The sequence below is a fragment of the Vicugna pacos genome, chromosome 15, assembly GCF_048564905.1.
Source record: "Vicugna pacos chromosome 15, VicPac4, whole genome shotgun sequence".
NCBI classification, from domain to species: Eukaryota; Metazoa; Chordata; class Mammalia; order Artiodactyla; family Camelidae; genus Vicugna; species Vicugna pacos.
The window spans coordinates 39931307-40219664 of record NC_133001.1 but is presented as its reverse complement, the minus strand read 5'-3'; the positions used below and the strand labels follow the sequence as shown (position 1 = coordinate 40219664).

The following is a 288358-nucleotide window of genomic DNA, read 5'->3' as shown; positions in this document are numbered from 1 at the left end:
AGTGCCTCCTCACATGTTTGTTGTGTCAGTTCCTTGCAAATTTCTAAGTGATTATTGTTATAGTCAGTATGCTTCTAGCAGCCAAGTAGAAAATGGTAGCAACCACTCTGCTTTGCATATGGTGGATGCCTGTTCTTCTCACCACTGGGTCCCTTAGCAGAGCTCTATGCACACATTAGGCATAGGAAATTATTTGTGAAATGAGTGAACAATGAGCTCACATCAACCTATTATTTCCCTAACCAGAAGCCTTCAACATAGCCTCCTTTCATTTTAAAGCTGATGCTTTATCTTAGTGTTAGTTGGGCTTCTGTTACCCAGAGTGTAAGAAGGTTTTAGCTTTGGTTTAGGGCTATTTAGATCAAAATATCAGACTAGGCTGCTTGGTAGAGAGTGAATTCAGGCTATCTGTGGTGCGAACACTGCTGTGTGTCAGTGTGGGCACCTCTCACACCTCATCACAACAGACATTGTAACAGAAGCACCTTGCCAGCAAAGCTAGGAGTCCTGGGTGGTGGGCAGGGCCCCAGTAACAATGCACATTTAGTAGGTACCAGGAGCGCTGCATCCCTTATCTTGGTCAACACACACAAGTACCCTGTGGGGTGGGTGCTTTTTCAGTCCTTATATTACAGGCAAGGACACTGAGCTTCAGAGAGGTTAAGTCACTTGCTGAAGGTCACCCAGCTCTTAAGTGAAGGAGCCAAGATTTGGATTCTTGACTCTGACTTTAAAACACTTGCTCTTTAACTGATAGGACTGTTCTGAGACACACTGCAGAACCAAAGACCCAGTCACAGTCACAGACTGCCAGCACTGGATGGACCCAGCCCAGACACCCCTTCTTGTTCATTAGGCCTAAGCCATTCACAGATGAGTGGCCACACAGGGCTTACAATCCACATTTCTATCTCCAAAATCTGCTTTCTGCCGACCTCCCCATTCCTTCTCCACTGTGGCTGCTGTAGCTAGACTCCCACCACCCGCCTTTGCCCCAAGGTCCTTACCAAGGCAAGATAAGTCATTTAGAGGGGACTGAGATTCCGCACCATCCTGAGCACACCATCATTTCTGCTGAAGACTAAACAGATGATTCACTCACATCACAGGCACTTGCAACATTAATAATTGGGTTGCCTCGGGGGACGGTAAAAACTCTTAATCTTGAAAGCCTTAAAATTTCAAAAGCCAGAGTTCTTAACCTCTTCAGACCCTATGCCCTCCTTTTGTAACAAATATTTTACAACACCCCCTATATTATCCTGAAAGGAAATTCATGAAAATATAAACTACCTACATAAATAATTTCAAAAATTCAATGTAATGCCTTAATAGTAACACAAAAGGAGAAATAAAACATATATATTATATCTAACATGCACATATACATATATGCTATGTATATAATATATATATTCAATGACGTATTCAACATTCACCATTACAGTAAGAGATATAATGAGAGACATTTGGATCTCTACATAGAAACCACTGTGAAACAAGAGCTACACATGCAGACTGATATCCGTGTGTTGGCTTCTTGGTGACTCTAATCCAGGAGCAGAGTTGGCATCAGTGGTGCGATTTTCCAAAGCAGTGAACACCTCTTAATAATGTGCTGATTGAAATCAAGTGCAATTTTCCCTCAATGTTCATAGTAGTTGCATGTCTGGAATATTCAATATACATTAAAACCACACAAAAATACTTTGTGTTTATATGTAATATGGAGTTAGAGGTTCCAGGCTCAGAAAACCAGGGTTTTCAGCCCATGAATGCCTGGACAAAGCTGGAAAGACAGGAGAACTACAGAACTACAGAACAGCTCTTTGCGAAGGACTGTCCCGTGCATCACAGGGCATCTAGCATCCATGGCCCCCACCAGTAAACAAAAGGGGCCCACAAGTTTTCAAAACACTCCCTGAGGTTGGCAGTGCCCCTTTCAGAACCACTGGGTTAGGTAACCTTTCAGGTTCCCCCTTCCAGCCCCTGCAACAGCAAACACCTCTGGGGAGTCCATGACATGTAAGGCTTTGGGCTGGGCAACGGGGCCATTGTGAGGTTGGAGGGAGATCCAGAGAGGGATAAAACACAGTCCCTGCCCTCCAGCGTGGTCAGGGAGAGGGGGAGAATAGAGGAGGAAAATGAAGCATGTAGGAACCATCCTGGGGATGGGAGCTGTGAGTGTTAGCATCGCCCTGGACCAAGAGGGCTTGATAAGTTCTTGTTGCATGTTGGATGCAGAGATGGCAGTAGGCTGGAGGCGGCAGAGATCACAGCTCTCTTTGTGTTATGGTGCTGAGATGACAGAAATGAAAAGTGTTGTGGGGGGAAACATTGTCTCAGTGATGGCTATCAATCAAGAACACACTACAGCCTAAGTCCTGAGAGTGAAAGAGAGGCCAGAAGTCACCTCAGTGACTGGAAGAGGCAGTGGGTCAAAGAAATCAGGAAGGGGCTCTAAGGTAGCCCTCTCCCCCAACACACACACACACGCACACACACACGCACACGCACGCACACAGGGCAGTCTCCTTCATCTCCTGAGGGTCACACTCCTCAGCTCACACCGGGTTGTCCTCCCAGACTGCTGTCCTTCCATTTACAGATCGAGGCCAAAGCCGATTCCATTCGAGCCAGGAAGCACCTGCCATGCCTCATAAGGTGCAGCAACCAATTCCAGGCTTGACCAACTTTGACCTTTGCAGGTAGAGGCTGTTCTGGCCAGAGGGAGGAGAGAGCAGGGCTCAGATTATCTGTGAGGAGGAGCAGCCCAGGCTTAGGGCGCCAGCCACACAGGAGAGAAAAGCTATGTTTGGGGAAAAAAAAATGTTTTTAAAGCATTAAAGTAGTCATCAGGGGAAACAATCAGAACTCCACTGTACCTAGTCACATTCTTTTATGATTTAGTCCTAGTTTTATTTTTGAACTACATAGGTGGGGGTGGGTGCTATAAACCTTCCCAGGCTGAGAGCGAGGTATCTGGCAGTGGTTTGTGGTTCAGCCTTTGGAGCCAGACGGGCTGTCTCTACTATGTGGCCTCGGGCAAGTTACCACTTCTTTGTGATTCAGTTTCTCCCTCTGTAAAATGGGATAATGAGCATAGCACTTACCTCATAAGATTCTGAGAGGATTAGAGAGTTAATACACAAAATGCACGTACAACCCCACTATGCGCGTTGTAAGTGGAATGTAAGTACTGCTACTAGTACGGGTCCTTGTCTTATTATTGTCATGAAAGGTCTTATTCTGGTTGAGAAGGGAAAACAAGAGCCTTGAGGTGTGGGGGGAGTTTAAGAACGCTGGTTTATACCAAGTGCCCACTCTCCCTCTTCTAGACAGGGCCTTGATCTTGGACACTGTGGGTATAGAAATGGTTTGTAGGCTAAGAAAAGTATGGGGGAGTCTCATTCCTAGAAAGGTAGGTGGAACGTGGCTAGGAATCGTTGGAGAGATAAGAAAGGTGCTTTGTGCCAGTGGCTGGGCTGCCTAAGGTTGTCCTCCTGTGCATCTGAGTGTGCATGTGTGTGCATCTGTGTGTGCATGTGCACCCATGGGCCTGTCAAAGGTTCCTGGGGTGGTGGACTTCAGGGTCCTTTGAGCAATCTATCACTTTGGTTAAAGAATAAATATGATCCTTGGGCCCACCAGACTGTAATGACTTTGCTCTTCCTAATTTTTTGGTCGCATTCAGGAATTCTCTGGAGAAGTGCATCATTTGCTCAACAGGTCGGGAGACCCAGCCTTGTGCCAGAGGAACTAAGATGTTGACACATATTGAAATGGTAGTCTGTGCTTGGCCCCATTCTGAGCACATTATATTTATAACTCATTTAATCGTATGAGGCAGCTATCACTATTTTAATCATTCTTGGGGAGGAAACTGAGGCACAGTTGCCTAATAACTTGCCCAAACATACACAATTTGTGACTGAGCTGGGATTTGGATGCAGGATTTGGCTCCAGAGTTCATGGTCTCAACCCCCAGTCTCTGCCCAGGGCTTCGACCCTCCAGGCACTTGTGAGGGGGTGGAGGTGAGAGGTGAACGATTAGGCAGACAACTCAGAGAAGAGCCCCAGCTGAGGTCCAGCAGTGAGACAGAGGACCTCAGAGGGAAACCGCCGCTTTCACATCCAGGTCTCTTCTCTTTGCAGCGCCAACAGAGGATGATCTTAGTGTTCTTACTATGGCTTCTTCTGACTCCTGGCCCACCCAGGGTTTTACCTTTTGTCATTTCCTGCTGGAGGAAAAGAGAGAGGGTATAGTAATCGCCTCTGCTGCAAAGAGGACTCTCTCCACCCACAGATTCCATGGCAACAACCCGAGACCTTCTTTGGCTGTGTCTTTTGCACAAGTGCCTAGTGTTGCTTTTTCAAGTTCAGGCACTTGTTTTCTAGAACTGGCAATGACAATGTGGAGGCACCTGTCCATTTAGCCCAATGTGGCAGAGAAAAGGGCATCACAGGTGGTGAGTATAGACTCATCCCGTCTGCCGCTGTGTTTGCTCTCAGGACCTGAGCTTAGCAAGGAGGTAGATCATGAGATATGGGAGCCAGGAACTAGCCTCCAAAAGCCAAGCCTTAAATACATGAGAGTCTGTCCCTGTTGGAATGAATCCTCAGTCTTCAACAAGATCATTGGCACAATCACCATCAAGGAAAATTGGTGGCTTTGGGTTCTGTTGGCTTTTGACTCCAAACAGCCTCTCCCAAGCCCCCTGAGACGTTAGAATATCCTGCTTGGCTTCTGGTTCTCCATCCTGCCCAGATACCCCACTCCAATGGTATTAGTGAAGGTTTTGGTTGCAAGCAACAGAAACCAACTCTGGTTAACTTAATAGGGAAAATCACTTCTTGGAAGGGTACTGGGTCACTCACAGAATCAACAGGAAGGCTGAAGAAAAGGGCAAAGGCAGGACTCCAGGACGGCAAAGGCTCATCCAAGTCCAGCACAGGAGCGGTCAGCCTGGGTGCCGCTGGAGCCCATCACTCCTGGGCACTTAGCAGCCCCAACGCTCAACTTTAACACTACCGCCAGGATTATCTCCTGAGAGACCCACCCTTGAGCCTGTACGTGGCCTCTCTCTAGATTCCAGGTCCTGTGCAGGTGCCCACAATTGGCTGCACTTAAGTCCCTGCTAATATTCTAGATGTCAAGGATGAGGAGGGGGACTCTCTCCCTAACTCAGCTTCTGCAGTTGGAAAGGCCTTGGTGCTCATTGGTTTTGTCACTTCCCCCCAAACAGAAAGAGGGTAATGAGAGGCAAGCATATGGAAAACCTGCTCTCCTGTCGATGCCCCTGAGGGGGAGATGTTATCTTTGCTGTATAGAGAAAGGTATCCCGGGCCTCTCCCGTGGCTTCTCTATCACATAGACAATCATTTCCATTTTAGCTAAGCTAATTTAAATATAGTCTTGATCATCTGCAGTGAAAAGAATCCTGACTCTTACTTCCGTCTCTTTACCTGTGGTTGTCAACCAAGGACAGCTTGCCCCCTCAGGGGACCTTTAGAAATGTGTGGTGTTTGTTTGCCATTTAGTGAATGTTGAGTAAGGATGCTGAGCATCCTGAAAGGATGTAAGAATTGTCCTTACCCAAATGCCACAGCCCCTGTACCAGCCCCTGTACCAGCCATGACTGGTCTACCTCTTCAACTCAGTCTTCCTGTGGAGGCTGGCTGCGGCTCCGTTGTTCTCCATGCAGAGCAGAGCTGTGAGCATTTGTCACAGATGGCACTGGGGATTTGCCATCCCTGATTGTAGACTCACTCCTTTTTTTTTTTTTTAATATAGCTAAGGAAACTGAGACAAGGAAAGAAAGGGTCATTTACCCAAGGTCACACAGCTGAGTTGAGAATCAGTTATCTGGCCCCAGGTGAGGGCTCTTTCCACAACACCCTGCCACCCTTTTCATCAAGGCAGGCTTAGAAAGTCCGGACTTGCTTTGAGTTGTTTCCAGGAACCAACCTGAGAGCTTCCTCATGCTGGCTCACAGGCTCAAAACAAGGCCCTGGGCATCAGGGTGCCACCTGCAGACGCTGACAGTGATGGGGGAGGGGAGAGATTGTCTGCGGAAGAGGCTGAGCTTTGTGGGCAGAGCTGGCACCCAGCAAAAGGGATAAACAGAGAGCTGGCATCTCGCTTAGGGAAGAGCAAGCATCGAGGATGCTCTGCAGAGACTTGAAGCAGTTGCTTCAACCAGATAATCACACAGGAACTAATCAGCACCTTCCTTCCAAGCACAGCCCTCTCGGGGCAGAAGGATGCTCAGTGGAGAAGAGAAGCCCATTAATTACTTCATCAGGAAGCACTGATAAGCACCTGAAAAAGGTATTGCTCTAAGGCTCCCAGCTAATTAAAGAGGTCTGTGGGGTGAAAGGCATTTCTCACCCCAGAGAGCTGAGTGCTGACTTTAATCCTGAGCCTGTCCCGTGGCCCCAGACTGAGCAACTAGGGGCCTCTGGCCCCCCCGGGAGACTCTGTCCTTGCGGTTCAGCAACCCCCAGCCTGGGTCACTGGGAGTCAGGGAGCCTGCTGGCTGCGGTGCCCATTTAGCCCCACTGGGGGGTCAGGGGTCCTGAGGGAGGCGGTCTGATCTATTTGCCAAGACTCCATACAAATAGCACCACTAGGATCTGATGTGGTGTGTGCCTCGGCTCACTGGGATTATCATGCCCATTTTGTGGGAGAGGAAAACGAGACTCAGAAAACATAAAGCGCCTAGTCAGGGACCTCTCAGGTAGGGATAGCCCACAGCCCAACTTGAACCCAGAGCTCCAGTTCAAAGTCCTGTGTTATTTGCAATGTGCTCTGATATTACTCTGCAGGGTCTGAAGGAAATGCTTTCAGCCAGATAGACCTAGGTTCCAGTCCCAGGCTCTTTCCTTATTTAGTGCTCAGGGCCATTTCCTTCATTTCTTTGAGCCTTGGTTTCCTTGTCAGTGAAATGGGTCCAACAACACCTGCTGAAATAGTTATGAGGAGGAACGTGTGTCACAAGATGACACGTAGATCACCCAGAATGAAGCCTGGTGGCCGTTATTTTAAGTCTTTAATGCACCAGTTTTCAAACTGGTTTTCAGCTGCAGATATTTCAGTTCCAATGTAATTTTTTTAGTTTTTTAAAATTTTATTTTATTAAAAAAATTTTTTAATTGAAGTATAGTCAGTTCACAATGTTGTGTCAATTTCTGGTGTACAGTATAATGCTTCAGTCATACACGTACATACATATATTTGTTTTCATATTCAAATGTAATCTTATAGAGACGCCTGATGTGCAAACAGCTAAAAGTAGAATCTCTCTGGATGGACGTGGTGGGCGGCTCGGCCCTGCTCCCCCACTGCAGGCTCTGCTAACACCCGGAATTCCTCAGAGAACTGTGGGGCAGCCCAGATCTGAGGAAGCAGGACACCCTGAGATCTCAAGGGCCTCTGCATAAATGCCCACATTAAAACAAACAGTGTCATTTTATCTCACAGAGGACATTAATAACTGGCTATCAGTGGCCTGTACATTGGAGCTTTTCTCCCAGAAAGGGTTAATGGATTTACACAAGCCCCTCTTGTTTTCATCCCAGATGGTTACCTGGCTAGGGAAGAGGCAGGGAATAAAATCTGCAGAGATGAGACCAAATGCATGATCTTGGCCTCCATCGCTTTACTCTGACCCCCGGACAGGGCAACCGGTCAGCCATTATGGCAATAGTAACATTTTGTGTACACACATTTCTTTCAGGCCTTCCAGGAAAGTAAAACATCACAATAATAATAGCATGTTCCACTGGGTAGTAATAAAATGGCCTAGAGAGGGTGGAATGCCTTCCCTGAGGAACTATCCAGAGACAAGGGCAGGGTTGGGAGATACTGAGGCCTGAATCCCAGAAGGTAAAATGTTAGGAGAACACACCTTGATTATTCAGAAGACACGTGGAGGAGAGACTATCATCCTCGCAACACCGGAACACGGAGTTTTGCCTTAGTCAGAGTTAAATGTTTGTTCATTTCTGTTATTTACTAAAGGTGGCCCAGATCAATGGCTGTATTGGCCTTCCAGGGAGTTGGGATGGAGAGAGTGGGATGGGACAGGGACATTTGTCATGGATTCTTCCTTCTGTGAATGTACTTGTAGTTATTATAGAGGCTGTTAAAAAGCCATGGGTATTTGAACTCCTGCCTCTGCCCTCTCCTCTGCCAACTGGGTTGCTCAAAATTCAACTAGTCTTGATTGAATGCCCACATGACTACTAGGTGTCTGGTACTTGCTGGGCGCACCTTAGGTGTTACTTCATTTTATCCTCAAAACTTCCCAGCAATTCAGGGACTCGTTTCAATTTATGGATGTGAAACTGAGGCTCAAAGAGGTGTGGGGCTTCACAGCTATTGGGTGCCCAGGATTCAAGCCCAGGTCTGAGGTTAAGTCCATCTGACATTAAGTTCAGGGCTCTTTCAAGCCTTCTACATGAAAGCATTCCAGAGATATCCTGCGTCCTACCATTCTAGATACTGCCCAGAAAAACAGCCTAGAAGATTCAGCCTCGAGGGGCATAACCGGAGAACGGGGAGACTTGCATTCTAGTCGATTCTAATTTTAATCAGCCAGCTCCTTTCTCTCGATCTCTGTGTTCTCATCTGTGAAGCAGAGGGAGTGGTTCTCTAAGTCACTTCCTGCTCTGCCCCCTCCACCCCATGACTGCCTGTGCGTATCTGAAGCCAGTGTGCTTGGTCTGCGTCTCAGCCTGAAGTGCTGATGTGTCCATGGGCTCCTGCTACCTGTGCTCGGGCTGTGCCCCCCGCAGAGACAGGATACCAGGCCTGCTTCCTCCATCCCCTTGAGCTGTTGCTTTGCGCCTGGACCCCCTGCTCAGCAGACCCCGGTCCTTCGGTACCCCGGGGAAGTTAGGAAGGAGTCAGGCCCTGGAAGGTGGTGCAGCCCCCTGGTGGCTGTGGAGGGGACAACTGCGGGTGCAGCAGCTGAGGACCTGCTCCCCACTGCCTCGTGGAGTGGGCGCTGCCCAACAAGCTGACTCGGACTGTTTCTATGGATAACACTCCCTTATTCCCTGGGAGCGTCATCACCCCCACGCTGTTCTCAGCCATCACAGAACCTTGGGACAGGTGCACAGGCAACTGTGGTGGTGAGGGGGATGGGAACCATTTTGAAAGGTCAAGTCTATGCCAGTAGTTTATCAGTAAAAGAAGACACCTGGAGGTGCCAGGGGCACCATACGAACAAAACAGCCTTGGTCCCTGCCCTTGTGGAGCTTCCTGTGATAAGGGGAGGAAACGGACAAAAAATAGGTAAATAAATAGATAAATATGTGATACCAAATTGAGAAGGTGCTAGAAAGGTAGGAAGCAGAGTGGATGGAGAATAAAAGGGTGGGGTGAAGATGAGGATTGAGGTACAAGCTTCTGTTACAAGATTGTCAAGGAAGCTCAATTTGAGTTCAGTCAAGAAAGCAGCTGGGCTAAAAGTTAGGGAAAAGCCTGAGGCAAGGTCAAAGGTCCTATCACAAGGTCAGCAGACTTTTTCTGTTAAGGATCAGACAGCAAACAGGCGAGGCCTCATAGTCCATAAATGTCTGTATTGCTGATGTTCCAATAAAACTTTATGACAAAACAGAAGCAGACAGGATGCCATCAGTTGGTGCCCTAAAACAGGAAAACAGCAGGTGTGTGTCAGGAAAGAATGAGGCTGCCTTACAGGGAACCAGGAAGGGAGGAGATGAGGTGAGGAGGAGACAGACAAGAGGAAAGTTGGGGAGAACCTGGTCCATCAAGGTAAGGAGTTTGGATTTGCTTCTAAAGGCTGGAAAGCCACGGTAAGGTTTTAAAGTAGCAAAGAGGCAGGATTTGGTTTTTATACCTTTTAAAGATTACTTGGGCTTCTATGTGGGAAAAGAATGGGAGAGAGGAAAGAGGAGAAGCAGGGAGACCTTTAAGCTACTGCAGCAGTTGAGAGATAGAGACCGGTGGGCCTGGCCATCAGGTGGAGATGAAGAAATAGGATTTGCAGGGAGAATCGAGGGGCTTGTGAATGGAGGCCCGTGGGGCTTGGGGTCGGGGGAGTGGGAGGAGTGTGGCGTGCCCAGGTTTCTGGCTGGAGCAAGTGGGTGAATTTACTGAGCTGTAGAAGACAGGAAATGGAGGGTCTGGGGTTAGGGAGGAGACTTGGAGATGGAAATCAAGATTTTAGTCTCAGACATGGAAAACTCGAGATGTTTCTGAGATGTCCGAGGGGAGAAGACCAGTAGTGAGAAGGATATCAGAAGAGGGGTGTCCAGGGGCCTCAACAAGACACTTCCCTCCCCATTTCCACTTGGCCCCTCTGCCCCTGGGCTGCTTGCCCTGACTCCTAGCTGGTGCAGCCCCCACCACAGGTGACCTCCCCCCAGTTATAAAGCTTCGCTGCCACTGCCGTTGCCTCATCTGGGCCGGCTGGCTGATCCTCCAGGGGTAAGGGTCAGGCTTTTTCAAGGCATCCATGACACCTGCCCTGGCAGGCCCTCAGCGGCTCCAGGGCCCAGGTCCAGCTTTTCTAGATGCCTGGCATCTCTGACTACCCTGCTGCTGCCCAGAGGAGCTCAGAGATGTGACCAGAAAGTGCAAAGAACTTAACACCACAAGTGAAAAACTTTAACCAGCATGAAACAGGAGGTGAGAAGGAACTGGCAGATAAAATGTTCACCTTTCCCCCTCCAACCACTCTTCTAAGATGCAGTGGTTCTATTCAGCCTTTCTGGATGGCTCACATGATCAAGCAACCAGCTGCACATTTCCTTGTGAAGCTGTGGCAACCTCCACAGTCCACCACCCTGTGTTTGCTTCTTCCTCCCCCGCCTCGTTTCCCACCATCCCTCGGTCCTGTTCCCCTGGGAGTATAGCCTTCAATAAAACATAAGCCCCTGAGCTTTGCCTCAAGTTCTGTTTATAGGGGACCTGGGCTAATGCAAGGGGTTTAGATGCCAACTATGGTAAGCATTGTGTGTTTATTTCACAGACATTTAAAAAGCACTCGTTATATGCCAGGTACTGTCCTAAGTGTCTTACAGATATTAACTCATTTTATCCTCAGAGCAATCCTATGAGGAAGGTATTGTTTCCCCCATTTAACAGAAGGAAAGTGGCAGAGAGTTTAAATAGCCGTATAGATTAGCGCCGTCCAATAGAAACAATGCAAGTCACATACATCGTTCTAAATTTTCTAATAACCACATTTAAAAAGTAAGAAGAAAGAGGTGAAATTCATTTCAATAATGTATTTCATTTAGCCTCACATATCCAAAATACTACCATTTCAACATGTAATCAATATTATGTGTTTTAATGGGCTATTTTACATTCTTTCTTGCCATCCAGTCTGTGTTTTAGAACTACAGCACATCTCAGTTTGCACTAGCCACATTTCAAGTGCTTTATAGGCACTTGTGGCCAGTGGCTAGCCTATTGGATCATGCAGGAATAGATGGTATGTTGTTGTGGGAGCGAATGAAAATGGAGAGACAGCAGAAGAGCACCCTCAAAACTTGCTGGCGTCCCTCTAGCTTCACTAAAATGTGAATAAAGACCATCTTTTCTCAATAAGGGGCTAGAACTAAGTAAGTGGAGACACATTTCTTCATTCTTCTCAATTATTTTATAATGACTGCTACATATCTATCCACAAGTGCTGACCAAAAAATAAGGGAAAAACCAGTGAACACAGAACCAATAAATGTTACGGAAAAGAGGTGTTTGTAAGTTTGACTGTATTTGCACATAATATGCTAGTGTTTGAGATTTTTAGACTGCACAGAAATAAAATGTGTGTATTTTCTACTATTAAAATTGTCTCTATTTTGTGTGGTTGAAATAAACTCAATTGAATTCCGTTTTAGTGATTATTTGCTGAATCCTTGCTTTGTGCCAGGTAGGTGCCAAGGGCCAGGACTAAAGCAGTTGACAGGGTGGATGCAGTCTCCACTCTCAGGGAGCCTACAGTCTGTTAGGAGAGCAAGGCCAGTAGTTATGATGCAACCACAAAGCAGTATAATGGTTGTTATGAAAGGGAAGGAGGGGCACTGGGAGAGCAGGTGGGAGGGACGCCTGACCTGGAATTGAAGGTTAGGGAAGAAGTGATGCCAAACTTGGACCCCAAGATGAGTAGGAGTTAATTAAGCAAAGAGGGGTGGGGATGTACAGTGGAGCCTGGAAGTGTTGCAGGCAGAAGCAAAGCCTGTGCAAAGTCTTTGAAGAGAGCAGGGCACATTCAAAGACTCGAAATAAATTCAAGGAAACTGGGGCAGAATACAAGGTGGGGTGCAGCAAGAGGTGAGGCCAAGGAGTGAAACCAGAGATGGCTGGGGAGGTGGGGGCTTGGAAGCTTTACCTGATATAGATCAGCCTTTCTCAGGGTGTGGGTCCATTGAGTGCGTCAAATCCACTGGAGGTGCTTCTGCAAAATGGGAACTTCTGGGCTCTTTCTAGGGCTGGGAGAGGTTCAGGAATTACTGTATTATTTATTTCTGTATTTGTTTGAAATCTTCCATAATAAAATGTTAAAAGTGAATTTTCATGGTATTCATTTGGCAACATCTGCTGGAGAAAGTTTCACACTGGATAGAGACCTCCTTAAGAGAAGAGGAACAAAGCCTTCTCTGGAAGTAACTTCAAGTCATGTCTCACGGGGGTCAATTTTAAGACCTCTCTTTAGTGGACTTTATTTCTTTTAAATGATAGGAAGTACACAGTGAAGTCTTCCAAACTAGGGAGGCCAATAGCTCCTCTGGACAATGAACTGTCAAATCGATCAAAGAAAATTGCAGGAAATTTTCATTTTCAAAGATGTGGAGGGAAAAACAAACATCAGATGAAATTTGGAGGCACTCACAGTTGAGGCTGACGGACCCAGAGGAAAGAGCTCAACAAGATTTACAGGCTGATGAGCTCTGAGCCACAGCCACAACCCAGGAAAAGGATCCAGGAGGCATCACATGCTCTTGCTGTAGAATTGGCCCCTGAAGCCACCGAGGCCAGTTCAGAATGTTATTAGGTAAAGCCCTGGCAACCCCAAAAAGCCAGGCTGAGAATAAGCCAGAAGGATGAAGCCTGCCCCATATCTCTAATTCCAAGTGGTCATCAACTGCAAGGCATACCATTTATTTAATAACAGATTTTGGGGGAAACCCTACCCCATCAAACATACACCCTGATAATAATAACACACATCCTAATTTCATCTACACTAAATAGTGAAAACTGTGTCCCCTAAGAATCCATGTTATTTATTGAGAGCCTACTTTGTAGCATAATATCTTCTAGCCTCATTTTATTCCAATCACAATCCTCTGTGGAAAGCCACAGGTCTGATAACTTGCCTGGGGTTACCTAACGCCCTAGTAAGTAGTGAGGCTGGAGTTCAAATTCGGAATCAGCTGTCTTCCAACTGGGATACACAGGACGTTCCAGAGAGTAATCAGGCCAAAATAGTAATCAGGAAACCACTTTCCCGATCTCCAACTTCCATGGGCCGTCTTTCCTAAAATGGAATTACATGAAAACAAGACTAAATTTGCACACTCAGGCTCTCCCCGTTTTGCAAAAGAAGGGGCACCCAACCTAAGGAACAATTCCCTGGAAGGTTCCATACCCGCAGAGCCTGCGGGGTCCTGCACTGGTGATGAGGAGCAATAACAATTTTCATTTACTTTTCTTTGCTGAAGGATAGTTGGTTTACAGTGTGGTGTCGGTTTCCGGTGTACAGCATAGCGATTCAGTTACACATACATAGAAATATTCTTTCTCATTTTCTTTTTCATTATATGTTATTAAAAGATATTGAATGTATTTCCCTGTGCTATGCAGTAGAAACTTGTTGTTTATCTGTTTTATATATAGTAGTTTATAACAATTATCATTTAACAACCTTGTTCTTTCCTCCTACTTCATCAAAGGATACCTACTCAAGGGAGAATCTTATGAGAGCACAGAGGAAATGGGCTAAATTAAATGCTAAAAATGGCTTTCTCCATTTATTTAAATGTGATCAATAAAGTACTTTGATTCATCAAAAATAGTACAATGAGACAGAAATCTGTGGAGGAAGTAGGAATAGTAATGTATGGAGAGAAAAGGATTAAAGTTTCTGAACGCTAAATGAGCTTTTTTCATATATTTTTAGGTGGATCACAGTGGGTATCAAATCATAGACGGTATATTTCATGGTATAAGTTTTAAAGTGTGATGTAACCACTAGTTTTAAATGTCAATATTTACAATATGCCAGAAAACACACTCTTTATAGCTGTTTAAGCTTAGATAAACAATTTCTAGACTTCATTTTTAAAACGTGCTGGAGGTAGGAGTGGATAGTGTAAGAAATTTATGTTCGGGGTATGTACATAAGCAGACAAAGTTAGAGACTGCGGCCCCTGCCTGTCTGATGAAATTGTGCTTTTATTCACTTTTCTTAATTGTCCCCCAGGACCTTCTCAACACTTGGGTAATAAAGGCAGTGAAGCTTGGGGATGGGGAAATAGGGAGATGTTGGTAAAACTGTTAGTTATGAGTAAGTTCTGGGGATCTAATGAACAGCATGGTGTCTATAATTAATAATACTGTATTAAGTACTTGGAATTTGCTAAGAGAGTAGATCTTATATGTTCTCACTACAATAAAAAGTGGTTTTAAAATGCCATGAAAAAATAAGCAACTGTTTCTTAACTGCAGGAAGTAGGTAGGAAACTCATGTATATATTTGGGTGCCTACCATGGGCCTGGCCCAGTCAGGGGCTTTGCATCCATCAGTTTTTTGCTCATGGTGGGCACTATTATCCCCATTTTACTGATGAGGAAGCAGAGGCTCAGCATGGTAAATGAAGGGCTAGTATGATCAGCTGCCTCATGGCTTATAGCTGGTAAGCACGAGAGCCAGGTTTCAGCCCAGCTCTGTTTCACTCCAAGGCCAGTGTTCCTCTACTGTACCATGCTGCCTCCAAAAGTCAGAGCAGAATTTGGGTCCACACTGTTTCTTTGGTTTTTTTTCTTTCTCTCATCAAAACAGCATAGGCCACAGGACCCTGCCCAGTTCTTTCCTCCAGTTTTCATGACACTCCCCAAGACCAGGGGCATGGCTGCCCTCTAGCCTTGGGGCAGACGGTTGGAGGCCAGTTGGCTGGCTTTCAGGAGAGCCTGACTGAGCGCCTCCTCTCCCCTCCCTCCTCCCACTTCCCTCTCTGTGCAGGCTCCACAGCCCCGACTCCTACCCCTCCCCAGCCACAGTCATCAAAGGCAGGGAGGAAAACAGTGGCGAGCCGGAACCCCTCTGGCTGAATGGGGATTTTGGTCGGATGTTGAGTTTACCTGGAATGCCCCGGTGCTATTTTGGGAAGGCAGACATCCTAGGGAAACAATGAAGTGGAAAAGAAAACAGCTAAAGCATAATCTAGGGCTCAGTTTTGACCAAACCAGCCCCATGCCACCTGGACAGGCCCTTCGAAGCCCGTCAGGCCTGCGAGGGGCTGAGACTGCAGGTGTCTGGTTCACCAGCAGGGAATGGGGCATGTAGGGAAAGGGTCCTGCTGAGGCCCCCAAGTCAGTGACAGGATGGAAAGATCTTGGAAACAGCCTGCGGGTGACAGGGGAGCACAGCCTGGCCTGTGTTGGAGTTCCTGCTCCATCCTCTCTTAGCTGGGTGACATAAGGCAAGTAGCCTCATCCAGAAAATGGAGAGATTCCTAGCAGCTGCCCTGGGGTTCCTGGGAGAAGGCAAACGAATTGCCAGAGCCACAGCATGCTTTGTTGCTATCGGATGCTGACAAACACTGGCTATTCCCGCCGGAGCTCTGAGGGCACGATGTAAACTGTGATTGTCCTCCTTCCATCTCATGTGCCTCCAAGGAACAAGGAACACATACAGACCCACATGTAGCTTCTCTAGGAACCGAGAGAGGAAGCAGTTTCCATATTATTCTCTCTTCCACCAGGGCTGGAGGAAACTCCTTTCTGAAGTGGGTCTAAATTTATATACTGGAGCAATAGCTGTAATGTAAACAAAGGATTTAGACATGTTGATATCCGTTCAGGTGAAAAATTTTCAACTCCTGGCTTGTGGGATAATCTTCTCATCAACAGTCCAGAGAGAAGCAGTAAAAAAAGAAAAATCACCTTTTTAAAAATAAGATTGGCAGATAAAATAGAAAAGGCAGAACAAGTGTCGGTGAGGATGCCGAGAAATCAAATCTGTCATACATGGCTGGTGGGAAAGTAAAATGCTGCAGCCACTTTGGAAAACAATTTCGCAGTTTCTCAAAATGTTAAACAGAGTTATCATGTGACCCAGCATGTCCACTCCAAGGCATCTACCCAAAAGAAATAATTATGGGTGATCACGCAGAAACTTTTCCATGAATGTCCATAGCAGCGTGATCCCTAGTAGTTAAAAAATGAACCAACCCAAATATCTATCCACAAATGAATGAATAAACAAATGTGGTACATCCATGCAACGGAATATTATTCAACCACAACCAAAGGAATGAAGTACAGATGCATACTAAACCACTGATGAGCTGTGAAAGCATTAGGTGAAGTGGAAAAAAAAAAAAAGCCAGACACAAAGGCCAGCCACGTATTGCATAATTCCCTTTATATCAAGAAATCAAATCTATAGAGACAGAAAGTAGATTAGTGGTTTCCAAGGGCTCTTGGGAAGAGGAACTTGGGAGTGACTTCCTTTTGGGGTGATGACAATGTCTTGGATTTATAAACTGGTGGTGGTTATACAATTCTGAATAGTCTAAAAACCACTGAACTGTACACTTTAAAAGGCTGACTATTATAGTAGGTAAAGTATGTCTCAATAAAGCAGAAATGAGAGAGAGAGATTGGGAGATCTCAACTCTAGTATATAAAAAGTAATAAAATTTGATTTAAAGGAATAGGGGAAATAAAAGATAGCTTGCACTGATGAGAATTCTAGATTACAGGGAACAATTATCTGATTTAAAAAAAAAAAGGTTACAAGTTGGGGTCAGTCACCAGGGAGAACCTGTTTAGGAGAAAACTTAGGAAAGAGAAAAAGAAAGAAATTCCACAGGGCCAGGAGGGGCTGAAAAGGGAAGACTACACCCTTTATAAGTTCCCCACGCATAGTTTGATTTTGGTTTGTAGCCTGGGATCTTCCCATGCATATTATATAGTATTTTGGTTCCAAATGGACCCTGCAACGCATAATTTATTTACCAGGGATTTATTGGGAATCTGTTGTATGCTACACATTGGGCTAGCACTATGGAGAATGAGGGGCTGAGTCAAACATGAGTCCCCCTAAGACTAACTCTCCCCAAGTCCTCCAGCCTTTGAGCTCAACTTTCCCTTCAATGTCCAGGTCACCTGCCTAGCTCTCCCATCTCACAAGCAGGCATCCTTCCTGCCCAATCCCTGGGACTTCTGCAGTTACATTTCCCTCAATGCAATTTCTTGTTTCCAGTGAACTCTTGATCACCACCCTCACAGGTCCATCCCCTGGAACCCCCACCTGCTCTCCACGTGGCTTTGCCCCACATGTATCACGTCCCTCTCCCTGCATTCCCCAAAGAAGCACTGACACAAGACTATTGGTATAACCAAGTTTTACTGTTTGGTAGAAATAGAGGGGATGAGGTAGAGTAGACGAGGAGAAGCCAACAGGGCACTGTTTCCTCTGCCAGTCCTGCTTCTCTAGTCCTCTCCCATCCCACCAGGGAACAGTCTGTGCCCTAGTTGAAGGAGTGAGGGAAAGGGGGAGAGACACAGTTGCTTTCCAATGGATCACTGTTTTGCCAAGCATTTCTGACCATCATCAGCTGTACAAGCACCACTTCCCAGCCATTCCTCACAGCCCCTGTCCTCAGAGGTTCCCAAGCCAGGCACAGAAACACACCCAGGGGCTGACTGGGCACCTTGGCCAGCCTCAAATTCCCAGTGGCACAGGAGTGTCATGAGCTCTACAGATCCTTCCCAGGGACCTAGGTGATGAGAATAAGCCTTGCCTCGGTGTGTTAGGGTCCCAGGGCTGCCATAACAAATTTCCACAAACTGGCTGCCTTAAGACAACAGAATGTATTCTGTCACAGTTCTAGGGACTAGAAGTCCACCATCAGGGTATCTCGCAGGGCTGTGTACCCTCCAAAGGCTCAGGAAGGAAATCCTCCTTTGTTCTCACAGCTCCTGATGGCTCCTGGCATCCCTTGGCCTGGGTGATAACCCTGATTTCTCTTCTCTGTCTTCACATGGCGTTCCTCTCCATGTGTCCTTGTGTCTCAAGTCTTCCCCTCCTTTCTTTTATAAGGACACTATCATTGGACATAGGGCCCACCCTTGAGATCTTTAATTAAATCTGCAAAGACCCTATTTCCAAGTGAGGCCACATTCATAGGTACCAGGAGTTAGGACTTAGACCTCTCTTTTGAGGGGACTCAATTCAACCCACTATGCTTGCTCTGGGGCTACTTTAATATTCTGGCTTGTTAGTCTTGTGGCTTTCAAAATGCTAAAGAGGAAGGTTTAGAGGCAAGTAAAAAAGGATTGCAGGGGACAAGGCAGTGGGAAAATAATACACTGCATAAGGCAGGAAAGGCTTCCGTTTGGAGTATCTTGCTCCCCTCCTGCTCATTTCTCGCCCCTTCCCACTCCAGACTCTTCTCTTCTGGATGAGAAAGAACAAGATGTCTCCTTCCTCACACATCCAGCGGGGCTGGCTAGGGAACGTTTAACAAGCTGTCAGCCTCGGAGCTTAGCCGTCCCACCCTGGAAACAGACATCTGTCTGCCTGTGTTTGCCGAGCCCTGGGCCACGCCCCTCACCGTGCCCCTCCCTGTGGCGGGATAATGTGGCACCTTGACCCAACATAGTCCTGTGGTTTAGAAGCAGGTGAGCACATGCTGGAACGCTTCTTAATGTCTTGGGATGGAGTGGGTAAAAGTTACAAACCAGAAATGGGATATTTTGGGTTGTTTTCCCAATCCCGGCTCCCAGTTCTCAGCAGGGAGGGAGAGGTGATGGCTAGAGATGAGACTCCGGGGTTGGGGTCCAAATGCCTGGGCTCGAATCCCAGCAGCAAATTCTTGCCACTGAACAACCTCAGGCAGAGGAGGGAGCCTCACCTCTCTGAGTCTCTCATCTGTAGAAAGGTACTTGCCTCACACAAATGCAAGGCTTGAATCAGGTGATGCATGTAAAACACAGGGCCTGGCACAGAGTAGGTGCTCAGTTAAACAGCGGCTGCCAGTTAAAAGAAAAATCATCCTAATGGTATTGATTAAAAAATGCATAAAAGCTCCCAGTGGCCTTGTTCAATGAGGCACTCCCAGAAACAAAGTTTTCAAAGTTTAAAAAGAGGTTGGCATTAGGAAGCACATCAGTTCCGCAGCCGCTGAAGTGCTGACGAGGCAGCAAGCTCCCTCTCCTTCCAGGTTTGCAGGAGCACTGAGGGTCCACGTCCCAGCCAAGAGATAAACACAGCGGACTGGAGGTGGACATTGCTCTCTGAAATGCCTGGCCCCAGCCCAGCTGGGACGAGCATTCCGCTTCCAGCATTCCAAGAGGCGACAGTCCCAAAAGATAATGAAAATTCAGTTTGCAGTGACACCAAGAGACAGGCGCTGAGTATGGAGCAGACGGGCCAGCTCAGGCTGTAATTAAGCCCAGTCCCCTTTGCATGGTGTAAAGGACAGTTGTCAGTTTGGTAGCTGTCAACTTTGAACGGAGTGTGTGCCTCTTGATGACTTGTTGGCCAAGGGGGTCAGAGGCTCTCCAAGATCAATTTTTAGAAGTCTGGTGGAATGTTTGACAAACACCTTGCCCTTCACCTCGTTTTACCCTGCAACTCCATGAAGATTCCAGAAAGTCTTGGTTTTAATGATTTCTCACATGAGCCCCGTGACACAGGTCATATATTCACTCTCCCTTCCATCACTGGAAAAATCGAGGGGCAGAGAAACTTGCAGGTGACACACTGTGTCAGAGGCCCAGTGGTCCAGAACCTCCCAGATTTGTGCATCTGGTTATATCAGCCCACCACACCTCACCACATACCAGTCTCCGAGACCAGATGGAGAGATGACTTAGGTCTAGGCCAGAGACCAGGAATGAGGATGTGATTTGCTTCCACCTCTGGGACCATCCAGGGAGGAGGCTGCCGGAGATGACCACGGCTGCTGCGGGCAGAGCACTGGCTGTGCTGACCTGCATGGGGGTCAGAAGGTGGCCAGCATAGGGCCTGGATCTGGTCAAGGTGAAGTTTTCCTTCTCATCTGCCTTTTCAATGTCATTGTTTCCAGTTATTGTCCCTAATACTGGGTCTTCCATAGACTCCTAGGCAGAATGAGCCCCACTCAGAGCCCTGTTTTCGGCACCGACTAATCCTCTCTCCTCCCTGCCACTCCCATCACTGGCAGTCAGAACACAAGCTGCCATGATTGCACAATGGGGCGTTGTCTTTGTGTTCATATTTGATTGGTCCAGATGTAGAACATGACCCAAGACAGAAATCGAGTTAAGAGAGGACTTATTTTCTCTCCAGGTGTTCCTATCACAAGTAAAACTTGGAAGCTGTAGACAGTCATCTTCTGCCATGTATTTTGGGAACAGAGAAAAATATAGTGAGAATAAAGTCAAATCATCCTAAACTCTAACCCCAGCTCAGCTACTTACTAGCTAGTAGCTGTGTGTCTTTAGGCAAATTAATTAGCCTCTCAGAGCCTGATAAATAAGAAAACTGATACCTATCACTGAGGGTTGCTGAGACGCTTAAATAATGATAACATGTATCAGGAGCCAAAGACTGAGAGGTGATCAGTAAGTAGTGATCTTCCTTACCACTTCCTTCCTTAGCTTCCAAGATGAGGCGAGATCAGGGCAGCCCTGGTGATGTCCTAATCCACTGTCTACACACAGGCAGGGAGCCTGATAGAGGCCAACACAGGCTTTGCCAAGTCAGAAATTTTTTTAACCATGTGAACATACTTATATGAAGGTTTTCACGCAATTCAGCTGCAGAAATATTTATTAAGGAACACAAAGGTGAATTAAATGAGTTATATTCTCACAGAAGCTGCATGAGGCACACACAAATTCTACAGCAGTTGGCAGGGCCCGTGCTCCAGATATGCAACGGGATGAGCCTGGGGCTTCACTGGCCCATGGGGACCCTTCTGGACTGGATCAGGAGGGACTTGCGTCACACGTCCTCTGCTGGAGTGCGTTGTGCTGTTACTAGCAGGCAAAGCTACATGACTCGTCTGCAATCACTGGAGGAGAGCTGTTGCCGCTCAGCCCCTCTGATGCCCTGAAAGCAGGGGAGGAACAGTAGACTGTGCTAGAGACAAGAGGTCAGGTAAAGTCTCGTAAGCAGAGATGGCAGCGCCATCGTGCTGGGAGGAGAGAGCTCTGTGGGCAGCAGTCAGCGGGGCGGGCGCAGCAAGGGTGTCAGCCTACACGTGGAGGCAGGCCAGAATCGTATTCTATTATTTTTAATGATGACTGATACATACAATTTGTTCCTATCATGGGTGAGGCCTTGCACTACATGTTTTCTCTCCACAGTCTTATTTAATTCTCAGACAACCCTATGGAGCAGGTACTATTTCTATCTAAACTTTATAGATGAGAACATGAATGTTCAGGGAGGTAGACACTTGTTCAAGGTCATATTGCTGCTAAGTGGTGAGGCCAGGGTCCTAACCCGGACCACTTTAAGTCCAGAGTCCCCAAGCCACCATTTCTGCTTCCAATATTGAAGCTGGAAAAAGCCCTCTGGGACTCAGTGTGTGGTCATTGGCCAGTAGTATTGGCATCACCTGGGAGCCTGGGAGAAGAATAGAATCTCAGACCCTACCCCAGACCTGCTGAATTCGAATCTACATTTTAACAAGAGTCCACACATTTCTCATTTGAGAAGCCCGGCTCCAGATCGCACGTGGTTTTCTTCAATCACTGGTGCTCCAGGATGTGAATAGGAATGAGTAGGTTTCACAGTTGCATGAATTTAGAAAAAAGTGAGTTAAACAGAGCCAGATCAGCCCCTTTGTTCCTGGATCTCTGTGTCTTTAACAGGCTGATGTAGATACTACGATGTGCTGATTAGGGGTGGAGTTTACATTATTCCTCAAACTTATTTGACCCTTGAGACTTTTTTTTGAGAAGCAGCTTGCCAAACTAGTGTACTAAGTAATTCACTTTGGGGAATGACTGGTTCAGACCAACTGCCTTCGAGCGTAGCTGTGTAAATGAGGTCCAGAGAGGCTGTGAGTTTGCCCGAGGTGCAGCCCGCTGGTGCCTGAGGCTTGCAAGCTTGGGGACCACGCTCTTCCCAAGGTTCTGGGTTGGGAGACCCAGAGATTTCACTCTGATCCTGACCGGTTCGCCTCCTCAGCTCTTTTTTTCAGTTTTGAGGGAAGAATGACGCTCTGTGATCAATCCGGGCAGGAAGATGAAGTCAAACAGTTTAACCTGTGTCTGAGCACCTCTCAAGAGGCAATACCCTGGCCCGAGACCCCAGAGCTAACAAGTGGAAGGCACAGGAGGGAACGCAGGTGTATCTGATCCCAGGGCTAAAAGGTCCTGCACCCACCCGCCTGGAGGCGGAGATCTTTCTCGCCTGGGTCCACACCAGGCAGAGCTGGGCCTGCAGACTTTGCGAAGAGTGAGTTCTGAAGGAGCCAGGTCTCCCCCGAGCAAGCCTTGGAAAGCTCAACCACAGGGACCCCCAAACGGTGAGTCACAACCCGAAACTTGGGAGAAAAAAAGGGGGGAGGGCAGGCAAGCTTTTCTGGGCATCTAGAAAGGGGCATGGACTGAGGAGGTGCCTCCCACCTGCCTGACCTGCTCTGGGCCTCAAAGAGGCAGCTCCCCCAGCTTCTGCTGAAAGTCAAGCGGCTGGATAGGGCAGGCCCTGCGCCTGGGCATCTCAGGGAGAAGGCCAGTGAGGGTGCTAAGGTCACAGAGACAACCCCCTAATCAGCCCAAAACAAAGATAAGGTTTATATAGTTTGTCTCCCCTGGGTGCTTCTGCCTGCCTTCCGTCTGGACCTTCTCCGGGTTTCCCTTGATTGGGACACCCAGGACTCTTCTGTGTGATCCTTTGAACCCAGACCTCACAGTTACAGAGTGAGTGGAAGTCATTCCTCTTGGCCACAGTCGCTGGAGGAAGAAGGAAGGGAGTCAAAGCGCCGGACCCCTGCCAGGCCCCGTGCTCGACGCTCAGCCCCGTTCTCTCCTTCTCCCGGCAGACCTGTGAGAAGCACTGTTTTCCTGCTCGTTTTAGAGATCAGAAACTGAGGCACAAGAAGCTTAAGCAGTCAGCCTGAGGTCACCAAGTGAGAGGGTGGAGGTGTGAGCCCACAGCTTTTGGACTCTAATACCCTCTTAGGCAGGAGGATTTTTAGTGCGGGAACCAGACCCAGGGAGAGGAAATAAAGTGGGGGCCAGTGGTGTCCACACTTCCACAAGGGGCAGCCCAGGTCTGGCCTTGACACTCAGGCCCCTCAGCCCACCAGCCAAACCATGGAAGGAGAGACACTCAGACCACAGCCCACACTGATTCAGTCTCAACCCCAGGAGGAGCCCGGGCAGCCACCAATTAAAGCCTTGCAGGTGATTTCAACATACAGTCTGGGTTGAGAACCAAACTCCTGGCTTTATAGATGGGAACACTGAGCCCAGGGAAGGGACGCAGCCTTCCCAAGGCCATGCAACCCCCAACCCCAGTAAGAACCCCAACCAAGTTCTCATTCTTCATCAGCCAGCCTGGCATTCAGGACCACCTCTCCCACTGACTAGCTGCACAACCTTGAGTCATTTAACCTCACGATGAAAGATGTAAATGTGTTTAAAACTCTTTCAATAGCATAAGAGTTCCAGAAACACTGGTGTTTTCCCTACCCAACCCCCACCCCACGTTCAGCCCACTGACTGTATGACGATGGACAGCAAAGATTCTGAACAAGAGTGGGATTGTGAAACTGACCATCCTTGAGCCTTAAGGACAGGGCATGACTTGGGGTGGCCCGTGGGGTGTTGCCTGCCCAGAGGAGTCCTGGGGAAGAACCAGGATGTCATTCCAGTCACCTGTGAGGGGTGCCTGGCAGGTGGGGAGGGAGAGGTGGGGGTACGGGGATGAGGTCTCTGCTACTGAACTGGAAAGGCAGCTGTCCTGCCAGGAAATGCAGGTAGTGCCACCAGGTGGACAGTGAGGCTTGGTCTAAGAGTCCTGGCAAGGTGCTCTACAGATAGGGACAGCGGAAAGGCAGGTTCATCACGTGCTTCCCCTCCTGTGCGGGCCTTTCCTCTGTAAATAAACCATTGATTAAAACCCTAGTATAAATATCCTAAACTGTTGAACAGTGTTTTTCCCCAGCACAGTGGAGTTAACGGGGAAACTTTCACTTTCCTGGTCATCTGTGTCCTTGACACTTAGCTTTTTCGTAACAACCACTGTACTACTTTTGTCATAAAAAATAATGAATTTTAAAACGCTGGTATAAATATTTGCAGAATACCAGTTACCTATGCTTTCAAATGGACTTTCAGGGAACCTCAGTCTTTTGGAGAAAGATTTTCAAATTATTGCAACCACAACACAATTCGGTGCCGTCTCCCTTACCTTGGCTGTTTTAAATGACAGCCTCCTTTGTCCTGGGGCTACCCTTCACTCTCCCAATGGGAGCCTTTCCCACCCAATCAGCTTTTCCCTGCCTTCCTCCCCACGCTACACAGTCACGGCATCCTTCCTCTACAGCAGGAGGATGTCCTCCTCCCCAAGGGATGTTAATTGCCCCTTGACAAAAAGATAACTCTCAGTGCAGGAGAGGGTAGAAGGAAGAGGCTCTAAAAGTCTCATTGTGCTGGAGAAACCTCATTGTTTTGTACCAGAAAGTGACCCGAAGCCTGACTGCTCCCAGATGTGGTATAGTGAGGAAACAGCCACAGGGCGCACTTCCAAATGAGAAACTTTCTGAAAAGCAGAGCAAAGGTGGCGCAGGTGCACAGGGTTCCAGCCCCTGGGGCACCCCTCCGGCTCCTTGGTGGTGTTTGCCCCGATCCTGCTGCTTCGCCAACTGGACACACTCAGACCTGGGAGTGCTCGGCAGAATCACACGGTGTGACCCTTAGCTTAGGGGGAGTCGTGGGGGCACAGGTCAGCGCTGTCCATTTAGTAAGCACGTGCCCTGGGTGCCAGAAGATATGTGTCTGCCTGAATTGTGCTTGAGCACGAGTTCAATGCTGAAAGTACCCACGTTGCACAAAATACAGGTACCAGGTGTGGCAGAGTGTGAGCCTGTGGGGATAGGCTGGGCCACACAGGTAGGGGAACAGGGCAGGACAGATGGGGACCCCAGACAATGAAAAGGAAATCTGCATCCTCAGTGTCTTCTGTTTGTATCTAATAAAGGCTTTCAGGAAAGGCGAGAGCTCCCTATGAAAAGAGGAAGCGGTCTAGACTGGGGGTGATGGTGGAGTGGGGGAGGCCAGGATAATCATGGACCGCCATCCTTCTGGGTGGCCATGGGGTCTGCCTACATATTTTGATGTCTAATGTATCAGGGAAAGACTCCTATTAACTAAAATAAACTGTTTCTCTGTGAAATGATGGCATTGGAAGGACTGATCTTCAAACTCTTTTTAAGTACAGTCTGGTGTCTCTGGATACCCTGAGCCCGAGAACCACTGTATCTGTACACGCACGTGTGCACACACACACGCTCACAGGGATGCACAGTCACTCACACAGGCACACGCATGTCTTTCCCAGGCTCAAGTCAGAAGCTGATGTTTGTGGAAAACCACGGGCTTGTGCTTCAGGCTCGGGCACATCTTTGCTGTGGCTGTTGGGGTGAGGAGAGGACTAAGACAGGGCTGCTCTCTGCTCTGGTCGCTCTGCATCATCCCAGCTTCAAGGTGGATGATCAGACTAAGGAGAATGCAACAAAAAGGGGGCTGGGGATCCGCCTTGCGCCAAGCCAGGAGACAGCAGTGCAGGGCCTCGGCTTTCCTCATACCCAGGTGAAGCCTACAGAGGACAAAATGCTGGGCTCAGCCCAGGAAGGCCCTAAAAGACCGGCCGGTGCCTGAGTCACACCTTCGTGCTTGGGGTAAAGCCGGGGGCCTCTGGGATGATACTTCGTCATCTTCCCACCGCTCTCCTGACCCAGGACCAAGCAGGGTAGCTCCTGAGGGCAGCAACACTGAATCACTAAGTGATTCATCCATTCATCTCACAGCTATTCCTGAAGCAGACATATATCCTGCTTTGAGGGGCTCAGAACTTCCTCCCCCACCATGCTTCCTATACTGCTGACTTCCCAGCAGGGTGAAGGGGGCCTTTTCCTGGGATCTGAGCAGGCTGTGGGGAGGCCTCAGTCTCGCAAAGTCCAGTGGAGGGCAAGGTTTGCAGCCTATGGGGTTTGAGGGTCTCCCAAGCCTTGGAGGAGGGAACACGCTCCTTTCCTCTGTGCCCCCCACAGCTTGTTTCCCCCTGGTGCCGTCCCAGCCGAGGTCAGGCTGGACCTGGATGTCCCAGCCTCGTGCACCCCAGCACCCAGACGGCAAGTCAGATGCGCACAGATGCTTCAGCACAGGTGTTAGCTGCTAGTTAGACCCCCACACAGAGGAAATGATTATAATCCTGGTTCGGGGAATCGAGGGAGACTTTGTGAAGGAGGGAAGAGGGAAACTGGGCCCCAGAGATGGCTGGAAAATTGACAGGAGGCTGTGGGAACATTGTCAGCAAAAGCTCAGAGGCAAGAAGAAAGGAGGCCGAATGCATTTTGATAGAGGCCTCAGAGGTGCCCTGACGCCGAGCCAATAACCCCCCTGTGTATGTGGCTGAAGGCACCTGAGTTTTCAAATCCAAAATATCTGGCCACATACTAAACATGTGACTTTAGGTAACTCAGTTAACCCCTCTAGTCTTCAGTTTTCTCATCTGCAAAACTGAGATATAACTGCTTACCATTCGCATCTCACAGGGTTGTCTGAGCTTCGAAAACATTATCATGTAAACAACTCGCTAGTGCCTGCTTAGCACATGGCAGACAGAGAGAACTGTCTCCTCCTGTTCCTTTTCCTTTCTCCTTTTGGCCTCCATTTTTCCTTCCCTAAAATGATGAGAAGCTGCTCTGTCCCCACCCCAGTGCCATTCTCTCAGGGCACTGGTGGGTTACTGAGAGATCCCCACTCCTCAGAAGCAAGCGACACGGGGTTATGGGGGAAATGGGCGCAGGCTAGGTTGGCATTAAATGTACATGCGATTTTCCCAATTAAAGGTACCTGTAATTTCCTTAATTAATGTTTGGTAGTTCTCCATGTATAAGTCTTTCACCTCTTTGGTCAGATTTATTCCTAAGTATTTTATTGTTTTGGATGCAATTTTAAAAGAGATTGTTTCTTTACCTTTTTTTCCTACTAATTCATTATTAGTGTAAAGAAATGCAACTGATTTCTGTGTGCTAATCTTGTATCCCACTACCTTGCTGAATTCTTTTATCAGCTCTAGTAGTTTTTGTGTGGATCTTTTAGGGTTTTCTATATATAGTATCATGTCATCCACATATAGTGACAATTTTACCTCTTCTCCTCGAATTTGGATCCCTTTTATTTATTTTTTCTTGCCTGATGGCTGTGGTTAAGGACTTCCAAGACTATGTTTAATAGAAGTGGTGAGAGTGGGCATCCTTGTCTTGTTTCAGACTTTAGTGGGAAGGCTTTCCGTTTTTCACCATTGAGTATTATGCTGGCTGTAGGTTTGTCATAAATAGCTTTTACTATGTTGAGATATGTTCCCTCTATACCCACTTTAGTAAGAGTTTTTGTCATAAACGGGTGTTGAATTTTATCAAATGCTTTTTCAGCATCTATTGAGATGATCATGTGGTTTTTGTCCTTTCTTTTGTGGATGTGGTGTATCACATTGATTGATTTGCATATGTTGAACCATCCTTGTGTCCCTGGGATAAATCCAACTTGATCATGGTGTATGATCTTTTTTCTGCACTGCTGGATTCTGTTTACTAATATTTTGTTAAGGATCACAGCAGCACCATATACAACAGCCAAGACATGGAAGCAACCTAAATGCCCAACAACAGATGACTGTATAAAAAAGTTGTGGTATATTTATACAATGGAATACTACTCAGCCATAAAAAAGAATAAAATAATGCCATTTGCAGCAACATGGATGGACCTAGAAATTGTCATTCTAAGTGTAGTAAGCCAGAAAGAGAAAGAAAAATACCATATGATTATCACTTGTATGCAGAATCTAAAAAACAAGAAAAAAAGGACACTATGGACTCATCTACAAAACAGAAACAGACTTGCAGACAGTAAACAATCTCATGGTTACCAGGGAAAGGGGGTGGGAAGGGATAAATTTGGGAGTTTGAGATTTGCAAATGTTAGCCACTATATATAAAAATAGATTAAAGAAAACAAATTTCTTCTGTATAGCACAGAGAACTATATTCAACATCTTATAATAATCTTTAATGAAAAAATATGAAAACAAATACATGTATGTATATGTATGACTGGGACGTTGTGCTGTACACCAGAAATTGACACATTATAACTGACTGTACTTCAATTAAAAAAAAAAAAGGTGCCTGTAGAGCATATCAGGAGGTGAAGCTTTAGTGGAGAGCTAGGGATGGAGCTAGGAGCAGCAGGGACAGGGAGGGAAGGGAGAAAAGAGAGCCAAGTTGTTTTTCACTTGCAGAACTTCCAGCTCCAGCCAAATAACATCTTTAAATACTATTGACATGACAAAGCTAAGCTTTTTGGCTCGGGCTTGAATTTTTTCTGTTCTTTTTTTAAATCCCAAATTGAAGAATGTGTCTCCTTTAGAACTGGGTCTGTCAGCCCAGTTCTCTGCCCAGGAGGGTCCAGCTCAGAACTAATCCAATTTGCCAGGGTCAAGGAGTGATGACCTCGGCTCCGGTGACGCACACTTGTGGGGAGGACACTGAAAGCTGCAGAAGGCCGGGGTGGCGGTTCTCGCAGTGGAAAGCGAGACACCCTCTCCTGCCACTCCTACTTCTGTTCTTCACTCCTGTGTGTGTGCAGGCTGGGGTGCCGTGTGTCTGCTGGGGGGTCGTGCTCCTAACGGGGAAGCATTTCCACATCTGCCTGCAGCTAGAATGGCAGGAAATCAAGAGCAATGGAGAAATCAGGCAGTCACTCCAGTTCTTCAGGTTTGAAACTACTTCCATCTAAAAACACCAGATAATTGAGGTGGGAGTGGGTGGTCCATTCTGCTCGAATTACCCATATAACTGCCTGAATTTTCCCCGTTCCACTTTCTGTGTATAAGACACAGCATTAATATCCAGATCAAGAAACACAGATCTTAAATAAGGTACATTAATAAAGTTGCCGAGCCCAGTCTCTCCATGGGTGGCATGTTTAGTCATTTAGTCAACAAACATTTCTCATGCAACAAGTATTTACTGTGCCAGACACTGGACTACGTGTTGTGGATACAATCAGGACTAAATAAACATGGTCTTTTTTTTTTAAGATTTTTTTTATTTGAGGTATAGTCAGTTTACAGTGTTGTGTCAATTTCTAGTGCACAGCATAACATTTCAGTCACACATATACATGCGTATATTCCTTTTCATATTCTTTTTCATTGTAGGTTGCTACAAGATATTGAATATAGCTCCCTGTGCTACACAGAAGAAACTTATTGTTTATCTATTTTATATATGGCACTTAGCATCTGCAAATCTTGAACCCTCAGTTTATCCTCTTCCACCCCCTTTCCCCCTGGTAACCATAAGTTTGTTCTCTATGTCTGGCAAAGATGGTCTTTGCCCAGAGAGAGCATGTATTTTGGTAAGGGAAAACACTACAAGTAAGTGAGCAAACACGATGATTGGAGACTAGAGCAAAGGTCAGAATGAGCCAAAACTTTTTCCTTGCTTGTTGTAAGCCATGTTTGGCAAACATCCACAAAAATAACTCACACCTGTGTGAAGTCAGATCTGCCTGGTGACTCAACTCATTAAGCTAACAGGTTTGCAGGGAACCGAGCGACTCTGGCATGAGAGGCTCTGAGCCTCCAGCCTCTAAGACTGAATGACCTTGAACACGTCACTTTCATCTCCTTTTCCTCATCTACAAAATGGGCATCTTACCTCCCCCGCCAAACCACAGGTTTCTTGTGGCCCAAGGTAAACATGCTCGGCAAACTGTAAAGCTCTAGATGGAGGAGGTGGTGTGGAGAAAATTCTTTCACAAAGAAGTTGAGTAAGTCTGAGAGACGAAGGGAGGGGAGGGGAGGAATGGTGAGGATTGCCCTGCCACGTCCTGTTTAACCCCACAACCTGTGGGACATGATCGTTCTCATCTGCACTTGAGGAAACAGGCACAGCAAGGTCAGGGAAGCCACACTGCTAACCCGTGGGAAGCTGGGGTTTGATCTGCCCGTCTCCAAACACGGCTTTTTACCACAAAGCCATAGCTAGACCAGGGAGGGAAGACACCAACCCCTTTTTGATTTGAACTTGACATTTTGAGTCCCAAAGGGGGCCTTCCCGGGAAATGCCACAGGTGATTATTTTTAAAGAAAGACTGTGACCAAATCACACAGCTTCAGGGAATCAAGGAGATATTGACCCTCTTTTTATGGATAAAAAAAAACACAAAGGCTTTATAAAGTTTAGGTGACTTGGATAAAGCCATGTGCCTGATTAGTGATAGCATCAGAGAAAAGAAAAAGGAAGGGGAGATTGATGAATGTTTTTCAACCTGTGGGTGCTACTCAGTAGTGAGCAGGCCATAACCAGGAGTTTAAACAAATGAACTAGCAAAGGATAGAAAGTAGAGTGCTTGTACCTGATAAAGGGAAGAACCATTCGTGATACTTTCAGTTCTGTGTGTTTACGTGTGTATGTGCAGGGCCTGAGTGTAGAATGACTGCGGGTCCTAGTTAGAACCCTGTGAACTCCATGGGACTGGAGGGTGTGAGGAGGAACAGACTCCTGGGGCCAACAGCAAGTCTGAGCAAAATCCAAGATTTGCCTCTGTGATTCAAGCAAAACAGCTCTAAAATAACCGCAGGGCCTATTTTTAGCACGTGCCAAAATTACCTTTCCTTTGCTCTCTGGCCTGGACCAGGAGGGCCCTTCCACAGTGTGCTCTGCTCCTGGGGAGTGGAAGGGGCCCAGGGAAGCTGTCCCACAGGCTGGGGGCCAGGGGCCAGGCTCTTACACAAACCCCAGGGTTGTTTCCTTTTCCTTACTTCCTCTGCCTGCCTGGGGATTAGAGCAGGTCCTCGGAAACAGGGAACAGCATCCTTCACAGCAGGATGTCACAGGGGGACCACGCACTGCTACTCTCTGAGTCAGGCCACCAGTGAGCCAAGCTCTGGACCCACTTAGTCACTGTAAGACACCTTCACCCTTCAGGGAACAGGAGCAGACACAGCTGAGGACCTGGAGGGAGGATGCAGGGGACCTTTCCAACCTGTGACCCTACCGCCAGGACTGCCAGAGCCTCGGGGCCCACGTTCTGCCCCTGGAGCCACATAGCACCCAAAGCTTGGGGTGGAGAATAAACAGCATTTTAAAGATTCTTCCCATGTCAGAAGGCATGCTCAGGCGTGTGTGTATGCATGTGGGTGAGAGAGCGAGTGTGTGTGGAGGGCGGATGGTGTGGGCAGAAGAAGCTAGAATCATTGATAAGCTTAACAGGAAGACCCAGGAACGTCATCCCTGGATCACGGGAAAGGCTGTAGAGGGCCCTGTTATTACAGAGCGGAAGTGCCAACCTCTGCCTGTGGTTTAATGTGGGTATCATGTGTATGGGAGTGTAAGGATGGAGTAGAAGGAGGATAAAACTATTTGTAACACCATGGAAAACTATCAACCCTGAGTACAGATTGTAACTAAAGAGCCAATTAAGTGAGGAGAGAAAAAGTAAAAAGTTGGCTGAGTTGTATGAAAGGAACATACAGTCAATTTCAGAAATTGCTCACCATTTAGGCCTAATTTTTGTATAGCTGAATATTGACTATGCTTGTCATTCAATCCTCTTAAAACTGACCTCATTGTAGGGGTATTCACTGCATTAAGCTCTGCTCATTGGTGATCAACCTTCATTGACTGTTGCTCCTGATACAGAGCTGCTGTGCTCACAACTTCAAACATCCCTAACATGAGAGGTCCAGAGAACCAGTTCCCATCACTGCCTAGAGAACAGCCTCCTTGGGAGAGAAGCTCATGGTCAGGGAACACAGCCCATGAGAGGTGAAGCCCAGTGCCTGAGTGTCCTGACTCCCAGCGTGAACTGTTAGGCTGGGCTGTTCATATAGCACCTAGGCTTCGGGAGGGGAATACTACACTCCCTTCCTACACCCCAGACTCTGGTAGGAAGGACTCCTAAGAGATTCCTGGGAGACAGACTCAGGGAGCCTCTGAAGTGTGGCCAAGGCTGGCTTGCAGCTAAAGACACACAAGGATCTGCCTTGAAAGGCCACAGTATCCAATGAGTGAGGCACACCTTATTTCTAATCCCAGATCCTCTCCCTGAAAACTTGGCCAAGTCACTGAACCTTTTCAAACTTCGTTTTTCTCATCTCTGAAAAGGTGATAATGGGGGAAGGGTATAGCTCAGTGATAGAGTGCATGCTTAACATGCATGAGGTCCTAGGTTCAATCCCCAGTATCTCCATTAATAAAAATAATAAAAATAAATAAAAAGCAGGTAATAATAACTGCCCACTAGACTGTGAGGATGAAATGAGGACAGTGAGCAAGAGCCCCGGGCCCCAGGCTGGCAGAGTGAACCCAGCATCGGCATTTTCCCTCTTTGCAAGGTTGGCGTTGATTTAGAGCTGACCCTCACAGCAGGCAGGCCCAACTGCCGGGTCCCCTGAGTTCTCAAGGTTCAGGGTGGTCTCCTGGCAGCCAGGGCGCCCAACTCAGTGAGGTCTCAGACTTTCCCTCCTTCCAGCACAGCCTGGGGGGAGCTCACAGGCCCCGGCAGGCAGAAACCAGCTGCCATGGCTCAGGAGCAGTTGTGGCTTGGAAAGAATCTCCGGCATGTGTCACGTCGGCCCCCACAAGCCATGATCCATGGTGTGTTGGAAAAGTGCTTTGTTCCGGGGCCAAGAGGTCATTTTGCAGGAGGGTCACGCATAAGACTGTGCTGGGCAGCTCCCCTCGTGCCCCATTCCCCACCCCCGCCCCAGCTGCTCCGGGTCACCCATGCAGCTGGGGAGCCTGGGCAGCTCGTGCCCCAGCGCAGAGAGGGCTGTACGTGGGCCATGGCGGTGGGGCAAGACTGAGGTGGGGTGAGGAGGGGCCGTGGAGTGGTCTGCCCACCTGGGAGACCCACAGGGACAGGAGCTGGTGTAGAAAACATGGCGGGAAAATCTTAAGAACCAAGTTTTCTCAGCTCATCACTTGGCTGCACTGGGACCCCATGTGAGTCAGGTCTTCTCCTCGGGCCCCAGTTTCCTTATTGGCAAAATGGAAGGGGTTGGACAAAACGATCACTAAGGTTCCTGTTTGGGACTATAAATTCCCGTTTTCTTGCAAGGCTCACAGTTCTCCCATTAACAGGAGCCATAGGTCAACATGTTGAAGTGGATGGGGCGAGGGGAGGGGCAGATGGAGAGAGGTGTAGGCAAGAGGTAAAGGTAAGAGTTGGTTTTTCCAGGCAGAAGACTGGTGTGTACAATGCAATTTTCTTCATTTTTCTGTAAGTGGATTTATTTTCTATCTCAAGCCCCCTTTCTGGCTGATGCAGAAATCGTAGTGTCATTACTTCCAGGAAACTCAGTCCCTTGAGTCATTCTCTCAATCATTTCAGCATTCAGCTCTATTAAATTCAGGATTTCCATCCTCATTCCCTCCCTGGAGTTGATGCCAGGAACAGGATCCACCATATCTGTGGAGAGAGGGAGGCTACACCTCTGCTCAATCTGCCCCAAGTCCTCCTTTGAGATAGAATGTGCCCCTGTCTGGTCCTCAAACATGCCCCCCACACCAAGCTGGTATACATGCCTCTCCTGCCCCAGTCGGGTGCTCTGTCCTACTACATCCTCCCTCGCTCCTGCCAAAGGCCCCCCTTGCAGACCTGCAGCTTCCTTGTGGTTACTCTCCAGGCTCGTTTCCACTCCCCGTGCAGGAGACTCAAGGAACCTGTGTGTGCAGGGGATGGGGAGCAGGGTGTGGGATGAGAGGGGGATGGGGGTGTTCTCTGCCTGGACACACCACACTGGGCTTCTCTGTACCTCACCAGGGTGGCTGAGAGGACTCCCTGAGGCTCACCAGCCTTCCTGGTCTCCTGGAGAAGTGAGGCACAGGTGCTTGCTATGCCTGGACTCCATCCTTTAGACTGGTCTGTCGTCTCTCCCACCCCAGGACTCGGAAAAGGACTGGCCCCTGGAGGTGTATCTAACTCTCCAAACTCTCTTCCTCTTCTCCAGGTTAGAGGGTATTGGTCTGGGGGTAGGAGGTAGGGAGGAGTATTTAAAAAGAAAAGATTTTACATATCTCATATCCCCTCTTCTTTTTGTGTTTCCTCTTTCATACCTGGATTGAGGCCTTGAGCCTCTAAAGTCAAGCACTGGGTATCTTGACTGTCTGGTTCCTTGAAGACTACTAGCCATTTAGTGTCTGAGTGGGAAAGAATGAACACTCCACATATCAAAGCCCCCAGAAAGGCTGGGCAAAGGGTCAGAACTGGTCCTAGGCTCTGAAATGCCTTTGACAGTCATATGAAATTGTTGGTATCCTAAAAGAAATCAAATAATCAAAACCCTCTAAAGTAAGTACAAAGTACAAACCCTTCACCCGGGCTTTCAAGTCTTCCTTTGGACGGCCCGCCCCAGCTTTCTTCTTCCATCACTCTCCTACATGTAACTTCACGGGCCTGTGGGCAAATTTCCATCATCTCTCTGAGCCTCAGTTTCTTCATCTCTAAAATAGAGTTAATCATTCATTTCTTATTGTGCTGTGGTGCGAATTCTAAGAAGTACTATGAGCATATCAATTTTGATTTTTTAAAAAAAGTAACTACAAGTGAATTCTTGCACAAGATCTAGCGCATAGCAGGTTTAACAGGTCTAAGTCCCCTCCCAGCCTCACCTCCAGCCAACGGAGCACAGCCTTGTCTTCATGGCTCAACTCTGCTGACTTGCCTCCCCCTCCAACCTCAGCTGGGCAAACTTTATCTAACCTCCAACCCTGAGGCTCCTTGAAAATGCTACCACCTTCTGAAAAGCTCCCCCAAACCAAGATGGTGCTCCTCAGATCTTATATGACTGCTTATGCCCGCAACTCTTCTTCCACCCATGGTGGTTCAAGCTTGTTGAGAACATGAACTTTGTCCTGTTTGATACACCTTGCCGGTAGCCAATGGAACCAGCCTGATCCACCCAGGAGCACACCCCTACTGGCTTGCCAAGTGCTACTTGGTGTTCCAGGCAGCCATCCAGGCCACAGGGGCCTTACCTCTGGCCTTCAAGCAGTGTTTATTCTCTCCAGCCTGGCTCAAACCTTTGGCTGCTAGCTGTCCCCACTCCTAGTGTTTATCCCAAAGACCCCAATCCCTGCCCTGGTGTCACATGGCCCTACTGTCCAGGCCTTTGTAACCAATACCATCGTGAACATTCGTAAATGTGTGTGTGTATGTGTGTGTGAATATAGATTCCAAAGATAGTGAGGTGTCCCCAAGTAACTATGGCAGAGATATGAAACTCCACTAAAACCAACGTCTCCCGGCTTATAGTCACCATTTCCTGCCAAACAAATGTGATTGCCCACTGGCTGGGAGAAAAGAAGACAAGAGTTGTACACTTGGTCCAAACAGGTCAAAAATGAGATACTGGGTGAGGCAAGGTGAGGGGCTTGCCAATATTTTGGGAAGACAGATACCAGTTGGAGTCCCTGAACTCAACAGGCTGTGACCAGTCCCCAGATCTAAAGATTCATGATTAATTCTGAAAACTCATAGAGGGTTGGTTACAGGGTGAGCCAATAGCTGGGCTGTGAGATGCCCAAAGCCTTGACATATCCAGGCTCAGGGAAGACTAGTCTGGTACTCCGGAAGCCACAGGGTATGGAGAAGTGTGCTGTCACCATCTTGAATTCAAAGTGCGTAAGATAATAGTGGAGGCTTTCTCCAAAGCAGGGTGGGTCATGAAGTGAGCTGCTACAGAGCCTGCCTCCATCTGCCCTGGGGGAAGGTTTTTTCCCTCCTTCAGGACATCTTTATTGGGTCCCTTTTATGCCAGCCAGGCACTGCACTGGGTACTGGAAGCACAGTGATGACTGAGACAGATGCAGGCCCCGCCCTCACAGTGCTTGCCAGAGTTACAATGAAACACAAGCAACAACGATGGAGTGTGATGGATGCTGTGACCTGGGGAGCATATGGGTGTCTAGGAACGCAGGGCAGGGTGGGCAGGTAGGGAGAGAGGCAGTTAGGGTTAGTCAAGGAAGACTGTCTGGAAAAGGTGACACTTTAGAAGAGACTGGTGATATAAGCCAGGAAACAGCAGGTATGAATGATCAGTGACCAGAGAGAGGACATCACCTGCTGGGAAATGAGAGCAGTTGATGGTTGGAACACAGGGGGCAATGGGGTGGAGGAAGTTGAGGCTTGAGAGGTAGGAGGGTGCCAGCAGCCAGTGAGTGAATGCGCCTGGTTTGCTGGAGTCAACTGCTTAGTGTTCGTTTGCTTATTCCTTTCCAATCTCAACTCGTAAGAGAAGGCTTCTGCCTTTTTCACGCCTTCTACCGTATCTATACATAGATATGGCTTTTCATACAGTAAGTGCTCAATGAATACTTGTGAAGTAACTGACCAAGGATAGGGGTAAAGGAAAGGTTTGGGAACTTAGTTCTACACAGAGACCCTGAGAAAATTAGAGCAGGCACTGCCAATCACGTGATCGGTTAGTTTATGGTCCCCACAGTTGCAATTTTATAGCTAAGACAAAATACTTGTTAAAAACTAATAGGAATGTGTAAAATCAGCACTGGCAAATCTCACTTGGCAAGCAGGAAGACCTGGCTCCTTGAAGCCTGCCTGGTTCCATGGTCCAAACATGCCTTGGGGAGTGATCCAGAGGTGAAAAGTCATTCACTTCTGGGAGCAAGGAACTTACTCAAATCCCAAGTAACAGGGTTCAGCTCTCCAGGGCAAAGTGACATCGCATGCCTCAAATCATTAAAGATTGCCAGCTGAAGTTATTTTGCAAGCATGCTCACTGCAATGGGGACTCGTGAGAGTCTGGCAGGCCCAGCCAGAGTCTTTAGGGGAAAGGTGTAAGCCCTGTGCTGTGATTGGACCTCAGCCAGGTCAGAGGAGACCAAGGCTTCCCAGAGCCTGTCTGTCCTCCAGAAATCCACTGGCCTCCCAGCCCTTCCCCCAGCCTCCCTCGTCTGCCTGGGCCCCAGCACTTAGCTGGCATGCTTCCTCACTACACATTTGCTCTCACGTCGACACACACACATGGGCTATCTCCAAGCCACACGCTTGCTCCTGTACCAAACACCTTTGTCAATTGATTTCTCAGCAATTTAGAAATGCTGAAGGCAGAAAATCTTGTTTTCTGGTTAAACGACATCCTCAAATATTTTCTCCTCTCACCCCAGATCTCCTCTCCAGCCCGTTCTCCCAGCCCTCAAATCCTCCATCCCTCCATTGTTTGATTTAGGAGTTGAATGAGTTTTCTAGAAATGCACCATGGAAATAAATTCCTCAGAGACAAGGCAATAAATTATCTGAGATAGGCATGAGTGATGGGGCCAGTGAAGAATGCTGATCATGGAAAAACAAAAATCAGGAGGCCAAATTTTACAGGGAGCAATTCGTATTAAATGAGAACATGTCAGAGACACTGGGGGCATTGGAAACTGGCTGCCTCTGCCTCCTTTTGTAAATTGGGTTTACTAAATGGAACATAATAATATGTAACCAAAATACTGGAAGACCATTTCTTTGCTAGGGAGACCCAGCCAGCAAACATAGTGAAAAAATAGGAGACATACCTTTCACTCTGAGAGCTTTTTGGTTTTGAGGGAGAGAGAGTAGTTTGTTTTATTTTTTAAATTTCCCTGAGTGTTAGAACAGACTGTAGAGCCTCGGAAAATCCTCACCAGTTGAAGGATTCAGTGGGAAGAGTTCTTTGACTCTCCTGCACTGGGTACAGATAAAAATGTCACTTTTAAAGAAAGAAAACTAGTCATTGTTTGGTTAAACATTTGCATTTGCAAACCTTCTGGCCCATGTTAAGAAGGGGATTTTTTTTTTTTTAATAAAAATATGTGTTGTCATCTCAATGATTGGCTGGTCTGTGCCCTCCTGGGGAGCCTAAAGAGAAAAACTATTTGGGGTTACTAAATGGGAAAAATTAGTCACCAGTGATTCACAGAGACTATAAATATGTGACTATATTGTTCTCTTGTTTATGATCCAGCTGGGATGAGCTGTTTGGGAGGAAGCAGGAAGAGACACAAACAGTGCCAATGGGGAGCGGCCGCTCAGCTCCAGGTTTCGTGGAGTGAGCGCGTCCCCTGAACCTCCCCAGCAGAGCCTCATTCCTCTGTCTCAGTACCGGCTGAGAAGCACCAGCCCCTGGAGGGCTGTCCTGGAACTTCTCCAGGGAAAGGAGAGAAAACAGACAAGCACAACCCTTGTGTCTTTCCTGAGACTCTGAGCTGCCACAGGGCGACTCCAGGGTAAAGCTCATGTCCTGTGGGGGATTACTGGCTTTAAATAAAAGGAAGGATGAGGGGGATTGTCTGCTGGCAGAATTTCTCAGAATTATGGAAACTCACACCCGGAGTCCTCCTTACACACAGACACACACACACACACACACACACACACATGCATGCATGTATGCATACATGCAGTTCATTCGTCTAAAAGTACACTGAGCCCCCATATGTGGAGTGCTGGGGAAATGATGGTGAGACGGACACTCCCTGGCCCTGCCTTTGAGCTGCTTTCAGCCTAGTGGAGAAGAAGGATATTTGCCCAGGGATTACAATGGAGACTGATGTGGGTGAGGTCAGGGAAGTTCCGCTGACGTGGAAGCACACAGTAGGTGCATCCAATCCTGTTACCGGTCAGGAATGGTTCTGCAGAGCAAGGAATGTTTAAGCTGACCCGTGTGAGGGAAAGCTCAGACCCGGGCAGGGCAAACCTAGAGGTGCAGAAGAAAGCAGGTCTACAGAGCAGGTAAAGCAGATGCAGAAAGTGTTGCCTCATCAGTGTTGAAGCGCCAGAGTACAAATCAGTCCAAAAGTGCTCAGAAAGGGAGGGATGATGGCCCCAAGGTGAGGAAGACGAGGCAGCAGTGGTAACTTTCCCAGGGTCCCACCTTGGTCTCTCCTAACAACTGGGGAACAAGTGTCTAGTATCTATGGGCCTCTAGATCTGTATTTTTTCCTAAACCTTTTCACTCTGAGATGCTCTTGCAGGCCACTGGGAGTCTCGCATTCAGCACTCATGTGACACCTAAATGGGCCCACTCAGGAAGGCTTGCGCACAGGAGTCAGGTTAGATCCTGATGGTGGCTGGCAGGTGGGGATGGGCCCAGGAAGTAGGCCTGAGACTGGGAGGTCAACTCAAGTGAATTTTTCCAGTTGTCATTACCATCTGCTCATCCTGAAACTGCTCCTAGGAACCCAAGCCCATGCCTTGAGGGGGCTAAGGCCAACCTGATTCTGACAGGTAGAGGGTCCAGGTCAGAGGGACACAAGGACAAAGCAGTCCCAAAGCTGAGTCTGAGAATTACTGGATTCAAGTCTTATCTCTATTGACAAATGTGGCATAGAGCTTTACCTTCAGCTAAGGATTGGCTTGGCTTGTCCTCAGGGCTGAGAGGACTGTGGAACAAGGGATGAGGAAACCGTGACCCTCTCAGCTGACACCTCACTCACAGTCTCCCTCTTTGCCCCAATTCCCGCCCCAATCCTGGCTGATTTCTGCACACCTGCGGTTGACTTTCATAATTCCCTGGTCTCCCAGTTGATTGACACCTTCCTCTCCACTTCAGGCATCCAAGTCTACCCCTACACTTTAGCATCGTGGTTCACAGTGTGCATTCAGGAGCCAGTCTGCCTGAATTTGAATCCTGGTTCTGCCATTTGCAAGTTGTATAACCTTGAGCAAGTCAAATCACCACTCTGCGCCTCCATATACAATAATATTAGAACCTGCGTCGTGTGCTATGGGATTAAAGAGCTAATACAACACATGGCACATAGACAGGACTCCATACGTAGTATTATTAATAGAACGGAATATTAGCTCCAAGAAGGCAGTGCTGTGTCCCCAACTAAGTACAGTGTCTGGCAAAGCATATAGACTTAATCTTTGTAGAATGAATGAATTTTGTTATTTTGAGCTGCTCCACTCCCAGAATTAAAATAAATACACTCACCTCTTCAACCACACCTTTTATTCTTCCCACCAGGCTATCTTTTAATCTCCCCCTACCTCCACCGGTATTCAGTCCTGATCCAGCCCAGACCCCAGGAACGAGCCTCTCAGCAGCCATCCTCACACGCCGCTTCCTCCACACGCCCTACAGAGTCCCTCCCTGGATAGACCCTGACATCAGCCTTCCTCGCCCCTACTCTGCCCTGCCTACCACAGCCGCCTTCTCTCCACCCTGCCGTCTCCTTCCCCACTTTAGTTCTCAGGAGATGGTCGCTCCTCCTCTTTTACTGAGGAAAGAAATGTCGCCAAACACAAAATCCCTCCACTTCCAGTCTTTTCCTCGCCTGTAAACTGGCCCACATCTGCCCTGGGTCTGCCTTTTATAGGAGACTTTCTCCATCAAGAACCCTTTTCTCTCAACTGCAGCTTCCATTTTCCATTTCTTTTGGGTTCTGCTACTCAGTGTACAAATTTAAGATTCCTGGGTAGAAGACAATCGCTCAGTGGTAGAATGCATGCTTAGCATGCACAAGGTCCCAGGTTCAATCCCTAGTACCTCCCTTAAAAAATTTTTTTTAATGAAGTCATTAAATTTTAAAAAAATTGGTTTAAAAACGAGGCATTTAGGTCAACAGGGGAGAGAGAGTTCTCTTAGAAGTCCTTTTTGTATAATTCTGACTCTTAGAACCAAGGCCATGCTCCACATGCCTTCCAGTAATACAGAAATAATATCAACTAGGATGTAGATAGAATCACAAATGGAATACAGACAGCAATGAATGAATCTAACTATTAAAAATGAATATATAACCGTGTTGAAGGGGGTGGGGAAGAAAATAACCAACCTAAGTAGATGGAAAACCAACATTTGACTATATACTCTAGGGCTAAAGGCAAGAAGAACTGTATACAGGTGTCCTCTAGTGTATACATTTCCCATGGGAGCATGGGTAGCAATTCTGAAACTCCTTTACACGTACGCTGGAAGTGAGCGGCATAAATACAGTGCAGATCCTGAGAGCTAGGCTCCTTGCTCCTGGAGAGAAGAGTTACAGAAAAGGGCAAAGACCAGAATGAACCCTGTGGTGTTAGAGTGGAACTGAGAGGTATTAGCATGAACTTATGGTTTTGACTATACATATGGGTAGATACAGAAATCCAAAACTATTTCAGGATACATTTTTTTTTTAAAAGACTTCCCATTCTTTAAAAAATAAAAGCCTCCATTCACCCCACATCTCTACCTATTTCTCCATCTGTTTCCTTCCCTTCCAGGTCAAATTTCTTGAAAGACTGGTCCACGGGCATTGTATCCACTTCTTTTCCCAACTGACTGCTCTTCTGGGTACAACTGGGCTTCACCCCTGTCCCTCGTGCAATCTGCAAAGTTCTCCAAGGACTTCCGAACTGTTGGTACAAAGAGTACCCTTCAGTGATGATTTCTCTCTCTGGGTCACCTCTCTCTCTCATCATTTTTTGTTTCCCCTTCATCTCTGATTTTTGGTACTCTCCTCTTCCCATTCTACGCTCTCTTCTGGGAAATTTTCAGCTATTGCCAGGATTTTTACCCCACCTCAACACTTATGACCCATCATCTGTATTTCTGATTCAAGCCCCTCTCATGTTCCAGAGCCGGGGTTCTTCCAGGCCCTCAGACACAGCACAGTCAATTTTAAACTCACCATCTTTTCCTCCAGATCTGACCCCTCGCTTAATTGATGGACCACCATTCCCCGAGGCTCAAAGCCAGAAACCTGCATTCCCTCTCTTTACACATCTGACCACCCCCAGGCTTGCTGATTCTAGCTCTGGAATACTTCCCCACTCCTCTCGTCCTCTGCCATCACCCAAGCTGAAGCCGTCCTCACCTCTGACGGGAATAGAGGGACAGCCTCCTACAGTGATGTTCCTGCATCTGGTGTCACCCACCAGCATGTCCCATCCACTGGGGCAAAGCTAACCACACGCTGCCTTTCTCAAAAGCCTTCATTGGCTCTCTGGAGAAAGTCAAAACATCTTTATGTGACAATGTTTTCCATAATGTGAACACTGGCCCCTACCCAATTTCTAGCCCCATCTCCCACCATTCTTCTCTTGATTTTGATTCTCTTAGCATACCCTTACACAACACATTGACTACGCAAAAATAAACTCCCCTAGCCACTCTGTCTTATTCCTCTGTTGTTGTTTTTTTCTCTATTGCATTTATCATAATCTGTAATGATTGGGTCTCTTATTTGTTTATGGTCTGTCTCCTCTAATGGAATACAAGGTCTATGAAAACAGAAATCCTTTTTAAAAACTTGTGATAAAATACACATAACATAAAATATACCATGTTAATCATTTTTAAGGGTACAATTCAGTGGCATTAAATGCATTCACATTGTTGTGCAACTATCACCACTATACATTTCCAGAACTTTCTCATCATCTTGAACAGAAACTCTGTACCTGTTAGACACTAACTTCCCATATCTCCTCCTCTCAGCGCCTGGACATCCCTGTTACACTTTCTGTCTTTAGGAAATTGACTGTTCTAAGTACTTCATATAAGTGGAATAGTGTGCAATGTTTGTCCTGGGGCCTGAGGAGTCTTGTTATGATTAACATCCTTTGCACCGTTTTCCATGAGCCCCATTCTCAGTCATCCCCATACCCCACAAACCTCAGCCTTTCACCTGCCTACACGGTTCTTCCTTCCCAGGCCCGTTTCAACTTCCCCAGCTGTCAGGGCGGGGCTGAGTCACTAGTAGACTGGAGCAGACCTGGATCTGAGTGGCTGAGGCCTCCTGTTGGTCATGCCTGCACCCTGGACCCCAGTGCCTTTCCAGGTTTTCTAATCAGATGCTGCTGTGTCAAAATCCAGTATCAGCTCAGTAGCATTCTGATGACTCACTCCAGGATCTGACTACAAGTGTCCACCTCTTTATCCATCCCACCAGGACCAGAGGCTGTGGGAATGGTCAGAGGAGAGGAAACCGCTGTTTCTGGGGTGCCCACTTAACATGTCGCGGGCTCCCTGTGAGTCTGGCCTGACAACAGTCGTAAGAAGTAAATAAAGATTTTTATCTGCGGTAAAAGAAAGGAATGATCATTATAGAAATTTCAAAAAATATGAAAAAAAGAAAAACATCACTGGTAATTCTACCATCCAGAAACTGTCTTCATATCGAAGTGGTGGTCTTTTGGCCTGGCCCTTTTTCCATGTGTATCCAATTGAAATCACACTCAGTAAAATCCTTTCCACTCAATATTAAAATAGAAACTTATCTGCCATGTTACTTCATGCTTCGCGAATGTTAGGGCAGAAATGCTGGCCTCTGGCTCGTGCATTTTATGTGGTGGAGTTGGAGGATCTATGTGCTTCCTGAGGGAAAGGCACTTTGGGAGGGAGTAATTCCAGCAAAGTGAAGTTGAGAAAAGATGCAGTGTGGGACCTAGTCTCTTTCTGGCCTCTTTTTCTGAGTTTAAAAAAATCAAGAAGTAACAATAAAATCTTACTATTTAGATGTAGTAAAGAAAATGCCAAATAGTCAACTAAAGGAGTCAAAAACAGTTGCCTCTGGGAAGTGAGAATGAATGGGGAGACTTATTTTTCCTAGCCTTTTGCCATTTTTGTTGAACCGTTTGTTTGAACTGTTAGCCTCTTTAATCTTTGTGTAACTTTTTGCCTCTTTAATCTTTGTGTAACTTTGATGAAAAATGCAACAACCGCCTCAAAGAGGGAGATAAGGCATGATTTATTGACCTTAACAGTAAATGGTTTTTGTCATAAACTTCATGAACGTCATTTTAATGGCTGTATGTTGTTCCATAACTTGGCTATACTACAACTTATTTATCTATTTCCCTGTTGTTGAATGCATCATTGGTTTTCAAATTAAGTTTAGGTAATAATATTGTGATGAGTGACCCCGTGCCTAAAGTGTTTTCTGTGTTTGAGATTTTCTTTGTAGGAGAATAAGAGAGCTCTTTGTATGAGAGTGCTCATCTTCCCATGCCCTAACCAGCTTTGATTAAATGCCTCTCAAGAAGTCTCAAGTTATGAATGAGAAAATTATTTTCCCCTTTACCACTGTTGATAAAATGGAAGCTTCGAGATCTCCAACCTGCCTCAACATGTGCAAGGTTGGAAAGTGATGGAGCCGGCTTTTCAGCCTGATCTGTCTGACTGCCAAGCCCTTGTCCACACCACATCTGGTAGAAAGAACTCATCGTCAGGAGAGTTGGATCCTAGGCCAGCCTTCTCCATTGACTAGCTGGTGCTCTTTTAGTTTCAAATGCCTTGTCTGTAAAACATGGCTGCCCTGCCTACCCAGCCACCTTCACAGAGCTATCAGGACCACATGAGATCATGACTAGGAAGACTGGAGATTCTAGAAATTTCCACTTGATTATAAACTTCAAAAAGGCATGGGCCCTGCATTCTTTTTCCTCCCAAACATTTATCTAGATCTTGCCATTCACATAGGGTGGTTACTGTAGATTAAGTGCTTTATATGGATTATCTCATTTAATCCTCCTAACATCTCGACAAGTTAGATATGATTGTTTCTGTTGTAGAGATGAAAAATCGAGGCTGTGTTTTGTAGCCGCTAAATGATGGAGATGAGTTTGAATCTAGGAGACCTGAATTCAAAGTTTGAGCTCTTGTTTTTAAAATGTAGGTTTTACTATTCAGATATGATGGGGTCAACCAGACCAGGAGACTATTGTTATTGAAATCATAGTTTGCGACAGCTCTTGGGAGGAGGGGCACTCCACGCCATGCAGGGCCACATGGGGAGGCCCCAGGGCTGCTCAGAAGGCAGAAGGAGTGAGGGGAAAGCATGGGCAAGAGGCTTTATTGCAGTTTTCCTGGGAAGGAATGGATGAGACAGGTAAGCAGGTCTCACAAGTGTAGGATTGGCTAGTTTGAATAATTTCAGGGGGCCCCTGGGAAATACAGCTGCCCTAGGTGCCTAGGACTTGACCCTGGGGGATTATGGCAGGAGATAGTGGCTCAACCTGTGAGAACCCCATAAAGGAGGCAGTGGGCTGCTCTGGGCTCTGGATTGGTAGGTTTGCATATGAAAGACATACACACACAGGGGAATTAACTAGTCCTCCTGAAAGGCAGTCTCTCTTGGATCAGCATAGCCCCATATGCCAGAGCATCAGGAATAGAGAAAATAAGAAAATACAGTTAATACATGTGTGCACAAAACTGGGCTGCCTTGTGCAGCGCTCTCGCCATAGCTGGGATGATTATTTATCATCGTCTTGAGGAACCATCATCACACCAGCAATGATGTCCCATTCTTTTCCTAACAAAGGGACCATGTAGGACAGGGACCACATGGCATGCAGCACACAGCAGCTCTCGGGAGGGATTTGTTGAATGAGTGACTGAATGGTCCCCTGCCTGCCAAGCCCGGAGCTTCATGTACTGCAGGGGATGCATAGGTGTAGGTGCTCAGTAAATATCGTATTTTCTTCATCAGGTAAGAAAGGCAGTAGAACGCCAGGGGAAGGAGACTCTTAGCAGCCTTATTAGCCAAGATCTAGAACTATGTGCTTGTGGTGAATTCTTCCTAGAGGAATCTAGGGAGTTTCCAGGTTTTGTCCAGTGAAGATCTCATGAATGCCATAGGAACTCCTGACTAGGTCTTCAGAAGACATATGCTGACTCCTCACCTGACTAGTAATCTGATTTTAATCCTCTCTCCAGGGGCCAAATGTCTGCCTTACTCAGGCAGGCACCTGGAGAACACACCCAGGAGGTTTTCATCCTCACATTCCTGCCCTCATCACCAACGTTATTCTGAGCATCTTTAGTCATTTACATTGATTCAGACGCTTAAGGATGTTTATTGTGTACAATGATTTGGAGTGGTCTCATTTATCATTTACAATTATCTTCAAGGAGGGCCTTACAACGGAGTCCTGCTTAACACATTTCAACCATCTGTCAGAACTGAGGATTCTGAGAGGTGACTGGTGGAGAGCTAAATACAGCTCTGGGGTAGCCGTCTGAGTCCTAAGAGAGTTTTGTGCTGCTGTATCATGCAAGCAACTCTGACAGATTGAAGGAGTGTTTTAGTGTATGAGGGGAATTAGAAAGGGGACTCCCTGCCCACAAAATGTTTACAAAGGATCAAAAGCAATAGAAACAAAGACAGACTCAGAGCATGTAATACAGGTAACATGAAGTAACAAGCACTTTTTAAGGGGATCATTGACAAAGGAAATATGCAAACAGCAAAACAGTATTGCATACATTAGATTCTGAGCCCAAGCAGCTTGGCCTGCCATCTCACCTCTTCATGCCAGTGGGATGCCTGACCCTACTCCCCATCTCCTCTCCCTGTCCAGCCCATGAGATAGGCACTAACTATGGATGCTATTTCTTCAGAGGGGATAAGAACCGATGACTGTGCAAAATTAGAAGGGCTGGGAAGTAAGAAAGAAAGATGAAGCTGCAGCTCAGGGGAGGAACAGAAAAGCTCACTTCTTATCCAGAGGCTGTCACATCCACTTCCTTTCCCAGCCCCATTCCAAAAACATCGCTACACATTTATTCAGGGATTCCTGTTGCCATGGCTACCGGATGACAGATGCTTTTTGAGTCTGGTATGTGAAGAGCTCTTCCAATTTGGAATCCGACCTGGAACAGGTGGCTATTTTTAGCCACATGCTGCTAATACATGCTTTAGAAAAGTCAGCTCTTTGCCTTGTACTTAAACATCACCTTTTCTCCACATTGCCTTATTTCTCTGCCCAAGTGGCTTGAGGCACTTGCAGGAGTTTTTGTTTACCATTACTACAAGGTGAAAGACACAAAAGAGACCCCAAGATTCAGGTCATAAATGCTATAGTTCAGACTCGGGACACTCATCAGCAAGCCAACACAAGCCCTGGGCAGCGTGTGTCAGTTTTCTCTTTGAGATGGAGAGCTGCCCTCTCCAAGGCAACCCTTGGAGTGTTGATTCCCTGTATGATGCTCAGAATGGCTAACACCATCTTGCTCAGGGATGTTTGTGCTTATCTCATCCTCTGTGATGGGGAAGTTCTCCATTTCACATGCCTGAATCTGTACTATTATTTATAAAATGGTACTTCGGATTCTGTGTTTATCCCATGCATGTGTGTGGCAGCCTGGTCTAATGATAAGAGTTACAGTCTTCCCCTCTCCCATCTCCAAGCTGGTTGGACATTGAAGTTCTTACATGATGTGGCCTCAGTTAGCTCCCTAAAGTTACTTACTTCTCAAATCTCTCAACCTCCCAGCTTGAAATCCCCAGGGCATTCTTCAAACATGCAATGTCCTCCCACTGGAAATGCTTACTTGATGTCCAATGCCTAAATAGAACTCAACCTCCTCAAGAATTCCTCCCTGTCCATCTCTCCTTACCTCCTAGTTCAAAGCGTGCAAGCATTCCCTCTTTCTTGTAGGTTCTCCTATTTCATGAGTAAATGTATGAGAGCTTGAAGCACTGCACACACCACCCAGTGCTGTGTTATTTGGGCATTTCTTAACTTCTTCATGACCACTGGAATGTTCGTGAAACCAGAGTGTGTGGTTTTTCTCCATGTTTCTATCTCTGGTGGCTGATTCAATGCTTTGTTCATAGTAGGGACTCAGGAAGTATTTGTGGGATTGAATTGTTAACTAAAAGTCTTCAGACCATGTTTCTAGTATTGCTTCTGCCACTGCCCTTGAACGTAAAGTTTTCCAGATCTGTTCCATGTGAAAAACAGAATGATGATACATTTTTCACTTCTCTAATAACTTCATCATTAGCACCAAACTAGCTTTGTCTTATAAATGGCACCTTCCCAGATGAAAACACATGTCCCCTAGAAATGATAAGAAAGAGAAGAGTGAGGAAATACTGTAGCAATACTGGAACTACTTAAACTGGACAAGAGAGCTATAGGGAACACCAGAGCAATTCAAGTAGGCTTCTCTGGAAGAGGAATAATAAAAAGTGGGGGTGAGGCGGAGGGCGATGAGGAGGAACAGGAGAGGATAGGAAAGCGTAAAACTGTGTGGACAGGCCACACAGTCCAGAGAGGGCAGAGGGTGGCCAAGCAGAAATGGCTACTGATAGGAGTGACAGTGTGGGGTCCTGAGAGGCAGAGCTCAGATCCAGTTTCTTGCATGCTGGCCAGGACTTTATTGGAGATGGGGGTTTCCTAGTCTATAAGAAAGGAAGCCAGAAGGAGATGGGCCCCAGGCCAAGGCAGAAAAATCAGCCAGGAATGGAGCCCATAAATCTAAATGTTAGTGATGACCACAGAGAATTTTGACTCACATAGACCCTAGCAATTCTTTGATAAACACTGAGCCAAATAAGACAAATTAAAACTAAGAAGCATGTTGGTTAACTATTGCTGGAACCAAAAACCCAGAAGTTGGAAATGGCAATAGAAGTAAAGCATTGCATAAATCCTGAAAGGCAAGGAAGAGATAAACAAGGCAAAATTAAGAGAAAAACAAGAGTTGAAGGAGAAAAGACATTAACACAAGTATCAGTAAAGCAAGACTGAAAGCAGATACCCATGGAACTAATGGCATAAATATGAGGCAGGCTAAAGAGAAAAATTGCATGCAGGTTGATTTTCATTTTTCAAGGATGAAGATGAATAGAAAAATTCATTATTTCTCAGGGACCTAGGTTTAATCCTGGATTCAAGGACAGCAATCATACAGGGAAAAGTTTTCCTGGAGCATATATGGAACTCTGGACCCGTAGACACTGCTGACTGTGAAACTTGCAGAAATAATAACCAAGGAGAGAAATAGAGACAATGTGAGACAGAATAGACAATGAGATTCAAAGAGTAAGTGGTGTAATAGTGGACAAGTAATGAACAAGTTAGTGGGCAAGAGCCTGAGAGGTCAGCATGGGCTCAGAACAGAGATCTCAGGACCATGGATAGCTCTGGGCCTGCCCTGTGTCTGGGACAAGGGTGGCCTTTTAACCCAATGTTACCTTGATTGACCTCACTGCCTGGGTCCCATTTTGGATGTTAAAAAGATCTTTTGGTGAGGGGTTGGGGGAGATGGGTGGTGTGGAGGCTATAGCTCAGTGGTAGTGGTAGCCCAGTACCTCCATTAAAAAAAAAAGTAAATAAATAAACCTTAAAAAAAAAGATCTGCTCAGTCAATTAAGGTATAAGTCTTTCAATCTAGGGAATAGTTGTTATCTAGCTGGTGGCCTTTAATAACTATACCAAGATGTTATAGGATGTAAAAAGAAAGAGTGACTTAGAATCAAGTTTGGAATCAAGAGCTTGGAATCAGGAGCCCTGGGTTTTGCTCCCAGCATTGCCACTTGCTAGATGTGTGGTTTTAGTGAAGTCAAATTTGATGAAATTCAGTTTTCTTTTCTGCAAAATGGGGTTTATAAGGTTTTCCCTACTTCCTATAAAGATCTACTGGGAAAATAAAATGTGATTTATTTGCATATGAAATTGTACACGTGAGAGCAATTTTAAGCTGTAAAATCCTAGTTAAATATATGCAGTTGTTCTAATTAGCTTCTAACATAATGAATAAAAGTGTTCTATAGAAACTCTGCAGGGTCAGGAGACAGGGGTGATAGACCAAAGGTGTGTCAGAGTCCAACATCTCCAAAATTAGAGGTAAGGCCTCAGGAGAAATGTGGATTTTCAAAAGCTATGGAAGCTGATTAGAAAGATGAATGAATATGAAAGAAAAAATAAAAGAGTGAAAGGGAAAGTAAAAGGACAGACTTGCACATATTCATGACTTTCCCCCAAAAAAGCAAATGGAAAAGATGAGTTATTTTATGTCAGTTTGTGGGTAATACCTGAAACAAGCTAAAATATCAAATAGGTGAACAAAAATTCTTGGAAATTCAAACGCATTTCTGTAATATTAAATCGAAAAGCAAAACTGGAACTCTTTATTATTATTATTTTTAAAAACTTTTTTCTAATATATGATCATTATAGAAAAAAATCAGAAGAAATAAATAAGCCAAAAAGATAGTACTGAAAATACTCTCAATCCCACAAACCCAAAGACAATCTTCCAAACATCCTTCTAACTCTTTTGTGCATTTAGAAAAAACTAAGTTCACTCACCTTTTTAAAAAAATAAATATGGATTCATCTTCATGCTGTTTTGCAATATGTCTTATTAAAGAACCAATATGTCAGGACTATCTTGTAGATAACAATAAATAAATTTGAGCAACACAAATTTAATCTTTACATATAACTATTTATTGTAATAAGTATATCATATTTATGCAACCATTCATTTTTTGTTGCATAGTTAGGCTATTTTCAACATTTCTTTATTGCATACCGTGTTATAAGGAGTTCATGTAAAGGTTAAACCTATGGGTCTGGTGATAAACTTTCTAAGTTCAGCTCCCAGATTTCTTGCATGTTGACTGTCCATCTTTAGGAGAGTTAACCTCTTTAAGGTTCAGTTTCTTACACAATGTCTGGCACATAGTAGACACTTACTAATGATGATAATTTTGTTAAAGTCCTTATAGCTGAACTCTGTCATCCTTAATTATTTCTAACAGATAAATTTACAGAATTATGTTTTTATCAAAAGAAGGACATATCCAGCAAGACTCCCATTCAGATTTGAAGGAGAAATCAAAAACAGATAAACAAAAGCTAAAAGAATTCAGCACCACCAACAAATGCTTTACAACAAATGTTAAAGGAACTTCTCTAGTCATCAAACTGTAAGAAAAGAGAACAATAAGAAGACAAAAAAAAAAAAGATCTACAAAAAATTGCTTTGGTAATTCGGGGTCTTTTGTGGTTTCATATAAATTTTGGAATTGTTTGTTCTAGTTCTGCGAAAAATGGTATGAGTATTTTGACAGGGGTTGCATTGGATCTGTAGGTTGCTTTGTGTAGTACAGACATTTTGATAATGTGGATTCTTCCAATCTGGGAGCACAAGATATCTTTCCATTTCTTTGTATCATCTTCAGTTTCCTTCATCAGTGTTTCATGGCTTTCAGAGTATAGGTAACCTCCTTCATTAAGTTTATTTCTAGGTATTTTGTTGTTTTTGATGCAATGGAAATGTTTATGCCAGTTATAAAATTCTAGTTTTTGAAGTGAAAAGAAGTGAATGAAGGACTGCAAATGGCAAAATAGTCTTCTTTTTAATGGGTGAGTTGTGTTCCATTGTATATATGTACTACATCTTCTTTATCCATTCATCTGTTGATGTGCACTTGGGATGCTTCCATGTCTTGGCAATTCTAAGTGGCGTTGCTGTGAATAGTAGGGTGTATGTATCTTTTTGAATTAATGTTTTCATTTTTCTCGGATGTGTGCCCAGGAGTGGGATTGTTGCGGGAAAATGGTGGCTCTATTTTGGGGCTTTTGAGAAACCTCCATATTGTTTTCCATGGTGGCTCGGCCAATTTGCATTCCCACCAACAGTGTATATGGGTTCCCTTTTCTCCACATCCTTGCCAACACTTGTTATTTGTATTCTTTTTGATGATGGCCATTCTGACAGGTGTGAGATGATGTCTCATTTTGATTTTGATTTGCATTTCCCTGATATTAGTGATTTTGAGCAACTTTTCATGTTCCTGCATTTTCTTTTTTGGAGAAGTGTCTGTTCAATTCTTCTGCCAATATTTTAAATGGGTGGGTTGGTTGGTTGTTGCTTTTTAGTTGAGGTACAGTTGATTTAAAATGTTGTATTAGTTTCTGGTGTACATCATGGATGGACTTGGAGGGCATTATGCTAAGTGAAATAAGTCAGACAGTGAAAGGCAAATAATGGAAGATATCACTTATATGTGGAATCTAAAAAAATATAACAAACAAGTAAATATAACAGAAAATAAAAAGACTCACAGACGTAGAGAAGGAAGTAGTGGTTACTAGAGGGGAGAGGGGAAGGGGAGGGGCAAGATGGTGGTGGAGGATTAAGAGGTACAAACTATCAGGTATAAAATAAACTACAAGGATGTATTGTGCAGCATGGGGAATGTAGCCAATATTTTGTGTGCCTATAAATGGCGTATAACATTTGGAAGTTGTGAATTACTGTGTTGTATACCTGTAACATGTACTGTTGTACACCAACTATACTTCAGTTTAAAAATATGATATTGTAAAATAAATACATGAATAAATTTTGAAAATGAAAAAATAAACATAAAAAGTAAAAAAAAAAAAAAACCAAAAAAACGTTTTATATGCATTGGGAAACCAAAAAAAAAAACAAAAAGGAAAGACATATCTATCAGGACAATACCATATTTTAAATAGAGAAGAATTCAGTTGTCATAAGGAAGAGGGATAGCCAGATGTTAAAAAGTTATATATAGATGCAAGGATTTTGGAATCATTGCTATTAAACTTAGAGTGAGGATATCCTAGAAGCAGTAATCCTACATCTTGGAAAATATCCTACAGAAATAATTGCATGGATATTTATGTACAAGTACATTCATTGGAGTGTTATTTATGATAGCAAAAAAAAAAAACCCTGAAAACAATCTAATTATCTCATTTTTAGGAAATTTATTAGATATATATTATGGTACATCCATACAGTTGAATATTATGCAGACATTAAAAAGAATAAGGTAAAGATACACATGTTAACTTTGCAATGAGTTCCTGATATAATGTTATGGGGGAAAGTGGAGTGACAGAGATAGTGTGGCATGATAATAACTGATGTGATAATTTTTAAGAGTACAGAATGTAAGGCTCATTAATTACATGTATTAGCAATGGGACAAAGCTAGATAATGCATGTGAAAAGTATTTGAACACTGTAAATGCTACACAAACTTCATTATCCCAATAATCTGACATAAATTTACTAAATGAAAAGCAAGAGATAATTGCTAATAAAAAGGACAGGATAATCACAAGATAAAGGTTATTACAAAACAAATGCTATCTCTTTTCTGATCATAGAAGTCTGGGTGTTAAAGCAGTAAAGGTGCTTGAGTAGTTACCTCACCCATCACTTTGCCTTTTGATAAAGTATATTTATCCTTTTATGTAAATGAAAAGCAGAGGTGCACAGAGCCAAGTGATTGACCCAAAGTCACAGAGCGCAATGAAGTAGAGTAATGACCAAGATTCTCTCTCCTGATCAAAAATGGAATTCTCAAAATCATGAAAACTTGGCAAGATCAAATAGAGAATATGCAAATTCCTACTGGAACAGGAAGAAACTATAGAACTATAAAAGGGATCATTAAGGGGAGAGGAGACCTGCTCCCTTTTCAAGATGCCATGAAGAAGTAGGACATGTTAAAAAATATATTAAAAGGTATTCAAAGGGAGGCAGCAAGCCAAGGGCTTTAAATAACAGAATAGCTCTCCCCTTGCTCAGGAGCGATCAATGCAGAGCATTTTTTTTTCCCTATAAAGATGAAGAAAGAGGAACAGAAATAGCAAAAATCGAAGAACAAATGGTGAAAGTTTCCATAAACAGAGTCATGAAGATGAGTGAAGACAGAGATGCTTAATCAAGAAAGGACAATACCTTTGGATACCTGAGAGGACAAAGAGAAAGAGAGAGCATGGCACATGGGAGGGAGAGGTCCAGAATGTAGTCTGCCTTCTAAGAGCCACTCAAGGATCAGCCGTGTAAGTGATCACAACAGACATCACCGCTGAAGAAAGCAGCAACCATCAGGCTGATGAGAGGGGCCATGTGCCAGAGTCCCGTAACCTCACTGCTGAAGACCACACAATTTCCCACAAATGTAGTGAATTATGGAAAAATGGTAAAATGACCAACGGGTGCAGCCAAGTGGTGTTAATTTAATTTAATGTACAGCTGTTGGGAAGGAAATCAACGGTCAAGATCGCTTGTGAGAACTTGAGGTGAACTCAGAATTTCTGCAGCCTTCCTTCCTAACCTCACAGTTTCCACATCTCTGTTCCAGCTCCACTGGCTCCTCCCTACTTCTTTGCCTGGGAGATTCATTAGCAGCACCATGCCTCTCTTCAGAGCATGGATTTTTCTCTTTGTGCAAAGAGAAACAACAGGCACTTTTCAAGTGAAGCCTATAAAGAAGACTAAGAATATATGGGAAAAGAAAACTCAATCCTCATTCCTCCAGTACTCACAAATGCAGGAATTATCAACACAGGTAACTAAAGTTTAGTTTAATGAGCATGCAATATCCTGTATCTACAGCTCAACTTAACTCCATCTTGTCAAATCTTTCTGAAGTACCAGTAGGAGTTGGCCAGTCCCAGTCTTATTCTGCTAATCCATTGTTCTACACTGGTGTCTTAAGCACAGTCTCTAAAGGGTCATGTTGGCCATCTTTCAAGGAGCCTCTTGTCCTCAATCAACTCTTGCATGAGAGACAAACTTCTAATCGTCTTCTAAAGCTCATAGCCCCTTGGGAAACATAATGATCTCTGTTTTGGGTCCAGAACTACTGTTCAAATAGCCAACTCTTCCCATATCCCCAAGTGCCTCAAGGGACCCCATTCTCGGGGAATAGTTATTAAATTAAACATTTTTTAATACCCCTGCTCTTATATAACCACAATCAATAGCAAAAAACATTAAGAAAGCCAACCATGGCTTCAACAAACAGGAGATTCCCATTTCAGGTAGTGGAGATGTGGGAAGGGCAGGGGAAGTTGCTCATTCATTCCACTGGGGACTTGGGCATGTTCTTTCCTCTCCTCCATCTTTGGCCTCCTGGCTCTCCATGAGGGTGTAGCCTTGCATCCATGCTTAAGGCAGGGAGAAGGGAAAAGGATCAAGGGCTTTCTCCCTACAAGTCTTGTACCTTTACTCAGGAAGCTAAGACTTCTCCAGCGGACTTTCACCTACATTTCATTGACCAGGCTGTGATACATGTCACCCCTAGCAGCAAGGAAGCTGGGAAATGAAGAGCTGTGTCTTCACCTCTACACTGGGAAAGGCAGAGAACAAGGGAATTTAAAATGAAAACTGATAAGCTATTGAATGGTATCTGTCACAATTTCCCCTTTGGCTCTTTGGTACCCATGGGCTCCTTCTCACTCTCCATCACCAAGAAAGAAAACCCAAAATCTTGTCCAAAGTCCAGGATCTCTGGTTACTGTACAGAGCTACCTACCAGCTCTGTGTGTGCCTCTCAGGACCACAATCTGTAAGTTGAAAAGACAGCTCGTCTGCCCCCATATACCTGCTAGCCAAAGGTAAGGGAGAAATCAATAACTGCAGTAAAGACTCGAACTCAACTCTAAGAAAGGGAAAGGAGGAAATGCACATTGGACCACAGAGCATGTCAAATCCTACAGATCATAAAAAGAGAAAACTTCCTGCCCTGGAAGTAAAGGAAAGTTCCTAGCCAACCAATCTGGCAAGCCCTAGATCTGCTTTCTGGGAGGAAATTCCTTATCTAATATTCTCAATTGCTATATCCTCACAAAAACTCTCTGTGGTAAAGATGATTGATATTATTATACCCATTATAAGGATAAGAAAATTGAGGCACAGAGAGTAACTTTGACCACAGTCATACAGAGCCAGGATCCAAACTCAGAAAATCAGACTACAGAGTCCCTGGCTCTTTTCCATCAAAGTTCCTCCAGAAGGATAGGAGTTCTACTCTAAGGGCCCAGGGAGAGTTCCTGGAGCTCACTTTGAAGAGGAGGCAAAAAGAAGTCAAAAACTAAAAATCAGAGACATCAAAAAAAGGATCATCTAAAATTGATCTTAGAAAATAAGGCATCTGAACCAACATTTTCTGGCTGAGGTTTCCTCTTACAGGAGTTCGTCAGGGTCCCACCAGTGGAGCAAGAACTTTAAAGAGGAGGAGAGTTCAGAATGAAAGAGAAGCTGTTACTCGAGGATGCTCCAGCTCCTGGACCAAAGAAGGGATAGGCCTAGGGCTTGGGCCAGCCAGGATTCATTTAAACCATCCCAGGGTTAAAATGACTTATTTTTACAATAAGAAAGCAGAATAGATAACACTGGTAGCCAAATTCAAGTTCTGTTGTTGCAAAGGTGTCAGGAAGGGAGAGTTTCCCTGAAAACAGTCTCCAGATGGCACAGGAGGGGATCCCACGATGAGGACACCACTGTGGGCCCACCTCTAGGCAAAATAGCTCCTTTTTATTTTTTTTTACTTGAAGTATAGTCAATTACAATGTATCAATTTCTGGTGTACAGCATAGCGTCCCAGTCATGCATATACAGTTCGTGACTTTAAAACGTTGTCTGCTGGCTGCCCCAGCAGCAGCTCAAGGACCCCCGCCTCAGCCTGGAGAGCTGAAGAAGGAAACCTCAACAAGAAAACAGACCTTTCCACAGCAGGCGCTGGTGTTCTACGGATAAGGACATTTAAAATGTTCCCTAAATCAGCTTCTTAGGATAAAAGAGTTCTGGAGCTTGGATGCACAACAATGTGAATATACTTAACACTACTCAATGTACACTTAAAAATGATTGAGCAGTAAATTTTAAATTTGTATTTTCTTGCTATTAAAAAAAAACCAAACTCCTTAGGAAGCTACAGGAAATCTCTCAAAGTAGGACAAAATAGTACTATCTTAAGAGTGTCTTATCAGTGATAACTTGTCAGTTATCACGTTTTAGTTTGGAAGGCACTTTCATACTCTTTCCATTTGATCCTTACGACCGGGTTGACTGATGAGTACAGAAGGTTCTCATTATCCCCATTTTATGCACGTGCAAAATGAGACGGGAATGAACGTCTGTCCCAGGAGGCAAAAGCTGGAATTAAACGTAGGTCTTGTGATTCCACTGGTGAGCATTCTGCTCATGATACTGCACTCCAAGTGAGTGAGAAAAGAGGGGAAAGGGCAATGGAGAGCTTAGGAACTGACGTGTCTGGGCACCCACGCCACGCCAGGCACGGGGCTCTGTAGTATCATTACCTCTTTAAGGCTCAACCGTAAGCCTATGAGGTCAGTTCTCCTAGGATCCTGACCTACAGTTGAGGGAACTGAAGTTCAGAGAGGTTAAATAACTTTCTCAAGGTCACCTGGCCAGTGAAGGAAGCAGCGGATTCAAGACAATATAATACCTTGGAACAGAAGGCGGCTGCAGGGAGAGGATGTAAGAAGGAGGTGAATCAGCAGCACCTAATTCTGTGCCTCTAATTGTCCTCTGGTCATGAGAGAATTCGAAGACAGTTGGCTAAACAAACAGAGGAGGGGGAGGGAAGGGGGCCAGCCACAGGTGCAAAGAACAAACCTTCTTCTGAAGGTAAGTAGAAAAGGGAACAAAGGATTACAATCTTGGAGATGTTGACAGGAAGGCAAGATTGCAAAACCGTGTAATTAGTGTCAAGAGAACTGGCCAGAGGAGGAAAGACTGCTTTAGGAAAGGTGGAGAAAAAGGTGAAGGGATTTTTTTTTTTTTGCATGTGCTGCATTTATTAGAAAGTGATAGACAATGTTTATGGAAAATCTGTGTGTTGGGTGAGGAGAATTATAAATACATTCAACGTTAGCTAATTTTTAAACAGTTTTAAATGCTGAGGGCTTCAATGAGATAATGCGTGGGAAATGCTTAAATTATAAAGTGTTCTACAAAAGTAGAGTGGTACTTATTTTTATGTGAGTGTATTTATAATAAAACTGGAAAGACGAAGGAAAGCCAGGCCGGGGGCCTGCGCTGATGCTCCACTGGGCTCCGCTGGCCTCTTGTGGTGCGTGTCTTGCCCGGGGCTGGGGGGCTCCTCTTTCTCTCACTGAATTACAACTCTGCTCCTCCTCCAGCACAAGTGTGGACGCGGTCCAGCTGTTCAACAGCTGTCCAACACATTTACCCCAGGTGGTGGTATCTGAGGAATCAGTTGAGCAGTGGCTCCACTGTGTGTTGTTTGGGGTTTGCAAAACCCCTCACAATCCTGAAAGACGGAAATCATCTCACAGGACTCCCCAGAGTGGGTGGAAGAAACTACCTATTGGCGTCGCGTGTTAAAGTGGATTCTGGGAGTGAAGGAGGGAGGGGAGAGAAGACCCGGGAAGGAGGAGGAAACTTAGGTTTGTAGGAAAGGCACTGTGTCCTTTCCTGAGGGTTTTTTAAGGATACCATTGGCTTTGTGGCCGTGTCTCTCTCCCAGATCTGATTGTTTTTCAGGGAGCACTGATCATATGCCATCCAGACTCCTCTCCTGCTCCCTTGAGAGTCAGGCTATGTGAGCAGAGACCAGGGGAGCAGGAGAGCTTTTTGCAGGAGCCATTCAGTGATCACTTCCTTAAAATAAAACCCATCAGTCTTCCTTCAGGAGAGCCTTCCGGGAGCCCCAAGCTGGGAAGGACAGACCTGCAGCGAGGGTGTTATGTTTTCTGGTCAGTCTCATCTAATGTGCTCAGAACTGCTTGCTCCTGGCTCTGGAATGGGCTGCTTTTGAAGAGGCTAGTTGTCCCAGAGACTACAGGTTTAAAGGAATGATTCTCAATATTTTTGCTTCCAAGAGCCTTTCCTTAAAATTTGCTTTTGAAAGATTTGGTCTCCAAGCAATTAAATGACTTTTTTTTAATGACCCATTAAGGTGACTTTGTTTCTCCGTGTTCTAATTAATCATGGATGAGTGTGTTTGCTAGTCAGGCTTCTGAGAAGCACGGTGCTCAGTGTCCTCACACGAGCAGGTGCAACGCAGCCCCGCGCCACTCTAGTTGACATTTCAGTTGACCTTTGAGGTCTGATGACTGATAAATGTATTTCTCCCCCTTGGCTTCCCGAAACGTTTGAACACCCTTGGAGACACCAAGACACCCAATCTGCCTTCCTGGAGAGCTTTGCTTTGAGCTGCAAAAGATGATGATTAAGGTGATGAACAAGGGGGACACTTAGGACCAAGAAACCTGGCATTTGAAGGGGCACTTTGGGAAAAATACAGTTATACTGGGGAGGTTAGGAGTGAAACAGTCCCAGGTTTCCACCTCAACTTGGTTACTTATTAACTGTATGGCACTGGGGCAAGATTTGTATATTTTCTGCAAAGCCTTGTATGAGAATAGGAACAATAATAATATTCATATGGTTGTTTTGAGAATTAAATAAGACAATGACTGGAAGGGCATGTGCGGACATGTAGTAAGCACAAACAACCTGGCGCGTACGTCTCTGCACAACTGTGCGAGCATTTCTGTGATACTAAGTTCACGAATTGCAACTGTTGAGACTGTGGATTTGCCTATTTAAGTTTTTCATAGGCATTGCCAGTTGCCTTCCAAGCGCGGGGTGGGGTGCACCACTTCAAATTCCCACCAGTGGTAAATAAGATGTTTTCCCACCTACGTATCAACACTAGGTACTATCAATATTTTACACTCTTTCCATGAGGGCTTTATTGGAACAGAAAGGAACAAGAGCAAGCCCAAAGAGGGAGGTAGGGAGGCATAAGAAAGTACATCAAAGGGTTTAAGAAGTCCAAGGAAGGAGGAGGAAGGTGATGGCAGAGAGCCAACTGGCCCATGTGCAAAGACACCTGTCTCTGCTCTGGTCCCTGCAGAAGGAAGGTGCTCCAAGGTCAAACCCCAGGAGTCTGCCCCTCTGCCCTGGGTACTGTGTTGCCAGGATGATGGGCAGTACCGGCGTAATTCCAAAAGCATTCATTGCCCAGGGTCTTATGATCTGAGTGACACTAGGCCACACTGCCTTCCTTTTGAGGGAGTCCCACAGCGTTTGAGTCTTCCCCAAACCTCTGAAGTTTCAGCCTTGGGCCCTAGCTGACGAACCAGTGATTTCCAAGCCACATTTTGAGAATACCAGCCTGTGGCACAGTTTTCTTCTGAGGGGTTTCCTGAATAGTAGACAAGTTCAACATCAGAGTTCAGAAATTTTTCTAGAACAGCTCCCATGCCGTTGTTTGCCCTCAGATGGCAGGAGAAGTTGCTATGGACAGAATGCCTGTGGATTCATATAGACGTGCATTAAAATCTCCAGTTCTGCCACCTACCAGCTAGATGACTCCATTTTATCTTACTTGTCTATTTTTTTAGCTGGGTGACTTTAAATTCAGTTGCTTCATCTGAAAAATGGGGATAACACCCGCCTCTAGAAGGAGATCATCTTTTGAAGATTACACAACAAAATCTGTATTGTCAAGGGCTGGGCTTATTAAGGAATGTGTATTCCCTTTCCCCCTAATCCAGGGTTTATGTTTGTGCCTGCAAACACAGCTGGACTGGATTTTATGTGGGACAGCATAGTGTGTTTGAGTTAGACATTTTGTAGAATTAAAAATATATATATTGTTGCCCCAGTATCTACTCTCCTAAAGCATTGCTTGTATTGCAGGATTACTTGTGACAATTCTGTGAATATGATAAAAACAAACATTCAGCAGTTTCACTTTAAATGAGTGATTTGTAGGTGAAAAACATCAGAACAAAATTGTTACAGAAAAGGAAAGATGATCTGTGGAGGTTAGTTTTCTGCTACCAGATTGGCTGCAAAGAACCAGTGAGAATGAAATGTAATTACACATCGAAATCTTTTTGTGCTTTTCTCTGCTGCACTTTCTCAGTCTTAATTCTCAAGAGATCCATATCATTTAGGGGATAATTAGGATTGCTCAAACAAGAATGCAAAGGGGAAAATGCCAATTTTTGAAAAAAATTTCAAATTGAAAATTGTTTAAAAACCAAACTTTTAAGTTTATCCAAGGTGGGTTTTGTTGAAAGAAAAGGGGGCAGCCTTGAAGGAAACAATATTGACTGGGAAGAACATAGGGGAAGACCAGACCACCCCACTTCAGCCCCCGCCCCCAGGAAAATCAGTAAAGGTCCCCTGGGTTGGCAGCTGGCTGGGAGGGGGATGGAGCAGGAGAAGCCTGGTGAACTGGGGTGGTGTGAGGAGGGGTGGAGAAGTGGTCCTGGGGGATTCATGCAGAAAGGTGGAGTCAGCAGTGACCCAGGGGGTGTCCTCCATTGATGGGAGCTACGTGCTCCCAAAGCCCATGCCTGTAGGCCACCATCCCTACCGGGGTGTGCACGGCCCATTGAATGTACTGAAGAACAGTATGTGTACATGTCACTGCTCCGTCAGGGCCTCTTCTCCAGAGCTGCCTGCTTGTCACCTGTGGATGTGATAAGCGACACTTGTCCAGACCTCAAGATTTTGCTGAGCCCCATCCCAACTGCCCTAATTACCTGATGGCATCACTCCCATTTCAAAGGCCCTAGGCCCAGAGAGGTGATTCTGTAGGCACTGACTGAGCACATCCTGCAGGCAGAGCCCTGCCCTGTCTGTCTTCCAGCAGCAACTAAAGATCCACTGTCATGTGTGGTCCTCCACTGAGCACTTTTCTTAAGTACTTTGTGTGGGAGTCCTGAGCTATGGTTGGGTTCTTTTTATCTTTTTTTTTTTCAGCTCAACTCCTACCCTGTCCAATTCTTGCATCAGCCACTGCTCTGCTCCCTGGCACAAAATGTGAAGCATGAAGAACCCATTCAGCTCACTTTCTGAATCATTTGACGCTTTCCAGACTCTCTAGCCTAGGGGTAGCCAAGAGTAGGAGGAGACACAGGAGTGAGATCCACATATGATTTGTCACCTCTGAATTTACTTTGTCAGGAAAGTTTCCAGCTCAAAGAGTGAAAGAGTTGAAAGGGAGGACAGAGAAGGACAAGATTCTTGTTTTCCAAAAAGAGGAAGGCAGTATGCCCGGGGGCAGGGGAAATGAAGTCACTGAGTCTCTCCGAGAAGCCCCGCACCCAAAAGGTACCCCTCTCCCAAAAAGCCTTCACAAGAGTGTGTTGAGATTAAGATCAGGGAAGATAAACAACTCAGCAGGGATTCAAGCTGAGCTGAGTTCGGTGCTGGCATTGACGTCCAAATCAGACCCTGGCTTACCAAGCTGAGCCAAGCCTTGAATTTTAAAATTATGGTGAGGCTAAGTTGTGATTATTTCCAGAGAAAGAGAAAGATGAACAGAGGCAAGATTGCTTAAAATGTTCTTTCTTCACCCCAGAAAATGCCCCCTGATGTTGGAAACAGACTGAGCTAAAAGCAGCATCCTGAATCTACCACACCCCAGCTGAGACAGTGGAGGGATGGAATACTTTGATGACAGTTCATGTGCAGAGGACTGGGGTGAGGCATTGCCTGAGTGTCCAGGAGAAGTGTTGAAGCTTCAGAAGGGCATGTGTGGTTCAGACCTGGGTTTCTGTTAAAGGATGGGACCTGGAATGCGGAGATGGCCCCTTTGTGCCCCCTCACTAGTTGTGTCACATCTGAAGCGCTGGGTCAGGTTTTGATGAGAGGAGGTCTTCCAACTGGCAGATTCCCTCAACTCATTGCCACAGCCAGCTCTTCTCAATGCCCCACCTTGGGCCTGGTGAGATCCAGAACCAGTTTGGAGTGAGGCAGAGTGGTGGAGGTCCACCAGCTGCGCTTCCCCAGATCTACTCTCCTTTTCTTCCGGGAAGCCACTGCTCCATCATTCTCTGCCTTGCATGGTTAGACATCCACTTCTTTCCAGAAATGTGCACATGACCTAGCTCTGGGAACTTTTATTAGAATTCTTAAAAAATATAAGTTCATTTTCAGATGAATTTGAAACTGGGAGTTTGTGAATGAAAGTGGCTAGAAGCTACCCCTTGGAAACATCTGCCTGAGAGGAACATCAACTTGGAACTGAGAAGCAGAGTCACTTGAGGCCAACAGTTCCTGAAGCAGGAGCTACCCTCAGTACCAGTCCTTTGCAGTTATATGAACCTTTGTGCTTAAGACAGGATGAGTTGTGTGTCTGCCCTTGTGAGCAAAGGAATCCTGATAATACAGACAAGGGAGATGTCAACAGCTTTAGCCCTACCTTCCGTTGAAGCTTAGAATTAAAAAAACTATTACTGACTTTACTGCTCCCCCAGCTTCTTCTCTGAGCTTCCCTCATGTCAGTCAAATCCAGGACCCAGTATCTCCTAGGCATGTGGCTTAGGAACTTAGGTAAACTCAAGTTGCAGGTGACACCTTCCTCCTTTCACTTTATCCCAGTTGGTATCTCTGGACCTTTTCCTTGATTCTAACTCTGTGGCCTAGACTCCCAGGTTGTTCTGGACTCCCTGGTCTGGGGCACTGTCCGCCTGTTGGGACTTCCCAGAGTTGGCCTTGATGCTGCCAGGGTCTAAACTTACTGTGAACCTTGAGACTGAAGTGCCTCTCTAAAGCCAGCTCCATTCTTTATCATGGGAAGAAGGGTCCTGAGCCACAAAGACTTAGATCTACCCCTAAGGATGCTTCTTGATTCCAGTGTGAGTCAGACACACATCCAAATGGGAACCCCGAAGGAGACCCACAAGGAAGGCAATGAGTATGGAAACAAGGTCTTTAAAGTCATATGTGGTGAAGTCATGGCATTTGGCCTGAAAAGAGAATGTTAAAGGAAAGGATGTCTTTCTGCAAATGTTTAGAGGACTGTTGTGTAGGACTAGGGTCAATGGACGAATGTCCCAGGGAGATGACTCTGGGAGGATTCATTGGAAGAAATTGCTTTGGATTATTTTTATGCACTTGAGAATTGCCCTTGACTTTAGCAGCAACATCCTTGTCATCTCCCAAATGACAGTCCCTGTGTAGGTGAGTGAACACTCATGGATGAATTCCGGGGAACAGCATCTGGGAAGAGCCTGGAGAAGGTAGAGAGAACTTGGTGAGCTTTATGAAGAACACCCACTTCCCAGAGCTGAAGCAAACTCCTGGACTTCAGGAGTCTGGGAGTGAGAACCTCTGCCCATGAGTCAAGCTAAGTTCCAGGGAGCTGAAGTATTTCCTCACTGAGGGACAAAGAGGGAGAACCCCCCGTGTTAAGTCAGGAGGCAGCTATCTTCATAAGGCTGGTGGGAAATGCAGGACCAACGTTAATAACGGCAAATCTATCAAAACCAAACATAGCTCACATCCTGTGGGCAATAAACATCCACAGGTGAAATTTTATGAGGTTTTAAAGGGAACTTTATGAGTTTTGAGGGAGCCTTAGTATAAACTGAAACCAGCCATGGAAAAACAATATAATGTGAACTGTGGAAAGCAATATCTGAAAATTCTGTCAAACCAAAGAAACTGTTTGGGGGAAGGAGAAAGACATGCTAGACTTCATGTCTCTCCCGTGATTTCTGGTGAGGTAGACTGTCTTACCAGCATGATTTGTAACTCTTTGAAAGAAAGGCTATTAAAGATCTCTCATTTCCCATACAGTGCCTCATACAACACAGGTGTGCGTATGTTCACATACAAACACAAGAAATGTTTTTGAGATGTCGGCAATAACCTTTGAGAATACTTCCACTGGAAGTCCCCACTGTTCTGGGGACTTTTTGAATCACAGGTAGGAAATTTGAACTCTGAGTGTTAAGAAGCTTTCCCAAGGTCACACAGTGAGTAAGTGGCTGAACCCTGATTTCAGTTCATGTCTCTCTGTCCCCAGAGCCCACAGCCTTTCAACCCACAGCCATGGTTGCCAGGCTTTGGGATTTCATCAACCACTGCAGTTTCAAAAACACTCAAGAGAACCCTGATTGGGTTGCCAACATTTTATTGAGAGGATATTGTTAAGAACTGAGAAAGTTATATTAACAATGGGCAAAAAGACAGGACATGATCTCAGGATAAAGAGGATAAATTGAGTATTATGAAATACTCCATGTCTTAATGTGCGTGTGTGCATTTTGTGTGTGAGGGTATGTGTGTGTATCTGTAAAAACATTGTCATTGAGAGGCACCAGACTGGGTCTTGGAACCACTACCTTCTTTATTCCTAAAGCACCTGGCACAATGTTCTATACAAAATAGGTACTGAAGACTTGCTATTGAATGACTAATATTATTTGCTCTTTTCTGTTTGATCCTCTGGAAAAAACCTCAATGATACAGGTTCTTAGCAGGATCCCAGACCTAGACAACTTGCTTCATCTTGTTTAACTTTGTATTTATGGCTTAGTAAAAGCTAGACTTTGCCACCACCTCCTCGTCCTCTGCCCTCTACCACAGCAAGATTCCTCCTTTCAGCAGACTCTCAATACAGCTTCATTTGTTTTCACTAGAGAGTCCATCACTACCCCTCTAGCCTAGACTCCCGTCCTCAGGTCTTCTTTTAGGAATGGGGTCAAGGAGGTCTGTGCAACCCTAAGAGGTGAGGGAGCACCTCGGCCTGGGGGATTCTGTGGTTCAAGAGCCCCATCCTCTTGTCCGAGTTCTTCCACTAGGTGACCTTAGGAAATTGTCTTCTTTTCCTTGGACCTCAGTTTTTCCATGTACAAAAGGAGGAGGATTGGGCCAAAACATCTCAAAGGGTGCTTCCAGTCTTGGCAATCTGCCTCTCTCCTCCATCTGGCTGATTACAGCTCCTTCCACATCAGGGCTCCTTTTGTTTGAGAAAATCTGGAATTTGGAGATGGATTCAATGACAAGTTGGCTCTTGAAGAAGTTTCTGTAATATGATCATGCAGCTGTTTAGTGATTCTACATGAGTGTACGATCTCTTTGGGGTGGAATGTCAAAGTTTACCAGACAATATCTTGGACCAATTCTCCTTTTTCCATGAGACCAAATCATTATTCTCAAAAGCATTACTAATTGTGCACATCCACCAGATGCTGGAAGGCCCTAGCTGGGATGCAGAGGACCCATGCTGGGGGTCAGCCACCTCACTCGGGTTTCTCCTTGGCCAGGCTCACTCTGGAGGGCCTGGCAGGAAGCCAGGCTGTGCCCTGGAATAAATGACTTGTCAAGTCACCAGCCCCAGCCCCAGGAGGTGCTCTCACACCTACTTGGCCTTTCATTTATCTTTACAGCCATAAAACCAGCTATCCTAGAAGCCTGCCTCACTGAGGGAAAGGTTAAGTTACAGGGCCCAAGTTTAAAAAAAAAATTTTTTTTAAAGAAGACTTCTTTGCCCTTTAATTTTAGAATAGTTACTCTCTGACACCCATCAGAACAGGGCTATTTGGATGTCATCTAGAAACAGAAGAAAAGGAGAGAGTAGCAGACTCAGCTGCCTGCCGGATTGACTTTGGTTGCTTTTTCACATGCAGATCAAAAGTCTCCTGAGTAGTTAACCCTCAGCAAGGGAGCGACTCCTACAGATGGAGAGGATTTAGCGAAAGCACTGAATGCAAAGGCATTGCATTGATCAGCACTGGAGATTCCTGGTCGCCTCTATAAATATCCTGAAGATGAGCTTTGACTCCACTCTGGAAACATCTCTGCAATCTATTAGCCATCTTAACCTGCAAGAGGTAAGGTTTCCCAGACTCTTGGGATTATGCTGTAACCCTTTCCATTTCTGATAACTGTGCGGGAAGAGGGTTCAGGTCTGCGTGATTTCTTTCTCTCTGATGATACCTCAGTGATGCTCTATATTTTCATCTCTGGTGATCAGTGTAAAATGTAGAGTAAAAATAGAAAATGAAGGTCCTGGGAGAAGGGGCAAGATCAAAAAGGCAGAGATACAATGAGTCATATGTCCAAACAGGAATATCGGGAAGGGCAGTTTGAGAATGAGTTGATTCAGGAGAGGACTTCAGGGAGTGGCCACAGAAGAAGTTTGGAGAGCAAGCAAGGACAAAGAGGGCCTCAGAGAAGCTGGCTTGGGGAAGAGATGCCCCAAGCTAGGAACACATCTCTCAGAAGTGCCTGTGAAGGGGAGGTCGAGGAAGAGCTCAAGGGTCATGAGGACCTTCTGAAGTCAGGTCTGACCTGACCTCTATTGAAGGCCCAGAGAATCCAGAGAGAAGGCTCCCCACTTACTCAGCAGCCATGGCGGTCAGCAGGAAGCTAGTCTGGGCAGAGAAGAGGGAGGGAGGGAGACCTGTAAGGTGTTGGTTAGAATTTAAAGGGGCTCTTACCACCAAGATGGAGGCCAGGTCCCCCAAGAATGAGTGCTTTTGACTCATCACAAAAAGTTATGGAGGAAGAACCAAGGAACTGAAAAGACAGAGGAAAGCCTTCTACTTGGAACCTCCCACCACCAACCAGGTGAGCCACAGAGCCGTCTTTCACTGCCAGCTCAGGAGCCTCTCCTGGCCCCTTCAGCGGTGTGTGCCTTTGCTCTCAGGCCCGTATGGTCCCCACCTCCTTCCAGGACAGGCATGTATATGATTCCTGGAGAGGGATCAGTGTGTGGAAGTGCAGGGAGAAGGGGAGCATGCAGGCGGCCACTAAGATCTGTCCCCAGGGTCCCTGCACATTTGCAGACCCCCAGATGGGAGAGATGATCACATGTGGGTCTATGGGTAACCCATGTCTGGGTGCTGGCTACATTCTGCCCTCGTCCAGCAATGAACAATGAAAATCTCTTGTTACTGAGAAATGTGAATTTCCTAGGTGCCTGATTGTGAGTTTACTGCTTAAGCCCAAAGTTTCTGTCATATTGTTTGAGAATCGGTGAAAGGTTAAGAGGATCTGTTCAATAGGGGGTCAAAAAGGTCATTTAAAACAGGTTCCATTAACGAAGGCTCCGTACAGATCCACGCAGAAATTTTGCAGTGAGACTTGGGGACCAGAGGAGAGGCTTCGCGGGAGGAGCTGGTTTCTGTCTGAAGGGGGTGAGCTGTCAAATCTTTGCTCTGGAGAATCACAGGCTCCCAGGCGGCACTGAGCTAGGATGGACTTGAGGCTGGAAGTTAGGCTCTGGGAAGAGAGCTCTCGAGGCCTCTTGTGTGGGCTTGGCCAGAATCTCCAGATACCAGAGGCCCTGACTCTGTTCCATCGAAGGTAAATGACTCTAGTTCTCCCCCTGAGAGCCTCTAGGCATTGCTTATTTCTTCCAAACCAAAAAGAACTCATCGAACACCTGTTGTGAGCCAGACACTGTGGTTGGGTTTCTGGGGATACAAAGATAAGCAGGATCTATGGCCTCACGGGGCTCAGAACAAGGTCAAGAGAAGTCTGACTGCCTTTAATTTTGGAAGTTTTAAAATGTGTTTCCGAAACTGCTTTCCCTGCCTTGCTGAGAAGCCTGCTCCCCCCTGGGTCTGGGTGTAGGTGGCTCTCTGATGAAGGCAGGTAGCTATGAAGTCATCTGGGTCCCTTTCACTTTCCTTTCTACGGTCCCTACTGAGTGGCGACCTGAGCCAGGGACTGGGCTGAGGCTGCTCCTGACCTCGGGGTGGGGGTGGGGGGCATTGCCAGCCTGGCATCTTTTGGTGGAGTCAGGGTAAGGACCCGTCCGTGCCCCAGCACGTCCCTAGCATCCCCTGGGGAGGTGCAGGATGCTTCTCTCCATTTCTATCCATGACTTTCCTTAATGTCAGTGAGAGGGGTGTTGAATGGACCCCCAGGGAGGCTTTAAAGATTGAAAGCCAGTCCCAGCCAGGGCCCCCACCGGATGGTGAGAGAGCACAGGAGGAAGCAAAAGTGCTTGTGTTAACAGAATGTCATTTCCCAACATGATTCAGACCCTGACGCTGAGGCAGGAAAAGGAGAGCAAATGCCTTCCCATTCATCACTTCGGACACGGTTATTTTTAGAGCGCACACCAGCTCGCTGCTGGGCTCCAAGGGCCCTGCCGTGGAAGGAAATGAGGCTGGGCTGATAGAGTCAGTCAGGAGTAGAGATCTTGCAGGCGTGCGTGCGTGTGCGTGTGCGTGTGTAAGAAAAAGGAGGGGTGGGCAGGCAGCCTTCTTCCCAAACTGCATCCCTGAGCCGGGCCCCTTATGTGAGCATGAAGAAGGAAAACTGAGCATGGTGGTAATCGTGGGGGGGGTTGTTGAACAATGAGAAAGACCCTGGGCTCAGAAAGCACCCCTGCCCAGCCCCGGGGGATCTGACCTGCCCTTCCAGAGGCACACAGGAGACTCCTGGGTGAAGAGCAAAGCAGCCCACGTCCTAGACTCGGCAGGATGTTGGGAGCCTGTAGGTGCCCTTGGCTTTGCTATTATAGCCTTGAGAACATCTGGCCAATGTGAAGTCCTCCTTGCCCAGATGAAGAAGGACGGGCCACCTGGACCCTCTGCGCTGGCATCTAGGAAATGGACTCTGCCCCAGCCAGCACTTACACACCCATTTTTCAATATCACAAAATTTCACCTGGGCACGGAGAGAGACTCCTTTCGGCAAGGGGCAGAATAGAGGTTTCCCTTCCTTTTCACCCATTTCTGGCCCTCTCCCTCTAGCTGAAGGGAAGGAGAGCCTAACTTGAACTCAGCCCTGAGGCAAGATCTTAAATACCCTGCCCTCCTGATTTGTCTGCAGAGCTCTCAGCCCTGAAAGCGGTGCACAAGCTGGCCATCCTGATCCTAACGTGAACAGTCCAGGATGAGGCTAATGCCTCCCTTCCTTTTTTCCACAAGGCTCTCCAGATGTGCTGCGTGGTCCACGGAAATGTCGTTTATACTACGTGGGCCTCACAGGGCCTCAGAGTTGATTAACTTTCCATTAATAGCTCAGCTGTCCCAGTGGTTCTGGCCAGTTTTGAACCTTCTTAGCGGCAGGGAGGGTGTAGACGACTTCCCCCATGGCCATTGGGTGGCTTCCCACAAGCCAAGGCTACTGGACAAAGCATCCCACTGTGGCAGGTCCCTGTCGCTGTGTCCTCCCAGGAAAGGAGGAAAGGGCATGTTAAGGCTTGAGGGAGTCACCAGCACATTGTACCCAGGAGTCTCTCTGTAGCACCCAAGAGATGGGGGAGGGTTATCTGCTTAGCGTCACGACCTGGGGAAGTAAGAGGACAAGGGAGGAATAAGGGGGGAGACAGCTGGCTCATTTATTTTTACCTGTATCTTTTCCTCTGAAGAGTTATCACAAAGATGTACTGTCCACTTGGTAATTTAGCAGGAAAAATGCACTTGACTGTGTTCAAGGACAATTAGCATCACCTGTACAAACAGGCAGGCAGGTGAGGAGGTAGCAGAGCTGCCTGGGAGCCAGGTGCCCCAGTCCCAGCTCTGTCACTAGTTTACATCCATTGCAACCCATACTTCATTCTTCCTGTCAATAAAATTATTTATTATAGAAGAGCTGCAATGCTAACCACCTCTAGCTGTACTGGGAAAAGCAAGGAAGAATGTTGCTAAAGCACCTGGCCCCATATGCCACCAAGTCAGTCTTTTACAAGTGATGCTCAGATGATCTCATCTGAAAGCTTCTGTGTGCACTGGGTGCTTGCAGAGTAGGATGAGTCAGAAGCCAGCCCACTTGTTTTCCAAGGATGTGAAACCAACCAACTTCTGCTTTTCTTTCCTTTGAAGCTCTATGTTTGGTCGTGCTTGAAAGTCCTCGGGAGGGTTAGGCCATTTGTCCAGCTCCGTCACGAGCTTTGTGATGTGGGAGGCACAGGCACCTCTGTATGTTCTCATCTCTCTGTTAAACCTTTCCCCTTTTCCCTTTGACTTTCCCTGTTGCTTTCAAAATCCGTTGCCTACCTCCCCATTATGTTTGTCTCCATCTTTCTTTTTTCATCTTTCCAGTCCCTCTCCCCAATCACTCTTTGACTTCCCTCTGATCTCTTCATCTTCTCATTCTTTCTTCTCCTTGATAATCGGGTGACTAGCAAAACTGGGGGGACTCACAGCGTTATACACACGGCAGCTTGGAATCACCTTCCCACAACTGCAGCGATCTTCATGATACTGTGGTGCCAGGTGTGGGGGTCCTAGGGGGCTGACAAAGGAGACATTCCACTTGATGCTCAGCAGGGTCTGGAGCTGAAAGAACTACATCATTAAGAAATTGACGCACAAATTGCAGTTGCTAGGCAGAGCTTTCAACAGAAGAGACCTCAGCCTGCAGTGGTGACTGTGAGAGTTCTTATTCCTGCTCTTTCTCTTTCCTCCTCACATATCTGAGTTAGCCTTGGGGTTCTTTGGTCATAAGGACAGCAGAGGAGTCCCAGAGACACGAGACATTGGCAGCATTCCAGAATAATCTGGCACTCTCCTCTTGCTTCCATTCACAATAAGGTTTACTTTGGAGGAAACTTTCAAAGAGGCCCCAGCCTCCAAGACTGGTACCACTTTCCTCTGGGAGAAAGAAACTCTCCAGGATGAGAAACCAATGAAATTGGCATGCTTTACTGCATGCTCAGCTCAGATAATTTCTTCTTGGTACAGGGGTGAATGCAATCATAAAGGATTGTTGGAAAAGGTAGAGGCAATATCTAGATACATTGATCTGTGGGTTAAAAGGCTCTCATCTTATTTCCAGTTCCACCTCTGACTCTCCACGTGATCCTAAACTCTTTTTTTTTTTTTTTCGTTCCTCTGTCTTGGTTTCCATATTTATAAGATAGGCTTGCAACAAGGAGAAACCAATACATAAATGGGAAAAAAAAAAGAAAATGCTCTGTAAATAATATTAGAGATTCCCCTGCTGTTTGCATGACAGCGGTTCACTTAGAAGGTTCAAGATCCTTTTGATCTGAGATGAGAGGGACCAGCTGCTGAGAGACGGAGTCTGATTTAATCCAGAGTTGACTTTCCAGAGGATCTTTGTAGATAATTTGTGATGCTTCTTTGTAGTCTAAATGCAGGACAAAGGTGGAGAATATGATTTGTGGCATGGCTAATAACCATAAACTATAATTTTTGATCAAACCATGTTCTTCTTTCTGTCTCAGTTATGTTTCTCACGTCGGTCGTTCTGTAAAGACTCAGGTGATCATTCCCTCTGAACAGGTACTTCTGACTTTACAGAGACCATGCATCCTACATCTTTAAGTAAAAGTAAGATGTGGTAGCTCAATAGATCAGAAGCTAGACAAAATTCAGCATGGAAAGTATTTCCAGCATTTTTGACTCCCTACTTCAAGGGATGTTAAGATAATGTGGCTCAAGAACCAAGATGGAGCAGGGCTAGTTGAGGGGGTGGGGTGGGGGTCACCCAACCTACTTACTGGACCACATACAACTGTCTCCTGGCAGTCCTCCCTCACTTCTCCACAGCCAGATTGGAGCAGCCTGTGGAAAAAATTCCTGTCTATTTTCAGAAACAGATAAAAGCATTCAGATTATGCAGTGCAAATCTCAGCCTGAAAGCGGCTGGAAAAATCTGTTCCTTGCCACTGTCACTAACCCCCTGACCTCTCCAAATAATGACATTCAGGCCCGCTTCCCCCCCCCGCCCTTCCCTCGCCCAGACCAGTACAGACTGACCCTTCCACTGCACATCTGTTCCTTGTCTCCACTGTCAGAGTGTGCATGCCTCAGAGAACTGGAGACAATGGAATTGAAGTTGGTAAAAAAAAAAAAAATTATCAGCTGGTTCAAGAAGAAGTCAGTCTTAAATCTACATTTCTTTTTATCAGGATTTTGGGGGAGCATACTTACAAGGCTGCCTGGTCCCCAACTCCCTGCCCAGGGTCTCAGGCAGGCACACTGACTGAATTTGCTAACAAGATCCCCCCTGGGGAGAACAATATTCTATCCTGAGCAAAGCTGCCCGAGACCAGATGTCTCCGTGTCCTGATCTCCCCCAAGCATATGAGGCTTGGGAACACAGCAGACTGGTTCTCTGGTGCAGGGGATTATTCCTGGCTTTAGGGAAAAGCCTGTTCAGAGATGCCTCCACTGTCCAGTGCACTCTTGTTGGCTATGAATAGTTATGCTCTGCAGATACAAAATTGTAAACACAATAAACCAGGCTTATGCTTAGTGTATCAGGGAGCAAATATCAGTTATATACACTCAGGAGGACCATTGTGTTAGCTGCTCATGTGGGAAGTATTGGGGGTCTCGGGGCTCCATACTGAAAATGTCTTTCCTTCCAGAATGCTTTGTGCTTAGCACTTCTTGCTGAATAATTCATTAAGCACCAAACTCCCCCTACAAGAGCACTTGTTCTCAGTGCTTGTTTTCCCATTTTCACCAAAGCAATGGGTTCACAATCCAAATAAAAGCCAAATAAAGCAGCTGCCGAAGGAGCCAGATGGGATGACTCTTCCCGAGGGAATGTGATGGGCCTCTCGTTTCCTCCTCCCTGTTTTCTCCTCTGGATGCAGCAGAGGGAGGGCAGGGCTGGAGTGAAGAAGCCACCATTCAAGCAAGAACACTTTCAAGAGGGAACAAGGGCTCATCCATCTAGCAGATGGTTGGAGCCAGACGTTACAGCCATGATGGGTTCTTGAGTTGGAGAAACAGAGGGCAGCAGAATGCCAAATAGGGTCCAGGGGCTCAGACAACCACATGGAGGATGTGGACAGAGCAAGGGAACTTGGGGAACCCTGCAAAACCCCACCAAGGCTCAAGATCCACATTTATGTTTCTCTGTTTTAAAATCCAAGTTTCATGTTCTGTGAGGCAGGAACCAAGTATTAAAGTGGACATGGTTGTGATGTTTAATAAAAAGCAGTGGCAGAATACTAGAAGAAGAGAAAAACCATAGCTCAAATTGTGCCATCTGGTGTGTCTTTGAATGCTTCATTCAACTCCAGGCCTTTGTTCAAGTTGGTCTCTCTGCCTAGAATGTACCACCTTCTCTGCTTGTCAAACTCCTATTCATCCTTTAAAACCCAGTTTGAATATTTCGTCTTCTGCAAGGCTTTCTTTGGGCTGAATGAATCACTTCTTCCCTTGTGTTCCAGCAGAACCGTCTCTCTCCACTGTGATGCTTATTATCTTCTGATTTGTGTTCTAGTTAGTGAAGTATGTGTCTGTATTCTCCAACAGGGTATGAGCACCATAAGGACAGAGCCTGTGTTTGATTCATAATATTTCCCACCCACTCCTGGAAGCTCGCATAAAAAGTGCTTGTCAAATCAAATGATGTCACTTATGGTCTCCGTGGAGTCCCAAATGCTAGCTTAAAACCAGAGCAGTGACGTAGAAAGGACCCTCCTGATTTTTTTCTTTTTTTTTTCTTTTGAAATGGAGGTACTGGGGATTGAACCCAGGACCTCATGCATGCTAAGCATGCTCTCTACCACTGAACTATTCCTCTGCCTCATTCTTATTTTTTTTTTTTGAGATAAAATTTATGTAGCATAAAAGTCACCATTTTAATCACTTTATAGAGTGTGGTGGTTTTTAATATAGTCACAATGTTGCCAAACAAAACCACAAATACCAAATTCTTTGTCATCCTCGAAAGAGATCCTATGGCAATTAAATAATCACTTCCTATTGTCCCCTCCCCCAGCCCCCAGGAACCACAATAATCTTTCATCTCTATGGATTTGCCTGTTCTGGACATTTCATATAAATGGAGTCATACAGTATGTGGCCTTTTGTATCTGGCTTCTCTCGTAACATGATGTTTTCAAGGTTCATCCATAGTGTGGCATGTTGTCAGTACATCTTGTTTATCTAGTCATCAGTTGATGAACATTTGGTTTGTTTCTACTTTTGAGCTATTATGAATAACACTGCTGTGAATCTTTGTTTACATGTTTTTGGGTAGACATATGTTTCCTATGAGAGGAATTGGTGGGTCATATGGTAATTCTATATTTAACATTTTGAGGAACTGCCAAACATTTCCAAAGCAATTGCACCATCTTGCATTCCCACCAACAATACATGAGGGCTCCAGTTTCTTCACATCCTTGCCAATACTTACTATTTTCTTTCCTTCTGTTGTTGTTGTTTTGTTTCCAGTTTTTATTATAGCTATCTTCACGGGTGTGAAATGGTATCTTACTGTGGTTTTGAGTTGAATTTTCTCTAATGACTAATGAGGTTGTGCACCTTGTCAGGGGCTTACTGAGCATTTGTGTATCTCCCTTGATGAAATGTCTGCATCCATTACTCATTCTAAAATTGAATTGTTTGTCTTTTTTTAGTGAGTTGTAAGAATTCTTTACATGTTCTGGATACTAGACTCTTACCAGATATGTGACCTACAAGTATGTTCTCCCACTCTGTGGGTTGTCTTTCCAGTTTCTTGATAGTACCCTTTGAGGATCAAAAGTTTCTAATTTTGATGAAGTCCAATGCATCTTCTTTTTCTTTTGTTGTTTGTGCTTTCAATGTCATATCTAAGAAACCATTGCCTAATCCAGGGTCCTGAAGATTTATACCCATATTTCCTTTTAAGAGTTTTATGGCTTTGACTTTTATATTTAAGTCTTCGGTTTGCTTTCAGTTAGGTATTGTGTATGGTGTGAGGTAGGAGTCCAAACTCATTCCGTTGCATGTGGATAGCTATTTGTTTCAACACCACTTGTTCAAAAAACTATTCTTTCCCTACTGAATAGCCTCACACTCTTGTTGGAAATCCGTTCCTCATTCATATTTTACAGAGTTAATTTCTTGAACTCATCAGCTGAAATAGGTTATTTGTTCACTCCTGGGATATACAAAACTTGATAATACAAAGATTTTTTTCTTAAATATAGCAATTACATCAGTCTGATTTTTCCCTACACACCTCAGAATCCATTCCAGGAGAACTTAACAGCATCCAAAGTTAGCACACTTTTACAAGTGGAAACCACATGGACTTTTTTTTAAATACACTTTATTCTTTTAGAGCAGTTTCAGGTTCGCAGCAGAATTGAGCAGAAAATACAGAGAATTCACACATAGCCCTCCCCACCCACACTTATATACTCCTCTATGCTCAACATCCCTTATCAGTGTGGCATATCTGGTACAATCGATGAACCAACATGGGTGCATTATTATCAGCCAAAGTCCATAGTTTACATTAGGGTTCACTCTTGATGTTATACATTCTATGGGTTTTGAGAGATGCATGATGACATGTAGCCACCACTGTAGTAACATACAGAATAATTTCATTGCCCTAAAAATCCCTTGAAAACCACATGGACTTTTAAACTAATAGTGTAAAACAAAGATAGTTAGAAAGTAAATCTCACAGGTTGTTTTTGGTAAGCAGAGCACATGGACAAATAGGAAGAGGTGAGCTGACTTTAGAGCTCTCCATCCATGGATGCATCTTATTAGAATCTGTCATAAATTAAGCAAAAAGGAGAACCATTTCTTGCCTGTAAATGATTACTCAGCATTGACAATGGAAGCAGCTTCATAGAGAATTCTTCCCCCTCCCTAGCCCTGCCTCAATCCAGGGACAGACAGGGGACTGAAGGCTGGTGGGAAGGTAAATGTGGGGAAGAGATGAAGAGGTAGCAAAGGCAGGGACTCTTAGGGAGAGCAGAGAAGTAAAGAGCAGTGACGAAGCAGTAAGGAGGAGAACAGAAGTGAAAGGGTGGACCAAGGATCAGGGGTCCCCAAGAGTGATGTTGGAGAGAAGAGCTTCTCTAGCAGACCTGGACGATGAAAAGGAGTGGATCCTGTCTCTGACACTGAAATAACTTGCTTTTTTAAAAGCAGCGGAGAGCTGAAAATTACTTCTCCTTAAGCCCACCATGCTCGCATTGTTCAGGCTGGTCTTAGCTAATGCTGTTGCCTCTGTCTCCAGCATCCTCCACATCCTCCCACCCCACCCTACCTGATCCCACCTTGCCCTTCTTTGTCTAGCAAACCCTGACTCACAACATCTCTGAATTTCCAGATTGGGCCTGCATCCTCTTTATGTTTCTCAGATGTCAGACTTGGGACTCAGCATATTTAAATAGGGAAAATTTGGGCTTAATATCTGTCTTCCCACTGGATGTCAAGTTCCTTGAAACCAGGGGCCATGACTTATCTTTGTAAGCCATGGGCTTGGAACCGTGTGTGGCACTAAAAGATGCTGACTTGAGTTGCAAGTGAAAATAGGGTCAGCCTACAGAAAAGAACAGAGACTTGGGGGTGGTCCTAAGAAGGGGACTAGAAAATGGAAGGGGAGAGGAATGAAGGAAAGCACTTCATTCCCTCTGGTAGTCTCTTTCAGCCATTCCAATTAGTTACAGACGTGGAGACTGTGTACTTGCTGTCAGCTAGTCTTTGCCTTCCTCTCACTCTAGTGAAAGAGCTGAGTGCAGTCCAGGAGGTGAAGGTGTGTGTTCTCAGTGGGCACGGTGGGGCCAAGAGAGATGCTGTTCTAGAACACAAAGAGGAAATCTGGGAGCCACTGTGACTGGAAGAAAACATTTCTTTCATTTCTACCCTGCTTTCTGCCAAGGTAGTGTTGACACAAAAATCTACATCAGAAAGCCACTTGGCAGCCAGGAATTTGGACTTTGCCCCTAGTAGAATTGGGGATGGGCGAGGGGGGATCTGTCTACAAGGAGCAGGTCAAAATAGATGTAGCAAGAGTTGGGCTAGGAATATACCCAGAATTTAAGTTCAATCAAAATGAGGAGGTTTTTTCTTCTTTTTCGTATTTTTTTTCCAAAATAAAAATCAATACAGCAAAATTAGGGAAACTTTTTTAATTGAAAAAGTTACAATCTTAATACCCTAATACAAATATTTTCATACTTTTCCATATCTTCTTGTTTTGTTAAAACAGACGATTCATTCTACATCAATTATAATAACTATATTGATACAATATTAAATTTCATATTCCCATTTTTGTCATTTTATCATACACATTTTCTATACATCAGCTTTTTATTATCATTATTTTAATAACTGCATAGTATTCTTTTTTATGCAAGATGTATTTTTAATTGAAGTATAGTTGGTATACAATGTTGTATAGGTTATAGGTGTACAGTATAGTGATTCGCAATTTTTAAAGGATATGCTCTATTTATAGTCCTGCATAGTATTCTTAAGGCTTTATAATCACCATGTTTTTCTGTACTGTGCCTTTTTGGTGAGCATTTAATTTACTATCAATTTTGATTTTTACACAAAACTGAAACAACATCGATCATACAGCTTTTCCTTGTTGATTTCTGTCTTTGGGATAAACTGCTAGGGGGGCACTGTTTAGCTCAAAGGGTGCGAATATGTTTGTGGGTTTTGAGATACATTGTCATATTACTATCAGAATGGATTATAACAATTCAGATCGCCACCAGTAACGTAGGGCTCTCCAGTGTCACTTGCAACCTGACCAGCATTAGAGATCACATTCTATCTTAATTTCTCCCGATTTAACAATGTAAATTGATGTTTCAATGTTGCTTAATCTACATTTATTTAAGTATAAATATGAACTTTTTCCTTTCAGTTTATAGGCAATCTAATAGTTTCTCTTGTGAATTAGTTTCCATCTTTTCTCACTCACCTATGGAGATCTTAATGTTTTGTTTTCTGTTTTTAATGAGTAACTTATAAAGTATCAGCATATACTCTTTGCCATGCTTGATAAAATTTTTCTCCAGCCTTCTCTTGGCATTTTATATTAGAGTTAACATTGTCCATTATTTTAAAGCTCTTAAAATATTTATTTGTGCCTGTCAGTCTTGATGACTTCCTTTAGTGCTTCAAAATTGGCAAAGCCTTTATGCTGAATTTTTGGTAGTTCTGCCCTATAATTTGCCTATTTATATATAATTCTTACCACAACTGGAGTTTCCTCTATGATATGATATAAAGTATTGACCTAAATAAATCATTTTCCAAATTTATGGCCAGGGATAGTGTAGTTGCTAAAGAAATCGTTTCTTACTCTCTTATTTGTCACTTACAGAGTGAGACTGAGTTCTGGATTCTCTTTGCTTCTGCATGGATCTGTTTTCCCTATTTTTGTAACAAAAGACCACCCTGCTTTAATTGTTTTTCTTGGTATCTCTGGTGTCAACTATGTTGACTGCCATGTGGTATGTGTTAAATGAATCTTTATTGACTTGTATTAAATTTATAGTATATACTAATACCATCCTAAGTTTCAATTCAGAGTACTTTTTAATTAAAAAAAAAAATCCGTTTTCACCTGTCTTGGCTGGATGACTGCGTCACACCTAGAAGTCTTCTATCTGCAGAGTAGCTTAATTCCTTCCCACCTTCACTTCTCATCATGTTCTTTTGAGAAGTGTGAGCTGAAATCACAGAATTAGGGAAGTTTGCAGACCACTTGCACACATGCATGGTCTCCTTTCAGTTCTCACCACATCCCTGGGAGGCAGGCATTCTCTGAGTGGAGGAAGGGGAAGTTCTGAGACTTTCACTACTTGCCCAGGGTCACACAGCTTGAAATTTTGGTTCAGACCTGGATCGTCTGGTTCTAAGTCCAGTATTCTTTTTGTTTTTTTCTTCTTTTTTTATATATAGATTTTATAGATTCTAAGGTTTTGTGCCTTAGTTATCTCAGCTGTACAGCTTGTGAGCCAGTCATTATTTTCAGGCCAAAGGCTCACATGATGAGATGTTTAGAAGGAATATTCTGGCAGGTCACCCACAATAAGATGGAAGAGACACAGCACAACTCCCCACCCAGAACTAATTCTGACCACAGCACAGGCTGCGGATACAGCTGCAGGACAGCGCTGAGGGAAACCAGACACCCAGTCTGACACATGGCATGCTGGGGCGTGGGGAGGGCACCTGGGGAACCCTCGTCGCTGTATTTCAGATGGCAGGCCGCTGAAGGAAAGCTGCAGTGGTGGGCTTGAACTTGAGCATAGAACAGCTCTTTTTAAACAGGACTTGAGCTGACCACAGGGGTCACAGGCAGAATGGCAAACAGAAACAGGACTATAAATAGCAGCTGCAGCTAGAAAGCAAAAGACAGGCCTGACCTGTGCGTAGGATGGAAAGGACCTCAGGCAAAGCATCAGCCTTTCAGGGTTGCTCCCTCCCCCTGCATAGGGCACCCCTCCCCCAGCAGGCATCCTCCCCTCCCGCGGAGGAAGACTGCGCGGCAGGGGAACTGTGAGCCCAGAGAGGCTTCTCCATTCCAGTCTTCAGAGTTAAAACTTAAAATGGCAAGTCGGCCTGGGATCTGGGGACAAAGCTCCTCTGAGTCCGTCCCGCAGGGCCATGAGCCGATCCTTTATTTATGCTGGGTTGTCTGTCTTTGTTCAGTTCTGTCTGCTTCACCAGATTGGAAATGGTTTGCTGGAAAAAATTATGGTGCTGTCTAACATGATGTAACAAGATGTCATCTTCTAACTCCAACGCATAAAATGGATTTACAGGAAGGAGGAGGGAAAAAAAACAAAGCCCCAGGGAGCACTTGACTCAGATAAAAACCACTGGGTTTTGTTTGTGAATGACAAAAGGCTGCATGTTATTTTACTTAGAGGAACATGAGGACAGACTGGCGTTTCAGGGGAAAGCAAGATATGTGCTCTCCAGCCCAGAGGAAAAGTTTGCTGAGAAAACTTAAACTAGTATTCATTTCACATGGCACACATAGACAAACACACCACAAACCCTACATACAAATCACACAGACACACAAAACATGTGCCACGAATACCACACACACACACACAAACAAATGTCACCCACGCCATCTAAACCTCACCCAGACACAACACGCACTCACCACCCACACACTTCAGCACACATCCTCCAGAATTACCCCAATGATGTTGCCGCAAAGGCAAATACACACTGTGTTTAATTGAGAACTCTGTAATTCCTACACCCCTGGGCCCCGGGAGTGAGCACACATTCTGGGTCTAAGCTTTTCTAATGAACATCTGCAAGGCTTACAGAGCTCTCTTTTACGAGGAAGCATAATGGAAAAGACAAAGTAGAAAAAGGGTCAAAGGTTTTGTGGTTCTTTTAAAATATACAATGCTTCTAGAAAGGCACATTCCAACCCAATCTTTATATAGTGCAGGGAAGTAACATGAGGAGGAAAGGCTATGATAGCTTTCCTTGTTTCTGCATTCAGAGCAAGTTCTGGGGGGTGGCCTCTGGGGACTGTCAGCCCTACACACACACACATACACACACACACGCACACACACACACACACACATTGACACAGAAGGAAAGGGACTCATAGGGCAACCGGTAGTTCTTTTTCCTTTTAGTCCTTCCTCACCCATCAGTAAGCTGAAGACAGAGTGTTGGTAAAATGTCATGTATTGAAAAATGAAATTAAAACAGTTGAATGAGTTTTATGCATCATTTCCACTGTTCTGGAAAAAACCTAAGTAGATATACAGTATGAGCGATGAAATATGCATTATGTAATTCACAATTACACCTGAGAGTTAAATGCCCTTGCATTTAAAAATGACACTGCACAATATAAAGATGAATGGTAAAATTCATGCAGATAATTTTTACATGATCATTTTCTTGGAATGACATGATATTGTAAATAAAAAGGGCCATGACAAGACAAAAAGGAGACTGCAGGAAAAAAAGCATGGAAAAACTTGATAATTTTGTACCTCTCACAGCACTTTTTCCTGCTGCTTGAACAAGCAGCCCCACAAGCTACATAGCTAGACGTGATTGTAAGTCTCCTTCACTAGAATATAGAACTCTGGTACATCACAGGTGAGATCATCTGAGCTCCCCTGAGAAGCATGTGTGGGCCCCGCTCCCCAAACTCATAGGCTAGAAAGGCCTCCAGGTCTGATGCCCACATCTTTAGGGAAGAATAAGTTAGCCCTGAGTCAGCCCAGACAGATGTGGGGTCTTCTTCTTCTAAAAGCCCCAGCCAGACAGGATGGGACCTGCGCTGGCAGGTACAGCGACCTATTAGCACTACCTAGGAAATGTGTAAAAAGTGAATCCTGGCTCTGAGGTTCCTGCCTTCAAGCCACGGTGCTAAGATGGAGTCATCTGATGCAGATGAAAAAGCTATTAATTAGTGAACCCAAAGCTCTGTTTCCTCTCTGGCTAGCCTGGGCAGATGTTCATTCTGGATTCAGCTTTTTCCACAACAATCACTAAGGGTGCCAGGACACCGAGTCAAGCTGGCCTCTTGCATCCAAGCCTCAGCATTCCCTCTGCAGCTTCAGGTAAAATACTGAGTTGCCAGTAGAGAAAATTTACCTCATGCTTCTCCCCACAGTGGGTCACACTCAGTCAGGGCTTGAGGCTTGAGAAGTGTTGCTTTATACAGCACAAGACTAGCTGGGTAATTGTAGGACACAAGCTGAAGAGGAAGTGATCAAGATTAAAAGCCTCTGTAGAGACAAGGGAACCCTCCTACACTGTTGATGGGAATGCAGTTTGGTGCAGCCGTTATGGAAAACAGTATGGAGATTCCTTGAAAAACTGAAAATAGACTTACCCTATGATCCAGCAATCCCATTCCTGGGCATATATCCAGAGGAAACTCTAATTGGAAAAGATACATGCACCCCAATGTTCATAGCCACACCTTCTGCAATAGCCAAGACATGGACCTAAATGTCCATCAACAGATGATTGGATAAAGAAGATGTTGTGTATATATATATAATGGAATACTACTCAGCCCTAAAAAATAATGTCATTTGCAACAACATGGATGGACCTGGAGAATGTCATTCTAAGTGAAGTAAGCCAGAAAGAGGAAAAAAAAAAACCACAGGATATCATTTACATGTGGAATCTTAAAAAAAAGGACACAAATGAATTTATCTACAAAACAGAGACAGACTCACAGACATAGAAAACTTATGGTTACTAGAGGGGAAAAGGAATGGGGAGGGATAAACTGGGAGTTTGGGATTTGCAGACACTATTATATATAAAGTAGATAAACAACAAGGTCCTACTGTGTAGCAAAGGGAACTATATTCAATACCTTGTAATAGCCTATAATGAAAAAGAATATAAAAAGGAATACACATATATATGTATATCTGAATCTCTATGCTGTATACCAGAAATTAACACAAATCAACTACACTTCAATTTAAAAAATAGATGTATATATTAAAACCCTCAAAGGCAGAATCTGTGGGGCTGGTGGATTTATAATGCAACTGTGAGCACCAGTGAGCTCAGGTCTTCCTTGTTTCAATTAAATTGAACATTTATTGAGCATCTACTGTATACCCATCTTAAGCCTGTAGAGAAATTCCTAACTTTTTTTTTTCTAAGAAAAATAAGATGTGGAGAAGTAGAAGATTATGAGCAGTAGTGAGCCTAATGGATAAATGCAGGCTCAGGATCTGATTGTCAGATCTGCCCTCCCCAGATGCTTTGTCTTGGACAAACTAAACCTCAGTTTCCTCATCTGTACAATGGGGATGTGCTTCTTCATAGTATTGAGTGCTTTCTTCATAGTACTGAGATAAAGATCACATAATGTGTTAAAGCTCTTAGCCCAGTCAAGCCACAAGTGCTCGATATATCTTTGGATGGTGATGCTGGTGATGATGGTGACAAAAGGAGGAAGAGGTCTTTGATTTCCTGTGAAACATGGAAGAAGTATCTGTTTGCAAATATATTTTTCCCCAGCCTTAAGTAATTTTTCTCCTATCTCAGAGTGCAAAGAGAAAGGTCTTATACCTGGTGGTGATCCGGTAAACATTCACTGCTGTTGGAGATGCTGAATTGAAGATCCTGGAATAGGACAGCAATGCGCTACTGAGAGCAGAATCTGGAAGGCAGGTTTAGAAGCATGGGGTCTACTGCTTGTGTAGGAAAACCGTGTCCAGCATCTAGCCAGGGGTCTGGCAAAAACCTAAATGAAAAAGGCATGAGGGTCAAAATCTAGAAAACACCAAGTCAGATGCATGCAGAGTTCAAGACAGTGTGAAATCTCACTAGTTTAATTTCCAGGAATAAAAAAGGCCAATTTAAAAATTCCACACTACTAGAGTTGATTCCTCCATGTCCTTGCATGGGAACTACAAAGCTTTGGGATCTCAGAAGCTGAATTCTTCTGTGGCATTTGGCAGGACTATCACTGAGTCCTCTGAGTCATCCCTGGCTTATGAGCCCCCATGTGTGTTCACAGACAGAGCAATAAAGAACAATAGCATTCTTTTCTGGAAAAGAACCAAGACCCCTGAATGCTTCCAATTTTCCAATGTCTTACAAAATTTTCTTATTCCTTGTTCAAACTACCCATTCTAAGCCCTTGTCTTCCTCTGTCCTGCTTTGTGTAATAGGATTTCCTATTTGGTTCACACATTTCCCCATTTATTCCATCACATTGGTCTCCGTTTCTTTGCTGGGCAGCACACCTGCCTCGGCCAATAGTAGTAACTAAATAAAATAAGTATTTTTTATTTAATTGTTTTGTCCTTTATTATTGCTTTGCCTTTGTTGTTACTCTACAACCCAGAAACTTGGACATGATACATTGGCTGTCAGCATCCGAAAGTAATAAAATGTTGCTCTTCCAAATCTCCTTCCGGCAGTTCATCACCAACAATCTCTTCCTACCTTGAAACATTTGGTTTTATTGCTCCCCTTCATTTCCTGCCCTTAGGCCAATCCATGGTCAGCTGGTGCCAGTTTTCCTCTTGCCCCTCAGACCTAACCTTCAAAGCCATTGTCATCTCAGGCCCTGATATGTGAGTAACAGGCTCTGTATTTTCTGAGCTCCAAATCTTTCTGGCAGAGACCCTCAATAAGCTTCAGTATTTTGCTTGTAATTTCCCTGTGTCCCCACCAGCCTTTATCTCGATGGCCAAGCCCGGGCAGTAACCACGCTGTCTTCTTTATCTAGAGCCAGAGCTGTCTGTCTTGCAAAGAGAACACTCCTGCACATGTTATCTGAGTCCTCCATCTCTTCATCGCTTGTAGAATTGCTTCTGTTAATGTTCAGCGTCCTGTCTCATGTTCAGATTCTCTCTGATAGGATTATTTTGGGTTTTGTTTTTGTATGCTTCGGAGTCTGATGAATCAGGAGACAACTGTTTGGCTATTTACATATCAGTGCAAATGACAGATAATTTCATAGCTTGTTTTTATTCTGTCTTCTCTCTGATTTTGAGAAGCAATGCCTGATGCTTTTGTTTTTTACACCTGAAATCTTCAAGAGTTCCACCCTGTCTTTTTCTATTTACTCCTGTCAATCTGACACCATCTCTTGGATCCCAAGAGCTTAGTACCAGATAGTATCTGTGAAGTAATTGTATCACTTCAGAACTCAGCGTTCCAATTCTGTCTCCTTGTCCCTATGAAGGTGTTCTGACAGACTGAAACTTTCCACTTCTCTAAAACAAATTGAAGTAATGGTAAATGTTGGCAGCCCCCAAACATGCTTCTCTCCTTCCTGAGTCTCTGTGTGCTGTGTGTGGGGTACCCTTCCTGTGTACAACAACTTTAAGGAGCAATAGTGTGCTTGAATGTTCAAACCTACTCCATAGAGAACTTGTTCTCAATATGAGAAGTCTCTGTTTCCAGGACTCCCTGGAGGTCACTTTACTCAGTCTCAGTCTCCTGTCTTGTTTGGAGGAGTGACTTTGGATTGCAGGAAGTGATCTCCAGGGTTAGGTGTTTTGAAAACCTCAAGGATAGTGGCAACCTCAGAGGTTCCACATAGACTTCATTAACAAGGAAATTGGCTCTCTCTTTTTTCCTTTAAATCAAATATAGCATTGTTAAGTCTGGCATCTCCAAAGAACCAAAAAGAAGGAGATGGAGGGAGGGGGGGAGCGGAAGGGAAAGGAGGAGGAGGAGAGGGAGAAAGGAAAGGAAAAAAAGAAGGAAGGAAGGAAGAAAAAAATGGCTAAAGAAACAAAAGAAGAAACTACCTCTGTACATTGGAGCGCTTCCCCCCCACCCCACCCCAGGTCAAACTACCCATCTCCCTTGCAGTAAAGTTAATGAAATATTTCATACACTTGAAAAATTTAAGAAGACAATAAAATATAAGGGAAAAAATGAACTTCAGCCAGATCTGATAGTATGAATCTGATAACAAGATTCTGATATTAATATCTGATAATAACAATTTTAGTAAATAAGTTGGCCAGATTTAGCAACTAACAATACAGGATGCCCAGTTAATTTTGAATTTCAGATAAACAACAAATAATTATTTACAATAAATCTGTTTTTACAAAACATATTGACAAAAACATAGTTACACTAAAAATATTACACAGAACATATTTATACTAAAAAATTATTTGTTGATTATCTGGAATTCAAATTTAACTAGACATTCTGTATTATATCTGGCAATACTACCAGTAAAAAGAGAACAAATAAATTAAAAGGAAGGAAATTATTAACCAAATAATGCAATAAAATTCCTTGGAACTAAATAATATAAATGCCCAGAATAAAATATCCCATTGAGCTTGGGAGAAAAAGTGAATTTTAAAAGACCCACAGAATGTCATTGGATTTATCAACACCAACTGGGAAACTAGAATATGAAAAATTTTTCAAGATTTGGTGATAAAATTATTTTTATTCTAGAATTCTATAACTAGGCAAGTGTGAAGGCAGAGTAAAGATATATTGAGGAATTGCAAACATTCAGAAAGCTTACCTCCCACATACCTTTTGTTAGGAAGTTACTATTAAGGTGTACTCCACCCAATTCAAAAGTAAACCAAAAAGAAGCAACATAGGACACAGGAAATAGTAGGTCCACCCCAGAACTGTAGCCAAAAGAAAACACAGGGGGAAGGCTATGTGGTAGACTTATTCTGATCCAGGAAAATGGAGGATTCTTAGAGGAGATTATCAAAACAGAAGCAGATCTGATAGAATGGTTAACAAGTTAGATTATTTGATGAACTATAAAAAAAGAATTAGAAATTTGTTTATGGAAAAGTATAGAAATAAAAAATGAGGCAATTGTAAACTTAAGAAAAACCATAGAGCTGTTCAGAACATTTTTTTTAGTATACTACTTGGTTCTGTGTAATTATGTAAAATACTGATTGATTATTGATATTACTGAAAATAGAATTAGGAGGTTCAGAAGGGAGTAAAGAGGCAAAAATGTAAAATCCTCAAGGGTCAGAAGACTTAACATTTCAAGGTGTTGATTCTTCCAGATTGATGTACAGGTTCAATGTAATTCCAATCAAAATCACAGCAGAATTGTCTGTAGAAATTGACAAATTGATTTTAATGGAAATTCAAAGGACATGGAACAGTCCAAACAACTTTGAAAAAGGGACAGAGTTAAATGACTAATATTACTTGATTTTAGGACTAACTATAAAGCTATAGTAATCAAATCAGTTTGACATTAGTGTAAAGATAGTTGGATGGATCAATGGAACAGAATACAGAGTCCAGAAATAGACCCCAACAGCTTTTGAACAAAGTTACTGACAGAATTCAGTGTAGAAAAGGTAGTCTATTCAACAAATAAGGCTGGAACAACTGGATATCAATGTGCCAAAAAATAATAACTCAAATGGATCACAGACCTAAATGTAAAAGGTAAAATTATGACACTTCTATAGTAGAATGCATAGTAGAAAAACTGTAGACTAGGGTTAGGCAAACGTTTCTTAGACAGAACATTAAAAGCACAAGTTGATAAATTGAACTTCATCAAATTTTAAAACTTCTGCTTTCTAAAAATACTGTTAAAAGAATGAAAAGATAAACCACATAGAAGATCTTTGCAAACCATTTATTGCATAAAGGGTTTGTACCTAGAATACATGAAAAACACTGCAAATTCAATAGTATGGGGGGGGACCAATTTAAAAAATGAGCAAGAGATACTGTTTCGGGAAATATCCCCAATGTTCTCCTTACTTGCTGCAAGTAATAATAAATCCTTCCTTCTCCTGCAAAAAAAAAAAAAAAAGAAAGAAAGAAAGAAAAAGAAAATATTTGAACAGATGCTTCACCAAGAAAGATAAAAAATGGCAAATAAGCACATGAAAAGATATTTGACATCATTTGCCACTAGAGAAATGCAAATTAAAACCTCAATGGGGTACTACTACGTCAGGATGGCTAAAATTAAATAGACCTATCAAATGCTGGCCAAGATGTGGGGGAACTAGAACTGTCACACTGTTGGTGGGAATACAATATGATAAAACCGCTTTGGAAAACAGTTTGGCAGTTTCTTAAAAAGTTAAATGTGTACCTACCATAAATTTCAGGTATTCCACTCCTAGGTATGTACTCACTAGAAATGAAAGCAGATGTTTGTACAGAGACTTATACAGGAATCTTCATAGCAACTTTATTTTGTAACAGCCCCAAACTGGAAACAATCCAAATGTCCTTGACAGATAAATGGATAAACAAACTGTGGTATACCCATACAATGGGATACTACTCAGTAACAGAAAGGAGTAAACTATTGACACAATCAACAACATGGGTGAATCTCAAAATCACTATGCTGAATGGAATACGCCAACCAAAAAAAAAATAAAGATTATATACCATGTGATTCTATTATATAAAACTCTAGGAAACACAAACCACTCAATAGGGACAAAGAGCAGATCAGTGGTTTCCTGGAGATGGTGGGTTTGGAGGTGGAAGTTTGGAGTGGTAGAAGGTGTCGGAGGAAGGGATGGACAGGGGGCATGAGGAAACTTTAGGAGTGATGGACATGTTTATGATTTTGATTGTGGTAATGGTTTTGTTAATGCAAATAATCAATATGCAATCTATAATAGAAACAGAGAAGAGTTTTATTTGAGCCAAACTGAGGGCTATAGCTGGGGAGCAGATTCAAGAAGCACTTGTTCTGATGGACTACGAAATAGGGGAGGCTTATATAGGCAGAACCTACAAAGTTACGTAAGTAGTATGTCAAGAATTAGGATTGGAGCTGGTAAGAAATAAGGGGGTTTGTTAAGCAAGGATTAGTTAGGATCCAAAATGACTGCATAGTTACAAAGGGAAACCTTAATACCATAAGGTTGCAGCTGGTAGCTGCCAGCAGATTTTGTCTTCAAAACCCTTGGTGGTGCCCTTCAGCTTGATACAATTTGGAAAATTCAAGTTCTCAGTGATCAGGAACATGTCTGAAACCGCTTCTGCAATGGCCACCAGGTTCCATTTTGAATGCCTGAACCACAATTACTCTATTTTGATTTTCAGATGCATTCTTTTCTTTAATGGTTAAAGCAGATGTACAATCTATATTTGACAGGCCATAAGACAGGCTGTTCTAGTCAGCATAAAATTCAAGCCAAATCATGTATAAGCCAGAATGACTTCCCCATACCTCAGCACGTGAAAATTTCTTCCACCAGTCTCATGGATGGACCTATGTTGAAATTTATCAAATCGTACACTTTGAATATGTGCAATTAATTCTTTGTCCATGATACCTCAGAAAAATGTTTGCGAAATTAAAAAATAATCCTCATCTATGTAAAAAGGAGACAGTTATAAAGTTTAAAATTGGTGAGTCAGGAAATAACAATAAAAGAATAATATTTAGAAATATGGAACTAAATGTCAGAATAATTCCCCCCCAAAAACCCCAAGCGTTAGAAGTAGTTGCCTCTGGTGGCAGAGCTAGGGCAGGGGTGGTGGGGAGGAGGAACAAGTGACTGATGTTTTCCATCATGGATCTTTTGGTTCTGTTCAGTTTTTAAACAATGTGCAGGTAGTATTTGCTTTTTGCAAATATCAGAAGAGAACATTTTAAACAAGAATGGATATAGTTAGACAGATTATGAACATTACCCTAGGTGGCATTTTCGTGAATGGATCATAAAAATGGCATCAGGAAGCAAGGCAGCCCAATTCAGAGGCTTCTGCAGTACTCTTGGTGAGGGGGATGACCCTAGAAAGTACCTGAATGCAACCTCTGCTTGTTTGCTGCGTAATGGGAGCGATACCGCTTCTCTTCTCTCTCAGTCTGACTCCTATCACTCGCCCCGCAAGCCTTCACGCTCTCCCCTCCGCCAGCCATCATGCTTCTCATTCTGAGGTGTAGCTTTTATAGGAGGTGCCCTGAGGTGTGCACATGTGGGCACTTGGCAGAGGAGTAAATCGGGGGACCAGGCCTCAAGGTGGGGGGTGGGGGTAGGGTAGGGGGGCTTCCCAGGAAGCTGTTAGCCAGTTGCATCGCTGCCAGAACCTGAAAGCTAGCCCAGATTTATCCTAGGCACAATTACGTGATACATGCCTGCTGCCTTACTTGCTCCAGGGAGGGTCAGTGCCCATAATCTAATTTCTGGTTGCTGATGCTGGAAGCCAGCACCTTCTGGTCATTTTCAGAGAAATTTTGCCAGTTACCCATAGCCTCTCTTAATCAAATTCTTCCCTTCCTTTGAATTCCTACATTCCTTTCTTGCCTGTGCTGTTGACATTGGCCGTGGCGATGGAATTTTCCAGTTTCATAGAAACTGTAGCAATTTTAAGGTTATGGCTGCTCAGTAAACTCTTTGTTTCTATTATAGCCTGAGCCCTGGAGCTCTTGATGAAACAAACATTTTATGGGATGTAGGGTTTCTCTCCAAGCAGACACCACTGGTCAAAGCACAGATTATCAGTTAACTAGAAAAGACCTCCATGTTGCCAACTGATTTGGGTTATTTTGAGTTATGTTGTTCATTTTGTAAACAACTGTAAGCAACTAATGACAACAGAAGTGGATTTTTGGAGGGTGGGGATAAATAATAGTTCAAGATGACCATGTAAGTCAGCAAGACATTGTTATGTGAACAAAGCTGGTTACAAATCACTAAGTCCAGGATGACCCCGTTTTTCTAAATACGTGTGAGTGTATGTCCATGCACATGTGTGTGCACTGCATACCCAACACTAGGAACACTAAATAGCAATTCTTTAGACTGAGGGATTTATGAAAGATTTGTACTTTCTTAATTTTTGCTTGCCTGGTTTTTCCAAATTTTTTTCAAATGAACATGTGCTATTTTGTAATAATAAGAAAAACAAGTTATTTAAAAACATAAATAAAAACAGCAAGATCCTAGGCAAACACCATATGTTTTGTCTGAATTCCAAATACCCCTTCATGGAGGGCCAAGGCCTGGCCTGGCTGGTGTGGGGCCCACAGAGCTGTGGGTGGTGAGGCAGATGCTTCTCCCATGTGGTAGGTGGGGACATCCAAACTGAGAAGCTAGCAGATTCATGCGTCTTTCAGGAAACCAAGTCCACAGCCATCAAATGGGTGGCCAAAGAGCTGACAAAGCAAAAGACAGGCACACATTAAAACTTCACTTAGAGGCAGAAGTCCAGGCATAATCATTCGTTCATCCTCTGAGCATCTACTTTGGGCCAACACTGTGCTGAGAACCAGGGAGCTGGGAGCAAGGGCAACCAAGGACCACCCAGGCAGGGTGGCCTGCTCGAGCTGCAGGGACATGGGGCAGCCAGCATGGCTTCAAGATCCCCAGGAAGAATAGCCATGCTGGGTTCCAACTAAGGGGAGCAGAATTAACTCCGCTGCAGTAGGGGGATCTGCTTCCCACTTGGACCCCCCAGCCAGCCTCCACAGTTTCTGCATTAATCCACCTGTTTCCAGTTTTGTTAGAAAACGCAGTTGGCTAGGATGACTGCTATGTTTGATTTCTAAAAATTTCTTAAAACTACACAATGCACAAATATGGAAAGCACCCTTGCATACATTATCTTCACAATGATGTTGTGAATACAGTAAAGCAAGTAGCATCACAAGAGAGTAAATTGAGGCTTAAGGAAAATAATTGCCCATTTTTACATAGTGATTGGATCAGGGTGGGTCTGATGTGGTTATCAAGCCATCAAGCAATTAATTCTGACACTCTCCACTTGAAGATAGCATCTGATCCCACAGGTTAGGGGCTCAGCCTCACAAGACAGCCCCGCCGCCCCCATTTCAGATGCCAGTTGCTAATCACTAGTCCAGGTTGCTACTTGTGTTTCTGAGCAACTGGCTCTAGATCGGAGTTCCCATGACCCCCTCCTCAGGTTCGATTAATTTGCTGGAATGGTTCACAGAACTCAGAGAAAAACTTTACTTACTAGATTACCAGTTTATTATAAAAGAATATAACTCAAGAACAGCCAGATGGAGGAGAAGCAAAAGACAAAGGATGTGGAGCTTCCATGCTGTCTGAGGGTGCCACTCTGCCCACACCTCCACGTGTTCATGAACCCGAAGTTCTCTGAATCCCATCCTTTTGGATTTTTGGGAGGCTTCATTATACAGGCATGATGTATTAAATCATTGGCCATTGGTGATTGGACTCAGTCTCCAGCAAATCTCCCCTCCCCAGAGGTCGAGGGGTGGGACTGAAAGTTCCAACCCTCTATTCACCAGGTTGGTTCCCCTGGCAACCATCCCCCATCCTTAGGTGACCTAGGTGCTTTCCAAAAATCACCTCGTTAATGTAACAAAAGACATCTTTATAGCTTTCTTCACTTAGGAAATTCAAAGTGTTTTAGAAGTGGTGCCAGAAATGGGGATGAAGACCAAGTACATATTTATTATTATAAATCATAATACTACAACTGAGAACATAGTTTTCTGGCCTTTGGTCCAATACTCTTTCCACCCTAGTATCTCATATTTATTTGCTCATTCATACATTTATCTGTCCAACAAACATTCATTGCCTACCTACTACAGGAGAGGCCCCATGCTAAATACTGGGGATTCAGGTATAGTCACTCTTTCAACTGGGCTCCATCAGGCCTATGGCTGTGCTGTTGCAGGTGTGTTCAGAAACCCAGGTATGGGCCCCAACAACTGCACTCCAGCCTCTGTCCTAGATCGATGATTCTCAATCTTGAATGCACTTAGAATTGCCGGGAGAGCTTTTAAAAAATATCAGTGCCCAGGCCCCACCCCAAACCAATACAATTATAACCTCTGCTGTTTTAAAAGCTCCCTGGGTGATTCTAATGTGTAGCCAAAGTTCAGAACCGCAGTTCTTGGGAGCAAGCACAAAGCGTGAGCACTTCAGCTACTTTATGGGAAGCAGCAGCTGCAAATATCTGATGATAGACTGATGGTAACAGCGCTCTTCTGAACTCTGGTCTTGAACAGCCTGAGCCCAGAGATTCCTCTTTTGTCATCAGACGCTCTCTGAGGGGTGGGAATTGAGTGTGGTAGATGACTTTGTACTACATTGGTCTAGGATAGTGAGTGTTCCAGGCACAGCCCCGATCTGTGCCTCAACCTCATGCTGGAGAGAACTTGCTCTAAATATAAGGGCTTTGCTTAGCTCTCCATCACCATGACTATTTTCTGTGTATTTATTATACAAGTAGAGGTATATGGGTAGAAGGAATTGAGAAGAACTAGAGGATCTTATCCAAGCTCAGGCTTGAACTAGCTAAGAAACTGAATCCCAGAGAGGGGAAATGACTTGAAACAATTAAGGAACAATGCAAAACAGGACATGATTCAGTGCCAAAACGTGGCTGCAGGCCAACACTGCCTACTCCCAGTGCTTTTGAGGACTAATGGTTCGCCATGGATCGTGGCGTACTAGCACTTTCTTTCTAGGTTGATTGACGTTCACATTTTCATCTCCCCTGAGGCGTTTAGCTGGAGCAATTTCATAAGCCAAATTAGATAAAGGTGGGCAGGAGAGGAAGAAGGGAAAAGAAAGCAACGTCTATATGCCAAGCATCTCTTGCGTGTGTCCACGCCTCGCAACAGCTCCACAAGGCACAAACTCTTTATTACTCTCATTAGGAAACTGAGGCTCAGAAAAGTTAAACTAATTTGCCTCAGATCCTGGATTTTGGGGCAGTGGAACTTGACTGTGTCTGGCTCTTTCTGCTATGTTTACCATTTATGAAACCATGACTATAAATCTTAAATTCACTTTATGTTGGTAGCTTGTCTGTAGTTCTATGAACTGGATAGGGCTTTATGGTGACACACTGAGGACTGCAGCATCTGTGACCTGCCTCTTTTCTTTCTCATTATACTTTTGATTTATTTATTTCTATTTCTCTAATTTAATTGAGGTGACTGACATAAGCAGAATATAATCATCTAACATGCCTGGCCTTGGGTGGGAGAGATAGAAGGATCAAGAAAGAGGAAATGAATCCCAGGTGAATACTACAACCTGAGTCAGAAACGTAGGACAGCCCCATCAAGGACACGGTATCCCATGGAGAATTCTGGTGGAAATTGTAAATGTGGACCTTTTTTTCAAGACATTTTCTCTAGGAATGGAAGACGCTGTCTTCTAAACACACAATTACATAAATGCTGGAAACATGGGTACATTTTCTTTTAAGGAAATGCTGGAAACAGGTTTGGGTTTCCTGGCCAGCTGGAAGAACTGTCCTGTTTTATCTCACCACTGCGGACCAAGTGTGGTAGATCAGTCAAAAGGGCTTTGTGACGTTGGGTGCAACAATCATTATTTATATCATTGTTAACAAGGTTGGGGCAGCTTCCACACACTTGCCTGCTCTTACGTATTCATGGGCATTTTCTCGCAACACCAGGCGACAAAAGGAACCAGCCTAGATTTCTGAGAGATCCGAATAACACACTTAGGGCTGATCCTGTGTGTTGATTTGCATTTTAGAGTCTGAAAAATTCCTGGCTGAGAATACCTGATGGATCTTTTGACTACCCTGTTGGATTCATTTGGTATCTTTCTCTCTGTCTTATGAAGAAAATGGTGATTTTCAGGTTCTGTGAAACAAAAACTCTGGCTAATCAGTAAGCCTAAAAGGAGAAAGGGAAGGAAATGACCATTTATTGAGCTCTACCATGGACTCATAGCTCTAAGGGGCAAGTCTTAGCTGGGGGAGAGTATAGCTCAGTGGTAGAATGCATACCTAGCATGTGCAAGGTCCTGGGTTCAATCCCTAGTACTGCCATTAAAATATATAAATAAATCTAATTACCCCCCTCCCCCCATTTTTAAAAAAAATCCAAATATAGGGAAGAGAGGATGAAGGAAAGGAAACTTGATCACAGGCACCCGTTTCGGCATCAGACGAACTGACCTGGGTGTGCATATTGGTTACATCACTGCCTAGTTATGTAAACTTGGCCAAAGTCCCTGAGCCTCAAGGTGATTTTCTCATTTAATTTTTTAACAACTTTATTGAGGTACAATTGACATACAGCTTACTGCATGTATTTATTTGAGGTATACAATTTTATGATAAGTTTTGATATATGTATGGTATACCCAGAAAGCCATCACTCGATCAAGATAGTCACATCACCCCCCAAAATTTTCTCATGCTCTTTTGCAGGACCCTCTTTTCTATTCCTCTCCACCCTGGTCCCCAGCGACCACTGAGCTGCTTTCTGCCTCAGTCAGGTAGGCAAAAATAACAGCCCCCCTCCCAAAGACGTCCATGTCCTAATCCCCTGAATGCGTGAGTCTGTTACCTTAAAGGCAATGGGACTTTGCTGATAAGATTCTCCTGGGCCCAATGTAATCCCAAGGGAAAGAGGGAAAGAGGGAGGGAGGTAGGAGGGTCAGAGTCAAAGGAGATGTGATAATAGTCAGTGAGAGACCTAAAGATGATACTCTGCTGGCTGTGAAGATGGAAGAAGAAGCCACAAGCCAAGGAATTTAGGTGGCCTTTAAAAGCTGGTAAAGGCAAGGAAATGGATCCTCCCTTAGATTCCAGAAGGATGCAGTGTGCAGGAATATTGACACCATGATTTTAGCTCAGTGAAACCCAGTGTGATAGGCTGGATAATGGGCATCAAAAATACCCAGCCCTAATTCCTTTTTTTTTTTTTTAATGGAGGTACTGGGGATTGAACTCAGGACTTCGTGCATGCTAAACATGTGTACCACCACTGAGCTATAATCACCCTCGCACCACCCCCCAGCCCTAATTCTTGTAACCATATGGCAAAAGGGACTTTGAAATTATAATTAAATTAAGAATTTTGAATTGAGAAGATTATCTTGGATTGTTTGGGCAGGCCTTAAATATAATCACAAGTGTCTTGAAAGAGGAAGGCAGAGAGAGATGTTTTTACTACAGAGGGAGAAAGTGATGAGATACTGGAAGCAGAGATTAGAGTCATGTGTTTGAAGGTAGAGGAAAGGGCCAAAAACCAAGACAGTCACTAGAAGCTGAAAAAAGCAAGGAAACAGATTCTCCCCTCAGATCCTCCAGGAGGGACCAGCACTGCCAGTAAAAATGATTTTGGACTTCTGATCTCTAGATTGTCAGAGAATGATTTTGTGTTGTTTCAAACCACTAAGTTTGTAGAAATCTGTTAGAGCAGCAATAGGAATGAAAGCACTGAGCCTAAGTTTCACTGTAAAATGAGGACAGTATATCATTTCTGGGGTTATAATAAAATTAGTTTAGGGGAGATGGAGTTCTTTTCCTATAATGCCCCTTATTCCTTTCCCCTCACCCTCAAGCATGTGGTCTTTGACATAAGTTGTACAAACAGAGGTGGCCAGTACCAGCGGGGAAGGGTTGGTTTGTCCTGTAGGAGCTCTAGTGGGGAGACCATGGGACATACGAGCCTATAGTAGGAAGCACAGTAAGACCTGACCAATTGTAGTCCAGGACCAATATGCTCACAGAACTTGTCCCTGGGTAAAGAGGGCAAATAGAAACTCACTGAAGGAAGTAGATCATGGGGAAGGGTTTTGTTATAAAATGTAGGTTTTGTTATTATTCGGGTAAGGTGAGGTCAAGATAAGAAGACTGCCATTGAAAAGATAATTTCTTCCTCACAGTTCCCAAGAGGAGAGGGCACTGTGTACCACAGAGCAGACACATGGGGAAGCACTGGGTTCAGTCAGGAGGCAGAAGGAGTGGGAAGAAAACACGGGCAAAAGCTTTTATCGTGGTTTCCATGGGAAGGAAGAGAGGTCGAGGAGCGGTTTAGGACTGGTTGGTTTGAATACTTTCAGCAGGCTCTGGGGTACAGGGGCTGTTCCAACTTGTCTGGAACCTGGCCTTGGGGATTAGGGCAGAGAAAATTGCCTAGAGTGTCAGAGCCAGATGGAAGAGGTGTGTGTGTTGAAGGAGGTGGTGGGTGAGCTCTGGATGATTAGTTGCATAGAAAAAAACACACTCCCAGGCAAGTTGTTTGCTTTCTCTAGGAATGATGATCCAAATGCTGGAGCATGAAGAATACAGAAAATAAGAAAATATAGTTAATACAGTTTTCTGGATGGCCATCCCAAACCATTTATGTGAACATCAGGGGAGATGCACTGGGGTCATAAATAGGTGTTGAAAGAATTTGGGTTGGGCCTCAAAGTTTATTACTACTTAGAAAAATAATAGGGAAGAGGTAACAGACAGTTCTCAGTGGAAGACAGCATGAGTAATTTCTCAGAGTGACAACTGGGCAGAAGGTTCACCTATAGCATAGAATGGGACAGACCCTTGGTTGGCTACTCAATTTCTATTCCCAATCCTCCTTTCTTCTGACAACTCCCCCTACGAAGTCTAGAAACTCAGATGTTTCCTTTCCCACACTTCTTATAGATGTGGCCATGTGACTTGAGTTCTGGCCACTGGGACAATAGTGGACACTTATTGGGGAGTTTCTGGGAAGGTTTTTTCTTCCTGGGTAAAAAGATTTTCTCACAAGGAGAACGCCTTTTCCTCTGTTTACTGTTCCCTGTCTTCGGATATGATTGTGACACCTGGAGTTGTGGCAACCATATTGTGGCTATGAGGTAATGAGCATGACAATTTAAAGTCAACATACTAAGGAAAGCAGGGCAGAAAGATGAAAAAAAGTTGGGTCCTTGCTGTCATCCTTGAGTGATAGAACCAATTCTGAGACTGCCTACCTCTACACTCTAAGTAATAATAAATATCCTTGCAGTTTAAGCCATTATAACTTGAGTTTCTGATGATACAAAACAGCTGAAAGCACTCCTTACTGATAAAGAGGGTTTACGTTAAATAGTAGTAGGAGAAAGGTTTATGACTATGTTGGATGAGTGGCTAGATTTGCTTTCTGGCGTTTTAAATCTTTTCAGCCTAAGTGAAATTTTGGTCCATCAATGTATCAGTCAGGATTTTGGCGTATAATACATTCAGAAGAGATGATTAGAAAGAGTTAAAGGGATTATTACAAAGCTGGAATCAGGATTAAGGGAAATTAACAGAGCATGATGAAGTACCCTGGAGCTAGAAATAATAAATTAAAAATACATTATGCTGCCACACAGTGTGTCCTGCCCAAGGGGCAGGAAGGGAGAGGGTCCCAGAACTCAGTGAAAGCTGAGATGTCCAAGAGGAGCTATGGCCTTAGATGGAGTCTAAAGCCACGGCCATCCTGAAATCCCACAGGGAGGGAGTCAGGGGAACATCACCTTGATCTTTTTCTCAGTCCATCCTGCAGAATTCTTCCAGTGCCTCCTGCTGGCTAACTGCCAGGGACAAAGGGCCAAGGAGCGAGGAGATACAAGCTGGACCAGTCAGCATAAAATGTGTGTGTGCATGGAGTGGAGGGCAGTTAGAGGGGCAAAAAGAGAACAATCAGAATTTGACTGCATCACTGATTTGCGTTAATGTCACTTTTAAGCTACACATTCTAGCGCCAACATTCCTGAACTAGTGAACACTCAGTTGCCTTCTCAGGAAATCAAAACCTTTGATTTCAAATATCTTTTGAATTCTGGAATGTCACTGGGTAACAAAGAGTATGCTAAGTCTCAGCCACAGGGAACCTGTGGGCTCTAAGAAATGGGTTGCTCCAGGTCTCCAGTGAAGTATCTGTGGCCTCTGCCAGCACTGGGCTGCCTGTTCCCTCTACTCATTACCACGGAGGAGAATTGTTCCAGTGTTATTGGCAGCAGCTTACTTGGCTCTCTTCTGAGGTCTGTTATTGAGGACAGATTTTACCTTATTACTATCACATTTTGAAGAGGTGGAAGCCATTACATAGGCATGGAGAGTACCCCAATAATAATAAAAGCGCAGTGAGAACGAGGGCTTGGGATTTCCTGCTTGTCACAGTGCCTCCCTGAGCACTGCAGAGTGTGCCCTATTAAATGTGACTGTGAAGGTGATGGTGCATGAGGTTGAGCAATTCATCAGCTGTGGAACTCTGCTGCTGGAGTCAGGGAGGATTCAGGGACTTGCGGGAAAATTACCCTTGTGGGCAGCTTAACACCATCTCTTAAGCTCATGGGCACATCAGCGGGGCTTGTAATATTTTTCCTCCCCCAAATTAAAACGGTAATATGTACATCTGGCTCAGATTCAGTCAGTATGAAAAGGAATGCGTCGATCTGTCAGTTGACTGGTGTCTCATTTCTCCTCCCAGAGGCAACTCCAGCGGTGGTTTCTTGCACAGCCTTCCCAGATATTCTAGGCATGTATGCTCATATATGTATTCTTTTAAAAAGCTGACCTTTACTTAGTACTTATGTTGTGTCTGTAGTGGATGCTGTCAGTGCCCCACTTAGAGGGGGCACTGATCTCCCTGTTGCTGTGAGCACTGGCAGCTGAGGGGTCACGGCTTCCCTCGTTCTCCAAGGACTCTCCTCAGCCAAATAGGAGCTGCCTTACCAGCTGGTTATGCAACCCCACTCTCAGGCAGCCTGCAGTCAATAACTGACTATGTAGGAAAACAAGAGGCTGGCCCCCTTGTGTCAAGGTTGAATACTCCTGTGGTATAATTCATGCTCCAGAGCTTCTGTGAGATCAGGCTGAAGCTAATCTCCAGCTGAGACGATGTTCTTACTTAATTTTTCCCTCCTGCCCTGTACCCTGCTTTTATTACTTCCCTTCTCCTGAGAGCACTTCTTCAAAGAATCATCTACACAAGGGTCCTTGTTTCAGGTGCTGCTTCTAGGAAGCCTTCTTAAGGGAGTTGGTTCTAGAAAACAGACTCCAAACATGGGACTCTGAAGAGAAACCATTTGATGGTAGGATGGTGATGAGGATGCATCCGTCACTAGTTACAGGGGGAATACTGACTGCTCCTGATGTGCTGTGGTGTGGCAGATTGCTTCCAGTGAACCAGGAAAGGATGCAGATGAAAGAGGATGTACTTGCTGGGGCATCATCTCTGGTGTTTGGGAGATATGGGGCAAATTAGTATCTACAAGGATTGTGGAACTGGGTGACTGTTGCTAAGCAAGCTCCCTGTGAGAATTGGAAGGCTTGTTTAGAAACATTTAAAGAGATTCTTACCTGCGGCCAGGGGATAGCCAGAGCCGAAGATCAGACTTAGGGCTTAGATGTAAGAGTGGCAGAACTTCAGAGAAGGCTGATTCTCAGCTTAGGCAAATCTCCAATGTCAAGGTCGGAGTCTTCATACGGAAGAAGTAGAACCCCGGGAAGACAAGGGATAACATATGCTGGCCAGGCTGTGAACTGTTGTACTGTTGGTGGGGATGTAAACTGGTATAGCCAGTGTGGGAAACAGTATAGGGATGACTCAAAAGATTAAAAATAGGACTACCATATGAGTCAGCAATTCCACTCCTGAATATATATCCAAAGGAAATGAAATAACTATCTCAAAGAGATACCTGAACCCCCATGTTCATTGCAGCATTATTTCCAATAGCCAAGACATGGAAACAACTTGAGCGTCCATCAACAGATGAATGAATAAAGAAAATGTTGTATTAATATTATCCAGCCATAAAAAGAAGGAAATCCTGCCATTTGCAAGAACATAGATGAACCTGAGGGCATTATGCTAAGTGAAATAAGTCAGACAGAGAAGGACAAATACCGTATGATCTCACTCATATGTGGAATCTAAAAATAACAAACTCATAAAAACAGAGAGAACGGTGGTTGCCAGAGGTTGGGGGAGGTGTGGACTGGGGAAAATAAATGAAGGTGGTGAAAGGGTACAAACTGCCAGTTACAAGATAAATAAGTTCTGGGGACCTAATATACAACCTGGTGACTATAGTTAATAGTACTGTGCTGTGTACTTGAAAGTTGCCAAGAGAGTAGATTTTAAAAGTTCTTACCACACAGACACACACACACAGACACACACACACACACTCGAGATGATAGATGTGTCAACTAACCTTCTTGTGGTCGTCATTTTGTGATATATATGTATCACATATGTACACACGTTGTATAAAACTTACATAATGTTATAAGTCAATTATATCTCAATAAAGCTGGAAAAAAACCCTTGAGACTTGGGGTTGGGCCACCTGAGTAGATGCACTTGAGAATCTTGAAGCCTCAGATTCCCTGAACTATCTGGGCCTGCAAAACCTCTCTGCCTTGTTGGAAGATAGAGGCAACCCTTCCTTAAAATGGGCCAAATCTCCCCTTGACGTGCCCAGGAAAGTTCTGGGGCTATAAAAAAGAGAAAGGATTATGTACAGCCCCTACAGGGACTGTAGGACCTGACTCACAGCAGGGAAATTCTGCCTATGTGTGGATCCTGAGGTATTGGATTAAGGAATTAAGGGGACAGAGAATATAAAGCTGGTTTAGGGAAATTTGCCAACAAGAGGCACATTCCTATGGAATAGTATTTACTAACATGGCAGGAGCTCTGGAACCCAGTTCTAATATATTTCTGGGATGGTTCTTGGAAGTTGGGAGAAGAAATGACCACATTAAATAAAGCAGAGATACCAGAACTGTCATGGCAGAATGTGGACCTAGGAATCAAAGATCTCCAAGAAGTAAGCATGCTAAAATGCATCAACCAAATAAGACCAGAAATCTTTCAGCAGGCTATGTTCTTCAGATGACTTCAGAGACCTGGATGACTATTAGAGTGATAGAGAATGCTCTGGAAAGAGCACCAGCATCATTGGGAAGCTTGGTGGTATTTGTCCTCTGCAGACGATGGTTCACAATGGAAGAAACTGTTACAGAACAGGATCTTCTAGCAGCAATGGAGATGACAGGATCCTAGAATTAGCAGAGACAACTGTGAGAAGCAATGGAGACCTGGTTACCATAATGGACAGTAAGGATGAAGTGGCAGGCAGGAAGACTGACCTGACCTATGGCAGTGTCTAGTGGTACACAGTATTTCTAGGGACAAGACCGATGGACAGCCAGAAAGGGTCCTGCTAAGCATATAATGGGAAGAGACTAAGAAAGGATGAGCAGAAGGCTGGGGTCAACATCACTCCATGGGAAAGTCATAATAACTTGCCTGATTTAAAGACCTGAGCCTATTCTCAAACCTAGAATTTACGGACAAAAGGAGAGACTAGGTGTCTAGAAAGAAGAACCTGGAACATCAGGGCAAGTATATACAGATTTCTTCAGTCCTTCTCCGAAGTGATTTATGATTATTTTCCTGGATAACTATAGACTGGGGAGAGAGGTAAACCCTGATATTGTGAGGGATGTTAGATACAGGGTCTAAGTTGATGGGGATTCCCAGGAGTCCAAAGCACCATCGTGGCCCCCCTGTTAGAGGAGGGGGCATATTGGAGTCAGATAATAAATGGAGTGGGGCATATTGGAGTCAGATAATAAATGGAGTCTTCACCCAGGTCTGTCTCACAATGGATCCACTGGCTCCTCTTACCAACTTAGTGATTGTTTCCTTGATTTCCAAATGTATGATTAGAACGGACATAGTTAGCAGTTGACAAAATCCTCACATTGGCCCTGAGTCTGTGGAGTAAGAACTATTGTAGTAGGAAAACCAAGTGGAGCACCTGGAAACACTTCACTCCCACCCCAACCGAGACAGTAAACCAAAACAATATCATATCCAGAGGAAAATACCATTCACATGTGACAAAACATTATACGTTTACAGTCCTGCTCTAGGGCTATGTTTATTTTCCTGTTTTCTGTCATCATATATTCCAAAGGGACCTGGACCATCTGGCCATTCCACAGATGGTCTATCATATTGAAATATCATGTTACTTGGACCTGACAAGTAAGAAATGCAAGTAATCTGGATGTCTCAATGAGACACATAATTTCCAAAGGATGGATAAATGCCATAGAAATTCAGAAGACCCCTGCATTGATGAAAATCTTAAATGACAATTACTACTTTTAAGATGTTGATACAGTTTTAGATTGACGAGAGCGATGCAAAAAGAAAACTGAGATTTTCCATACACTTCACCCAGTTGCCCCTAATGTTAACATTTTATATAAGCGTAGAACAAATATCAAAGCTAAGAAAATAGCCTTGGTACAATACTATTACCTAAAGCACAGACCTTATGTAGACGGTGAAGTGGTCCAATGGTCTGGGGCATGCCAGGACATTTCCTCCAAAATTTCTGGTGTACAGCACAATACTTCTGTCATATAGGAACATACATATATTCGTTTTCATGTTCTCTTTCACCATAAGTTACTACAAGATATTGAATATAGTTCCCTGTGCTATACAGTATGAACTTGCTGGTTATCTATTATATATGTATGTTAGTATCTGCTAGCCATCTTATTTTAAAGATAAAAAACAAGGCCTAAGGTTACAGGGGTAATTGGCAGAGTTGGCTTTTGTATTGGGTTTCCCTTATCTTCATTTTCTAACACAATTTCAGCATATCTTAAATATTTCAATATTTCTGAACAAAATTGGAGAGGTTGTGAAGCTGACTTAGATCAAGAGCACAGGAACTTTTGATTCACAGAGAATTCTGAGGTATAATTTAGCTATATGGAAGCTATGCATCCAAAACCTAGATGTCTATTATTATTACACTACAAATTTTGTGAGGGCAGGAATCTTGTACTTCCAAAAAAAAAAAAATATTCACACCCCTCCCCCGCCATGCTTTGTTGAATAAACGAATAAAATACATAAATACACGTGAATAACTGATGAGTGGCTATGTGTGAGTGTGGCTATATGCATTTTGTTTAGGATTTTATTTCAGTGAGTCTTTGTTGAAGGTTAACAGGAGGAAGGCACTGTATACGGAAATCAAAGGAGATTTAACCACAGTCCCCACCATTACGGAGCTTTAGGAGGTTAGGAGACAGACATACCACAGTAGAAAGTGGTGAATGCATTTTCTGAGGGTCATGATGCAAGTGTTGAGGATGCTCAGAGGAGGGAAAGTCTCCCTAGGTTTGGGGAAACATTTCGTGCTAGGGGAGAGCTCGGGGTCGCGCATCAGGAACCTGAGCGCTAGAACTGGTTCTACTACTGCTTTTCCTCGTGGATTAGGTTTGTAAATTAAACTCCCCAGATTTCTATTTTCACCCTGATATCCTAGGTGTTGGTCGGATCAATAGGTTCCCTGGGACAATGCCTTCTGAGATTTCCTACTCCTATTGTTTCTCGCCTTCCACCCGCTGGCTCTCTCGGCCCCTTCTCTCCCGGAGGCCAGACGGGGAAATGAGCGTGGCCCCTTTAAGGGAGCCCTGGACGACGGGCGCCAGGGGAGCCCCCAGCAGGGGAGCAAGGGCGGGGCTCCGGGGACCCGGGCTTCCCACGCAGCCGGGGACGCCACTGCGTCACGGTGCTCGCAGCCAATCAGGATGAAGCCTGCCAGGACGCATTACTAGGGCGACGGGCCCGACGCCTCCTGCTTAGAGATGAATTAGCGGCGGGTTCTGCTTGGAGGTTGTGCCCCCACGGATTCTCCAGCTCGTCCACGCGCTCCTCACGGCGTCGCGCGTCATCCTCTGCTGGTCACAGGTAGGAGGCTGGAACCATCAGGTGGGGGTTATGGCGTGGGGAAAATGGCGGCGGCGGCGGCCAGGGAATCCCGGTGTTGGCGAAGGGGGAGCAGCCCCATGGGCTCTTCCCCCTGAGCGGTCGGCCTCCCACGGCTGCGGCCCTGATAACGGTCTCTTGACGCGGAACTGGGGTCCCGATGCGGGTGGTGGTGCCGCTGGCTCAGGTAAGAGGAGGCGCGGGGAGGCGACTCTCGGCAGGCTGGCGGGTGTTAGGGGCCGCGGGGCCGCTTGGGCCGAGCCCAGGTGGCTGCTGGAGGAGAAGGACCAGGTGTCCGGTCGGTGTTTACAGATGAGCAGTAAGCACTTCCTGCTCCAGACCTGCGCGGGTTCGGGAGAGGCACCGCCAAGAACAGAGTCTGAGCTCTGACACTGTAAAATCAGATGTGCAAAAGGTCCCAGGTGCCCACCACGTGCGAGGCTTGGACGTGAGTTGTAGAGGGCAGGCACTGGAGCTGCCTTATCTGTGTGCCCTCTGGGCGCCGAATTCCTGCCTCTCGGTGTCAGAGAGGCAGTGCCACGAAAGGAACGGTAGGCCCTAGCCAGGGTCTGATGAATTAATTCTTAATCATTAAGTCTTAACATTAACGTGTATCCGAGCTCCAACTTGTCCATTTGAAGAGAAGAAATAAAAAGATAGGGCACTTAGGTGTTGAGTAGCCGTTCTGCTACCTTGTACTTTCTTAGTTCTGATGGATTCCCCGGGAGCATTGCCTCTGCCTTCGAAGTTCATTAACTGTATTCCATGTGCACGTGGCTGCTTGTAAGACTCAGGATTGATATTCAGTTTAAGCCCCGGGATGTAATGAAGATAAGTATTGGTGAAGGTCTTACAGAGATGAAATATTGTCCAGTTGATTATCTGGGGAGAGACTTGTCATGAAATATAACTAGTGGGTTGGTTTTCAACAAACTGTCTTGATTAAAGTCCTTTTTTGCAAAACTGTTATATTTTTGAGAGTAAGAAAGTCATTCGTTTTCATTTTTTGTCCTTTTTTTTTTAAAGTTTCTATTGCTACGTTGTACTTTGATGTGATAGATAAGTACATTAAATGACTTTTGTTGGTAGCAGTCTTGATTTTGTGGACTGCCTGGTTCTGTTATGGAGAAATCACAGTGGCAGTTTGTGTTCCAGGCACCAGTAGTTGTCTTTGGAGTGCGTGCTGTGTGTCAGGCACTGTGAAAGTGGAGCTTCTGCTACCTTTTAATTCGAGCAAATGGTAGTTCGTGTGTTCCCACCAGGTGCTTAGTCTGGCAGTCGCTGACACCAAGGGTAAATAATGGGGAAAGCCCAAAAGACTTTTTATTCCAAGCTGCATCCATGGAGAGTTCGTCAGTTGGGGCTGGGAAAGGTAGGACTAGGTATGGTTTCTCGTTCCTACTCTGCCATTTAAAATAGTTTAAATAAATCATATAACCTCTCTTATCAGTACCTTATTTCTGAAATGGACATTTCTTCCCCAAGCAATCTCTCTGTGCTGTTGTCAGAAAAATTTAAAAGGCAGTGTCTAAAAGGGCTTTAAAAAGTTAAAAACTCTGTGGTAACAGTTGACATGTATTACTATGCATTTGCTTGTTAGGCACTGTTCCAGGAGCCTTACACGGGCTCATTCATCCAGTGACATTGTAAAGTGAGTACTACGCTCACTTTACAGATGAGGAAACTTGAGGCACCCTAAAGTTTTAAGTTACTTGCCCCAAATTGCACAACTACCGCTATGATTCCAGTCTGTGTTCCTAAGTACTATGCATAGGATCTTCTTGTGTCATGCAGATGTGTTTTGTGTTAAGGGGATATATGTGAAGGGATTTTTCAACGAAGTAATTTTATCTGTGGTCTTTTAGTTGTATGGATAATAACTTTCATTCCCTTGGCATCCAATTTTTATGATTTATATGGTGATGACTACAGTTACTTTGGTTAAGTGGTATATTCATCCTGTCTTTGATGCCCATTATTTTAAAAAGTATTTTGAAACAAAGAGTTGTGGCTAATTTCTGACAGGAAGCACAAGTCAATTATTGAGAAAGATTTTAGCTCTTATTAAGACCTTAAAAGAATAATTTGCTGGGTGACTTTTAAAAGAAACCTTGTGTTAGGTTCACTGCTTTGACATATTTGTACTAATTTTTCTAGTCTCTATAGTAAAAGGTGACATGAATAAAAGTGGCTGGGACACTCATTCTTTCTTTGAGCCTTCATAGGATTGCCTTGCCAAGTTCTTGGGATGTAAAGATTAGTTCCTGAGCTTATCCTTGAGGAGGCCCGGGAGAAGCCTCAGGTCCAGAATGTTGTAGACTAGTGAATGAGAAAAATAAGTGAGTCACTAATACAGGTGATAAGAATTTGTACAGTTCTGGTGTGTACAGAGAGCTGTGGGAACACACACAAGGAACAGTTGCTTCTGTTGGGGTGATCCTGCTGACTGCAGGAGAAAAGGAGAAAGGGGCTTCTAGCCAGAAGAGGAAGCAGTTCCAAGGCAGGATAAGAGAGAGAGCATGCATGCCCAAGGGTCAGAGCAGAGTTTTGCACAAATTACTGAGAGAAGTCAGGACAGGTTAGGGCCAGCTTGTGAATTCTCAGGTTAGAGAGTGACTGTCCTGTGGGCGGCGAGACCTGTAGAAGGATCTTAAACAGATGAGTAATGTGATTAACTTGATGTTCTGGTGAAGTGACTTTGGTGGTGACAGGGTCAAAGACAGAATGTAAGGAAGAGACCGGTTAAGGCAGTTTCCACACTCCAGACAAGAGATGATGCAGGAGTGAGCCAGGGCAGTAACTGTGAGCAAAGTTCAGAGTCTGCCCTGCACATTTTAAAGGAATGGAAGATTGGGTGGGAAGAATAATGGGGTAGGGGAGGGGAGCACCTGCTAAGAGAGTAAAAAGAAAACTAAGGTGTTTTGTTTTGGTTTTTTGGTAACTCTATGGTTGGAGATCAGAGACAGTGTTAAGTAATTTAGGAAAAAGGCTTGAGCAGGGAGTCCTTTGTAACTGATTTCAGGAGAATTGTAAAACCTTGGAGGTTGTTGGGTCAAATAAGATGTTACAGAACCAGGTTTAACAGATTTGTGGCTTCAGATTGCTGAGACTACAGAGCACTTAATTACATCATTAGAGTCAGCAGGTCTGATGTAAAGATGACTCACTGGAGGAAAGCCACTCAAAGGGAGTGGGAGGAATCATCTAAGGTATTATTTAGGTTAAACTGTTAGAATTAGAATAACAGGTATTAAAGTTTTTTTCCCCTTTTTTAAACATTATGTTTTTAATATATTTGTACAGAAGTCATTATGATATAGAAGCAATCACAAATGAATTCTCTAGTTGTAAAACTGATCTCCGCTCAAACATTCATAACTCTGGAGTTGTCCTAGCACCAACACAACATAAATGCATTCCACATTGACTGCACGGTGAAACTGCAAACCTGGCTAAGACACTGCCGAGTTGATGGACTCAGAGAAAGGCCAAGAACTGCTCAAACTATAAGCACAAATCAAAGAACTAGTGAGTAGAATAGGCAGAGATTTCTAGGAAAATATTCTGAAAGCAGTGACAGTAACAATGATTGATAAATTTGACTTCAGACTTCATTAAAATTGAGAACCTCTATCTAAAGACACATGAAGAGAATGAAGGGCAAAATACAGACTGGAAGAAGCAATTTGCAATTACTGTCTGACCAAGGACTCATATCCAGAATGTATGTTAATGTGTGTAAAATTAATAAGAAAAAGACAATTTAATTTAAAAATGGACAAAAGTTTTAAATAGGCATTTTCTAATAAAGGGTCTCTGTATGGTTGGTATGTATATAGAAAGGTGTTCAACATTATCAGTCAATGGAGAAATGCAAATTAATTAATACAGTAATGAAAAACAGTAATGAGATACTACTACACACTTTCTGGAATGTCTAAAATTAACATGACTGTCAGTGCTGCTATTGGCAAGGATGTAGAGCAACTAGATCTCTTGTATATTTTGGTAGGAATGTAAAATGGTACAGCCATTTTGGAAAACTGGCTATGTCTAAGCCTCTACATGATTCATCAATTCCATTCTTAAGTGTATACCAAGAGAAATAGATGTATTTGTCTACCAGAAAATAAAGTAAAAGAATGTTCATGACACCTTTATTCATAATAACCAAAAATTAGATAAAACCCAAATGTACATCAGAAGTAGAATGGAAGAATAAATTGTGGTATATTTATAAAATGAAACATTACAAAAGCAGTAAAAGAGAATGAACGTCAACATGGGTGGATCTCATGGACTTAATGAGCCACATAAAAGATTGCATACTATGTGACTCCCTTTAAATGAAGTTCAAAAACAGGTACAGCTATTTCCTGGTGATAGACCTCAGGATAGTGGTTCCTCCAGGCTGTGGTGGTGGTGATGACTGGAAGGGGCATGAGGGAACCTTCTGGAATGATGGAAATGTTCTGTATCTTAAGATGGTTGGTGGTCACATGGGTGTACATATTCAAGTTGCTCATCTAAGATTTCTATACTTTCTGTTATACTTTAATTTAAAAAGAGGCACTAGTGAGAATTTGGCAATGGCAGACTAGTTAACGTTTCATGAGGAAAGCCAGCAGGAATGATGATGAGAGAGGTGCTTTAAAAGAATTTTAAAAGAGTAGGAAAGACTCAGGGATTAAGTAATGAAATCTAGATTTTTTTTTTTTACAAAAATGTCTTTTATATAATTGTCTTGCAAAAGGCAAATGTGAAATTAAGGCTGTCATATTATACTGTCTTACAGTTTGGTCACAAAATTATGTTCCAAACTCTACCAGTTGATTAGTTCCTTATCCTAAGAATTAGTGCATAGTTTCAAGTGTAGCCTACATTTTGGTAAATATAAGATACATTATAAAAATAAATTGATTTGTATTTTGTTTAATTTTGTGGGTAAAATTCTAATCAAATCTCTTTTTCATATTTGTATTTTGTTTAATTTTGGGGGTAAAATTCTAATCAAATCTCTTTTTCATTAATATGAAATGTGTTTAAGAGAAATCACCATGTGACTTTTTCCCATCTACACTGATTGCTCTTGGATAATGAGCACTAGGTGTGATTCCTTTGGCTATGAGGTTTTGAATGTAATGATGGGCTAAGAAGAGCCTTTCGTAAGTTCCTTTAGCAGTGAGGTAAAGCTCAAAAAAGGCCTTTGTGAGCTTCAGTCAGATTTGACAGAAAGTGTTCCTTATACCTCTGCCTAGTCCTCTCTAACTGGCAATAGGGTCAGGGGATCCTGCTGTGGAGACCTGGGAGGCAGATGGAATGGAAATCGGCAGGGCAGCCACCAGGGAAAGCTGGAGATGATTAACCACTTTTTATCACTGAAAACTTAAGTTGGTTCACTTCTTCACAGGAAGGAGATAACTCTTCTAGCAATGATAGAGGGGAGACTTAGGCTTAGTTTTTCATCTCAAATAAGAGATCACCTCCATTTTGTGTTTGTAAGCGAACGTTAATCCTTTGGAGCAGGGATAGCACTGTCTAACCGTGTGGGGAAGCACATTGTGGGTACGAGCTAGGAATAAAGATGGCGATGCGGGGAGAGAAATGAGAGGTGGCAGCCTTTCTTAGGCTCTGTGTGCCTGGGAGTGTGGAGTGAAAGGGTTGTTTGTAACTCTTGACAGTGACTCTTTCCACAAAGGAATGTTTAGGTATCTTGGGGAAGGCAGTTTTGTCTGCGGTTCTTACTATTTCTGCCTTCCTATTGTGATACAAATACTTCCTTAGAATTATTTTTGCTTCAAATTGTGTACCTTTAAATAAAAATTTGCCTTTTTGGGGTTAGGGAGGAAAATGATGGTAGGAGTGGCTTGAACACAAAAATGTTTATTTGCTTAACTTGAACGTTTTTGGACACTTACCATGAACTGGGTGATGGACTTGGTTGAATAGGACATGGGGGTCTTGTCCTTGAGCTTACTGTCTAGAGAGGGAGATAAACAAGTCAGTGCCTTCAGTGCAGAGATTATTGAGATTTTGTCACCTCTTGTCACCTTTAGGTTTTCTAAGATGAAAGGTAAGCATGGCAGCTGTGAAACTACTGTGAGGCCCATAGACAGTCATGGGGATCTGCTCTTTTAACAGCTAATAATAATAACAACAACAACAGCTAACACTAAGTGCTAAATTCAGCTCTAAGTGCCTTAAGGTTTTAATTCCTTTAGCCCTCACCACTTTCCCTATGAGGTAAATGCTAATATAATCTCTTTATTTTATCTCCGAGGAAACTGAGGCCCAGAGAGATTAAGTAACAAGGATTTGAACCTAGGCAGTCTAGGTACAAATTCTGCCATAACGCTTGTTTTAATCCAGTCTAAGTTTAAAGTATACTATACTTAATGTGGCTTTAAGTGTAAGAGATTGATTATTTGGATAAGAGTATGCTTTATAAGTACAGGTTTCTAAGTTCCTGAATATCCATGGGGAATGTAATTTACTATAGCTGCTTAGGGTGATTCTATAATGTGGGAGTCTCAGGTGAGATCCTTTTGGCCCTTTTCCCCTTTCCTGTGTTACGATTGTTTTGGCACTCTTAATACTCTTGCATGTGCCATTATATCATTCTGAAATTCAGTAACAATATATTACTGGGTTTTTGTTGTTTGCATTATAAACGTATACATAATGATATTTTGTGATGTATTCAAACTGGAGAGTTTGTGAATTACTAGAATAACATACTTGTTAATGTGAATAACTACAGATTTAAACTTAAGTTGTATTTTCAGCATGGCTGTTCATCAGGACCAACTGATTAAAGTGAAGGAAGTTTGCTGTGTTCTCTGTAGGAATGGAGAGAAGTGTAGAAGCAGGATTCAAATAATCTAGAGAAGTCCAGGGAGTGCTAAGTGGCCTCATTTTGCTGAGTTTTTTTATGGTAGTAAGTGAACCGGCACAATTTAGCTTCTCTTTCCTTCAGAGAAGAAAGACCTTAGAAGTCAGAGTTAATCAAGATTGAATCTTTGCTGAAGCTCTTATTATAAACAGTTCTTCTGTACTGAGTGGGCTCATCGTCCGTGAACTGAATCTAGATTGGGCATAATTATTCCTACAGTGATATTTACTTCTCTTTTTATTAGAATTTCTTTAACTCAAAATTAGGGGTGTTATATTCTTATTTTGAATTAAGAACTCTAAAATTGTATTGAGTCTTCTCTTGTGATTGGACTTCAGACTTTTCAAGGGCCTTTTTTTTCTGATACATATTTTTTAGCTCTTTACAACATTTCTAGATGGGTGAGTATTTGTATTAGTTTCTTGTGGCTGCTGTAATAAATTACCACAGAGTTGGTGGCTTAATGCAATAGGAATTAATTTTTTCACAGTTCTGGAAGGCAGAAGTCTGAAATCAGTATCAGTGGGCTGAGGTCAGAGCATCAGAGGGCTGTACCACCTCCAGAAGCTCTAGGGAAGAATCTGCTCCTGGCCTCTTCTAACTTCCGTGACCACCTGTGTTCCTTGGTTTGGGGACGCATCCCTCCATGCCCTGCCTCTGTGGTCACCTTGTCTTCTCTTCTATCGTGGTTAAATCTCCCTCTGTCTCCCTTTTAAAAGAATGTATGTGATTGTGTTTATGGCCCACTATGATAGTTCAGGATAATCTCCTCATCACAAAACACTTAATTTAATTGTATCTATGAAGTCTGGGTTTTTGGCCACTAAGGGAACATTTACAGGTTCCAGGGATTAATACATGGGCATCTTTTGAGGGGGTCACTGTACAGCCATGGTATTTTTTAATCTATGTATTGCAGGTGAAGAGATTAATTACTTAAAATCACAAAGTTGGACTCAATCTCTTTCTCTCTCCATATGTTTGTTTCCCTACTACATACCTTCTTTTGGAAAAAGTAATATTCTGTGTTTATGTAGATTTGTTATTCAGCCAAGTTGCAAGTTTAAGGATTACTGTTTTTTCCCCAAAGACTTTATTTTGAGATAATTGTAGAGTTACATGCAGTTGTAAGAAATAATTTAAAAAGATCCCATGTACCCTCTAACACAGGTTTTCCCAATGGTAACATCTTGCAAAACTGTAGTACAATATTACAACCAGAATATTGACATTGATATAACTAAGATACAGAACAGCTTCACCGTAAGTGTTCCTTATGTGGTCCTTTGATAGCCACACACCTCTTTCTCTGACCTCTGGCAATCACTAATATGTTCTCCATTTCTATAATTCTGTCACTGCAAGAGTGTTATTTAAATGGAATTATACAGTGTGTAACCTTTGGAGATTATCTTTTTTTTTTTTTTTTTGCTTCGCATAATTCCTTTGAGACTCTTCCAAGTTGTTGCATATATGGATAGTTCTTTTTTCTTGCTTGGTATTCCTTACAATCCTTAGTATTTTTTGATATTGAAGGACATCTTGAGTTTTCTAGTTTTGGCTGTTTTGAATAATGCTGCAGTGTACAGGTTTTGTGTGAATGTGAATTTTTATTTCACTGGGTTAACTGGCCAGGAATGCAGTTGCTGGGCCATATGGTAGTTGTATGGACATGTGGATTTATTTCTTAACTCTGAGTACTCTTTCTATATGTCTGTCCTGATGCCAGTACCAAGCTGTCTTCATGACAGTCGCTTTGTGGTAAGTTTTGAAAATGGGAATTATGAGTCCTCCTACTTCGTTATTTTTCAAAATTGTGTTGTCTATTCTGGGTCTGTTGCAAGTCTGTATCAATTTTAGAATCAGCTTGTCAGTTTCTACAAAGAAGTCGGCTGTGGATCTGGCAGTCAGTGATTTTTAGTACCATATTCATTGAGTTGTATAACCATTACTACAATTAATTTTAGAGTATTTTAATCACTTCAAAAAGAAACCCTGTGTCCATTAACAGTGATACCTCCTCTCCCCTCATCTTCCCCTCCTTTGACCCAGGCAGGTACTAATCTACTCTCTATCTGTAGAATTGCCTATTCTGAGCATTTCATATAAGAAGAATCATACAATATGATCTTTTGTGATTGGCTTCTTTCACTTAGCATGCTTTCAAGGTTCATCCCTGTTGTAGCATTTGATAATACTTAATTATTTTTTATGGTTGAATAATATTCTGTTGTATGGATATGCCACCTTTTATTTATCCATTCATCAGTTGATGGACATTTGTGTTGTTTCCACTTCTTGGCTATTATGAATAATGCTGCTGTGAACATTCATGTGCAAGTTTTTGTGCAGATGTATATTTTAGTATTTTTGGTATATACCTAGGAATTGAACTTTTGGGTCATATGGTAATTTATATGTTTAATCTTTTGAGGAACTGTGAGGCTGTTTTCCAAGCTGTCCCATTTTACAACCCCATCACAGTATGTGAGGGTTCCCATATTTTTACGTTCTCACCCAACACTTGTTGTTTTCTGCCTTTTTGATTATAGCCGTTCTAGAGGTGTTATGGTAAAATATCCTTGTGGTTGTGAGGTGGTATCTCGTGGTTTTGATTTGCATTTCCCTTATGGTGAATGATGTCAAACATCTTTTCATGTGGTTAAGGCATTTGTGTATTTTCTTTGGAGAAATGTCTATTCAGACCTCTCACCCATTTTAAAATTGGGTGATTTGCCTTTTTATTACTGAGTATAGGTACAAGCTTCTTATCACATATATGACTTGTAAAAATATTCTTCTATACTGTAGGATGTCTTTTCACTTCAAGCGCAATTTGTGGTTGCTTTTATTTTTTTTTTTAATTTTAATTTTTTGGTATATTTATCTTGTATCTACACCCTTACTGAACTCACTTATTAGTTCTAGCATGTTTCTGGGTATGCTTCTTGGATTGTCTGTGTAAACCATAATGTCATCTGCAAATAGGGACAGATTTATTTCTTCTTTGTGTATGGCTTTTATTTCCTTTTCTTACCTTCTTGCATTGACTATGTTGGACATCCTTGCCTTGTTTTCAACATTAGGGGCAATGCATTATTCATTTTTTAATTTTATGATTAGGTATAAAATGTTTTTTTATAGAAGCTTGTTATCTAATTGAAGAAGTTTCCCTTTATTCCTTTTTTTCTGAGAGTTTTTCTCATGAACATTGAATTTTATCAGATAATTTTTCTGTTATAGATTGCTATGATCTTGTGAACATATTTTTTCAGTTTGTTAATGTTGTGAAGTACATTGATTCTTGAATATTGAACTAAGGTTTTTTTTTTTTTTTTTTGGTCTGTATTCTTGTATTAGTCTATAGCTTGCTTGCTTGCTTGCTTGCTTGCTTGCTTTTTGGTACCATGTTTTCCTGTTTTTTTTGCATCAAGGTAATAGTCACTTCATAAAGTGAATTAGTAGGTGCTCCCTATTGTGTTTCCTGGGAGAGATTGTGTTAATTCTTCTCTAAACATTTGGTAGTATTCCTATTGAAACAATCTGGGCCAGGAGATTTCTTTTTCAGGAGGTTTTTAATTACAAGTTTAATTTCCTTAATAGTTACAGGGCTATTTAAATTATCTGTTTCATTTTTGGTGAGTTGTGTGCTTTCGAGGAATTGGTCCATTGACACTCACTGCTGGGCAGAGGTGGGAGTTTCAGCTCCTCTCTAGGTCTTCACTGATACTACTCTGCCTTCTTGCCATTCCCCAATGGGAGAGGTGATGGCCTTCTTACCCCTGGAGGGTGGAGAACATCCTGACCCTCTACTAGGCCTTGTCTCCTAACACCCTCATGGACATGAGAAGGGCTGCCTCTTTACTGTCATAGGAGTAGAAGTCCAGGCTTTCCAGGTGGTCTTCATGTGTGTGGCAGGAAAAGTGGTATTACAACTACCCGGCAAGGAAAGAAAGTTCTGTCATTGATATCTTACCTACAGGGGTGAGGGTGTGGGGTGGTAAGAGGAGAGGGTAAGGGCGTGACCTCTTGTAATGTTGAGGCACAACAGTACAGCCTGGTGAGCGTGAAAGTTTAGGCTCCATACTTGGCCTGTCTTTGTAGGTAGGGGTGAGCCACAGTTTCTTCTATGGTTTTTAGCTGGAGAGCGGTGATTTTTGTCTGCAGGTTTTCTGTTTTGTTATGCCGCTCTTGGTTCTCTGAAGGAGCAGGAACTTTTTTTTTTTTAATATTTTTTATTTTTAAATTTTACTTATTTTAATTTTTAATTTTTACTGAAGTATAGTTGCTGAACAATATAAGTTACAGGTGTACAATACAGTGATTCACAAGTTTTAAAGGTTATACTCCATTTATAGTTATTTTACAATGTTGGCTATATTTCCCATGTTGTACAATATATCCTTGTAGCTTATTTTGTACCTAATAGTTTGTGCCTCTTAATTCCCTACCTCTATATTGCCCTTCCCGTTCCCCTCTCCCCACTGGTAACCACTAGTTTGTTCTCTGTATCTGAGTCAAGAGCAGGAACTTTTTTTGTCTGTCTCCATGGGCATTTCTGGGTTACTGGCTGCTTCAGCCAGTACATGAGGCAAAAGGAAAACCTAGGGAACTCATCACCATGTTATTCCATGGGTCCCAAGGTCCCTAGCTAGTGCGCCTTCTCTCTACCTTCAGAGTCTTTTGTTTGATTTATATATAATGTCAAGGGATTTTAGTTGCATTTAGCTGGAGCAGTAGGAGCAGTCCATTTGGTTGATTTTACTGGAGGCTAAAGTCAGACTGGGATTGATTTTTTTTTTTTTTAATGAAAGAAAACGTAGGGTGGAACTATATTCAATACCTTGTAATACCTATAATGAAAAATAATATGAAAAGGAATATATATGTATAAATGAATCACTATGCTTGCTGCACAACAGAAATTAACACAACATTGTAAATTGACTACACTTCAATTAAAAAAAAAAAAGAAAACACAGAGTGGAAATTAAGATGCATACATTGGCCAGTTAGACACCTAAGTTAATTTTGGGTCAGTTACTTGGAAATGACATTTAATCATTTTTTTTTTAAACTCCAGAGAGTAATTCTGTTTGCCATTGTTCAGTAAAACCAAACCCTCATTAGTTTCAGATATCTTAAGCAGCTTGACAATTCAATTAATTAGTTAATTTCTGCATTTATATAAATTCATTGTAATTCTAAATTTCTGGCTTAGTATGTGATAAAAAAATTTACTAGAGTGAAAGATTAGTTTTAATGGAGCAGTTTTTTTTTTAGTAGTTGTCAGATCTTGAAGCTGTGGACTCTTTTCTAAAAGAAGAAAAAGCCAATGTGGTGTATATATACACAATGGAATATTACTCAGCCATAAAAATAATGAAATAATGCCATTTGCAGCAACATGGGTGAACCTAGAGATTATCATACTAAGCGAAGTAAGTCAGAGAGAAAGACAAGTATGATACCACTTACACGTGGAGTCTAAAAAAATGATGCAAATGAACTTATTTACAAAACAGAAATAGGCTCACAGACATAGAAAACAAATTTCTGGTTACCAAAGGGGAAAGGAGAGGGAAAGGAGGATAAATTAGTAATTTGGGATTAACAGATACACTCTATTATGTAAAAAACAGATAAACAACAAGGACCTACTGTATAGCACAGGGAACTATATACAATATCTTGTAATAACCTATAATAGAAAAGAATCTGAAAAAGAAAAAAAATAGGTATAACTGAATCACTTTGCTGTACACCTGCAATGTTATAAATCAACTATTCTTCAATTAAAAAAAAGAAAGAAAGTCTAGGATTTTGAAATAGCAAAATGTTCCTAGATGTGGGAAACATAAGGTCACTAAGATCTCATCATATACCTTAAATTTATAAAAGAATCCAATGATTCAATATGGTAATTCAAATAGAACAAGTTTTATACTATGAAAAATACACTTTTTCTTTGTTTTATTAAGGAAGATCTCTAAGAAAGACTAACAATAATGAAATATTAATCCTTACAAACAGCACTGTTGAAAAAAGAAACTTATATGTGAAAATTGGATCTAGGGGACTTTGTATATTGATTAGCCCACTCTTATCAAGCTTTCTACCTCTCACAAATACAATGAGATCATCTTTTTAAGGTCATTAGTAACTTAAGTCTTGACAAAACATGTAGTCAATTTTGAGTTCTCACTGTAATGAATCTTTTCAAGGTCTTGCATATCTGATTTCACCTTCCCTCTTGAAACCCTATTCTGAGTGACTTCACCAACATCGCACTCACCTACTAGTTCTTCTTACCTCACTTGCTGCTGCTGCTTAATCTTCTCTTACTCAGTCTGAACATTGGAGGACCAGAGTCTGTCCTCAGGGTTCCTTTCATCTACTATCTTTTTGTAGATTATCTCATCCAATTCCATCTGTAGGTTAGTGAGTCTTTATTTAGATATGCCATATTTCATATGGTTCACAAAGAACTATTGCATGCTCCTCCTCCAAATTGTCATTCTTAATCACCATGTCTTCCCCATCTCAGCAAAGAGCACTGTCATTCCTCTGTTGCTTGGTACAAACACTTATGAATCATCCTTGATTATTCAACAGAAAGCTCAAGCACCACAATCTTCAAAATGTATTTCAGGTATAACTTTTACCATCTTCTGTATAATAACCCTAATCTAAGCCACTATTGTCAGTCACCTGGACCATCATATCAGTCTTTTAAATACTCTCCAATCTTGCTTTTCCTGCAACTTTGTTTCCAACCAGCAGTCAGAGAGAGTTTTCTAAAGACATTCTTACGTTACTCTACTAAAAACCATGTAAGGGCTTCCTATTCCAACCAGAATAAACAAACCTTTAGATGATCTAGCTCTTATTGGCTCATTTTCTTTCTTTTCACTCTTCCCATTGTTCTGTTCTCCAGGCACATTGGCCTTCTTTCTGTTTCTCAGACACTCAAGAGAAATTTTTAACTGTTTTCCTCCCACACTGAAAAAAGAATACCACAAGTGGCCATCTCTGTTTGGGCCCTGAGTTGTGATCTCCCATTTTGCCAAAATGATGAAAGCTCCATATTGTACGACTGCAGGCAGAGTTTCCTTGAATCTGACCAGTATATAGTACTGTTCCTCCTCCTTTGAGAGAAAATGGAGTTTGGAAGGGGTATGGCCAATTTTGGGTTATGTGCTAATTATCTGTGTGGTAAATTAAAATGTATATCATGGTGCATATATGCACCAGAAGTCAATAGAAGGCAGGTTCATTATTGGTGATGAAGACCAGAGGCCTGCTTTTTCAAGAAGCCTTACCAGGAGGGAAAAATAAAACTTACTATATATTTAAAAAAAAAAAAGAGTAACAAGAAGAAGAAAAAAAGCATTGTGTTTGATAGTTAATTAAGAATTATGTAAGAAACATTTGTGAAAATCTTTGAAATGTACAAAAAGGATTTATAGGGTGTCTTCAGTTAAAACTAGGTAGTCTAGAGCATTTTTCCTGCTTTGGGGTCTCAGCTTTTATTATTTTTTGGTTTATTTTATAACTTTGTAAATTGTGAATAACTGACAGCAATGCAGATTACTCTTGTCCTTAGACATGCAAATGAATTTTGTTAGTTGGAGGTACTATTGATTTTTTTTGTCCTCTTGTGGGAGAAGCTAGTTTTGGATTTACTAAGCAAATACATTTTACCATTCCCAATTGCCTATATGTTTGTGTTCTTTGGATTCACTTTTGAACCAGATGAAACATCTTATGTTTTCCATAATTAACGAATTAAGTAAAATCATAGACAAGTGTTCATTTTACATTTGCATCAGAGACACAATGTTATCTTTTTGTTTGAATTATCCTTTTAAGGCTTGAACTCTGATGTGCTTGAATCCCACTGTAGCATTTTATGTCATTGTGATTTGGAGCAGGGAATTTTATTTTTTAACCTAAGTCTGTTTACCCACTATAAAAAGGGGTGACGGTGCTATTTTTCTGCTGTGGTTTTTGTGAGGATTAAAGGAGATGTTGCAAGTAACACCCTTCTCAAAGTACCTCATATAGCTTAAGAACTCTACTTTTTATTATTAGAAGGCTTTGGCAACTAATTTTACCTTGCCCAAGACTTAATTTCTTAATCTGTAAAGAAAAAAAGAGGAGACTTTTTACATGGTTGTTAGGTTATAGGTTTCACTGGCAAAATTGGAAAGAATGGAAGAAGTAACAGTAGTTCCTTTTGGAAGGGAGGACATTTTAAACATGCAGTTAGCTTTGCTGCTCTGAGAAGAAGAAATGTAGAGTTTGATCTGGTGAGCCATTCATTAGAACAGCAGTCTGGTAATTCAGTTCAGTAAACATTGACTAAGGGGACCCAGATCTGCTTGCTTTTGTACTAGGAAGAAGCACTCAGGCTGGAAGTGTGGCTTACTAGGGTAACAGAAGTATTCTTTGCCCCTTAAAGCAATTTGGAGGGTGGTTCCTGATAGATGAAAGGCTTTGGAGCTCAGCATCTTGTTACATGTGGACATGCTCACCAGGGAGTCAAACTGGAAAGGGCTGCATTTTGCTTAACTAGGAATAACCATTTGTAATTTTAAGAGCAATGTTTGGGTGAGTAGGACGTGGGATGATTGAAGAAGAGGGAGGAACTGGAAAGATGGCTCAAGGATATATGTTATTTAAATTGACCATTCCCTCTGACCCTCAGTATTTACAAATGTTTTACCTAAGGTTTTCTTGGGGGTTCGGGTGATGAGGGTAGGATGGAACTGATGAATTGGTTGAATTTAAAAAGGGGATCCTAAGGCTGAGGGAATTTAAGGCCCCCAGAAATTAGTGGTGGTCTGGGAAAGACCTTGGCTTTCTGTGAGTTATGTAGTTGGAGAAAGCTGGGGGATGGTTCAAGCAAAGGGCATCCTCAGCTACTATTAGCTTAGGATAATGAAAACGACCCTCAGTGCACTACCATGTGCATGTCAGGGAGGAAGAAGACGTTCCTCTACTCCTGTCAGGTCTTCTAACTGGTCTAAGAATTAAATTGTCATGAGAAACCAAACCTAATTTTGTACGGGAATCCCACATACATGAGGTCAGAGAGTTCACATATAGGAGAAGTTCAAAGATGGAAAGGTAATATGAGGTATGTATGCCATTCCTGAGCTAAGGATTGGGACAGGGGCCTGGGGCTTCCAGAGACAGGAGGGTCATCACAGAACATAAGAAGAAGAGCAGATGTTTGGTAATTAGATGTTTTGCCCTGCCATACACGTGGGGCCACTTAGATAAAGTTAATCTCTGGTAATGACTCTTTTTCTGGGGAAGAACCCCCAATTTAAATTCTTCTAGGTGGTTAAGGGAGAGGCAGTACTCTCTCTTCAGCCCAATCCAGGGTCTGGATTGCCTTTAGCTCAAAACAGTCTTCACGCAAAGGTGACACATTTTGGGGAGGCGTGTTCTGAACCCCTACATGAACAGCAAGGAGTTTATACATCAGTAGATAACTACAGTTATAACTGGTTTATACATTGATTTTGATGTAACAGAATTAAGTACTACTATAAACAAAAGCAAGAGTCTGCCTGATACAAGCATTTTAAAGTTTTATACAAAATAAAATAGTCCTTGTGATTTGACTTCAGCCTCAGGGTCTAGGAAGTGGGAAGGATGTGTCATGCCTGCTTACTTTCTTAAGGGTTAAGGTTAGGGTTCCTCTAGCCATCTTTGGAACCTGAATATCCCAAATATTGTGGAGTGTGGGGAGGGGAGCGGCCCCCTACCCCATTCCTTCTGGAGGTTGAGATCTGGGCTCAGACTTTGCCTTAGCTGTCCATGTTCTGGCTAAAGGTGTTTTAACTTTGCTTGCTCCTCCTTTCTGGAGCCTGAGGGCATGGGGCACGTATTGGAGTCTCACCACACTCTTCTGACATTCCTACCCTCAGCACTGCAGGTATAGTCCTCCAGGCTTGCTGAGTTAATAAACCTGTTCATTAATCCAGTCAGCACCTGAATGTCTCAGTTCCCTGGGCCCCTTATGTAGTCCTTTTATACTGTGAACCATATGACTAGCCCAGGACACTGTCCCCAAACTCTGCTTTCCCTTTCTTCTCCCATTTGTCACTTCACTGGCTAAAAGACAGAGATGAGACTCTATTCTGAGAAGATAGCAACAAAAGGATGAGATGATATATGCATTTTACGGAAAAATAAACTATGATGCTTATGAACAATGGGTAGTGAGCAAGGCAGTTTCTAGTCATTGCATGTAGTTTCTAAAAGCTGGATGGTAAAGCTGTGAGTAAGTCTGTGTAGTGGTTTCCCTGCTTCATGTATCTGAAGAGGAAGCTTTTCTGAATTGATCATAGTTGTTCTGTTTATGTTGTATTTTTGAAGTATTCTGTGGTTGTTCCATAAACTTCTTTGAAAAATAAACATTTCTGTCAGAGAGATGTATTTAAAGTTTCCTGTTGATAGAAAATAAAATGGTCCTTTTCTGTCAAAGAACAAAACTCAGCATTTCTGTTTAGCATTTAGTCATGTGATTCTTTTTGAATCTTTATGTTAAAAATGAAGTACCATTTTGTTTATAGAGTTCAAAATATTAAATTGAATATGTTCTAGAGTTTAGCCCTTACATTTTCTGCTGTGTGTGGTAACTTGCTTTTATTTGAGTTAGGTAGATGGTTATGTGACACCATTAGCTAGTATCTTTTTTTGGGTAGTGATGGCTCTTTTGAGGGTAGGTGAGTGGGAGATTCTATCTCTGTGGATAACTCTTGACAACTGATTCTGACGACGTGCTCCCCCATCACTAGGCTCATGTTCTCCATCTGTCTAGTGTCCATTTGAAATCTCTGGTTATTGGCCTCAGCCTCAGCTTGGCTAACACTAAATTCATTCTCAACACCATCCTCTCTTCCCTACCTGGGTATGTCCTTGGAATTTCCTGAGTGATAGGAGTATCTTTGGTTAAGCCCCTTTTTGGCCAGTGAGCATTTTTATATATATTTTTTTCTCACTTTTATGAGTACTTTTGTAGTATAGAAGATTAGAAGTAGAATTATTGGATGTAAATTTATTTGCCTTTTAACTCTTGCCAGCTATGCTAAATTGCCTTTTAAAAGGTTCTATCAGTTTATCCTCTCAGTAATAGTATGTTTAGGAGGCCTTGTGTCCCCATACCCTCACTTTTGCTAGATTTTATCATTGTCAACTATGATAAAGTAGCAGTTGGAAACATGGCATCACATTGCTATAATTTGATTTTCTTTTCATATGTGACTGTTTCGAATCTTTGCTCATTTTTTCTATTGTTAGATTTTATTCTAATTCTTAATGCTGTCATATTTTATAGATAACTTTAATTCATCTGGAGTTTATTTTGATTTTATGGAATGAAAACTGCTTGATTCTGAAGGAGATTCAGGGGCTAGTGGGCCTTGAAATTGTGTATTGGAAAAATTTAGACAATAAAAATAAATTTTGCTGTCTTTGGAAAGTAGTTCATTTCAAATTCATTTAAAAATTTAATTTATTATTACCCCATTCTATAAAGTGTGTTGGGAAAACAAGAAAACCCTGCCAACAAAAAGACCTCTCCTTACCAGTGTAGAAGGGAGAAAAAACTCGATGTATTTGGTATGCATGTCAGATACATGAATGTAGATAGTTCAAGAGAGTCTGTAAAATTTCATTCATATTTACAGTAAAATAGACATTTAATATTTCTGTTATATTTTTGAGAGACAAATAAATGCTCCCTGTGATAGCCTACTGTACACATGGTGACAGATTCCTGAGTTAATTCCAGAGGTATGTGTTTATAGGTCTGAAAGTCAGAAGGCCTGTGACCTTGCATGGTTAAAATCTGGAGACTAAGATTATCTAGTTCCTGACCAAAAGATTTGGCCCATGTTTTTAAGGAAACACACTTTGGTAGGCTGAAAATGACTTTCCAAAAGAGATCCACGTCCTGATCCCTAGTAACCTCTTATGGCCAAAAAAGGTCTTTACGTTTGTGATTAAATTGAGGTGGGGTGGTTATCCTGGAGTATCTGGTTGCATCCTAAATGCAATCACGTGTATTATGAGGGAGGCAGAAGGAGATTACACACATAATCACACACATACTCACACACACACAGAAGGAGGCAAGGTGATCCACCATGGAGGCCGAGATTGGAGTGATATAGCCACAAGTCAAGGAATTCTGGCTGCCATCTGAAGCTGGAGGGGGCAAAGAATGGATTCTCCTTCACTCCCTGAAGGGATTGTGTCCTTGACACCTTGATTTCAGTATTGGCTTACTAATACTGATTTCAGACTTCCAGACTCTGGAACTGTGAAAGAATACATTTCTGGTGTTCTGAGGCACCAGGTAATCTGTTACAGCAGCCATAAGGAGGAAAAATATATTCCCTAAGGAAAGGAAAGGGTTAGCTCTCCCCTCTTTATTAAACTAAGAAAATTTCATTTAATTTACCCTTATATTAATTATTGGTATAACACTTGGCTGTTGACTTCTGTTTGCTAATGAGCATCATTTATTGGTTCTTACTGTTGAATAATAGAGATTAAAGTTAAATAGGCTACCAAAGTGACTTTAAAATAAAAATGAAGGTTTAACCTCTGGTATTTGTAAGGTTGATGGTGACATATTTTGATTATTTTTAAAAAATCTGAAAAGTATTTTTCCAGAGTTTTCCCCCAAATTTATTATTTTTCTTGTTTTATTTTTTTAAAGAAAATGATTAATTTCTTTTCCCAATTCTACTTTTGTCTATATGAGAATTTTTTATTTTATTAGAATTTTCAGGATTTTAACCAAACTCATTTTAAAATTCTTCTTTTGTATGTTCCCTAATCATATAGTTTTACTTTCATTCATATTTCTGTTCTCCTGTTTTCTTTAATATCTTTATTTTAAAATCTTAATTTGACTGCTTAGTTTATGTTCTCTTTATTATTATTTTATACAATGTATGAGTATAGCTCTGTATGAATTCTGTAACTTTTGATTTGTAATATCTTTAGATTTTTTCCCTTAATATTATTGCTTCTAAACTTTGGTAGAGGGCTTATTAAAAATATGTATTCTCTAACTCCACTCTAAACCTATTGAAATGAGAATCTCTGGGTGTAGGGCTGAAGCTTCTGTGTTTTAAACAAGCTGCCCAGGTAATCTGGATGCACACCAGAGTTTGAGAACTATAAGTCTTGTTTATCTTTAATTTAAAAAAATTTAGTTCAATGTTATTTAGGAGTTTAAAATTTTCAGATTGTTAAGAGTCTTTGTTTTGAATTTATTATTAATTCTTTGTTTTACTGTGTTATAATCAGAAAATATGCCCTGTAAATTAATTGAGATTGCCCTTATGTCTTAACAGATAATTGATTTTTGTAAGTAACCTCTACTGTGGATACTTGAAAAAAAGACAGGTTATGACATTTGGTTTCTATCTATTGATTTTTTTAGAAAAATTGAGGTGAAAGTCACAAACCATAAGATTAGCTATTTTAAAGTAAACAAATCAGTGGCATTTAGTACATTTACATCATCATGTCACCACCACCTCTGTCTAGTTCCAGAGTACTTCATCACCCCAAAGGAAACCGTGAACTTAGAAGCAGTTACTTCCTTTATTCCTCCAGTCCCTGGCAACCACCAACTTTCTATGTATGGGTTTACCTATTCTGGATATTTTATATAAACAGAAACATTTATCACCTTCTGTGTCTTGCTTCTTTTACTTAGAATACTGTATTCAAGGTTCATCCATGTTGTAGCATGTATCAGTACTTCATCCCTTTTTAACGCCAACTAATATTTCATTGTACATGTATACCACAGTTTGTTTAGTCATTCAACAGATGACTATACATTCTCAGCAATGTATGAGGGTTCCAGATTTTCTGTCTTCACCAATACTTGTTATTTTTCCATTTTTAAGATTGTGGCCATCCTTGTTGGGTATGTAGTAGTATCTCGTGGTTTTGATTTGTGTTTCTCTAAAGACAGTGATATTGAGCATTTTTTTATGTGCTTATTGACCATTTGTGTATCTTCCTTGGAGAAATGTCTATTCAAGTACTTTGTCCATTTAAAAAGTTGTTTGTCTTCTTTTTTTTGTTAAATTATTGGCATTCTTTAATATTTTGGATACTAGCACCTTGATTTGCAAAAGTTATCTCTCATTATGTGGGTTGTCTTTTCACTTTCTTGATAGTCCTTTGATGTATAGAAGTTTTAAATTTTGATCAAGTCTAGTTTATCTAGTTTTTCTTTTGTTGCTCATGGTTTTGGTGTCATCTAGGAATTCATAGCCAAATCTGAGGTCGTGAAGATTTACCCATATGTTTTCTTCTGGGAGTTTTATAGTTTTAACTCTTACATCTGGGTCATTGATCCATTTTGAGTTAATTTTTGTCTGTGGTATAATACAGAGGTCAACTTCCTTCTTTTGCGTATGGATGTCCAGCTGTTCTAGTACCATTTGTTGCAGACTATTCTTTCCCTATTGAATGGTCTTGGCTCCCTTGTCAAAAATCAGTTGGCCATAAATGTATGGATATATGTCTGTGTGTGGGTATATTTCTGAGCTCTCACTTTTATTCCTTTGAGCTACATGTCTTTTCTTATGCCAGTAACACACTGTTTTGATTATTGTAAGCTTTGTAGTAAGTTTTGAAGTTGAGAAGTGTGAATCCTCCAACTTTGTTCTTTTTTGTTACTGCTGGCTACTTGGGACCCCTTGGAATTCCATATGAATTTGAGGGTCACTGAGCTTTTCCATTTCTTCAAAAAAGGCTATTGGAATTTCAATAGAGATTGCATTAAATCTGTAAATTTACCTGGTGGGGGAAACTTTTGGTCTTTGGCTATGGGGTGTGATGTTAACTGTGGGTTTTTATTCAGTCTTTGACTGTTGAGTGTGATGTTAGCTGTGGATTTTTCTTAAATGCCCTTATTTTTCTTTTAAATTTTAAAAATTTCTCTAATTGGGGTTCATTGCAAAATCCTAAATAAGCTAACTTAAAAATTTTGCCAGTTTATGGGAAGTAGTCTCAAAATTGAGAACAGAAGAAATTTTTAGATAGTAATAATTTTTGTGCTTGGTGATTACTATATGGTCAAGAATATGCAGAAAGCATTTATGGAATAGGGGTAAAAAAGTGAAAGGACCTTCAGACCTCACTGAATACAGGATTTTATTCTCTGAACTGTTGCAGTTGACAATTACATCTACTTCTAAGGCTACACTGTTTAATATTGGCTTGTGGAAAAACAAAGTTTGCCCAGATTGAGCCTTTTAAAATTAAATATTTTTTTCATGTGTTAATTTCTTTCTTGATTTGTAAAAAGTGTTTATGAATATCAGTCAGCTTCTTTTTCTGAGGCCTACACAGGAGGAAAGAACCATGGACCAACAACTTCATCAGAAGTTGCTCAGGAAAATGGAAACCATTTTCTTATAAAAATGGAAGTGCCCCCAGAGTCAGAATGCAGATTGTTCTTGCATTTGGTAAACTGTCTTATTGCCTGCCTTCCTTATAGGTATTTTAACGGCATTCAGATAGGTTTGATACAAAATATTTTTGGTAGACCAGGTCTTAGAAATATTTTTTGCAGAGAGACAGGAGGTGATTACCTTTCATACTCATTTCAGTTATTTTCAGTTATCCTAAATAGTTTTGGGAAAAACCCCCAAAACCCTACTAGAATAATTTTGCTTCTTTGAGTCTTGCCAGCATTCTTTCCTTGACCCCACCAACCCTGTCCCCTCAACTTGTAATGGAATCTTTTGTGCCATGTTTAGCTAATGCATTAAGTGAGACTTTTAAGTCACAGAGATGAGGAAGAGAAAAGATTAGCTGTGGATCAGGTGTTGCCTAAAACTTTTTGCATTAAACAAATCACAGTTGTGCCTTTCTTTCCATCCTCTCTGGAGTTTAAAACATTGTGTAATGATTTGTTGTCTCTGAATATAGTTGATTTTTGTGTACAGTTTACCCGTGGCCTCACCAATTAACAGAGAGCAGGTGTTTCCTCTTGGAAAATAGTTTGCCTGGACTGGATATTTTTTATTGTTCATTCATTTTATATATATATATATATATATATATATATATATATATATATATATACACATACATATACATATATACATACACACATACACACATATATACATATACATACAGATCCAGGTTTGAATTTTCTTGTAGAAGTTGATAATTTTCATTTTGGCATTGGGTCTTTGTATGGAAATCTGGTGGTGACTTTTTGGCTTGTGGCTGCAAGGGGCAATAATAAATGCACTCTGGTTTTGTGTGCTTTTCTCTTATTATTATTATGAAAACTGCCTAAAAATTTTGGGAGGCCTTATTATGGGGTTGGAAAGAGCCCAAACTTTATAATAATCTGTATTACTTACCTTATACACAAGGATATGTAAATTATGATTTTATAACTGGCTTTCTTTTAATTCATTCTGAACATTTTAATGTATGTTTAAATAGAATAACTTTAAATTAACATGCATGTTTTATACAGTTGGGTGTAGTATTTCTCTATTAGCCAGAATAAATGTTGAATGATTCTTTCCTTTTCATGATTTTTTTCTGATAGATGATTTCTCCTAATATTGTGATGCCCTCTAGTGAATTCAGACTTTCAGATAAAAAGTTATGAGAGGCAGTAATTAGTACAATGAAATCTTTGAAAGGAACATTCTAGTAATTAGGCCTGTTTTTATGTCTTGTTGAGAAGACAAGTTTCTTTTCCTGGAAGTGTTAGAGCGAAGATTTGATAATATCCGATGAGCCTTAGTATTGAATTAAGTGAAATTGTTCCAGATGACTTCTAAAATCTCCTTCAGCTTCAAGGTTCTAGATTCTATATGAGTTATTAGTCTTCAGTCAATAAATAATAAGCATCCATAGTGTTTAGCACTGTCTTGAAGGTTGTGAAGGTTTCAAAGGTATTATTAAGCCATGGATGTGACTTCAAGTAACTTTTGTATGCATCAGTTTGGAGAAAACAATAGTAGCGTTAGCAGATGGGGAAGCCCCCCTAAAAGGGGGAGAACCCCAAAGAGTAGGTTCTTGTCTTCCAGCCATGAAAGAATTCACAGTGGAGACAAAGGGGCAGTGTCAGAGCTGCTTTACGGCTCAAAAAAGGAAAAGAGGAAAAGATACTCAAGTAGAAAGACACTCCCATGGGGGAGCCATAAGCCCAGGTGGCTTGACGTAAGATTTCTTGCTTTTGGGGTCCCGACTGTGTCCTTTTATCTACCTTCTTGCCTCCTTCTCACTGGCTACTATTTTCCTGCTTGCTTTTCAGTTTGTTCTGCTCTGTGGAACAAACACTCTGCAAAAACAAGATTAGGTAACTGGGGACCCTTAAACAATGTGGTCATGCTAGGTTGGGCAACTGAGTCAAGCAAGTGGGCCCCTTAAACAATATGGATATATAAATTAGGTCATGTCAGGGCTTCATGTTTCCGCAAGGTAGCTTTTTCCATTACTCAAGCAGAAGCATTTTCTGGGGCTAGTCATAGGCTAATTTTAAACTTTAAAGAAGTCTCTAGTCAATAGGTCCAGGTTTAGTTCCCTTTCTCCCTGCCTCCCTCAGTAGCTAAACTTTATTGAACACTTAACTCTGTTTCTGGAGCTGCTCAAAACAGTTTACTATGTCATTTAATTTTCACAATCATTGTCAGGTAGGTACCATCTTTAGTTCTGTTTTACAAGTGTAGAAATTGAGACCCAGAGAGGTTAAACAACTTGTCTAAATTCATACAGTAAGTGGTGGAACCAGGACCAGCTTATATAAAATAGTAATGGCTAGGTTAAGGTAATTTTTAATTGTTTACAGGTTGGCAGCTCTCTGACGGGATGATTAGTTGTCCCTGTCAAGCTAGCTCAGATTGCTTTTAGATACATTATTTTTACATTGCTACGCTTAAGTGTGTGGTTTCTTGTTAGCTTTATTCACAGAAGTGGTAGTTTACTACTAATTTGTACTTAAATATTTTAGTCTGTTAACAAGTTTTGGTCCATAAGATACTTATTTTAAATAAGACTTATTTGACAGAATGATACAGTCTTACCTTCCTGGTTTTATTTCTGTGGAACGTCCACTGCTAAGTCCCGTGCTTAAGAACTCTTTGAGGGCGTTTATGACTTTTGGCTTTCTTTTGGCTTTCAGAGTCATTTACCATCTTTTTCATTGGATTTTGAGGCTCGTATATCTCTGTCCTTTTGATTTTCACCACCTAGACCAAGTAGACATTGATTTCTCCATTTATTGCTATTAATTTTATCAAATTGGTAGTGCTGGCTTTTTGATCCCCTGGATTCTACCTATTTGTGGTATACTCAAGTCAGTGTTGGTTGTACAGGGACAGTATAGGATTCATCTTCAGCGTAACTGTTGGAAAGATAAGGTGAGCCTTAGAATGAAGGAATATTGTATTGTGATATATAAGGTAGGTTTTTCTTATTTCTGGAAACTAGTCTGGTGACAATTTATAAAACTGTTTCTTTGCTTCAAATCATTTGTACATAGTTTCTAAATTGTATTTAATAAGTTACAGATTAATAGTGACTTTAATAGCCTGACTACTCCTTAGGCTCCATCTCTCCTGTATTTTTCAGTTCTGTGTTTACCTAAAGATTTCTTAACAACATGCCCCTTTCTTTATTTTTCTCCAGTGAGAAATGAGAGGGAATGTGAGAAGGAACAAAATAACAGCTTTCCAAATGAAAGGGGAGATATTCAGAAGTGCCCAGCCTGGGATTTTAAAAAGTCTAGAAGGATTGAGCTAAGCTCTAGAGAAGACTATTTCCAAAAAAAATAGGAGCTTAGAAAAAAAAATACCATGTAACTCCATGTGCCTTTTGATACATCTTGAAAATAGAATAACTACTTTTTAGGATTTTTGACACTTTTGTTTCCACCCCCCCCATTTGTTTTTTATATTTCTCCGTGTCTTTCTTCTCCCAAAGGTTTTTCTAGTAGCAAAAATCTCAAAGAGTTATTTAAGGGGTAGGAATTGTGGGGTAAGTTGTTGTCTTGAATTCTGTGGCCCAGGATCTGGGAGCATAAAGTACAGTGTTGGTGAGGGATTAAAAAATTGGTATAAGCTGGTTGCGTTTGGAAGAAAAGACAAGGGGATAGAAGAGGGCGTCCCACAGTTTATGAGTTAATACAAGAGATTGGAGTGTTATAAATCATTATTCCAAGTTAGGTGTTTATTCACAGTGGTTAAAGACTATATTGTTATTAATGCTATTTTTTAGGTATGTATGAGTGAAATTGGCTTTTTGTAGGATGACCTAAAAACTTGATCATGTATGTATCATATAATTTCTTTGAGAAAATGCATTCTGAATTCCAAACAGCTGACTTATTGCAAAGTTTTGGAATGCTACTTGCTCATAATTTGGTACTCTATTCTCTGTCCGTATTTTGATGGAATTCCCAACTTGGGACCCAGAATTTTATTTTACTATAAATTAGATAAATCTCTGTGGAGTAGTGATATGTATGAAAATAAAGTGGAGGTTATAGCTCAGTGGTAGAGTGCAGGCTTAGCATGCACAAGGCTCTGGGTTCAATCCCCAGTACCTCCATTAAAAATAAATAACCACCTTTCCCCACCCCCCCAAAAAACCACCAAGGATAAAATACTGGGCTTAAAAGAAAAAAAAAAAAAGAAAGAAAAAAAGGGAAAAATGTTTAAAAGAAAATATTTTTTTCCCCAGACATCTTAATCTCATTCAATACCATACATTAGGAAAAATTACATTTATTGTCAAAGTTTTTAAAGAAGTAACTTTGGTAATCAGAAACTACAGTAATATTTGGCATAGTATTTGTAATTCAGAGTTGGTTTTGTATTTTATTTTCCAAGCATTGAAAAATCTTTAAGATTCAGATGGACTTTTGACTGTTGATTATATCACAGTAAAGGGGAAATGAGGCCTTCTGGAATCTAGTTGGGTGGCACAATTGCTGTTTTCTTTGACTTAGTCATTTTCCCTTCTGGGTCTTAGCTTCTTCATTTACAAAACAAGAATGTTCATAACAGTGTTATTCATAATAGCTAAAACCTGGAAAATACTCAAATGTCTACCAGTAGAATAGAAACATTTTGGATATATTTATACAACAAAATGCTATACAGCAATGAAAAGAATGGACCATTGTTACACTTATTAATATGGATCAATCTCACAAACATAATTTTGAGCTGAGAAAAACAGATAGTATGGAGGAATAGACACTTGTTGATTCCACTTGTTGATAAACTTTAAAAAAAACAAGTAAGGCTAACTCTCAAGAATATAGTCCTGGGAGTCAGATTAGTGGTCACCATTGGGGAGAATTAATGACTAACAGGGAACATGCATAAAGGAGGCTTCTGGTCATAGGTAATGTTCTGTCTTGATCTGGGTATACCTACTTTGTAAAAATTCATCAAGATGTGCACTTAGGATTTGTATATTTTATTGTATGCTTCAGTTTTAAAAAGGCTGAGAGTGTGTACCAAAACAAAACAAACAAAAAAAAGTAAAAGAAACAAGGACTGACTGGATCGGGAGCCAGGAGAACTGGGTTCAAACTTCAGCTGTACCTTTAAAAAACTGTTATTTTAGGGAATTCATTGACCTCTCTGAGCCTTAATGATTTATATAAAATGGAAATAATACCTGTTTTCTATAATTTAGTTGAGGTAAAAGTTTGAAAGCACACTTTCAAGACTAGAAAATGTTCTATGAATATTAAGGGAGACTTTTTTTTTATACTTTTATATTTGTTTTATTTTTACTCTCTTAAAGTAGAAAGGACCCCATATAAATTCAAAAATAGTAAAAGGACCAGAATTGAAAGACATTTTGATCAACTGAACCATATTTGTTTATACCTGCTTTTGAATTCCTGAAAATAATATAAAATGGTAGTAGCAATTTATCAGACTTTCCTCCTTTTTTATACCAGGCCTTTTCACAAATAATAATAGACCTCTTCCCAAGTATACTGGGTTTTATGCTGAGGCTATAATAGTGAACAATATCAGCATGGTCCTCAAAGCTAAAGAACTGTAGAACTAAAATTCTGGAGGGAGTGACAGGCTGAAAACAGGACAACAGAGAAATGAAGAAAATAACTGTAAGTTGTAATGAGAGCTATAAAAGAACCAATTAGGGCTGAGGAACAGACTGGCTATGAAGGGTAGATTTAAGCAGTGATCAGCCTTAGTGAAAGCTTCTCCTAGGAAATGACATCAACCTGACACTTGAAAGGAAAACAGAAAGGTAGTTAAGCAAAAAGTCTGAGAAGACCATCAAGGCAGCAAAGGCAATTTGTACAAAGCCCTGAGGCAGAAAGTGGCCTGCTGGAAAACCTGACAGGAGTGTAGGTGAAGAGGGTTGGGAGAGGATACATTTGGAAAGACATGTGAGAGCCAACTCATGTAAGACTTGTAGATTTTGGTGGGGATTTGATTTTTAATCTAGGCTTAATGGAAAACCATTAAAGGCTCTTAGACAGGGAAATGATATAATCAGATTCACATTTTAAGATTTTTTTTTTTTTTGCCATAGTATAAAGGACTGGTTATGAGTAGGTGGGTGGCAGCATGGTTTTGCCAAAAATGAAAGAGGTGATGTCAGAGTAGTCCAAGCAAAAGATGATTATAGCTTGTATTAAGCTGCTGTCAATGCAAATTGATGGAAAGTGGTGGATTTAGGATATATTTTGGAGATTCAGTTGACAGGTCTCTTGTTAATTGGATTTTGGGAGTGAGGGAAAGGAAAGAATGAAAGATAACCCCTGGGTTTCTTGGAAGAGAATCTGGATGGTTGCTGATACCATTTACAGAGGTGGGAAAAACAAGGGCTGTGTGGGGAGTAGAGGAAGGGGAGGAATAATCATGACAGTTATTCTGGATGTGTTCAGTTTAATAAAACTGTTAGATACCTAGGTAATCAGCTGAATCTGTGAGTTGAGCTCAGAGGAGAGGATTGTATTGGAGATATATTTTGGAAAGATCAGCATGAGGATAATGAAGAGGAAGAAGGGAGGAGGAAAAGGATAGAGAGAAGACAACCAACATCTGAATGGTGGGAAGCCCTGACATTTAGAGGTCCAGTAGAGGAGGAGGAGCCAACCAAGAATACCCTGAGAGAAGGAGCAGTGATATCAGAAGAAAACCTGGACAGTGGTATCACAAAAGCCAAGACAGGCGAGTGTTTTAAAGAGAAGGTGGCCATTCATGTAGAGTGCTACCAAGAGGGAGAGTAAAATGAGGCAGTGTGAAAGTGGACTTTTCATTGACATGGTTTCAGTGGAGTGGTAGAGGCAACAAGCTGGATTGTAGTTGATTGAAGAGGTAGTGGGAAGTGAGAGACACTGTGTTCTTATGCATTTCTCTGTTGGGCAGATGTTCACTTAATGTACATGAGGAATCTTCAAAACCTATTCAGTAAGCTTGGGGGTTTGCATTATTCATAAACGGCTGTAGGAAGTAGCATTGGCCTTTGTCTCCCAATAATTTTTCTTTGGTTAGCATATGATTGTTAATTTAAAAGGTTCTGAATTTCATAGGCAGCTTCCATTTTTGAGAAAAACCGAATGTTCAATCTGTGTTAACTTCTAGAGTAAGTATTATATTAAATTAAAACTTAGAGTATTTACCTTTTCAGGAAAGTAATTACATGTCTTGAAAATTATGCCAGGACCATTTCATCCTGAAACACTTGGAAATTCATTCTGGTTTTTTGTAATTGCAGTGTTTCAGTAAGGGCAACATCTAAACAGGGATTGCATTTGGCAGTTATGTACGTATACTTGTTCTAAACTAAGCACTGTTTCTGTGGTTTAGGTTTTTCCTTTATAAATAGAATTTTAATCAATGTGGTTAATTTTTTTTCCCGACATGTTATAATTAGCACTGGCTAAAATTTAATCCTAAAATGTGTGTAATAAATTTAATAATATTTTATAAACACTCCTCCTATTAAATGAAGGTAAATAGGAATTATTTGAATATTTAGAAAGTTCTCTAGTTTACATTTTTCTGTAACAGTGTGGAAAGCAAATGTGGCTATTTAAAAAGAAGTTGATACATTACCTACTTGGTCCTGTCATCAGAAATGATGTTACCCCACTCAACAACCTGGGCAGGCTGTGATCACCACAACACCAAATGCACCCCCAGTCAAGGAGATAACAGCCAGCACACTTGGGGGAAAAACATGGCAACCATCCATACTAAAAACAACCCTCACAACAAAATAATTAGATGCAAACAGTCTACACAGGGGTGCTGCCACTTAAAAAAAAAAAAAAAGCCCTTCAAGACCACAGTAGATAACTGTTACTCCAAAATTCATAGAGTCAGCAAAATAAAAGTAAAATGAAGAAGCAGAGGAACCACTCCCAAAGAAAAGAACGAGAGAAGTCCCCTAAAATAACAAACAATGAAATAGACCTTGACAATCTACTAGATCCTCACTTCAAAAAGGAGATGATAAAAGCAGTGAAGGAAATAAGACTATCAGTAGAAATGCATAATACTGTAAAATGGAAATAGAAACTATAAAGAGGAGCCAGTTAAAATCAGAAAACTCAATTGTTGAGATAAAAGCCAAGATAAAGGCAATCAAAAGCAAACTAAATAATGTAGAAGAATGAATAAGTGATTTAGAAGACATGATAATAGAAATCACCCAATCAGAACAGCAGACAGAAAAGCAAAGGAAAACCAATGAAAGCAATATAACGGACTTATGGGATAATATAAAGTGTGCAATCTATGTATAATATGGGTACCAGAAAGAGAAGAAAGAGGAAAGGGGATTGAAAAGGTATTTGAAGAAATCATGACTGAAAATTTCCCAAACCTAAAGGAAGAATCAGATATCCAAGTACAAGCACAGAGGATCCCAAACAAGATGAACCCCAACAGACCTACGCCAGGACATACTATAATTAAGATGACCAAAGTTAAAAGATTTTAAAGGCAGCAAGAGAAAAACAAAGCATTAGTTACAAAGGAACCCCCATAGGCTTTCAGCTGATTTCTCTACACGAACACTGCTAGTGAGAAGGGAGTGGCAAGATACATTCAAAGTCCTGAATGACAAAAAGCTGCAACCTTCCTTAGCATAGAAGGAGAGAGAATTTCACAGACAAGCAAAAACTAAAAGAATTCAGCAATACTAAACTTATCCTAAAAGAAATATTGGAAGTTCTACTTTAAATAGAAAGGAAGCTATAGAAAAGAGAAAAAACCATACTTGGAAATGCATTAACTACAATGAGGTGCAAGAGAATAAACATGAAGATGTAAAAGAGGACATCAAAATCATAAAAGGTGGGAGAGGGGAGCAAGAAAATGTAGATTTTCTTTTCATTCTTCTTACGATGTATTTGAGCCTATATAAATACCAGTCTAAAACAAACAGATCTAGTAATGGATTAACATACTTGAAAAACAAGATAACCACAAATCAAAAGCATACAATGGAGTCACAAAAACTAAAAGGAAATCAAGCTAACACAAAAGAAAATTATCAAACCACAAAAAGAAAAAGAAAATGAAAGGAACAAGGAAGAACTACCAAATCAACTGGAAAACAAAGTTTAAAATGGCAGTAAACACACATCAGTAATTACCATGAATGTCAATGGACTAAATACACCAATCAAAAGACAGAGTGGCAGATTGGATTATAAAACAAGAGCCTACAATATGCTGCCTACAAGAGACCCACTTTAGGGAGGACACACATAAATTGAAAGTGAGAGTATGGAAAAAGATATTTCACACAAATGGAAATGACAAGAAAATGGAGGTAGCAATACTCATATCAGACAAAATAGACTTTAAAACAAAGGTCATAAAGAAAGATAAAAATGGCCACCATATAATGATAAAAGGAGCAATACAAAAGAGGATATTACACTTGTTAACATATATGCACTCAGTATAGGAGCACCTAAATATATAAAACAAATACTAACAGACATAAAGGGAGAAACTGATGGGAACACAGTAATAGTCGGAGCCTTTAACACCCCATTAAAATCATTGGATAGATCTTCCAGACAAAAAATCAATAAGGCAACAGAGATACCATATGACACCATAGAACAGTTGGACTTAGTTGAAAATTTTAGGACATTACATCCCCCCAAATAGAATATACATTCTTTCCAGATGCTCATGGAGCATTCTCTGGGATAGATCACATACTTGGACACAAAAGAAGCCTCAACAAACTTAAAAGGAGAGAAATTATTTCAACTGTCTTTTCTGACTACAATGGCATGAAATTAGAAATCAACCACAGGGGGAAAAAAAAAAAAGACAAAACAACTGCATGGAAACATGCTATTAAAAATCCAGTGGGTCAACAATAAAATCAAAGAAGAAATTAAAAAATACCTTGAGACAAATGACAAAACACAACCATACAAAATCTATGGAATCCAACAATAGCAGCCCTAAGAGAGAAATTCATAGCGATACAGGCCTTCATCAAAAACAAAACAAAACAAAACAAAACAAACAAGTACGATCTCAAGTAAATAAACTAACCTATCACCTAAAAGAATTAGAAAAAGAAGGACAAACAAAACCTAAAGTCAGCAGAAGGAAAGAAATAATGAAGATCAGGGAGGAAATAAATAAAACAGAGATTTTAAGAAATTGAAGAAAAATTCAAACCAAGAGCTGTTTTTTTGAAAGAGTAAACAAAATTAACGAACTTCTGAACAGACTGACCAAGAAGAAAAGAGAGAGGAAACAAACAAAATAAGAAGTGAAAATGGAGAGACCACAACCAACACCATAGAAGTACAAAAATCATAAGAGAATACTACGAACAATGGCAATAATTTGGACAACTTAGAAGAAATGTACAAGTTTCTAGAAACATATAGTCCACCAAAACTGAGTCAAGAAGAAACAGATAATTTGAATAGATAATTTGATCATGAGAACCGAAATAAAATCAGCAGTAAAGAAAAATCTCCCTGCAAACAAAAGTCCAGGACCAGATGGCTTCACTGGGGAATTCTACCAAACATATAAAGAACTTATACCAGTCCTTCTCAAACTCTTCCAAAAGATTGAAGAGGAGGGAATACTCTGAACTTCATATGAAGCCACCATTGCCCTGATACCAAAACTAGACAAAGACACTACCAAAAAAGAAAATTACAGGCCAATATCGTTGATGAATATAGATACAGAAATCCTCAACAAAATATTAGCAAACAGAATCCAACAACACATAAAAAAGATCACATACTATGATCAAGTTGGATTCATCCCAGGGACACAAGGATGGTTCAACATACTACGGAAATCAATCAATGTGATACACCACATCAACAGAAGAAAGGACAAGAATCACATGATCATCTCAATAGATACAGAAAAGGCATTTGATAAAATTCAGCACCCGCTTATAATAAAAAATCTTACCAAAGTGGGTATAGAGGCACCATATCTCAGCATAATGAAAGTTATTTATAACAAACCCATGGTCAGCACAATACTCAATGACAAAAAGCTGAAAGCCTTCCCACTCAAATGTGGAACAAGACAAGGATGCCCACTCTCACCATTTCTATTCAACATAGTCTTGGAAGTCCTAGCCATAGCAGTTACAGAAGAAAAAGAAATAAAAGGGATCCAAATTGGAAGAGAAGAGGTAAAATTGTCACTATATGCAGATGACATGGTACTATATATAGAAGACCCTAAAGACTCCACACAGCAACTACTAAAGCTAATAAAAGAATCTGGCAAGGTAGCAGGATACAAGATTAACATACAGAAATCAGTTGCATTTCTTTACATTAACAATGAAATATCAAGAAAGGAAAGATATAATCCCTTTTAAAATAACATCCAAAAAAATAAAATACTTGGAAATAAATCTGACCGAGGAGGTGAAAGACATACATGGAGAACTACAAAACACTAAGGAAATTAAAGATGATTTAAAGAAATGAAAAGATACCCCATGCTCTTGGATTGGAAGAATTAATATTGTTAAAATGACCATACTATCCAAAGCAATCTACAGATTAAATGAAATCTGTATCAGATTACCCGAACATTATTTACAGAACTAGAGCAAATAATCCTCAGATTTATATGGAATCACAAAAAACCCAGGATTGGCAAAGCAATTTTGAAGAAAAAGAACAGAGCTGGAGGAATAACCTTCCTAGACTTAAGACAACACTCCAGAGCTACAGTAATCAAAACAGCTTGGTATTGGCCCAAAAACAGTCATATGGATCAAAGGAACAGAATAGAGAGCCCAGAAATAAACCCACAGATCTATGGCCAGTTAATCTTTGACAAAGGAGGCAAAAATATACAATGGAGTAAAGACAGTCTCTTCAGCAAGTAATGTTGGAAAAATTGGACAGCTGCATGTAAATATCAACTGAGTTAGAATACTCCCTCACACCGTACACAAAAATTGACTCAGAATGGCTTAAAGACTTTAACATAAGACGAGACACTTTAAACTTCCTGGAGGAAAACATAGGGAAAACATCATCTGACATAAATCTTAGCAGTGTTCTCCTAGGGCAGTCTATCTAGGAAATAAAAGCAAAAATAAATGGGACCTAATTAAACTCATAAGCTTTTGTACAGCAAAGGAAACAATAATCAAAATGAAAAGACAACCTATGGAATGGGAGAAAATAGTTACAAAAGATAAGAGTTACAAGGGCTTAATTTCCAGAAAATATAAACAGCTCATACAACTTAATAAAAAAACAAACAACCCAATCCAAAAATGGACAGAAGACCTACACAGGCAATTCTCCAGTGAAGGCATACAAATGGCCAATAGGTACATGAAAAAATGCTCAATATCGCTAATTATCAGAGAAATGGAAATCGAAACTACAATGAGGTATCACTTCACACCAGTCAGAATGGCCATCATTCAAAAGTCCACAAATGATAAAGATGCTGGAGAGGGTGTGGAGAAAAGGGAACCCTCCTGTACTGTTGGTGGGAATGTAAATTGGTGCAGCCATTATGGAAAACAGTATGAAGATTCCTCAAAAAATTAAAAATAGACTTACCATATGATCCAGCAATCCCACTCCTGGGCATATATCTGGAGGGGACTCTAATTTAAAAAGATACATGCACCTCAATGTTCATAGCAGCACTATTTACAATAGCCAAGACACAGAAATAACCAAAATGTCCATCAATAGATGACTGGATAAAGAAGCTGTGGGATATTTATACAATGGAATACTACTCAGCCATAAAAATAATAAATTAGTGCCATTTGCAGCAACATAGATGGACCTGGAGATCGTCATTCGAAGTGAATTAAAGAAGAAAGAGAAAGGAAAATACCATATGATATCACTCAATCTTAAAAAAAAAAAAAGAGACAGATGAGTTTATTTTTGAAACAGAAACAGACTCACAGATATAGAAAACAAACTTATGGTTACCAGGGGAGTAAAGGTGGGTGGGAAGGGAGATATTGGGAGTTCAAGATTTGCAGATGCTAACTACTATATGTAAAATAGAGAAACAAGAAGTTCATACTGTATAGCACAGGGAACTATATTCAATATCTTGAAAAAAAGGTGAAAACAAATGTATGTATGTATATGTATGACTGAAACATTATGCTATACACCAAAAATTGACACAACATTGTAAACTGACTATACTTCAATTAAAAAAAATAAACTAGCTAAAACTAAAACCCTTAATGGATTTTAAAGCCAATTCTTCTTTCCTCATGTGAAACCTAGAAGATCATAGGCAGTGTAATATATGAGAAAGAATACTGAACAGGAATTAGGATACCTGACTTTTAGTTCTTAGCTTGGCTCTAAATATTGGGATGATTTCTTTCACTTCTTGGAAAGTTGGTTTTCTTATTGGTAAAATGACAGTGTTGGACTGAATGATGCTTAGTTGTAAAAGTTGATTAACATTGACATCCAAGTGAGAAATGTCCTTGGAGCAGTCACTTTGGGATGCTTTACCTTTCCAAGGTGGCCTCACAAGAAACTGTCATTGCCTTATGTTTACATCCTATTTTTTGACCAAATATATATTACTCTGCTTGATAATGTATCACATTCTCTATAGCAGGCCCATGTGACTCTTTAATTGTTTCCAAAACTCAAATATGCTTTCCAAGTTTGAAGATTCATTAAGTATAATCAATAGAATATGCTAAAGGTTCTGTAGAGATTTTCTAAAAGGGAATTCTAGATGTATTATAAGTACTCACAGCATTGTTAGAGTAAGTATTGTAGCTTTCCAAGTCAGTCTTTTTCAAGCATACAGGTCTCATTTGGAAATCATGACTCTGGTATTTCTTTTAAGTTGATTGACTTTGTGGGACTTCTCATTGTACTCTGTGACCCTAGATTTGAGACTCTTGTTTTAAATTTCTAATGTTTTTTCATTGTCATATAACTCTTAACTTTCGCATTAACCAATATTCTTGTATTGTCATTTAAAGATAATAGCGCTAGAGGAGTATTATGGGCAAGAACTATGTTGTGCAGAATAAAATCTCTAATGCAGATCTAGTGTCTGTTTCTTGTTTATACTTTAGGGGAAAGCTAAAGCTTGATCATCCATGTAATAAATCTTTGCCATCAAATTTTAATATGACTAGAACTGGTATGATCAATGTGTATAAGTATGTAAATGTTTAAGTGTGTAACATTTAGTAACATGTTGCCAGACATTTTAAAAAAGTGATTTTATTTTTAAATAATTGAATTGAACTATTTATCAAATACAATTTCATTTTTCCAAATATATGGTAAGTTGAATTTCAGCGAACTGAAACTCTTTTTATTTGTATAAATAACTTTTCAGCTCTTTTTATCATGGTAGTGGTGTGTGTGTGTGTGTTAAATTTTTAAAAAGCAGTGACTCTCCGTTAAGCAGAAAGTTCTTTAGAAACTTCTAATTAAATTATCCAAACAGTAACAGACTGCTATGTGGTAGAAGTAGTTTTTGGTAATGATTCCACTTAGGCTGATCTTTTACCAATGAATACTTGAGCATTTTCCATGGAAAGCACTGTAATAAGAGATACATACTACTATTGAAAGTTATTAACTTGCGAAATTATCAGCAGATGTTTTCCTTGCATGGTTGATTTGGTCACCCAAGAGCTGAATAATTCTAAACTGACTGGAAAGATGCATGGGCAACATTTACTTGGTGTTTGGAACTTACTGAAGCATACACCAGGTTTCCAGTAAGTGGAATTTGCACCATTTTTATTTCTCTGACAGCTTTTTTCTCTCCATTTTTATGAAGACATGTTGTGCAGTGTCATCTTTTCAAGGCTTGCCATTCGTAGTATATAGGAGAAAAGGTGGAAAAAGTGATTTTTATAGAACTGTGGTTCTTTGAGAGAATTAGCTTCTGTTTTTAATAAGCACATATTTCCATTTGTTATAAAGAGTTCCTAGGTGTTCACTTTAATGTTTCAATTTAACACGCCTTTATTCCAAATAAAATTTTTATTTTTATCCCAGAGTTGAAAGATGCTGTTTGAATTTCTCTAGCAAAAAGAGCATTTTACTTTTTATTGCTATTTTTAATGGTAGCTAATATTTTCTATGCTAACCTATGGTAAATAATTAGAAAATCAATATATTGTGCCATTTTTAGATTAAAATAGTTATTAATGCTATAGCAGATTGTTTTTTAGTTTGCTAATTTACTGCTTTCTTAAAGTCCCCTTTTGAGTTTAATATTTGTCTTATACATTATATGTTGATATGAGTTTAAAATTGAGTCCAGAAGAGTCAACTATTTTTTTTAATCTTTAGGGCATGTATTTTGAGTATAATTTATATATGGAAGATATTTTGTCCACTCTTAGGTAACTCTTGTTTTTTATATTTAAACCTTAATGACCATTTAGAACTCATTAAGTCTTTTCTAATTTCCACAGCAATACAAGTTTGTTAGAAAATATAAATAATTAAAATTATATAATAAACTGAAAAGTGAAAGTAAATCCCCCCTTTTTTTTGTTCCCTTTTTTTCTGTCCTATAGGACAAAGTTTGACTCTTTTTTGTAGTCAGGAAAGGGCGTTGTCTTAGAACTGTTGGTAGCCTTAACTGCCATGTTTAAAAACATGTTTTAGTATAAAAATGAAACCATGAAAATTTAATTTTATGGTATCACATTATATGTAAGTCATAGGAAATTGAATTACAAGTATATAATAATAAAATAAACATTATTACCAAGTTATCAACTTATCTTTCTAACTTCATTGCAGACGGTAGAAACTTTGAGATATATTGGGATTGGTCTTCAGTTTTACTTTGGGGAACCATTGACCTAACCAATCTTCTGTCACTAGTCTTCAGAATACAGCAGACTTGCCCTCTCACTCTCTTGGCATACAGTGGCTTAGTTCTGACTTGCTTGTTTTTATTCCTGTTTTTCCTCCATTCTTGGTTATATTCCACCTATCCTTCAGGGTTCATTTCAAATCTTACGTGTGGCAGAGACTACTAGCTGTCCACCAAAATTTGTTCTCCTCCTTCCTGAGCCTGGAGCTAGCTCTTGTTTTCTGTATGACTGTATTCTAGCCACTGGCCGTGAGCAGTTCTACTTGTTACCTCAGTGCTACCTGTGACCATGCTGCTTCCTCTGGAAGGTGGCTTCTAACTACTCCAGTGTACTTAAGATCACCACTTTTTTCTCCCTAGATTCTTTGGTACTTCTTAAGTATTTGCTAGTCACATGCTTTTTTTTTTTTTAATTAAAAACAAAAGCAGAAAAAACCGAAAAAGGCAGCATACAGTAATTTGTGCATGTCTTACTCATATAGACTGTAGGCTTTTGGAAGAAAGTAATTTTGTCTTTTGTATTCTTCACAGCACAATGTTTAGGCACTCAGTAAACACCTAAAGGAACAAAAAGTTGGGAATGAATCTTTAAAATAAGGCATAGATGGTGCATCTGTAGTGATGTTAAATTTAGTTACCTTCATTTATTTTAGGTTTCTCTGGTTAGACTTTCATTCTAAAGGAGAAAAGTGTTATAAAAAACAGTAATTTGATAACTTAGAAATCTCACAAGCTAGTGAAATTTGTAGTAGTGAGGCAACTTCCTTTACTCTTTTTCTCACTTTTCTCTTCTGCAAATGTGGAAAATTTACAACAATGTCTTGTTGTAGGTCCTGGGGGTACAGCAGCAAATAAAACATAAAAATGGTTTCCCTCTTGGAGTTTACAGACAGTCAACACGTGAAACATTTAGAATGCTAAATGTGATCAGTATCTGGAAAAAACAGTGTGAGGGGTCGAGGGGTGGCAGGTGATAGGATGCTTGAAATGTGTGCTGCATGGGGTTGGTGTTACAGGTTTATACTGGGAAGTCAGGGAAGGCCTCTCTGAGAAAGTGACCTTTGGGTTAAGACCTGAACCAGGTGAATAGAAACCATATGGCTAACTGGAAAAAGAGCTATTAAAACAGAGGAGACCAATAGTGCTCTTCAGTCCAAGGTGAGAGTGCTGAAAATGTTCTCAAATGTAATTGTTGCATTCCTCTGTGAATGTACTGAAAACCACTGAAAAGTACACTTTAAATGCGTGAATTTTATGGTATGTGAATTATATCTCAGTAAAGCTGTTAAAAAGAAACAACAAGCTTTAGAGATTTTTCAGCTTCAGTCGAGGGAAAAACCTTCTTTTCCCTACTGCTCTCTTTAGAAGTGTTCAGGTGTGTGGTAGTAGTTATTGCAGTAAATCACGTGAATTATGTTCCAGTTAGACCTGGATACTGTGAAGCACAATAATCATTATGAATGTTAGTGAGTTCACATCAGGTTTACTTTGTAAGTTGTAAAAAATTTCAACACTAAAATCTGGTCATGTATGTGCAGTCTTTGTAGCTTGCTGCTGAAGTAGCAGTAGATTATTATCTACATTTTGGAGGAAAAAGGGTAATGTTGGCCTCATGCTCAATGAAGACTGACTTGGGATGGAGTTGTGCCATCCCTCACTTGCATGGTAGCTGCCCGAGAGCATTGCCCTTAGAATCACGCTTGCCTTTTGTTTCCTTTTAATGGTTTATTTTCAAAACATTGTGGGCCATCTTAGGCTATCTCCCTGGATCTTGTTTTTTCAGATTCTGGTTCTTAGATATTATCTTTCCTTTTTTATCTGGAAATGATTTTTAGCACTTAATAAGCATTTCCTTTGTACTCTGCTCCACCTAGATCCCACCCACCTGGGCATATGAATTTAGACCTGTCTTCCTAGATACTTAGGATTTTAGAGCTAGAAAGGGTCTAGAGTTCAGAGTTAAGTAGTCATTGCAAATCTTATATTAGATTCTCAATAACCCTCAATAATTCCGTCCTTGATGTCTTTTCCCAGTGCCATTACTGTATTTCCATAAGGAATTAATAAATAATACTCATAAAGGCAGATTCCCATTGACCCTAAGGAGATTCTTTAGACTCTGTTACAGTGTTTAAAATTGTATTGGCTCTAAATTGTGTTTTACTAAATAAAGCATCAAATCATTTTGTCTCAATCTGTAGTAACTAGTGGCCACAGGACCAGTTTTTCCTTATACTGATAAGCTTTCAAATGGCTTCATTATGGTTTGGAATTGAACAGTTGACTTCCACAGTGATTTCAGGCCTGACTCTACCATCTGCTCACTCTGACCTTGGCAAGTACCTTAATCTGATTAAAGACAAATTTTATATTTCAGATAGATTTGATAAGCAAGATTTTTCCTCCTTCAAGAGAATGGATTTCATGCAGAGATTACAACTCATAAGGTGTGAGTAAAAGAAAAGCAAATGTGGTCTTAACCTTTTTTACCTTCTTAGACCCAGTGTGGAGGAAAGGGAGAGTTTTCTACTCCAAAAAGAAGTGGAGCTTTACAGCTGCTTCCCACACAGGCCAGGCGCAGTGGGGAAGGAACCAGTGGTCAAGAAAGAAAGGGTAATTCTGCCTGCAGGTCTTTGTAAGACAGGGGTGATGGAGTGAGAGCACTGTGGCTTCAGCCGGGCCTGAAGAGAGCCAGCCAGGGCTCTGGCTGCTTGTGCACAAGAGACCCACCAGTGCTCTTAGAACATTGGGAAAAGTTGGTCACACTCTTACCTTCAGATGAGGCATTTGTATCTAAATTCAAACAGGTGCACCTTAATCTAGCTACATCAATCTGCTGTTAATAGCAATAATAAAAACAAGTGTTTAATAAGTATGTAGTATGTACCAATTGCTGCTTGAATCACTTTCCATGTATTAACTCATCAGATTTTCACAAGTCTGTTACCTGCTATTGATCTGACTTGGTACTACCATTACCCCTAGTTTTAAAATTGAGCAAGTAACAAGTTGGAAGTTCACAATTAAGTGACAGAGCTGGGATTCAAACCCACAGCCTCTCTGACAGCAGGCTTCGGTTTGTTTAGGGGGCTAGCCTGATGCTGAAGAGGAGTAAGTTTCATTGTAGAGACCTAGAACTCAAAAAGGAGACTTTCCTGGGAGCCCCTGCTAGTACCACCAAATTACTTTACTTCTCTGAGTTTCTTCATCTGTAAAAGAAAGAGTTTTAAGAAATTGGGCCTTTGAAGTGCTTCCTGTTAGAGAAGACTTTAAGATTTTGAACTCAACTTACAATACCTAAATACTTCTTTTCAACAAATTCAATACAGCGTGAAGATTTTATTACAGTTTTAATCTTGCCTCGTTATTCATCGGTACGCGCTATGCATTCCTCTGTGCAGAGTGTATTAAGTTGTACTGGTCAAGATGATATTCACTAAATGCATATGGCTTTGCGCACTTGCCGTGTGTCTAGTGCGAATTGAGATTTGCTGTAGGGTTAAAATACACAGCAGAGTTCACAAACATATTGTGAAAAATAAAAGTAAAGTATCCTATTAGTAATTTATTTACATTTGATTACATATTGAAATGATAATATCTCATATATATTACGTTAAATCTATTAAAATTAATGTTACCGGTTTTTCTTTATTTTTTTAATGTTGCTGCAAGAAGATTTCACATTACATGTGTGGCTCACATTATATTTCTGTTGGACAGTACTGTTGTAGAGAGTCCTAAGTGAGAGAAAGAAGGTGTGTTTCCTGTGGGTAGGAAAATAATTTAGTGAAGTAGCCAGGAAGACAAGTGCGTATCTAGTAAATCTGAAGGCATCTATAAATATCTTGTTTTCTACTTGGCCTTGGATGAATAATATATATTTGTTATACCTTGAACATGTTTGATAAAATAAATTGAAAGAATAGATATATTAACACTATGTATAAGACAATAGTATGCTTATGAGTACTTACATATGCCAGGCACTCATCTGAGCACTTTACATACACTAACCCTGTTAATTCTAATAGTAACACTATTGGGCAAGTTCTGAAGGGGGCGAGGTGGGGTTGAACTAAGGCCGCACAGTACGGTAAGTGATTTAGTTCAGGTCTGTACAGTTTGGCTCCAGAGCCTGTGCTCTTAATTGTTTCTGTTTTATTGTCTTTTTAAACTACGTGGCCTTACGATTTGCTGTATTTTTGAATCTGATGATTTAGTAGCTGGTATGTGCATGGATAACCTATGGGATTTTTTTTTTAAGCTTAGCAGGTATCCTTAGTGTCAACTTGTATTTATATTTTGTTTGTAGATTTACTTTTAATTTCCTAAGAGTGAATAATTTTTGTTTATTTTCCACTTGCAAGGTTAATTTTAGCCTGTTAATTGTATTTGTGGTAGCATTCCATAAGTTTTGTGTATTGTAAAAGGTCTCCCTGGACTTTCAAGGGAGAAATGTATATGGTCAAATGATAACCAGTAAATTTCATGTACTTTAAATGAATGGTATCAAAAGGAAGTACAGGAATTTGCCATTAGGTTTTCTCTGCTTAGGGGCTGTTATTGAGGAATTAGCCTTAGGAAAGAGAACAGAAGTTTTAAATGTTTTTATTCTGAAGGGGCAACTGTAATACTGTGTCTAGGTTGAGCATACATTAGATATTTCTATCACATGTGTCACATAAATATATTTAAGTACAATTCTAAATTAGTTTGTAACCTAAACTTAGAATTTTTTTTTTTTCTGGCTGCCAAGTCAGTGTGAGATGCTCTAGTTGATACAAGAATAAATGTCATAGGTCTTCTGTAGAAATAAGACACACGTGAAAAAAATGAAATAACTATCAATTCAATACATTAACACAATGTACATCATGAATGGACAAATAAGTCATAGGGATTCTGAGAAAAGGAGGAAACTGTTTTGAACTAGTAATTTCGGAAGGTTTATTGGAGAAGGAGAGAATCGAGATGGTCTCATGGGATGAGCTGAATTTCCTTGAGTGAAGAGGGCATAAAGTTAGACATGAGGAGGTACATGTTGAGCTTAGGGAACAGCCATGGCTGATGAAGACTTAGAGAAATTTTCAGAAATTAATTTGGGCCAGACTGTAGAAGACCCTGAATTTCAAGAGTAGGAATTTGGATTCATTAAAAAGTTTAGAGTTGAGGGGAGGAAAAAAGCTTTGGATATGATACTTTATCCTTAGTTAACTGCTTATGTGGTGGACATCACCTAATAAGTTATATTCTTGACTAAAAATGCTAGATATTTTTAGTTGTTGGTAATAAAAAATACTGAAGAGCTTGCTTTCTTGGTTACTAGTCAAGTCTAGTGCTTAAAATAAGCATGTTAGCATCATCTCAGGCTCACTGGTTGGAAGAGGTTTAAATCACTTAGCAAATACTTGACAGTTGTCATTTTTAGAAATGACAAACCATTGTTTCTCACTGACTGTTGATTTTGTTGATAAATTTCCGCATACTGTAAGTTTCTACCCTTATTTACAGGCACACTAAAACTTGCTCTTATTTTAAAGCTCTGGCTTATCTTGGTCCCAATATCTCATTAGCCCAGCAACTGTGGGCTACATTGTTTAACCTGCTGAACCCCATGTTCTTTTTTTGTAAAAAAATTGGAAAAATGTCTTTCTCCCAGGTGTGGGGGAGATTGTTTACTGAGATAAGACTGTTTAAAAAGAATGCAGTAATGTTTGGCACGTTATGAAGGTAGATACTGAGTAAATTTTTTCTCCCTCCATTCTGATTTTGTAATGGTTATGAGTCAAGACTTCTTATTACTTAGTTTATAGACTTCTGTAATAGAACTCATGAAGAAATTTGGAAGGCAGTTACTTTTGTAAAGTCTGACTTTATTTGTTATATAATAACTTGAATTTTTAAAATATTGATATACCAAGAGAACTTACTGATATTTTAAAAAAGCTAAATTTGCCATTGTTTGACTAGAAGCTCCATAAAAAACCTGAACTATCAAAGGACTGAAGTGTTTCTACCAGGTTATTTCATGAGCTGAAAGCATCCTTTGACTGTGGCATTGAAAGGAATTGAAGTCCAGGAGAAATATTCTCTATCAGCCATTTTCTATATTATGCTATTAAGGGAATGCAGTTAAACTTTTTAAAAATTGACTTTTCTTTTTTCTTTTGGTGTTCATCTGTGAGTGTTAGTATACATACAGATCTGTGTATCCCCCACCGCAATCAGGGCACAGAATAGTTGTGTCACCCAAAAAAACTCCCTTGTGCTATCCTTTTATAGTCACAGCCTCTCCCTGTTCTCTGGCAACCACTGGTCTGTTTTCCGTTTCTTCCTTTATGGATGGATTAGTGGAGGCTATCAAATGATAAATATCTTATCAAATACGATATCATCTAGGATAAAATATGAGAAATATCAAGATAATGTATGTGACAGTGCTTGGAGTATAGAGGTACCAGGTACTTAATAAAAAATAGTTTCATATGTAATAGTAGGTCAGTAGGTGAAGCTCTAACTGGACTCGAGAGTCAGCTTCTGTAGAGTCAACCCCTTTCTCCTTGCTCAGAGGCTTTTAGGCTTATTTTTGAAAGGCTTTGTTCCACATGGTCCTGATTGCTGGAAATCTCTGTGTTACGTAATGTCTTAACCTCCTGTTTTTCATTAAAAAAGTGGAAGACAGAGTCAACCTTGAAGGGTTGTTACAATAGTCAAATGCGATGATACATATAAATATAAATCTATAAAATAAATACACGTGTACACATTGCACACACACATGTGCATGCCTGGCCCACAGTAGGCATTCTGTCAAGTAAAAAAATATTTTATGAATAATATAGTTTACATTAACTTCGAATAGCTTGGTAAAGGAATGTCATGTCCTCAGTTATCTGGCGTCCCACCCTCCCCTCTATGCTTCCCCCGAAAAAGCTCCTGAAATAGGAAGGTCGATCCTCAAAACAGCACTTTTCTGTTTTAATAATTTTTCATAAGTTTTTTCAGAAATATATCACCAATTTCTCTGTTTTGGGCTGGAGGGGAGAACACCAAGTTTGTTTAACTTTATCTTAATATTTCAGGGTTCATTTCACATTATACCATCACATAAAATGTGGTTTTAGAAATTAATGATTAGGACGTATGGGCTGAATCTTTGCCAAACTCCTCTTTGAACATGTATTCCTGAACTCCTACTATAATAGTAATTTTTCTGGCCATTTTAATCTTTTCCTTGTAAGTAAAGCACGCATTTTTTTGATATATACCATCCTAGGCAGTGGGATGAAATTGCTTTTCTACAAATTTAATTATTTAATCAAGCTCAGAGCTGATTTAGAATTTTTTGTTGCTGCTCACAAATAATCATCTATACTCCATCAGTGTGTTTTGTCTTATTATTAGTGCTCAACATATTAATAGACTCAGTAAATTATAGGACTAGAAAGAACCTTTGAGATCTTCTAGTCAATTAATTCTTAATTCTGTCTAACCCAGAGCCCTCTTTTCATAATAATTATTTTGTAATATTCTCTTTAGTGTCCTGAAATGAAATTCATAGTTAATGAAATTTTTTTACCCACTTAATTAAAATAAATCAGTATAATCCCCTAACTGTAATGTAAAGGAAAAATAAAAGGAAAATAATTTAAAATGTAGTATGAGGTATGATTATGCTAGAATGCAAAAACCAAAAAAATAAAAACAGCCCAACAGATTTCTGAAATGCTCTTGGTGGGGGGGGACTGCCCCACAGAGAACCATGATCTAGATTCGGTTTTCTCATTTCATAAAGAAGGTAAGGGGTGAGTGTGAAAGGAGAGGGAGGAGATATTGGATGGGGCTTGGTATTATTTTCTCAGAATTACACAAGTGTAGTTAATGGCGGTTGGACCGGAATTCCAGGTTTTGTCATTTGCTCTGCTCCTATTGTTATGTAATGCTTCTGAAGCTACCCTTTATAAGAGGAGAAGGAATTCAGTGGGCAGTGAGTCCAGGGGTGCTACTCTCAGTAGTTGGTAGGTACAAAACTTTGCTTCAAGGTTTTTCTGAAAATTCGTATGGAAACACACACCTATGTTACTCAGAGACAGGAATGTCACACATACTGTCCTCTCCCCAGCTCCTGTCTCCACCTGCCCAGCCCCTGTCTCCTCCTGCCGCCCAGTAAACACACAAACAAAAAATCAAAACTTTTCTATTTCAGCACCACTGCTGTTACTACTCAAGAAGCTGTCTTGAAGAGCACATAGCCTTTGTTAGGTCTTCCATGGCATTTATTGTACTATCATTCTTTACTTATTTGAATTTTTGATTCCCTGGCTCAATTATAGGTTCCATGAGAATTTTGTAGTCTACCCTATGTGCTTGTGTTGAAGGATAAAAATATTATTTCCAAAAATATAGTAATATTGACACTCAGGGAAGATGTGCTGTGTTTATCTTCCAGTCTCAACTCTCCGATATTCTGGTGTTTCCCGAGATGCTTGGAGTAGAACCCAGTATGAAGCAACCCCAGCACTAGTTTAAGTTCCTTTTCCCTTTAATCCCATTAACTCATTTAATTTCTTGGATGAAGCATTGTCCCCTCTAACTTCTGGAAAGTTGCTTCTGCAGTTTACCAGTTACGTGGAATTCTGTAGTAACGGGACTTTGATGCTTTTGACTTTAGCCTTAGACATTGAGTTCTTTTTTAGTCAAGGTTCCGGATAGTCAAGAGTAAAGATCAATTAATGAAAAACTAATACTTTGGTGGTGTTTTGTTAAACATCTGAAAGACATTTAACTCTTTTGTAAATATTTTTGTTTAAAGTGTAATTTACTCTTTTGTGGTGGCTGTGTAACTACTTTTTTCCTCAGTATTTTTGGTTAAGTGCTGCATGCTGTTGCTTAAGTGCAACAGTTCCATTTCCCATTGTTGACTTCCTGAGTATGTGCTGGTGAAACTTTCTTTACATTCAGCATCTCTGCCTCATTAAGTTAAACCTGGCTTTGCTTTGTTGGCCTAATGATCACGTTGTTTCTTCTTTATCCTGATGTCTGTCAGCCGTACTTTTCACAACCCCAGTTCAGTGCTGCTAACTTAGGGTGCTCATGTTAGTAAATACCTATCACTTTCATAATCTTTTGGAGACCCTGGGTTTCTTGGCCTGGTTTTCTTGGCCTGGACCATGGATTCCCCCTTCTTCAGCAGTCTGGCATTTGTGCTACACAAATGTAACATAGTTTATTGCAAAGGGGACAGGCTTAGGAGTTAAATGAATGCAGGTTTTAATTCTAGCTCTGCAACCTGTCAGTTATATAGTGTGGGAATGTTTGAATGCTTTTGAGGTCACTTTCTTCAGCTGTAAAATGGGTATACTTTTATCTCCCTTTCAGAGTTGTGAGATTAGGAATGTTGTGTGTAAAATACTTTGTACAGCCTTTCTCTCCCATGTCCCTTAACAGCCTCTGAAAAGAGAGGTGGAATAAACTAGAGGGAGACGAGACTGAAGGTGAGGCATCCTAGCCAGGTCTACCCTTCTATCTCAGAAATTATGTAAGTTTGTGACTAAATTTATGTGACGCTCATCCGAGGACTAAACAAAACCACCAGGCAGTCTAAGTAAGTTTGGATCTCTGTTGCCTCATCTGGAATATGAAGGGTTTGCCTGGGGCTGGTTTCAAATGATGTTCTTTCTTAGGAAAGAGAGCTCCAGGCTAAGGTGAGGCATTGGGTCTGAGGGTGGGGCCAGCTCTTAATTAGAGCTTTCTTATGCTTTTGTTTTATATGTGAGACTTCTTGGTGAGACCCTTGAATGAGATGTTCGAATAGGTTTGCAGGCCAGTGGACTGAAATATTTCTAAAGCCCCTTTCAACTCTGACTTTCCATGATAGGTGATTTTGTAGGCAGTGTGGCTTTTTAAATTGAGTTTTCAGAGATGTCTTTCATAATATTTAATGCATTATATAACTGAGCAGAGGCCTCCTGTGCCCTTGGTGTAGAAAGCCAACTTTTAACAGCAGTTGTTTGTAGCAAAGTGAGGGTTTATTTGCAGGGCAAGGGAGTGGGAGATAGTCTCAAATCCATTTGATCTTTGAGTTAGGAATGTTTTAAAGGGGATGGACAAAGAAACTGGGATTAGTCATCATCTTGTGACATTTCTGTGACATTTCTTAATTGTGGTGTTGGGAGTCAGGATGTCTCTGGTGTACAATTCTCTGGCCAGGTGGTCCATGTCTATGAGTTCATCTAGTCCTGGAGAAATTACCTGAGTTTGTGAGTTAAGGGTGATATCTACAGTAGCAATTTTGGTACATTAATGATGTTATCGACAATAGCAGTTTTAATCACACTACTCTGGTTGATTAGTGCTCAGTTAGCACCAGATTGAGATCAGAGGGGACAGGAAAGGGATTGAGGTCAGAGGAGACAAGCAAGGGAATAGAGAGATTTTGGATAAAGAGAATAATTATAAACTCTTTAGGGAAATTTGATTTTAGGGGGCTCAATTTTAATACTATTCTAAAAACTACCTCCTTTTGTGTATCAAGTAGAGTAGTTACATTTATAAGTTCCATAAATAATTTGTAAAGTCCTATAATTATCAATTGCCATTCTTAAATCTTCATGAACTTTTGTTACCAAATGAAATATTTTTATTGGCATTTCTACTAATTTCTCCACCTATTTTTTATTTACTAATGATGAGAATATGCTACATGAAACACCTTAAAATACATAGAGTTCTAGAGTTACTTTACATTTTTAATTTTTGGAAGTTTAGGAGGAATAAAGGTTGCAGAAGTAGTGTTTTAATAGCAAAGCAGATTTTTCGGATATTAACACTGTTATTATTTGTATAAAATTTACTTTTACACATGAACCAAAATCCAGTCGTTGTCTTTCAGAATAAGTCCGAAAAAAACGTTTTGTACATTTGTAGCATTCACTCAGAATTCCATGCTGTTTAACAGCAGTTAATGAATTTCAACCTGAAATACCTTGAATCAAAAATTATTTGATTCGATTCATATTATGAGGTATTAAATAACAAAGACATTTCAAATATTTTTAAGACAAAGTCTAGTACAAATAAAGTATGATATGTAATATTTCTACCTTTGCCTACAACACTTTGTTGGTTTTTTTCTTAACTTAAAAGTTTTTGTCTAGAATAGTGATTGTATATAATTTATCCTTGGTTTCTACCTCATTTGTCTAGATGCTTGTGTTTCATGAAAGAAAATTACACAGAATAGTTTCTTGAGAGTTAAGCCTTGCAACAGAAGGCCATTTTAGGCTGCCATTCAACTATTTCTCTAAAGCAGTAGTATCTTATCTTTCTTTGACTTACAAAAGTTGGGGGGTCTTCTCTATAGGAAAAAAAATATATATGAAATGCAGCTTATCCTACAATTTTAGGGGGTTTATGAACCCTTGAATACATTCCATGAATCATTTCTGGGTAAACTATCTTTGCTCTATGAAGAATAGATTGTAAAAAGAAAACCAGTTTAAGTATATTCTTCATTTTGCTTTTATTAAAGGAAAAAAATACTATGAACGATAGTTGACTTTATTTTATTTGACAAAATGGTGGCTTTTGCATTCAGTTTGTATTAATCTGTAACTTAAGTCTTTCATTAAAGGTAATAAAATAACTAGATTTTAGAAATAATGTGATTAATTTGTTTTATTTTGAAGAATTGTAATATGAAACAGGAAGAAAAACGTTTTATTACTTGTCCAGTCAAATCACGTGTTAGATGTTCCCTTGTAACAGTGGTATTTTATGCTTTTCAGGATACCAGTAATTTATATTAGAAAAAAATTATTGATGGCAGAATACAGCTCTTTGCTCTGTGAGAAACATTGGACCAATGTCTTTAATATTGTAAAATTCACATTTTATACTTTTCATTAGTGGTTAACTCTACCTTTACTGTTTTATTAGTGATGCAGCCTATCCAGTCTCTTAATGTAAGAAATCTTGGCTCCTGATTTTTCCGTTTGAAATAAGTGTTGTTGGGATTCTTAATTATGTAAGAATAATACTCTTTGTACACAATTTGGGAAAAAAATCAACTATAGTCTCACTATGCAGGGGCAGTCACTGGTAACATTTTGATGTATTTCTGTCTGGTCTTTGTTCTCTGATTTTATTCTGTCCCTTTTGTTCTTTGGCTTCACTTGTGTATGTTTTTGTTTCTAATTTGTGAGGTGGCAGTTATCATCATAATTTCTCTTTTCCTTCAGCATTTCATGAGCTCCAGGGTAGGGCTGGTTAGTGATTCATGTCTTGGTAACCTCTCAGCTAATTAACTGTTTTGAGATGTAATTCATATACCATACAATCAAGCCATTTAAAGCCTACAAGGCAATGGCTTTGAGACTGTTCTGAGTTATGCAGCCATCACCACTGTCTGATTTTAGAACTTTTTTTTTAGCCCCAAACTTTATACTCTTTAATAGCCACCTCCTGTTCCACCTGCCTTGAGTCCTAGTGAGTCACTAACCTACTTTCTGTCTCTGTTGTAGATTTGCCTATTCTGGACATATCAGACAAATGAAATCATAGAATATGTGGACTTTTGTGACTGGCTTCTTTCACTTAGCATAAGTTCCCATCTGTGTTGTAGCATGTATCAAATACTTCATTCCTTTTTTTTGTTGAACGATATCCACTGATGTCTATACTACTTTTGTTTATTTATCAGATGAAGGACATTTGGGTTGTTTCCACTTTTTGGCTATTATGAATTATGCTCATAATGCTCCCTTGAACATTCTTGTATATGTTTTTGTGTGGCCACATATTTTCATTTCAGTTAGGTCTATATATCTAGGAGTGGAATTACTCAGTTATATGGTACCCTATATTTAACATTTTGAGGACTATAGTAAGTAATTTGAACAGGAAGGTAGTCTCTTGAATAACAGGTAAGAGGTATAATAGGATTATACTAACCAGTCTTTCTGAAAGGATTTCATGTAGTAGTGTTCCGCTTAGTGTGGGTGTATGTGGTTTTAACATTTACATCTTATAAGGAAACCTTGTGTAATAACAGGAAATGGTTGAAATGTAGTGAGTATGCTTGCCATTTATGCAGAAAAAAAATTGGTGACATTTTCATATTAAAAAAAAATGCTTGCTGTTAATAATTCATATTGTTTGAAACAACTTCAGAGAAAGAGAACCGAACAGAAATCCTGAGACTTTGGAAAAACTTCCCCATGAGTAACCAATCACTGTGCAGTGTGCACCAGAAAGAATAGTGTTAAGAAGTTGGCCTCATTTTCTCTCTTTTTTTGTTCTAGCTTGAGTGCTCCTCTTCCTCCAGGCCCAGGCTTGTTTGCGTCTTAATTCCTTCTGCATGTTTTAGTTAATTGCCTCAGACCTCTATGATCCCTTCTGTAGTGGAAAGAACGCTGAGCTGGTAACTGGAGATGGGGGACTCTTAGCCTAGTTCCATCATCGCTGGCTGTCCCGCTGTGAGTGCAAGTCAGTTCCCTCAGCTTTTCTGCTCCTCACTTTCTTGGTGATCTTAATTCTAGCTCTAGATTTCCAAGGTTTTACATTAACTGTAAAACTTCTAAGGTTTTACAGTGATTGTCACACTTACTGATTTTTTCATGAATTTGGCATTTAATAATATACTTCCTCACATTGCTTCCCTCCCTCCCTCCTTCCTTTTCACATTTGTTCTCTCTTCACCTAGATGATATGCCCTAGGAGGGCAAAGACTCTGTTACTATTCTTTGTAGGACCTTACCTGGTTAGTGTTTGAAAATGCAAATATCATGAGTTTTTAATGACTGTGGAATGACTCTAATTGGTACATATTCTCTGTTTAAATGAAATGATTGAAAAAATTTGGTAAACTTAGGTATTCTTTTTTCTCTCTTTTTTTAAGAGTATACTTTTGACTAAAGTAGACATGGTAGAGTCAGAAATGAACATTCTATTTTTGGTAACTTTTTAAATAACTTTTCTGCTTGAACTTTATCCTTATGAGACTTGCATATACGTGTATATATTTGTGGGCTCATACTTTGTATATAAGAAGAGTTTCAGTAAACTTGCTTGCTTTGACAGTCTGTGTACCTCCATCACTTAGTTCTTTAATTATACATTTTACTGGCTAGCTGTGTGTCTCATGAAGGGAAAAGCAAAACATGAGCTTAAACTTCAGGTTAATGGAGATAAGTGCTATAAAGTAAATTGATTGGTGGTTTTGAGTGACCTTTTTTAGGCCAAGGATCCTTGGGGATGCCAGGGTAGGTTTAGATTACTTAGGGTGCTTTATTATTCCTATCTGAGTTTATATTTTTAGTGGTTTTTAAGTTGTCTGTAAAAATTTACTTTGCGTTTAAAATATGGCAGACAGTAATTTGGCTAAGCAGTATGGGTTATTTCTACCTCAACATTTAATCATTTTTACTTTGATTATGGGATCATGGAAGAACTGGCATTACCAGCAAGCTGACTTTTTTGGGCTATGCTTCTTTATACCTTTCTCTTTCCTTCCCTCCCTTTGTTCCTTCCTTCTTTCCTTTTACTGTTTAAGTATCATATGGAAATGTTCTCTTTTTAAAAAACATTATAGGAAGGTCTGTTCCTCTTGGACCACCATCCTTAGTCACAGCCTCTTCCATCTTCACTGAGGCCACCATAGTAACATGGGCATGTATTCTTCTAGACAGACTTATGTGTATTTACATTTACTTATATAAGCCATATAACATAGGGTTTTGTGGTTCCCCTTCCCCACTTCCAAAATGGTATCTACTTTTTCACTTTGCAATTCTCTTGGAGAGCTGTTCACATTAGAAAATATAGCTTGACCTCATTCTTTCTAGCTGCTGGCATAGTGTTTCATAATAACGTTGAATGTACCACAGTTTATTTAGTTCTTCCTCATCAATGGACATTTATGTTTCTGGTTTTTTTGGGTTTTTTTTGGTTACAGACAATGCTACAATGAAACATCTTTATACTTGGAGTTGAGTGTTTCTCTAGGATAGATACTAGAAGGGATTTATGATGGTAGGCATTCAAAATTATAATAGCAACTTATCAGTTTGCTTTCTAAAGTTTACATTCCCTCCAGTTATGAAGGCAAACATACTACTAAATGATTTTTAAAATATCAAAGGCAAGACTTAAACATTTTTCCTAGTCTTTAAGAAGAAATAAAGGGTGTTTTATTATTTTAACTTGCACTTTGCTGAAAATAGTGAGGTTGAACTTTATGTTCATTGACTTGACCATTTGTATTTTTTTCCTGTAAACTGCATACATCAAATTGGATTACTTAAGTATCCAGTTAAAATGATAACTTTTGGGGTAAATATTGTTGAAATATACATGTAGAAAAGTGCATAAAACACAAGTATACAGCTCAGTGAATTTTCATGAAGTGAATACACCATATGTAACTAGCACCCAAGTAAGAAACAGGGTGTTTCCAAAACCCTTAAAGCCTCCTGGTTCTCCTTCCAGTCACTGCCCTGGCTCCACACATCCCAGGATAACCATTCTCCTTCTAATGTTATAAATTAGTTTCTATGTTTTTGAACTTCGGCTAAATAGAATCATACAGTATTATACTTTATGCTTTTCTTAGTATTAACTTTTGAATACATTTTTAAGTAAAAGAGTTGCATCAGAGTGTAGAGCTCTGTGAATATTTATACAGATAATTTCTTCTCTCATAAACTTCAAGAGAGAAATAGAGATAAGCAGTGTCATTTTATATAACCCCAGATGTCATTGTACAGTTCTAAGAACTCAGAGTGGACTCCCCCGCCAGGGAGTTAACAGACTTGTTTACTGAAATCCAGTTAATAGTTGAAAGTTGTTCTTGCTTCATTTTGGTTAGATCTGAAGTTTGATCACATTCTGCTCTTTGTGCTTTATCAGAATTTGTAAACAGGTTTTATTTCTTCTAAGTGCCCCGTAACTAGAATGCTGCTTACCTTGTACCTTCTTTTTGTATTTGGGGAAGTATTGTTCTCTTGTGCTGCTGCAGGAAGAATGAAACTAGTTTTTGTCCCTTTCCTGCTGTTGTCTGTTGTTTTCCTAAACAGGTACAGGTGCCAGAGCAAACATTATACGTTATCCTTTCAAACTTTATACATTATCCTATTCCCCTGGTTGCCTTATAAGTGCTTCATTAATAAGGAAAGGTATTTTAAGTTCTGTCTTCTTGACTTATTTTTATTGTTTCTTTGGGTGATTTGCTTATTATAGGACTATACTTCTTTATCTTCAGAATATATTGAACATAAATTCTTAAATACAAATTTCTAGTAGTTTCCTGACACTATGCTTTAGTAGAGACTTAGATTTTTTTTAATTAGTAAAATACGTAAAGATGGATAAGGTCACTATAGATGACATTGTCTAAATTTATTTTTAATTAATAGTCTGTTTCCCAGAAGAATTTAAAGTGATTTACAATAAAACACATATGCAATAATGCCAATAAGAATAAAAATACAGGATTGTAAGAGGAGAACGAGATAATAATAACCATAATCTTTGTTCTTAAAAGTGAATGTTAAATTTAGCTACGAGCCTGTCCTTTGAGACTCGAAAAGAAAACAAATACAGTTGTCATTGGGGAATAAAGCAGCACACCATTTCATCAGGCAAGACAGACGTATTTATGTTACTAAATTCTGAAAAATACAGAAATGTTCACCAGAATCAGGTCATGCAAATTAACATACATCCAGGGATTTTAAAATGTTTTGGTGGATTTAAAAGAAATTAATTAGCTCATAAATATTTCACTTATGTTTGTGAAAAAACTAAATCCGTGCAGTTGTGTCTGGTTGTGAAGTATTCATCTAGCTTACAAGAGTAGAGCATAAAGAGCATCTGCCTTAAATTATTTAAATAATGAACAGTTAAATTCTTCCAGGTTGTAGAATAATCTCAATAACCAGGCTATGATTACTTTAGCTGTCTGTTAAAACATTTTCATTTTCATTGCAAAGTGATCATTTTGCAATAATAACTATTATATATATGCAGTAATTGACATTAGTGTTCACACATTTTATCTGTTTGGTTTTGTCATTTGAATCAGGATCAACATGTTGATTATTTATGTTGGAGTAGTCTTAAAAAATTATTGACTTGTCTTATATTTGTCTCAACTGATTCCCAAGGATTACCTTTTCTGGCAGAGTATTTGATTAGGAATTACAACAAAGAGAGATAATCCTAACCTGGATTAATTAACACGTTCTTAAATTTTTTATAGTTAAAATATTTTCATTGTAAAGTGATATGTTTATTTTTATAAAATGAGAGTAATACAGAAGTACATGAATTAACAGGTGAAAGCTATTTTCCTTCCGTGTTTCTACCAAGGGTGGTAATCACTAAAACCATTTCTGCTATTGTTGCTAATGTACTGTGTAATTAGAAGAATGTATGATACATGGTGTGTGTGCAGACTGGTAAAAATTTCCATTGATAGACTATTCTAAAAGTCATTGTTGGCGAAAACATAAATAGCCACCATACTTAAGTAGAATATTACTAGTGCCTTAGAAGCCTCCTGTGTCCCCCACCATGATAACTTATCCTTTTATGTTAGTCATTCTTTTACTTTAAAATTTTACCTATGTATGTATCCCTATACAATATATTTATGCTTACTTCTCAAGTTTTCAAAAAATAAAAAATAATCTATCAAACACTGCTGCCATTAGATGAAGGCTCATAGAAGTACAGAGTCTTTGGATGATGGTCAGACCTCAGCTTCTCAGAGGGCTGACCAGATAGATCCTTTCTGGAGGAAGGCAGATTCAGTGAGTCCTGGAAAACTACAGGGGAGGGCTCACCACAGTCAGACATCTGGCGGGACTCTGCTTCTAAATTCAGCACGTCTTCCCTCCATCTCTCGGGAGTAGGTCAAAGCAGAGTACTTAGGATAGATGAAATGAATGTCATCTGCTGATCTGTCAATTGGGTGTGGAAGGGAGACAGGAATTCTACCAGCACATGTTCAAGAAGCCAGGTACAGATTAGTATCTGTGCCAGGTTCACCTGCGCGTTCTGTTCTTGGCTCAAAGAGATGGTTTGTTTGGCAGCAGGGATTTTGTTGATACAGCTTTCAAAGAGTCTTTCTCTTGAGTACCCCCCACCCCCTCCAATTTGTTTACACTGGATGCCTTCCCTGTTTGGTGCATGACTGTCATCCTGCGAGCTCCCTTCACGATCATCTTGGAAGTTCCCTTGACGTCTCATGTGTGTTAGAGCTCTTGCTTCCTGAATTTCAAGTCTCCCTCAGTCTTTTTTACTGTTTTAGTGGAGCCCTTTTTCCAGTAGCTTCTTGAAAAAAGACTGTATGAGGCAACTGAGACCTTGCAGTAGTGTTTTTACTATTCTTACACTTGATTGATAGAGTGACTGGATGGGATAATTTTCTTGAGAATTTTATAGGCTTTGTTCTGTTTTCATCTTGCTTCTGGTATTGTTGCTAAGTCCAAAGCCAGTGTTAATTTTTGACGCTTTGTATGTCACCTGTTTTTATCTCCTCCAGAAGTTTTGTAGAATGTCCATTGTCTCTTCTATTCTGAAAATTACAGTGATGTGCCTTGGTGAGCATTTGTTTTCCTCCATTATCCTAGCTTTCAGTAGATTCATTAATGTGGATTGTCATGTTCTGTTCTTGGGAATTTTTTGGAATTATTCTGTTGCTGATTTCCTCCCTTCCAATTTCTCACTTTCTGAAGTGTGTATGATTTGCATGTGGGACCTATGTCTTGGTTGTCTAATACTCTTTCCACTTTCCATCTCTTTATCTTCTGCTTGACTTTTTGGGGGATTTCCTCAGTTTTATTTTCTAACTCTTCTGTTGAGTTTTTAATTTTTGCTCATGTTTTTACTAAACATTTGCTATGTTTCACACTTCCAATAGCCCTTTTAGTCTCTGAATGTCTCCTTTCTTCATTTTACTTAAAAAAATTTTTCCCCAATAACATATTATTCTTGTCTTTCTGAAAGTGTTAGTTTTTTTCTACCTGAATAGTTTTTCTTTCAAGTATACTTTTTTCCTATTTATTTTAGTATCTAGTGTCATGTTAAATTCTTTCCTCAGATGTCTTGTTATCTACTCACAATAAAAAAAATAGGGGGCTTATAAAGCCAATTACATATAGGTGAGGCTTATGTGAACTTTGGGCTTCACTGTAGGGTGACTTAGGTGGACTTTTTATTAGGAAACCCCCAGTGTTTCTCTATTTTCATCTTTCCTCATGGTCTGGTCAGATTCCCCAGGAAAGTGTGCTCCAGTAAATCTGCCTAGAGCTGTGCTATTCATGTTCAATACAATAGCCACCTGTAGCTAATGGCTACCATGTTGCAAAGCACAGCTATTGAACATTTCCATCACTGTAGAAAGGTTTATTGGAGAGCACTGGACTAGGACTGAAAAATCTTGCTGCAGCCATCTGACCGCCCAGTGAGGGAGACCCTGTGGGGTCTCAGCATTCAGGATTCAGTAGGTATATGGTCACTTAATCCCACTGTTCTTAGAGCAGTGACTGCCCTCAGCTGTGTATCCCCTAGTCCAGAAACTCAGCTTTACCTTCTCCAGAGAAGACAGTGTCTTAAACAATATGCTTAACTATGTTACTTTTATTACTCGTTATTTACTTTATGGTTTTTAATTTTTTTACTGGTCCTAGTTTTGAGCTCTCCTCTGCATTTTCTGGGAATGCCCCTGGTAATAGGTTCTTTTGGAATGGGGGAATGGGGAGGATAATAGATTCGTTACCTCACCTATCTCAGTATAAACAGTGTAGACACTTTTCATTAAGAGAACAAGTCCCAAGGGGCAGTGAGGGTATATACAGCTCAGTGGTAGAGTAGATGCCTAGCATGCACAAAGTCATACGTCAGGTAAATTAAAAATAACAATAATAAATAAATAAACCTAATTAACCTCCCCCCAAAGAAAAGAGAACAAGTCCCATATTTCTTCACCAGTAAATACCACTGATATAACTAATATCTTATTTTTGAGGCTTTTCTTTGGATTGGATGAGAATGTTTTTCAAGTGCTGATTTTAGGACACATTTGACATTATCAAGGTTTATAGCAAGGTCTTTTTAAAACCTCCAATTTGCAAATTGGACGCATGCACCATGATGCATATGAGGTAAGTAAAACAGACTAAAGACCCATTGAGGTTAGGTTACTAGATAGTTGGTCAGATTATTACTACCTAAATGATTTGGTTTTTGACAGTAGCCTTGCAGTATTCAAATTCTAGCATTGAGTTTCAGCAAAATTATAGATTACTTATATGTCATGAACCTTTGGGTTGTTCATAAATTTGCATCTGTAGGTGTTAAATATGTAAATACCAAGAGCCTTGTGTAATGTGGCAAATATTAGGTGCTCAAAAGGTAGTTCCTCACCTGTGAGCATCCTGGTTAAGTGACGTCTTGATCATCAGACTTTTGAGTGGTGGAGCTGGATCAGATGCTCCTGGCTCACAGACTTCTCTGATATCTGCTTGGATTTTTGCCAGCAGTCCCACGCAAAGAGCAGAGAAGCTCTTTCTTCTTAAGACGCTTAGTCAGTATAGAGATTGGTTTTATTGGGTCTAGGCTTACAGGCACCATGTCACTTTTAACATTTATCCTAAAACATGAGTCATGTACCCATGGTGACCTGCTGCTGGTGGTACTCTTGCTATCCTGGCCTGGACTGTGTGCACTTTGTCCCTAGGACCTGTGTCTTTCTGACTTCTTGCAGCTCCCTGATGTATACTCTGTATCTCATTAGTAGGTAATGAGTTATAGTTCCTTGTTAAGCCATGCTGTTTCAAATTTCTGTGACTCTGCATATTTTGTTCTACTGCCTGGACTAATCTCCCCTCTCCCAATCTCTCATCCTCTAAGAGTCTAGTGCCTTCCTTAATCCCTTTTAGCGGAACTCATCTTGCCTTACTTTCATCTATCCTGAACACCCCTTCGCACCTCTGTCGTGGCATGTATCACACCAGATTGCAATAACTTCTTAGCATAGTTAGCTTCCCTGCTAGACTGTAAGAGCGGTAATAGTTAGTTAATTCATGTAACAATTCAAATATTAACGAAATTTTATGCAGTAAAACATCTTTCCTTCCTGAGCAAGGAACTGTAAGTATCCCTAATAGATTCCATTAATCCTTGTCAGGGGGTGTCCTCCCACACTGTCATACTCCAGGAATAATATATGCAGCTGAGGAGGAAGTCCAGGTGGGCTCTGTTTTGGTTCCTGCCTTTGCTTGGCATTGAAGTCACTTTGAAGCGCAGGTGGCTAGACAGCCTGGGCAAGCATCAGAATGAGATTATGAGCTAAAAGTTAGTGGGGTAAGAGACCTTACTAACTCACCAGAAGGAAAGCGGTCTTCAGGGAAAACGCTCCTGGGATAGTGAAGTAGGCATAGCTTTTCAAGACGATCTACAGTTTGGTTCTATATCTCTGTATTTGGCAATAAAATGGATATGCCATTTTAAAACTATGGTTATTTCTTTTCCAGATGACTTTTCTTTTTTTGAGAATGCTATCAGTATTATACAAAGAATGCACAAAAATATTAAATTACAGTGTTTGTAATTATTTTTCAATGATGTGGCCTTTATTTTTTATCTTAAAGGATTTAAAAGATTAGATGTTTAATTTACCAGTTATTTAGCCAGACTTTCTGCCAGCAAAAGCTGGCAGCTCCTATCCCTGGCTCTCCCCAAGTTTTTGTGTGCTATATGTCAAGTACTAGGGACACTAGATTTGCTAAGTTTCTGTGAACTTCTCTAACATTCAGAGTAATTTTTGCATGAGGTGTTAAAAATTGGTTTAGATTTGTGACATCTTGATTTTATATATTGCTTATTTTAAAGTGTGTATGTTCAATTACAGAAGCAATATATTCTTTGAAAAAAACGGTGTAACATTTTAGACTGAGCACGTGCTCTGACGCCATAATTACTCAGATTTAAATCCCAGCTCTGCCATTTACTAACTGTATAATCTTGAGCATGGTTTTTAACCACTTTGTGCCTCAATATCCTTACATATGAAATGTCGGGTAATGAAAATATCTACACCAGGGTAAATTGTGAGTGTTAAACAAGTTCACGTGTTTAAAATATATGAAACAGTGCCTGGCGTATTCTAAAAGTTTGACATATTTTAGATATTATTATAATTGAAATAATCCAGACATGTAGAATTCCCCACATCGTAAAAGCTTAATGAATATTCTATCAGATTTTATCTCCTATAGCATAATCTTCTTAATTTACTTCTTAATCTACATACAGTAAAAGATCAGTAAAAATAAAATGCACAGCTGTGTAACCAGCACTGCGATCAGGAAATAAGAACTGTTTCCTCAACCCCTAAAACTTCCTTTGTGCTGCGCCTTCCCAGTCAAACCCTCTCCCTACCCCTCACCTTTGGCAACAACTGACCTATTTCCCTCCTTCAGATTTTCCTTTTCCGGAATGTCATATGAATGAAATCATACAGTTAAAAAGAAATCACACCTTTTGAGCCTTGGTTCCTTCATTCAGCATAATGTGTTTGAGATTAACCCCAGATGTTGAATGTATCAGTCATTTGTCTTTTCATTGCTGAGTAGGATTCAGTTCTCTGGATACAAAAGCATGTGTTTATCGACTCACCCCCTGACTTGACATTTGGGTTGTTTCCAGTTTTTTGCACTTGTGAATAATGCTGCTCTAAACAGTTGTGTACAGGTTTATGTGTCAACATAAGTTTTTAATTTGTCCTGGATATGCAGTAGTGGGGATTGCTGGGTTATATGGTAATTGTACATTTAACATTTTAAGAAACTGTAAAGCTGTTTTCTATCGTGGCCATACCATTTTGTATTCCCACCTGCAGTGTATGTGATGTCTGATTGGTCTGCATCCTTACCAGGACTTGGCTTTGTCAGTTTTTTTTTAAATTTTAACTATTCTAAATAAATGTGTAGCTCGTATAATTCTTAACTAAGTTTTCTATCAAATCCTTGAGACTTGGAAGAAGAGAAAGAATAGGGCTAGGTAACATGCAGAGTTCATAAGGAGGAGATGGAGAGACCATTCGGTTTGTGAGAGCTTGGTATGTCTGTCACAGTCACTGTTGTATCTCCAAATGACCAGCACTGTACCTGACACACGGTAGGAATCTCTCTGTATGTTTACTGAATCACTGAACAAATAATTGAGAGGTTAGGGAGGAAATAAGAGTAGAATGGAAAAGTAATTTTGGATTAGACTTGGTCTGAGAAATCCCAGTGTATTCATGATCTCTATATCTAAGTTTATGTTTAAATACATGTTTAAACGTTGACTCAGTTCTCTGATTCCCAAATCCTTTACAAGAGAGAGGTAGCATGGTATATACTGGGAGGAGCAAAAGGCAAAGAAGTCTTGATGCTACTAACTGGTTATGTGGATTTAGGAAAGTCAGCTTAACTCGTCTGGTCCTCAGCTTCATCACTGTAAATTCAAAAATCTTATTAGGTTATATCTAAGCTCCTTTAACTATAATTTTTGTTTCTTTTAACGACGTCAAATGAGGAAGAAGCGTGTCAGAGCCTTTGATGAGGAGGTAGTTGTATACGGATACAGTGTGAAGTGCAGCCCTTTAGGGAGTTCAGGGGTGAGTATCTAAATGAAGAACTAGCTCATGGCTAATTGGCACAAACAGATTCTTAAAAGGTAGTTCTGGGGATGAGGGGGTGGTTTCAAACAGAGTAGCAGCATTGCAGGGGTTGGGGGTTATGAAAAGAAGTAAGGGTTGAGGATACTGAATTTAGAAGCTTCTATTATTATTACTATTATTAAATGCTTTAAGTTAGACTGCAGAGAAGCTGCCTATAGTATCTTTTAATGCAAAGAGGAGGAGCTGAGCCTCAGAGAAAGCAAAGCCAAGGGTGTGTAGGAATACGGACGATCCTGGGCCTTGTGTGTGAGCATACTGGCCACTGTTTTCCAGTGGTCTTTTTCTCCACCCTCACTCCCCTCAACCCATTTCTTAGAAGTTCAGATCTAGAGGTTAGCAGAAAGCCAGTTCTTAGTAGATATTTGTTCTATTTGTACTTTGAAGGATTTTGTATGTAACACTGTCATGACATTTGAAATTTTACTTCTTTTTCCTGTTGTGATTCTTTTCAAATAATCAGAGGCCTTGAGTTTTAAGATAACTTTTTTTAATAAATAAATTTTAAGGCCATTATTATTTTCATGGTTTTAATGTTTTCCAACAATTATTGTCTTCAGGCAAACTATATTTTTGCTCTAATGTAGTTTAGGTTGTAAAATCAGATATTCATTTTAGATTGTTTCCAATAGTTTATTTTAAAACATCAATATTATGTTCATCTGGTTATAAGGATTCTCAAAAGTAATCCTTTGGCAAATAATTTAGGGAACTGAGTGAGGAGTCTGGCTCTTTATGAGCTAAAAGTTTAAGTAGAAGTCAGTTTAAGACCAATTGCCCAAAGATACTACTTTTAGATTCTAATGTAAAGAATTAAAATTTCTAGATTAAAAAAATTTTTTTAGTGCACTCTGTAAAAGTGCCATCACTTTTAGGCATAGTCACCCTTAGGAAGCTGTTCTGCAATTCTTACTCCATTAAGTCTACTTTTTATAGTAAGATTTAAAAAAAAAAAACCTCTGTAATATTTAAAAATTTTGTGTTGGATAACATCTTGGAAAAAAATATACAGTTTTATGTTAATACTAATAACGAGAAAAAAATCAAAGGCTTCTTAAACTAAACAGCTTTTTTTTTTGAGGTCATTTACTGTGTTGAAAGCATCCATTTCTAATGTACTGACAACTTGGTAGACCTGTAGGACATGTAAGAGGGTTACTGCTATGGTATTCAAGCTCATATCCTTTTATCAGAGCCATTTTTGTGGCCCTTTAAGAAAAGATTATTGTATGTATCATTCTGAAATTGAATTTAGGCAGTTCTATGTATAGTAACAAAATATATCCTTTTTTTGTGTCTTTCAGAATCATGGTGTCATGGAGAGGGATTTACTTTATACTTACTCTGTTTTGGGGATGCTTTTTTGGAAGCATTTTCATGCTGGGTCCGTTTTTACCTTTGATGTTTATAAGCCCGTCTTGGTATCGCTGGATCAACAACCGCATTGTGGCAACCTGGCTCACGCTACCCGTGGTAAGTTACACACCAGAGAAGGAGACCTTACCAGAGTGGCCTCGCCTATTGATTTTTATTTTGTCAGAGTCAGATTAGTCAAATTAGAAGGGACTGTAGCATACCGGTATATAAATATCTGTGGTATAGTATGGCATATTTAATTCAGACATAAGGAGAAGAATTAGGCGGTTTTGTTAAAAGAGAAAAAGTAAAAACCCAAGGATAATTGTGATCAAGGCTGTTGACCACTTATGTGGCAGATACTGTACTAAGTGCTTTAAGAGGGTGGCTTCATTTCATGTGTCACCATTACCCCACTTTACAGAAGATAAAATAGAAGCTTTGAAAAGTTTAATAATTTGCCCAAGTTCACACATATAAGCAAACTATTTAAACAGAATTAAGAGTAAACCCAATTTGTCTGCTGCCATTAAAAGCCTTAGGTGATAGGAAAACCTTCAAGGATTGGTCAGAGTCACCTGGCACCTTTTTACCTGAGGCACCTCATGATTGTTTCAAAAGAAGGTTTGGAGTTCTTTCAGGCCATGGGAAAAAAAATCTGAGTAACTGACAACTTGTAATAAACTCAGTCTCATTAGTGTGATGATTCCCTTGTAGTGGAAGAGGAAAGTTGGCAAGAAATACTTTGCACTGAGTATTTGTACAATTCCTACATTATCAGTATGGATCTTCCTTATTCTTTTTGGCAGAATTTCTTTTTCTTAACAGAAGAATGTCTTGTTTTGTAACTTGTGTTTGTTGAAAAAGTAGCAGCAGGATCCTGTACATTCATTGAGCAATTACTTATTAAGTGTCCACCATCCTAGCTTTCTTCTAGGATGTAATGATCAACAGGATGGATATGACCGCTGTCCTTGTGGAGATAGTAGTTTTTTACCTACACTGTCTTTTCCTAGTTGTAGATTTGCACAGCTTGACTGGTTTCTTTTCTGGCTTTCATTGGACTGAAAGACTACTTCCTTTGCTAGCGGGCAGAGGTTGACTTGCTGGGCCATGACTTTTTAAGAGTTAGATTTTTAAATCATCTTCAAAGTGTTGTTGCAGCCCTCAAACACATGATTTAATATAAAATATTGACTTTGTAGTGTTGCTTTAATCAGTATCACTTGCCTATTTACAAAGCATTTCTCCATGAAATATCATATATATTAAGTAAAATAAGCATATTGTTTAGTTCACACAAAATCAACCATTACAAGTAGCTATTTCTAAAAAGTCATCTACAAATTGTCTACATGTTAAGTAATTCCATTTACAGCCTTTATAAAACCAGAGACACTTTGTATCGAACATTATAAATTTTCAAATCATTTATGTAACTTTTTTAAAGGTTTTTATTTCATCATCTATAAAATAAGGAAATTGGAGTAGATGATCTTTGGAGATCCATTCCAGATTCAGCAGTGTATGTCTGATACTAAAGCCAAACATTTAGAGGTAAATGATTTTCTTTTATAAGTTATAGGTTGCTGCTCTACTTTTCTTTAATATGATAAAATTTATATAGTTTATAGTTTTTGCTTATGAAGCACATGTTTTTGGCTGAATCTCTCTACCAAAACCTTAAGAGTTTTGAGAACTTTTTGAGATACCACGTTGGTGGAAATCATTGCAAATGTTATGCTTTCCAGAGTCCAATCAGTATAATTTGTTTGGAGAATCATATAAGCAGAGTGCTTATTGGTAGAGATATTAGAGACAGACATTTGGTTTCACTGTTGGCCTTACCACCTTCAAGTCATTTGAACCTGGCTAAGCTATTTAACTTCTCTAAACTTCTCTTCATCTGTAAAAAAGGAGTTGTAACACCACCTACCTCATAGAGTTACTGTGATGACTAGATGAGATCATGAATACACCCTTTGCAAAGTAAGCAGTAAATGTTTGCTACTATGTAAGTTTTAGGGGGTAGGCTAAACTGCATTATCAAAGAAAATTCTAAACATAGTGGCTTAAACAAGGTAGAACTCACTTCACCCTCAGGTCCAGGTTGGCAGGATAGCTCTGCTCCCTGATGTCATTCAAGGACTCAGATTCTTCCCACCCAGCCTGGCATAATAACCTCTTCTGTATGAGCCACTGTTCACCACCACTTTTTTGCCCTAGTCAGCAGGAAGTGGAGACGGAAGGAAGTGCAGAGCCAGCACTTTTCCTTTAGACCAGTGAATTACAAGTTGCACCTAATCTCTCTTGCTCACTCCATTAATGAGAACAGCTAAAAGCTGTAATAGAATCTGGGAAGTGTAGTCCTTTCTACACAGCCACGTACACAATTGAAATCTATTATTCTGGTAGAAATGCTGGATTTTATAGTAGCTGATTCTACTAGTACCAATACTATTATAGCAGAATTATGTCATACATCTGTTTATCGTATACTTCATTTACCTGCACTAGCATGGATGAAGGGTGAGTGGAGAGATAAGAAGGAATGTTTGAGATGTGAGTGGTCTGGTGCTGAATATGATTCTTGTGTTGAAAACAATATGCAAACCAGTCACTTCATCTGATGGTCAGTTAGAGAAATTGGTCCACCATTCAGAAAAAACTGGCTAAGCTGGACTTACTGATAGGTGCTGGTCTGTTGTAGGTACTTCCCTATGAAATTTTCAAGGGGGAAGTAGGGAGGGAGGAAGGACGGACAGACAGTGGACCAACCAGGCTGCCCAGAAGGTTGTATGTCACTTTTCAGGCACAGTGCTGATACAGTGCTGGATGGCAGGGAAGACATACCTTGTGATATGTTTATCCGGGACAAACAAAACAGTCTGGCGTTTCATTATTTTGACATTTTCTTCAATGAAAAGCTGAAGATTATTTTGGGATCCATAGGAAACATGTATGAGAAATTGCGCACGCAAGGTTAGAGTTGAGGTTTGGGATTCATAGGCTTAAGATTTTTATTCTATAGTACAACGCACAATTAGTAGTCAACTTGCTCTTTCTGCTAGTTAAAGAAAGGGCATCCTGTGTTTTAATTTTTTTCAGATTTTGAGTATATATCATAGTTGGAATGCAGAGTGGGGCTGATGTCACCTTGGATAGTGACTTCAGACATATCATCTGGGCCAAGACACATAATTCACTGATCCATTTTGGTAGGTGACGGCCCTTTATACTTGTATTTCTTGCTGCGGGTCCAAGTTTAGAGGACTCCTCTGTGATCGTCTCCATCATGAAGTCTCTTCTGTATTGGAACTTAACTTCCCAGACTTTGGAGAGAGGGTTATAATTATGAGTGGTGATGGACACTTTTGAAAATTTGATGAAAACCACAGGCATTTTGTAGCTACTTTAGCCCAAATGATCATGTTTTACTCTGTTAATATGTTAATACTCTGTAATACTTCAGATATTTCAGCCAGCAAGCCACCTAGCTTCTCAATCACAACACCCTCCTATTTAGTAGAAGAGAAGAGCCACTAACCTGACTTGTAAGTTAGGTATTGCCTTGCTGGTCTTTATAATTTTACTACCTATATGTATTTACCCCCAGAATATCTTAACTAGAAAGTTTTAAATGTGGACACTTAATGTATATTTATATTTTTTTTAGTTTATATATATATTTTTATTGAAGTATAGTCAATTTACAATGTTGTGCCAATTTCTGATGTACAGTATAATGCTTCCATCATACATGTACATATATTTGTTTTCATATTCTTTTTTTTACCTTAAGTTACTACAAGATATTGAATATAGTTCCTTGTGCTATATGGTATAAACTTGTTCATCTATTATATGTATATATTAGTGTCTGCAAACCTCGAACTCTTAATTTATCCCTTCCCCCGACCCCCATAACCATAAGTTTGTTTTCAATGTCTGTGAGTCTGTTTCTGTTTTGTAAGTAAGTTTATTTGTCTTTTTTTCTTCTTTTTTTAAAGATTCCACATATAAGTGATATCATATGGTATTTTTCTTTCTCTTTCTGGCTTACTTCACTTAGAATGACAATCTCCAGGTCCATCCATGTTACTGCAAATGGCATTTTATTCTTTTTAATGGCTCAGTAGTATTCCATTGTATAAATACACCACAGCTTCTTTATCCAGTCATCTGTTGATGGACATTTAGGTTGTTTCCATGTCTTGACTATTGGAAATAGTGCTGCTGTGAACATTGCGGTGCATGTATCTTTTTGAATTAAGGTTCCCTCTGGCTATATGCCCAGGAGTGGGGTTGCTGGATCATATGGTAAGTCTATTTTTAGTCTTTTGAAGAATCGCCATACTGTTTTCTGTAACAGCTGCACCAAGCTCTACACCAAGGTATAGGAGGGTTCCAGGTAAAATTGTCTTTGTATGTGGACGACATGATACTATATATAGAAAACCCTGAAGCCTCCACACAAAAACTACTAGAGCTGATAAAAGAATTCAGCAAGGTAGCAGAATACAAGATTAACATAGAGAAATCAGTGGCATTTCTTTACACTAACAATGAAATATCAGAAAAGTAAAAAACAATCTCTTTTAAAATTGCATCCAAAAAAATAATTAGGAATCGATCTGACCAAGGAAGTGAAAGACTTATATGCAGAAAACTACAAAACATTAAGGAAATTAAAGATGGCTTAAAGAAAAGGAAAGTTATTCTATGCTCTTGGGTTGAAAGAATTAACATAGTTAAAATGGCCATACTACCCAAAGCAATCTAGAAATTTAATACAATCCCTATCAAATTACCCAGGACATTTTTCACAGAACTAGAACAAATAATCCTAAAATTTATATGGAATCAAAAAAATACCCAGAATTGCCAAAGCAATACTGAAGAAAAAGAATGACCCTGGAGGAATAACCCTCCCAGACTTCAGATAATACTAGAGACCAACAGTAATCAAAACAGTACAAAAACAGGCATATGGACCAATGGAACAGAATAGAGAGCCCAGAAACAAACCCACAAACTTTTGGTCAATTAATCTTTGACAAAGGAGACAAGAACATACAATGGAGTAAAGACAGTCTTTTCAGCAAATGGTGTTGGGAAAACTAGACAGCTGCATGTAAATCAGTGAAGTCAGAACATTCAGACCATACACAAAAATAAACTCAGAATGTCTTGAAGACTTAAACTTAAGACAAGACTTTATAAACCTCTTAGAAGAAAACATTCTCTGACATAAATCTTAGCAATGTTCTCCTAGGGCATTCTACCCAAGCAATAGAAATAAAAGCAAAAATAAATGGGACCTAATTAAACTTATAAGCGTTTTGCACAGCAAAGGAAACCATATGCAAAACAAAAAGCCTATGGAATGGGGGAAAATAGATGCAAAAGATGAGACTGACAAGGGCTTAATTTCCAGCTTATATAGACAGTTCATACAACTTAGTAACCAAAAGGCAAACAACCCAATCCAAAACTGGGCAGACCTAAACAAACATTTCTCCAGTGAAGGCATACATATGGCCAATAGGCACATGAAAAGATGCTCAGTTGTGCTAGAAATGCAAATTAAAACTATGACGAGGTATCACCTCACACCAGTCAGAATGGCCATCATTCAAGAGTCCACTAAATGATAAATGCTGGAGAGGGTGTGGAGAAAAGGGAACTCTCCTAATTTTAATGTATATATTCTTATTTCTTTTGTTTCTCTCAGTATTATGCTTGTATGTCATCCATGTTGCTGTAGATACCCATAGTTCGTTTATTTTTATTGTTGTATCATATTCCATTGTCAGACTATACCACAGTTTATTTGCTACATTTGATCAAAGTTTTCATGATACTGCCAAAGGGAACCTTTGATTTTCTTATCTTTTATCTGCCTTGGACCAGTTTTCTCTCCTGTAGTCATATATTAACTAGTAAATTTGTTACCTGTAAATTATCAAAAAATTTAAATGGGCATTAAAATCAGTAATCAGGGATTCTTACTATCAGTTATTGTTCTTTCAAGAACTTTTAGTCTGTTATATACTTTTCTTCAGAATATTTTATATATATTATATGCCTGGCCACCAGAAAAGTTAATTAAGCAAATTCAACAAATATTTGAGCATCTTCTATGTCAAGCACTGTTGTAGGTACTGGGGCTCCAGCACTTTAGTAAACATCTAGTTATTCTTTGTATATTTTAAAAAATAAACAGATACATGTATTTGTTTAAAAAAAAAAAAACAGTCCACAAAGGTCTAAAATGAAAATTTTGACTTTCTGTTCCCTCAGCCCTATATTCAGTGTTAAATTTCTCGACTATCCTTTTTATTTAAAAAAGTAATCTTATGTATCTATGACCTTACAAAATATACAGTGGAATCTTGTATGCCTTTTGCACTTTTTTTTGTTTTAATAATCTATATTGACGATTTCAATGAAAGTTAGCATTTTTAAATTAGGAAAGTACCAGAAACTTAAATTAGTAAAACTGACAAGAGAAACAGTGCCTTTATACTTTTCCAGGTTAACTTCTTTTCCTGATTTTTTATTATAGAAGCAAGAATAATGGGAAACACTATGTTTTGACTTATTAGAAAGTAGATTTATTTATAGGACATGATAAAATTTACCTATGGGAAATCATAACTTTAAATTGTTATTTATCTATATTGTTTTTTCCTTAGGCATTACTGGAAACCATGTTTGGTGTAAAAGTGATTGTTACAGGTGATGCATTTGTTCCGGGAGAAAGAAGTGTCATTATCATGAATCATCGGACAAGAACGGACTGGATGTTCCTGTGGAGTTGCCTGATAAGATATAGCTACCTCAAATTAGAGAAAATTTGCCTCAAAGCCAGTCTCAAAAGTGTTCCTGGATTTGGTAGGTTATTCACAAATTATTTTCAGTTGTTCATCTATGTCATAGGTGATGTACTTACTCACTTAAGTGGACTTTAGTAAGTTATTCTGTAGTTCTAAAGTATCACAGCCATTCCCATTTTCTCCTCCCTAGCCTAAAATTAATCAGCAGTACCTTTTTTCCTTAGGGAGTCATAACAGATTAGATGTTTCAAAAAAATATGTTAACGTTGAAAGAGAATAAGTATTCTCAAGGAAGTAGATATGGTTCCAGAGGGACCAAAAATTTGAAGGATATGAATGGATAGTTCAGTAACTGCCCCCTGTCCTCACCTAAGGTTAAATGCCTTTTTTTAAATTGAAGTATAGTCAGTTTACAATGTGTACAGCATGTTTCAGTCATACATATACATATATTTGTTTTCATGTTCTTTTTCATTATAGGTTACTACAAGATATTGAATATAGTTCCCTGTAACTTTTTATTGCAAGTCATGCTTGTGGTAATTTAGACCCAGAAACTCATCTGGGCTGATGAGGTACTTGTATGGAACTGGTTCACATTCATCTAATAAATATTAATTGATTACCCATTGGTTCCAGGCATTATAGTAGGTGCTGATGTTTTCTGAACTTACCTAATCCATCCTTTTTTTTTTAAAAGTCTTTTCACTGTACTTGTTGTATACTATAATATTAACATTCCTAGAAATGTTGCTTTTCACAGTTAAGAATGCAACACATTCACTGAGTGGTGAATAGGGATACTTCTGCACTGCACGTTAAATCTTAATTGCCCTCCACTTCTTAATGTGAAGTAGTGGTAACAGACTAAAAATATATTCAAAACTAGTTATTCGCATATGAGTATGTGAGGCACCCACTATACTGACAGCCTCATCCATTTACATCTACACTTCTGTAGTTTCCTGTGTAATATTTCTTATTTGAATTCTTTGCCCTCTAAACCGTGTTTCTGTCAGCGTACTGAAAATGTTCAGGATTTGTGAAGGCAAAGTGCATGCATTGTCCTCAGGATAGACTAGTAAGAAGTATGGTGTGTTTGCGTTTTAGTTGCCTTCACGCTTATAGTGTTGTCTTTCTTTTTGCCACTTTTACAGTATTGTGGTCTCAGGATAGTCAGATTTCTTAAAATGGCAGCTGGCTTTCCCTGGAGCAGACGTCCCCATAGAACCACCAGGAAACCACAAGGCATTTTATAACTTAGCCCCAGAATTCATATAGCACCACAACCAGAGGACATTATTGGTGAAAGAAGTCACCGTTCTCAAAAATTCTAGGGGAGGGAGCATAGACTTCACCTTTGGTGGGAGAAATGTCACAGGTTTTGTCAATATTTTAAAAAGACTGATCAAGAATGATAATCGTAGTTATTATTCCTGATTCTACATAAAAGTTAGTAAAAGAATATTAAGAACATTATGTGAATGAGCTTGAAAATATATATGAAATTAAACAAATATATATGAAATCAACAAATTACATTCAGAAAAATACAACTGATAAAACCTGACAACAGTGGAAGCAAAGAAGAAAATTAAAACCTTGTGTCTAATAAAGGGATTTAATCCATATTTAAAAGCCTTCTTACAAAGGTTTTTGGAGGACAGTGGCAACTCCCTGGGTTTCCTTATTCTTAAAAAAAAAAATCATCCAGTCAATAATCAGAAGAAATAAAACCACATATCACTCATCTCTTCAGCATGACTAGGAGACAAAGAAAGCAATTAGAAGGTTATAGTATTAAGCAGAGAAATAAGGTCCAAAAGAGTTCCTTCTGTCTTCCCACCATTGCAGACCTGTGGGTTCCCAGAGAGAAGAGAGGCTTAAGAGTAGAGGGCCATGGACAGATGAGAAGAAGCACAAACAGAAGCATCCCCAGAAAGATTAAAGCCTATTGCTAAATGCCAAAATGCTGAACACAGGTCAGTACATAGTATTTCACAGCACAATGTATAGGGAATTGATTAGAAAGACAATGGGACCTGAAGTGGCAGCATCAGAGAAGCATTGCTTCTGAGGGAGAATGAGATACACAGAAAAGGGATAGCTCCCTTAGAAGTGTGACAGTGAAGGAAAACAAGGAAATTCAAAAGCCTGCAGGAATAAAAAGGGAAGCAAGAAAAAACAATTTTTGCTCACTCCCACCTTCCCCCACAACCCCGAATTAATCCATTAAAACCCAGTAACCATAAAAGGATTTTAGATCCATAAAAGAAACTTAAGTAGTGGACTGAACTGAAAAAAACAAAAGCTTACACTGTACAACACTCTAAACTGAATGAACTATCATCAAATAAGCATAAAGACACTTTTGAGTGAGAAATACAAAGAACAGTGATGGACAAGAAAACAAGAAGAAATGTAATAGGAGTCAGTTGAATTCAAGCCAAAAAGACAAAAAAGAAAAAATTACATGAGAAATGAGTAAATTTTGAGATGCCCAAGAGGAAGTAGAGTAAAGTGAAAATTTAATAAAGAGCATTATAGGAAAACAGAACAGAAAGGAAGAAGAAGAAGAAAAATTGTCAGAGAAATAGTAGTTGAAATGGAAGATAATCAAAGGAGGTCTAACATCTATATAATTTGAACCTTTAATGAAGCCAGTCAAAACAAAGTAACTTAAAATATTGCAAGGGTAATATTTAAAACAATAATCAAGAAAACATGTTGGCCATAAAAAGTGACCTGAGAGGCACATCCAGCTTGACAGTAGGAGGAGCTCTGTAAATCTACTCCCCAGTGAAACTAGTGAAAATTCTGAAATAATAGTCATCTAGTGTCTAGAAATGGTCCTGCAGACATACAGCAAATGAAGAAACATATATTCAGGAAAAATTTGCCAAGATTCGTTAAGAACAGTGAGAATCTGCACTATTTGAAGCAATGCACACTCCTTTCCTCTCCCTTCCCAGCAGTTCAGCCAGACAAAAACTGTTCTGGACAGGTACAGCCAGGAACACAGGGCAATTGGAGGAATCTGACAACTCTGAGCTTCTCCCTCAGGAGTGAAGGTTTTGAAAACCCCACATCTAGCACCCCAACTTTTAACACCTGCACCTGAGACATGAGCCTTCCAAACATCAAGCTTGGAAAGCCAATGGGGTTTGTGCCCATGAGACCCACAGGCTATACAGTAAACTGAGAAGTAGTTTTTAAAGGGCTCTTGTGCACTCACCTGGCTGTACTCCAGGACCCAGTGCAAAAGCAGCTGACTGAAAAGTACCTGTTTTTCTGTGAAAGAGGCCTATTTGCTTATCTTCCTGGCTGTGGCCTGAGGGGCAGGCTTCTAATTAAACATACACCTAAGGGACTGTAATCCTCTTCAGAGACCTTGGAGGATAGGGTGGGCATGTCTTTTCACTTACTCTCTGGTCCACCCCTGGTCACCAGTGTCTCTGAGAAAGGAGCTTGTATACTTGTCTGGCACTCTGGCTTTTGTAGCTGTCACCCAGAGAACATATCCCTTGATGATTGGCTCTTGTAGCCAGTGGACTTGTGTTCATAGGTTCAGTGGGACAGTAGCAAACAAAGAAACAATTCTTAACCAACCGTCACTGTAGGACTCAGTGTGGAGGGAGCGGACAGAAGAGCCCATGTCCAAGTCTTCCCTTAAAAGAGGTATATTTGCATTCTTTAAAAGCTGCTGCCCGAGGTTCTGACTTCCAGTAAGCCTGAATCAAGGTGCTGAGATCTTCCCCAACAGCACACTCTCAACTACGGAGAGCCCCTAAGAATAAAGTAGGCTGCTTAGACAATCCTAGAAGTTTAAGAGATAACTAAGGGTTGAATGATAAGGTTCATCTCCTGCAGGAAGGCACTCCTTCAAGACTGGGAGAGGCGGGTGTTTTATCTAATGCATAAAAAAAACCAACACAGAGTCAAGGAAAATGAAGAAATAAATGTATATTCCAAATGAAAGAACAAAGTAAAACCTTGGGGAAAGACCTTAATGAAACAGAGATGAGTGATCTACCTGATAAAAGAGTTCAAAATAACAGTCTTAAAGATGCTCACTGAACTCAGGAGAACGATGCATGAGCATAGCGAGAAGTTTAACAAAGAGATAGAAAATACAGGAATGTACCACACAGAAGTCACAGAGCCGAAGAATACAATAACTGAACTGAAAAATATAATAAAAGGGTGTAACAGATTTGATGAAGTAGTAGAAAGGATCAGTGAACTCAAAGACAGGGTGGTGGAACGTATCCCACCAGAGCAGCAAGCAGAGAAAATGAAAAAGAGTGAAGATAATGTAAGAGAATTATGGGACAACATCAAGTGGTCTACCATTTATATTATAGGGGTCCCAGAAGGAGAAGAGAAAAAGAAAGGGGCAGAAAATACATTTGAAGAAACAGTGGCTAAAAACTGCCTCAGCCTGCAAAGGAAACAGATACCCAGATTCAGGAAGCCCAGAGAGTTCCAAGTAAGATGAACTTAAAGAGACTCACACCAAGACACATAATTACAGTCTCAAAACTTAAAGATATGGAAAGAATTTTAAAGGCAGCAAAAGAAAAACAACTTGTTACATACAAGGGAACCCCCGTAAGACTATCAGCATATTTTTCAGCAGAAGCTTTGCAGACCAGAAGGGAGTATTATGCTACATTTCAAATGCTGAAAGAAAAAAAACCTGCTAATCAAGAAAACTGTACCTGGCAGAGTTGCCCTTCAGAATTGAAGGAAGAGAGTTTTCTGGACAAGCAAAAGCTCAAGGAGTTCATCACTTCTAGTCTGGCCTTACAAAGAAATGTTAAATGGACTTCTTTAAGCTGAAATGAAAAGGTGCTAATTAATACCCAGAAACATATGAAAGTATAAATCCTTGGTAAAGGTAAATGTATAGTAAAATTCAGAATAGTCTAATGTTGTAAAGGTTCTGGGTTAATCACTGCTAAATCTAGAATGAAGTTTAAAAGACCAAAGTATTAAAAATAAGTATAATTTTAAAGGGATGCAGAAGCTAAAAATATATAAATTGTGACCTCAAAAACATAAACCATGGGAGAGCAGTAAAAATGTACAGCTTTAGAATGTGTTCCAATGTAAGTTATCAACTTAAAATAGACTGTTACAAATATACTTTGTTACTTGTTACAAACCAAAAAACTGTGGTGGATGCACAAATGATAGAGAAATAGGAATCTAACCACACTACTACAGATATCATCAAATCACAAAGGAAGTGAGCAAGAGAAGAAAAAAGGAACAAAAGAATTACAAAAGAGCCACAAAACAATTAACCAAACGGCAGTATGTACATAGCTATCAAAATTACTTTAAATGTAAAATGGATCAAATTCTTCAATCAAAAGACATAGAGTGGCTGATGGATTAAAAAAAAAGATCTATATGGTACCTACAAAAGACTTCCTTCCTATGTAAGGACGCACACAGACTGAAAGTAAGGAGAGGGAAAAAGATATTCTATGCAAATGGAAACCAAAAGAAAGCTGAGTTAGTCATGTTTAATAGCCAACAAAATAGACTTTAAGACGAAGTCTGTGATAAAAGACAAAAACAGTCATTATATAATGATGAAGGGGTCAGTCCAACAATAGGATATAACATATGTAAATATTCACCCACATAGGAGCACATAAATATATAAGCAAATATTAACAAACCTAAAGGAAGAAATAGCAATACAATAATAGTAGGGGACTTTTATATCCCACTTTCATCAATAGATGATCATCCACACAGAAAATCAATAAAGAAACATTGGCTTTAAGTCCATTTGGTCTAACGTGTAGTCTAAGAGACATATACAGAACATTTCATCCAAAAGCAACAAGATACACATTTTTCTCAGGTGCACATGGAACATTCTTTAGGATAGGTTATATGTTAGGCCTCGAAACAAGTTTCCTGAAAGTTAAGGAGATTGAAATCATGTCAAGGAATCTTTTCTAATCAGCGTTATGAAACTAGAAATCAATTCTAAGAAGAAAAACTGGAAAATACATATATGTGGAGATTAAACAACATACAACTGAACAACCAATGGGTCAAAGAAGGAATCAAAAGAGAAATCAAAAAATACCTTAAACAAATGGAAATGGAAATACAACACACCAAAACTTATGAATACAGCAAAAGCAATTCTAAGAGGGGAGTTCATACTGATAAGATCTCAGTAAACAACCTATCTTTACAACTCAGGGAACTAGAAAAAGAAGAACAAGTGAAGCTCAAAGTTAGAAGAAAGGACATGACTAAAAAGGGAATAGAAAAGATCAGTGAAACTAAGTTGGGTTTTTTTTTTTAAAGGCTAAACAAAATTGACAAACCTTTAGCTAGACTCACCAAGAAACAGAGGACACGAATAAATAAATCAGAAATTAAAGAGGAGATGTACAGCTGATACCACAGAAATATAAAGAATCACAAGAGACTAATGTGAACAATTATATACCAATAAATTGGACAATCTAAAAGAAATGGATAAATTCCTAAACATACAACCTAGCAAGACAGAATCATGAATAAATAGAAAGTCTGAACAGACCCATTACTAGTAAGGAGATTGAATCAGTAATCATAAACCTCCCAACAAACAAAAGTCCAGGACCAGATGGCTTCAGTGGTGAATTCTTCCCCACATTTAAAGAAGTGATACTAATCCTTCTCAAACTCTTCCAAAAGATACAAGAGGAGGGAACACTTCTAGAATCACTTTATGAGGCCAGCATTACCCTGATATCAAAACCAGACAAAGATGCCATGAGAAGAGAAAATTACAGATCAATATTTCTGATGAACATAGATGCAAAAATCCTTAACAAAATGTTAGTAAACCAAGTTCAGCAATACATTAAGAGGATGATACTCTGATCAAGTGGGATTTATCCTAGGGATGCAAAGAATTTCAACATCTGCAAATCAATCAGTGAGATATACTGCACTGACAAAATGAAGGATTAAAAACTATATGATCATTTCAAACAGATGCAACAATAACAAATTTAACATCCATTAATGATTGAAACTTTCAACAAAGTAGGTATAGAGGGAATGTATTTCAACCTATTACAGGTCACATATGACAAGCCCACAGCTAATATCAGACTTAATGGTGATGAAAAGCTGAAAACATTCCCTCTAAGATCAGGAACAAGACAAGGATGCCCACTCTCGCTACTCTTATTCAATGTAATATTGGAAGTCCTAGCCAGAGCAATTAGGCAAAAATAGATAGACAGCATCCAAACTGGGGAAAAAAAGAAGTAAAACTGTCAGTATTTGCAGATGACATGACATTATATATATAGAAAATCCCGAAGACTCCAGCAAAAAAACTGTTAGAACTAATAAATGAATTCAGTAAAGTTGCACAATACAAAATTAATATACAAAAATCTGTTACATTGCCATGTACTAATAACAAATATTATTAGAAAGAGAAATTAAGAAAACAGTCCCACTTATAGTTGCATCAAAGAGAATAAGATAGGAATAAATTTAACAGAGGAGGTGAAATACTTGTGCCTTGAAAACTACAATATTGATGAAAGAATCTTAAGAGACAAATGAAAGATATTCTGTGCTTATGCACTGCAAGAATTAATACTGTTTAAAAGTCCATATTATCCAAAGCAATCTATAGATCCAATGCAATCCCTATCAAAATTCCAATGGCATTTTTCTATAGAAATAGAACAAACAGCCCTAAAGTTTGTATGAAATCACAAAGACTTGGAATAGCTGAAGCAATCTTCAAAATGAACAAGCTAGAGGTATAATGCTTCCTGATTTCAAACTGTATTAGAAAACTATAGTATCAAAACAGTATGGCATTGGCATAAAAACAGACACATAGATCAATACAACAGAATAGAGAGCTCAGAAATAAACCCACATTTTAATTTATGACAAAGGAGCCAACAGTATACAATGAAGAAGGAACAGTCTTTTCAATAAGTGGTGTTGGGGAAACTGGACCACTATCTTACACCATATACAAAAGTTAACTCAAAATAGATTAAAGATTTGAACATAAGACCTGAAATCTTAAGAATCCTAGAATAAAGAAATACATGGCAAGTCCTTGATACTGGCCTTGGTGATGATTTTTTGGATTTGATACTAAAAGCAAAGGAAACAAAAGCAAAGATAAATGCACACTGAAAAACTTCTGAACAACAAAGAAACCTATCAACAACATGAAAAGGCAGCCTATGGAATGGGAGAAAATATTCACAAATCATGTATTTGACAAGGAGTTAATATCCAAAATATATAAAGAACTCATACAACTCATTAGAAGAATAACAAACAAGTCAATTTAAAAATGGGCAGAAGATCTAAATGGACGTTTTCAAAGATGATGTACACATGGCCAGCAGGTATATGAAAAGGTGCGCAACATCACTAATCATCAGGGAAATGCATACCAAACCCATGAGATACCACATCACACCTGTTAGGATGGCTGCTGTGAAAAAGCTGAGAAATAACAAGTGTTGGTGAGGTATAGAGAAAAGGGAACCGTTGTGGGTGGGAATGTACATTGGTGCATCTGCTGTGGAAAACAGTATGAAGGTTCCTCAAAAAAAAAAAAATAGAACTACCATATGATCCAGCAATTCTACTTCTAGGTATTTATTGGAAGAAAATAAAAATACTAACTTGAAAAGATACCTGCACCCTCATGTTCCTTACAGCATTAATAGCTTAAGACATGGAAACAACTTAAGTGTCCATCAGTGGATGAATGGATAAAGAAAATGGTAAATATATACAGTGGAGTATTACTCAGCTATAAAAAAGGACATCCTGTAATTTTACCAATTTCAATGGACCTTGAGGGCATCATGCTAAGTGAAAAGTCAAATAGAGAAAAATAAATACCAGGTGATCTCACTTACATGTGGAGTCCCCACAAAAAGTTAAAATAAAACAACACAAAACCAAACATACTGAACTCAATAGATATAGAGAACAGATGGTGATTGTCAGAGGCCAGGGTTTGTGGTTGGGCAAAATGAGTGAAGTTGATCAAAAGGCACAAACTTTCAGTTATAAAATAAGCAGGTCATGGGGGTGTAGTGTACAGCATGGTGACTATAATTAATAATACTCTATTGTATATGTGAAAGTTGCTGGGAGTAGATCTTAAAATTCTCATCGTAAGAAAAAAAATTGTAACTGTCGTGATGGATGTTAACTTAGACATACTGTGGTCATTTTGTGACAAAAAACTTTGTAATTGTGTCTTGTGATGGATGTTAGACATATTATGGTCATCATTTCATTCCATATACATATGTGGAATCATTTTGTTGTATACCTAAATATAATGTTATGCATCAATTACATCTCAATTTTGAAAAAGTACTACAGCTTTATTGGGTGGTTGTGAGGATTAAATTAAATGCCAGTAGTGTTATTTGCTGCTGCCTGTTATTTCTGTAGTTCCATTTGGAAGATCTACTCTCCCACCTTTTGCCTTTCAGAGATACATATTAGACCTCTGGTTTTCCTCGTGTCTCACAGACCCATATTCTCTTTCTCTGACCACCTAATTTTTACTTTCTCCTACTTTGCACTGGTATAGTCATTTTAATCATTGTTAAATTGTCTCCTTTTGTCTTGAGTTCCTATGTAGCTTTCCCATTTTCTTTTCCCGCAAGTTATAAGCTTCTTACAGTGTCTTCCACATTATAGACTCTTAAGTTTGAAGACTTGATAGGATTTCATGAAAATGCAAACCATAAAATGAGAACAGATTTTGAATTGGAGAATAAGACCGATTTTAAAACCTCTAAAGTGAATAAGTGCAAAGTAAATTAAGCAAGGCAGAGGTGTAGGCAAGAAAAATGTAGTGTGTCTGCAAATGGGTATATTAAAGTCTGAGTCTGCAGGGGAAATGAAGGAAGAGAAAAGAATGGATGCGTCTTAGTAGTCAGCACTGCCCTGCTTCAGCCTATACTAGGCTTAGCTTGTTGATAATTTGGCATGACCTCAGGGAGTATTTAATGTTGCTATCTCTAATTATTTCTAAATAAATACTTGCTTATCAGATGTTTGGAATATAATTATCTGGTTCTTGTAGTTCATTTATGAATGACTAAAGGGAAATAGTATTTTATATCTACAGTGCCTGTTTGGAGAATGGACGAGAATTTAGAATTTGAAAGTTTCTTCTTAAAGTATAAAAGCAACAGACTTACGTAACAGGCTAGGAAAGAAACCATTAAAAGTGTTTAGATTCCAGTTCAAATTATAAGTTTTGTTAAGCTAACTAAACTGCAGAGTTTGCGAAGATACATGAAATTAGATTTTAAGAGAAAAATGTCTGATAGTTAGACATCAGCTATTTCTAATGGTGGTACACATAAAGATTTTTATTTTTAGCCAACTTTGTAACCACTTAGTAACAACAAAGGAGATACTAAACTCAGAGGTGCCATCCAATTTGTGGACCCTGGTTTTATTTAAACAAATTTCATGCTACTCTCCTGTTTTACAACTCAGAAGGATGAGATGAATACATTTCTAGATTGAAGACAACTCTCCAGAAGGCTCAGTCTCACTAACACTTTACCCCTGCCGGTTTCTTTGGTATACTCAAGGCATCAATTTTATTACCTACATTAGGGTAAGTGAGCCTAGTCACCCTGAGTAACAACTGCTTGGGACTTCCTGGAAGGAATCTCTATAGTAAATATATTCGAAGCTCCCTCTCTGACCCTTTCTTCAAAGGGGGCTTCTAGTCAAGGATTCCTAGCTACTTAATGATTAAACTATAGTTGGTACTCTTACAGCAAATTTTCTTGTCACCTAGCCACAAGAGATAAGTTTATTGCTTCCTACTGAATCTAAGTCACAGAAGCTTTCACAGCAGCCTTCTTCCCTGTGTTGTTGTATTTATTACTAAATACCCAAAGGTCAGAGAGGATGCTTCACTACTTCTAACAGTGAATCCCTGTGATATACACATCCCATGACAGAGGATGAAAATATTTCATATTGCCTTTCTCGGCCTATCAGCCAGTCCCACCAAAGGGACGTAACAGGGAGGCTCTGGGAAAGACTTTGCTCCTTAATAAGAGAAGTTCATGAAGGGATGATGCCATGCCACTCCTTTCCTGCTTTGAGGCATTACTGTGAGAGCACATCATACTTGGAGCTGCTGCAGCCATCTTGCATTAAAGAGGATGGCAGAACAGAATGTGAGAACCTGACTTCTGAATCAGCCTTGGGGTCAGACTTTATATTATGTGAGACATATCAACCCGGAGTGTTTACATGAGACTGATTCACTCATTCAGTAAATTTCACTAAATGCTTATCATGAATTAAGATTTCTGTGAAAACTGTCAAATGAAATATAGACAGTATATTAAAATATTTTAGTTCTGTGACTAGATACCACATATAACTCTGTGTATTTTCAGGTACTTAACACATGAGTTTCATCTTAGCTGTTCTACTGCTAGTTGAAAAGTAAGTTCTTGAATTGTTGATTTTATAGCTTCAGTTGCCAGAGTTGTTTTGATCCTTTTTTTTTTTTTTTTTTTTTTTTGCTGGGGAGGAAGGGAAATCCATTGAAGCTCTTATTTTGACCATGTTAGCTGACTTCTTAACAAAGCTCAAGCCCCCAAGCTGTGCGGAAGTTGATAGAGTCTTTGGGAAAATAGTTCTGGACTTTAAGGTTATCCATTCAGTTACTTACTGAAGTTAATACAGCTGGTTATCCAAACTGGATATCCCATTGATGTGTACCATCTCCAGCACCTCAGTTAGTTAGTTGTACTGCTTCAGGCTGTGAGGCATCCCCAGAAGTGAGCTCTGAAGCATATTTCGACTGTAGGCCTTTCAGTGTCCTCAGGTCTACTGAAAAGTAAGGAATTTCTTTGCCTAAATAAGTAGATTTTAAAAACTATCTTAAATGAATGCTTTTATGAAAACAGGGTGATTTTAGGAGAAAGCAGTAAACAAATTTGGGGAGACCTTTAGGGTTTTCAATCTGCTTCACATTTAGTAGAGAAGCACAAATAAAGTCAATTTGAAATGATCAATTTGAGCCAGCTCCGAGAAGGATGCTTCACAATAACAGTAAAATGATAGGAGAGATGGCTCCAATGTACTTTATGGTTGGTTTTTTTTTTTTTTTGACCTTAATTTCAATAGATAACTTGACTCGAGTGCCTTCAGTTGTCCTTTCACCCATGGCTAAGTGAGGTACCTGTAAATTGTGATGGTATTTGCAATACTGGGGGGAAGTGAATTAGCTGTTGTACTTATTATATATGTCATTATTAGGGGAGTTTACAAAAACCTATTGACCTATTTTCTTATTTAGTCCTTATATATCTTACAGAATGTATTTTCCTAATGCTTGTAGTCAGATATTTCTGAGTGCTGCACCATTGTGTAATGAATACCAGGCAGGGAGATATCATGTAGCCAAGATTTAAAAATGTTCTCCCACAATAAAAATAATACCCAAACTGTATCTTAAAAATGTTGTTACTGATAATCTTCAACTATTACAATCAAGTAAATGGCATAGTAAGTGAATCCCAAGTAAGAACACGTAGGTCTTCAAATTTAGACTGCAAAGTAGCTATTACTCGTATTTTTTAACTAAACAGAAGTTTATGCTGACACTGGATGTTCTTAAATACCTTTTTATACCGAATAATTTTCAATGTATTGAAAATGTGCAAAGATAGTACAGAAAATTTCCCTGTTTTCACCCATCGTCCCCTAATGTTCACATCTTCCCCAGCCATGGGACATTTGTCAAAATAAGAGATTAACATGCCTCATTCAGATTTCACCAGTGTTTCCACTAAGGTCCTTTTCCTGTTCTGGTGTTCAGTTGAGGATCCCATGTTTCTTTTAGTCACCACATGGGTCTCCTTAAGTCTTCCTCCATTCTGTGGCAGTCTGTCTTTATTTCAGTGCTTTTGAAGAGAATTGGTTGACTATTTTGTAGAATATCCCTCATTTTGAGTTTGTCTCGCATTTGTTTTTTATGACATTTCCTCATGCTTAGTTGGGGATTATAGTTTTGGGGGAAAGCACCACAAATGTGAAGTGCCTTTCTCATCTCATCAGGAAGGTTCATGATAGCAACCTGGCTCATTATTGGTAATCATTTGGTTAAGATGATGTCTGCCAGGATTCTCCACCACAAAGTTAATGTTTTCTCCTCTCTCAGTGTATTTTATCCACTAAGAACAGTCTGTATACAAGGGCTTGGGGTTGGGGGGTAGGTGGAATTAAGCTTTACCTCCTGGAGAGGGGAGTATTTCCCTATTTCATTTGCAATTCTATAAAGATTTGTCCCTTCTCATTTATTTATCCAATTATTTAATTATGCCAATATGAACTGTCAATATTTATTTTATTCTTTGGATTATAATCTAGTACTACTGTTATTTATTTTATTGCTGAAATTGTCCCAGCTTTGGCCATTGGGGGTTTTTGCAGGTTGGCTCTTAGGTCCTTTTGGGTCCCCATTTTCATATTTGTTTTGTTTTGTTTTGTTGTTGTTGTTGTTCAATGATTCTTATTTTTCTGGTGGTACAAGATCCTTGTATTTTTTTCCTGTCCCATCCCTAGACCTAGCATTTCTCTGAGGAACCCTAAGTTCCTTTGATTAAAGAAAGGCATTAGACTAAGATCTGGCCACTGATTATACTTGGTATTAGTTTCCTGTTACTGCTTGTACCATGAATGGAGTGGCTTAAACAACACATATTTATTATTTCACAGTTCTGGAGGTCAGAAGCCTGATGTGGGTCTCACTGGGCTAACATCAAGGCATCAGCAGTACCAGATCCTTTCTGTAGGCTCTGTGTAGAGTCTGTCCTTGATGTTTCCAGTTTCTATTGGATGCCCACATTCCTTGGCTCCTGGCCCCCTTCCTCCATCTTTAAGGCCAGTAAGGACCAGTCAAGTCCTTCTCACAGTGCTTCATTCTGAGTCTTTTCTTGCCTCCCTCTTCCACTTTTAAAGACCTCTGTGATTACATTGGTCCCACCAGGCTAATCCAGGATAATCTCCTTATCTTAAATTCGGCTGATTAGCAGCTTTAACTCCTCTTTGCTATGTAACATATTCACAGTTCTGGGAATTAGGTGTGGTATCTTTTGTGGGGGACATTATTCTGCCAGCCACATGCTAGCTGCTACTGGCTCTCTCAGTGTATAGAGCTGGTAATATACTTAGGTTAGGAATCAGTTCTGCAACAGAAAAAGGTATCTCAGAAGGCACTTCATCTAGAAAATTGATTAAATAGCAAATCTCACGTGTTATAAAAGATAGGTTTTGGTCCTACAGTAGGGTGAATCTCCAAATTGTAATTATAACCAAGAAGCCTCATATTGCTAACCAAAAGCATCAATAAATAGACATTTTTCTTCAATATTAAGCAAGACTTTTTACTCGCTGCAGATAGATATGATCATCTCTTTGTGGAGTCTAATGAAATTTGCAGTAAGGGTGGTTATATCCTTTTTTTTTCTTTTGTGGTTTTTCAAATTTGACATTACATTTAGAATTCAGTTTGCTTTAGGATATTATTTAATTGCTTGCTCATATTTTACACTTTGATTTCTGTCTGTATTTTCAGCACATTTGAAACCTAATGATATAGGCATGCAACAAAAGGATTATTACAGGACAAAGTTATAAAATTGATTATCTGTCTCAATATTTTTAAAAGTCAGAGCTTCGTGGAAGTTAATTATCTTAGAGGAGGGATTTAGAGAGCATTACCTAATTTTAAATGTGAGTTCAAAGAAGACAGAGCTTCTCTAACTTTGTGTAGCATTTAGCACCCTGACTGAGGTTGAAATTCTAAGAAATAGAACTTATTTGTTCTGGATTTACTTGTGTAACTGTTGCTGTGCACAACCACACACTCAGTAAATTTAGTTTTTGCTCATGACTGTTGTCATATGAGTCTATACAAAATTTGCATCTGTTCAGATTATCATTCATTTGCATTTAATAGAGGCCTATGGGTAACTTTTCCTTGGTTGCATCCACACTGTCTATTCAGGATTGAAAATATGCTGAAGAGAACAGTTTGTCTTATCTCTTCTACACTGCTTTTTGTTCCTGGTGTTGCATTCATAATCCCATAGTAGATAACATAATGAATTAATAAATACATAGAGAACAAAGATAAATTGGATTACTCTATCTTGGAAGTTCAGTTTTGAGCATATTAGGTGAGTAGTATAGATATTTTTATGATTCCTTTAACTACAGTTGACCCTTGAACAATACAGGTTTCAACTGCATGGGTCCACTTACATGTGGATTTTTTTTCAGTTAGGTATGTATTACAGTACTATACAATTTGTGGTTGGTTGAATCCACGAATACATAACCATGGATACAGAGGGTATAACTATAAAGTTATAAGTGGATTTTCGACTATGCTGGGGGCAGGCACCCATAACCCCCGTGTTGATCAAGGGTCATTTGTATATTCATCTACAATAAAGTGGAAAAAGGAAGAAGAAAATGCTGAAAAGGGCTTTTTATGGAGAAAGAATGCATAATGTTAAAAATACACTCAAGTAAATAGTCCCCCCTCCCCCGCCGCTGCCAACTCTAAAACTTGACAAAAGAGAATTTAAGCCAAAGAAAACAAGGTTTTAAAATTATAGAATATCTTTGGACAATAGAGTATTCTCAGGGATTACTCCTGTCTGCTTGAGAAGGCCATGTTGAGCATGTAAATGGGGTTTTTTGAAAGAAGGAGCAGAGCCATGCCAGCATCCACAGAATCTATCTTTATAAACCTGCTAGACTCCCAGTCCTTGTCTGAGAAATTCAGGTGATAGACAGAATGTCCGCCAATGGAAAAAGTACGAAACAGGCAAGTTATACAGACTAATTTCAAATGATATGATCAGCTGCACTGTGATTTATCAGTCCATAGGCTAATGAAATAAATGTCATAAAATTGTATGTTTGAGGATCTCAAGAATGTTCAGGAAATCAGGATATTGCTTTAAACATGAATAAAATGTGCACTGATGGCAGTGAAATGAGGAGAAAAAAAACCACATTCTTCCTGTGATTTTTATGAAAGGGAGAAAAACATTTACGCTAAAGGGAGTAAAAAACATTCAAAAGCACTAGTGATGTATAAATGGAACATGAGAAGGCAAAGTGCACTGGGAAGAAATCATCGTATCTTCAGAGGAGAGATCCAAGAGGCTGACTGATTAAGTCATCCAAATGGGATTTCTGAAACATATACAAAATATTAGAAAAGTTTTATGTCACAGCCCCATGGGTCTTCCTGCTTTTCCCGTCTCCCACGGGAGCAACAGATATTCTTACTTGGAATGGAGAAATACACTCAACCTGTCTGTATTTTTCAGTCTAGAACATCCTTTACAGATATGAAGACAATACAGAATTAACATTGGAGGAAAATACACAGCTTTAAAGTGTGTCTAGGGATAAGACTCTCTGAGGAACAGCTAATCTTCTGAGGAGAATTTATACTCTGTGTAACTAAGGGAGAGTCAAGTACATATTGCGGAGAGGCCCGTTAGTACAATGGTTAAACACATCAGCTTTGGAGCCAGACTGCCTGTATTTGAAACCTGGTTTCACCACTTACTAGTTCTTTTGAGTCTCAGTGTGCCTCAGTTTTGTCATCCATAAAATGGGAATAATTTTACCTAATTCATAAGGTTGTCTTGAATTAATGAAAATGCTTTGAAGAGTACCCAGCATATAGTAACCATTCAATAAACATTTTTATTAAAATTACTACTCTTTGTATTTGCCATAACTTATAGTTTTGCTGTTTGTTCATAAAAATTGGCTGCTGTGATAAAGAACCAGTCGTAAATCTTGATAATTAAAGAGATGATTGATGAAATAAACTCAGTTAGTAGATCAGGCACAGCTGAAGATCAAATTAGTGAGTTGGATGACCAAGCTAAGAGATTTTCCTTCAACGGAGTCAAATGAAGGGAGATAAAAAGTATAAGAGGACAGATCCAGAAGTTTTAACATCTAAGTTCCAAATAGAAAGTCTGAAAGAATGAAGAAGAGAAAAAAATAATATTTTCTTAACAAATGGAAGGAAAATTTCCAGTGTTAAGGAGAGACTCATATTGGGAGAGTGTACCAACTGCTGAGCAGAATTAGTGAAAATGTTCCATACCTAGATTCATCCTGGTGAAGTTTCACAAAACCAAGGATAAACAGGAAATCAGTAAAGCTTCCAGAGGGGGAAAAATTAGATTGATGTCAGACTTCTTATTAGCCATATCAAGTGACACAAGACTGTGGGAAAAATAGCTCTGAAATTCTGAGGGGAAAATGATTTGGAATCCCAAGTTCCATTTTAAGCCAAACTAGTCTCCAAAATTTGAGAACCAAAAAATACATTTCAGGAATGTGGAGACTCAAATATTTTTTGAAAGAAATTCCTTAAAGAGGACTAACGGAAAAGGACACAGGATATAAGAAACAATAAGCAGAGAAAGCAGCAGACTTACTGAGTCAAGTCTAAATGATTAAAAATATTTTTGTGAAACATAAAGAATATATTAGAAGTAGTAGTAGTAGTCATAATAATAATAGCAATTTGGGGAAACTACTGGATGATTTCTACAAATCTGGGAAGAGGGACAAGAGGAAAGCAAAATTTTTTGTTTAGGGGAGGATTATTTATTAACTCAGTGTTGACAGAACTATTTTTAAGTTTAAATGTTTGTCAGAAATGGAAAGGTGAAAAAATTTTAAGCATGACTATTAAAAGAATAAAACAGTTTGTAATTTCCAAACCACTAGAGCAAGGGTGGGCAAACTGTTTCTGTAAGGGGTTAGGAAGTAAATATTTTGGAGTTTGTGGGCAGTACTGTTTCTCCTGCACCTGGTCCACTCTGCCACTGCTGTACAGAAGCGGCCATAGACGACAAATATAAACAAATGGGTGTGGCTGAGTTCCTGTCCAACTTTGCTTTATTAAACACTGAAATTTGAATTCCCTATCATTTTCACATATTACAAAATATTCTCCTTAACTTGTGGTCCATACAATTACAGATAGTGCACTGGATTTGGTCCATAGTTTGCTGACCTCTGTGTTAGAGAACAAAGGAACAGGCAAAGAAAACATAATAATTTCAACTAAAGACAGAGAAAGGAAGAAAAGTGGAGAAAGGTGGGCAGGAAACCATAAAGAAGTATTAACAAACATGAAAACATAAAAGGAGATGTCAAGCAAAGAAAAAACATTTCCCCTAATAAATGTGGAAGGAGTATTTTCATGTTTTAGTCTATGTACTTCTGAGCTGTTTGACTGTTTTACAGCCAATATGTTTTCATTTATTTTCTAGTGCTTTAAAAATATCTTATTACTTAAATTAATGATCTCTTGGTCTTTTCACTTAATGGCATTTGTCAATTGAACATCTATGTGGAAAACAAGAGCCTTTGATGTCTACCTCACCCAATATACAAAAATTAATTTGAGATGGATCATAAACCAAAATGTGAAAGTTTAAACATTTAAGCTTCTAGAAGAATACATGGAATAGAGTCTTCATGACTTTGGAGTAGGCAGAGATTTCTTAAACAAGACACAAGAAACACCAAGCACAATGGAAAAGATTTATAAAATGGGCTTCATTCATATATTACATGTTAGGTTCATAACAAGACACTTTTAAGGGAGAAAAAATGCATACTACAAATTAAGAAAAGATATTTGGTGTATATGTAAAACTAGGATTATATATATTCTCTGTGTGTGGGTGGGGGGTGGGTATCTGCCCTTGTATCCTACTAGTTAATAAAGAGAGAGAATCCAATGAAAAAATGGGCAAAAAGTTTGAAGAGGCAGTTCACAAAGAAGATATCCAGGTAGCCAATTTGTATATGAAAAGATCCTCAACATCTTTAATCATAAGGGAAATGCAAATTAAAACTACCGTACCTAGATTAGAACGGCTAAAATTAAAAGGACTTGTAAGATCTAGTGTTGATGAGGCTGTAGACAGAGGAATTAGAACTCGTACATTGCTGGTGGGAGTGTCAGTACAATCAGAGAAAAACATGCCATCTACTGAAGCTGGACATACATAAATCCTAATACACAGCAGCTCCCCTCCTGAGGATTCATTCAACAGAACTGAGTGCTTATGTTCAACCGAAGACAGGTACAAAGATACCCATATTGACTTTATTCCTAATAGCCAAGACATCGCTCCATCAATAGTAGAAATGTGTTGTAATATATTCATGTAATTGACTACTACACAGCAATGTGAATACTTAATATGGGTGAATCTCATTTCACATGATATTGAACAAAAGAAGCCAAAGGCAAAAGAATATCTACTGTGTGATTTCATTTGTATTAGTTATGATGAGGTCACAATAATGGATGCCTTTGGAGCATATTAACTGGCAGAGTGGCACATGGGAGAATTCTTGGGTGCTGAACATATTCAGTGCCTTAATCTGGATGGTAGCCACTCAGATATGTGTAACAATTCATTAAGCTCTGGACCTATACACTTAATATCTTCATACTTTAAGTTATACCTCAAAAAATATTTTTAAAAAGCCCATCTCATTCTTTACCTTCTGGTCTGAAATGCTGTCATTATCATATACTTAATTCCTAACATATTCAAGGGCCTTTTTCTGGGTCTTGCATTCTTTTCCATTTGTCTGCTTTTGCAGATATACTGTTCTGACTTAATGATTGTTGCTTCATAATATATTTAATGTTTAATGGTGTGAGTCTTCCCTACTTATTCTTCTATTCAAAACTTCCTTAGTCTCATCTCTTTATTACAGATTATCTCTAGAATTAAATCCCAAATTTTCACACACCTTCATTTCATTGGAATTTTGACTATAATTACATGAAACTAAAATTATGAATTTGGAGATCATTGGCATGTTGGTTGAATTCAGAAACGTATGCCTCACCATTTCCTTCCAGGTGTGTAGTTGTCTTCATGAGGCTCCTGCGGGTGTCTTTTGTTTTGTTTTGTTTTGTTTTGTTTTTTACTTTTGCATATTTTTGTTTTGCAGTCATGAATGGGAACTTTTCTTGTTAGATCTTTATGTTCCTTGATATAATATCCTTGGTATTATTGTAACTTCTTAATCATAATAATGGTAATAACTATTTATTGACTACTTTGTGTGAAATAATCTTATTTATTTCTTACAATAACTCCTATCAGGTAAATACTATTGCAGCATTATGTTTATCTTTACATTTGGGGTCTGTGAGGGACACAGGCTTACAGTTGAATGGCTGGTTTCTGGTGGAGCTATGATTCTAACCCAGGCAATCTCACTCCGGAGCTACTTTGTCGGCAAACTGCACTGTGGTAGTAGGTGTCCTCTGGTGAAAGAGAGACATGTGGGAGGGGGCAAGTGTGGGATCTGTTCCAGGACAGATGGATGACTGACAACAAATGCAGTAGGTGAGGAGTGATTGGATGCATATCAGCAAGTCCTATACTAAAGTAGACTTTTTCGATGTATTTGTAGAATACAGTATTCTAGTTTGTACATATTCAAACCAAATAAAGTCCTACAGTTTTTTTAACCACTGATGAATAATTTACCGATAATTTTATGTATTTTCAGGGTACAACTGTATTGATTAAGTGATGGTAACTCTTATTTTAGTTGTGTTTGTTGGCAAGGAACTACCACTTATTTCCTCTAGCTGAAAAAACAAAAGTAAAGATACACATGGCAGTAAGGGAATGGACTCTTGGGTACCCAGCAGGTGGACCCATAGACTGGCCAGCACTTGTGGGAGACTGGCTGTCTTTCGTTCTGGATCAAAATCAGCTTCAGGTGCCTCAGCAGCAAGAGTGGTTCAGATCTTCACTACCATATGCTACCTGTGTTTTGCCTCAGCTGCTACTGTCTCTGTTACCTGCTTTTTTGTCCATCCATTTGTCTTCCATACCAGCTTGCTTTCTCCATGGTCCCAGGTAAAATTTCTGAGAGAGAACATTTGACTGGCCAAGATAGTTACTGTGTTTGGGCCAAGGGTTTCATGCTTCATGGACTGTTCAATAGCCTACTGATTGGCTGCCTTAAGCCAGGCATTTACCACAGTAGTTCTAAGCATTTCTGGCCAGGGAGGGGTGTCAATGGGTAAAACATGGCTCGTCTGAGGCTACCTCTTCAGTAGCAAGGTGAATTTGCCTTAGAGAGAGAGAAAATGATCACAGTGTATACTCTGATTAACGTATTTAGTAGCCATTGCATATTTTCTCTTTTAAATAAAATCTAAAAAAGAGGCTACAATTGAAAATAGCAATTGGATTTAGAGATTGAGTAATACAGAAAAGAAAATATCAAAGAGAATTCTTGAGAACAATCCTTTGCTTTCTGTTTTATAAGCCTGATAACACACAGTCATGTATCTCTTGTAGGTAACCTGGTAAAAATGTCTAGTTAGTTAGGATTGTTAGAAATTTGGATGAGTTAATGATAAATATTAAGGAAGTTTTTTCTTTGGTATTTTAATAGCTAGGTTTGGTCTGAAAAGAGGTTTTTGAGAATTTTGCAAATCCTAGAATTTAGTAAACTCCTTTAAGAATATTCTCTGGTATGTCTGTTATTTAATCCCAGATCAGTGCTGAATTTAAGGTATATCATTAGATGCTAATTATGAAAGTAAATTATAGTAAAACCAAAAAGCTCTAAAATATTTTATTCAATAATATGTGGGTATTGGTATTAAAATTATATGTAAATACTTGTTAAATTGATTCTAGGTTGGGCCATGCAGGCTGCTGCCTATATCTTCATTCATAGGAAATGGAAGGATGACAGGAGCCATTTTGAAGACATGATTGATTATTTTTGTGATATCCATGAACCACTTCAACTCCTCATATTCCCAGAAGGGACTGATCTCACAGGTAAAGTAGCCTGAGTTTGGACCATGGAATTTTAAAACGAAAGGAACTTAGAAATTGTCTTATCTAAACTTCTTAGACTTCAGATGAAATAACTGAACACCAACAAGATTAATGGCCTGTCCTTAAGGTCATGCAGTTAATCAGTAGCATATCAGAACCCAGAACTCCTCATTTCCAGCCCATAGAATTTATGATGGTAACCCCAAGAGGTATTATTTATACTTGCCATCCTAGAGCTTTATAGTTTTAAATTTCAGTATATATTTTAAGTATCAGTCTTTTACTTCCTGTAATTTCTATGGAATCACCAAAACCCCCAAATAGCCAAACCAACCTTGAGAAAGAACAAAACCTAGTTTTAAAATCCCCTTCCTGTTTTATATATTTTTGTCCTGTTCTAAGATCCATATTGATCCATTAGACTTTTTTTCTCAATTTCTTACTTACAAGAAAAGGATCGAATAGTAACTAATTTCATTTATTATTGATTTAAGTTAATATGCTGACTTTCTCCTGGTATTTTAAAGCCTTATCCCTAGTATGAGAAAAGAAGGCTTTGTCCTTTCCTCAAGACAAGTCAGCCATCGTTGAGTTGTAGAGGGGACACAGGAAAATGTACTTAGCACTTTCCTGCCTTCCCACATACTAAATTACACAAGCCAAAAATGCCAGTGGATCTCAAGGGGTTCTTTAAAAGATTAAAAACAAAATATAGTCTTTCATTCTCTAGCGGGTTTCACATTTTTTTGAACCACAGATCATTGCTGCAGATGAAACCTGTTGCAATCTAGGATTTAAGACAGAGAGAGCTTCCCTGTTTGAATATTGGTAGAGGAGGGTATAAGCTTGGACATGAAACAGTTTTATAGAATCCTTCAACTCAAAAGAGCAAAATTTAAAAATTTTAATACCCTAGTTACTTCAAGAAAATTACAGCAGAATTTGAGAAGGATTCAATGGATGAAGGTCTATTGTATGAGGGACGACAGACTGAAGCAGGATAGAACCTAAAAATCACCAGGATGGAGAGATAGAACATTAACTTGTCTTCCAAATCTTCAATACCAGATTGAGGCAACTAAGAGCTACTAAGAAGGGCAACTCTTAGAACTTGAGAGAACATGTAAATGAACATACTAATTCACTCTCTGGACATAGTAATTTATGGAACCCAGTACCCAAAAAGAGAGTTGAAGATGAAAAATACAAATTGCATTACTACTGAAGTAAGGGAATGGGTGACTAAGCCATAATATGTTAATGAGGGAAATTAAGGTGTTTGGGGAAACATTTACCACTGATACCAAGAAAGAGACCTTTGAGTAATCTGTGACAGATGAAACTGAGCTAAATGAAGCATGGTAATTTTTACATACTAGTATTATGTTCTAAAATATATACTTACTGTATAGTATGTGTTTGATTTTTATAGTTAAAATTTTTAAAGTAGTTGGATCACAGAGAGTAATACTAAGAATAATATTGGCTGTATATTGCTTAAGCTTGAAAATATATTGTAAATTTTAAGTTGATTCCCAAAGCTGAACTATAATTAGGAAATTATAATGGAGAGGCAGCCATATTTATATTTTATAATACTTAGGATATAGAATACTTAATTTGGGTTGAAATATTAGCTATATTAGAGTATAGAAAGTCATTTACTGAATTAGATTTATATTTGTGAATGCCAAAATGTATACTAAAGATCAGCAACTTTGGAAGTTATTTAGTAATTGAAAGATAATGGAATAAAAGGTCATGCGTTGCTCCTACTTTAGTATATTAGTATTAAAATGTTCACTCATAAGACCTTCAGAGGCAATTAAGTGTATATTTAAAGCTTTTTTCAGTCTATATACTTCTCAGGTGTATTTTTTAGGTGATGACCTTAACATCTAGGTATGTGTTTTCAAAATCCAGAGTACTCAAAATTACATGGTGTAGTTGCCTGTTTTTTAAGTTAAAACAGTATTTACATTTTAAAGCCAACTTGCAAAAAGCTAGACTATTTGCCAAACAGAGAAAACAGACTGATCCTGAAACCCTAAAAATTTGGGGGGTGGGGGATAAATGATTTTTTTTTGAAGTAGGCAAGCAAAATACCTTTGGTTTGAAAAAGTATCTGCTAACTCAAAGGTGTTTTTAGCTACCAAATTAACTTTAAACTTTTAAAGCCCAAAGAGAATGTTTTATAATCCTCTTTAAGTCCTGAATCCAACTTGCTTGCACATTTTCAAGTTAGTGCATTTAAATGTAACTTTAAATATATTCTATTTTCATGTTATTGTTTATAGCTTTTTTTTTGCTTATAGAAGTAATATATGTTAATTTGGGGAAATTTATAAACATAGAAGGGAGCACAGAAATTACTCTTATTCCATTGTCTCTAAAGAAACTCTGTTCTGGGGGTGGCTTAGTGGTAGAACCCATGCTTAGTATGCACAAGGTCCTGGGTTCAATCCCCAGTACCTCCAAAAAAAACCCACCACACTATTCTAATTTTACTCTGTTGCTTTTGGGTCATTTGGTCACACACATATACACGTGTATATACACACACATACACAGGCATATATGTGTGCATTCATACACATAATTTTAAAATGGGAAATTAGAGTTACACTTTTCTTTGTACTTAATGTATTATAATCTCTCACATCATTAGTCAGGTGTTGTCCAGATGAACAGAACAGGGTGTGTGTATGTGTGTGGGGAGAGAGAGAAAGCGGTGGGGGGCAGATGATTTTCAGGAATTGGTTCACATGATTGTGGAGGCTTGGCAAGTTAAAAGTGTATAGTGTAAGTCAGCAGGCAGGAGACTGAGGGCAAAGTTGGAATTCGAGTCCAAAGGCAGTCTGCTGGAAGAATTCTTTCCTGCTTGAGGAGTTCAGGGTTTGTTTGTCTGTCTGTCTGTCTGTCTGTCTGTTTGTTTTCTATTAAGGCCTCCAGTTGATTGGATGAGGCCCACCTACATTATGGAATGTAAACTGCTTTAGTCAAAGTCAGCTGATTTAAATATTAATCTCATCAAAGAACACCTTCACAGAAACATCTAGAATAATGTTTGACCAATATCTGGGTATCTTGGCCTAGCCAATTTGATACCTAACATTAACCATCATCATTGGTATACCATGATTTGGGTTTCTGTTTTCCTGATTTGGAAAGGAAAGCCTTTCTAGGTTTTAACAATTATAATATTACATGCAGTTAAACACCCCTGTGTATAAAACTTCATTTAATAAATATGTGAGTTCCTGGAGCTTTATATACAAAGCAAAGTCTCTACTTTCATGAAGCTTACATTCTGTGAGGAAAGACAGGTAAAAAAATACTAATGTTAATAAAAATATGCCAGGTATTCATAAATGCTGTACAGAAAAATAAAGCAAGATAAGGAGAGAGAGTTTTAACAAAAGAAGGGGGGTGTAGCGTGCTGGGCATTGGGTAGTTAGAGAAGACCCGTCTAGTTTTTATTTAAGTAGAGATTAACTGACAAAGCAGGAAGTCATGCAGTTGTCTGGGTAGAGGGCACAGACCCTGAGATGGGAACACGCCTGGCTGGTGTGAGAACATCCCAGCGGCCAGTGGTCTCCCTGGAGCAGAAGGCATGCTGGCATTGGAGTGTTACAGGGAGCCAGCTAACAAGACAGGCAGCTGTGGTCAGCAAGTGGGACGCTAGTGCAGTTAGTCCCAATAATCCCAGAGGCTGGGGGTGGGTAGATGACGTGGGGATGGAGGGGGAAATCTGCATCTCTGATCGCTCTGTGTCTCTGATTATTTCTGCCTTCCCACATCATGACTGTACCTTTTAGAGCTACTAAATACTTGTAGTCACATTCTACAACAGAATTCAGTTTTGTCTTCAGATCCCTCAAGTCTGTGACGAACTGGAAGAGTAAGCTGAACAGTGGTTACCTACTCATCTTTAGTGGCTCTGGGATTCCCCATCCCATGTAAGGTCCTGCCAGCTGTCTAGAAAATACTGTTTTGCAGTTCCATGCCCAGAATATGTCCCTCCAGTGAATATGAGAAGAGCTTATTACTTTTCATGTTTAAGGCTTATACTTTTGACTTGCTAGGGATCTGTGGGTATTTAGTTCTTTGACTCAGTTCCTCTTGTATAAAATAATGTACCATCTTTTACAGGAGTGTTCCTTGAATATTTTAGTGTTGTGGAATCCATCTGTAGCTTTTTGAGATTTTGAGGACTCAGAAAGTTGTGTTTATATGTATGTGTTTTTCCCCGGTGACTTGGAATAGTCTGTAAATTTCAGGATGCAGCTAAGAATTGCAGGTTCTAACATCTGCTGTCATCAGAAGGTATTTCATGATCTCCCCCAGCAACTGAGGCCAAATTTCTGAACACTTTACTTTTTCCAAATATAATTGCTGAATAATGAGTTTGGTTCTTCTTGGAACTTACCAAGTCACCTCATGGAATGGAAAAAGTTTTTGCCAACAATTGGAACATATACTTGACTCTGTAACTATATTCAGCCAAACCATGTTCAGATGTTTGTACATGATGTGCTAATCATGTGCCCATTCTGTTGTGGAGTGGTTTGGGTTAGTAATTATTAGTGTGCTCTGTGCCCGAGCAAGGCAGATATTTGACTTTGCACTGAAGCCCTAAATTATTGGGTTAAAAAAAATGTTGATCTGATATATTTGGCAAATTGTTAGTTATTTCTTCTAGATGTCTAGAGCTTTACATCTTATTACTATTTTAGTTTTATTTTACTTTATATTTTAGTATTTCAATTTGTATTATGTAATGACTATTTTATGAAAATTTTAGTTTATTTGTATTTTATTGTATTTCAGTTTTCATTAGATACTGACTATTTTATGAAATTACTTAAAGAATGTTAAGGATTTGAATATGAATTTTTAAACTGTTATAAAACATCTATTAGTACATTATTATAAAATTTTCAAAATTCCAATAAGTAAATAACTCTAGGATCTTTGTTAGGGGTTTACTATTTATATCTTCTCACTTGACTCAGTAAGCTGTATTCAGTAATTACAGGAAAACGATCTGCTATTTTTATCAAAGAAATTCTGCACTATTTCCTTACCTCACTTATCTTCCTTTATTTTGTGACTTCTAATGGTTTATTGTCTTGTTTAGAAAGTACCATGGCCCGAAGTAATGATTTTGCTGAAAAGAATGGACTTCAGAAGTATGAATATGTCTTACATCCGAGAACTACAGGTTTTACTTTTGTAGTTGACCGTCTAAGAGAAGGTAAGCACCCATCTCAAAGGGTACTTTTTAATATAAATGGCAAAAATTTCTTAACTTCATATATAGCTCTTTAGAATTTACAAAGCACTTTTTCATATTTTATCTCAAGAAATAAACAAATAAGAAATACCTCTTTGTGAAAAACAAAAGAAAACTTTCTCTTCCTCCTTTTTTGGAATAGATAGAAAATGATACATACAGTTAGACTATGATTACATTTTTAAATGTTTCTCAAAGAAGCAAAACTGTCCTTAAAGTATCTTATCATTTATACTATAGTTATTTATGGGTTAAAGAACATTTTTACATTCATTATTCCACTCACTTCAACAAATGATTCTAGTTGGTAGGAAGGCAAGTACTGCTACCTCTATTTTATAGTTAAATAGAACTGGCATCCAGGGTGGTTAGTAAATGTCCGTGGGTCACAGACAGAACCTCATTCTTTTGCTTCCTACTTTGTGGCTCATATTACCCCCTCACACTTCCTCTAGAGCCATGTCTGTTGAAAGGTATATTGGGACAAGGTGATTCCGTTCATGGTGTCACACCCATTTAAACGTTTATGTTTTGATATTTTTATGAAAAAAACCCAATTGTACATTTTATTATAGCTGCATGTTTATATATTCATATATACATACAAGTAAATAAAAGACATATGAATATATACCAAAAGGGAACTATCCAGAAACATGCTGAAGTATAATTAATTTTACAAGAGCAATTCAAAACCCAGAGTCACCTGGCAGAAGAAAAATCTTGTTTGCACGTTTCTGCTCTCCACTCTGATTTCTGGCAAGCCATATTGTATAAAGGTGACATCTGTGACAAATTATCACCTTCATCTGCTAATTGCTGCATTGTCATAAAACTGCTTGTGCCTAACATGAAAGGTCTTGAAACATGTAAGAAAAGGTATAAAGTTTTTTCTTTCCATAATTGGCATCACTGTTGTTCGTTTAGGGCTTAATGTACTTTAAGATGAAAAGTTAAAAGAAATGTATAGTCAATCCAAAATCACACTGGCAAACTAAAAATGTTGTCCATGTTAGTTTGGCCTGCTTTTGGAATTCTGTGCTTGTAGCTAATACAAAATGGAATTGTGGGCTTGATGGTCTTACTGTATATGAATAGCAAGTGGCCATCTACTGATAGAAGCTCACAGAGAACAATTCTTTATGCCTGTAGAATGGGACAGGAAGGCGCCAAGACATCAAAGCAGTGGTACTGCTGCTGTTGTTTGTTTTTAAAGTGGTGCCACTTACTGTGGCATTCAATTTAGACTCACCCTTCTTGTTCAAAAATATGTGTTTATTATTTAACAATCTGATATTATAGTATTTAATGATTACTTTAAAAGTATTTGACATCATGGAACATGCTGTTGGAACACATCTTTTGCTAATACAGATCTTTTCAATTGTAGGCAGGATGGTTGAGACTATTTTAGTGGATAAGGATATATCTGTAGAGCTCTGTTCTGAAATCTGGAAAATATTTTAGCAGCAAACTGATTTATAACTTTGGGGAACATGTATTACTTAGTCATCATTCAGAGTACTAGTCAACAACCACAGCATGTAATTTTTCATGCCAGAATTGGCAACTGGTTACACACCCTACTCCCCACCATATCAGTAAAAAAAAAAAGAAAGAAACATAGTCAGTTGACTCCATTTGCTTCAGCTAAAAAAACAGTTAGATGATTCTGTTTACTTCAGTTAGAAAAGCAGAATGGGACCTGTACACTGTAATAGCAACAGAAACAAATATGATGATGATGATTATAGTAGTTAACAGCAGCTAACATTTATGGAGCATTTACTAAGCACCAGGCATCATGCTATGTGTTCTGTATGCATAAGATCAGTTAATCCTCACAACGACCGCACGTGGCCACGTTACCAGTAGTTAACTTGCAGGGCAGAACTGAAGCAGACATTGAGGTGAAGAAGCTTAAAGTATCGGAGTGCTGTTTGTCTGACTGAATAGCCTGTGTTCTTTCTACTGTAATTTGATGCCTCTTTTATGAGATTTTAGTTAGAGCACCTTTGTAATAGTAGTGAGCTGGATGGATTTCTTCAGGGAAGATTTTAAAAAAGAAAAAAGAGGCTAAACAGCCAGATCAGAGGGATGGTGGTCGGTCGCAAGAGAGGTGGTTCTGAGGCTGCCTGAGATGACAGGGGAGGCCGGCACAGCCTGGGTAGGGGTGAGGGGTGTCAAGTGAACAGAAGGAGAAACAGTGTCATCAAGAATCAGAGGTGAAGAGGATCTTAGACCATCATCTGGTCAGAGAAAAAGAATGTTTGAGAAAGGAAATCTGAGACTCAGAAAGGGCCCAGCACAACTTTCTGATCTTTAAACCCCTGAGACCTGCTTTTGTTAATCAACTATGTGAAAAAGAAGCTTGCTGTTAAAACAAAAGACCATGATAAATAAACACTCCAATGGAATCTGGAGACCATATATTAAAACCAATTACTATTAGGTAACATCTTTACGGCTCACTCACTCATGTGTTTGCTGTTGCTGACATCTAATAATAGCACAAGTTCAGCCAAATCAGAAGTTCAAGACATCCAGAAATTAAGGATAAGTCTTACTGGGAAGCACTGAATAAGAGAAAATGCACTACAAGGAAAGTAATTTCTGTGCCTATGTTTAGAATATATTTCACCAAGATTAAGAATATTTTCTTTTGTCTGAAAAGATGGGCATAGTGCCCTACCATCATCTTCCCAGAGTTTTATATATTACACTGACCAATATCTGTCATGGATGATTTATTTCATATGTACCCCTAATCACAGGACATTTCAATACATGATTATGTAACTTTTTTTCGGTACTAGATTAACACAAACCCAAAATGAAGTTGTTAACTTAGAGAAAGGAAGCTTTCACATGAGAAAGTTTTTTTTTAAGTTATAATAAATTTGTCACAATTTTAAACTTTTAATGTACCAAAATTTAGTTATATTTATCATCTCTGCTGCTATATTATTTTTAACAATAGTAACTTTATTCTTTTTTGCTTTTAAACAAGTAATAATTTGGTCTGACCATTTGGTTTTCTTACATATTTTGTAAGTCAATAACTGAATTGTAACCATGCAATAATTACCTTCACGATTAGGCGGCACATGTGTGCACATTAAGACAACATGAAATTAGGTTGAAGTAGTTGGGAGTGAGGGATAAAACCTCCATATTTGTTTGAATATGGCCTTGCCTTCAAGAAGTTTACAATCTTCATGGATAGATAATAGTACACATGGAAAAATGTAAAAAAGTTATATGGCAGTATAATTACACACTAAGTTTCATGGTATATAGTATAAAATATTATGCTGAATTACATTACACAATTACAGATGTATTCAGTAAGGAGAGATCATGTAGTGCTGAAATACTCAGGTAAGGCTTTTTTAAGAAGCTGAATTTCCCTTGGACCTTAAGAGACTATGTGAGATTTCTATAGGCAGAAAAAGTAAGGGTGGGTGAGGACAGGAAAGGAGGAGTACTAGAAAGGGCACAGAGTTTGGGCCAGTGTGGCACTGAGTGGTCAGCTAGGCAAAACCAGTCTTACTGCGCTGAAGACCTGTTTTATGGAGTAACAGACAATATTTGAGAAGGTTGTATGGAGCCATTATTGTTGCAGAACTTAATTCTTGCCCCCAAATAGTCATGTTTTCATTTTTTCCATTTCTAGATCAAGTCACTTAAGCAAACAGCTCATGTGTTAAGACTCTAACACATATGGATATGTTTAAGTTTGGGGTTTGAAATAAAATGTTTTTGAATTCAAAGTAAAACAATCCATATTTTAGTCCATATTTAGCTCATATGCCTAAATTCTAAATATGAAGGAATGAAGGATACTATCTTTCCACTAATCTAGGGGATATAGGGTTAACCACTAAAAACACAAGTGAATTCCCACTAGGTAATTTGGATCAGCACACCTGAATAAAACTCTTCAGTCTGTATTCAGGGAGAGAAAATCACTAATTTAACACCCAGAGTACATATGTACTATCTGATAGTCCTGTGTTTGGCTCCCTAACTCGGTCTATAGTAGTTCTCGTTTGTTCTGAGCGAGCCAGTGGTTTCCTGGGAAGTGAAAGCAGTGTACTGGTTCTAGAGAGGTCAGTCTTCAGTGGTGTTGTAGACCACTTTCATGTCTTGGACTTCTTGCGTAGACACAGCCAGCTACTGGTAATCCAGTCTGTTCTTGTCTGCAGTGGCTGTAGGGGACTAAAGACGGCCAGCAGGAGCCATTACTCTTTGTGGCTCATGTTGCATTTTTCTCAGTTGGTAAGCCTCCCCCAGGACTGCATTTTGATGACCCTTCCTAACAAACAAACAGCATGTTCCAGGAGGCCAGGAAGAAAGGCAGAAGTGGAACACTGGGTGCATTATGTGCCATGCACTCTGCCCTTCTCGTGTGACTTTTTATTACTGGAAACTATTTATAAAATGGGGTAAGACCTTTCCCTCATGTTAAAAAATGTAATTGTAAAGTAAATCTTTGACATTTACTAGAATATTTTTCTGAGACCTTTTGTGTTTCCCCAGATTTGCAGGTATCTTTGTAATCTAGCAATTAACTCTTTAGAGGCCATTTAGACCCTTACAAAGAATAAAGCTTTATCTATTTATGGTAATGAATAAAATACAACAAAAACTATAGGAAATCTGGGTGCTGATCAGTGAGAACGCCCCAGACCAACTAAGTGACTTGGTCCTAACACATCATGAAGCAGAAATGATTCAAATTTGCGTAGCAAAATTATATATAACCACATGTTAAAGACCTTTGGAGTCACTCACGTCAAATCTTTAAATGCTTTAGATCATAAATGGCATTACATTGTTTTCTTTGTTCATTTTAGTTTTTTCTTTCTTTCTCATAGCAAAATATCTGAGATGCTCACTTAGGACAGATCATGTTGTGTTTAATGAAGAAAGTCATTATGGCCTTAATGAAAAACAATGGAAGCCCTATATTCTGTCCATAAAAACAACCATCCAACATTTATCAAGTACCTGCCATATTCCAGGCACTGAACTGTTCAGTGTTGCTGCCCATGCAGCAGAATGACCCAGGCAGCTTTTAAAAACACAGATACCGGGTCCAGGCTCACACCTGCTGAATCAATGTCTGGTGGTGGGCCCCTGGGATCATAGCCACCCTACTAGCCACTTTCTTGCAGATCACTTAATTCTCTTAACTGCACCAGGTGATGGTTTGCCCTGAGCTACACCTGAGGAGACTGGCTCACATTACTAGATGGCCCAGAGTCACACAGCTGCTGAGTGGAGGTACCATAGTCTAAACTCAGGTCTTTGTGATGCCAAAGCCCATGTTCTTTCCACTATGGAATAAGTTAACAGTTTTTCTATTCCAGATGGTACAAAAATGCCATCTTTGTAGATTTTTTTTCCCTCTCTCTTACCTAGATTTCTCTCTGGTATCCTTGGCTGTACTGTGTGTTTTGTTTAAATGGAAAAATACATCAAAGATTTCCTTTTTGTAAGCACCTCTTTAATTTTTCTAGTTCCTATATTTACCAGCCCCTCCTCCATTTTCTCTAATCCTTAAAATAAAGCAAAACAAAAATGACACTCAAAATATCCGTCCTTTCAAACTATGGTTCTTTTTGTTTTTGCCACTGACTCTCAAAACGTCCTGACAACTTGATTTTCTCAATACTAGCTCACTTCCTATAAACACAGGGATGTGTATTTTTATTGTAAGAACAGAATATATTTATTGCAAAAAATTAGAAAATTAATTATAAAGAAGAAAACGGCACCCATAGTCTGGTCAGTCATTTCCCAGAAATATCCAGTGCCTTTTGACATATAGTCTTCCTATGTTTTCCCATGTTTTTATACAGATCAAACAAAATTTGGGTCAAATCCTATTTTGTAAGGATTTTTTAAAACTTACTATAATGTACACTGTTTCTCACTGCCTTTACATAGTTTTTTATAATATGATGTTAATGTATGCATGGTATTCCATCAGATAGAGGTACTACTATTTATTTGATGTTATTCAAAATTAAAATTATTTTCCGTTTTCCACTTTTATAAATAATGCCAAAGTATGTGAAAATCTCTAGTTGTTTCCTTAGGATGTGTTTTCAAATCTAATTACTGAACTGAGGGTATACTTTTTTTAAAGGTTTTTAAAAAATGTTAGTCTTATGCTCTGTCCCCTTTCAGTGGGTCACCAGACTCTATCAATATTGCCTTGGAAGCATCTCTTAGAGAAACTCCCTGCATTTCTACAATGGCCCCATTTGATGGGATCCCGTTACTTCTCCTTTTCATTCTTCCTGGCTTCCTGACTGGTCTGCCTCTAATTTCTTCTTTGTTAATCCATATTGCACACAGCTAACAGTTGGTCTTCATAAAGTACCACTCTAAAATAGTTATGTATGTTTATTTGTTCAGAAAATGTTTCTTAGGCACATACGTTGTTTGACTTCCTGAGACATTATGACACACCCCATTCCCTTGAGTATCATCAGGTTTAGGAAACATTAAAATGCATTATCTTAAGAGAGATGAACAGACAGTAACTTAAGGACATAAAGAAAGGAGAGTCTTCCTTAAAGTGACACTGGAGAAGTGGCACGTGAGCTGAGAATTAAACAATAATTAGGCATTTTCCAGAGAGGAAAGACATTTAAAATATTTGCATTACTTCCATATTCCTTGGTCAAGATTTTTTATAATATGGTTCCAATCTGCTTTTAAAATTTTACCACTCATTCATGCAGTGTGAGCCAACCTATTTGAATTAATGAACTATTCCTGACTTGTGCCTTATGCTTTTAGAATTTTGCCTCTAGTTATATCTGTCCAGCCTAAAACCTGCAAGGCTTTGCTCTTTTCTTTAACCTCTAAATGCAATTCTTCCTTTAATGATCTTCTAGGAGTCCATTCTCATTTCCCCCAGCTGGCAGTCATCTGGACTGAATGTCTTTTTCCTCTCTAATAGGTCTTAGCACAGATCTGATATTAATAGCCACTTTAATACATTTTACCTCTTAAAAAAGGGATAAAGGGCAGCAACAGCCATGTTGCCCAAACCATTCATGGCAGAAATTTTATTTCTAAATCTAATGAATACCTTCCCATTCTTATCTTATTTTCCTCTTGGCAACATTTGGCACTGCTGACTCTTCCTGAAATACACTCTCCCCTTGGCTTTTCTTTTTTTTTTTCCTCTTACTTCTCTGGCCACTTCTCAAGACTCTTATAGATTTCTTCCTTCAGTCTATGTTGCTCATAAGGCTCTCCCAGGCTCCTTTCTTCTCTCATTCCACACTTTCTCCCTCGGACACGTCATTCGGGTTGGGGGCCCAAGTGAACGCTCACGACTCCTGAGTCTAAATCCTTAGTCCAAAAGCCCTTTCTTAGTTCAGAGCCATATATGTGACCTATGCCACACCTGGAGGTATGTTCAAACCTTCAGTATGTTCAAAATTGAATTTGTCATTGCCTCCAAGGGCACATAGTCAGCAGACCATTGCCCAGAGCTTAGTCCCTGTCTGGTCTTGTTTCTTGCTGTAACTCCACACCCTCTCTGTAATTCCACAGCCATGTGGAATATGCTTTTCTCATGCTATTCCTTTTCCTAAACTGTTCTCAGTCATCTGGTAGCTCCTGTTGGTCCTTCAAGACACTTCAAATGCTATTACATTTCAAACAATCTCCTGACCAGGTTACTGGGGTTCTCTCTTCTTACTCTCATCATACTCTCTGCATTTGTCTTAATCATTGCTTTCATTTTTCTTTTTTTTTTTTTTTGGTCCTTCTCTCCCTTGGACTCTGAGCTCCTTAGGGTAGATACTGTGTCCTGTTTGTTTTTATATCTGAGGTCCAAGTGTTACTAATATTATAGGTACTCAATATAGATCTGTACAAATTTTTAGGCCCTATTTTCAGCATCTCACACACGTATATGCACCTCCCATGCTTATTAATGCACTTGTGATTAGTAATGCTCCCTACCACCTTCAACAGACACTCTGCAGATATTAACCCATACGGACCCTTTCATTGCATCTGAGGTGAGATTTATGACAGTGCTAGAAGGCCACATGAGGCAGGTGCACAGTTGATAATAAAGGCTATCTTAAGATAGTTACCTTTTTTGTTTAAATTACTGAAGCATACAAGTAAGACTGATTTTTTTTTTCAGATTATCTATACTATTAGAAGGGACGTACAGAAGCATGTTGTTTGTAACTTAAATGAACAAGCATTTGACCATGTGAAAGTCAGTATGGAATTGTGGTCCTTAAGTATTTCCCTTGTTTATTAGTGTTTCTGCTCAGAGTTTCCGCTTCTGAGATAGTACTGATGAGACCATCATTGCAGCCTTGTGCCTCTCTGTACCTCTTGACTTCAGGAGGAGAAAAATCTTGTTCTGGGGCTATGTACTATTTAACACCGGCCAGTTGGTGTGAAAGGTAGGCCTGAGTGATGAGTGCATGTCTTCTGGCACCATTAATAAAAAAAATTCTCAAAGTATATATTCTTCTCTTGGTTAGATTATCATTTTCATAAATGAGTGAAATGTACACACAAGTTGTATTTTACTCATTCAACAGGTTTATCTTTGCCTGAGTGTTGATATGCTGTTATAATGTTTATGTTATTTTCTTAAGAGTAATACACTGAAAGATGCTGATAACTGTGACACTTACAGAATATTTATTTTAAAATTTAGAATTGTGGAAGCAGCTTTGTAAGTAAAGTTTGTGGAACTGCCTTTGAGTGATAGCTTCCTGTGGACTGTCTACTGACTGTACAGAATATTGTTCCATACATGAAAATGTTCTTCCCGTTTTCCCTCTCAAGGCATAAGTGAGCATTATGAAACCACAGCGAGAACAGTGGTGGCTGTGCCCTCCTGGTGTTAACTCACCGTGCAGTGGCTCAGCACTAAATCTCTTTGTCCTTATCATGTTGTTTTGAAGCAGAGTATGAGTTTGAGTGCATATGCATAATGTATGTAACAATATGCTTTAGCTTCCTGTTCATATGAAAATCAAAATTTATTCTCACCAAAGGTGAGAATCTAACTGCTGTGGCCCCCTTAACCCAGAAATTCATCTGAACGGGAACTTATGCCCACCTTTTCATTTTATATATTACAACCTTTCATCATGAATGTATTATTTTTCTTTTTTGGGTTTGTCCAAAAAAGCTTTAAAGCTTTAACTTGTTTCTGTTTTTTTTTTTTTCCAGGCAGTGTCCATTTCATTATTTATAAAGGCTGTGCCTTTCCTCTTCTAGCTTCATAGATATTTTTCTTTATTCAGAATATTTTTTCTCTATTTTTTCCAGTTGTTAGGACGTTTTCTCATTTTGATTTTGTTTTGTTTTGTTTTTAAATAAATTGATGTTTGTGCTGAGTATTGCAAAGGTATTGTTAAAACAATACTGAGCTTGCTAGTGTGAGTGTGTGAGTGCTTATGCATGTGCACATGCAAACCAAGTTCATGTACCTTCACTTTTTAAAACAGATTCTGATCAAAAATCAATCCCACAAGAACATGAAACTAAATGTAGAAATTGTTTACTTATTAATGTTTATTAAGAAATTACTTACTTATTAACATTACTAATTAATGTCTGAATAGCTTTCTAAATTGAAGAATCATTTTCTCCATTTTATTTCTCATAATTATATTTTCTATAATATAAAATGATTATATTTATATGTAATATTGTGTATTTTATAACATAGGCATCCCTGAACCTACCATCTGATTGCTAAGAGCACCCAAACACACTTTGTTATACAATCTGGACTGAGCCAAACAAGCCCTGGTGCAGTTGTCAAAGCTGGCTCATCTGTACTCTGTGAGACGTAAGGTGTTGAGAGTATGTTAGTAACCTCCTCATTCACCTGCTTTCCCCTAACAAAGTTATGCGCACGTATTCTCAATGGCTTCCATTCTCTTCTCACCCAAGTATTGCATTTGACCACATAGAGTAAATTCCAAGTACTCTCCTTCTTATAAGAATATTGACCTGCAGAATCTGTGAGAGCATGTATGTACACACAACATGCCTATTTTAGTGTGTTTATTTTGCGATATTTAGTAACTTAGTACAAAGAATTTTCATATGTGCTTTAGTTATCTTTTTCACAGGGAATAATAATTAAAAGAGAAATTAAATATAACCACTAACTTAGATTTATTTCTCCATCTTTGTTTTATAAAGTGCCTTTTCCACGTATAGTCTCATTTGGATGTAAAAAACTAATAGTAACCTACAACGCGTTGGATTCTTTTCATTCTAATATTTTACGTGAATAAAAATCGCTGGCATAAATCTTTGAAGAGCAAGTTTCCTGTTAGTGCTCTTCTTGTCTTTGTTGTTCATGTTACCTGCCTGTTTGTGTGACCAAAATACTTCTCTAACAAATACTTGAGTACTGTTCAGTAAACAACTGCCTGTAATTCCTTGTTAATTTATTATATGCAATACATTTTAAAAGAATCTACAGCACGTGGTTACTTGTAGACTTAAACAACTACCCTTTGACACTGTGAGGGCACTACACAACTTTTTAGATGTTAAATATGAGAAATTTGTGTTGAGAGTTGTCTTATCTGTAGGTTAATAGCTGCTTTCTTTGATTTTATCTCCCCAAACTCTACATTCTTTGGATTAATCTTGCATTGTATAAATGTAGTCTGAAAATAGTTTGGGGTTCCATATGGAAACTTTGACAGCACTTTTTGAGACTGCTGGACTAAAGTTTAAAAATCCTTTATTCATAGTTTATTTATGATTTACATCTTCCCCATTTCCTCATAGATTTGAAATGGCCTTTCGCAGAAGATGAAGTAAGAAAAGCATGGCTTATGTTGCCAGTCAGGTATTAAAGTGTGTGTGTGCATAGGGCTTGAGGGGAAGGCATCGTGTTATTCAGGCTAAGAAAAACTGCTCTAGTCAAACATGAACCTTAGCAGTGACCTTCTTAGAAGTCAAGTCATAAGGAGTCTTCCTATATTTCACTTATTGCATTAAATTCTTGGTGATTTACAATGGTGAGGAGCTAGTTAATAGCAGAAAAGAAGGTACAAGTCAGTGTCTTTTCTAGGCACAGTTATCACTACTCTTTGGTAGCAGATCTGACTGAGTTGGGTTAATCAACACTCGTCAAAGCTGGGCAACAAACCATTCCTATTTTTGCAGACTGCTTAGCTATTACTGTTATAAAAGATCTACCACTTGGCCATGATATGCTTCCAGTTAAGAGAGGAACTTCACACTGTTGGTGTGTGTACATGGAAACTACCTTGAACATTCTTTTCTTTGCCAGAGGACTTAGTTGCTTTCATCCAGAATAGAATTTTAACAACCACAATAGGTTCGTAATAGTAATCCAAATGGTTTCCAAATAGTTTATGAATTAATTTTTGTTAAAGAAATTATTAATAACCTTTCTGATCAGTAAAAAAATCATTAATATGTTGGTTCCAATACTAATTTCCTTAGTAATTCAAGTAGACTGTGCCACCTCTTATGTTATTAAATCAGTCATAATGAAGGCTTATATTTTAGTACTTTAGGGATGAATATGGGTAAGAACTAAAATTAGGAAAGACTTGATGGGAAACACTGACTTCTGTTTAGACTTGACAAATGAATAGGGTTTATGCAGTGAGAATCATGTTTTAAAAAGTTTCTCCTGCATGCATTATCATTAAAATTGTGCTTATTAAAGGTGTTTCTACTTAAATATTATAAAGAAAATATATTTTTTGTAAGTGTCTATAATCTGAATCTTAGGCCTGTGTTTTATAGTTAATACTGTAAGATCAAGGTATGCTGGTAGCAGCATTAGAATAAAAATTTATGATGAACACCTTTCTGTTATATGGAAAGTTAGTATATGATCAAGTACCACGGAAACAGTATACAATAGCGCAGAAGAGGGTCATAGTGAACTAGCAGAGCAAGGGGAAAGTTCAGAGAACCAGACCTTGATTTAGATTTTGAGGAACAGTAGGATTTGATTTGGTAAAGATATTGGGAGTGTACACTCAGGGTTGGAGATCCTGTGGTGGAGACTGGCCTGATTGGAGTCCAGAGTTCATCTTTTTTTAGTGTTAAGTGCTCAAGTTAGAGAGGTAGTCTTAGTTGTCGTGAAGAATCACTTCTAACAAAGTGACAAATAAAAGGAGTCAGAAATAATGGGAGTTGTGAAGGTAGTGTTTATGACTTTATAAATATACTCTGGGACTGCTGAGTAAATTGTTCCCTTCTTAGTATTCTAAGAGAGTTGATTATCTTCCTAAGCAGTTTACTACTTGTTCTCAGATAAAATAAGATCCGCTGGCTTTCCATCATCATAGTCATCCCAAAATAGTCTTTTATTTTGAGATTTCTGCATTAACTATCTTCAGTTTAAAGGAATACTCAGTAAAAGTAATTGCTTCTCATGTTTTTTTACATCTTTTTTGCCATGAGTGAGGTATTTGCAGACTGTGTGATGACTTATAATAGGAAAAAAGTATGATTCATCCTAATTACAAAGCTGTTTTCTGAGAAAGAATCATTGGAGAAATGTCTTATTTGTGTTTTTACAAATGGTTTTGAGACTTTAAAAAAATCTTGCCTTTTCTGTATGCGTATGTAAATGGCCCTAATTTTATATTGGCAAACTTTTATTTAGCAGGGGGATTAACTTAGTGCCTGTCACCCCTAGTGACCTACAGAGTTAGCCATAGAACCTAAACCCCACCCACTTCTACCTTCTACCCCACTCCAACTTTAATAGCTGTGCCTTAAACAATATTTTTTAAATTGGAAACACAGATTTTATATATAATGTCCCTTGATGGTCCCAGGTGGTCATTTGACATATATTGGCAAATACTGATTTCATCTAAATCAATCTTTTTCAGCAGTTGTTGGCCTGTTAGTAAGGTTCAGTACTCATGGACTCTGATGGATTCATTTTCTAAAACATTAGCAACCTATCTGAAATTTGAGGTGCCAGTAGACTCTTTGGACATAAAGTCTGAGAAGAGTTCTTTGGTTGCAGCAACTAGGATGTATTTGTTGACCTTATAGAATAGTTTCACAGGCATAGGGGTGCCAGACACCAGATGTGGGTGGAGTGGAGGCTGATGTGGGTGAATGCAGATAGCAAGTTTAGGTGATTCCTTCAGGGAGTTTGCTGATAAAGGAGGGCAGAGAGCTGGAGTAGTCAGTAGAAGGGGAAGCCATGTCAAGGATGACTAGGGGAGTTAAGTATTCCTAAATGCTGAGAAAATTTAATAGAGGAAAAGCTGAAAGTGAAATGCATTAATGATGGAGCGGATTTTCTGAGAAATCAGGAGCGGACAGGAACAGAAACAGAGTTAAGGGGATTTCTCATTTTCTAAGGCAGGAAGCAAGACGGGCCTTGAGTATATATTTTGGTTTGGAGAGTAAGGGCTGAGAAAGCAAGGGGTGCTTTGATAAAAGCCTGTTCTGTCTGTCAGGTCAGGGGTTAGATAACATGATGATTGTTGGAGTGAGAGGAGGGGACACAGGTGATTAGTGATAGTTTAGAATAGTTGCTGTGGAAGGTGGGAAAAGGAAGCTGATAAAAACAAATAAAAGCATTGCTGAGCTCTCCAGCCTCATGCTGTAGGCCCAGCCTGACTTCTCATGGTAGCTTTAAGCTCCATCTAAAGTGGAGACGTCTTGCACTGGCCTCACTCCTTCCCTGCACCTCCTTCAACGCACTTGTCTCTTCTGCCTTTCACCATGTCTACCTGTTCTTTTATGCCTGCCTCAGATAGATCATTTCCTGGTCTCTTCAGCCTGCAGTGCTGTCAGTTCCCCTCCAGTCTCCTGCAACAGCTGAACCACTCTTCAGAATCACATCATTTGCAAATATATTCTACCTTCTCTCCCAGATTGTAGGTTCCTTTGGGGCAAGAATCATGGGTTTGTCAGTGTCTCTCTTTCTCTGCCTCTCTCTGCACAGGGCAGTGCTGCTTTGTTCAGTAAACAATGAATGAATCAATTAATGAATGGAGCAAATCCACTACAGCCAAATTGTATGAGAGTGGTGGATGGGCTTCTCGAGGAAGGTCAAGTTTGTCAGAATTCTTTAACAGGCTAATAACCCTCAGGCATCAACTTGGAGAATATTATTTTATGTATATATTTAACATCCCTTTCACAATAGCAGTAAAATACGTTGTATTTGTAGGTGATTACTCTAACTTGGTGGCTAAAGTTACTATTTTTAGTATTTGGCTTATTTGTACTCTCCTCAGCAGTAAGAGGTCTCACTGAGCTCAGTCTCTGTTGTATCCACCTTCGTTCATCATGCAGCTTTTACCTTGGCTTTTCTAACAGTAAGGGTGCTAACAGCATAATGTACCACATACCCAAAGATTAGGCTTCCCTTTAAGTTTCTCACTTAGTAACTTACTGCTATTTTGAAAGAACCAACTTGAGCAACTTATGCTGTTGGCCCTGCAAGGTTTGGCTAGGAGGATAATGATGAAAATGACAAAGCAATTGCAAAAGAGTGGCAGTGTTAGACTCAGTAAAGTATGATGGGGCATGCCTGAGAAGTCCTAGCTTTGTGAAGACTTGATTCCTATTGGCTAGGAGTTCATAACATTTCCATAAATTGAAGCAGATTACCTTTCTCTTACAAAGGTCACCCTCTTTAATGTCACTTCAGAATTTTGAATTCAGATCTTTGTATTCTGCTGACCATTTTTTCTAACCTATGAACCAGTTAATTTTATTTTGTATTCTTATTACTCTTTTTTTTAAGGGGGGTAGGGGGTGTTTTTATCTAAAGTGTTGACCCACACAAATTTAAGATAGAGCTAAGTTAGCTAACAGACATAACTAGCCATTTATTGGGTATTTATTAGTATGACATTATTGTGGCTTAATAATAAAATTCAGTATTTAGATCTTAATTTGCATTACAGAATTTTATTTGGCATTATTCATTTGAGGAGCTAAACCAGAAGTTCCTCAGATGCTTCTAATTGCCTCTTTTGCTGTTTGGATATAGAGGTACAAATAGCAGTCATGACTCAAATTCCATTTCTGCAGACTCCAAGATCATAGGCGTCATTGTTTTATTAAAGTGCACTAAAAAGTCGTCTTCTGTTTCATCAGAGTAATAGCAGCATTTCCCATTCGACTGACATCGTCCCTACCCACGGCCCAGAGAATTTTTTCCTTATTTCAGTGATACCTGTCCATCCACTTATATTCAGGTTTTCCCACCACAACCCCAGTGCAGTCTCTGGCAAGACAGTGCTAAAACATCATACTTTCACACTGGGAGAGAGTTGTCAGAACAGATAAAACCCTCAAGTTCTAAATCTGTCTGCTGAAGTTGTCCGTAATAGGCCAGTGGATTATCAAGTGAAGTGGAAAAAAATGCAGAAGATATAGGAAAAGAACTCTTGCCCCAAAAAGCCATCATTTTTGTGCCAGTTTCTGCCTGTAATGTTAAATTTCCACTCATTGGGTTTTTCAGGCTCTATATATTGGTGTATGTATATGTGTGTGTGTGTGTATCATATGTGGTGTTTTCTTGGAATAATCACTCAGATTTTAGCTTTGTTCTGGTTTTTTTTTTTCCTGCTGAAATTATTACACAGGGATATTTGAAATGGGCGAGAAGATGAGAGAAAAAAGATCATTACTATTTGTGTCCATCTCGTCCATGAAGCTTTCTGATTCTATCAGCTAGAAATAGTCTTTCCCTTCCCTAAATTTCCACAGCCAATTAACTATACTTGTATTAAGACAACTCAGTTTTAGCCAGGATACGGAAGCAACCTAAGTATCCATTAGCAGATTAATGCATAAGGAAGATGTGGTATATATACATATGTGTGTGTGCATACAGTGGGATATTACTCAGCCATAAAAGAATGAAATTTTGCCATTTGCAACAACATGGATGTATCTGGAGGACATTATGCTTAGTGAAATAAGTCAGACAAAGAAAGACAAATACTGTATGTTTTCACTTATATGTGGAATCTAAAAAATAAAATGAATGAATATAACAAAACAGAAACAGACTCACAGATACAGAGAACAAATTAGTGGTTACCAGTGGGGAGGGAGTAAGGATAGGAGAGGTTGGGGGAAGGGGATTAAGAGGTATAACTACTAGATGTAAAATAAAAAAGATACAAGAATATATCGTACAACACAAGGAATGTAGCCAATATTTTATAATAATTTTAAATGGAGTAAATCTATAAAAATACTGAATCACTATGTTGTACACTTGAAACTAATATAACATTGTAAGTCAACTACAATTTGAAGGAAAAAAAAAAGACATCTCAACAACTATATGGAAACAAATTGGACAACCTAAAAGAAATGGACAAGTTTCTAGAAGCATATAGTTCATGAAGATGGAATCAAGAAGTAGACCACTTGAACAGACCAATCACTAGAAGTGAAATAGAAGTAGCAATAAAAAACCTCCCTGCGAATGAAAGTCCAGGACCAGATGGCTTCACTGGGGAATTCTACCAAACATACAAAGAAGAAATCATACCAGTCCTTCTCAAACTCTTCCAAAAGATTGAAAAGAAAGGAGTGTACTCCCAAACTCATTCTATGAAACCACCATCATCCTGATACCAAAACCATCCTGACAAAGACAGTACCAAAAAAGATTATAGGCCAATATCACTGATGAACATAGCTGCAAAAATCCTCAACAAAATATTAGCAAATAGAATCCAACAGCACAGAGAAAAGATCATACACCATGATCAAGTTGGATTCATCCCACACATGGTTCAACATATGCAAATCAATCAATGTGATACACATCAACAAAAGAAAGGACATAAACCACATGATCATCTCAATAGATACAGAAAAAGCATTTGATAAAATTCAACACCAATTTATGATAAAAACTCTTACCAAAGTGGGACAGAAGGAACATATCTCAACATAATAAAAGCTATTTATGTCAAACCCACAGCCAGCATAATACTCAATGGTGAAAAACTGAAACCCTTCCCACTAAAGTCTGGAACAAGACAAGGATGCCCACTCTCACCACTTTCATTCATTGTAGTCTTGGAAGTCCTAGCCACAGCCATCAGGCAAGAAAAAGAAATAAAAGGATCCAAATTGGAAGAGAAGAGCTAAAATTGTCACTATATGCAGATGACATGATACTATATATAGAAAACCCTAAGAGCTCCACACAAAAACTATTAGAGCTGATAAAAGAATTTGGAAAGGTAGCAGGATACAAAATCAACATATAAAAATTGGTCTCATTTCTTTAAACTAACAATGAATTAGCAGGGGAAAAAAAAGTAAAGAAACAATCCCTTTTAAAATCGCATCCAAAACAATAAAATACTTAAGAATAAATCTGACCAAGGAAGTGAAAGACTTATACATGGAGAACTACAAAACACTGATTGAGGAAATTAAAGATGACTTAAAGAAATGAAAAGATATCCCATGCTCTTGGAGTGTGATTTATTTATTTAGGTTTTTTGGGGGAGCTGGAGAGGGAGGTAATTAGGTTTATTTATTTCTTTATTTTTGGAGAAGGTACTGGAGATTGAACCCAGGACCTTGTGCATACTAAGCATGCACTCTACCATTTCAGCTATACATTCCCCCCTCATCTCATGCTCTTGAATTGGAAGAATCAATATCCTTAAAATGACCATACTGCCCAAGGCACTCTACAGATTTAATACAATCCCTATCAAATTACCTAGGACATTTTGCACAGAACTAGAACAACTAATCCTAAAATTTATATGGAATCACAAAAGACCCAGAATTGCCAAAGTAATATTGAAAAAAAGAATGAAGCTGGAGGAATAACCCTCCCAGACCTCAGACAATGCTACAGAGCTACAGTAATCAAAACAGTGTGGTACTGGCATAAAAACAGACATATGGATCAATGGAACAGAAAAGAGAGCCCAGAAATAAACCCACACACCTATGGTCAATTAATCTTCAACAAAAGAGGCACAAATATACAATGGAGAAAAGACAGTCTCTTTAAGAAGTGGTGGGAAAACTGGATAGCAGCATGTCAATCAATGAATTTAGAACACTCCCTCACTCCATACACAAAAATAAACTCAAAATGGCTTAAAGACTTATATTTAAGACAAGACATGATAGACCTCCTAGAAGAAAACAAACAAAACATTCTCTGGCATAAATCTTGGCAATGTTCTCCTAGGGCAGTCTACCCAGGCAATAGAAATAAGAGCAAAAATAAACAAATGGGACCTAATTAAACTTACAAGCTTTTGCACAACAAAGGAAACTGTAAGCAAAACAAAAAGACAACCTACGGAATGGGAGGAAATATCTGCAAATGATGTGACTGACAAAAGCTTAATTTCCAGAATATATAAATAGCTCATACAACTTAATAACAACAACAAAAGAAAACCAAAAAAACTCAGTCCAAAAATGGGCAGAGGACCTAAGCAAGCAATTCTCCAATGAAGACATACAGATGGCCAATGGGCACATGAAAAAATGCTCAATATCTCTAATTATCAGAGAAATGTAAATCAGAGCTATAATGAGGTAGCACCTCACACCAGTGAGAATGGCCATCATTCAAAAATCCATGAATGATAAATGCTGGAGAGGGTGTGGAGAAAAGGGAACCCTCCTACACTGCTGGTGGGAATGTAGTTTGGTGCAGCCATTATGGAAAACAGTATGGAGATTCCTCAAAAAACTAAAAAACAGACTTAGCATATGACCCAGCAATCCCACTCCTGGGCATATATCCTGAGGGAACTCTTAATTTGAAAAGATATATGGACCCCTATGTTCCTAACAGCACTATATACAATAGCCAAGACATGGAAGCAACCTAGATGTCCATTGACAGATGACTGGATAAAGAAACTATGGAATATTTATACAATGGAATACTATTCAGCCATAAAAAGAATAAAATAATGCCATTTGCAGCAACAAGGATGAACCTAATGATCATCATTCTGAATCTCTTGTAGTTTTCTAGTTCACTGTCTATAATTGGACAGTGTCCTTTCCAAGTAACAGAATTTGGTCATAGTTGATGACGCAGCTTAGAAAAAAAACTTTCCATGATGATAATTAGTCTGAATTTTTTCTATGTTAGGGTCACGAGACCTCTGTAATGATTCAAATCCTTAAGAACTGGCTAAGATATTCTAGACTCTGATACTAAGGTTTTATGTCTTCAGTGATTGTCCTTTGCTTCCCAAGCACATCATGAAGTATCAGTGATTGTTCCAACAGTGTATTTTGGTGCCCATGAGAAGGGAAGAACCAAGTGCGCTCCTGATAAGGAACCAACATCACTGTATTTTTAAAACTCTAGTATTCCTTAAAGCATATGAATACAAGTAAAGTTTCAGCTATCAGAATGACTTTGTAATAGCTAGGTTACAATCTCTGTAAGAGAAACATGAGGAAAATAAGAAAAATCATCTCTGTCAACATAGGGGTGGGCCATTTTTCCAACCACCACCTGTGTTGAACATCCTGTCTTCCTTATTGCTTTCATTAAAACAGCCATCTCCTGATCTTATGGTACTTTCCTGTTGCTCTCTCAAATGAAAGCTGTTTATTGTCATATCTTACTACCTTAGATGTTCTTAATAAACCCTGACTTAATGAACATTGGAGTTAAAAAACTTTTTTTTTTTGAGCCTTTTGTGTCTACATACAGCAACTTTTACTCTTCTCAGATATCATTCAAACCTTTTCTCCATCCTTTGCCTCAGCCCTCATTTCACTGGAGAGAGGAGGCTTAGCACTTGGTTTAGCCTTCCATTCCATCCCTGGTCTAGCCATCCTCTTAGGTAACTTCATCTACATGATGGCACATTTAGCTCAGTTTCTTTATCTCCTCATCATCCATGCTACTTCATACTTTGAATTTTGTCTTCTGGAATTGCTCCACTTGTTAAACTAACTTTAAACGTCTCATTGTCTGATCACAGCCTCATATTACAACTGTTAGTAAGTTAGTCCCCCCCCATAGCTGTTCTTTACCCTCATTAAGATCTCTCCTCCCTAATGGCTTTACTCTTTTTCTATTTGTAATCGTCCTCCTGCCTTCACTCTTTTCTCCCATCCCAGTTATACTCTGTGGCCCATCCTTTAAACCATATTCTTGCCAGTATCCTCAACACCTTAGCCCTATTGCCCACACTTGGTCGAGATGCAGTCCTGGGTCCTGCCAGCTGCCCACCTTTGCTACACCTGCACTGGCTTTGAGCTCTGCTGGAGAAGTTCCCCAAACCATGCAGATTGCTGCCAGAATAAATGCTTGGTTTCTGGGTTAGTTTCCTAGGGCTGCTATAACAAATCACCACAAACCAGGGTGGCTTAAAACAATAGAAACTTACTCTCACAGTCTGGAAGTTAGAAGCCTGAAATCAAGGTGTCCACAGCCATGCCCCCTCTAAAGTCTCTAGGGAAGGATCCTTTCTTGACTTGTGGCTTCTAATGGTTGCTAACAATCCTCCGCGTCCCTTGGTTTGTGGCAACATAACTCCAGTCTCTGCCTCTGTCTCACATGGCCTTCTTCCGGGTCTCTCCTCTTCATAGAGGGATACCACTCATTTTGGATTTAGAGCCCAGCTTAAGCCGGTACAACCTCATCACAATTTAACTACATTTGCATTTGCACCCTATTTCCAAATAAGATTACATTCTGAGGTTCCAGTGGAGAGGAATTTGTAGGGGGCAGGGTGGGGTGCAGACACTATTCAACTCAGTATAGTTGGTGATCTCAAAAGGACTCTCAGTGCTGGGTGGTTTTCTGTGTTTCCCTAGTAAGTCTTCCCATTCTGTACAGCAGCAATTTCAAGCCTCCCCTGCCCATCCTCAACACTCCAGCACCCACCCCCAGCCCACCCCCATTTCTTTCACAGAGAAATCAGACACCAACCAACCAGAACCCTCTTCCTCTTTCTTTCCTCAAACCTAGAGTTTATCTGAGTCTACACTCATTATTTCCTCATGTTGTAACGAAATAGCTCATCCTCCTATCTAAAATTTCTTTTCATTTTTTCTACCTCCACACTGTATCCCTCCTGCCCCCTCAGGAAACCTTACTCTAAACTTTGTCCCCTTTCTTTACCATGTTTTAAAACTTTAACTTATAATGGTTCCTTGTCTTCAGCATTTAATGTCATTCAAATGTCTTCAGTGTTTAAAAAGAAAAAAGAATATACATCTGCAGAACACTTTTTTAATCCCCACCCCTAGTCCAACTTTCACTCTGCCTCTTTCTTCCCTTCAGACTCAAGCTTTTTAGAAGAGCTGTCGACTCCGTCACCACATCCTTATCCACTAACAAATTCACAAGTCTCTGTAGTCAGTCTTCCACTGCCTGGATCCCACTGAACTTGAACGGTCTCTCTCCAGTGATGTGAAACCCAGATCTTGTTCCTTCTTGTCCAGTCCCTAACATAATACTGGACCCTGACGGACATGGCCTTCCTCTAGAAACATCCCCTGCCTTGAAGGTAGTTTAGGGAGAACTGGGGAAGAGGATAAACTAGATAGAACTAGAAGACTTCTAAGATCTCACCCAATTCTAACTGATGATTTTCTGAGATTTCACGAGTATTCAGTTTTCTTTGTTTATAAAACTTCTAGACTATTTGTGGTTTAAACATAGCAGTGTTTTTTAGAAAAATAATGTTGAGACTACAGAATGCAACATCTTTCTCATGTGGTTACTACAATTTCAAAGAGATTATTTTTAGTAACTATTTGTTATTATAAAATTTCTCAGAAATAGAAAACACACTAGGGAAACTTTAAATAGAAACTGGCTATACTGAATTTAAAATTCTAAGATCCAAAGATATAGACTTTGATGCATTAAGTTATCTCTTGAAGTTCTGAAGTCTAAAAAGCCCTCTTGTAATACAAGGTTTTTATATCTATTATCAAATTTAATTTTTCAAAGAGAGCAGGATGGCAAACTAATAATATAAGAGAAGAGGGAAACTAAATGGTATTAAAGAGTTAATAGTTTGTAATTTTCACCCTTTCCTAACAGTATCTGTAATGAAGAACTCAGTTGTTTACAGTAACCTTTTTTAATAGCTCTCCCTTTAGACAAATAGTTTGACTCTGTTAGAAGTAGACCAACTTGATTTTAATTTAAGAATGATGTTTAAAAGATAATTCCAGATGTCCCTGCCTAAAGATGCAGATACCAAAAAAGTCCCATGTCGGAGCCCCCTCCAGCCTGGCTGCTGAACCTCATCATCTCCCTTCAGGTGTCCACCAGGCATCCCCAAGTATCACCACCTCGTGGGCTTTGACCTTCTGGTAGAAGTCTATTCTGCAATCTATGCAGGGAATCCACCTTGACCAGGTCATTGCACGGCTGCCATGGGCCATGAGACACTATATCACTGCCTAGGGCTTGGCTCCATGTCTCCTCAAGCTGCCAACCACCACCCCCGCCCCCCACCAAGGGCCAGGCAGCCCTGTATTCCCTCATCCAGACTGAAGTCCCTCCAAGAAAGAGTTCCTTGAGCTTTTAATCAGAATCTTCTCTCTCCCTGAGACTCAGACCTTGGGGACTCAGTCCTTGGGGAAAAGTACCTTGCCTTCCTCTTCTCTCTTTTTTACTAGTTTCTGCTCCTGTGTCTGGACCCCAGACATCCTCTTCAGAGGGCCTCCTTACTATACCAAAGCATTCGTGCACATAGATGAGGGTGGATGCAAAGTCATGTTGGAGATGCCGGGACAGCTGTTGGGAGCCTGAACTCCAGGACTCTTAAGACGTCAGTCTCTGCCCTCCCTCCCCCTCAGTTTTGTCCAGCTATAGCAAATTAGTAAAATACACAGTGAGAGCCAATCAAATAAAGTTGCAGAAATCTTCAAAAGTTGTTAAAAATATTTTTTCCTTTCCAATTTGGATTGCTACAAACTCAATGATTAAACAAGATTTTGGTAAACAGTACATTTTGTAAATCCTGCAAATCGGTTATTTGGCAAATTGAACCTCTAGCAAATTGGCCTGCTTTCCACTTCATCAGATATTAAATCTCAGTTAGGTTCACTTGGGACTTCCTACTGCCATAGCTCTTTCATGACAGCTTCAGGACACTTAAAAAATATTATGTCTTCAAATTGAAATACTGTTCCACATTTAGTTTTATTGAGAACAAAATGTTGTCATCTCTCTGGGGTTTATAATCAGTGCACACAGCACAGTAACAAGAGTTCTTCTAGGATATCATGTTAAAGTGTTCTGCAACATGGCTGGATGCTGACCTTGCTTCTATTTATTTTTAATTGGATGAATTGAGGGAGGGGTGGTACTGGAGTGTGTGTTTATCCTAAGCCTGGAGAATCACTGAGGGGTGGCATGTTGAGAAAAGAGTAGAGAAAGGAGATAGTGTATTGCCATCTGCTAAAAGTTTAAATTAGACATACAGCTGAATAAGAATATATTTTTTTCTCCTATTCACCTAATTCCCAAGTTATAAAACTACTGAAATTGGATGTCTGTTCTTTAAGCCCTAGTATTATTAGAGTGAATTGATTTTAAGTGTTACCCTGTAAAAAACAAAGCAACAAAACAAAACACAAACGTGTATTCCTGTAGATTGATACAACTGTAGATAAAAGCGATTTCACCTTTGTTATTCAAAGCATATCAAAGCATCTTGCTGTAAGGGATGGACTTTCACCCAGTAGTTCCCTCTAGGCTTGCTGTTGCTCTTACAAGCTTTTGTGTCTCTTTTCCTGTCTTTGACAATATTTACAAACAGGCCAGGATTCTTTCTTGCTGTTTTTCTAGCATTTGAAAAGGGTCCCTTGTAGCAAATTCCAGCATCCAATAGGTGATTCAATCTAAGTTTTCTGCCTTCTGTATGGCATTTTCAATTTTGCTTTATTGAATTGTTTGTTTTGAAGCAGAAGTGATAATTATGTTTCCTCATGACGAGAGTTCGAGGATATCTGCCTTCAGCTTTGCCCTTCTGGTGCCTTTGATTCACTCACATAATCATTCTACTCCTAGACTATCTACAGACAATTTCTGCAACCTGCTGCGTCTATAAGAATTCTGGATCCTTCTGCATAGGAAGGGCCATCATCCAAACTCCTTGTAATTCTACAACATTTGTGAGTGAAGATGTGACTTAAAACATCACTTAAAAATCATTTTTGTCACCTATTTAGTTTAAACTTGTATCACTGATCTTATAATACTCTAACTAGAGCTTTTGATAGACTGCTTTTTAGATCACGAAAAAGGAAGTTGTCTAGCTGAAACAATTTTATAGGTTGTAGGGAAATCACTTGATTTCTAAAAAGAAGTGGAGAATGCATTAGAAAGAATTAAGTGATTTGATTTGCCCTACCAAGAGGCAATAAACCTATTTATTAGCCACTCTTTATGTGAAGGTGAGCCTAACATGTATTCTGGGAGTGATGAGGCATGACTCCTGCACAGAGGAAGGAAATTATTAAGGATATTAATAGGCAAATTTTCAAATTTGGAATGGAAATTTGACATTGAAACAGATCACCATATGTTTCACTGTTTGAAACTCAGTAAGAGTTTCAGGAACTAATTATTTAGCAGCAAGTAGTAACATGGAAATAATATTAAATATACATAGAAAACTCAGATACTTGAGCATGCAAAAGGACCAGGTCAATTTTTTTTTACCCAAATAAAACAAGTTCAAGGGTACCAAATGTCATATTAAAACAAGAAAAAGGAAGTACTTATAAACCAGCAAGGATATGCCTGCCAAGGCTAACACATGTGGCAGTCATTACTTGTCTAGATATCACTAATGAAATACACTGTCTGATTTGTAATATCAAAGCATGCTGTGATGCTACAAGTTTAATGTTCTAAAATGTTCCCTTCTTTTCATTCCTTTAACTGAGAGGTAAAAATTGAAGAGCTGATAGCAGTTTGCTTTGCATTTGTCCATCAGCAGATAAAAGGGTGATACTTTCACAAATTAGGGCATTGGAAAAACAATCTATATAACTAAAATGTATATATTACAACTATAGAAGGGAAAAAAATGTTACTTTCCAAGCTAGAGTGTGATGATCAACTTGCTAAAACCATCCCCATCACATTAGTAAAATGAGTATACCTGCCTTTTAAGGATTATTGTCAGGAACAAATGGCATCATCTGTGTAAAGAATTTAGCTCAGTACCTGGACCACACTTAAGTGTTTCATAATTACATCATTACAATTATTACTAATTATCTATTCAAGTACAGATTTCAGCAGCTCAGTTTTGAGTTCAGCATTGAATTAAGAAGCAGAATATTTATTTTGCATCCTTTAAGGTCAAAAAAAAAGAAAGTCCTTTTTGGAACTATTTTTATTGCACTAAGTAAAATAATATATTTAATTTTAAAATTTAGATTACCATTATGTACAAATGTTAAAAAAACAAGTGCTTTATATTCATGTGTTAAATTTGGAATGTTACGATAACAGGTAGAGGAAATAATCAGTCCTACAAAAGTTTTATTAAGCACCTCCTATAAGCAGACTCTGAAACTACAATAATTAATAAAAAAAAACATAGACCTGTCTTCCCTAATAACCTAAAGTCCACAGGCTATTAAGGGAGACAAACATGGAAACAGTTAATAACACACTATACCATTTCATCTTTCTTTGTCTTTCTCTTTGCTTTAAATACCCCAGCTAGTCTAGAGGTGAATACCTATACACCTTGAAAATGGGGCTTGGCTGTTGCTCTTAGAAATTTCCCCACTCACCCTCTCCGCCATGTTCATTCCTTCCTTTGAATGTCTCTGTATCTCGTACATTTTTACATCGATAACACAGTAATTTGTTAATTTACATGCCTATCTCTCCTACCACACTGTTAATGTCACATCATCTTTGTGATCCCAGCTCTCAGCACAGGGCTTAGCACCTATCAAGCACTCTATAAATGTGGATGAATGAACTGCCTACTCTTCCCTGTCCAAGCCCTCTACCATTTTCCAACATGCATCTTGAAGAGAAGTGATGAAATATCAAAGAAATGAACCAAACTCATTAATAGGAAGGAATATTAAATAATCTATTTGACTGACAGAAAAAGTTTTCTTTCCTAGCTTAATAGTTATATTTTTGTATAGCGAAGCCCTAGTAATATGACTTTCTCAATTCAGAATGAATGATTTTATAGGACAGGACTGAAATATATCATTATTTCATGTATGTGGAAGGGGGTTGCCAAGCAGAGAACAGTGTGAATGAAACTGCTGGAGGATTGTTTAACCCATTTCTTACCTTTTAATAGCATCAATTCATATATATTCATTCAGTTACTGGGTTGATTACCAATGATAACAAAAGTCATCCGTTCATTAAAGTAGGTCCAGTAGGAACTACTATTTGCCAACCTGCTACTAGCAGTTTCCCTTAACAAAATATACTTGAAGCAACAAAAATGCCATTCTTGAAGAAATCTGAACTGGAAACTAGGTCTTCTTCTTCCCAGTTAATCTAAATTAAAGAGCTCCTGGATTCCCTGCCCTCAGTGTTGAATGGCTATAGAATAAAGGCTTAGTTGAAGGACTTTTATAATTCAAAATCAGATCCAGCTGACCACTGTATTCTAGCACTGGGATCATAGAGTCTGTATTTCCCTTCAAAACTAATAGTATTTATGACAGCGTTCACTGGTGGCTAATCTTACCTTCAGGATTTTAGTAGATACATCTCAAAGCTGTTATTATTCAAAAATCATTCTCGACACTTGAAAATCCACTTTTTGTGAGATGAAACTAAACGACGAGCTAAGTCTAAGACTCCATTAGGAAGAAGAATTTCCTGTTTATGCCGATTTTTGTTTTAATGGTGCCCTGACTTAACCTTTCTTTGATTCTATACAACCAAATTAAATATTTTAAGGTAATGTTCTAAGTCTCTAAGTCTTAGAACAAATATGGTCAATCACATTTGTTATTTGAAAACTAAGATGTATTTTACATTTATAGTAAATCAAGTTTGTTTTGTATGACAAAGTTGGACTAGATGAAAACTTAACAAAGCTGAAATCTATTTTCGATCTCCAGGACTTCCGTTAGTGTTACTAATTATCAGTCTGCTTGCCTGCCCATCATCGCTTCACCTTTTGATCTTTTTTAACTCTTTGTGCTCATATAAATTAACTGCCAAGAAATCTAATGTTGTTCCCAGTTATCTAAATTACTTAAGACAAAAATGAAATGAATAAATCTTAAACTTAGAAACTAGTAAGAGGATACCAACACTATTAAGAGATACACTGAAACTTCAGTAAAATATCAAATTGATTATATTTTGTCTTTCCAAAGAAACTCATGTTCAAAATACCTTTCCTGTGTTTGGTAAACCATTCATTTTAAATATTGGCAGAATGATTTCATTAGATTTTAACATTGCTTTTTAAAAACAGTGTCCCTGGCCAGCTAATCAAGTATTTAAGCATACTACTTAAATCTTAGTATGTCTGCAAACTCTGTATGAAAATTCTTTAAAATCTAGCAAAATGGCATATCACCCTAATATTTTATCTGGGATTGATCCTAGTATCTGTCAAGTTGGGGAATAATAGAATATTTTTCCTGAAACAGACTTCAAGGAGATACAATCCAGTCCTCTCCTGTTGCACTCAGGTTGGGCTTTTAATCAGTGGACTGGACAATGATACAAATTTTCAGTTCTCAATAATTAAGTTGTTTTGGGTGCTTAATCAGCTGAGTTTTGTCCTCTTTCTCTTGTCTAAGGTATAAGCAACACAAGACTCCCTGCGTTTCACTGATTTTTTTTTCACTCCCTCTCCCATCACATTTCTGTGACATCATTTTAGAAGACAACTTCCTACGAGTTTCATCAGAACATGTAAATCCTAATTCTAAAATTGTCATTCCATGACTCTCCATTTTATTCCTCCCACACACATTTTTCAAAAAAACTCACACAAGAAATGTAATATAGGTTTTATATTTTAATGGTTTTTATAGTTTCACACTTGTGTTTTTAGGACCTGGAAACTTAGGGATATGGTAGGTATAAGCCTTATTGTGCTATTGGATTTTTTTAATCTATGTATGTATGTTATTCTAATAAAAATAAATGAAAAAATTAAAAAATTTATAAATTTGTTCATGCCATAATACATGTTTTTCTCTGTATTCAAATACAGATTCACCCTGCAGATTCACCTAGTTGATTTTTATCCAACATTTCATTATGAAAAATTCAAAACAGAACACAATTCAAAGAAGTTGACAGTGAACACCCATATACCCTCCATCTAGATTCTCCCCTGAAAGTTTTATTCTATTAGATCATGTATCTGTTAGATAATTGATTGTTAGATAATCCCTGATTAGAGCTGTTTTGTGAATTCCTCTGTTGACTTGATTTCTTAATTTGCATCAAATTGTATTGCTGTTTCATTTACTAAGATTCTTTTAATAACATGTTGGGGGATGTCCATACATGTGTTTTCAGAACCAGAGCTCCCAGATGTTTATACCAAAGTGGCTAGTTATTTCTACTGGATTACCTGTCATGTGGGAAGGTCTCTTATTTCTTAGCACAATGTATAAAATAGTAATTTCCCATCTTTCTACTCTTGCCTCCAGAATTCCATTTTAATTGAAATGAAACAGTACATAATTAATACTTCCTTAGGAAAAAAACAATAAAACAAGTATTTGGACACTTTTCAAGGTATTTGCAAGTTTATGCCATACTGGAATCTTGTTATGTAATCTTCAGATATTTTAATCAAGCATAAAATGAGCATTTTATATATATATTTCTCCCATAAATCATGAACCTAAAGGCTATCACCTTGATTGTGCTAGTTTTCAGAAATGATTGCCTTTAGATTGTATTGGTTTGTCTTTGACCTTTTCCCCTTCTCTTTTTTTTTTTAGGTTTTTTTTTTACATTTTTTATTGATTTATAATCATTTTACAATGTTGTGTCAAATTCCAGTGTTCAGCACAATTTTTCAGTCATTCATGGACATATACACACTCATTGTCACATTTTTTTCTCTGTGATTTATCATAACATTTTGTGTATATTTCCCTGTGCTATACAGTGTAATCTTGTTTATCTGTTCTACAATTTTGAAATCCCAGTCTATCCCTTCCCACCCTCTACCCCCCTGGTAACCACAAGTCTGTATTCTCTGTCCATGAGTCTGTTTCTGTCCTGTATTTACGCTTTGTTTTTGTTTGTTTGTTTGTTTGTTTTTTTAGATTCCACATGAGCGATCTCATATGGTATTTTTCTTTCTCTTTCTGGCTTACTTCACTTAGAATGACATTCTCTAGGAGCATCCATGTTGCTGCAAATGGCATTATGTTGTCGGTTTTTATGGCTGAGTAGTATTCCATTGTATAAATATACCACATCTTCTTTATCCAGTCACCTGTTGATGGACATTTAGGCTGTTTCCATGTTTTGGCTATTGTAAATAGTGCTGCTATGAACATTGGGGTGCAGGTGTCATCCTGAAGTAGATTTCCTTCTGGATACAAGCCCAGGAGTGGGATTCCTGGGTCATATGGTAAGTCTATTCCTAGTCTTTTGAGGAATATCCACACTGTTTTCCATAGTGGCTGCACCAAACTGCATTCCCACCAGCAGTGTAGGAGGGTTCCCCTTTCTCCACAGCCTCTCCAGCATTTGTCATTTGTGGATTTTTGAATGACGGCCATTCTGACTGGTGTGAGGTGATACCTCATTATAGTTTTGATTTGCATTTCTCTGATAATTAGTGATATTGAACATTTTTTCATGTGCTTTTTGATCATTCCCCCTCTCTTTTATGTTCTTTAAAGATCAGTTTTAATCAGAGCCTTTTTGTGAATAAGAAGCTTATTATGTATCTTTTGATTCCCTGAAACTTAAAGAGAATTACTTTTCATTGTGTTGTCTGGTATACACCCATTTCTTAGCACTGAATTTCTCCCATCTTGTGTCTCTTTCCTTTCTAGGTACTGCTCTGTAATACATTATTTCTGGTGTACAGCAAGCCCTCCTGACCTTCTTCCTCCTTGCCTGGTTTCACACCCCCCGTCTTTCTCTTAGGCCCCACTCTCTTCCTGATTTTTGTAGTACACCCAGAAGTTTTCTTCTCTTAACTTTCCGTCATTCATTCTAATCACTAATTTATTGAGTGCAGTTACGTGCCACCACTAACTTGAGCTATATCTGCACCTCCACCTTATCTTTATTCTGCAAAAGATGGATTCTCAGTGCCTTCTGAACACATTATGCTCGTTCTCAACTGGAACATTTGCCCTTGTCTGTAGTGCCATTCCCACCCATCCTCCCTGTTCCATTCTTAACCAGCATCCATCAAGACTCAGCTACTCTGAGCTTTTGCTGACCTTAATAGGTACATTTAAAAATAGTATGTCAGAAAGTTTTGTTTATATCAAGGTGATATTTATACTTAGTTTTCAGATAATAGGTCTGCATAGTTTTCCAGGAGAGAGCCTGAAATTAGGGATTCTAAGTTCGAATATGGTATGCTATCACTTTTCAAATATTTTTACTACATGCCAAGAACTGTTACAGTATTTCTGGGTGATTTTTCAACACTAAAGTTGCTCTGTAGCTGAAGACAATTATTGAAGTGGTAAAAGAACCAAAGTAGAACACTAACTTTACTTCAGTATATTATTTCTTTTGGTTAAAGACCAGTAAGACCAAGATTGTGGGTTTAATCCCATGTGGGTCAGTTAACTTCCCACTAACAAATACTTTCCAGTATTCACATGAGTATGACTAGTTTAGCACAGACCCATTTATCATGGTCAGTGGTGCAAGCTTCATAGCCAAGGGTTAGCACATACAGAAAATAATACATTTTAATGACAGCATTTAAGTTATTTGGCAAGGTTTCTGTTGTTGTTGCTTTTTTAAAATGCAGTGCCAGAGGGACATACCAACAAGTGATATAAATGTTGCATGTAACTTCTTTGTAAATAGTATAATTCAATATCATGTAAATATAAACTGCAAAAATGCAGAAGAAAGGAAGGAGCATTAGGTGGGGAACAAGACAGATTCGGGGCCAACTCCAACAGTAGGCTGTTAGGGTGAATATAGTGGATGGTGGGAAAGAGACAGTGTGTTAGGTGGGGGGACTGGTTGATTGTTATCCACCCAGCTTCTGTCTCAAAAGGGTTTCCAGTGCTCGGCTACAGTAAGTAGTTAGATTTAATGAAACAGACAAATGGAAAACCTGTAGTATTTTTACCAGGAAATAATGGGCTGATAAGTGTGTGTGCAAGACTACCCTCGCAGCTGTGTTAATGGCACAGCAGAGCGGACTGCTGAGCTTGTGAAACCATGAACACTTGTTGCTATGGTGAATCCTACTGGATCTCACTAGCTGCTTGGAAAATGCTCCTCAGAAGAGTGTGCAGTCCATTCATTCTGTACTAGACAACTAGGTCCAAAGTACTTCATCCCCAAGAGTTAAAGAGAACCTTGAGAACTTCTTTCATGAAACCAGCCTTTGGCAAAATGACTAAAGAGGTGAGGCTGGTGTCAGAGGTCACCTCCTGCCCTTTGTGTACTCCCATCCTGGGCTGAGATCTACTCTTTGGCCAACTTAGGCTTCTACCTGGACACACATGCACTGGGGACTCTTCTCAACTCTGGACTTGTCCAAAATTATTAGTTCTGTGTCTAATTTCTTTAAGAGCTAATCAGTTGTTTCTCCTGAATCCCTGTTTTTTTTCTTCCTTTCTACGTATTATGCACATTCAATACAGAAAGCTTTTATTTTAATTCTCTGAAATTGAGGAGTGATTCTAATGGCGGAAAGTTCAAGCACCATGGCCGTCTACTCTGGAGGCTGTGTCAACACAGTGATGCTCGAGTGGTGTTCTTTCAGTCCCCCTAACTCAGTGTAAGGTCGGCTCCCATTTCCCATTGCTTGTCTTTAGAGGTTGATCACGTGTAAATTTAGAGAAAGGTGAGACCTCTAGAAATGGAGACGGTACAACTTTCTTTCAGAGAAAGTAAAACATAGGAACTGAGAGCATTTCAATTAAGAAAGAACTGAGCTAGTTACACAAGGTAACTGTGTGACTTTGGTAATTTATTTGACATTTCATTGGTGAACGATGATAATAAAGCTTTACTTAACACTTACTGTGGTGCTTCAGTGAAATGAAATATATGTAAGAAGTTTAGCACTAAAATATAATGCAAAACATCTGAGAAACAAAATACTTAAGAAATAGTATCTGACACAGTAAATACTCAAAAAATCATTTCCTGAAAGTTGTAGTCTTTGGCACAAAGAATAAATCATCAAAGAAATTATTCAAGAAATGATCCCAGAATTTTTTAAGACACATGAATGTCTAGATGGGGGAAGCCCAGTAAGTAAACAAGATAATGAAAATACCTACCACAAATCATAACCATTACTGAATTTCAGAACACTAGCAACAAAACAACGGTCCTAAAAGCTTCTACAGAAGAGAAATAAAAAGGTCAAAAATCAGAATAGCATCACATTGCCCAAAGCAACCCTGGCAGAAAAAGTAGAGAAAGTTCTTGAAGTTTTGAAGGAAAATGGTTTCTGAGAATTCTGAATATAGCTGAATTCTCCATCAAGTGTGAGGACAGACTAGGCATTGTCAAACATTCAAGATCTCAAAATTTACCTCTCAGGCACCTTTCTTATGGTGCTACTGGTGGGTGAATTCTAACAAAAAAAAAAAAAAGAAGAAAACCAAAGAAGCTATAGATAGAATATTCTGGAAACAAGGAAAACAACCTAAGAAGGGAATCTCCAGGATGATGACGAAGGAAGATCCAGGATAGTAGCTACAGCAAGTCTCGAAGACTGTAGTTTTGATCAGAGCAGGAGCATGGAGGGTTCCAGGAGGAACGTCTCCAAGAAGATGAAACTGATAGATTGGTGTGTGTGAATGTACAGGAAGGAGATTTGCACTTCCAGCTGAGTTTGGGGAGGAACTAGTGGCAGGTCTCTAGAAAATTAAGCAGAGAGAAAAGTGAGGCCATTATTAATCAACTCCAAGGAAAATGATTTGTAGCACAAGAAAGAAATATAATAGCCACTACACAACTTCACTGTGAATATCTACCTTGGTTTTTAATGTAAACACTAAATATTAACCTTATCAAGATTCTGGCAGAACTATATTGGGACCATGGAGGAAGGGAGGAATGGGGAGAAATGCTACAAGTGCAAAACCCTCATTTTTAATAATAGGAAGTTGATAGCTATCAGGGAAAATGTAAAAAAATTAGAAAGTGTCAGTGTCAGCATTTTTTGTACCTATATGGAGGTAAACATGAGAATAAACAGCTCAAAATATTGGAAATGATTATCTTTGGGGAGTGGCATTCCACATTACGGAGGAATTGGGCAGCAGTTGCTTTTTGTATAGATCAGGAGCCATGATAATTATTAATGTTCATCAGTACGGTTCTCCTCTCATTTCTGGGCAAACAGAAATGTATGTGTCCAGGCACCCCTCCCGCTAGTCAGGGCCTTAAGACACTTTCTGGCCCAGATGTGTGTCATTTCTGCACTACAGATTATGACCTTTCTGCTCCTTCCCATGTCTCAGCAAACTTCAAGGGACAAGGACAAACTGAAATGCATCAGTAGTGTGGAAATCTTTCCTGTGTTCTTTACAGCTGTGACTTCTCAGCTTAGAGAAGAGAAGACTAAGAGAAGATTTTGCAAACTCTTTTGGAGAGGGCCAGATAGAAAATATTCTGGGCCTCGCAAGCCATATGGTTCCTTTCGCAACTACTTAACTGCTGTTGTGGTGCAAATGAACAAGGGTCTGTGTTCCAGTAAAACCTGATTTATGGACACTGAAATTTGAATTTCATATGCCTTTCACATGCCTTAAAATACATTCAAAATTTTTTCCCAATCATTTAAAGATGGAAAAACCATCCTTAGCTCACAAACTGTACAAACATAGGTAGAAATGGCCCGTAGTTGGCTGACCCCTGCTCTAAATATTCTAAGAATTGTTGCACACAAAAGCTAATAGTATCATACTGTTTGTTTTTAGAGGACAAAACTAAAACTAAAGACTGGGAGACCCCAGGGGATCAATTTCAGCCTCAAATTTCCTCACATAATGAGAGCATTTCTACAAATCAGAGCTGCCTGCAATGAAAAAGTCTGCCTCAAGGTATCCCTGTGCTTGAAATGTTCACACTGGGGTGGGAGGGTGCCCTCGGTGACCACTCAGCCCCTTTCATTTTTACATTTCATGGTCCTGTAACACAATTAAGATGGATCATTCTGATAAAGCTGTTTTAATGTTTTCCAAAGTACAGTCACTTCCCACAGGTTTGAGGACAGTGCTTAGAAGAAGTTAGACCAGAGTGTGTGCGTGGGGAGGATGGGGGTAAGAAGCCTTAAGTATTTTAAATTGAGCATTTGTGGTGCCAAGGTTTGCAGAGTCTACTTGCTAGCCTAAACATGTTTGCACACAGCAGTATTTTCTAATTTAAATTCAATCATAATCTCCAAACAGCCCTAGCCTAGAATAGCTAAAGGTATAAACTTCATTTTCATCTCATTAGGCCACCTGGAAGCTGCAATCAGTGAGTAGTCTTGACGTCAGTAGTCTGTTTGCTTCATTAAAATGTTAATTTCATGGCTTTAATTCTCTTTGTGAAATTTACCACTGCAGGACACTATATGCAGATTTATTCTAAAGCAGACCGATTTGCATGTCTTATTTTAGTATATTTATTTCTCCAGATTTCTTTGTGTATTGCTATTCTTAGGAATTGCTTTCCTGTTTAAAAAGTGTTTCAGTATCTAAAATATTTAGATATTTAAGGCAATTTCAGCCTATTCAACCTACCAACATTAATTTTTAAATAATTCTGAAAGCTGTTTTCATCAGTAACATAAATCCCACTTCCTAGAGTGAAATGTACATCCCTTTTAATCTCCATCTGTAAAGAAAGATTCAGTAACAGTTTCAGTGAACAATCAGAATGAATCTAGATATTGCCAGGTAGAAAAATGGATGCAAAATCTTTTGTCTTATGAGCTCGTCTATATTATCTTTTATGTTTTGAAAGTGCCAATTTAAATACCAAGTTTACATTTTTACCCCTCCAAATGTTGAGTTCTGATTTCCCACAAGAGAAAGTTAATCAAGGGATAACCAAGGAGCTCCTGCTGCATTGACAAAACTAAGGATCTCCCTCCCAGTCAGAGCCCCAGGAGTGAGCAGAATGATTGCACTACAGACATGCACACAACAGTGCTTTAGGGCTGAGACCCCTGTGGGTGTCTTGGACTCTCCCTTACACACATGTTCGGGTACCTTTACATCTTGCTGATTTTCCTCACAACTGTCTTCTCCTTTTAGGTCTCCTTTGCTGGCATCCTTTCCTTTCCTGGTCTCCAATGGAAAGACTGTTCCGCAAAGTTCTGTCCTTTACTGTCAGCTTTTCTCTCATTATAGTCTCTGCCTTAGAATAACCTCCATGCTGGGACTGCTACTATCATCTGTTTGCTAATGATTCCCAAATTTATGCTTCTGACTAACCTGTCTCCTGAGGTCTGACCTGTGTCTCCAGTAAGTGGAGACATTTTATTTAGATATGTGTCTATCACTTCAAATATAATATGCCTAATACCTAGTTTCTTCTCAACTTCTCCATTTCTATTCATCAGTGCCACCATTTTTACATACTTTTCAAGCTAGAAATGTTCTAGGAGGTGGCTCACAAAGATTTAATGTAGAAAACTTAAAAATAGTTCATCTATTCCTTTTGATGAATGCTCAAAATTTATCTTGTTGTAGGCCAATTGAATAGAGTTAAGTTCTTTTCAGCTCAAGCATACCCCTAAGAGTCTCTTCCCATTAATAATGACCCAGTGAAGTTATAGTTCTACCTCCGTCATGTGCCCTCAACTTCCACCACGGCCAGCGTGCAGAGGTGTGTTACTCCTCTTTAGGCATGGAGGATGGGGGATTAATTTGATCAAAAGCTTCCAAGTCATTTGAAGTTTTTATCAAAATGAACATAATTCCCAGAGGGTCCTGAAATTACTCTGTTCTCAAGCTTCATAAGATGAAAGGTAGCTCAGGTCATCACCCCAGCAAGTGGCATTTAAGCTCTTTGAAATAGTTCAGCAAGTGGCATTCCACTCTGTGTTTCTTAGATGAGAAGCTCGTGCAACTCTTTTCTCAGCTACATGACTGAAGATTAAATACAACTAGGCTTATAATTCAGATCCAATAAGAAAAGCAAGCACCCAATTTTCTGGCCATTCTGATGTCATCACTGATTGTCTCAAGTGACTGGAACATTTAAGTCATGGGTCTAAAACCACATAAGTTTAAAGTCACTGTTTTAAGACATAATTTAAAATCTCTTATGGCTATTTTAATGAAAATGACTGTTAACAAGGCCAAGACACTTTTATTAAGCCAGTTGTGACAGTTGTCACTCAGCAGATTTGTATTGAATGTCTGTAGTGAGACAGCATTGAACTAAGTGCTGTGTGACATACAGAGACATCGTAACACTCAAACATTTCTCTTGAGGAACCTGTACAATCGGGTAAAATTCTGACTGAGCTGGTGAGTTTTAAAAAACAACTTTAAAAACTATGAGATTAAAACCTTTCTGCTTCCATATGATTGAATGATGAATTCCTAAGGTCAGTGACAATTCTGGGGAGTCTCAAGCATTAGTTCTTATTTAGGTATGATTCTATGACTACTTTTAAGCCATTCTAGATACCTAGTAGGTTCAAGAATGATGTCTTCCCAGAGGACACCCCTCAGAGGAGGTACAGCTTACTTTGACTTTAAAACTGACTTTGACGTTGGAACTTAAGGCAGGATACCCCTGATACACACATGCACACACACACACACAAACACACATACGCAGCTAAGTGAGCTCTTAACAAGCTGCAGCTGCAGCAGTATATGAGCCAGCCTCAGAATGACTGAACTGTTTTCTAAGACACTGGAATGTAAGTTTAAATGTGCAAGCTAGTGTTTCTAAGTGAGTCTTATTGAATACATTTTGCTATCAAGTCTGCCTTTCCTAACGTCCTCAGTGTGGCCAGTATTTTGGTAAATATGCTTATGGTTAAGAAAAGTGGAGGCCTAGAGAGAGCCTTGAGAGTCCAGTCAGAGAGACCACAAGCCGAACTGTAACTCTAGCTGGCACAGTATTTCTGTTTCTTTGGAGAGAAAAGGAAATGTTGCCCCAAGACTCACTGATGGATTTTCATGAGAATGATGGATAGTAGCACCACGAGAGATAGAACTATAGACAGAGATAAATGAACCACAAGAGAATATTCATTTATATGGCCATACTACTCACTTAGAAACCTTTAGTTTCCTCTGTCAGGCTGGATATAAAAGATACTTTACTAAAAAGAGGTTTAGTCAGATTAAGTAGCAAATTTATTCCAAGCAATATACATTCACTGGAATAAAAGATAACCTAGTTCACTCTAGGCATGTGATGGACCACGTTATTTCTCACTTTATTACAGGTCAGTGAAGAAGCCATTTAAAAATTCACATGTGAACCCCAAATTCTTTCAAATAGAATTAGGTATTCACAATCATACCTAGAAGAGTAATGGAAAACTTTTCCATTTCAGAAACACATGGGAGAAAATATACCATAGCTCAGTCCTTTTCCATTGGACACATTCTCAATTAGAACAGTGTGTTTCTTCTGCTGTGGGTAAATGTTGATTAATTGGTGTTTTGTTTGTAATATGTTTCAGAAATGGAAAGAATTTCAGTTATATTTGCAATGTAATAAAATTAAGATATTTAAGTTTGTCTAAAAGGCTTTTGCTGCCAAACTTAACATTTTGAGAGACTTTTAAAAAGATAATGTAAAGACCAATTATATTCTGCCAGGTTTTAACTTTTAAAAATTGTCCTTGAGCACACCAAAGTACAGTTTTGAGGCCTGTACTCCAGTCCTTTCATGCAATGAAAAGAGCTAACTAAAGCTGGGAGGCAGGAAACCTGGCTTCTAAATTTAGTCCTTCTATTAAGCCAACTCTAAGTCTCTCTGAAAAATTACTTAATCTCTCTGATCTTCAGTTTACCAAACTGAAATGAGAAAATTCTGAACTGTCTCCTTTATTAAATTCTCGACCCTGACCTCAGGGCTTTAGAATCAGAGTGATGTAGGTTAAAATCATCGCCTTGTCTCTTACTACCTTTGTAACCTTGTACAAATAACTCAGCCTGAGTCTCAATACCCACTGCATGGGGTTATTGTGAGTACTGAATAAAAATAAAATAGTATGAGAAAGTACATAGCATACTGTTTAGCATTTAGTTTGTGTCTTTTTTTTTCCTGCTTAGTCTTCATAGTACAGAAGGCACCATTTCTCTAACAGGCATTTGTATGAGTAGTAATATCCAAAGCAATGTGGATAATATAATGAGACATGTAGCCTGCCTTTGAGGAGTATATAATCTAATCTAAAAAATAAGATTTGGACAAAAACACTTAGTATAATCTAGAAAAATGGCAAGTACTTTAAGAAAAGTTCACATAAAGAGCTATGGGGCTTAGAAAAAGAAGACAATGTATACATTATCAAATCCCAGAGTTAGATAACCAAGAGAAAACAAAACATAACCTTTGAATGTTATGAGACATTATAATCATTAACCCAAACCATGGTGAGTACATAGGAAGTGAATGTTGCCCATCCACTTTGCATCAACTTGTATTAAAAATACAGTGGACACTGATATGATTCACTGAGAAGGGCAGGACATCATCACTGCTGAAGTACCCACGCCAGGTATGCATAACTTTTGTTTACTCATGAGGAAACATCAGACACACCAAACTGAAAGACTTTCCAGAAAATAACCATCAACACTGGTTCATGGATTATAACAATTAGCAATATTTGAATAAAATTTGATCAGTAGATAACAGCTAATAGTAAAGTATCAGTGTTAATCTCCTGTTTTTATTTACTTGTACTATGGAGGTATAAGACGTTAACATTTGGGGAACGTGGGTAAAGTTTACTGGAAGTCATTTTAGTACTTTGCAACATTTTTTATAAACTTGAAATCAATTCAAAGTAAAAATTTTTTTAAATAAAGAGAATGGGTTCTCACATAGTATAAATCCTTTGCAGATGAAGATAGCTCAGTAAAGAGCTGTTTTAGATTCATATGTGAGAAGGGAACGGGAGCAATCTCACCAAGGCTGTTTCTAAATTTAAAAATATTTTGCCAGGTTTCAGTCAACCCACAACCCAAAACTAAAATGATGCATGTAAAAACTAGAGATTGAAATAATCTTGTCCTCGCCATTTATAGTACTCCAGTTTAGAATAAGTTTTACTTGGCAAGACAAACCATCCCCTCTCTTCTCCCGTCCCATGATGTGTATTAAAATTACAGTGTTCCATGGCAGTGGGCACTGACCTTTAAATCATGCTTCAAAATATTTGTTAGGTCTTCCCTTCTAAATGTGCTGTTTGTGTAAATATGGTGGCTAAATTAGATTTAAAAATTGGAGAGGGGGCTGTTATTTTAAAGGGCCTGATTTGTGTTTTCTAGTGTGTATTAAGAACACTTATTAAAGATCTGGGGTTCAGAGGATTGAGTTAATCATACTCCTTAGGACATACAGGACATTATGACTGGTCTTGGGTAAAGCTTCTCTTGTTTTATTGTTTTTTATTTAGTCCACATTTCTGCTGTATACTGCTCCCATTTCTTCCTCCTTCCATAGGCATTCTGATATATTTAACATGTGTCATTTTGCTTCTGCGTGTTCTTATAAAATTGTTTTGTTTTATATTTCTGTATTTTAAAAAGTTTACGCAAATGTTATATATTGTTTCTATTATATATCTCTTTCTGTTTCTTGTTTTTTTCACTTAGCATTTTGCTGTTAAAATACATTCATATTCATAACCAAAGTTGTAGAAAAGGAGACCTGATTGAAATAAGAAGGGGTTTATTTGGGGATTATTAGGACTGCAGCCCAGGAGACACAGATTCAAAAAGCACTTAAATTGTGTTCCACCGGGCTACAAACTTGGGGGAGGTTTACAAAGGCAAAAACCACAAGGTTACAGTTAGTTACATGAGTTGTTTATCAAGAATTATAATTGGAACTGGCAAAAAGTAAGGGTGCTTGTTAAGTAAGGATTGGTTGGGGTCCAAAATGGTTGCATAGTTACAGGGAGAGACCTGGAGACCATAATGGTGCAGCTGGCAGGTGTTGCTCTGAATATGGCTGGTGGGGTCCTTGGGTCTGGTACAGTTCAAAGAAAGTTCAAGTTTTCAGTAGTGCAGAGACATGCCTGAGACCAGATCCTCAATAGCTGCACGATTCCAATTTTGTGTGCCTGATCTGTGATGACTCCGTTATAATTTCAATTTGTCATCCTGTTGTTATGTGTATATCTAGTCCCTGGCTTCTCACTACTTCCTTCTTCCCCATGGTGTGTCCCCTTCCACATCTCAATTATTGAGGCTCCCAAAGACAGGCATCCAAGGTTGCCTACAACTCTCACCATCACAGAAGCACCGCAGTTAATATCTATATCTAATAGGTGCTCTCTTTTGTACCCCTGTGAGATTTCTGTCAGCTATATGTCCAAAAGTAGAATTGCTGAGTCACAGGATTAGGTAGTCTTAATTTGACTAGCTCCAAATTGCTCCAAAGTGGTTACTTTCCTCTAATCGCCCACTGGCAATGCATTAGGGTACCTATACCCTCTCACTTCCACTGACATTTAGTATTATCCAACTTTCTACCACTCAAATACGTGTAAAGTGGCACCTTGTTGATTTTTGTTTCCTTTGGGTGATTACAAAGGATTTTCGCATGCAAGCTAGGTTTCTGTGTTTCCTCTTTTATGTTTATATCTTGTTTTTCTATTGAGATTATATTTACTGTAGTGACTTACAGATTTGTATTAGTTCTTTCTGTGTTATAGCTATTAATCCTTTGTTCACTTTTTAGACAGTGCAAATATGTTCTTATTCTATTATATATTCAGTAAACAGAAATTCTTAAAAGATATCGAATGTAGTTCCCTGTGCCATAAAGAGGAAACTTGCTGTTCATTTATTTTATATATAATAGTATTTGCAAATCTCATATTTATGTTTTTTTAAGATATCTGATGTCTGTTTTCTATAACTACTTGATTCTTTTAGAATGTATTTTCCATATTGAAAATGCTATTTCTTCTAACTCTCAAGAAACTAGTTCATGCATGTGTTAAACCAGAATAGCTTTCTTGCTTTGAGAACTGTTAAGGCATTTCAGCCTGCAGTGATCTTGTCCTTCTCTGAACTCATGGTATTCAGTTTCCATTACGCTCACTTCATGTCTCTTAAAGTTTTGTATTTTATTAATTTCCTGTGCTGTTACTTAACTTTTCACATGTTTGTGTCTTATATTTCCATGTCTTTGAGTCTCCCACAGTAGCTGTAGCTAGCACAGGATCTGTAATCATCATCATAACCATGATTTACTGAACATTACCAGACTTCTCATCAGTGCCTTTGATTTGATAGATGTATGTCTTCTTAACTGAATTGTAAGCACATAAGGGCAGTGACTGACTTAAAGGATGTCAGACAGACATCCAGTTTCTAGATGTACTAGTTGAACATAGCCATATCTTCTGCAGCAGGACTTTTCCCCCCAACCATTAGACTTTTTATTACATCTTAATTTCTCCGTATTAGAAAAAAAAGTTCTAATTTACCTATTATTTTTTCTTTCCCTTTCTATTTTTAGTAATTACATTTTACTTATTTTTCCTTTATGATCAGAATGAAAAGCAGCTGTAAATAAATCATGTACAGGGGAAAAGCAATATATTATAATTAGGAATCCATTATCATTTAATTAGGCATTCCATTATTGAATTGGTATCTCTGGCTTGTCCTGGTCTCTGACTAATGCTGAAACAAATTCATCTTTGTGAACAAATATTAGCCTGCAATAATTACAGGATTCATCTGCGCTGAGGCTTTTCATTAAATCTCTTTCTGATTAAGATAGCTCAAGTACAGACTGATTTAATTTAATATGATTTATCCACTTGTGTATCAAGGTCTGGTGGAAATTGTTTTTAACACCAGAGCACTAAGATCATTCTTATAATCACAGATCTCTCAGGTATTTAAGACCTTGCTGTTTGAATAGTTCTGTAAACCTAGGTCTGATATCACTCTCAATAAATTCAAGAGTATCACCAGTGCTGTAACAGCCCATCATCGAAAATAATACATAGATTGTGCTGTATATTAAAATACTGACCTTAAAGTTATATATTCTTAGGTTCCTTTGATTCAGGAATCAATTTTCATTCCAACTATTTGGTTCAATACATTACATGTGCTTTTTCTGTTTTACCGGAATCTCAGTGTTAATAGAAACAAGCATGTTAGGTATCCTGACTGTGGTGGTGGTTTCATGGGTGTATACATCAAAATTCATCAAATTGTACAGCTGAAATAAGTGTAGCTTAACTGTACAGAAATTATACCACGATAAATTTGTTTAAAAAAATTAAATAGAAACAAGCATTGTAGATAAATTTTCTGAACTGAGGGGCTCCATGGACATGAATATATAACCTGTTTTATTTTTTTTCCTTAATTCCTCAGATTTGACCATTATTGCTTCATCACCTTTTATGGTCCATCTGCTTTTCCTCTATTTTTCAGTTATGGACATTTAATAGATATTAAACATTGAATTTAATTTTTCAATTTTGCTTGGGTCTTTTAATTGTCTTTCCCCTAACATTCCTCTGTTACTTTATTCAAATCCGGCCTCACCATTCACTCTTCTACTTACAGCATTTTTCTTCAGACCCTTTCGTCCAGCTTCTTATTTTTATTTTTTAACCTTTTAGCCCTTTCTCTTCCCCACTACATGTGCATGAGAAAGTATTGCTGTCTGCATGTGAATATGACTAAAGCTACGTGAATTAATTATATGAATCTGAACCATATATTCTAATTTGCTGCAGCCAAAGAACCCAGAAAATACTGTCCTTTTTTGTGATATCAAGAAAGCCCATTATGAAGCAAAATGATTTGTCCTCATCATAATTTACCTCCAGTTTCTGGAAATCCAGGGAGGGGTGAAAGAGTGCGTGTGTGTGTGTGTGTGTGTGTGCACGCGTGCACGCACACAGTCTCAGTTGAGGGTGAGAGGGAGGGAGGGCCATGAGAAGGGAAGGGAAGGCAGGCTAGCATCCTGCACTTTCTGAGCTCCCATCTCCTGCCCTGTCCCTTTAGTTACCAGCTTCCTGAAAGCTGCTGACTCTTCCCTTACTCTCCCTCTCAACCTCCTGTGTCCGCATGAACTATCCTCTGTTTGAAAACAGTGGTTTGGTAGAAACCTTATTCAGTGGGGCGAAGGCTGATGAAGGTGCTTTGGAGCAGAGGGAACTCAGACCAAGTCAGGCTAATTTTCTTAACAGGTCTGGGCGTGGTTTGTGCTGCTCTAAGCAGCTTGTCTGGGTCAACAGGGGGAGCAGACCGATGAACTGGTTAGCAGGCCAGATGAAATAGTAGCATGAAATACTGTGGTCATTTGCAGAATAGACCCCCCTAGGAGGAGGTCAGAGTAGTAAATGGTGTGTCAGGTAAGTAAGGCAGCAATTACTGGTTTCAGAATAATACTATCTGCACTGATGGAAATGCCAGGTCTACGAGATTTGTTTCAAGCTAGTGGGAACCCTGTGTGTCTCGTGGACAGAATGGGAAAAAAAAAAAAAGCAGAACAGAATCACAAGGCTTTCTTTGAGACTGGTGGTTCTATTTAAAGACATATTTTGGAATTGATTAGGAAACAAATGCCTGTTCAGTAATACCTCAATTAATGACAAGGCAGCATTCTAGCGTGCTTAATGAAGTGTCTTTTGTTATCAGAGAGAAATGATATAGAACGCACTTGGTATTGCATTCCAGAATTTCAGTTTAAAAATAGCATTATATACTTAACATTGTCAAATATGCCATAAACTAAAAAATATTCATCCAGAGGGTTTGAAGGTAGTGGGAGAGGGGTAACATCAAACTCAGCTGTCTAAACCTGCAGTCGGTGCCTGTCCACGCCGAGCAGACCCCCAGCCTCCTCTCCGTGTGGCACCCCACAGGTACCCAGATGTTGGTCAGTCAGCTCCCTTGACCTACTCTTACCGCCCCACACGTGACCTTGATTTCCCAGCACATCACCTGAAACCTTCCATCATCTCAGGTTGCCCAGTATTCAGGAAGAATACCGGAGCTTTAACAGTAATATCGCAGTGACAGCACAAATAGAGGCTGAGAATGGCAGAACTGCAGCCTGTCTGAGGGCTAACCAAGAACGTCTGATCCCACAGAACAGAGGCATAAATTCCTGTCTGCCTTCCCTCCTGTGGTCTGGAGGACCATTAATCACAATTAAACTCCAGCGACAGTCTCACAGTGCCCCTTTCTACTGCAGGCTATTAGCAAAGGCTTGATTCTCAGGTGCTCTTCCGAGCAGAACTGCACCACAGAGGGAAGCTCAGCTCAGTTTCCCTTTTTCTGTTCATTCAATTTATTCAGAAACAGATATTTATTGAAGAAGCACTGGGGATATGCCAGTGAGTAAAAGAGACAAAAATTACTACCCTGTGGCACTTCCATTTTAGCAGGAAGAAAACAGGCAATAAACAAGGAAGTGAAAAATATATTATGACCCATGGTAAGGCCTGTAGAGAAAAGTAAATCAGAGAAGAGGACAGCCTGCTGCTTTAAATAGGGTCCTTGGGGCCTCCCTGGACAGGTGAGTGTGGGGTAAGAAGATCTCAGGCAGAAGAACAGCTCAGGTGCTGGAATGGGAGTGTGCCAAGTGCATTCAGAGGAGAACACAGAACTCCGTGCGGTGGGAGCAGCGTGGGCCAGGCGGGCCGTAGAGCATGAGGGCTGCGAGGTAGTGGGTTGCTGGGTGGTGTGGGCCTTGTGGGTCATCGCACAGATTTTGGCGTTCTGAGTGAGATGGGGTGAGGAGACCAAGGTGGTTTATGACTAGTGACTGACATCCTGAAAGGATTACTCTGGCTGCTGTGTAGAATCTGTAGGAGGGAGGGTGGTCAAACAGGGAAACCAATTAGAAAGATATTTGCAGTCATCCAGGGGAGAGGTGGTGGTCTGAGGTAAAGTTAGTGGGGTGGCAAGAACTGGCTAGACTCTGGATCTGTTTTAAGGTAGAATCAATAGAATACGGTGATGGAATGGAGCACGAGAGGGGGCAAGGGTGACGGCACGGTTCTTTGCCCGAACTGGAGTCAGAGACTGTGGGAAGCACAAGTTTTGGGGGAAAGACCAGGAAGGAGTTTGGTTGAGGCCATGTTAAACTTGAAATTTAATTAGACATCCAAGGGGAGATATCATTAGTAGTCAAATATGTGAGTCTGCAAGGGAGAGGGGCAGGCTGGGGATACAGATGTGGGGGGCATCAGCACATATTTGGTATTTAAAGTTTTAAGGCTAAAAGAGCTCATCTAGGAAATGCATGCAGATAAAGAGTAAAATCAAGCCTTGAGGTGCTCCAATGCTTAGAGATCAGCTCGCACAGGAGACATGGCAGTGGCCAGAGAGGCTGGAAAAGCACCAAGAGAGTAACATGGGCAGGAAACGAGGTAAAATCATTTTTCAAGGCGGGGGGGAGCTGTTGGATTTGGCTTTATGAAGGTCGTTGATGACCTTGATGAGAATGGTTTTGATAGAGTAGTGAGGGCTTTGCTTGATGGGCACGGGTTCAAGAGAGATAAGAGAGGAGGACTGAAGATGACTGTAGACGTAAGATGCTGAGCTGGGTGGGTGAGAGAAATGATTGGGAGCTGGGAGGATGCGGGGCAGGAAGGAGTGGTGGGAGGGATTGTAAGCACGCTGACAGGCGAGATAGGAGTGACCGGTTACACGGGAAACTGCTGGAGAAGTACCATCGAGTAGACAAGACAGAGCACACAGGTGGAGGGACTGGCCCTAAACGCAACTATGGACAGACCGTCCACATAGAGAAGAGAAGGCGAGTGTGCGCACTTCCATGCAAGTAAGTAGGGAGGTGGGGTGGTAAGACCTTGTAGAAGTTTCTCATGATTTATTTTCTCAGAGAAATAGGATGAAAATGAAGGTTGATAAGGAAGTAGTGGAGGTGTGAAAAAACGAAGAGCAAAGGCATGAAATACTCAAATCTGGGTGGTTGGGACACAAATAGACTAAAGAAATATGTGCGATTACCAAGCAATACTGAAGGCCCACTTTTGGCTAATAATCAGAAATTTACCAAGGACTCCCACTAGCCTCCATTCCCAGCTAAAAACAAACACTCCCACCAGAACAGGTATCCATATCCAATAGGCTCAAGTGAGTTTCTGGGCTAGGGGAGGCAACAAACAAAAACCTCCAGCAGTCAGAGGGGTTATGTCAGTGGTACCCTGAAGGGGGAGTATAGAACCTCAGGAACTGGGCGTTCAAATTCAGTTTCATTTGTTTGCTTTATGGAGGTATGGTGGAGAATTTTTACCAGGAAAAGGTACATCAGAAGGGCTAAATCACATTTTTTTGTGGTTCTGTCTAAAGATGAGTTGAATGGTTAAGACTTCTTGAAATCTATTCATATCGGAGTATAATCCGTCAGTTGATCAGCTTGTGTAAAGTACTGAAATGAGACCCTTCCCTGTTGGGTAAAGGGGGCAAGGGCACTAGATTATAGAGCAGGAGCCTCTGGACCCTCAGAGGGAGAGGAGTGACCACCTCCCTGTCAGCCTGCCTCTCAGTTCTGCCCAGGCCCGGCCTCATCTACAGCCATGATGTCTGAGTCGTTCAAAGCTAGCAAGGTAATTTTGACACAAGTGTCACACCTTCTGTCCTGCTGAGAGCGCCAATGCTGAGTAGCTGTGGTTTGTAATGAGATTGTTGTTTTGTTTCGGGTGGTAGTAGAGCAAGTATTTGGCAGGGGGAAGGTTACAGTGGGTGTGTCAAACTGGTTCCCAAATGTTTTATAACTTTCTATGTCATAGTGTTGATAAAAACCAGAAATATATCCCAAAAAATCTGAACTATTAAACAGATTAGATTCTATTCTGCTGTTGTAATATTGACAGGTACAAGGATATGTGTGTGTATGTTTGATAAACCTGAGGCCCGCCACCATTGTGGTAACCCAATAGATCAGAGATACGTGCTTCTAAAATATTGATCTCAAGACACATTGTCTCCCACCTGCCTTGTTATCGTGATTCTTTGTCAATCCTAATTGAATTATTTGTAACTGCTTCAGAATTATGTTGATTCAGCCTTTTCCCTTTCTAGATAGTGGCAAGAAAACCTTTTAGATATTGTGACCCTGAAAGAAATTAGGATGGTAGAAATTTTAAAATGTCAGGTTACACTTGGAATAATCCCTTAATTACGGAATTATATTGTATATTAGCCAAGAAAGTTAAAAATAGTGTAAAACAGTTAACACAAAGCTTATGGGCATGTTAATGTTTATTTGAATGAATAGGAAAATGTTCTGTTTCAAATAAAATGCTAATACAAAAAAAATCACTAAAAATCAGTGCATGTGAATGGATTTGTTTCAAACTTTAAATACTGTGTTTTCTAACATTTTAGTGTAACAAGAATCCAACCAGCCTAAATAAAGCTCTATTGTGACTATATATAGCAGGTATTACAGATTTGTTACATTATCACTTTAAATATTTTTAGAGCAAATATTTGAGAAGCTTTAAAAAATAACTTTTAGAGGTAAAATTTATTTGCTGTAAGTTTTTAAGTGTTTGCACATTTGCACATTTTAAGTGTGCACATAGATGCATTTTGATAAATGCATAGTCACATGACTACCATAGTCAAAATATAAAGCACTCCCTCACCTCTGAAAGTTCCCTCATATGCCCCCGTCTGTGCAAACATCTCTCCTGAACCTCAGTCCCTAGAAACTGCTGATCTACTGTCTGTCACTATAGTTTGGCCTTTGCTAGATTTTTTTTGAAAGATTGAAGTATAGTTGATTCACAGTGTTTCAGGTGTACAGCAAAGTGATTCGGTTATACATATATATTCTTTTAAAATTTCTTTTCCATTATAGGTTATTACAAGATACTGTGCTATACAGTAGGTCCTTGTTGCTTACCTATTTTATATATAGCAGCATGTTATCTGTTAATTCCAAATTCCTAATTTATCCCTCCCCCACCCTTGCCCTTTGGTAACCATAAGTTTGTTTTCTACGTCTGTGAGTCTATTTCTTTTTAAAAATAAGTTCATTTGTATCTTTTTTTAGATTCCATATATAAGTGATATTACAATATTTATCTTTCTCTGTCTGACTTACTTCACTTAGTATGATAATCTCTAGGTCCATCCAAGTTGCTGCAAATGGCATTATTCTTTTTATGGCTGAGTAATATTCCATTGTATATAAATAACACATCTTCTTTAGCCATTCATCTGCTGATGGACACTTAGGTTGCCTCCATGTCTTGACTATTGTAAATAATGCTGCTATAAACATTGGGGTGCATGTGTCTTTTTGAATTAGAGTTTTCAGCTGATTTTTGCCTTCTTCCTTTTAAACTTTTTCTTCTCAATCCTAGTCATTTTGTTCCCTCTTGGTGTCCCCACAGTTATCAGAAATCCTATCCAGCAAGATCTCTCTCCAGCCCAAAGCAGGGAATAAACTCTTTTCAATACCCTAATCAAATCTCCCACTATGTGAGGACAACCATGACAGTTACTGTTTAATTAAGCCAGTCAGTATATAATGTGAATTAGAGCAAACTGTTTTCACCTTAAATAAATTTTAAAACAATTTTAATAGGCAACATTCATTGATCACTTACTAGGATGATCTCAGATAATCCTCCAAAGGTGTGTGTTTCCAAGGCCACATGTAAGCAGGGAGTGGAATTAGACAAAGAACCCACAGTCTTATCCGATTCTAAGAACCCAGCTCTTAAATGCAACGCCCCATGGCCTCCTCTGCTTAGAACCATCCCTGTAACCTCATGTTCCCTAAAGTGTGGCCCTCCAGCCCTCTCCATCAGATCAGAATCTCCTGAAGTGCCTGCTAAAATGTGGATTCCTTGATCTCACCCATGCATGCTAGGTTCACAGTCTGACTAAGGAACAGATCTCCACAGTTTGCAGGAACTGCCCTAAAACAGCAGCCCTGCATTCCCTGTGAGCACCTCTAGTCAGCCTGTTCAGATACAGTTAGATAATCAAATCTTTGTTCCCTACACAGCTGTCCCTAACAGTTTGGTGACCTCGCTCTTTATTCTCAAAATGCCACTTGGTAACTCAAAACTACAATAAAACTCTAGAAGAAATGTCCGTCCCCAAAATAAAGACTGTAAAAGAAGCAATCCTTGACATTCAGTATTTCTTAATGTATATTGTATTGGTTTCCTAGGCTGCGATTAAAAATCACCACAAACTTGCAATCTTCTCCAGCATCTTTACTTGACCATCTACCTTCCCTCTGTCTCTGTGTGTCCCTTTTCTGTTTTATAAGGACATTTCCCCTGACACTTAAGCCCCACCTTAATCCAGTGTGATCTCATCTCAATCTTTACCTTAATTACATCTGTGAAGACCCTATATTCAAATAAGGTTACATCCTGAAGTTTTGGTGGATGTGAATTTTGGGGGAGACGCCATTCAACCCACTACATATACTTATTCACGTCCCTATTTTTTTTGCTTAATTTCAGGATCAGTAGCTATTATCCAGATGATACTCCTCATATGTTTCTGAGTGTAAATGGAAAGTTCAGTTATTACTCTAATGACTGTTTTTATGCCAATTCATAGGATCTGATCCCAAGACGGAAGCACTTTTCTCCCTCTACTCCCTGTCTCCTAATGAGTATTTCCAAAGAAAGTATCCACTCTTTAATTCTTAGTTTACCTCAGTGGTCCCCCAATCCTGATTCCATCCCTCTGCTGCTCACAGGTGGCAGTTATTTACCAAACAGTTGGACTAGATCATCAGCCCTGACCTCCGCTTTCTGATGAGACTCAACAACGTTTACTAGAAAATGGATTCATCCTTAATATCTCCCGACACCCTCTAGTCTCCATCAATACTGTGGGGAGTATTGCTTTGAGAAGTTTGTCAAAACTGAGAAATTTCGGATTGATGTTTAGGAAGTATTTAGAAAAGGCTTTGACCCTGTCTACTAGGGAATAAAATACACAAGAAGAACATTGTTACATAGAACTTTCCCTCCCTTGTATCAGCAGTTGATTCTAGAGTCCTCTCCGTGCAAGAAAATGAATTTTCTGCCTGGAAGAGCATACAGTAGGCCACAGGTGTTTAAAAAGTCTAAGTCTATGAATGTAGATACCTGTGTGGTATTCTGGTCACTTATGAAGCTGTAGACTGCTTGGGTTAGTTTCCAGTTTGGTGTAATGTTAGCATCTGTCTTTGAGCTTTATCCTCAAATAGTTTAAAAAAAAGAAAAGAAAAAAAAGGTACAAAAATGAAAGAAAATACTAAAAGAAAAAAACAGGAAAATATAACCTCTTTCAGTCAGAAGTATCAAAATGGTATACAATATTGTTATCAGCATGTCTGCTTCATTCTTTGAAATGCATCTTTCTCAACTACATAGAGCCCCTTTTTTTTCCTCATTTTTTTTAAACTTCAAACAATACTCTATAATAAATACTCTAGAATAAAGCCTCCTGTTCCTTTGCCATCCTCGAAGAACCTGAGACTTTCGTTCTTCTGTTGAGCTACACACAGCCTGCTTCTTTATCCTTTCAATAGAAAAGAAGTTACAGTCCCATCACACCACGCCGTCTTCCCAGCAGTGGTGCCCTTTGCAGAAGACCTGCATTTGTGAATTCAGTGTTTGAAGTTTTGAATATTCCCTGTATTGATCCATTTTCTTTACTTCTACCACCACCTCACTTTGTACTTTACCTGACAGGACTTATTAACACAAAGGACAAAGATAAGGAAGAATGAATTATGACCGTTTCTACTAAAGAGTACAAAGGCCATAAAATATATTCCCTGGTGTAATTTTTAATTTGATCATTTGGGGAACAGAGGATGAGCAGATGGTGGTGGAGAGAAGAAGTAGGAAACATATCCTTCAGAACAGACATATCTTCTGCTCAGAAATATCTCCCCACGTGCCCTCCATCAGCCAGGGGTTCTTTTTGGATTAATAAGCCCCTCCTGCAGAATGCATACAGCGGTGGTTGGATCAGTCCTGGTTGGTCAAGAAAACCTTGCTGTAGTAAGATCCTCAGTCCCCAGTCAGGCTGAGATCAGGTTTACTGAGCGGGAATTCTGATTTCTGTGTGTTTGGAAGCAAGGCAAGTTAATTCTTGGGTCACCTACAGAGAAGGCTAGCAAGCAGGTGTGGTACAAGCCTAAGGCAATTTGACAGCCACCTTGAGACCCACCGGTGTGGCTCCCAGTGCAGAGCCCAGGGCCACAGAGTGGTGGTCAAGCTGTCATCTGCACTCAGAGACATTTCCCTTCTACTCTGTCTTCTACTTCCTCTTGAAGACAACAACTGGCCCCCCACCCCATTAATACTACCTCATCCCCGGCCGGGCTGACTTTTCCTCTCAGGGAAGAAAATGACTGAATTTCAGAGAACTCTCTGTGTTATATTCAAGACCACATATGCAGTAAAGATATAGGGAGGGTAGTAACATTAGGCTTTGATTTAGGGGCATATGTTTTACAAGTTTAAGCTGTAATTTACCATAAATTTTTTAGATTTACAAGACTATGACTTAGACACTCCGCTGTAGTTAAGATAGCTGCCACAAAGTGGATGGTAGGGCCTAGCTTGTGATCTGGTGGACCAATTAAGCTGAATTCAGGAGTGGATAACAGAAATTTACATAATATCTAATAATTTATACTTTGTATAAGACTATAGCAAATCTCTTAAGCAGAATATAGGCATGATATACTTAAAAGATGAGAATAAAATAGTGCAAGATTAAAAGAAACCTGAAAAACACCAAGATCTGTCATTTGCATAGAACTGATATCCTTACTAATAAGCACAGTAGACTGCCTTACAGACTGGCTGACAGACGGACACCTTTTGTTTCTTCTAGCCTCCAAAGAGAGCGTCATTCCCAGACTGCAGATGGGGAGCCTGAGGCCCACGGAGGTTAAATAACTTGCTCAAGGTCACATGGCTAATAAGTCACTGTGCCTGGGTACAAACCAGGTCAGCCAGACTCTATAGTCCCTGTTCTAAATCTGCAGTTCTTAGAGCAGCATAGTGGAAAGGCTCTGGAGTCAGAGACAACTGATTGCTAACTGTGATGTTCAGCAAGTGACAACTTCTCTTTGCCTCAGTTTCTACAACTGCAAAAGAGGGATACTGTCACACAGGTGGTTAAATATCTAAAAGTGATTGTGTCCTGATAAGCTCCACCTGGGGGATCTTCCTTGTGTTCACCAGTGTACCCCAGCTATGTCTGACATAGCAAGTACATGCTTAATAGAGAACTTGCTGAATTAAGAATGCCTGGCACTTAGTAGGCACTACTTAGTAATACTCAAGAGCATCTTTAGTCACCTTCAGTCCTAACCTCTGAGCAGGGGGACAGTCACAATGTGTTGTCTCCAACCTTAATTCAAAGACTAGCGAATCAGAGTCTGCAGATGCCCACACTTCTCATCTTTTAATCCCGTATTGATTGATGTCCAGGGGTTTTAGAACATCTAAACAAATTTGTTTAATCCAACAGTAACGTAAATTATATTTTGTTATTGTTCTTGTTTTTCACATTGAAAGTTACTTTCTTTCAATAGGGGAAAAAAAGCTAGATTATAAGATTAAATTTTAAAGAGTCTTTCACTTTGTTGAAAAATAAAATATACCAGTCTAGGGGCAGGGAAGACAAAAATAGGAATCCAAAGTTTTAACAGAAAAAGAAATGAACACTGAACTTGTGTAGACATAGACACACATATGCCGTGTACACACGTATTGGAAAGATGCTCATAAATAAAGATAAGTGATAATGGATTTGTAAAAATATTTGCAGCAAAGAATACAGACAGAGGACTAATAATCTACAATAGAGAAAGAGCTTTGCAAACTGACTAGAAAGAGACAACTCATAGGAACTGGATAAAGGACATGAAGCTGCATTCACAGCAGCAAATCCAACAAAATAAACTCACTAGTGGTCAGGGAAACACCAGTGGCCAAATGACGAAGTTAATGTAAAAGATTTACAACACATGTGATAGAGGGTAAATATCTTTACTATATAAAGGCCTACAGATTCATGAGATGACAAATAATTGAATTTTCAAAATACACAGGGATATTCCCATTGTGTATATCCAATGCACTTGTTTTATCTGGTCAAAGACATACTAATTAAAACAAAAATGACACACTTCGGCAACTTTCTAAAAATTACAGTCCCAAGCATTAGTAAAAGTGGGTGAAAGAAAGCACCAGCATAACTTACTGCTTTTTTTTTTTAATTGACCTTTCTGGGGAGGATCAGTTTCCCGTACGTAGCAAAGGCCTATTAAGGAGTTCATATTCTTTGATCCAGCAGTTCAACTTACTGGAATTTATCCTAGAAAATCCTTATTATTAGTTACAAAGGTATCAATTTAAATGTTATATGGAAACAACTATCTGAAAACAAAAGAATTTTTTAAATGTGTGTGTATTTATATTACATGTATAACAATATGTACAAAATCAAATGTGCATCCATAAAATTGTATTTTAGAAAATCTTTAATGACATGAATGGGAAATACATGAAAAAAACAAGTTATAAAACAGTGGGTACAGTACGGTCCTATTTTTGAAAGTTTATAGATCTCTTTTCTCAAGGCTATATGTTTTACAAGTGTGTGTGTGTATCTGGCCTCAGCAGATTCATACCGTTATTCAGGTCTTGCCTTTGTTGATCTATTATTCCAATATTGTCAAATTATGGAAAACGTCAACATGTTTTTATTCTGTCTGGAAAATGAAACTTGTTTTGAAGATCCAGAGAACCAACGCTCATCAGAAGAGAGATACTTGTAACCGAAAATATTCGTGCATTTACACAAAACACAAAAAGTTCAACAGAGTTAGGGTAGGAATGTGAAAATATTTGTCCCTGAAATTATGTAAGAGCCAAATTTGAGTTGGATAAGCAAGATTGTTCACAAGGATACCATTTTTAGTTTGACCTTTCAGCTGAATGTTGATCTTTAAGCCCAGGATGGTTCTTTCTTTGAAAAAGAGTAGGCACTAACTTTGACTTATTTAAAAAAAAAAAAAAAAGTTGGGGCAGGAGGCACAAATCATCAGCTTCTAATTCTGAAAGCCAGCCGAGGATTTAATACCTGTGCTTAGCTTAAAATGTCTAAGGCATGAGTTAGTAGGGATGGAGGGGCATATGTATTAGGAGATAAACTGGGACCTGCCCCTAAGCCAAGGTCAATCCCCTGAACTTAGGCTTTGCTTCTGTATCAGGGAGAGGGTGGACAACGTGTTAGGCCATAGACCTCAGTGTCACTGCAGCGACTTGGTACCTGTCCCAAAGGAAGAGGAAATCAGAGAAGGAAAGTCAGGGTAGCAGCCTAAACCTAACCTCCCTCCAGGTGCCGCAGGTGATCGTCCCACCTGGAAGAGTAACACCAACAAGAGTCCAGGCACACCCCTCAGACCATGCACTTCTTAAGCATTTCCTTCTCGCAAGCGATCTTCACAAAACCCTACAGGGTAGGGACTGTTAAATCTACGTTTACAGATGAAGCTTATAGTGAACACGCACAGTCAAAGAGCTGATAAGAGGCGGGGCCGGAAGCAGGCTGACTCTATTTTCTGTTCCATAAGTATCCAACTTATACAGAAGGAAAAATAATGTACCTAGTAGGAAACAGTAATATTTCCTCTAACAGAGAAAAACGCACTGTTTGAGCCTTAATACCAGTTGATTTTGTGGTTCATGCATGTCCTGTTACTTTGAAGCTGAAAGGTGTCTTGTTATTTTTAGTCTAAATATATCCAAATCTGTCCAGTCAGAGCTGTTCTTTCAAAGTGTCCTGACAGTGCCAATTTGTCAGGCTTATTATTAGCCATGTACTATTAAGTGTCAGCGTCAAAGTGGCACAGTGAATGTTTAGTTACTAAATCCAACTTTTACTCTCTTGGGGTTTTTTTTTTTTTTTTCAATCTGAAGAATAGTGCACAAAACCAGCGGCCTCAGCGTTTTCCTTTAACACAGACACATCTTAGGTGACATGCTGCTTTATCTAAAACTCCCTAATGTATATAGTTAGATTTATGGATTTAGATCTGGCTAATAGAAAATAAACTTAAATGTAATTTTTTAAAATCAGATGTTAAAATGAATCCAAAATAAATTACACTTTTACATATTCTGCATACAACTGATTATGGAATGGGGAAAAAAAGATATTTCAGTCATTATCAACTCCTTTAAAAGATCACTTTGTGTTAAGAAGAAATGAAAGAGCTTGCATTTCTAGTATTCTGCCACTGAACTATATAATTGGATCGGGGCAAACCAGGATTTCTTCACCTGGTTGTTTCACCTTAAACATCCGTGTGTGTGAAGTCTTGGCTCTCCCCCATTCCGGGAGAGGTTTTCACAGGGAGTAGGACTCTCCTAACAATCATGCACTCAGCCTGATCGCTGGGCGACGCTCCCTTCTGCACGTTACATTTGTCACGTCTTTTAAACTTCTGTTGGTTAAACATAACTAAAGTGTTAATAATTCCCTCAGTCTTAGGCTGAGACTAAAAATTAAGATCCGAAATATTAAGCAAGTGCTTTTCCTGTTCTTCCAGGGAACAAATATCTCTGGGCCTAAGTGAGTGTGGCTGTTCTAACAGAAGGGGAGCTTTAGAGAATAATAGTGAAGTATCCGAAGCAGAACAGACTTCATTTTCTCTAAGCCCCTTGTAGGCAGATGACAAGTGGTTAGTTAGCATCTAGATTTGTAATTTAAACTATCTGCGCAGAAATGCAGTCTTTTAAAAATGGCTTTTACTGATGACAGCCATCTTAATTTGCATATTTAAAAGTCTGTTATTTTCATACCACAAAATTTTAAGACAGTATAACTTTGTAATTGCAGGAATTTATCTTTTCTTAATCTGTTATATTATTACTTTAGCCCTATTATAAGTTGGTAAATGAAATGAAGGGACATCTCAACTTTTGAATATTCATTCCATTATTTTCACTTACTTATGAACTAAGCCGTGCAAGCCTGGCAGCCCCTAACCTGGTACCTTCTGGGAGGAAGCCAGCTTGGCTGGCAGGAAGGGCTCCCCTGGGCTAGAGGCCTCAGGGCCAGGAGGTCTCAATGGGATGCTGTGAAAAGTAAGCTCTTCTATTAGCAGTAAAGAGTTGTATGTGGCTTTGTGTTGTCTAGAGACATTCGCTAACTATAAAGCTTAAAAACTATCAAGACACTGCCAGGTGTAAAAGTCTTTCTCTATTTTCCCCTCTTGCCTTTCTGAGCCTCTGATGTTAAGGACCCAGCTCCGGGAAACAAGTGACAAGGTGTAAGCTGTGTTTCTTCTCCTCTCCAGTTCTCCCTTTTTCACTTTACTGCCTTTATCTTCTAACATTACAACATTGCTCTTGTTTGTAAGTATAAAATAGGTAGTATTTTAAGTATGTTGAGTTTTATCATTCCAAATTTCTAAATTCCAAACAAGCAATTTAATAGAAACTTTTGGAATACTGCCTTTTGGACGTGATGACCAACACCCCTGCCCACGATTGTTGTAATCCTTTCAGAACCAAGAATTCATGGAACCAAGTTGAAAAAAACCCAGTGGAGCAAGTCAGTCTCATTAACTGAATGTAGAAATCGTAGTAGATGCTAACGTTAAGAACTTTTTGTTTGCTGGTACTATGCAAAGAGCTTTACGTACATTAGTTCACTGAATTGTAATAACAACCCCATGTAGAAGGCATGATACTTCCCTCCTGTATTTTTAGATGAGAAGATAGTACATCATAAATATTGGTCAAATAAGCATTTCTGGAACCTCTTTAAGTGCAGGGTGTTGCTAGGTACTAAGGTGAAGAGGCAAGGACATGGTTCTTGCCCCTGTGGTACTCATGGCTCCCGGGATGCTTTGGGTTACATGGTCCAGGACGGCAGGTGAGTGTCGGATGAGCACACCGGCACACGTGCCTGCAGCACTCACCGGAGGCCGGGCCACGCGGCCTGGATGCTTACAGAAAACTCTTCTTAGAACCCTTAGGATCTAAGCTGGTCTTTGAAGAGAGTTAAGATAAAATATTTCAGGGAAAGAGGTGAAATATTTAAGGCAGAGGAATGTTCTTGTCCATTTTGTGAAATTATAGTTTGAATGTTTGTCTTGAGTGGAAAACACAAGGTCTGGAATTGGTGTCTTCAGGGCCCAGGTGAGTAGTGCCCTGGGCAGTGGGACAGAGAGGATATTTCAGTGCAGTATTTCCCCCACTAACCATGCTGGCATCTGTGGACTAACAGAAGCTCAACTTAGATAGTTAAATCATATCAGCATGTTAGGTTCTCACCTAACAGTAAGAACAGCCGCAGCTAACATCTATTGAGCACTTACTTATGTATCAGAGATCTTGTTTTGTGAATTTACTTATATTATCTCATTTAATCCTCACAGCAACCCTGTGGGATAGTTTATGGATGCAGGAACTAAGTAAGCCACAAAGAGGTTAAGGGAGTCATTCACTTAGTAAGAAACAGAGCTAGAATTTGAACCCAGGCAGTCTGTTTGCACAGCCCTCATGCTCTGCACTGGATGGAGTCAATCTAGAATTTTTCACTTAGGAACATCTCTGTCTCAAAACTTGCTATTTACATATTGAACAGACACACACACACACGTGCGTGTACACACCACCCCTTCCTTGTCAAGAAGAATGCAGAAAGGGGCAGTTTAGTTTCTTCCTAGTATGGTAAGATTTTGCTGCTGATTTGTAACAATCCACTGCTGTGTGTGCTGGATGAGCATTAAGAACCTCCTGCAGGAGGAAGGCTGGGCTAGCTGAGCAGCTCTTCAAGATAAGCTGCGGAAAGAGGAACAGAGGGATTGGACAGACAGGAAGACAGATGGTGGCGTTGCGTGGGGAAGGAGCCTGTCTCCAACTGTGGTCCCGTGAGGCTGATGAGGCCAGTAACTCTGACTGAGGAGATGGGTGTAGGCAGAAGGTGGAAGCAGAAATGTTGACTGCAGAGGAGGTTTAAAAGCAAATGAAATGTGAGCTTGGTTCTGAGTCAGCGATTAAATGGCACAAGTGGCAAGAGGTGAAGACATCTCATTTCCTTCATTAAGAGAGGAAGTGGCGAACAGGAGGGTGAAGTTGAGGTGAACAGCTGAACAAGGATTATGGGTGCAGTCTGTGAGCATCTGCGAACAGGTTCTGAGGTCTGCAGTGGAGGGTGCACTAAAATGCCAAACTAGCTCGTCAAGGAAGAGTGTGATCTCTAATGGAGCAGGCTAGTCATGATGAATGCTAAGCTGACAAAAGGTTGCTGAGTTTGAATGCAGGTGAGTTAACAAGTAAGACATGTTATATTACCGTCTTAGTTGATGGATGTGTCATGCTCAGTGTTCCAGTGTCTGATGCTTGCTCAGACAGCCTGCCTTCCAGTGTGTAAATTCCCACCACAGCATACCAGGCAGTGGTCAACCAGCCTTTTCGCAAAGGGTGACTAGGTTACCTCTTGACAGCTGTTAAAGGCTTTTTCCCTGTGGCTTATAACCACTGGACCCAGTTCTCACCTCTGCAGCCGCACAGACCCAGCCTCATCTCTCTTCTGGGCCTTCAGATACAAGTGCTTGTGAGCCAGCCTGTCATGGCCCCTCCACTCTCATGTCCAAAGTTTATAGCATCCCTAAAGGACTGTCCCTCCAGTTTTAAATGTAAACCTTGCTGATATGAGTATTCTCATTTTTTATAACATAGCTCTTTTTAAGGGCTGAGTACTTTATAAGACAATTTTGAAACCAAATTGAAACGTGGTCTTTACCCTAAAGGAAATCACAGAATACAGGAGACCAACAATAAACACAGAAGACTTAAACTGTCTTTTTTTAAAAATGAGTACAACCTAACAGGAAGAGTAAACAAGGTGAGGTAAGGTGGGGACGTTGCTTCATACGTGTTATTAATATCGAGGTGAAATTTGGAGATGCACAGGTCTTAAGTGTACAATTAGATGTAATCCACACCCTCATGAAGATAGAGAATGTTCCTGCCACCCAGAAAATTTCCTCATGGGAAAGGTAGCCTTCCAACCAGTTCCCACCCCTACAGGCAACAGCTGTTCTGATATCCGTCCCCACAGATCCATTTTGCCTACATCATTCGGTTCTGTAATGCATCAAAGTTCACATCAAAGTCTTTCGCCAAAGATAAAGTGATACAGAATAAAGCAACATTCAGAGACTACGCACCAATACGCTGTGTGCCCTTGGGCAAAAAACTCAACCTCTCTGGGCCTTGTAACAGTTTGATAGGTGATCCTTATGATTCCTTAAAGATCACACCTCCACGTACTTTTCTAACCTCAAAGACCCTGCCATCCATTCAAGAGCCATGAGCCAGAAACGAACCTGGGCTCATTCCACCCTCTCCAGTTGACTGCTCTACTACATCATTTTTTCCTTGTCATCTTTTTGGACATGTCACGACTTCCTTTAGTCCCTACCTCCTCTTTATTTCTTTCCTTTCTTGCCTTGTAATAACCATCTAGTTACTCTTCTGGCCTCTCTTGCCCCAGGTCCTCTCCAAACTATTCTTGTTACTGCCCCCAAGGTAGTCCTTGCTAAAATGAAACATACTCTGGTCCCTTTTGTTTAAAATCCTTAAGTGGTTCTTTGCCATTTAAGGTGCTTCTGTACCGCCTACAGAGTTCAGATTCTGGAGTTTGACCGTGAGGGCCTTTACCCTTTACCCTTTACCCAAGGCCTCCAGCCTACTTGTGCCCTCAGCCCTCCGAGCTCTCCTGGTGGCTTCGCTCTCCCTCTGCTCCCCCCACCGCCGGCTCCCTCCCCCTTCCTTTACCTCCCTTCCTCCCTGTTCTGGTTAGGTGCCTGTCTCCCTGATTCTCCTGTGAACTCTTGAGAGAGGTTAGGGACCATGTTTTATTCACTTCTCTATCTCCAGCATCCAGAATGGGACTTTGCTGAAAACACTTAACCCCAAAGTAATTAACCATGAGATCTGTAAGGATGATGGTATAACGGGTCAGCGTCTTCCTCAGGCTTCAAATTGATGTTTCTAAAAATAATCACATGGAAGTTCTCATATGTGTCCGACCACTTTATCAGGTCTAATTCTAAGTTTTTCTTTCCAGTAGCTTTCATGGTAATATTGTGTTAAAGGTGAGAAAGTTTTTATTTGGCAAGAAGGGTATATTTATTCATTGGAGGGCTCCAGTGAGTCCTGTTAGTGTAAAAGAGCTCGTCTGTGCTCTAATTCCTGTGTCAAATCTGACTTAATGTGCTTATTCATTTAGTTCTAGAATGGCAGATTACTCTTTCTATGAATGAAGACAATTCCTTTCCAAGGGTCTTTGTGGTAATTAGCAAGCAGATAAAAAACTAAAAATGACTGGTAAATATTGACCCAAGCACCCAGGAACACGAGTATTTATAGCCCTTGCTTGTTCATCTTGGTTCACTGTGTCCTGATTTTTTCCTGCCTCGCAGTGTGAATCAGCATTGCTGCGCAGATGATCATTACTCAGTCTGTATTTTTATCTTTTCCAAAACCTAGGTAAGAACCTCGATGCTGTCCACGACATCACGGTGGCCTACCCCCACAACATTCCTCAGACAGAGAGCCACCTCCTCCACGGGGACTTCCCCAAGGAGATCCACTTCCATGTCCACCGCTACCCCATAGACACCCTCCCCACGTCCAAGGAGGACCTGGAGCTCTGGTGCCACAGGCGGTGGGAGGAGAAGGAAGAGAGGCTGCGCTCCTTCTACCAGGGGGAGAGGAATTTTTACTTTACTGGACAGACTGTAATCCCGCCTTGCAAGTCTGAGCTCAGGGTCCTCGTGGTCAAACTGCTGTCTCTAGTGTACTGGACCCTGTTCAGCCCTGCAATGTGCCTGCTCATCTACTCGTACAGTCTTGTCCAGTGGTATTTTATAATCATCATTGTCATCTTCGTGCTGCAGGAGAGACTATTTGGTGGACTGGAAATCATGGAACTTGCATGTTACCGTTTTTTACACAAACAGTCACATTCAAATGCAAAGAAAAATGCGTAAGATTGTCAAGCTCAGAGTGTAAAAACCTGGGGATATTTTCGAAATGTTTTAGTAAGCCTTTGTAAACTGAGATGCATTTTTGCATGACTATGTCAAATATTTCTTACTACCATCATTGTTAAAGATATTTTGCACTTAGTTTTGTGGAAAAATATTGCTACACACACAATTTTTCTTTTTAATCTCTGAATGTAATTTCAACACTGTAGCAGGAAGGGATCACCGTGAAATAACTCGGGCCAGAATGTTATTAAACAATCACCAGGCTGTTAGCAGACGAGATACATCCGAGATTTTCTTAAAGGCCCAACTCCTACTTCCACACAAATCCCACATTCAGGAGGCAGAGCTGGGGCTGTTATGCGCCGGCCCAGATCCAGCACTGGCACCGACTGCGGAGGCGAGGGCCCCTACCCCTGGCTCCCTCCCTCGCCATGGGCCCCGCACAACCTTCTTTGCTGATCAAACCCTCGCATCCCTCCATCAAGCCAGAAAACGAAACCCCTTCTTCTTAACCTGAGCAGACATCTTGGTAGGAAGCCCTTCATCATTCATAAAATCTTGGCATTAGCCTTGCAATGGCCAGACGTCCGAAGACCACCAGTGCCCTTTTCTCACGTTGAAAATAAGACCTGGACGTGTCTCAGGGAGCAACCACTTAGAAACCTTAGTCTGAATTTTTAAAGCTAGAAATTCCTACCGTTTAGTTCTTCACTTCCACGTAACCTCACCTGCTGAGTGCTGGTTTCTTTACAGCTTGTCAGCAGGTGTAGCCTTTTTGCATTAAAAAGGGTATATAAATCAAGTCACTTACCTTTTTAAACGCAAGTGTAGAAAAACGTTGTTATTGCCGTCACAAACTCTTGAAGTTGTGTCTTGGTTGAAATATTTCTTTAAAACCTGCCACAAAAAAGGAAGGTTACTATATTTTCTACATGCACATGGGTGTCTAACATCTGCCTTTAAAACAACAAGATCGCTTGCCGACAGGACAGTCACAGTTTAGCCTAAATTATTCAACCCCTGTAGCCTTGACACATTTTTCTGAGAACCAAAATGGTCACACAAAAATGAATCCTTTTGTAATGACAGTGAGAGCTCGCCCTCTCTCTGTCTCTCTTTTAGTCCCAGGTTTCCTCCTTCGGGAGTAAAAGTTAAGCCCACTTTCGACCAATTGTGCGCCTAAATATTCTTGTCATTTGGAGTCAATGGAAAATCCAACAAACCAATAGCGCTAGTCTCCTTTTCAGGCGAAAGAAACGTGTGGTCACTTCTTCACCCCACTGGAGGCTTTTTTGTCGTACTGGGGGTGCCGGTCAGAGCAGCAGAAAATAGGGGGCAGTTAAAAGTTTTCAGCTGTTAAGCAAAGAGAAAAAAAAACACCTTACTTTGGCCTTGCACCAGCCTCAAAAGCCATTTATTGCTTTGTGTCCTCTTTTGGCTTGAGTGCCTTCTCCTTGATTACATCTCGTCTTTGATGGACGGCGACTTCCAGCCAACAGCTGGCGCGGGCATCGCCGGGAGAGGCAGGCACGCCGGGAGCAGGACGCCAGAGCAGGTTCTCAGGGAGCCAGGGGCGGCCGTGCTCTGTGGACATACCCCTGTTCCGGGAAGAGTACTAACTAGTGCCTCTCCTGAAACCCACCACCCTGTATTTAACTCCTCCTTCACGGCTGTTTTTAATCCTGCCAGGAGCTACTAATTAGCAATTACGCACATCTGCTCCAAACCTAGCTGTTTTTAAGGTGGTTTCTTTTTAACCTTTTTTCCCCTTAATAAAAGAAGTTTCCAGTTTAGGCTTCTCTCAGACTTCTTTTGGTTATATTTGGAAACAAGAACTAGTTAACAGTCAGGATTGTGTTTGTCCTGGGTGAGAGGGAAGCGCTGTGTTTTCTGCGCAGGTGTTCGTAGTGTAGCCGCCCTTCCTCCAACTTCTTGTGGCTCCTCCTTCAAGGTCTAATTGCCTTTAATGGCGTGTCCTCTTTAACCCTCTGAAACCTGTAAAAGGGGAACTTTTTTTTTTTCCTTTTTAGAACAGGTTTTCTTTTGATCGTGAAAAACATGTTTAAGATTAAATGCAAACTCCTTTTACCTACCCAGAATTCGTAAGCCCTGAAACTGGCAAATATAGACACTGTATTTGCTCTAAAAATCAGAAATAATAACTTCAAAAAGAAAAAACTTGCTGGCGGGTGGGATTTGGGTTTGTTTGTTTGTTTGCAGTAAGGCTTCTTTTAAAATTGTAATTATTTGTGTCTCCTACACAACTTTTCCTTCTCAGTCAAAAAAAATGAAAGACATATACAGTTCATGACTTGGAATCTAGAAATTGGTAAGAAAGTGTCAAGCAGAGGTTAATGCAGCTTCAGTATTGTGATTGGCCCCGGGAGTGGTCCGCTCCCCACCTTCCCACTTGACTCCTGAGTCACGCTGGACTCGCAGCCACTGCTTGTCTGGCTGCATCAACACTCACCTCCTACTTAACGCCCTTTCAGTGCATTGAAAGCAAACTCAATGGGCTTCGACGTGTTTGCAGGGCTGTCTGTCCTATTGTTACATCTTACGGTTCGGACACATTTTAAATAAAACCAGTGTGGTTTACATGGGACATGAACCATTATACTCGAAATAGCAACCTCCAGGGAAGGGTGCCGATTAGGTCACAAGTCTTTCCACCTGCATCTGTGATGGAACAAGCCCAGGTACTTGTAAAATTCAGCAGAAGCACATGGTAAGGGACTAAAAAAATGAAAGTTAGGACCCTTTGTTGAAAACTCCTGATAAAACCCTTCCTTGTTTGCGGTGCTGCTAGAGCACGGGTGAGGGTGAGATCCCGGCTCCCACTCGTGTCCCTGCGGGTTGGTTACCCCACAGCCCACGGCAGACGTTGGCCGTGGTGGCCGAGACCGAATTCCCCAGGAGGGAGGGGGCCCCGTCTCACCCGGACTTCAAGCTCTGGCCCGACCACAATGCCCTCGTGCACTTTTATAACAGAGACTGATGGAGGGAGACTCTTGGCATCAAGTTGTTTACATTTCTTTATATAAATGATGTGCTTTCAGTGCCTTAGTTACGGGTTCCTTTCTTTTTCTCGTTCCAAGAATTGTGCAACGCGTCTCTTAGGTGAAAGAGTCTTTTTGCTATTCGCTAGGAGACAAACGGCTCATAAAGCACTGGTCACTGTGGCAAACCCTACGTTGTGATGACATGGGGAAGGGAGCCTGCTGCTGCCGCGGCGGTTGCCTCAGAGCTGTTCCTCATGCTGTAGGAAACTAAAACGGTCTTGTCACCTGGCGAGCTTCAGATTAGATACGGCCCTAAAGTTGTCTTGTGCCGACCTTAAATTCTTATTTCAGAAGAGAGTCTTGGTTTGGGTAATTCATTTTTTAAAAGATCATTATGTACAAAGCACTAAGTTTTAAAAATAACTCACGGAACGGCCTTAGCTTTCGGTGTCCACTGGTATGTTTGCGAGTCGCGTCTCTGTAGTACCGATCCCAGAATAAAGTGGAGAGAATTAAACAGTTTACACGCGTGTTGCTTCTGTTTTCCCAGGAGTGGCTGGGCGCCACTTTGCCCACACTGTTACACCCTCATGACGTGTCGTACTGAGGAAGAGCTGACCAGTGAGGACTCTGTCACAGATGTTTTTTAAAAAAAATGCCACAACAAAAAGGGAGTGTACTGTTTTCATCACTGAAAAAGTCCAGGGGCCCCAGCTGAATTCAGGGCTCACTGACTGTCTTCAGAACTTGATTTTTCTCCATCTCTCAGTTCAGCCTCAGGACAACGTGCTTGTTCCACACGGTGGGGGGTGTTCTGGGAAACACCAGCAGCACCAGCTGGAAGAGGTAATGGGACTCGTGCACCCCACCCCCACTGTCAGAGCTAGAACTGTGAGACTGAGGTCTGACAAGTGCATGGACATGTACTTTGCAAACAGACACAAAAATCATGGACCTGAAGGGCAGCAGAGCATGCCACCCCAAAATATGGCTGAGAGCTTAGGACATGTCACCCCCAGTGTGCCACACTGATACACTATTTTGAGCTGTAGGCACTTGAGAAACAGGGAATGCAGGGAGGGGCTGTCTCTGAACTCCCCCTTTTCTGCCTAAAGACAGATCCTCCAGAAAGAACTGAATTGCCCTAAATCCCCTCCCTAGGAGTTTCGTCAGGCAGGGAGGATCAACTCTTGTCACAGGAGAGAAGACTAAAAGTTGACCGCACACCAGATACACTGTCACAAAATGTCATACCCCCATCTATTCCAAGGGCCCCTTCATCTTTCATAAAACTCATTCACTCTCCCCCGAGAGGTCTGCTCTCCCCTCCCCTTTTTCCAGTGGGATGGTATTCAAGCCTGAGTTCTAAGCCACCGCAGGGACTTACTCATTTTACCCTGGGTATCTCCATGTGTACATGAGGTGTACATGTTAATACGTTTCTGATTGTTCTCTTGTTCATCTGTCTGATATTACAGGGGTCTCAGCCAAGAACTCAGAAGGGCAGAGGGAAAATGATTTTCCTCCCCTGCAGAACCTAAGCTCCGCATTGGCCCACTCTGCTTTCAGCCTCTCCAACGAGCATTTGCTTGGAAGACTCACTCTGAGGGGAGCCCCCAGTGTCACTCACTGGGAAAGGGGCACACAGGACCAGAGGGGCAGCTTTCAAGGACGGGGCCTTGGCAGGATTTCTATATTCTGTTCAAGCAAAGGGGAGAGAGAAGCGCATAGTTGTTGTAGCTACCCACTTGCTTCCACATCACTCACTTCACTGATAAACTATATAAAGGGCTTCACCAACTCCCTGTGAAGGGTGGGCTTCTGATGAGAGTACCTCAAATGCCAGCTAGTGAGCCCTAGGATGTGCACAGAATCTCATCTACACTCATACAGATGCACGCTTCAGGCCAAAACTTTTTCTTAAGGTAAATTCCTAAAGGACACCTGTGCTCTCCTGACTGTGTTGACTTGCCTGCAGTCACCTCAGCCCTGCATCCTCTCAGGTTCAAATCCAGTGAGAAAGAGCCAGAGAGGCTGCTTCCTCCATGGCTGGATGCAAATCCTAAACTGGGTTGCTGAGCTCATTCCTGAACACTTACTTGCCCAGAAATACTAAGTGGGTTACATGCCTGGGTTACTCGCCACCCCCCTGACCACAGTGGGGGAGGAATGACCTTTAAGAAGACTGCTATTGAAAATAGGATAAAATGATGCTGATTGGCCAGATGTCCACCTCAGCTATGTGGAGTCTGGGGCAAATCAGCATGGTTTCCAGACAGGGTCCCTGACCCTTACCAGTGAGGGACACAAAGGGGCTCGGCGGCCCCCTCCATCCACATCAGGATATTTGGGAGCCCAAGTGTTCTTCAGAGTCATGCACGGACAATCTCATCAATGACTGGTTCGTCTGAATTCTTGAGTCATGACCTCCTCCACCCAGATCCCCAGATTTAAGTGAGACAGTATGGACAGCATTTTTCTTCCCATGGGAAATCTGTTGAAGTCTAAATCCCGCAGCTCTGATGTCTCTCCGTATGGATGACATGAAAAGGATGATGCAGCTCCTTTACTCCCAGCACTGCAGGCAGAGTCACTCATCCCTCCCTGGCCCGCCCTTAACAGTCAGGTCGTCACCCCAACCTGTACCTTCCTCCGCAGGGGCAGCCCTTCCTTCTGTGGCATCAGATCTCGCAAGTCTGGGCACTGCCTACCACCTCTCCCTGCACCAGGAGGCTGACGCCAATCTCTGTCCACTGGACCCAAGTGATCTCCCCACAACCCCAGTTTAATCACAGAACCCTCCTTCTCAGCATGCTCAGTGGCTTCCTGCTGGTGTTGGGCAGCCCATACCACCGATCCCGGTTCCTTCCAACCCGGCCTAACCTCACGCGCAAGACTGTCCCCAGGTGTGGACGTTTTCACAGCAACGCAGCTGGTTGCCCAGACTTCACGTGCCCCCTGCCCTTTCCCACCTTCACTCAGAAAGGTGCCTCCTCACAACCCAAATCCAGGCAAATCCCACTTTTTCTCTGAACCTTTTCCTGATCAATCTAGCTTGAAATGTTCTCCTGTTGTGGTGATATTTCTCTGCAACTCTTGCTCGACTGTACTACATATTATCTTATGTTATAGTTATTTTTCGGTCTTATCACCTCAGCTGACTTATAAGTTTCTGGAAAGTCAAGATAAGAATGTCTCATATTTTTCTTATCCCAGTGTTCACCCCAGCATCTTACCAATTTCTTTTGCACAATAAATTCTAAACGATCATTCCATGGAAGTCATTCAGAAAGGATCTTGTACTAAACTCAAGCTGGGGGCAGAAATTTACAAGTTTAATATAACAAAAACAAATATTTGAAATGCAAACCCATCTACCTCTGGGAAATAATTAGGTTTTTTGACAAGAATCAAATCATTTTTGATTGATGATATGATTTACCAAAATATATTAGCATCTGAATACTTAAAAGTAGAAACTTGGCTCAAAATATGCACCCTTAAGAAGTCTTGCCCATCTAATCTCACCTTCCCCCAACTACAGCTATGGAGGAGAATTTGCCAATCGTGAACATGATTCTTATGCATTTACCCTTAACCAGCAACCCCACTTTGAGAGATCTATCCCCAAAAATACACTGGCCAAAAAATTGTAAGAGACATGCACAAAACTCTTCATTGTAGCTCTATTGGTCAGAATAAAACACTGGCATTAACCTCAATGTCCATGGTGGGGGATGACTGAATACTCTATAGTCTAATTACGTGACTGAGTTCTGTGCAGCCGGGCAGAGGCATGACGAACACCTACATACACTGATCTGGGACTTTTCTCCAAAATATTAAGTGAAAAAAGAAAGATGGAGAACAATGTATATAGTTATGTGACTTTTTTTTAATCAAAGAAGATGAGGCCACACACACACACACACACACACATATGTTTATGTTAAACTCATGAAATTGAAATCTCCACTGTTTCCATGATGTGTGAGGCACACTGCTTCTTGCCTGTGTGTACCATAGGAAGTTCTTCCGAGTTTATTTCTGTGGAAGTCAGAGGTTAGGAGCCTGCCTCCCCGACACTGTGGTGAGGCACAGAGTGGGGGAAACTTTCCAAGACCCCAACAGTGCTCAAAGAATTTGGAGGTGGTAGAGGGTAGGTCTTTGTTTTTTTATAAGTTGTTATAGCCCATTTGGTCAGAATATTCTAGAAGACCAGAAAACCATTTCTAGGATAGTCTAGAAAAAAAGTTTTGGTTCTGAGACTTCTTTGCACTCTTAACATTTTACTATTGCAAAGCCCAAAGTACTTTGTAGGAGTTCTATTCAGCAATATTCACTGTGACAAATACTTAAAATGTTCATTTGTCAAGCCTTTAAAATAATAAACCTATTGTGTATTAACATATATAATGTATTTCTTATGACAAATTACTATAATTTCTAAGAAAAAAAACTAGTGAGAAGCACGGCATTGTTTTATTTTGCCAATTGCTTTAAGGTCTAGCATTAAGAATATAGCTAAATTCACATGCTGCATCTGTGGTCAATCTGTTGAAAATCTCCCATCACGTAGCCTCTGGAAAATTGCATTCACTTGTGAGAAAGAGAATTAAAAAGGCAGATAGCATCTTTAATGTGGTCTTCAGACAGCACTCGCTTAGAGGGCAGAGGATATAGGGAGTGACAGAGTTTTGACTGGAAGGACCCCCTGAAAGGACTGCCAGGGGTTCCCAGATGTAAGATCCACTGTCTGGAACCCCCATATTCTCTGGCATACCATTTGGCAGCAGGACTATGACAGATGGGGACCAGGGAAACCCAAGCCTGGAAATCAGGAGACAGGGCTATGGTCCCAGCCCCCTGACTATGGCTGTAACTCCAAGCAAGTCCCTTCCCCTCTCTGAGCATTAGCTTCCTCATTTGTCAATTGATGGCTTTGAGCTACATGGATGGATCTCAACCCAGGCTACACCACAGAACCACCTGGAGGGCTGCAGGAATGCCCAAAAACCAGGCCCCAGTCCAGAATAATCACACCAGGATTTCTGCCCGAGGAGCCTGGGGTCAGCGTCTGCAAGTAGCTCCCATATGGCAGGTGAAAGGACACTGGGGCCAACCTAACAGAGCACTGAACATCAAAGCTGAAACAACCAAACACTGGCAGAAATGGACTACACCCACAGGACAAAATAAACAGCCATGGGCTCATACTGGTGTAAATAATTGAATACAGAAATAAGGGAGAGGGGATCACTCTTCTTTACAGTAGCATCTCAGTTAATAAATGTAGAAGAAATGGTGGAAAGAGCAAATCACCCTTTGGCAAACATCATGGTAGTAACTGTTGCAGGTGAGAATCACTGACGGCCCCTAAATGTAGTGCCTTAAAGTACGCGATAAGAAAGAGGGTATTCACAGAGCCTCCCAGGATCTCTCCATGAGATAGAGATTAAATACAAAGGGCACATGCAGTAACTTTATAGTGGAAAAGTCTGGAAAACTTCACCTTAACCAAGCCAACTAGACCATCACTAGGCCTGAGGCACACAGACACGAAGCACCCCTGGGAAGTCACAGCAGCATTTTTGCCAAAAAGGCATAACCTTAATCTAATCATTAAGACAATCCCAAACTGAGAGCCACTTTGCAAATTAACTAGCCAGTATGTTAGGATCAAGGTCATGAAAGACAAAGAAAGACTGAAGGCCAGTTACCGACTGGGGAATGAGATTAAGGAGATGTGGGGGGATCCTGGACTGGCATTGAATACGCCCTACAAATTAGTTAACATTATTGTCTCAATGTCCATGAATGGGTTTGGTGACTGCACTCTGGCTGTGTGAGACGGAAGACCTGAGGGGCTGGATGAAGCGCACTTGTCGGGCTCTTTGCCCCGCGGCTCCCTCTGCCGAGAGGCTCTTCCCCAGAAAACCACATGGCTTGCTCATTCCCTTCCTGGCTTTACTCAGACATCCTGCGGCCTGAGATGTTGTCAGTTTTTCTACTGCAGAGACTGTCATTCAATGAATCCCCATTAGCTTTTTGGGAAATGTCCCCACAATCTTCCTACTGAAACTGGGAAGGCAAATATCAAGGGCAGGAAAGGCCGGGCCCAGGCATCATCTTTGTTGGCTGGATGAAAAGAAGGTCAAAGGGTAGGAACTGTAAGCGGAGCCTGCTAATGTCCAAACGGGGGGTGTTGCTGGGCAGGACAAAGGGCAGCTTCTGCCACCCCTCCTCTCGCACAGGCCCTGGGTCAGAACCCAGGCTGGTCAGTGAGGGGGCCAACGGCACGCCTTCCCCAGTCACCACGGGGAAAAGGAAGCTCCCGGACATCACGTGATCAGAGGGCGGGGCATGCCCCTAATTATCCGGTGCGGGACGCATGCCCACTGTGAGGATGGGAAGGGGCAGACCCTGTCCGAGAATTTTGCAGAAAACTGCTGAAAACTCATCCCCCTTTCCACACAGGCTTTGATTTGAATTTCACGGCATTCAGTGCTGGAAGAAAGCCGGCCCCGGGCAGTACCTCCTCTTCTCTGGAGCCTAAGACTTGCTTCAAACATTCAGCTTACGATCACATGGTAAGGAAGGGATCCCAAGTGGGCTTTTTCTACAGGACCGCGAAGTCTCCACGCTGTTGCACTTCTTCCGAAGACCAGCTGTTGCTGTGTGGGCAAGTGTTTGGTGTATGTGGCACGATGCCTGTCATATGGACATGGGAGCTTGAGTCCAGCTCAGCCGTGTAGGAGCGGAATTATCTGGGGCACGGCCCCGAATCCTTACGGCTTTAGGGCTTCATGTTGTCCTACCACAGATAAAGCAGGAGAAAGTGCTTTGCAAACCGCCTGGTACTTACTAGTATCTGTGTGTGGAGAGCGCTGGGGGTCACGTTCCAGGGCTCGCGGGCTAGGTGGCCCCAGCACACGTCACCACTACATGTACAGAGCGCCTGCTGCGCCCTGGGCACGGTGTCCATGGGGCCGTGTGTGGGTTTTCCACTGCTGTGTTACAAACCCCCCAAGTCTTAGAGACAGACAGTAATGACCATGCAATCTCTCGCGTGCTTCTGTGGGTGGCCCAGGCCCTTCTCCTCACACAGCGTTGAGCGGGGCCGTGGAACCACTGGAAGGTCCACGACAGCCTCAGCCACATGGCCCCTCCACCCGGCTGCCAGGCGTCTCAGCACAGGGTGGTGGGGGGCCGCTAAGAAGAGATGCTCCAACGTGCGTGCAGTGCTCGCCAGACCTCCGCTTGCTTCAGCCTTGCTAATGTCCCTTTGGCCTAAGCCCGTAAGAGCCACCCGCAGGGTCAGTATGGAAGGGACCTCACCAGGGCAGGGCGTGCTGCATTGAGGGCCACCAAATAGGAGTCGACTGAGGACAGGTCCTGTTGCTCTCCCCACTTTACAGATGAGAAAACTGAGGTTTAACGGGGTTAACTGACTTGGCCAAAGTCCTAGAGTTACTAGTTGGCAGCGGCAGAGCTGAGCCTGGAAAACTTGGCACGTTTGGCCCCAGGGCTGCTGCTTTCAGCCTCTCCTGGTGGGCTGTAAGTGTCTGTCCTGTGACTGAGCCTCCTTTCCTCCCCCCTGCGCTCCAGCACCCTCTCTTCCATTGACCGTGAAACATTCTCTCTGATAACATCCTTCCCTCCCAGCTCACAGCGACCTGAGATGCCCTGCCCTTTCCACTGCCCCCCTCAGCTTCCTCCGTGCTTCCCTCGTACTCCGAGAACAGTCAGGCCATCCTGGGGCTGACTCAGGATGCTCTCAGAGGCCCCTGCAGGCAGCCGGCATTCAGGTTTGGTCAAGAGACAGTTACGGAGTGACCAGGGCATGCGAAGGCTGGACTGCATCCCACCCGGGTCTCAGCCTGGCAGGAGTCCAGAAGGATGGGGCCACTGACTCCATCTGGGGGCCCTGCATGGCTGCTCTGAGTTTTGGTGTTTTCTCCCTGATTTTGCAGCCCAGGCCCTGCAGCCCAGGAGGCAGCTGGTGCTAGGCCCTACTCTTGGCCTAGGTCACTGTCCCTCCTAGGGCTCCACTAATCACTGCTTCAGTTGGGCTGAACCAGCAACTTTAAGAACTTCTTCTAGATGCTGGGAGGAGCAAGTGGGAATTTGGTCAAAGCCAATCAGAGAAAAGTGGAAAATTGGGTTACTCCAAAGTCAAGTCCCTTTGCCCAGAAGGAGGGAATTGGAAAAGACTGAGGGGCTTCTGCACAACAAAAGAAACAATCAGCAAAATAAAAAGGCAGCCCATGGAGAGGGAGAAAATAGTTGGAAACCATCTACCTGATAAGGAGTTAATATCTAAAAAATATAAGGAACGCATATAACTCAATAGCAAAAAAAATCTGACTAAAAAGTGGGCAAAGGACTTAAATAGACATTTTTCCAAAGATGACATACAAATGGCCAACAGGCACATGAGAAGATGCTCAACGTCACTGATCATCAGGGGAAACGCAATCAAAGCCACAATAGGATAGCACCTCGCACCTGTTAGCATGGCTGTCATCAAGATGATAAGAGATAAGCGTGAGTGAGGATGTGCAGAAAAGGGAACCCTTGTGCACTGTTGGTGGGAATGTAAGCTGGTGCAGCCACTATGAAAAACAGTGGGAAGGTTCCTCAAAAAATTAAAAATACAACTACCATATGATCCAGCAATTCCATTCTGGGGTATTTATCTGAAAGGGAATGAAAACACCCTCTTACAGAAATATCTGCACTCCTGTGTTCACCACAGCATTATTTAACGATAGTCAAGACATAGAAACAACCTGAGTGTCCATCAATGGATGAATGGATAAAGAAAATGTGATGTACAAATAGATTAGAACATTACTCAGCCATGAAAAAGAAGGAAATCCTGCCATTTGCAACAACGTGGATCAACAGAGGGCATCATTCTAAGTGCAATAAGTCAGAGAAAGACAAATACTGTATGTTCTCATTTACATGTGGAATCTAACATAGCTGAACTCATAGAAAGAGAGACTAGAATGGTGGTTGCCAGGGGCTGGGTGGAAATAGAGATATGTTGGTACAAACTCCCAGTTGTAAGATAAATAAGATCTGGGAGTCTAATGCACACCATGGGGACTATAATTAACAACTGTATCATATATTTGAAAGCTAAGACAGTAGATTTTAAAAGTTATCACCACACACCCAATCGTAGTTATGTGAAGGGACAGAGATGTTAACTAACCTTATTGTGGTCATCATTTTGCAGTGTACATGTGTATTTAATCTCCTGCTGCACACCTTAAACTTACATATGTTCTATGTCCATAATATCTGAATAAAGGTGGGGGAAAAAGACAAGATCAAGGGCGAGACATGATCCAATTAGCAGCTCAGGCCGGCTTGCCCACCCGCTCAGTCAAGTGGCGTGGATTGGGCCTACCCTGGGCTGCAGTGTGCATGGGGGCGATCAGGGGCAGCAGTCCTGCAGCAAAGAAACTGAGGTGCAGTGGCAGTAGGGGAGGGGAGGCAAGGTCTTACGGGCCACAGCGTAAGATGCACATTGTAGATGGTATGTGTAGTGGAAAGTTGTCACGTGATCTGATTTTCAGTGAATGAAGCGATCCCTCTAGTGCTGTGTGAAGGGTGTCCTTTGGGGTTTAGAGTGGAACTGGAACATAAAAGCATGTAATTCTGGAGCTATAAAGGCATAATTAGCGTCCGAGAGGGAAGACATCAAATGTGGAATGTAAAAAATACCCACTGCCACCGTGATGAATGTCACATACACAGACACACCTGGTGGGTAAACACAAAAGACCAATGTTTGTCCCCCAGCTCGCTCCATCCTTTCCCCTCTCAGTGTAGGAGAAATTGAAGGCCGTGAACATAACTTCCTCTTCCAACTCAGAAGGGCCCCATAAGAACATGGTTGGGTAAAAGACACTAAACCGCCTGGCGTGACAGCAATGATCCTGTAAAGCAGGGAGTGAACGGCCAGCACGAGGAGATGCTCAATAAATCGTGATGTTATCATAAAAAAAAAAAAAGCAGAATCAGAGAGATCAGCTTATCAATTCAGGGCAGGCCCCTGGACAAAGGCATCTGTCTACCCAGCGAAAGGGAGCACCCACGTGGCACACTCGCCCATCCTCTGCCACACCCATTCCCCGAGGCAGCTCTGTGCCCTGGTGACTTCACCCACCTTCCAGCCTTCCACCCAACATTCTGCTCTGTGTCAAATATCAGCTCTCTGCAGACCCAGGTAAAGGCATGCGTTCTCAGACCCCAGACACTGACCTCATACCCACAGTGGGGCTCCACCCACCCCCAACCACTGTGGGGACACACACTATGGCGAGTATCTCTAAAATTCTAGGAAGTCTTGGAGAATTAAAGGGGAAAGAATTGTCCGCATTTGCAAAACTTCCCATGATAGGGCAAAGCTTTCAGGGAGGCATGGGGAACCACAGAGCCAGCTCCAATGCTGGCTTCCTTCCCCGTTTCCTCCCTCAAGCCACTAAAGATAGAAAGTGAAGAGCCCTCTGCTTCCCTTGGAGCCCTAATGCCGGTGTTCACTAATTAGCTAGCACGGTATGATGAGCTAAGCCTGGCTCTGGTCTCTGTCCTTATCTGCACCCTTGACATTCACCACAACTTGACCTCCAGTGACCAACAGCTCTCTTCCCTGGCTGGTCGGTAAAGCTCACGTTGGAGTTATCCATCTTCAGCAGAGACTCAAGATCATTCTAGTCTAGGAGTGGAACTCTGGGCTTTCCTGAGGGCAGCCTGGTGCTGTGGAGGGAGCACAGGCTCTGGGCACAGGCCAATCTGGGTTCAAACTCAGTGTTACCACAGTCTCACTGCTTGTGCCCTGGCAGGGCTCAGGGCTGCTAAACCTTCCTGAGCCTCAGTTTCCCCAGCTGGAAATTACGGATGATAATACCCAATTCAAGGCCATCATAAGGGTGATAAAATGATGGATGTCAAACACATGCTACACAGTAGCTGATGGGAATACATCACTTCCCCCTTCCCCAGCCCTTGGGAGCTAACATGGGCTCTGGATCTACCATTTGCATTTCAGATTTACTCCTGCAGTTAAGATGTGGAATGGATGCATTGTGAAGGTTAGTTTGAATTGCACATGCACAGTGGTCTCAATTTGAGGTGGAATAACGGGCCCTTCTAGAGTGGCCTACAGTTTCCCAAACTGCATATCACTTCCTTTCAGTGGTCCCTGTGGAAGGAAAGCATAGGAAGGCCCTCTGATCATCTGGTCCGGCTGCCTCATGCACAGATGGGAAGACAGAGACCCACAGCAGATAAAGGGCTCACTTAAGTTTATAGAGTAAATACTGGCAGAGCTGGAACCAGAACTCAGGGTGTCTAACTCTCCAACATCCTGGCCTCCTGGGCAGACTTCATCTGGACTTGGAGAGTGAACTGATGGATTCTTGTGAAGTGGGACTGAATTCCCAATCCTAGTCTCTGATTCTTAATGCCAGATGGCCCAGATGATGTCCAGCTGACATTTTCTAGATTTATTCTGGCCTCAAGCTTCCCACAAGAGGCCCACATTGTTCCAGCTTGGCCCTGAAGTCCCGGGGCATGCCCTATTTCCTGCCCCCTTTCTGCGCCTCCGAAGAGTTTCAGTTCATTCATCCAATAAGCACGAATGGACTTCTTCTCTAACAAGCAGCGTGACTAACGTGCCTTAAGAATTTAGAATATGATAAACCATGCATGCATTTCTCACTGAATCTCTCAACAAGCTGAGTTTGGTAAGGATTATTTTCCCTATTTTACTAACAAGGAACCAAGGCTCAGAGGAAAGCAGTTTGCTAAAGTGCTGGATGGTGCTGTGTCAATTTGGTTAAGCTGGGAGCTACACTTGCCAGAATTCCCTCCCCTACCTGGCTGAAAATAACGATTGTAATCTCTCTCATGACTGTGTTGGTTGCCTGGGCTCAGCACTGTGGTTCTTCTGCTCCCTGCGACATCGGCTGGAGCTGCAGCCCTTGGGGGTACTCCAAGGAGTGCTCCAGCCCCAAGAGCCGTGTCCTAAGAGGGAAGAAGCAGAATATGCCTGTCCTGGCACATGGCGTTTCCCCAAAGCAGCCACAGGCCCAGCAAAAACTCAGGGAGAGAGGATGGAGGTGCTAATTCTCAGTGGGGCTTGGGAAAGTATGTACAGGGAGAGGTGGAAATGTTTGGGATCGTTTTTGGAGCTCAGCCACCTGCTGTCAATCAATCCGCGGTGAGGACTGTCAGAGAGGGTGGGCACACGCCAGCGGGTCACAGAGGGCTGGATGCTGCTGTTGCCTGCTGTGGCTCTGGAGGCAAAACGGGACATGGACATAGGTTCCAGCTGTGTCCTGAGAGGCAAGGGGGTGCTTTCCAGGAGGAGACGGAGAAGAAGGGGTGGAGAGAGGGCACATAGCAACAACTTTTATTGAGGTCCTACTGTGTGCCAGGCATCCTGCCCCTTGGAAATGTTACACCGCCTCTTGTCACACCCCTTCTGGGACATGGCCTGTTCCCACCCCAAACATCCTGCAGACAGAATTGTGGAGGCAGGATGAAGGGAGATTTCCCAAGGCCGCTAGGGATGCTGAGAGCATATATTTACACACATAGGGAGTTTCCCACTGGTACCTTGTAAACTAGAGCAGTTAGGGCCTGAGTGATGAGAAGAAAAAGGACAGGGGGATGATGGTTAAACTGGAAAAAAATCACAACAGGTATGGTTGGATCAGGTGGGCATAAACTGTTTACCAGCAGAACCTGGAAAGGAGAGAAAATAGAAGACCCCCTTCCCTGATGGAGAACACGACCTGTTGTGCCACGTGGGCAGCCAGGCTCCAGCTCTGGGAGTCCCCGGAAAGCGAAAGGAATGAGAAATGGCTCCTTTCACTAGAGGTCCTCAAGTTGTTTGACAGCCATCCCTTGGTATCATTCCAGGGAAAGGTCCAGCCCGGGCTTGCGGTTTTATCTGTGGCCTGGGTTCCATGGTGCAGCCCCAGACCTGAAAAGGAGCATCTGGCAAAGAATATGACTGGCAGGAAGGTGGGGAGGGCCGGCGAATGACGTCCACGGCCCCTTGGGCTTACGCAATGCTCATGGCAGCGGGCCAGCCAGCCCCGAATCTCAGTCACACACAACTCTACCTGGGGAAGAGGTCCCAGTGTCACTCACTTCTCCGAGGGTACGGCGGTCGTTCTGAAAAGCATGTGGTCTCCCTCTGATGTGAATGTTCCAAGGGGTTAATCATTCCAATTGAGGAGTGGTGCCAAAGTTTGCAGTTGATCACCCAAGCAGTTAAGCAAGGTCTAGAACGTTCTTAGCTTGAAATAAGAGATCTGTGTAGAATACAGGCCTCCTCTGGCCAGACAGCTGTTGTGCTGGGTGAGTGAGCCCAGGACACATACGGCTTCTCTCTGGTTAGAGCTTTTATTAGCAGAGCTGGGAGGCTTGTTAAGTAAAAAACACGGACGCTGCCTGAATCATGAAGCTGTTCCTCATTAGATGTGTGGCCCGGGGTTAAAGTCGCGCCTGATCTGCCAACCTGCCCAAGAACTCTGGCACAAGGTGAGGGGTGAGAAATGGGAGGAGAGCTGAATCCGCATAAAACTCCTAGGCCTTATGGGAACTCTTGGTAAGGAATCTTTGAAGCAATAACTAAACACTCTAATGCCCCAGCAAGAGTCAGTCCTCTAACTGGTGGAGATGGGATATTTTCCAGAGAAGACAGGAAATCCTCACAAGGGTCTGGGGGGAGGAGGGGAAGACCTGTACCTCGTCCTGTTCAAGGTGGTAATTGCTAGCCCTCAAGGAGAATTGGGGTAAGTTTTTATTGTGGAGCAAAAGCCCTGACCCTGAACAGAGAGACGTTAAAATGATCCAGGCAGAGGCTCGGCTCCCATACAGGAATGGGTGATTGAGGTTACAGAGGCTCTATGGAGACCAGACCATTATTTGCTTGGAGGGAAAACCTTCCTCTTGGAGCAGAAGGAACTGGCAAGGTTAAGGCCAAAGTCACGAAGGAGGAGCCTGGCAGTTGACCATTTCCCAACGGAAGAAGCTGCAGGGCCTGGCCTTGACCTTAGGGCCAGCAGCCTGGTTCCCAAGGGACTGGTGTAGCTGATGGGGTCTGAGCATTGCATTAGCCCCTGTCTGGGTGGTGATTCCACATCAGCAATGAAACAGCCTCTGGACCCAAAAGGACGAGACCTCACTCTCATCAGCCAACTCCTTTATTGACCACCAGCTCCTGTCTGTGACTATTTAGAGAATCGCACGAAGCTGGACTCCCACCAACCCCCAGAGACTCAACGCCATCAGCCAGGCATGCCTGGAGAGGCGGCCTTCTCGGGCCTTCTCCTGCACTCAGACTCCGCCCCTGCCATCTTGCCCATCCACGCCCCCTGCCATTCTGCCCTCTTCTTGCTGAAGACACCCCTCCCCAACCTGCACACGGGGCTCAGACTCATCTGCTGTCCTCCCAGGGGCCCTCCCTCCCCTCTGAGCTCTTTCCTCACGGCCTGTAGCACTTGAAGCAACTGGTACGTTTTATCTCCCCTCAGGGGTGGCAGCACCTTCTGAGAGGCCTCCCGGCTTGCACCTTGTCTCCTGCAGAGCTCAGTACCAGGCTCTGGCTGCAGGAGGGGCTTGTTGAGCGAGAGATCTGAACAGGCTCGGGTAAGAGTATTTGCTAGTGGGTCCTGTCCCTTAGCAGGTCGTCTCTCCCTTCTAGGCAACCCCTTGGCCTCTGACTACAACCAACAATCATGAATAGCGCCCCCCAGTGCCCATCCGCCAAGCCTATCACTTGGACCTCACAACAGCCCTTCTCACTAAGTGTGAACCAAGCGCGGGGGTGGAAGGGGCCCCCGCAGGGGAGCTGACTGGGCGCAGTGTCTGCATCGTAGGTGCTCACATCTGAACGGCCAAGGCCCGCCTGGACGCGCAGGGCCCAGGGCCCAGCGGCTGCACACAGCGGCGGAGACCGCAGCCCAATCTGAGCACAAAGAAGCAAAGAAGGCCACCTCTTCCTGACAGCCTCTCTGCTTCCCACGGGGAGACCCCTAAGAGCTCAGCCTCGGACTCTCGGGGAGCTCTCGGTCCCACATCTGGAGGCCATTTCACACCAGCTCACACCTCCCGGAAAAGCAGCCTGCATTTGACTGTGCTCCATGTCCTCCCGGGGCTGCTCCGGCCCACATTCCACAATCCTCGGGGTCAGAATGAGAAACAGGCCCGGGGACTCTGTGAACTCCTGTGCTCTCCCGGCTCCTCGGCACCTGCTCCCTCCTGGGCCACGAACCCAGCCGTCTCCACAGCAAACAGTCGTCAATGGCCGGAAGGGGACCAGGACTTCAGGTGCAGAGGGAGGGGTGGGGTGGAGCGGCACGCACTTTGGCAAGGACCATTTCCATCCAGATGTTTTTCCCCATAAACCGGCGGGGCCGGGGGGAGGGGGCTGCAAAGCAAGAAGTGGGCCGGGTTCCTAACGACGAGGCCTGTGAAGTGCATTAGGCCGAAGCTCAGATGGTGACTCAGAACTTCCTCAGGTGCTGTGCTCCATGCATGACGTGCCGGGCGGGGGCTGAGGGCCAGAGCCCCAGAAGGGTGGGTGTGCAGCCCAGGAAGCTATCCAAGGGCCAGACCTGGGAGTGCAACAGGCTTGGGACACAGAAGCCCCAGGTTCCCCAACCCGCTTTGTGTTGTGCTGTCAGTCCACTTTCTTCAGTTCTAATTAGCACAAGTCCTGAAACTCAGGAGCGCCTACACTATGTGCAGGTTCTAGGAATAAGAGAGTGTCTGCATCTAAGAACCTCTGGTCATGCAAAGACGATGCGGGGACACACAGCTGGTGACACAGGTCAGCATGTGGCTTGTACCATGACAGTGGGACAACGTGTAGGGGGACAGAGTAGTCGGACTTGGAGCTGAGGGATGGCAGCAAGGGGACCCTTCGTAGGTGGATAGGGTAGGATTTGGAGGGACATCGAGAAGGAAGCACAGGGCAACATAGGAACAGGGTCGGTATGACAGGCCAGGCGTGCCCTGGGAATGGCAAACAGCCTAGTGTCTGGGGCGTGCTACAGCTTTGGCCGTAAGCACAGAGGACAGCGGCCCTGGGAGACGGTGCTGAGATCCAGACCGAGGAAGGTCTGAAATGCAGGAATAGGGAAAGTATTTGGTGTTTCACATGTGAATTCGTTACCAACGTTTAGAAATTAAGAGATTTCATAAACAAAGCTGGTTTTTTGTGAAAGTTCAAAAGGTCTGGCAATTTGGGGCTGTGGCTCTGTCGTGCTTCACCCAGCTGTGGCTGGGTGGTCGCCGCCCCCGAGCGGGACAAGCATTCTCCCATCTGCTCTGGTCCTCACCACTCCCTACTGTGGCCCTTTATCGAGTGCCTCTCAGCAGGCCTCCCTCCTCTGTGTCACCTGCCTGCCCTCCATGTGCCTAGGAGTTCAATCTTTGCCGCAGACCCCGAGACGGCGCCAGTGGAGGAGAGGGGTGGACTGCCACCGAGACGCATTTAGGAAAATATGTTGAGGGCAGTGAGAAAATCTGCAGTCCCGAGTCAGCAAGGCCAGAGAGGGTTTCCTGAAAGTTTTTGTTGAGGAAAGGGCACAAAAGGAGACAAAAGCAGGGAAAGGCAGGCAGGGGCAGATGGGGCTGGATTAGGTGAGGAGAGTGCTGGAAAGGGAGGAGCTGAAGTCAACGCCAGGACTTCAAGACCAGGGTCCAGGGCGATGGTGGCGTAGTAGTTCAAGGAGGCAGCCGCCAGAGGCAGAATCGGGCTTCGGGAGAGGATGGTGGGCTCGGCCTGGGTGTTTAGAGACTGAAGTTCTGGGGCAGGGTGGCCCTGTGCAAATGTGTGGACACACCAGCCTGGGCATGCAGGGGACCAGACACCCCGATCTGGGACTCTCTGCAGACAGGCATGGTCAGGGAGGGCCCTGCAGAGGCCGGAGGTGGAATCGAGCCATACGTCCTCACCTCTCCCCTCGCCGGCTTAGCTCCTGCTGCGGAGACTAGTCACCACTTGTGTTCTGAGGACCCTCACCAGGAGGGCACTGTCCCTCCATCAGCACACCCCTGAAAATGTGCGTCACTCAGAGGCCAGAGCCATGCCCGTCTCCGTTTTCCAGGCAGGAAGGGAGCAGTGGGCGTGAACAGGCTAGGCTGTGTCTCTCTCTGCCTGAATCATTTTGTCTCTTGTTCCTCTGAGCCATCCTGGGGGACGGGCTGGGGTGATGGCCATGAATCACTGGAGCCCTGTGCTGCAGATGGTGAGGACAGTGAGTCACAGCTCTAGTTCTTCACCGGAAACACATGAGAGACTCAAAGAAAATGTGTCCATGGCCAGGGCTGGGGTGACTGTCCCTCAAACACTGACAGATGTGGCTGTCACCTGCAGGACACCTCAGTTCAGATTTTGACTCAGTTCAGACTTCCTCACTGAATCTGTTTCTAAACATACTTCATTTGTGTGGTCCTTTGGTGACTGTACCCGCCGCTGGACTCTGTGACAGCCGGGGCTGGGTGCTTAGCATCTAGCCTGCTGCAAATAAACAATTGAAAGGGGCGGGTAGAGCTTGGGGTAGAGCGTGTGCTTAGCACGCATGTGTCCTGGGTTCAATCCCCAGCACCTCCGTTAAAATAAAGAAGTAAGTAAATAAACTTAATTACATCTGCTCTGCAGGCCCCCCAAATGAACTATTGAATGAACAAATGCATGAATGGCTCCAACTGGCATTAACATTTGTAGAGTGTGCAAGTGTGCATGTGTAACCTATAATATACGTATATACACTATTTTGCGTATGGAATATCTTTGGAAGAATACGAACTCACAAGATGTGTAACAGAGCTTACTTGCTGGACACAGAGGCGAGGGATAGGAGTCTGAGGTGACAGGAAATTTTATTTTCACTTTCTATGTTCATTTCTCTCTCTCTATTCTGCTCTTACAGTGAGAAAAAAAAAATTCTACAAAGGGGCTCACACTAATCACACTGTTCTACACCTCTCTTTCATTGTGTGACCCACAGGGGACATCTTTTGTGTCTGTCTGCACAGATTTTGTACCTCTCTGGGGCTGCCATTCCACATTCAGGGCCTCTGTTGGGTGGACTCCACACGTGGGCTCGGGGATGCTGGTGTGACCCCTTGCCTTCCGGGTATTGTGTCGGATTCTTGAGGAGACGAAGGCCGGCATGGTGGCTGGCTGGGCTCTGGCCCCCAGATGCAGAAGTCAGGCAGAGCAGCAGCAGCCCGGGCAGAAGGAGCATGCAGTCCGGGCTGAGGGAGAGGGGAGGTCAGAGTCAAGCTGGGCCAGAGAGCCGCGGTACGGGGTCCACTGTGTGCTGCGGGGTCTTCTACTCCCAGTGTGCTGGCTGATCCTGGTGAGCAGGGCTGGGACTTCCATAAAGAGGGGGACCCTGCCTGGCTGGGTATTTTGCTTCCCTGGGACGACGATGGAGGATTGACTTCACTGGCTCTGCGAACCTACAGCCACCTCTTCCTGCCCATCTCCCCTCTGGCAGATTCTGGGCAGGACCCAGACCTTCCAGCCTTTGGCCAAGGAGACTCGAGGCAGGAAGCAGGAGGCAGTGGACTTGTCGGAAAAGCCTTGACCTTGGGGTTCCAAGACTGGGGCTTAGTCTTGGCTTTACCAGTTACTCATGCAACTGCTCTGAGACTGAACTGACTTCCATTTCATGAGGTTTTGAGATATGTTTACTTAGTAGTTGCACAAAACTGCTTCATATGGTTGTTTTAATTTTCTCTTCTGTATTTACTCCCCTGGTTTCTTGGTTTGTGTTTTTCCTTTAAAATTTTTCAATTAGGTAAACTAATGCCTTAATATCTTTCTGAGTTGGATCTTAACTCATCTGTTTAATTCTTCTTTTTAAAACTAATGTATCTATTGAGGAATATTAATTGTCCTCTGGACACTGCTTTATTTGTACCCCTTTAATTTAATATGTGTACTTTTCATTGTTTTCTAGAAATTTTATTTGTTTTCATTTTTGTCATTAACCTAAGAGGAATTTTAAAGGAAGTTTATGGATCTCCAGATGAAGGGGATTTTTTTGTGATATTGTTACTAATTCTGTTTTATTACATTGTGATCAGAGAATATCATGTAGACTCTACTGAGGTTCCTTTGCTGAGGTGTAATGTAAGGATTTCATGAACGTTCATACACACGGGGGCATCGGAAAGGTGTGTTCTCTTTTATTAAGGTACAACGTTTGCTCTATTGTTTTACTAAGGTTGACTGTAACTGGCTCTATTTCTCTTTATTTTCTGAATCCACCCTGGACTGAGAGACAGATTAAAATATCCCGCTGTGTCTTTGTCAGTTTCTCCTATTTCCTATAATTTCTGCAGTATAGAATTTGCTACTATGCTGACTGGCATATAAACATTATAGTTCATGCATCTGAGTTGTGAATTACAACCTTTGGCATTATAAAGTGTCTTTCTTTGACTTGTTTAATGATTTCTTTAGCCTGAATGCTCCATTCCTTCTATTAGCCTCATAACTCTTGATTTCTTATTGGCATTTACCTGGCATGACTTTGCTCGTTCTTTTATTTCCAGCCTTCTTAAACTTTCCTAAATCACTTGGTTTTAGGTGTGTCTTCTGCAGACAGCACAGAGTCGGGTTTCACTTGGGAGCCAATCTGAACATATTCTCAAGAGTGGAATTTAGTCCACTTACAGTCATGGACATGACGATATATTTGTACTGAGATTTGTCATACGATTTAATGTCATGTTTCTTTTCTTGTATTTTTTTTTTAGAAATATAGTCAGTTTACAATGTTATGTCCATTTCTGGTGTACAGCATCATGCTTCAGTCATACACGAACATACATATATTCGTTTTCATACTCTTTTTCACCATAAGTTCCTACAAAATATTGAATATGGTTCCCTGTGCTATACAGTATAAACTTAACTGTTAATCTACTTTATATATTAGTTAGTATCTGCAAATCTTGAATAATGTCATGTTTCTTCTTCTTACTTTTTGTTCTCCTTTTAGTCTTTCACACTGTGGTTTTCTTTTCTTTTTCCCTTCTTGGCTTTGTTTTTTTCTGTGTGGTTCTCCTCATGTCGGGAAGGAGATTTTTGCTTGTTTTTCTAGTGTTTCTCTTTATGATTCACTTTATGTACAATCCTTAGCTTTCTTCAGACAGAATGTATTAGTTCCCTTCTGTAAACAAGAACAGAACTAGCACGCTTCCTCTTCACGGCTGCTCTCCTGGACCCTTTCCTCTCTCATGCTACATTGGTTCATCAAAGTAGCATTTTGTATTTATCTTCATCATGTTAAATATGTACATAACTTCTATTGCTTGATTTGTCAGGTCTTCATTACCACATGTTACTGACAAGGCAATTAGCAAACTCACCTCTGATCTTTTTTACCCTTTCCCTTCAAATTAAAATAACTGTATCAACCAAATACTGTCAGGGGATATACTATTTAAATTTTGACTTGTGACTCAAATCTCCACTTTTTAAAAATAGTGATTGCTCTAGGGTTTACCATAAATAGCTCTCCAATAGTACACAATTACATGTAGGTAACATCACAGTATACTTCCATTTCCTGCTTCCCATCCTTGGTGCTATTGTCATGCATACTCATTGTAAAGAGGTAAAAATAAGAGCGAAAATTCTTTTCTGTTTCCTCTTATGTTTACCATTTCCAGGAATCTTCATTTCTTTGTTGAGATACAAATTTCCATCTCATACTACATTCCTTCCAACTGCAAAACTTCCCTGAACATTTTTTTGTAGCGCAGACCTGCTGGTAACTAATTCACTCAGGTTTGTTTGTCTGGAAAAGTCAATTTTGCTTTTGTTTTCAAAGATATTTTTACTGGTATAAAATTATGAATGGACAGATTTCTGCCCCCACCTGCCATACTTTACTGTTTTACTAGCTTCAGGGTTTGCAGAATTTGTGAGAAGTCTGTTGTAGTTCTAATCTTTTTCTCCTCCATTTTCTCCCTTTTTGTTGCCTTCAGCATTTTCCCTTTATCTTTTGGTTTTAGCAGCTTGACTATAATGTGCCTAAATTTTTTATTGCTCATTTTGGGTTTTTTTCTTTAATCATGTTGGAGTTCTTTGAATTTCATGGAATTATAGTTTGTTGCTTTGAATTAATTTTGGAAAATTCTTGGACATTGTATATTCAAATACTTCTTCTGCCCCATTCTTTCTCTCTTCCTTCTGGAGCTCTGATATTAGATCACTGACGTTAATATTGGCCGTATGTCTTGGATTCTATTTTGCCCCTTTGTGTTCCAGTTTGGATCATTTCTATCGACTGACCTGTCTTTAAGTTCACTGTTCCTTTCCTCTGTTATATATCTACTTAAAAGCCATCAAAGGAGTTCTTCATATTTTTTATTTCAGCATTCCTATTTGACTCTCTTTGTAATTTCCATCTCTCCGGTGAAATCTCCATTTGCTCACCTATATTGTCCTCTTTTTCCACCAGATCTTTTTCCATAAAATGATCATTATTTTTAAAGCCTCTGATAGTTCTGACATCTGTAATCTGAGTCTGCTTCTATGAAATGTTTTATTTCTTGATAATAGGGATTTTTATTTCGGGTTTTTTTTTTTTTTGGTATGTCTTGTAATTTGCATGTGTTTGTAATTTTTTATTGTGTTCCAAGCACTGTGAGTAGAATAAAGACTGAAGTAAATAGTATTTATGCCCGGAAGTGAGTATCCGTCTTCCGTAAGGCTGTTCGTATCCGGGGTTGAATCAATTATAATCAGCAGTTGTGCTGAGTCTGAGTTTTGTAATTGTTATAGTTTACTTCACTGCAGCACAGATTTCAAATTCCTCCAGTGGTGGGCTGCTGTTACTTGCATTTGGTAGGGGTCTGGGGTGCCAGAAGGTTTTTTTCAGTGTTCTTATGTTCTTCCATCTTCCAGGGCC

The 288358-nt window shown here is 40.6% G+C and overlaps 1 protein-coding gene across 2 annotated transcripts; it reads left to right on the top strand.

Moving 5' to 3' along the window:
- Positions 1–104285: 104285 nt before the first annotated feature.
- Positions 104286–266909, top strand: LCLAT1 (lysocardiolipin acyltransferase 1). Of its 2 annotated transcripts, none has more exons than XM_006197247.4 (6): positions 104286–104444; positions 167805–167973; positions 174555–174753; positions 196523–196669; positions 201810–201926; positions 262880–266909. In XM_006197247.4, the coding sequence occupies exons 2-6, from the start codon at positions 167809–167811 to the stop codon at positions 263380–263382; spliced, it is 1131 nt and encodes a 376-aa protein (XP_006197309.1). In that variant the 5' UTR covers positions 104286–104444; positions 167805–167808; the 3' UTR covers positions 263383–266909. The 2 variants fall into 2 exon arrangements, with proteins under 2 accessions (XP_006197309.1, XP_015098152.2); XM_015242666.3 differs by lacking the exon at positions 104286–104444 and adding an exon at positions 169307–169413 and having other exon boundaries at positions 167852–167973.
- Positions 266910–288358: the final 21449 nt, after the last annotated feature.

Bases quoted from the DNA above. Each gene is read 5' to 3' on its own strand.
- LCLAT1 (XM_006197247.4), top strand. From the start codon at position 167,809: ATGGTGTCATGGAGAGGGATTTACTTTATACTTACTCTGTTTTGGGGA. The intron at 174,754-196,522 runs GTAGGTTATTCA...AATTGATTCTAG, and splicing joins CAAAAGTGTTCCTGGATTTG to GTTGGGCCATGCAGGCTGCT. The intron at 201,927-262,879 runs GTAAGCACCCAT...TCCAAAACCTAG, and splicing joins AGTTGACCGTCTAAGAGAAG to GTAAGAACCTCGATGCTGTC.